At 53.5% G+C, this 243,793-nt stretch overlaps 8 protein-coding genes, 1 long non-coding RNA gene and 1 other non-coding gene across 32 annotated transcripts; 5 read left to right on the forward strand and 5 right to left on the reverse strand.

The window, feature by feature from the left end:
* Positions 1-56,756: 56,756 nt before the first annotated feature.
* WNT9A (Wnt family member 9A) lies at positions 56,757-83,077 on the reverse strand. 2 transcript variants are annotated; one of them, XM_032477276.1, is made up of 4 exons: positions 82,730-83,071; positions 63,357-63,613; positions 62,317-62,579; positions 56,757-60,097 (listed from the first exon to the last, which is right to left on the reverse strand). In XM_032477276.1, exons 1-4 carry the CDS (start codon positions 82,822-82,824, stop codon positions 59,615-59,617), a joined length of 1,098 nt encoding a protein of 365 aa, XP_032333167.1. In that variant the 5' UTR covers positions 82,825-83,071; the 3' UTR covers positions 56,757-59,614. The 2 variants fall into 2 exon arrangements, with proteins under 2 accessions (XP_032333167.1, XP_032333168.1); XM_032477277.1 differs by having other exon boundaries at positions 59,606-60,097; positions 62,325-62,579; positions 82,730-83,077.
* Positions 83,078-106,760: 23,683 nt separating this feature from the next.
* On the forward strand, positions 106,761-151,503 carry WNT3A (Wnt family member 3A). Its single transcript, XM_032477278.1, has 4 exons — positions 106,761-106,967; positions 124,733-124,974; positions 143,866-144,131; positions 149,714-151,503. The coding sequence occupies exons 1-4, from the start codon at positions 106,897-106,899 to the stop codon at positions 150,191-150,193; spliced, it is 1,059 nt and encodes a 352-aa protein (XP_032333169.1). The 5' UTR covers positions 106,761-106,896; the 3' UTR covers positions 150,194-151,503.
* Positions 151,504-151,627: 124 nt separating this feature from the next.
* On the reverse strand, positions 151,628-166,319 carry LOC116662821. Its single transcript, XR_004318916.1, has 3 exons — positions 166,055-166,319; positions 163,605-163,743; positions 151,628-151,726 (listed from the first exon to the last, which is right to left on the reverse strand). It is a non-coding gene; the product is annotated as an uncharacterized LOC116662821 (long non-coding RNA).
* Positions 166,320-166,545: 226 nt separating this feature from the next.
* ARF1 (ADP ribosylation factor 1) lies at positions 166,546-183,793 on the forward strand. Of its 4 annotated transcripts, XM_032477290.1 has the most exons (6): positions 166,614-166,669; positions 179,552-179,647; positions 181,737-181,921; positions 182,002-182,112; positions 182,219-182,343; positions 182,502-183,793. In XM_032477290.1, the coding sequence occupies exons 3-6, from the start codon at positions 181,774-181,776 to the stop codon at positions 182,661-182,663; spliced, it is 546 nt and encodes a 181-aa protein (XP_032333181.1). In that variant the 5' UTR covers positions 166,614-166,669; positions 179,552-179,647; positions 181,737-181,773; the 3' UTR covers positions 182,664-183,793. The 4 variants fall into 4 exon arrangements, with proteins under 4 accessions (XP_032333180.1, XP_032333182.1, XP_032333181.1 ...); XM_032477289.1 differs by lacking the exon at positions 179,552-179,647 and having other exon boundaries at positions 166,546-166,669; XM_032477291.1 differs by lacking the exon at positions 179,552-179,647 and having other exon boundaries at positions 166,601-166,715.
* Positions 183,794-184,503: 710 nt separating this feature from the next.
* On the reverse strand, positions 184,504-187,352 carry C3H1orf35 (chromosome 3 C1orf35 homolog). 4 transcript variants are annotated; one of them, XM_032477284.1, is made up of 8 exons: positions 187,152-187,352; positions 186,912-187,062; positions 186,725-186,770; positions 186,550-186,629; positions 186,257-186,329; positions 185,981-186,066; positions 185,318-185,443; positions 184,504-185,255 (listed from the first exon to the last, which is right to left on the reverse strand). In XM_032477284.1, the coding sequence occupies exons 1-8, from the start codon at positions 187,243-187,245 to the stop codon at positions 184,979-184,981; spliced, it is 933 nt and encodes a 310-aa protein (XP_032333175.1). In that variant the 5' UTR covers positions 187,246-187,352; the 3' UTR covers positions 184,504-184,978. The 4 variants fall into 4 exon arrangements, with proteins under 4 accessions (XP_032333175.1, XP_032333177.1, XP_032333176.1 ...); XM_032477286.1 differs by having other exon boundaries at positions 185,042-185,205; positions 187,152-187,349; XM_032477285.1 differs by having other exon boundaries at positions 185,042-185,235; positions 187,152-187,347.
* A 1,847-nt stretch (positions 187,353-189,199) lies between these two features.
* Positions 189,200-193,180, reverse strand: MRPL55 (mitochondrial ribosomal protein L55). 6 transcript variants are annotated; one of them, XM_032477300.1, is made up of 4 exons: positions 192,905-193,041; positions 192,198-192,285; positions 189,859-190,063; positions 189,200-189,432 (listed from the first exon to the last, which is right to left on the reverse strand). In XM_032477300.1, the coding sequence occupies exons 2-4, from the start codon at positions 192,221-192,223 to the stop codon at positions 189,280-189,282; spliced, it is 384 nt and encodes a 127-aa protein (XP_032333191.1). In that variant the 5' UTR covers positions 192,224-192,285; positions 192,905-193,041; the 3' UTR covers positions 189,200-189,279. The 6 variants fall into 6 exon arrangements, with proteins under 6 accessions (XP_032333191.1, XP_014410339.1, XP_006179497.1 ...); XM_014554853.2 differs by having other exon boundaries at positions 192,198-192,288; positions 192,905-193,026; XM_006179435.3 differs by lacking the exon at positions 192,905-193,041 and adding an exon at positions 193,042-193,180 and having other exon boundaries at positions 189,204-189,432; positions 192,198-192,288.
* A 56-nt stretch (positions 193,181-193,236) lies between these two features.
* On the forward strand, positions 193,237-202,578 carry GUK1 (guanylate kinase 1). 6 transcript variants are annotated; one of them, XM_032477294.1, is made up of 9 exons: positions 193,259-193,392; positions 193,859-194,051; positions 199,289-199,402; positions 199,585-199,626; positions 200,254-200,350; positions 201,544-201,682; positions 201,763-201,847; positions 202,031-202,116; positions 202,254-202,576. In XM_032477294.1, exons 2-9 carry the CDS (start codon positions 193,967-193,969, stop codon positions 202,287-202,289), a joined length of 684 nt encoding a protein of 227 aa, XP_032333185.1. In that variant the 5' UTR covers positions 193,259-193,392; positions 193,859-193,966; the 3' UTR covers positions 202,290-202,576. The 6 variants fall into 6 exon arrangements, with proteins under 6 accessions (XP_032333186.1, XP_032333185.1, XP_032333188.1 ...); XM_032477297.1 differs by lacking the exon at positions 193,859-194,051 and adding an exon at positions 197,530-197,559 and having other exon boundaries at positions 193,306-193,392; XM_032477292.1 differs by lacking the exon at positions 193,859-194,051 and adding an exon at positions 198,561-198,666 and having other exon boundaries at positions 193,317-193,415.
* GJC2 (gap junction protein gamma 2) lies at positions 202,440-213,552 on the forward strand. Of its 5 annotated transcripts, none has more exons than XM_032477279.1 (2): positions 202,440-202,789; positions 211,228-213,552. In XM_032477279.1, the coding sequence occupies exons 1-2, from the start codon at positions 202,472-202,474 to the stop codon at positions 212,533-212,535; spliced, it is 1,626 nt and encodes a 541-aa protein (XP_032333170.1). In that variant the 5' UTR covers positions 202,440-202,471; the 3' UTR covers positions 212,536-213,552. The 5 variants fall into 5 exon arrangements, with proteins under 5 accessions (XP_032333170.1, XP_032333172.1, XP_032333171.1 ...); XM_032477281.1 differs by lacking the exon at positions 202,440-202,789 and adding an exon at positions 202,801-203,658 and having other exon boundaries at positions 211,202-213,552; XM_032477280.1 differs by lacking the exon at positions 202,440-202,789 and adding an exon at positions 202,801-203,658.
* An 8,829-nt stretch (positions 213,553-222,381) lies between these two features.
* On the forward strand, positions 222,382-235,036 carry IBA57 (iron-sulfur cluster assembly factor IBA57). Of its 2 annotated transcripts, XM_032477302.1 has the most exons (4): positions 222,741-222,872; positions 226,445-226,625; positions 229,532-229,875; positions 230,254-231,660. In XM_032477302.1, the coding sequence occupies exons 3-4, from the start codon at positions 229,776-229,778 to the stop codon at positions 230,643-230,645; spliced, it is 492 nt and encodes a 163-aa protein (XP_032333193.1). In that variant the 5' UTR covers positions 222,741-222,872; positions 226,445-226,625; positions 229,532-229,775; the 3' UTR covers positions 230,646-231,660. The 2 variants fall into 2 exon arrangements, with proteins under 2 accessions (XP_032333192.1, XP_032333193.1); XM_032477301.1 differs by lacking the exon at positions 226,445-226,625 and having other exon boundaries at positions 222,382-222,872; positions 230,254-235,036.
* Positions 235,037-243,337: 8,301 nt separating this feature from the next.
* On the reverse strand, positions 243,338-243,470 carry LOC116662846. The gene has a single exon (XR_004318936.1). It is a non-coding gene; the product is annotated as a small nucleolar RNA SNORA70 (small nucleolar RNA).
* Between the last annotated feature and the right edge of the window lie 323 nt (positions 243,471-243,793).

Here is a 243,793-nt window from a genome sequence, read left to right on the forward strand (position 1 = left end):
AGTTCTATTTTTAGTTTTATGAGAAACTTCCATACTGTTTTCCACAGTGACTGCACTGATTTACATCCCCACCAACAGTGTACAAGGGTTCCCTTTTCTCCATATCCTTGCCAGCATGTTATTTGTAGACCTTTTGATGACAGCCATTCTGACAGATGTGAGGTGACACCTCATTGTGGGCTTTATTTGCATTTCTTTGATGATTAGTGATGTTGAGCATCTTTTCATGTGCCTGTTGTCCACCTGCATTTCCTCTTTGGAAAAATGTCCATTCAGGTCTTTAGCCCACCCATTTTTCAACTGGGTTGTGTGTGGGTTTCTTTTATGTTGAGTTGTATGAGCTGTTTATATATGTTGGCTAGCACCCCCTTATCAGTCATATCATTTGCAAATATTTTCTTCCATCAGTAGGTTGTCTTTTCATTTTGTCAAGGGCTTCCTTTGCTGTGCAAAAGCTTTTAAGTTTAATTTGGTTAATTATTTTTGCTTTTATTTCTTTTACTTCAGGAGACAGATCCAGAAAATTTTTGCTTCAATTTATATCAAAGAGTGTTCCGTCTGTGTTTTCCTCTAGGAGTTTAGTAGTATTCGAGCTTACATTTAAGTCTTTAATGCATTTATTTATGGTGTTAAAGGATGTTCTAGTTTCATTCTTTTACAAGTAGCTGTCTGGTTTTCCCAGCACCACTTATTGAAGAGACTGTCTTTTTTCCATTGTATATTGTTGCCTCCTTTGTTGTAGATTAATTGGCCATAAGTGCGTGAATTTATTTCTAGGCTCCCTATCCTGTTCCATTGATCTATGTGTCTGTTTTTGTGCCAGTACCATATTGTTTTGATTACTGTAGGTTTGTAGTATAGTCTGAAGTTGAGGAATGTGATTCCTCCAATTCTTTTCTTCTCAAGATTATTTTGGCTATTCAGGGTCTTTTGTATTTGTTAAATAAAATTAGTTGTTCTCATTCTGTGAAAAATACCATTGGTATTTTGATAGGGATTGCACAGAATATGTAGATGGCCTTGGGTAGTATGGTCATTTTAACAATATTAATTCTTCCAAACCAAGAACATGGTATGTTTCCATCTGTCTGTGTCATCTTCAGTTGCTTTCATCAGTGTCTTACACTTTTCCGAGAACAGGTCTTTTACCTCCTTAGGTAGGCTTATTAATAGGTATTGTATTCTTCTTGTGTGATGGTAAATGGGATTGTTTCCTTAATTTCTATTTCTGATGGTTCATTGTTAGTATATAGAAATGCAACAGATTTCTGTCTGTTAATTTTGTATCCTGTAACTTTACCAGATTCATCGATGAACACTAGTAGTGTTCTGATGGCGTCTTTAGGATTTCCTGTGGCTAGCATCATGCCATCTGCAAACTGGCAGTTTTATTTCTTCCTTTTCAATCTGGATTCCTTTCACTTCTTTTCCTTGTTTCATCATTCTGGCTAGGACTTCCAGTACTATGTTAATAAAAGTGGCAAGAGTGGGCATTCTTGTCTTGTTCCTGATCTTAGAGGAAATGTTTTCAGCTTTTCAAGTATGATATTAGCTGTGGGTTTGTCATATATGGACTTTATTATGTTGAGGTATTCTGTTCCCTCTCTGCCCATTTTCTGGAGATTTTTTTTTTATCATAACTGGATGTTGAATTTTATCAGAAGCTTTTTCTGCATCTGTTGAGCTGATCATATGGTTCTTATGCTTCGATTTGTTAATATGGTGTATCCCATTGATTGACTGCAGGTATTAAGCCATTCTTGGATCCCCGAGATAAATCCCACTTGATCATTGTGTATGATCCTCTTAATGTATTGTTGGATCTGGTTTGCTAATATTTTGCTGACATTTAGCCAAAAAAATAGAAACAACACAAATGTCCATCACCTGATGAATGGATAAACAAAATGTGGTTTATCTGCACAATGGGATATCATTCAGCCATAAAAGAGAATGCAATTTTGATACATGCTACAATATGGATGAATCCCAAAAACACGCTAAGTGAGAGAAGCCAGTCACAAAAGGACACATATTGTGCGATCACATTTATGTGAAATGTCCACAAGAGGTAACTCCAAAGAGACAAAAAGCAAATTAGCGGTTGCCAGGGGCTGGGGTGAGGGGGCAGTCAGATTGACTGCTAATGGGCATGAGTTTTCCTTTTGGGGTGAAGAAAATGTTTGGAATTAGATGGAAGTTACACAATAATGTGAATGTACTTAATGCCCCTGAATTGTTCATTTTTAAATGGTTAATGGTTACTTTTATATGTGAATCCCACCTAACTTTAAAAAAAAAAAAAGGGCGGGGGGCAGGTGTGCAGGACAGTAATATACACATTGCAAGGACACATTCCAATAAAAGCACACCCTTGAAAAAATATAAATGATTGCCTCAGGTGGAGGGGGAAAGGGGACAGGTGTGGCAACAAATGGGCATAAAGAATTGCATAGATAAGCAAGTGAGAAGAGGTGGGCTTGCCCACCCAGGTCCCAATGAGAAAAGGAATGAAGCAGAAGACATCCTTCCGGTGGTCGGGGGATGGCTGGGGAGCCCCCCACCCTAAGTCTCCCAGTCTTTGGTAGCTGGACCTCTAAGCACAGTCCCCCAGAGATAGACACATTCCCTGGGGCTGACCTTTTGCTGGTGGGCCCCTGTGTTGGGCCCACGAGGGAGAGAGACACCCAGGCCTGGGGGACAGGAGCTAAGGAGGCTGCTAGCAACACAGGCTTCTTCCTCACTCCCTGGGGTGCTTTGCAAGCCTATCCACTGTCTGTTTTTCCTCTGATGTGGGGGTGCTTGATCCCCTTTCTCACTAGCCTAGTAAGTTTTGCTTGGATTCCAGTTTCCTCTGTGTGAGAATCGTGGAAGCTATAGGAGGTCTGTTGGTCCCCTCTGCTAGGCAGGCGGCGGGTGTGGTCTGATGACCTTAGTTACATGGGGACTGCTCAGGACCAAGGCTCTGTGTAGTCTGGTCACACCTCCAGGAACTTCAGAGAAATTCTGTGTGTTCCCCAAGGGTCTACTCAGGCTGGCCTTGTCGCCCCCCCCCCCCCCACATCAAAGACAGCTGGAAAGTGTGTTAGCCTCTTGAGATTTTTGTCTTGGACTTTAATCTGCTGTCTGAAATTTCAGAATTTCTCCTACTGAGGAAACAGTCTTTGTCTTTGTGGCTCTTCTAGCTTGTCACCCAGTCCAACAAGCTGCCAGGACTCTGCTGGTCCCTCTTTTCCAGCCACCCACAGCCAGGCCAAGCCACAACCTAGCTGAGAGGATGCCCATAACTAGCAAGTGCCCTTGGAAAGGCCTTCCTGGTCCTCAGCTCACCCCCACAGGGCTCTCTCCAGCACACCTCCCCACCCCACCCAACCCCTGCCACTGACAGGCCTCTGTCTCCCCAGCATCACAGGACTGTGGAAACACTATTCTGTCTACGGAGCATCTCAGCTTGTCCTCTAACACAGCTGCAGTCCTGAGAGGCCCGGCAGGGAGACAGCGCTACACGGAGACCTCCTGGGCCTCAGTGTTGCTCAGGTCCACTGTGTCCATCCAAAGCTCTGCTGACCTCTGACCATCCACAGGCCACGGCAGTGGGGGGGCATGGCTCAGCAGCTTCCTCCCTGCCTGGGCCCTGGGCTTCTGCTGTCCTGGTGTCTGGTCTTGTGTCAGCCTGCCTGTGGGTTTCTGCCAGGCCAGGCCATTTTCAGCATTATAGAGGTCATGTTAGGCTCTGCCGGTGTGATTTTCTCACAGATGAGACTATGCGGAGGGCACCCAAGGTTTGGTTTTGTCCTTCTCCTGCCCGTTGTAAGCACAGTAATGTCATAGGGCCACACCCACCACCCAGTCCCAGGCAGGCGCTCTCCAGGCACCCCCACAAGTAGGGGTGGTTTTGAGGCCATCCCCCAGGGGACTGTGGAATAGACTTTTGACCCCTGGCCTGAAGCGCTACAAAGTCTAAAAGTCTCACCTAGCTGCTTGTTACTTGAGAGAGAAGTGTAATTATTCTGTATGTTAACCTCCAATCCATTAAACTTGATTAACTCTCTAACAGCTACAATATCTGTCTGTAGCTCCTTCTTAGATTTCCAATCTAGGTCATCAATCATCTGAGGATAAAGGGACGTGACGTTATTTCCTTTGCTTGCCTTTCATTTTCTCATCACTTCTAGCAAGGCAATGATGCTTTTATGTTAGGAAACACATACCTGTACTTAACATCAGGAGAATAAAAAAGACATATGAACGTTTCAAACACTTTTGGTCGAATTCAGCATGAAATCGTAATTCAGACATCACAGGCACACCCACGTAAACCACGCTGCGCTCGCAGGCAGGCTGGGTGCGGGGCCAGGTGTCAGCCCCGCACTGCCCGCAGTCCCCCCCACCCCCCCAGCTCACACCTTCAGGGACCGCAGGGACGGACAAGGCAAGCTAAGAGGCCGCTTTCCTTGCTCATGGCCTCCTGAATCCGCCCACCGCCAGGGGGCCTTGCACAGCCAGCCAGGAAGCAGGCTCCTGCCTCCCAGTTTGTCTGTGTGGGTGGGCTTCTTCGCTCAGAAGGACCTGCTGCAGGCAGTTGTGAAGTGAGTGACGCCTGCCTTGGAGGTGCTGAGTTAAGGTGGCAGAAATGGCAAGCTGAACGTAGCAGTTTCCAACTTCTCACTGTTTGAGCAGGGGAGGCTTCAGAGGGGGTCCAGGTGTGCACAGATCATAAGGACCCCAGAGGGCCTGGCTCTAGGGAGTCCCAGGACATAGCCTCCTGCCTGGTCAGGCCCCGCAGGAGCAGCCGCAGGGGTGCTTGCTGGACAGGGGCCACCGGGCGTCCGCTGGGCCGCAGCACATGCGGCTCTCAGCCTGGGCACTGGGCCACTCCCTGCCGGCCCCTGTGGGCAGGGGCCCTGCGGTGTGTGTGCGTGCATGCCGCCCCCAGCAGGCGTTGCGGGAGGGGAGCCTTAAGGGCGACGTTCTGAAGGGCCCTCAGTTCTGTGGGCTGGTGTCCAGGGTACCACACGCTCACAGGCTGCAGGATCTCTTTGAAGCCTGTTTCTGGGATGGAGTGGGCAGCTGAATCCGGAGTGGACAGGGGAGCTGCTCCCCACAAGCCTGGTCGGCCCCACCCAGCCCTTGGGCAGCTCCCAGGGGTGCCTGACCACAGATTCTGGTGGGTTGTGGTGCTTTTGATCAAGGTAAGAGTTCTGTAAACAGGAGTGCCTATCTGCTCCCAACTCACAGCAAACTCTTCTCCAGGGGATCGCTGAGGGGACTGCAGGTCTGTAAATTGAGCTAAATTTGGATGCCACCTAGAGAAGTGACGAGACTCTTCTCTCTGTTTTCCTAGGCTTTCCTGCCGAGTCTCATACTGCACAGAACTGATGGATTTCATAGCACTAAGTACACTGCCACCTCCTCCGGGGCACTCTAGGTCCTACAGGCCACGCGGCTCCCCGACCCTGCCAGCGCCTTGTGGTCCCTCTGTGTCTCTCAAGGTACAAAAGGCTCACCCTGCCTGCCAGCCTTGTCACCTCCAGCCTCTCAGACAGCACATGCTCACTCCCCAAACAGCTTTACCTTCTTTCCATTTGCATCTGCCGTGGTGGTCACCAGCTGGCTGAATGAACTGTGGAGGGACTGAGTACAAGAAGAAAGGATGGGCTTAGGGGGCCAGAGCTCGCAGCAAGACTGGAAGGGGTGTGGTCCTGAGTTGGCCTGATGCACGCCCAAGGATTATATGCAGGAGATGATGGGCTGCTCTGAGTGGTAATCATGTCTGAGATTTTAGAAGGTCACGGAAGCTTTACAAAAATGGAGGCCCAGAATTCTTGCATTCATTCCCCGACATCAAGCCTCTTGCCCCCTTTGCATGCACAGTGTCTCAGCTCAGGGCCAAGGCCCTTCTTAGAACCAGTCTGGGCTCCTTGGTCCTGCTGGTGGCCTTGCTACTTAGTGTCTGCTTGTGTTCAGCATCCTTGTGTTCTGTCCTCTAGCCTTGAGGGATGGGTGAGTAGCTGAGCTCCTCAGACTGTGGCTTCCTGGGAGAGCAGAGGCGTGAGATCAGAGAACCCTCCGCCTAGAGACGGTAGCTAGACTGTAGGTTGAAACCACTCCTTACTATTCAACACACATAGACATAATGGAAACATAAACTGGACGTGCACCCAACCGAAAGCCAGTCGAGAAATAGCATAAAAGAAGGCACATCTAACAGACAGAAGAACTTAGGTCTTGGACTAATAGAGTCGTCCCTAAATGACTTTAATTAGAATATTTAATACATTCAGAGAGATAGAGGATGGAGCAGCACCCAGGGTATAAGGACAGGATATTCTGAAGTAAACACAGATGGCTGAAAACATTAATTGGGGGAATTTAAAATATATCATCACTGAAATCTAAAAAATCAGTAGTGTCAATCAAGTATTCCACAGCAGAAAAACGGCTTTCACAAGGAAGGGGAAGCGAAGACATTCCCAGATCAGCCGAAGCTGAGGTGGTGTGTCACAAGCAGACTTGGCCTATAAGAAATGCTAACAGAGCATTGGGCTGCAACTGAAGGACACTGGACCGCAGTCTGAAGCTGTGCGAGGAATAAAGAACACTGGTCGCGGTAGCTGCATAGATGACTATAAAGGCCAATAGTACTGTGTTTTGGTTTGTGACTCCCTTTATTTTCCTACATGGTTTAAGAGAGATACGCATAAAATGATAATTCTAAATCTACGATAATAGACACACGTGTGTAGAAAGGATGTAATTTGTGTGACTGCAGTAAATGCTTTAATATGGTTGCTGATCAATTTTATGTTATGTGAATTCGACCTCAATAAAAACAAATAAATAAAATCAGTAGAAGAGCTTGTCTTGGGCCAGCCTCTCCAGGAGCAGGCGCTGAGATGAGGATTATTGAGCGGGCAGTTCATTAAGAAAATGTTCCCAGGAGAATCCACGCAGCCGGACGGGAGCTAGACAGGAAGGAGGAAAAGCTGGTGAAGGTAATGTCCAGCGGGAGGCGGCCTCAGCACGGCCCTGCGTAGGGAGTGTGAGTGCCACTGATGTCTCAAAGCTGTCTTGATCTGAGACAGAGCATCTGAGCTTTCAAATGCTCACACCCAACTTGCACTGGCTGTGTTCCATCCTGAGGGACACCAACTTCGAGAAACTTTCCTCTCTCTGCAGGCTCGGAAGTCAAGGTCAGCTTGCCAGCGGGGTCACAGGTGCTGATGATTGGAGTTCAAGTACACCAGGGTCCACGGAAAGAATCCCAAGGAACTTGGGTGGTCTGCAAAGGTCTGACCCAGAGCTTAACGTCAGAACTGGCCTCCCTGACAGGCATGTTAGGAGTGAGGCATTCCCAGCATGCAAAACGGATAGAAATAAAGGTTAAGAAATATGGAGGACAATGTAGAGCTTCAACATACTTCTAATTGCAACGTGGGAAGAAGAGAATATATAGAATGGTAGCGAGGGAAAATCTGAAGATACGATGGCCCAAAATTTTCCATTAGTTAAAAAAGAAAAAAATATGAGCCTTCTGTTTGTTTAATCCCACTAAAGGCCAACATGTGTATTCTTTTAAAAGTTCACTTAGACACATCTTAGTAAAACTTCCGACAACCAATAATAAATAGAAAAATTATAAATGTTTTAAATAAAAAGATACAAAGAAAGAGATGCAAATTGAAATCAGACTATCTAATAAGGAATATATTGGATACCAGAAGACAATGGAGTCTTTTCTTTGAAAATTAAAGGAAAAGAAATTTGAAGTTCCTACACCCGATCAAACCAGTCAAATAAATAAGAATGGATAAAAAATATCTTGTCGGTATAAAACAGACTATGGTTACCAAAGAGGAAGACTGGGGAGGGAAAAACTAGAAGCTTGGGATTAACAGATACACACCACCATATACAAAACAGAGAAACAACAAGGACCTACTGCATTTATAGCACAGGGAACTATATTCAATTCCTTGTAATAAGCTATAATGGAAAAGAATCTGAAACTGTATATATATCTATTATGTATGGATACGTATATGTATAACTGAATATACAGTTTTGCTGTACACCTGAAACTAACATTGTACATCAAATACACTTCAATAAAGAATGAAATTTAAAATCAGTCTCATCAGATACGCAAGGACACATGATGTTTACTACATACAGAATCTCTCGGAAAAGTGCTACAGAACGTACTGCAATGAGAAGGAAAATGAGCCCAGAGGCTATGTTCTCTGATTACAGTGGAATTAGACTGGGAATCAGTGACAGAAAGATTTTATAATTAAAAATCCCACTGTGTTTAAAAATTAAGAAATACATTTCGAAATAACTTTTGAGTCAAAGAGGATATTAGAAAATAGTTCAGACTGAATAATAGTGAAAATGAAAAATATCAAAGCCTGCCTTCCAAGACCTACCCTACAAGAAATGCTAAGGGCGTCCCTTCAGGCTGCAATGAAGGACACTGAACAGTAGCTTGTAGCTATATGAAAAAATAGCAGTGGTATGCTTATCAATACCTATATTGATAAGGATAAAGACCTGTTGAATTATATTATTAGCTTGTAACTCTTCTTCTTTCCCTATATGATTTAAAAGACAAATCCATAAAACAATCATTATAAATCCAAGTTAATGGGTACACAAGGTATGAAGATATACTTTGTGACAATGACAACACAAAGGAACCCAGAGCTGGACAGGAGCAAGGTTTTGTAAACTCCCGAAGCTAAGTAATTAAAACTGGACTGTTATAAGTTTAAGGTGTTAATTTTAATCCTTAAGGGAACCACCAAGAAAATAACTAAAAAATACACAGAGATGGAAACTGAGAAGAGAATCAGAACAGTCTGCTAGAAAAACTCAAACAAAAGAGAAGGCAGTAATGGAGGAACTGAGGAACAAAAAAGATATGACATGTAGAAAACAAATAGCAAAATATAGAAGTAAGTCCTTCTTTATCAGTAATTATTTTAAATAGAAATTGATTAAATTCTCCAATTAAAAAATAGAAACTGGCAGAATAGATAAAAAAAACCAAAAGCATAATTCATCTATATGCTAACTATAAAAGATTTGCTCTAGATACAAAGACACAAATAAATTGAAAATGAAAGAATGGGAAAAAGATATTTCATGCAAATATTAACCAACAAAGAGCAGAGATGGATTTAAAGATAAATCAGGTTTTACATAAAAAATATTACAGGAGAGCAAGAAGGACATTATATATTGAAAGATGTCCCAGTCCATTATATAACAATTATAAATATATATGTACCTAACAAGAGATACCTAAAATATATGAAGCAAAAGTGGACAGAATTGAAAGGAGAAAGAGACAGTTCTACAGAAATGGTTGAAGATTTTAGTGCTTCACTTTTGTTGATGGGTAGAACAACAGACAGAAGGCCAATAAGAAAATAGAGGACTTGAACAACACTGTAGATCAACTAGACCTAACAGATGAATACAGAACACTCCACCCAATAACAGGAGAAAACACGTTTTATTCAAATGCACATGGAACATTCTCCAGGCTATACCATATGTTAGACAACAAAATAAGTCTTAATAAATTTAAAAACATTGAAATCATACAAAATATCTTCCCCAACCACAATGGGATGAAACAAGAAATCAACAACAGAAAGAAAATTGGAGAATTCACCATTGTGTGGAAATTCAACAACACATTTTTAAACAATCAATGGCCTAAAGAAAAAAGTTACAAAGGGAATTAGAAAGTAGTTTATGATGAATAAAAACAAAACACACCATACCAAAAATTAGGTATGCAGCAAAAGCAGCACTCAGAGGGAAATTTATGGCTGCAAACAGCTACATAAAGAGAGAAGAAATATCTCAAATCAATAACCTAACTTTGTACTAAAAGAAACTAGACAAAGAAGGGTAAACTAAATCAAGCTAGGAGAAGTCATGAACTAATGAAGATTAGAGCAGAAATAAATGAAGTATAGAAAAATGGAGAAAATCAACGAAATGAAAAGTTGGTTCTTTGAAAAGATCAACAAAATAGACAAATTTTTAGCTAGACCTAAGAAAAATGGAGAGAAGACCCAAACTGCTAAAAATTAGTAAGTGGGGACATTACTACGGACCTTACAGAAATAAGATTGTCAAAGAGTGCTATGAACAATTGTCTGTCAACCAATTAGATAACCTAGGTGAAATGGGTCAATTCCTAGAAACAATTAAAAAAAAAAGCCACAAAAATAGGAAATCTGAATAGACATATAACAAATAAGAAGACTGAATTGATAAGCAATCCTTCTAACAAAGAAAAGTTCAGGATTAGGTGGCTTCATTGGTAGATTCTATCAAACATTTAAAGACTGGAAAAAGATATTTCCTCCTCAAACTGTTCCAAAAATTAGAAGAGGAGGGGACACTTCCTAACTCGTTCTATGATGCCAGTATTATCCGGATACCAGAGCCAGACAAAGACACCACAAGAAAACTAAAAACAAACAGCATCTCTTATGAATATAGGTGTAAAAATTCTCAACAAAATACTGGTAAAAATGAATCCAACAGAATATTGAAAGCTGTATACACTAACACCAAGTGAAATTCACTCCAAGAATCTTAGAGTGGCTCAACAAACAAAATTAATTAATGGAAAACACCATATTAATAGAATAAAGGGAAAAACACACATAACCAACTCAATTTTTCAAAAAAGCATTTGACAAGATACAACATATTTTCATACATAAAATAACATTCAATAAATTAGGAATAGAAAGAAATTTCCTCAAAATGATAAAGGGCTTACGCGAGAAACCCTCAGCAAACAGCATAGTCAGTAATGAAAGACTGAGGTGTTTCCCCTGAGATCAGGACAAGACAAGGATGCCTGTTTTCCTTACTGCTATTCAACATCGTATTGGCAGTCCTAGTCAGAGCAATTAGACAAGGAAAAGACTATTTGTATTTGTAAAATTGTTTTTAAAAATCAATGTATTTGTATACACTAGCAATGAACACTCTAAAAATGAAATTAAGAAATAAATTCCATTTATAATAACATACTTACCAAGAATACTCCCCAAGGAAGCACAAGGCTTGTACACTGGAAACTCAAAACATTGTTGAAAAAAAATTAAAAACCTAAATAAATGGAAATACATCCCATGTTCATGGATTGGAAGACTGAATATCATCAGAATGGCAATATCCCCCCAAATGATCTACAGATTAAATGAAATGCCCAGCAAAATCCCAATGTCCTTTTTGCAGAAGTGAGCATGCTAAGATATGTTAGTTATATGAAACCAGAAACCACCAGCTGCCACATTCCATAGAAGGACCTCGAAAACTTTGCATATATCAAGAGCATATGGTGTGCCCCAGAGAGGTGTCCTCTGTGGGCAGAGCTAAACATAGGAGATGCTGTTCCCAAACTGGGCTCCCTGGTAGCAGTGGGGATGTTGGGTCCTAGAATAGCAGAGGTTGGGCAATACGTGACTATCAGAAGCAAGATGGACAATTACCACAATAGGCAGCAAAGTCAGAATGGCAGCCGGGGGATCTGACCCTCAGGTGTCTATGGAGATGAACTTGGTGAGAACTTGGTGTTTCTAGGGCAAGATAGATAGGCAGCTAATACACAAAATCAGAATAAGAAGAAGACCGAGGCAGCCATCCCAGTGGAAAGTCCAATCTCTCCCGTTGTTTCCAGATCTGAGCCAGTTTTCAGACCCAGAACCCTGGTCCAATGAAGCTGCACACCTTGGCATGAGTGTACAGCGGTAACTCCTCCAGTCTTTCCCAGCAGGATTTGTGGTTATTTACACAGTAATTATATCTTGGGAAAAGGAGAACCCCCAGGTCTTTCAAGGGCTGTTGAACACAGGGTGCAAGTTCACTCCGATAGCTAGGGACCCAAAGTGCCATATGGCCTTCCTGAAGGAGAAGAAGGGTACAGGGACCATTAATAAGTAAGGTCCTGGTCCTGGCCTGTCTCGGTGTCCACCTGGTGGTCACTCTTCAAATTTCCAAAAGCCAAGGACATTGGATACCTTGAAAAGACACTCTGCAGTGTAGGCAGTAAACCCTAAAAAGATTCAGACACCTGCCCCACTGGTGTGGGATCCAAGGTCCTGTGGCGTGGGACTTACTGGGGTTTCTCCTCCAAAGCGAAGGGCAAAGCACTGCATCTCACACCTCCTCCCACCCAAAAGGACGTGCAGTGCCCCTCTGCTTCTTGGAGGTAGCACGTTCTGCACTTGGGGATACTGTATCACATGGGGCCCAGACAGGAAAGGACATTATGTCAGGTCCTGGCTGCAGGGCAAGCAGACTTACCAATTAGATCATGCAACTCATTAGATCCCATGACACCAGAGAGATGTGGGGTGCAGACAGACACTGTGAGGAGCGTTAGACCAGCACCAGTGGGAAGCTCACAAGGCAGACCCTCCTTGTTCACCAGTTTTACAGTTCCCAGCATGCCCCAGACACTGGCAGAAAGTCAGCATCTGACCGTGGCGGCTGAATGGTCATGTGGCCAGAGCTGCTGCCCATGACGAGCCCTGTGGGGCCCACCAAGTCCCAGGTTAAATGAACCTTGCTGTTCACCATCATGGTTCACTGGGATTGGGTCCACGTAGGTCTGGGGAGGAGTAAGCTTCAGGGACAGTTAGTTGGGTTCTTCATGCCACCCTCTGCTGTCACAAGGATGGTTTTCCTTAGCCCTCCTGGCCTCCTGGGGGTCCCTGGGACCAGCTGACAGAGAAGAACGAACCTAGACGGGTTGGCTCGGCGAGCAGACTGCTGCTGTACTCAGGGGAAGCCTTGAAAACAGTGGTGAGGGAGAACCACCCAAGGGGCGAGCTCCAGGAAGAGCGCTTGGCCAACCACCTTGTGGCCCAGTATAAGGGTATAAAGGGTACAGGGGGAAACTGTCTGGCCAAAGGTGAGCATAAAATGACTCATCTGTTGGTAAGGGTCCCACAAGGAGCAAATTGGAAGAGGGAAGAGGCACATCATGGGAGGTCTAGGGAGTGGGTACAAAATGCAAGATCATTCTATCACACACTTAAAGCCAACTGAGAGCACCCACTGCAGAAGAGGCAGCCACCACCAAGTGCTGTGCAGGGAGCTCATGGAAGCTAATGAGATACCAAAGCTGAGGCCCTGCACAATCCCCTGAGGAGACCAACTAACCAACCGGGGCCACGTTGCCCACGATTGGACAAGGTTTCATTCTGATCAGAACTGACTTTGCCTTTCCTGCCTGCAGTGTTTCAGCCAACACCAATCTCAGCTCACCAGTGTCTGATTTTCCTCGATGAGATCCTACAGAATCTCACCCAAGGGATCCTCTTTAGAACATGACCATCCACTGGTCCTACTACCTCTCCCACTATTTGGAAGCTGCCTTTGACTGGCCTCTGGAAGGTGCGGATGAGACACTAGCTTAGAAGTAAAAAATCTAGGAGGAGGTGGCACTATGTCTCGGGATGTGGCATGCACTTCACATCAGTTCCTGCTATACAGTGCAGAGAACTTGGTTCCTAAAAAAGAGATCCTACTACCAGGGAGTGCAGTAGGATTCCCACCAGCCTTCAAGCGATAGCTTCCACCTGACTGGGTACCTCTGCTGGGAGGGCTAACAGGCCTTGACCATCAAAAGAAGTTGGGTTGGGGCCACATAATGGAGGCAGAGGCAGAAAGAGTATGCTTGGGACCCAGGCAATCCCTGGGAGTGTCTTTTGCTCTTCCCATGCCCAGTTGTGAGTGCAGGCAGCAAGTGTGGTCACCATGGCCTGAGGAGGGTCTCATACTCCTCAGGGAAGAGCCACCACATTACCCTCTGCCCTGGGACAAGCCTGCAAGGCCTGCAAAAGGGAGTGGGATGTAGAGAGGGGAGGAGGAGGATGGCAAGTATCATCAGGCTCGAGACCAACCGCAATATCACAATCATAGTTTATCCCACTGTGCTTTTTAACATTTTCTCAGAACGGTGACCAACAAACTCTCAAGGAAGCTAGCCAGATAGAATGGATTTAATAAGAGAAGTGAGGAAGTGGTGGATGCCCTTGGTTTTCCTCCCAGATCCTCCGTAACAGCTGACGTACCCACTGCCAGCTGCTGTGAGTGTTGGCTGGAGCAGCTCACAGCTGTCTCTTCTCAAGAGTGTGCTCCTTGCCCAAGTGGGAGTGCCTGGTCTGGGAGGCTAGCACCACCCTCCTGCAGGGCAGACCTCAGCCAGGGACCATGAAAGATCGGACGGGATGGCCAGCCCTTTGCCTTAAGGTGGCAACAACTCTGCCACCAGCTCTTGTGCAAGAGTTTTCCTGCGGGCTTCAATGCAGACCATATCCTGGCTTAGCTTCCTTCTCCACCAGCGCTGCTGCTCCACACCTATTATCCCTGTTCCCCTGAGAGCAAAAATCCAGCAAAAGTTGTGCAAGATCTCTACCCAAAAAACTAGAGACAGTATTGGAAGAAATTAAAAAACCCCTAAATAAAATGAGAACTCTGTAATAGCCATGAGTCAAAACACCGAATACAGTAAGACACCAATTCTTTACAAACTGGACTATAAAGCCAGTGTTACTGCAATAAAAAATCCCATCATGTTGTGTACATTGAGAAGCTGATTCCAAAATTTATATAGAAGCACAAAGGTACAAATATCCAAGACACACCTGAAGATGCAGAACAGAAGGATTTCCTCCCTTGGATATGATAAAGCTATAGTAATTAAGACAGTGAAGTGTTGGTGTACAAATAAACAAAAGGGCCAGAGGAATGGAAGAGAGAGCTGAGAAGTAGACACATCTCAATGTGGACATGTGATACAAGGAAAAATAACTGCACGGTGGTAGGGAAAGGGTGATGCTTTCAATATCTATGTGGAAAAACAATGAAACTTGACTCCTACCTGCCACCTTGTCAATTCCAGGTGCATTTTGATCCAACTGTGAAAGATAAAGCTGCTAGAAAATAAAGTAAAATATCATCACAATATTTGGTAGTAGGCAAATTATTTCCTTAAAAGGGTGTATACCCACACAAAAAGCATTAGTCATGAGGGAAAATATGAAATTTTTGACATTATAATTAAATTTTTCTGTTCATCTGAAAACACTACTAAGATAGTGAAAAACCACAGAGTGTAAGAAGATATTTGTAACTCATAAAACTGACATATATAAAGAATTCCAAACAATCAAGAAGACAGATAACCCAACAGAAAAATGGATGAGGCTTAAATCAACACTCCATAAAAGGTGAGACTCAAATAACCAACTCATTAGTCATCAGTGAAATGCAAATTAAAATCATAATGACATACAACTACATACTCACCATAATACCTAATAGTTTTTTTTTTTTTTAAAAACTAACCATATGAAACAATAAATATTCTTAGGCATTTCTGAAAAACGTTTAAATTGGTTCAGTTGTTTCGGCATTTTCTACTAAAGTTCAGTATGCCTCCATCCTTTGACTTAGCAATCCACTTTTAGGTATATACCCAAAAGAAATATGTATACATGCACACCAAGAAATACAAATAAACTATGTTCACAGACTCATTATTTACAATTGTGCAAAACAGTGAAAAAAATATCCAGCCAACAGAAGATATTTAAAAAGAGTGGTATATTCATACAATGGCATACATACAGCAATGGAATACTATATAGCAATGAAAATAAACAGACTACAACAAGCAACAGTATGCATGAATCTCACAGTTCTAATATTGAGTAAAAGAAGCTGAACACAACAAAGCATATACTCTGTAGTTCCATTTATACAAAGTTCAAAAAAAAGTCAAGACTAAACTATGATGTTCAGGAATGCAGGTGAAAAGAAAAACAAAGAAATTGCTGTTGTACAGTCAGGGTAGTGGTCGCCTGGAGGAAGTTCCAAGGAGGAGGAAAGAGGGAGTTATTAGGAGAAGCACAAGGAGGTTTCTGGGCTGCTAGATACATTTTATTTCTTGATCTGGGTGGCATTCCCACCATAAATGCATTTCCTTTATGATAACTTTCAGCTGCGTAATCTTGTTTTGTGAAATTGTATGGATGGATGTTATTTTTCAAATGAAAAAAGATTTTTAATAAAAAATAAAGGATGCAATTACACAGCTAGCAGATAAAAGCCAACTTCCAAGAATTAACAGAATTTTAAAGTAACTTCCAAAAATGTAAAATATAATCACAGAAATTAAAAAAAAAGATAACACATTGTGGATGGGTTCAGCAGCAGATTAGATATGGCTGAAGAGAGTAGAAGTGAAGTGGAAGTCATATCTGATGAATTTATCCAGAATGCAGGAGAGAAGAAAAGAAGATGGAAAATATGAAGGGGAGATTCAGAGATACAGGAGGATACAGTGAGAGGATCTAATCTGTGTCTGTTTGGAATCTCTGAAGAAGAAAATTGTGAGAATTTATTTGGGAATGGCTACATACATTAAGAGAATTAGTACTAAGAAAATTTTACAAAACTGATGAAAAATATAAATCCACAGGTGCAGGAAGCATAACGTATCCTACACCTAGATACATTATAGTGAAATTAAAGAATATCAACAACAAAGAGAATTTCTTGCAAAAACCCAGAGAGAGAGGAGAAAGCACCTTCAAAAGAAAGAGATAGAGACTTCTGAACAGCAATCAAAGCTACTGTGGTAGCCCCCAAAATGGCTTCCAGTAACCCTCACCTCATTTGTGCCTTTTTGTAGTCCCCTTCCACATGCATAGGGTTGGCCCTGTGTAGCCCATAGGATATTGAGGAAGTGATGATGTATGACTTCCAAAGCTAAAATATGAACAGCATTCATACTTCCACCTTGGTCTCTTGGATGGCACGTTCTGGAGGAAGTCAACCACTGCAGACGGAGAGTACTCAGTAGACCTGGGAAAGGTCCTTGTGGAGAGAAACTGAGGCCTCTACCCAATAGCCATGTGACTGGCCTATCCTGAAAGCAGATCTCCAGGCCTCTCAAACCTTCAGGCAATATCCAATCTCATGACAGACCTTGAGGCAGAACAGAACAGCCAAGCCACTCCCAAATTCCTTATCCACTGAAACCATCAAAAATTATCCTTGTGTTAAGCCACTAAGTTTTGATGCAGTTTGTTTTGCAGCAATAGATTCAATTCATTAGAATAATAGCTACTAACTTTTGAGAGAAAATAAATGCCAACATAAAATTGTATACTGAGCAAATCTGTTCCTCAAGGATAAAGGCAAAATAAAATCATTTCAAGATGAACAGAAATGAAAGGAGCTACACCTTCAGCCTGCTCTCATGGAATTCTCAACTATGTGCTTTGAGAAAAAGGAAAGTAATCCTGGAACAGTCCAGTGTGTGAGACGAAATGATGAACAAACAAAATAGTAATATATGGATGAATCCAAACAACCATTATCCATAAGATGATAAAACAATATCTAATTTGTGAGGTTAAAGAAAAAACTAAAACAGTCAACAATACTAAGTTAGAAAGGGATGATTAGAGTTAAAACATTCTGAAGTGTTTTTATTGCCTTGGAAGTAGTCAAATATTATTTAAGTCTATGTTAACTTAAATAGGCAGGTAACAGCTCAAGAGGAAGTGTTGAAGGAATAGAATCAGCATGTATATCCTCAAAAGACTAAAAATAGACTTACCATATGACTCAGCAATCCCACTCCTGGGCATATATTCAGAAGGAACCCTAATTCAGAAAGACACCTGCACCCTAATGTTCATAGCAGCACTATTTACAGTAGCCAAGATGTGGAAACAACCAATGTCCATCAACATATGACTGGATAAAGAAGTTGTGGTATATTTATACAATGGAATACTATTCAGCCATAAAAATGACAACAGAATGCCATTTGCAGCAACATGGAGGTCCCTGGAGAATGTCATTCTAAGTGAAGTAAGCCAGAAAGAGAAAGAAGAATACCACATGATATCACTCATATGTGGAATCTAAAAAAAAAAAGAAGAAGAAGACAAATGAACTTAAATATAAAACAGAAACAGACTCACAGACATAGAATACAAATTTGTGTTTGCCAGTGGGAAGGGGAGTGGGAAGGGACAGACTGGGAGTTTGAGATTTGTAGATACTGACAGGTATATATAGAATAGATAAACAAGTTTATACTGTATAGCGCAGGGAAATATACACAAGATCTTATAGTAGCTCATGGTGAAAAAGAATATGAAAATGTATATATGTATATTCACGTACGACTGAAAATTGTGTTGTACACCAGAAATTTACACAACATTGTAAACTGACTGTAACTCAATAAAAAAACAATCAGCATGTAGAAATTTCAAGCCTGCATGGAGAAAAATCAATCAGTGGGGTGGATATTGGAACAAAAATCTCCATTTATAAAACAAGGCAAGAAAGTAGAAAAAAACAGCAAAATTGGTTAACGTGGAACATAAAATGATAGAAACAAGTCCAAATATATCAATAATTACAGTAAATACGTGGGGTCTTCTTATTGAGACAGGAGGGAAGGGGGCAAGTCATGGCCATTCAAGGAATGACACAGCAATTAACACCAAGATGGTGGAAGATTCAACTCCCAGTGGACCTTGAGCTTCAATATACACTCATTGTAATACAATCGCATGCTAAATGGCACTCCCACTGGTGCCAGGACGGTTTCAAGGCTGGCCATAAAAGGTCAAAAAGTGGGTGATGGCACAGTTCCTGGGACTCCCTGCCCCTTCCCCAAAGTAGCTGGAATAATTTCCCACGTGTTAGCATACAAAGCCACCAAGCCCATAAAAACTAACAACCCCGGGGCTCCACTCTCCCTTCTGAGTAAGATGGCCTGCATTCTGTATATGAAATGTGTATCTCCTAGGCCTTTCTCTTGCCTTCTGAGACAGCCCACGCTCTGCCTATGGTGTGTGCATCTCTCTGAATAAATCCACCTTCACTCTACTATGGCTTGCTCTTGAATTCTTTCCTGTGCAAAGCCAAGGATCATACTGGGATTTTTAAAAAGCCACAACTCCCAGCTCTATTCTGTTTTCAGGAAACACAGTAAAATAATGGAATGCAGGGAAGCTGAAAGCAAGAACACAGAGAGAGAGAGAGAGACGTCAGGCAAAGATTGGCCAAAAGAAAAATGATCTGCTTATGGGGATATCTGACTCTGAGCGAACACATGTCAGAGAGGCTCAGTACTGATGGGGAAAAGGCCTCACATGAGCTTGCCCAGCGGGAGCACGCACTCCTGCTGCAGAAATTGTGGCACAGGTTCCCAGGTGCCAGCATCCCCCATAAAAATTCACCATCTCTTAAGCCATAAAACAATTCCTTACACATTTTTCAATACCATGTGTCATACAGACCACGGTCCCTGACGGTAGGACAATTCAATTAGAAGTTAATGCCACAAGATAGATTTTTAATCCCCATATCTTTGGAAAGAGAGGTTCTAAAGAACTTTAGCAAGGTGGCTGGATTTGAGACTAATATAAGGAGTTGTTTGGATTTTATACAGGGACAAACATTAGAAAATACTTTTGAAACAGAAACACCATGTACACTAGCAACAACAACCATCAGAAAAAAAATATAGCTGGGAGTCAATCTAGAAAATGTGCAAAGCCTACATGTCATAAAATCATATCATAAATCACACCCACCTCCAAGAGAGTCAGACCAATGCAAGAGTGAGGCCGGAGGCTTCCCGGGAGCCACAGCCCCTCGAGGACCCCTCCCATGTGGCCACCAGGTGCAGAACGGTTGTCCTGAGTATAAGCCAACGTTGGGCCCCTGCTCCTGCGCTGCAGCTGGCGCTGGTGAGCTCGGTGTTTCCACAGCCATCACCTGTCCATCTGACTCACCCACCCCAGCCTAGGCGCCCCAGGGCAGGGGCAGCGGACATTGAGAACAGGAGCTCACAGCTCTCTGAAGACCTGAGGGGTGGAGGACACTGTGGTCTATTTATAACAAGGTGGGCATTCTTGAATGTCGCGTGCTGGTGAAGGACACCTCCCCTACCCCATCCCCTCCACCAAACTGCCGGGGGCAAGAGGTTCTTGTCTTGTTGCAGAAAGAATTCAGAGACAAGATGCGGAGGCTAAGAAAGCAAAGCAAGGCTTTATTAAGGGGTAGGTAGTACGCTCTCAAGGAAAGAGCAGGCAGACCCAGGCGGGTGGCTGCCCCGTGTTTCCTTGGCAAACTCGTTACATGAGTGTAACATGAATGGGCAGAATATTCACTGGCGGGGAGGGGTCTAGGGTCGTCTTTCCTGATCTTCATCCCCGCCCCACCTTCCCAGGGTGGGCAGGAGGGACTTTCCATCCTTATTTAGTCTTGATCGGGAAGTTGGATGAGGTCGTAATGAACGATAGGTTACATTCGGATGGGGGTGTCATAAGCAAAGGTTACATTTGGACGGATGTCATAATGATTGAAAGGTTACATTTGGATGGTGGGGATTCCTCTCCTGTCCCGCCCTTCTGCCTCCAGGCCACTTATCAACCCAGAATGTATAGGTTTTTTCTCAGTCCAGAGGATCCTGTTTTTCTCGGTCTGTCCCAGGACTCCCATTGTTCACAAGATGTATGGTTTTCTGCCATTTGCCCATGTCCCCCTTTCTCTGCTCGTATCTAGCTCCCTGCCTGCTCTAACAAAACCAACGTCAGGTGTGCCCTACAGACACAAGGAAAGGTCATCAGGCTTACTGAGCAAGCCGAAGGTCCTGGTCACGTTGCAGCCAGATTGCTCCCTGCCCACCATCCTCAACACCTTCCCAGACGGCCACTGGGAAAGTTCTGGGTCCCAGGCCAGGGGTACCTCAAGGTGTTGGGCAGATGAGCCACCTGGGTGTGGGAGGGAGCTTGTCCAATTCCAGCTGGATACCCGGTGTTCAAGAACCACGCAGGTGGCAGGACCAAAACAGGGTTCCCCTCACAAATGGGGTGGGAGAATCACAGGGTGAAGGGTCCTCTGCAAGGCTGTGCTTGATGGGGACTGGGGAGGCGGGACATGGAGGCACCGGGAGGGGGGAGGAAGGGGAGGGGATCTGAGTCCACCCCTCCCTCTCTCTCTGGCCTCACCTCCACTCTGGCCCAGGCTGGCAGCTGTGCCTCTCTGAGCCCTTGGTGGGGACATGTGGAGGGCATCTGGGTGTCAGGGGCCTGGGGTGGCGGTACCTGCTGCCCCCCTTGCTCCCCTCCCAGGTTGTTCATCTCACACAGTGGTGTCAGAGTTGCGGGGCAGCCAGCAAGACTCTTGTTCCTCAGCAGTTCTCACAGCTCAGCAGAAGGGATGCTCTCAGGCCTCCACATTCCAAAAGTCAGACAGCCCTCCCGCCCCCAGGGAAGGATGGGGTGAACTTCGCAGCATTCAGCCTGAGGAATAACGTGGCCCCACATGCCAGCCTCGCCTGCACACACCTGCATCCTCACAGCCATGGCTCTGGGGGCCACCTGCCCATACCCCATAGGTGAGGAGACCCCACAGGGAGCCTGAACATGGCTTTGCCCTGACCTGTGTGTAGTGAGCTATTTTAACTTCTCTGAGGTTGCCTCCTCACCCATGAGATGGATCATGACATGCCGCCTTCCTGAACGGCACTCAGAGCCAGCGCCCATGGGTAGGGCCCCCTCCCCAGTCCCTGTCTGCTAAGCCCTACATTGGGCAGGGCTGGAAGGCCCCTTGGGCAGGTGTGTCCATCCTGGAGGCCCAGTTCCCAGGTAGACAAGAAGGTGTGGAGATGGAGCAGGAGATGAGGGCAGGAGATTCTATACCGGGCCCAGCACAGCCTGTCTCAAGGCTTCCAGGAGGCCCAAGGGTTCAGCAGGGACAGTACCTGCCAGCTGACCTGGGTCAAGGGGAAGGCTGTGCCCTGTCACCCTCAGGGTCAAGGCTGTGACCGCATGAGGAGGCACCACCCCCTCCCTGCCTGCCAGGTGACAAGTTCCCAGGCCAGGCCGGCTCCTGCCCCTGGCTGGGGGCAGGACATGGAGACCGTGCCAGCCCAGACCTCCGTCCATCCTTTGGTTGTGCTGCCTGCCTGGGATTCCACCATGGCAGCCCCCTCCTGGAGTCAGTCCCGAGACATGTGTCATTTGGATCTCCTTCAGGGCCCATGACTTCTGCATGGATGGTCCCTCAGGCCAGCTCAGCTGGGGTCCCAAGTAGGGCCCCAGATCTCTGCTCCCCCTACCCAGCCAGGATCTGGTGTGTGGGATCCTGTGAAGAGGGCTCCTGTGAAGAGGGCTCCAGGGCACAGAAGCCTGATTTCCCCCTGGATTTAAGCAGGACACCCTCTTGGTCCCTGGTCAAGGCACCTCCTCTCCAAGGTTCTCCAGGGCCCCCTGGTCTTCAATCAAGGTGAAAGTTGCAGCTCAGGGCTGAACTGGCAGGCTGGGCCGCTGGCTGTGGCCCCATCCCGACACCGAGTCCCAACAGACCATAGAGAATATCTGGACCCTCACAGCCACTTCCGACTCCTGGCCCTGGCCCTGCTGCTCTGACCACCACTGCTGCTCCGATTGCCACGGGCCTTAGGGAGCCTCCGCCCCTCCCCATTCTTGGCACCCTTCCCCTCTGAAATCCCTTCTCCTGGCCCAGCCCCCTCCCCAGGACTGCTCCCCACCCAGCACCTTCCCTCATCCCATCCCTCCCCTTCCCCTCCTCCTCCCCCCCCACCCCTACCTCTGAAAGCCCCTCACTTAGCCCCGCCCTGCTCCAGGGGATTCCCACCATCACCACTCCCCAACCCCCCCAACCCCCCCCCCCCCCCCCCCCCCCCGGCCTTGGCTTTGAAATATCTTCCCCCCGACCCTCCCAGGCTCTCCCAGCCCAGTTCCGCTGGGAGCTGCCCGCTCTCTGCCCCAGAGGTGTTGGGCAGAGAGGGTGTGGTTGCTGTGAGCAGGGCGGGCCTGGAGCTGCAGATTTAAAATTTAATGTATGTCTTTGTGCAAACCGCAGGCAGTGTGCCTGCCGCTGCGGGTGCGTTGTCCTGCCAGCCCTTATTCTAAGGGAGTCCGTCCCAGAAAGGCACCCGTACACCCCAAAGTGTGTGTGCGCGCTCTCTCTCCCATCTGCAAGTGAGTGACAGGAGGGGAGGCAGCAAATCGGGAGGCTGTCTTAGACCCCACCCGTTCACCCAAGGACGCCTCCCAGCTCAGCATTGCTGGGGTGCTGTATACTGCCATTGCTTAATAAGAGCTGGGGACTGACACCCCACTGTGGCCTTCAGAAGGGTGGGAGAGAAACCCTCACCCCAGGGAAATGGGGAGAGAGGGCAGCAGTGTCCCCTCGCCTACCCACTGGGCCTGGACTTTCCAACCCACCCTGTTTGTGTGTGTGTGTTCATGGAGTAGGGGGCTGTCTTCAACCCCTGACTGTTCCAAAACTTCTTTAAGAGAGAGGCCCATGTTAAGTGGTGCACCCCCAACCTACATCCTGTTAAGGCCCACTCCCTGATCCACAGCCAAGGTCTCACTGACCACTGCGTCCTCAGGAACCCCAGGCAGCAGGGGTGGAGAGGGAGTGAGGGGAGGAAGGCAATGAGCTGCCTTTGACCAGGAGGACCAGGGATCTGAGTCCCTGCTTCTTTGAACAACGCCCCCAAACCCGCAGCCCCAATCCTGGCCGCGCTCTACCTTTCTGCCAGGCCCACAACCCCTACAGCAGAAGGCGAGACTCAAGCTGGAAGGTACTGCAAAGGTTCATGGGAGCGTGGGCTGCTCTGGGCTCCCACCCCAACTACCCAGGCCTCGCGGTCAGGGGGGGTCCTCTCAGGCTCCTCTTCCTCACTGGCCCAGGCACACCCAGGCCCCGCTGATCGCAAAAACAGCACTTCACCCGCCCCATGCTCCCCACCCGCTGCAACTCTCCACTTAGCTTAATGCCCAAAACAGACCACAGGCGCTTGGACGCCGGGGCCAGGACAGAACCCAAGAGTGGATCACATAATGTTCCTTCCCCCCATCTCCATCTCAGAGAGCCTCCAGTCAGCTAGGGTGGCCCTGACAGGGGGTGGGGGGCTGTTCTCGGGCTCCACCATCGCCCCAGCCCTGGCCAGAACTGGCAAAACCACAAACATACAGTTTTTAGGAAAAGCAGCCAATATTTCTGTATGGAATCACAGCCTCGGTTCCCGGCTCCCCCTACCTCGTGAAGATCTGTGGGATGCTCTCCCAGGGCAGAATGAGCCCAGCCCCTCTCCCTCCAGGATCAGGAGAGAACCTCCTACCCCATGAAGGCCTGGGAAAGGAGGGGACTGAGGACTGTTCGGCAGCTCAGGGAACATGCACAGGATGAGGAATGGGGGTGGGGGCCAGTGAGTGTTCAGGTCTGAAGGGTCTCAATGGCCTAGTCCTAGAGAGGAGGGGCTGACTGGGGCCCCCATAGGACCTCTCTCCCCTGGAGCCCCTTCTCCGAGGACTCTCCCCCCTTAGAAGCCCCACCCTCAGGGGTCCTGCCTTCGCCTCCCTCTCCGGGACCGGGGAGCCAGCCCAGCTCTCAGCTCCTAAGTGGGGCTCTCGGTTCTTTATGAGTCTCCCACCCCATAAAGGGATCACCTCTTTCAGCAGTCCAGAACCTCTGGAAGCAGCTGACAACAGCCCTGCAGGCCCGGCCAGGCCCCTGGCAGCCCCGGGGGGCTGGCTGGATGGGAGAGAAGCCGGTCCGAGTGTGGGAAATCTGGGCCCGTGACCCAGAGAAGCCCCACAGTTGCTCCGTCGCAGGTCGTGGTCACTCAGCAGGCCTGGTTCTGGTTGCTGCGGCCCCGGGGAGCTGCGGCCAACCTGGCCTTGAATGTGAGACAGCTGCGGCCCTGCCCTGCCTCCAGCCCTCCCACTGACCCCGAGGCAGGGCTGGACAGCTCCCCCCAAGCCCAGGCCCCTCCCAGGAATGTCCAGAGGGATCAGGTGGGGATTGACAGCAAATGCCTCTGATTAATAAAAGTTTGATGGGAATTTCATATGTTGACACAGATCCTAAACATTTTCCAGGAACATCTGGCAGAGGTGGAGCCCTGTTTACGCTCACAGTGAGAGTTCTTTTTCCAGGTCCACAGCCTGTTTCATTCCCTAGGCCCCAGAGGGTCTCTGGGTTGCCATCCACCGCCACTGTCTGGGCCCACCCCTTCCCCAGGAGCAGACAGTTACTGGAACGGGAGCCAGAATCCAGGCCCACCTCTGGGAGGGCCTCAGGGCCCAGTTTTCCCACTCAGCTCTGCCTGCCTCCTGCCTCCTCCCACCTGTGGGGGTGGGGAGTCCTTCCTGGGTGCCATCAGGCCCACAGGTGCGCAGCCTGGAGAGGGTGGGGGGGGCAGCAGGGAGGGGGCTCCAGGCCTCCACTCTGTGGGTTGGGGTGGGCGATGGCCCCCTTTGGCCCTTTCCCACTGTGGCTGCCTCCAGCCTCACACAGGCACACACACACACACACACTCAACTCACACAGAGGCCTGGGGCCCTGGGGTCCCTGTGGGTGGGCTCCAGAAAGACAGGGCAATGCACTACCTGAAGTGGTGACAGAAAAGGGCTGAACTCCAGGGACAGAGCGGACCCGGGGCAGCCTGGAGGCGAGAGGTCAGAGACAGGTTCCTGGAGGGGTCAGCACCACCCCAGCAGCGCTGGCTGACAGGCACCCTCGGCGCAGACCTCATTTGAGGGTATGTGGGGACTCAAACTGTTCTTATGACGAGTCCGGCTCCAACTAGATCTGTGCCAAGGGAGTGAGGGACAGGCAAGGCTCACCCCGAAAGGTACGCAGGCCTCGGCCCCTAATCCCAGGGCAGCACGTAGACGGTGAATGTGGAATCCTGGACTGAAGCCAGTGGGACTCACAGGCTCTAATCCCAGCCCTACCATCACCAGGGGGGCGTGTGTCAGCTGAGCACAGCCTGCCCCCTCCCCCCAGCTGCCCCATGCACCCGCGTGGCTCCTGTAGGAGCCACTGTTAATTTGTCTTTCTTCTTTCTTTTTAATAAAATGCAGCAGAATGGAGGCAGATGCCACATCCTATGTTCTTATAAAATGCATGTGTGTGCTGCAGGCAGGACGTCGGCTCCCCTCACCAGGCCACCAGCCCAGAGAGCTGCCCCCACTGTCCTGGGTTCCCGTGGATCTCAGGACTGGTCTTGGAGACCCCCCCCAGACACCTGCACATGGAGGCTAGGTCACTGGAGAGCACACTCGACTAGGAGGGGACAGATGGCAATGACTCCCTCCACTTGCGGCTTGCTCAGGAGCAAGGTGAGGCCCACCATCCTGCTCCCTGACGAGGTGTCCCTGTGGCCTGGGGCCCAGGCTTTGGCCCTGGGGCTCAGGGATTAATCTCACATCCCACTGGAGTGACTGGATGGGGAGGGGGCCCGTTCTCTGTGCCCTACTGCTGGGCTTGCTGTGTGGAGTGACGGTAGCATGTGCAGGCCTGAGTGGGGGTGTCTGGCTGCTGCCGGGGTGGCGTGGGACATGGTGGGAATGTGAGGCCTCCCTCAGATTGGGATGAGCGCCCCCCCCCCATTCTAAGCCTCAGCACCAAACATTTGCTCTGAATTACAGCCAACGTGTTTCATAATGTTTTATGCTCTTCCTGCAGAGCTAATCTCTGCTGCCTGTCCACACCCACCACACAGACATCCTCGGCCAATCCTGCGTGAACAGGCTCAGCCCAGCCCTCCCCACTTGGGCTCAGGAGACATGCCAGCCCCACTAAGCCTGGTGGTGCCCGGACTAGCTAGATGCGTGAGACTGCCTTAGACCCAGATGTCTCAGGCTCCAGGTGTCCGCAGCCCAGAAGCCCGCAACCTGGATGCCCGTGGCCCAAAGAACAGGAGGGCCCAGTGGGCGAAGAGTCTGGGGCTGGCTCTCCATCTCCACCTCGGCCTGGCTGCAGAGTTGCATTATCAGGTGTCGCCTTCAGCTGCCTGCCCCTATCTCCCCAGGAGCCTGTCCTTCCTCCAGTGCTGATAAGACCTCCTCTTCAGCGCTCAGCACAGATAGCTTATCTGTCAGCCCAGTATCCCCACCCGCCTACGCGTCCCCACATGCCCAGGAGCCTGGGAAGCTGGGGGCTGCACTCGGCATCTCACGCCGGGAACCTGTTCTCATCTCGTCCCCTCTGCACCCACCCCCTACCCCGAGGCCCGGCCACACTGCCTCTGAGGCCGGTTGTGTCCTGGCCAGTCTCCCACCAGCTGGGCCAGAAACCACTTCTCTCCCTCACTTTCCCCCAAGCCACAGACCCTGACAGTTTGGCTGCTCCCAAGACCCCTACTCAGGGAAGGCCCATCCCAACTGCCGGCTCCCAAGACAGAACCGTCTACCCCAGCTTTCTCCCAGCTGGCGAGCCCCCTCCAGTCCTCGCCTGGGCCTGCCCTCTACGTCTCAGATTCCCCACCTCCACCCTGCTCTGTTTGCCTCCAGACTCCTTCCGAGCAGCACTGGAAAGCTTCCCTCGCTCTGTCACCTCCAAGCTCAACCCCAGCAGAACCCTGCCCTGCCCCACGCTCAGCCAAACTCACTTAAGAAATGTCAGTCCAACAGCCCTGCTGCCCCCTGGGTGGAGGGAGAGCGCGGGCTGTTTCTGATACCCAGAGTGGCTTCCATCCACTTCTTTCTCGTCCTCAGAAAGGACCCCTGGCCCCTCCTGATGGGAGAACCAAGGGACAGAGTGTCTGGGAGCGGGACTGCTGTCCCTGGGCCCTCCCCCTAACCCCTCAGCACCTCTCAGAGATGTTGGTCAGGGCCTCTTGCCAAGAATCCTCCAGGGACATCCTAATCTGCAGCCTGGTTACCAAGACCAGAGGCCCCAAAGTACCCCCCTTGGGTTCCTGATGAAGGTCGTTATCCCCCAAGGAGTAGGGTCACTGAGGAGATTCAGGTGGAGCCCACACCCTGGGATGCAGCGGTGAGCTCTCTCCACAGGAAAGTGTCTCCAGCATTCCCCTACCTGGGCCCCAGCCCCTCCATGTCTGCCTGTCAGTCTGGGGCTTCCACGTTTTCATTGGGAAAAGGTTCCCAACTGTCCTGCCTGGGGCCAGGGTCAGGACTGGGAAGAAATGAAGCATTTTCTAGGAGACTTTCTAGAGTTTACCTGGCCCTGAGTCACAGGTAAACCCTAGATGCCCTGCTCGGCATCCCCCTGGGTTCAGCCGCCTTCTCTTTTCACTACGCTATCTGTAACAAGCCTTCTCCCACGTGAAGGCAGCTGTTCTTCAAGGTGGGGGTTCTTTGAACTGCGAGCCAGGGGTGGCTACACCACCAGTCACTCCTGATGGGGTGAGCACTCCTGAGCCCCCTGGACCACCTGCTCTGGGGACGCCCGCCACTGGGCCACTCAGTCAGTGCTGTGGCAAGTCCCACGTAAGAGACACTGAGGCCCTGGCCACCAGCCCTCTCCAGCCCAGCAGTCACGAGGGGGCCCTCCTGGAGGACAGTCACTGGTGAGAGAACTGCCAGCCAGACTCCAAAAACAGGCAGTAGATGATTGGTGATTATTGTGTTGGTCACTCAGTTTGGGGCTGTTTCTTATCCGGAACACATCCCTCTAAAGCCACTGCCAGGTGGGTATGATCTGCCATCCCAGGGGTGAGTCACGCCAGGCCCACCAAGGCAAGCAGCACACGTGTGCACAGAGACCTCCATGGGCGGAGCTTCTAGGCCCCAGAGCTCTGGGTGTTGTACCCAGTCACCCCTCCGAGTGGCAGTAGTGAGGTGTGTTCACCTGTATCACAGCCAGGGTGTGACCCGAGGGCTCCCAAAGGGCGCAGAAGAGCTGTTTCCCAGGCAGAGAGAGGATGGAGAGTGGGGATGTAGCCACTGGGCAGGAGACTCAGAACTCAGCACTGGCCAGCGTGGCCCCTGACCCCCAGGGGCCCCCAGAAGGCGCAGAGGCAGGCAGGGCCATGGCATTCAGCTGCCCTGCGCTGGGGCTTCAGCCCAGTGCAGTCGGTCCCAGGGCAGCCTTCCGGGTCCACAGCTGGGGGGCAGATAAGGAGGGCCTGAGGCCTCGACCTGCCATGTGCATGACTGGGAAGGCCCAGTGGCCCTCAGGGCGCCTCACCTGACAAAGATGCACATTCGTCCCTGCCTCCCTCTCCAGGATGGCTTCTCCAGGCTGCTAATTCAGAATTGGGGCATTATTCTCTCTCCAGCCACCCTCACCCTACCCACCCAATGCCAGCCCTGTGTGCAGATGGGAAAACTGAGGCCCAGGAAGCTAGTTAGGAGAGCCTGACTCCGTACGGTCTCTCGGAATGAGAAGACGCCCTGGAGCTTTGGAGAGCTTCCATCTATCTGTCTGTCCAGGGTAAAGTCTATGGTCATGACCCTGGCAGCTGGGAGCTGCCTTGAGTCGGAGTCTTGTTCAGGTGGGGCAGGTGGAGAAGGTCAGTCCTGGGCCATCCAGACAGAGGCCTGCGGGGCTGCAGAACCTGGCCTGGAATGAACAGAAGACCCAGGCCTTTGCTCAGCCACACTTGCACACATTTGCACACTTACACACTCATACACTCATGCCCATGTATGCACTCACACAAGAAAACACAAACATTCACACATACACACACACCCAGGAGAACGCTCACACACTCATGCTCACATATGCACACACATACCTGGGCAAAACGCACACACACTCACGCACACACACACCCAGAGAGTGTACACTCATACATGGATGCACAAACACCCAGGAGAATATACCCCCCGCAGGAGAACACACACACTCACACACACACGCCCAGGAGACCACACATTAGCACACGCATGCGTGCAGGGCTGCCAAAGGCAGCACGGGCGTTCCCTCGGTTTCTGGCCTGGAGCTGGTGGAAGCTGTCACCAGTTGGTCCTTCTCCCTGCTCTTGAACTCAGGGAAGTTTTGTAGGCGGCCAGGCGGGGGGACAGGGGAAGGGAGCAGCCAGCAGACAGACCCTAGACCAGGCTCGAGGATCTTAAGTGCCAGCCCAAAGGCCTGGCTCCCTGGAGAGGTGGCCACCAGGTCAGCACACACGTGAGAGGTGCGGGTGGCCCCCTGCGTGTGCACACAGTGGACCCAGGGGCCTGATTTATGACAGGGCTCCCGCACATGTGTCAAAGGCACCATGTTAAGCACTGGCATAAAAATAATATATAGGTTACCGCAACGTTTTTATGACCTTCCCTGGCCCTGCCCTGGAATGCCGGGATCCAGCAGGTGAAATAACACACATGTCAGGGGCTACGCGGAACTGGGCGAGTGGGGAGCCTGGGCAGCCGGGACACTGAGGCTGGGCCCTCGTCCTCCTGCGGAGGCAGAACCAGGGTGGTGTCAGGCACTCCCCTACAAGCCAGAGAACCTGCAGCTTGAATCGGGATGGTGCAGGGGTGTGCTGCGGGAGGGGGCTGCCCTCCCCCCCCCCCCAGTACGTGCTGTGGGCGGGCTGCAGAGGAAAAAGCTGCGTTAGAGGGGCCTGTGAGGGCTTCAGCCACTATGGGAACCAGAGGAGGATGAGCCCATGCAGGTAGCCTTGTCACAGGGAAGAATGGCCCTCGCGTTAGTGACAACCTCTGGCTGCAGCAGGGAGGGAGGGTGACATGGGTGATGGGGCAGCTGCAGGTGTCCTCCCCATGGGAACAGTGAAGATGTATCAGTCGGCTATGGTTAGGAGACAAGCATCTCTGGGTTGTCCCCATCGGGAGGGGCATCCCCACAGGGACAGGTCCCTCATCTGTGAGGCAGGAAGGTGCAGTGTGTGAGCAAAGCCCTGAGAGCGCCTGGTCTTACGCTCATCTCACAGCATCATCTGTCTTGGTGTCTGAGCCAGTCCAGGTCCTGGAGCCCATAGGAGCTGCCCTTCCCCTGCAGGGCCAGGAGAGCCTGAAGACCTGGACTGGCAGCTGACAGGGTAGCAGCCCACATGCCCATCGCCCACGCTCCTGTGCCCACTCACCCACCTGCATGCTGCGCCCCTCTGGGCCTGGGGACCCCTCCTCTGAAGCCTTCCTGAGCTGGCCAGGCTGCTGCCAGGTTCCAGCCCTACAGCCACGGGCAGAGTCTGGTCAGCTCTGGCCAGCTGTTCTGAGCTCACAATGGCCAGCAGAACCTGAATTTGGGGTGCTGCCCACAGCAGGGTCTCACACACTGGGAAACTCCTGCAAGGTTAGGGAGTTGGCCTGGATCACACAGGCAGTGGTGGGTCTGGGACAGAGGCTGGACCTCCTGCCAGGACCCACTTGGACCAGATGAGGGGCTAGCTCTGGAGGGACAAGGGAGTACCATGCACCCCAAGGACACACCCAGCCAGACGGCATGTGTCGGGGGCAGGAAGGGCTGGTGGTGACTGAGCAGGGCACAGCAGAAGTCTCTGGGGGTGGGGGGAGGATAAATGTGAGGGGTCCCATTCCCCTCACACAGAGGAAGGGACAGGCCAGGCAGGAGAATGTGGCCAGCAGGGGCAGGGTGTGCTCAAGAAGCAGCCCCTCACTCTGCCCCAAGACCCTCACTGGGGCTGGTTACAGATGGGCAGAGTCCAGGCTCCGGCCTCTACCTGGGAGGGGCCTGGCCTGGCATGGCCCTGGGGGGCCAGAAACCAACAGAACCCCCCATGAGATGGCTCTGACACCAGGCAAGTCCCTGGGGCCACAGCAGCCTGGGGCCACACACTACACACGAGCCCCCGAACTGCCGTGGTGTCCACCAATCCTGGTGCCCTTCAACCTCTGCCTGTTTAGGGGCCCCAGGACAGGGAGGCCTCTCTGAGTGTGAGGCACCATTAAGGAGACTGGTGGGGGGAATGGGGGTGCGGATCAGCCTGCCCCAGGCCACATCAGGCCTTGTGAGGGGTACCTCGTGAGGTGGTCTTGGTGGGGGTCCGAAACACCACAGGACCCAAGGGGACCAGAAGCTGGGGGGACCTGTGGGTGAGGCAGGCAAAGTCCAAGAGCCTCCAAGCCAGGGCAGGGGTCCATAAAAGTGGCTATGGGAGGGCCCTGGGGAGAGTCCACAGAAATGTGCATCGTCCTGCAGGAGGCAGAGTGCCACCTGCCTGGAAGGCGCCTTCACTTAGGCAACCTGAGATGCTCAGCAACCCCTCTTCCATGCCAGGCCTGTTGGCGTCCTGGGGCTGCAGCGGTGACAAAGCCAACTGGAACTTCTAGCCAAGATGGGGCGGGGCCAGGCCAGACAAGGGGTCTAACAGCAGATATGGAATTAGGACATCTAATAAATGCCAAGGAGGAAAAATGTGCCTCTGCACCCACGTGGCCCACTGTGTTTCCCACAAATGCCACTGTTATATTTCAGGTCGCACACACCGTGCTCGACCCTCGCACCTCCCTGCCAGAGAATGGAGGCTCTCCCGTGAGAGCCCGGGGGGCTACGTGGCCTCTTGGACTTGGTGGGGGGCATGCTTGGGGCGACCCCTGAGATCAGGCACTGAAGGGGACACAGCCTCCACCTGGACCCTGTGCCCTCTCGCCCTCCCCCCCCCCCCCCGGCCAGGACCCCCGCCATGCTGTGAGGAAGCCCAGGAGTGGGTGAGCCCCACAGGTCCCAGTCTGGCTTTCCAGTTCCTGCGGCCGATGATCGGAGCAGGGATTAGCTGTCCACCAACTCCTGCCCAGTCAAGAGCAAGTGGGGTTGCTGGGAGGGAGCAGCTGCGTTTTGAGGGTGGGGGGTCACATAGCCCCTACCCCGGGCTGGATGGGCGGCAACAGGTGCTGGGCTCTGAGAAGGCCTTGCGCACCGCGGAGAGCGCGGGCCTGGACCTGAGCCTGGAGGCCACGGGCAGGGACTCAGAAAAGCGCTGTGGCTCTGATCCCAGCCAGCCAGAAAGGGGACTGAGGAGGAATTCCGGGAATCCACTGGGAGATGGCCTAAAGCTGAAAGAGGGGGAGGAAGGAGGCAGAGGGCATCACAGGGCTCCTGCGTGGCTTCTCCTAGTTCTCCAGGCTTTTCCGGCAGGCAGTGAAGGAATTTTCTTTTTCTGCTTTTTTGAAGTCAAGAGCTTGCGTCACATTTAGGACCAGGAATAAAAACAACCATTAACCCCTTAATGGCTCCCCGCCCTCAGGCTAAGGTCGCAATCCGGGTCTGGCTCCCAAAGCAAGGTGGCTGCTGCTGCCCTCAGGCTTCCTCTCTGTCCTTGCCCAGGTCTTGTGCCTTCTCCCCTAGGCCTCGCACTGGCCTCCAGGCATTGCCCCCATCCTGGGAGACTGAAGGATGGGGGTAGGACCCCCACAGAGGCCTGGGGTAGAGGGAGAAGTCCTGCCCCAGATGTGAGACTGAAACATGAGACATGCAGCCAGCATCCAGGAGTCAATGTGCGATAGGACAGGCGGCCCGAGGCCATATCTCAGAGCCCTGGGGCAAGCGTGTGGGGCCAGGACCCACCAAGAGGCCAGGGATGCGCTCAGCGACTAGCTTAGCAAGCTCTCCACCACGGGGTGTGGAAAGGGCAGTGGGCCCGAGGGCCATCAGAGGTCGCTGGGGTCTGTGTCATCAGAGATCTGTGTGCCTGGACCCAAGGAAGAACTTCCGTGACTCCAGCTCCTGAGCATGGCTTCTGGTTAGCCAGGCAGCCCCAGGACCCTCAGGCCCAGGAAGGAGAGAGTGATGTCCAGGAGACACACAGCAGGGAAAGGCTGGCGGTGGGGGTGGTGGGTGGGGGTAGGGGGGCTGGTATCCCTCCCTGCAGAGACCAGGTGGTTACAAGGCCAAGACCTCGCTCAACATGCATGCTCCTTCGTGAGTCAGACTGTGCCCCTCTGGGGTTTGATGCCGTGGGAGGAAGGTGAGTGAGTGTGCAGGGCATTCTCTCAGACCTGGGGGGAGAGAAGAAAGTAGCATTGCCCCCACACTGCAAAGGCCGTGAGCTGCCTCCCAGTGGTCCTGTCCTCCCAGGCTGCTGGGCAGTGGTTTGTCCTCAGCCCTGCCAGGTGGTCCCCATAAAGCTGGGAGAAGGGAGGAGGCCACATTCCGGCCCTGCTCCCCCCTTTCCTAGGTGAGCCCCGCTGAGCACACGCAGGCTCAGTGCGCAAGCCTGAATACAGCGGCGGAGGTGATCCTGGCCGAAGCAAGCATTCCAGCCTCAGCGGCAGGAACCTCCACAAGGGACAGAGGCCGCCAGCAAGGGAGCCCTGAGGAAGGCATGTGATGAGCCCGAGCCCGTGGAGAGCACAGGGCAGCAGGGGGTTGAGCCCTGGGTCTCCCAGTCTGGCATTTGGGGCTTTCCAAGGACCCCTCCTCTCGGCCATGCTGACCCCCACAAAGCCAGGGGACATTGTCCCAGCCCAGCCAGCACCTCCTCCTCTCCTGCAGGAACCGCTCTGACCACTTCCTCCTTGGAGCGGCCACCCAGAGGTAGGGGAGACCACTGAGGGTGCAATGAGTCTATAATGTGGAGTCCGGGAGCCGGGAGGTGAAGCTGACCTAGGAGCCAGAGTTCGTGTTGGGACATGTAGGGAGTCCCCAGATGCCCACACTTCCAGACAAGGTTGAGGGGTCCTCCGGCATCAGGGCTGCTGGCACTGGTCCCCCTCTCCACTTACCCACCCCCAGGTCTGAAACATTCACAATCTGGAAACAGTAAAGACAAAACACAAAAACAAGGTGAAAGAAACTGCTTACCCCTGGAGCATCTTGGACATGCTTCTCCTGGACATTACAAAAATAAACCCGTGCCTTTGAAACACGGCTTGGGGAGTAAAAGTTTTCCGTGTAAGAAGAGGAGAAAGGGGCAGCGTGGCTGCAGCCTAGAGGCTCAGGACAGGGCACGAGTCAGAGAGCCTGGGAGCACAGACGCCAGTGCCGGTACCCAGGGCGCATCCAGGGCACAGGGCGCCCGTGATCCACTCAGGACACAACGCACCACGCGCACACATCTGCCCCCACGGGGTGCAGAGCCTGCAGCTGCATGCACACATGTGGGGCCCTTCTCTCTGCTAACAGATTGGGAGGGGGCCACACTCCCATGCTTATGACACATGGGTGTACAAAAGTCTGAGTGCACGTGCGCACCCATCCAGGAGCCCACACCAGCCACCTTGGTGACTGGGGGCCCCCGGGAGCATGGAGGGCAGGAGAACCCTGGGGACCTAAGAAGGGAGGGAGGCCTGGCAGGAGCAGGAGGTGCGGGGGCAGGGTCCTTGGCCAGGCCTCTCACAAATGGTGCACCCACCCACCCTGGAGCCCCCACGGACCGGAGACCCAGAGGCCAGCTGTCACATAAGAGCCACCTCTCCTTTGCCTGTCATGCTGTGTTACCAGTCTTGGGCACAAGGTGCCCATTTCCCTCAGATGGACCACAGAATGGGGACACAGGCAGTTCCCCGGACCTGACTGCCTTTCTCCCAAATCCAGTTGGAATGGGCCATCCTTGCTGAGACCATCTTGGCCTAGGGGCCATGATCTGGGCCCCCAGCACCCCAGGCAGGGCCCGAGGCTCACCCCCACGGCCCCTCAGATTCCTGGATCTCAGCTTCCTCCAGTCTCAGCTGCCTTTCCTGGGAGGGGCTCTGTGGGCAGTGGTGGACACATGAGGCCGCGAGGAGAACCAGCCCAGGGCTCCGGGCCTCTGGTCCCTGGGCATTCTCAGCTCTGACGTGTTCCTGGCCAGGAGGGCACAGTCCAGCCGGGTCCCCAAGGCCTCATTTCTTACATTCCATCCAAAGGCCAGATCCGATAGGCAGGATTCTTCTAAGTGTGCCTGGGCCAGCCACCCTAGACCAGCCCCTGCTGGGAGTTTCAGTGGCCAAAGGCACTCAGTGTGCTGCTGCCCCCTAAGCCAAGTGCCCCAGAAGCAGTGTCTGAGCTGTCAGGTAGCACAAAGGACAAGACAAAGCATGTTTTCTAAAGATTGAGGTGAAAGGAAGGACATGGAAGGATTCTGAGCAGCCTTAGCATGCTCCCTCCCCTCCCCCAGCCTCAGCTTCCCCACCTGGGTGTCCTGCCATCCATCTGCTCAGTCGTTCATTCGTTCACTAAGTGGTTCATTCACTCGACCTCATGCCAGGCCCCAGGGGCTCAGACCCCAGCCTGCCCTGAAGGACCCACAGTCAGGCAGACCAGCAGGGACACATGGGGACAGGCCAGGAGAAAGTAGCATCCAGGGACCTACCAGCATCCAGGGGCAAGAGCCTGGCCCTCCCTCTGGGGAGTGTTGTCAGAACAGGCAGCCCAGGCAAAGGGCATTTGAGATGGGCTTTGCAGCGCAAATAGGAGTTCACAAAGTTGAAAGGGTGCTCTGGGCAGTGGGGTCTGGAAGGAGGGCTCCAGAGTCCTGTGGCTGAAATCTGAGCCTGGGAAAAATGGTCAAGTCAGAGTGACCGTCAGAGGGGTCTAGGCAGCTCCTGAGGGTGGGAAGACGGGAAGGGTCTTCCCTTGAAGGCTCAAAAATAACCTTGCTTCCTCGTCTTCTCTTCCCCTGAAGCCGTGGCCCCTGGCCCACCCAGCCACACCACTCAGATGGACCAGCCCTCACCACAGCCCACAGGGGACACAGAGATGTTGCGTGATGTCATGGCCCTGACCCACAGAGCCCTCCCCAGGTGTCCCACCCCATCACCTTTCTGCTCATGGGTGGACCTTCTGGGGACCACTGGGAGTCCAGGTGAGTATCCTTGGCCTTTGGGGCAGCCTCAGGGATCCCAGCTCCTACAGAGCCCCCCAGTGCACTTGAGGGGGACCAAACAGAGTTCTGAGTCTCCCCTACATAGCCTGTCCGCTGGAGCCTCCCTCACCCTGAAAGTTTCAACGTCCTCACCCAGGAAATGAGCAGATGAAGGCCTCCACATGGGACGGTGGAGAGGGCCACATGAGGTACCGGGTGTGGTGCCCATACCCCTTTCCTGTCCATCCCCCACCCGAGGCCCAAGCCCTCTTAGGAGGGTGGGTACACAGGCAGGGGCCCTGAACCACTCCAAGTCAAGAAACAACAGAGCCAACTCCGAGCTCACCGTCCTTTTCATTTATTCCCTTTGGATTCATTTTCCTGGACAGAATAATTCCAATTCTCAAGTATCAATGAACCAAATTAATTTTTTTCTTTAAAAAGTACTGGAATTGGGGGGGGGGGCAGGCAGCACAGCACAGGAGGCTTCAACAGAACACCCGTGCTCCATGGCTAGGAACCGTGCAGAAGACAGAACACACAGCTCTCTGCATCCCCCGTCCTGGGCCCTCGTCAAAAGACAGGCTCTGACTACCAGGCCCGTAGGTGCCAAGCCCCTTGGTAAGGTCGATGTTCAGTCCACACTCTGAGCAGCAGGGGCCAGGGCAACACAAGTCCAGTCTCGCTAGAGAAGATGGAGGTGGCTGGGCCAGGCCAGACAGGGCCCATGTCAATGCAAGAATTTAGCCCTCTCCTCGGGGTCCAAAGATGGCTGCTGCCCACTGACTCTCATGTCTCTATCCCAGGCCAGAAGAAGGCAATGAGGACAAAGGCCAGAATGGGTCACAGAGCCTTCCATCTCTCACAGAAGTTTCCCCCAGGCAGGCAGTTCTCCCCCTAACAGCTGCCTTCATCTCTTTGGCCACAGGGAACCCCCCAGGGACCCCATGGCTCAAGGTGGGGTGTATGGAGCTGCTCCTCAGTGAGGACCAGGGAAGACCAGGGCCAGGACTCAGAATGACATTGGGGTTCAGGGAGACGTCCCTGAGACACCTAAGTGAAAGATCAAAGCGGATGAAGAGGGAGGAGCATTGAACCAGGCCCCTCCCTAGGGAGTCTTTGGGGCCACAGACCTGGCAGAGTGCAGCCAAGTCCCGGACAGGAACTGTGGGAGGGCATGGGGACCTGGATTTCCTGGATTTGAGTGGAGCAGGGGCTGCGGGTGGGGATTTTCATCAAGCAGCCAAGAGGAAGGAGCACTCCAGTGTGGCCAGGTGGGGCAAGAGTTTGGCAAGACCACCCATTGGGTGCCCACGGCCATGGCAGACACCCCTAGTGGCAACTTGTGCTTTATCTGCTATTATACTGCCCTGGAAGCTGGACCCCAGGCTCCACGGGGACACACGACAGGAAGCCTGCTCACAGGCCTTGAGGCACCCACTGAGGTCCCCAGGGGCTGGAGCCAGGACCTGGGAGGAAAGAGGGAAGCAGGCTATGCAGGGCCAAGGCTGGTGTAGACATCCTTCTGCAGGCTCAGAGGCCCAAGCCTGGAGCAGGCACCATACTGGGTTTGCCACCAGGGGTCAGAGCAGTAGGCACCCCCGGGACTTATCACAATGCACAGGGGAGAGGGTCACAGTGCTGGACCCTGCTCTGATCACATAGCCCTGCAGTTTGAAGAGGGAGCCCTGGCCACGCATACTCCCTCTGCGGGTTACCCTCCCCAGCCTCGGAGGCCAAGGATGATGTGGGCCTGCCATGGCATGTTTGCATGCTGCTACTCAGGGCCAGCCAGATGCTGGGGATGAGGGCCTGCCAGCTACTGACTGGTTCCAAACCATCTGCCATGTGGTGGGAAACCCCTTATTTCCTGGGCTCAGGAGTGAAGGGCTGAGAGCAGGGAGAGGAAGCGGGGGGAACCTTCGAGTGGGGGCACACAGATGGATTAGAGTGTGGGGCTCAGCCCAGGACTCCGTGTCCAGCTGACCCTGCCCTTCCCCGCAGTCCCCACAGCCATGGGAAGCTCCCCACCCCCCAGAGCAGCACACGGTACTGGGGGAACCATCGCCCACTTCTGCTCAGCCAAGACCAGACTCACATGGGGTGAAGCTCAGGTAGAAGCAAGACCATGTCCTTCCTCAGGGCTGAGTGGTCCCCAGATAGGCTGTTCCCAAGGGCTCAGTGCCAGCCTCTTAGCAGTCCGGAAGATGAATGAACGAGTGGATGAACAAACAGATGAATGAAAGAATGGGTACACGGATGGGTGGACAAATGAACAAATGAGTAGGTAGATGAATGAGTGGACAAATGAGTGGGTGAATGAACAAATGAATGAAAAAAATGAGTGGATGATTGGATGAATAAATGAATGCATGAATGAATGAGCGAACGAACAAATGGATGAACAAAGGAGTAGGGCATCTGCTCAGTGGGGGATAAAACATCTGCTCCTTAGCAAACGCCTTCTGGCACAAGGGATCAGGGTGGCTTATAAGTGGGGGCCAGCAGGAAGCCCGGCTTCTTTTCTGAGGAGCACCCAGGGACACGCCCTGCCGGAGATTTGAGCCCCCACCTTCAGCCCAGGCCTCTTTCCTCCCAGCCCCAGACCCCTCCATGCACACCCGTGGGTCTCCTTCCTCACCCGCTGACCCTGAGTGGGGTGGCAGGAGGTAGCAGAGGCAACCATCACCAGCCCTGGGACTTCATGCGTGGCAAACCTCCCGGTGCCTTATCTTCCCCACTTGTGAAGTGGGTCCAAGAAATTATCCTCCTCTGGGGTCGCCATAGGGCCTGAACAGGGTGGTGTGCACACACACAGCGCATGCACATAAGTACACACAGCCACACAGCCACACGCAGAATCGTGAAACTCTACACAGAACTACAAAGCCACACGTGGAACCGTGAAACCGTATACAGGACCACGACATTGCACATGACCACTCCCTTTGTCAGTCACGAGAACCTTGCACACAAACCACACATTCACATGCACACACATCAGAGAACTCAGTGTTCCTCAGCATCCAAGGCAGGGACCCAGCACAGCCCCAAAGAGTGTGGTCAGGTCTCCCAGTGTGTCCTGACCCAGCCAGTTCCCTCTGCTATGCCTTCCTGGGGCTCACCCCTCTGTGAGGTAGTTGGACTGTCTCTGTGATTCCCTCCTCCAGGAAGCCCTCTCTGATTGCCAGCAGGAGGTGAGATCTGGGTCTCCCAGACATAGGTGGCAGCAGTAACTAGTGTGGAACTGGGGTAATGAACCTGCCCCGGGCTATGCAAGCAGCACCAAGGTTTCCCACCGCCAACAGCTCAATAGAAGCATTCCTAGGGCCCTGCCCCAGGTAGACAGGGCTGCCCTGTGCCTTCATACAAGGTGGGCAAGGGGGTTCTCCAGGGGCCAGGATGCTGGACCAAGCAGTGTGTGGCCATCTGCTCTCTGAGGCAGACCGGGCTCTCAGGCCTCATGGCCTGTCCCCCAGAATCTCGGGATCTGAGCCGCCCAAAGATCTCTCCCCAACCTCAGGGCCAGCAGCGTGGGAGACAGAGCATCCCAAGGTTTTGGCCTCTCCACAGCTCCCATGGAGATGTAAATGAAGAGTGTGGGCCTTCCCAGAGGCAGAGGGAGCAGGCAATCTGATCCTGCCTTGCTGGCCCCTGCGCCGCTCAGCAGACGGAGCCAGCACAGAATCCCCTGCATCCACTGCTCCAGGACAGGGGTCCTCTGGGCTGCAGCCCCTTAGTTCCCCTCTGCAGGAGGACCCTCCCTCAGCAGCATCATAGGAGTCCACCAGGCCAAGGGGGACACTGGCTGAGCAGAGGCCCGGCTTATCTGGGGAGCCTTCCATCTGAGGGAGGACCTTGAGGTGACAGGAGAGACACCTAGGCTGCCACACATTGGGGAAAGGCATCCTTGAGCTGAAGGTGGGCCCAGAGAGGAGGCTAGAAGCAAGAACCTACTGGCACAGAGCTCAAAGAGCAGCTTGCCCACCAGGGAGCTCCAGCCTGCATGGAGCCTGTGACAGAGGCCCCTCTGTCTGCAGTCATCCCAGATCTACTGACCACGTCCTGGGGCCCACAGCAAGCCAGGCCTGTGCACTGAGCAGAAGACAGATGGACAGTCAGATGGACCATTGTGTGATGAAGGCATGGTTTCTCTCTGGCCAAGTGTAGATGAGCAGGGTGTGCGGGGGTGTGGACTGGTAGGGGTGGGTGGATGAGCGAATGGGGTGGGGAGTGCGGTGTGAGTTGGGGCAGCTAGCGGGTGGGAGCTGGGTAGCGGGTCGGGGTGGGGTGGGGGTGGTGTGTGGACAGATGAATGAATCGCTGGGAGATGGACAGATGGGGGCTGTTGGAGGTCCCCACTGTCTGGGAGCATCAAAGCTTCCACCGGGGGTTAGGCGGATGGTTGGGGGCACAAAGGCCCGTCCTTGTCCTCTCCAAGGGGCACAGATGCACCTGCCATCTCCCACCCTGTCTACCTCCAGCTCCTCTTGGAGTTTTTGGACCTATGTCAGTATCTGACTCACCATGCAGGTGCTCCTGCACACACGCATGCACACAGGCTGCTGTGCGGCACGCACAGGCACATTCACATGTGTGCACAAAAGCTCTCACAGCACGTACACACAAGTACGCACACAGGCACACACAGGCACAGGCCCCCATTCCATCTCGGTCCACCACCCCGCTCCCAGACCCAGCCTCTTTGTCTGTTGCCCCCTCTGCCTGCCTTGGGGTCCCTGTCCCGCAAACTCTATGAGCATCTTTTGCACTAATTTCTGTGCCAGTACTCAGTACCATGGACTCTAGTGAGAGCGCGGAAGGCAGAGAAGGAGAGGGAGGAAAAGAGCCCCACAGGGGAGGGGGTCAGGCAGGGGAGGCCGCCAGCCTTCATCACCCACGTGCTGCATGAACAGACGGATCACAGGATGGCCCAGCCCCTGCCTGAGCCGCTAATGCAGGGAGACAAGTAGGGGGATAAAAGGACCCAGTCCTGGGTGGGAGGCAGGAGCATAGGGCCCTGGGGCTCCTCCTAGACCCATGAGTGATGGACAGACCTCATGAGTCCACTCTCCCAGCCCACCTCCTCAGGGGCCCCTCCCCACATCCCGATGAGGACCAGGCCACTGTCACCACCCTGTCACCTCGGCTTCCCCTGGTTATGCTTCCTGGGGCAGCACCACCTGGCCCATCATTTGCTTGCTCTGTCTGACTCTCCATCTCTCCCTCTCTATCTCTTTATTTCTCTCTCTCTCTCTCTCTCTGTCTCCCGAAATTCTCCTCCCCTCCTAAGGACCGTAGGGGAGGGGTGAAGAGTGGTGGCCCACAGGTCCACGTGATGCTCTGTTGTTGCCACAAATTTCCCTTTATCCAAGGTCCAGACCCCAGGCATTCAGCACAGAAGGAGGGCACAATCTGCCCTGAACACAAGGAACCCAAATTCCGCTCTGAGGGGGAAGGGCAGCTTTGCGCAGTGAGAGTATCTTAGCCAACGAGGTTTATCCAAGGCGCTTTATTGCTAATTGAGTGGGAGGGGCAACAATCCACCCGCGGCTATGGAGAGGAGAGCCCCTCTGTGGTACCCCCACGCTGAGGCCACCCTCTCAACTGTGGGTTCCGTGACCCGAGAACACAAACATTATAGCCATCAGCACGGAGGGCACATGGGGTGACCACATGTCCTTGGTTCCCCCCTCCCAAGCGTCCTTGTGCCTGTGGGATCACCATCCTTGGCATTTTTCTTGAGTAACTTATTCCTTTGCTCCTGGGTCTCAGTCACTGTCTAGAATGTACCCGTGGTTGGGTCTGGCATGAGGCTAGTTGTCTGGTCTCCCGTTCTCTGAGTTGCCTCAGCTGATCACCACGGTCTTTGTTCAGTCGCATGTACCTGTGCCCTTGGGCCTCAGTTTTCACCTCTACAAAATGGGAACCGAAACCTCTGCTATGCAGCCTGGAGGGGGCCTAGTGGCAGCCGAGCAGTAAGAAGCACAAACCCTGCCAGGTGTGGCCAAATCTTGGGTGTCCTCAGGCACCAGGCCCCTCCTGGCCCCTCGCCAGCACCAGAGCCTCCTCACTCACACCCCCAACCTTCCCACCCCAGCCATGGCTAGTTACTCAAGGGTCTTGCTCAGCCTCTAGGCCCCTTACCTCTAGGCTGACTCTGAGAGTTAGGCTGGGAGTTCTGTGCACCCATTTATCCTTGTGCAGTTATAGAGCGCCAACAGTGTGCGGCCCTTCTCTCTGGGCTCACAGTCTAGGAGCCTGGCTGGGCATGGGGAGGACAGCAGGGGGCCTGGCCACCCTGGTGACCACCCCTCCCTCCCTCTTACAGGCCCTTGGAGAAGGTCTGGGGGCCAGGGCTGGAGCAGGCAGAGACACTCACCCTCCTGGTCCCCCTCTGTCCTGATGCACCGGCTGCGGGCTGCCTCTGTGTTTTCTTCTCCGCCTTCTGCACTCCAGGTGCACCCACACTTCCCCTGCTGGACCCCGCTCAGGGTGGGCCTGGTCCAGTCTTGGGCCCGCCTCGGCCCTCCTGGCCATCTCTGCTCCCCCTAGCTGGAGGAGGATGACCTCACCCCACCAGAATGCGGCAGCATGCAGTATTTACATAAACACTACCCCCCCACCCCGCCCCTGGCCCTGGAGCTGGAGTGTGGAAAAGCAGGCCGGCAATCTGTGGAGCTTCTCAGCCTCCCACCCACTCTGAGCTCCAGGCAGCCAGCCAAACCACTGTCCCTCTCTGAAGTTGCTTCTCAGGCTGTAAGTGGGGCCGACTAGGCTCCCCCCCTTGCACAAGCCCAGCTGGAGAGGCACCCCAATGGGCAGAATGCCAGGATTCCCACCGGTCACCCTCACTCTCCTCCAGAGCCAGCACACCCTGACCCCAGAAAGGCCCCCTCTCCCTACAGGCTATCCTTGAGAGCCAGACAGACCCACCCCACTAGGAAATGTTCTCACTCAGACAGGCACGTTGGCCCAGGGCAGGCAGTCCAGGAAGGCTGCAGGAGGCGGCACCAGCCTTGAGTCTTACGTGATGGGATTTTGCCAAGCAGATGAGAGGGTGAGGAAGGTTCAGGCAGAATTCACAGGGCTTGAAGAGGTGCAGGCCACAGGAAAGGAGGGTACTGGCCACCAGGACCAGAGTACCAGGGCAGGCCTTAGGCTCCAGCTGGGTTTGGCCCCAGGCTGACCCATGGGGGAAGTGACAGCATCTGGAGCCTTGGGGAGAAGACTGGGTGGGGAGAAATTGTGGGAACCACCCTCACAGGTGCAGGTGGCCAGGGAGACTGGTGATGTGGGAGGGGCTGCCCAGGAGAGAAGACGGGTGAGCCTAGCTGGCGGACTCGTCATTCCAGCACCCCCAAGGAAAGGAATAAGAGAGTCAGAGCCGGGGGGGGGCGTCCCTTGCCCTGCGACTGCTCCCCTTTGCTGACCCTTCCCGGCCACCATCCAGGTCGGGACCCTTCTAGGATCTCACAGCACGTCACTCATCAGTTCCAAGCTGGTTCCTCTGCTCACCGGTTGCCATGACATTTGGTGCGGATGTTGGAGGGGGCAGCTCTGGGTGCTCCTGGCTGACACCACTCACCTGAGGCGGGGAGACCTGAGGGCCAGTCTGGGCCTGGGGGCTGAAGAGAGGAGGCATCCTCTGTCTTAAGCCTGGGTGGGTGGGGCCTTATGCTTAGCCAGCCCTTTGGTCCTCAGTTTCTCTACTCATGCACCGAGAAGGTTGGGAAAAACCCTCCTGCAGATCCAAGGCCAGGTGGGGAGGTAGAGGGCTCTCTTTGTCCTGGAATCCACAGAGGTGCTCTGAGGCAGGAGTCTTGGGCAGAAGTTGGAAGGGGAGCCGTCATCGCAGCCCCTGCCCTACACAACCTAAGGGAGCAAGACCCTCCCCCCGCCACCAGGGCTTCAGGAGCAGGGCAGCTGGGGCTGAGGGCATAGGGGACCTGAGGCTTTATGGAGCACGTGGAGGTCAGTCCTACCCCACCCACCCTCCACCTCCCCAAAGCCTCTGGGGTCTCGGACGCCACCCGGGAAAGGTGCAGATTCAGGAAAAGCTAGCTTCAGAGAACACAGCCTGTCCTTATGTCTGGGGATGTGCCCATTCCCCGGGTCTGGGGACACGGCCCTCCCTGCACTGGGGTGTGGTCGAGGGCCCCAGCTGTAATCAAGAGGGCAGACCAGTCCAGATCCCCAGCTGAGCCAGGAGCCAAGCCCCTTCCAGGCCATGACCAGGCGGCTCCCACCCTCAGGGCCTGGGGGGCAGGGCGGGGAGGGGCAGGATTCAACCAGCATGCAGCTGGCTGGTCTGCGGGCTCTGCATTCCTAGCACCCATTGCGGCTGTCCCCCGCTGCAACCCCAGCTTCCACCCTTCTAGAACCTTCTGCCTCAGGCTGGGACTCACCCTCCTGGCATCCTGGACCCTGAAGCCGGCAGGGCGGGGCTCTTGCCTGACCTGCTGCCCTGGAAGGCCTTGCCACCCTAGCCCACAGCAGGAAGTGGGGGGCTCTGGGGCACTGTCCCTGCCAACAGCCCACCCTTAACACAGACCCAGCCTGGGAAGGTGCGTCACTGCCACCAGATGCAGTCCCCCAGGCTTTATCCAGCCGTGTGTGCAGGGCAGGCCAGGCACCTCGGGGGGCCCTCGAGAGGTACCCCGGCACACTCCAGCTGCATTCAGTCCTCCCTTCAGGCTTATGAAGGGGGCTGGGTAGGGGGGCTGGGACTCTCACAGCTGCCTCCCAACAGGAGGACCGGCTTCCATGGGGCCTGCCTGTCTTCTCTGAGTTTTATCAAAGTTTGAGCAAGAACTGAGCACCGCAGGTACCCGCTCAGTCCCTCCCTCCCAGCAGGGTCGGGGAGAGAGGAGGTGTGGCCCCAGTCCCCTCCCAGCCCTGAGGGGATGCAGGAATCCAGCCCAGCCTCAGCCACTGAGACATTCCCCAGCACGACAAATCACATACTTGGCAGAAATCAGACCCAAGCCACAGCCGAGGAGCACGTGGGCCCGGCCGCCTGGTAATAAGACCTTCACAGTCAGCCTCCGTGCTGTCTTCAGTGTCATATGTTCATCACATATGGCCCTGGTGAGCTATTTGGCTTGGAAACTGCCCCTCCCCTCAGGGCCACAGAAATGCCGCTGGCCGTGGCCACCATCACCAATTACCTGCCTAGTGTCCCTCCTCACTAGGGTAGGGGCTCGTTCCTTCCCTCCCATGTGCTGTTGGACCTCTGGGGAGTGTTCACCCTCTCTGCCCACACCACAGAAATGAGCTCTGGGACACAGAGGGGGTGGGTAAGGAGCAAACAACATGGCACCAGGACTGTGACTCTGATGCTGAATGGTGGCCACGGTCAGGGCGACACTGCAAGGGCCCGCCCCTCCAGGACCACCACCCCTCCCCTGGGCAAGGACCCTTCTGAGGCTTCGTGAGCTGGGCGCCAGGACTCTGAGCTGGTGGAGCTGGGTCTTCGCTGCTTCTCCGTGCTGGTCCACACCATCCAGCCCCCGGGTAACCCTTAGCATGTGGCCCACAGGAGGGAAGGCAGGTTCCCCAACCCCAAATACTGGAAGTTTCCAGGCCCAGAGCCCCAGTGACCTGCTAGGAAGCACTGACATAACAGCAGCCCTGGCCCCATGTCCCTGTCCTCTCAGGCCCATGGCCCCGTGTCTCTGTGTCCCAGGTCCCTCTCAGCAATCTTAGCTCACTCACACACTCAAGTGCGCGCAGTCACACACACTCACACACACTTACCTACTCACAAATGTTCACAGGCTCACACACCAGCCCTCTACACCTCCCCTCCTCCTAACCTTCCCCGTCTCCCCCTCTCCCACCTTCCCCTCACCCCTCGCCCTCCCTCTCGCCCTGACCTCTTCTCCCCACAGCTGGGTCTGCCCAAACGTGCCACTGCCCGGCTTGCCCTTCAGACAGTCCTTGCCGCACCTGGACCAGCTCACTAGCCAGGGCAGGCCTCTGCCAGGTTGCCTGGCACCTATGCCCCCAGCCTAGCTGAAGGAAGCTCATGCCCCCCTTACCCATCACCCAGAGAGCTGAGTGCCCACCGCTGCCTTGCACAGGCTGGTACCCTCTAGGCTCGGCCTGGGGTTCCTTGGGCCTCATGTCCAGGCTCAGAGGATACCTGCCGGGGCCGTCTCAGGACCATCCAGTACAGAGCGATAGGATTAGAGTCATCGCCTCCAATTACAGAGGGCCTCCAGGAGTCAGCCCTGACCAGCCCCAAAGCCCCCACCACCCAGGGTGGCCCCAGATGACACCAGGGGCCTGCCTCTCCCCTCTCGCTCCTCGGTGAGCCGGGCCAGCTGCACTTGCAAAGTGGGGGCCTTGCTCACTCACTGCCCCTTCACCCCCGCTTGTTTCTGCTCCAGATTCCAGATGCCTCTGAAGCTGGGCCTGCTCCAAAGATGCCTCTGAAGCTGGGCCTGCTCCACTGGAGGGTGGGCAAGGGGCTCCAGCTCTGAGAAAGGAGCCCCTCCCCAAACCCTGCACCTGCTGGTCCACCTGAGCCCCTCACCCCCACAGCCAGCTCACAGCTGGCCACAGCCAGAAGCAGCCCCTGCTGAGACGTCCAGGGGCTCCCGTTCTCACTGGCCGCCGGGCCCTCCCCCCTTGCACCCTCCGTGTCCACTGTTATAATCCCTCCATAGAGACCCCCTTAGTCCCTGCCCCGCAACAGGCCCACTGAGCCAGACCTCACCTCATCTGTTTGCACCTGGACAGCTGAGGTAAAAGCCACCGTGGGAGCCGGCTGGCACACCCCCACCTTACAGTGACTGGATCCCCATGGCCTGCAAGCTCCACTGTCTGCTCGCCTCCACCCTCCTGGCCCCGGGCTCTGTCTGCAGGGACGCCCTCTCTCCTGCACCATCAGTAGCTCTCTTTTGCTCCCTTGTTCCCTCTCATCCAGAACATGGTGCTGGAGCACCCTCTTCCTGTGCTCCTGTCTCCAGGCCACCTTTATGCTGAGTTTGCCCCAGTATGTGGTTATGGATATGGCTGTCCTGTGCCCATCTGTGTATTTTTAATTTACTTGAGTGGTACTGCATTTCGGATCTTGCTCTGCACTGACCGTTTCCTTCAGTTGTGTTTTTGGACCAGCCTGTGCTGTTATTTGGCTCAGTCTTGTGAGGACATGAGCTACCGGGCTTCGTGGCGCTGGCTCTCTGAGGACCTGCTCGGCAGAGCACAGACCAGAGAGGCAACACCGCCATTCACTCTCTGCCCCTGCAGTCACTGGCTCATCTGGGTTGTGACCAGGATTCAGATGTGAGTCCTGCCCTGCGGCGAGCAGGGATGGGAAGGGCGCCCTGCCAGGCACTCCGGGCATCTCCACACCCCCCACTGCAAGCCCGTTTCCTGCTGGGTCGTGTATTCCCTCAGGCACTGGCAGGGGCTCCTTCGCGGGCACCTCCTCCCCCGACTCACTTCGCAGGGACTGGCAGAAATACTTCCCCTCTGTGATCCATACCAGCAGTCTTTTTTTTCCCTTATGGTCTGTGCTCTTAGGATGTGTTCATAAAGTTTATCACATGTGTACTGTCCTCCATTAAGCCGATAGCTTTAGTTCTGCTGTTTTTGCATCATTAATTTCAGCATCTGCATATATCAGGGGCTCGACAGGTGTTGTGGAACGAGTGAGTGAGTGAATGAATGACTCTAAAGAAAAGGCCTCTGCGGCAGTGAGGTTTATGGAAATCTCATTTCATGGAGCTCTGACTTCGGGAGGAAAATGACAGAAAGTGAGTACATACAAATGTCGACAGTGATATCTCTGAGTGGGATGATTTTAGGAAATTATTTTTCTTCCTTATCGGTAACTTAGTTTCCAGGTATTCTACAGCTGGGCTGTATGTTAGTTTTTAATCAGAAAATGAATGTAACTTTTTAAAGGAAGGCTTTTTTTTTTTGAAAAAAGTGTGCCTGTTGAGAAGTTTTCCACATGCTCTAAAAGTGGTCCTTGTAGATCTAGACCCTTCTGTTAAACAGATACAAGTAAAAGTTGGTGCCATTAAAAAAAAAACAAAACAAAAAAGGGCGGGGGTGGGAAGGGACAGACTGGGAGTTCGAGGTTTGTAGATACTGACAGGCTTACATAGAACAGATAAGCAAGATTATACTGTACAGCACAGGGAAATGTATACAAGCTCTTGTGGTAGCTCACGGTGAAGAAGAATGTGACAATGAATATATGTATGTTCATGTAACTGAAAAATTGTGCTCTACACTGGAAATTGACACAACCTTGTAAACTGACTACAACTCAATAAAAAAAAAATTTAAAAGAAAAGAAAAGAAAAGGCCTCTGGACTGCACAACCCTCTCCCCTCTCTGCCCCTTCCCAGCCTGGCTCCCCGGGAGGTCTGCATTCCTTACCCCCTGGCCCTCAACCTCTCCTGGGAAGCCCTTTGTGGCCAAATCCACCTGCATGTCCTTCCTTCCTTGTCTTGGTCACCTCAGAGTGTTGGTGAGATTGTCCATGCCTCCTTCACTTTCAGAATGACTTTTTGAGATGAAATTGATTAATGCAACTTGCTTTTTAAAATCAAGCAAAATTAAAATGTACCATGAGAGCAAATCCTTACCCCAGACTCCTTCACACAGAAGTAAACCTTGTTAACAGGAAGTGAGTTTTAATCCAGGCCTTTCCCAGGGATCACACCTGATCCAGGGATCAACACATAGGCAGAACTCTCTATGGTCTAATTACAGTGCTTTAAATCGATAGTGTTAACTGTGAAAAATGATTGTCTTTGAATTGTGTAAATGAAGAAAGATAGGAGGGCGGAAGGAGAGAGAGGGAGAGAGGAGGGAGGGAGGACGGAAGTGGAAAGAAGGAGGGATAGAGGAGGGGGGAGCAATGAGACTCCAGGATTTACTTGCTGAACTTGGGATAAATGTCTCTTCAACATTTGAGATATATACATGTTTGCAAACAGTCCTTCTAGGATTCAAAGAGAGAGCGTATGAGAAATAGGACATTGGGCTGGTTCCCGTTCAGCCAGCGCTGGTGTCTGAGAAGGGATCTGTCCCTCCTCCCGGCCCTCTCCTCTCCTCCAACTCCAGGTGTGCCCCCTGCAGCCTCCTGACTTGGTGATCGTTCAGCAGTTTGCCACAATTCCTTGTCTATAGTTCGGTGAGCTCAGAACTCATCCTCCCACCAACCCACATATTCTACCCCAAACTTCCCCTTTCTGAGCTCTGTAACCCCCCATTCATCTTTCCAGTGATGATCTAATCACCAGGAGAGGACCTGTTTTGCAATTTTTTTCACGAGGACCCACCTATCCTGAATTTCATCAATGCTGGGACATCTGCCACCTTTCTTCTTCCTTGCATCCCCAGCCCTGTTAATGCCCCTTGAGTCCCCTGCCCTTGCCCCAGCCATCCCTAGGCTCCCTCCCCACTGTCTGGATGGAGCCTTGGTCTCTGCATCCTCTGAACTGCTCTGTGCAGCCAGCACTTTAAATAATTTATGAGAAAGGGTGTATAACAAAGTGAACTTTCTGAGAAGTTGCCTGCCCCAAATACCTCTGTTTTGGTTTTCTTGTTTGGTTTTGGTTTTGGTTTTTTTGTGTTTTAATGCAAGCCTGGCTAGGTGTGGACTTCTAGGTTGGAGGTGACTATCCCTTGGAGCTTGCAAGGCATGGCTTCATTTTAGTTTAGCATCCCTTGTTGCTGATGATGTCCGAGATCTGTTCGATCTTCGGGGCTCTATGTGCACATGAGCTAGGAATGATCTGGGTAGCAGATAAAACTCAACCAATGGGAGCCTAAGCAAACAGACGTTAATTTTCTTAAATCACATGCACACAATAGAAACAGAAAAGGCAGTGCAGGGAGAGCAAGAGCCCTAAGGGCCACTGGAGACCTAAGCTTTTTCTTGTTTCATCCCTTCATCCTTCACGTGTGGCTTCTGTACTCATGATCCCAGAATGGCTGTGGCAACTCCTCCATCACATCCTGTGCTCGAGGCAGGAAAAGGATGGAAGGGTATATAGGGTGATGAGCAAAACAGGCACTCTCTCAGCAAGCTTTATCTTTTTATTAGAGAAAGGGCCTTCTCCACAGGAATTCATAACCACAACTCCAAAACTCAGGTGAATACCACGGCTGGAAGGTAGCCAAGGAGAAGCTGGCCTTTTTTTTTTTTTTTTCTTTCTTTCTCACTAGATTTCGTGGGCTTTGTCTTTCAATTTTTTATTAAAAAAGAATTTTTATTCCGCTAGCTCTATTTTCATTTCCAATAATTCACTTATCTTTTTTTGTTCCTTTTCCATAGACTTTATCTTCATTTTATGGTAACTCCTTCGCAAATCTTTCTAATGATATTAATGAGTCTATTTAAAACTCCTTTCTGTACCCTGAATTATTTCTGTTTCCTCTGATGTAATCTTCTTTTTTTTTTTTTTTGGTGTATCTCTCTAGAGTCCCCAGAGTGATTCCATGAACCCTTTCACTTCTGTCTAAAAACCCTGGAATCCAGAAAGCAAGGAACTCTGCATAGACTAGTAGGACAGAAAAGGCAACCTGGATGGGTCCTCCTGGCCAAATTGGGAAAAATGTGAGTATTCGAAGGGTAACAATGTCATTGCATTGTAACATTTTGAGTCAAAAAAAAAAAAAAAAAAGAAAAGAATCTGTGTGTTCTTGTTAATAATAAAAAGCAAACTGAAACTTGAGGAGGGCAATTTGCTTCACCGAACAACGACATGTAATAAATGCAGCAGGAATGCTAGAATTAGGAAATTGCCCTTTCACAAACACCAGTGCAGTCACTGCTTAGGGCAGAGCATCCCTGAGTCCTGGGACGATTGATGGAGTGGATTGCTCCCTGGTCACAGGAAGACTATGTGCCTGCACAGCGCAGAAAAAGGGCAGTTAACCACTTCGCCCATGACCCACCTCGGCGTCTCTGAAGGGGCAAACAGGTGTATTCTCGATGAGTCCTGGATCAGAAGACAAAAACCACAAACAGCCACGCAGTGACGTTGTTCCATCAATGTTGGATTGACCGTGTGAAGACGGTCAGGAGTAAGTGCCCGTGTTACTGGAAGATACACTGGAGAATACAGGGGGGAGGTGTCAGGATGACACCAGCTTACTCTCAAAGGGTAAAAATAGACGTGGCTGTTTTTAGAGAGTAGACAAAGCAAAGGTGACTAAATGAACAGTTGGTGAATCGGTGCGGGATATGTGGGCATGTGACAGGGAGGCTACCAGATGTCCCCGTGACCCCTAGCTCTCGTGGCTTTACACTGCTACACCTGATAATTTGTTATGCGGCAGTAGATGACTGATGCTCATTGCAGGACGGTTACAAATTCTCTTTCAAAGTTGCAGGAAGAATCATGTGGCTAGTGCCCAGTTGCTGTTGTGACAAAACCCACGCCGAGGCCTTGCTGCCTGGTCTTGGCCAGCCCTGCCCCCGGGCCCTGCCCCCACTCCAGACCTTGACCTGGTGGGTCCAGGTTCGGGACATCCCAGCATTTTCCACACAAGCTGTTCCATCTGCCTGGTGTGCTGGTCCTGTCTTCTCATCCTCCATGGCATCAGGGCCTCCCACTGCCCACTCCAGTACCATCAAACCCCAACCACCCCTGCGTTCTCCCACCTCAGCCCTCCTCCAACCCCTCCCTTGCCCTCCTTCTCCCTGGCCCCCTCCTTTCCCCTCCCCCGACTTCTTCCTCCTCTGCCCCCCTCTCTCTTGTCCCTTCCCCCTTCTCTTTCCTCTTTCCTATCTCCTTCTTCTCCCTCCCCTTGCTTTTCCCCTCCTTTGCTCTCCTTTCACTTTTCTCTCCCCCTCTCCCTCTTCCTTTCTCCCCTCCCCTCCTCTCCCTGCTCTAGGAGGTGGGCCTCTGGCTGCCCAGCTAATAACCACAGCAGGAGCCTCCCGGCTCTGCTCCCCAGCTCCAGCCGTTTCCATGGACGAGGGCCCACACAAACACAGGATGCTGCAGCTCCCCCTGCCAGCCCAGGACCCCCCACAGCCCCGGGCTGGTGGCAGATGAGGTCATTGCCACAGGGGCCCCACAGGCCTGTTGGGGGGGACTGTTTGTTTGGCCTTGTTTCTGTGGCAACCTGCTAGACCCCTCCTTCACTCCATCCAAGGGGGCGTTTGCTGGTGCAGGGGACGAAGCTGCCCCTGAGCCCCCAGCTCCACCTCCAAGGTATACAGAGGGAAACTGAGGCCCAGGAGCCAGGCAGAGGCAAGATCATGCAGGACCAGGACACTTGTCCCCAGACCGGGGGCTCCCTCTGCCTGGGAGCTCAGGCGGATAGGTCAGGTGGCCCTACGCATGCACCCCATCGCCTGAGGTCCTGGCTGTGCCTAGCATCTGTCCTGCCTAGGGGTCAGGTCCCTGACTTACATTCTGGACAGTGAGCTGAGAGGGCCCTGTTCCAAGAGAGGAGCCCAAGAGAGGGCAGTGAGCTGGGAGGGGCCCAGGGGCAGGGCTGCTTCCTGAAGGAGCACAGTGACCAGACACTGGGGACGGGACCGTGGGCAGCCCAGGCGGGGAGGCACAGTCTGTCACAGGTTGAGGTGGCTCTATAGAGAGGGGGGTGGGGACAGGAAGCTTGAGGAGGAGCTGAGACGCAGCAGGTTGGCTCAAGGCAAGGCTGTATGTCCAGAGCACACAAGCCTATCACACGCACGCTGTCACCACCGTCCTGTCTGTCCAGTGGCCTTTGCAGCAGCCAAGAGCCCCCTTGGATGGGGTGGGGTAGGCTCAGGCCAAGGGCATCGAAACCCCCAGAGCAGCGCGAGGAATGGGGGCTGCGTGCCCCCCATGGTGGGGCCCAGGGGGCCCTGACCCACCTATATCCTCCTGGTTTTTAGCACCTCGGTGCTCTGGGCCTTCAGCCTTCCCGGGCCTTCAGCCTTCCCGGGCAGCCTCTTTCTTCCTCAGGGGCTGCTCGCTGAGCACCTGCCGGGTGTGGCTCAGCCAGGCCCTGATGAGGCAGTGAGTAGCACTTCCTGCGGCTCCTGTGGTCCCAGGGCCCCCAGGGTCTCACAGCAAGGTGAAACAGGGCCCCACCGTCACTTGTCCAGGCTATCCAGCCATGAGGAGTTGGCCTCACTTTTTCCATCTCCCTCCCCCTCATCTTCCTCTCCATCCTCCCCCTCATCTTCCTTTGACTCCTCCCCCTTCTCCTCCTTCTCCCTTCCTCCCTTCTTCCTCCTAACCCCCTCCCCCTCTCCATCCTCTCCCTCCTCCCCCTCTGCCCCTCCTCCCCTTCCCCCTTTTCCCTCTTCTGCCCCCCTCCCCCTTCTCCTTCATCTGCCTCTCCACATCATCCTGTCTCTGAAGTCATCCTGGAAGGCAGGTGGGATCCAGCTGAATACCTTCCCAAATGTGCGGGCCCCGTCTGAGACGTTACCTAACCGCACCTTCTTACCTAATCCCCCAGCCATCTCCTGCCTCCGGTGCCTGCCCCCGCCCTGGCAGGGCTGGGCTGGGCTCCAGCCCAGACTTGCCTCTGGCCATCTGTGGTCCTGGGCTGCCTCCCCAGGATGTGGTCGGACAGGGAAAGCCTTCCCCTGCCTCAGGTTCTGGGCCGGGCCAGCAGGAGCTTGCCAGCTGGAGGAGGCCACAGACAGGGACAGGAGAGACCGCAGTCACTGGGCAAAGCGGGTGGCCAGAAAGGAGTAGAGTGACAGCCCAGCACTTTGTCCTCAGTGTGCACACACGTGCACACACGTGCACACGTACAGACACATGAATGCACGTGCATGTACACAGATACACCTGCATGTATACACGCGTGTGTGCAGACAGACACAGAGGACACAGGCACACATGCACACACACATGCACAGACACATGGACCCAGTCCCCCACGTGCTTACACACAGGCACACTCAGACACAGACGCACGTAAGATTAGCCCGGAGCACAAAGCAGATCCACCACACGTGGAACCCAGGACCGAGGGGAGACCTGGGTGCCCAGATAGGGACCCTGGGCAGAGGACTGCCTACTCAGGTGAGAGGAGGTCGGCCCTGGCAGGAAGCTCTACAAAGTCCTGACCAGTTGTCCCTCCTTGCCAGCCCCTTCTTTCCCTCTGCAGCCCCCACAGCCTACACCTGGATGGCTTTCAACTGCAATTTCAGCCACTGTCGCCCAGGAAGAATGGCACCATTCAGGCTGCCTGCTCCCTAGCTCAGGGCACAGACGCCCAGCACCTGCCTGGCCCTCAGTAGCAGGGCCCAGGGAGAAGAAGGCCTTGCTTCTCACAACGTGCAGTGAGGAGGAGCTGCCCCCATGGGCCCCCCAGGTGGCAGATGTCCCTGAGCTGCCCTCACCCGTGGATCCCAGTGCCTGGCTGAGGGACCTCTCGGAGCTGCCAGGTCACCTTCAGCCTGGCAAGGGTCTGGTGTCAGGAGATACTCTTCTGTCTCTAGAGGGAGTGTCCATGAGACCAGAAAGGGGCACGGTGGCTTTTCTGCCTGACCCTGTTGATTAGGCAGATAATGCCACATTCCTCTGGTGTCAGCCCCTCTCCTGGGCATCCAGGGGGGCTTGGACAAGACCCGAGGTGGCAGGGAGGCGACCTCCCAGGAGAAGGGCCACCAGAGGTCCAGCAGGGCACATCACAGCTATGGAAGGACAGGACATAGGAGATGGACTCAAGGGAAGATAGAGGCCAGCAGGAAGGGCAGAGGGGCTGGGGACTGGGGACAAACTTGGTGGAGTCGGGGGGATGTCGTGGTCAGAGAACTCTAGGCTCAGAGAAGGTGGACAGGCCATGTCGGGGACCAGCACCAGGATGAGGCACAAGGAACCTGCTTCTGGAAGAGGCTGCAGGCTCAGAGTGAGGGAGAGGAAGCTGGGGGTGTAGCAGGCATCCTGAGAGGGCACAGAGGGTGTACCCCGCCTAGCCAAGGGCCCCCCACACCCTGGGGTCACCTGCCTGCCTGGGCCAGGGAGAAGGTGACCACGGCAGGTGCCTAACACCCACACCGTGAGATGGGCTGCACCTCCGTCAGCCCAGAGGCCTCTCCCCACTGCCCCACAAAGGACATGGGCCTTCCTTGAGGTGATGAGGAAGAATTGCTCAAGAGACTGTTTTCATTCCTAATTGGTCAAGAAAAGGAGGCGTGCTCTGTCCTGCCCACCACAGGCCCTGGACCCACCCCTGCTCCCTTCCAACCCAGAGCACACTCTTTTCCCCACCTGGGCCCACCCCTTGCCCTAGGTCCTCCCACCCCTTGCCCTAGGTCCTCCCTCCCCTCGCCCTAGGTCCTCTGGACCGCAGTGGGTGGAGCTCCATCCCTCAAAGTTCACACCTACCTGAACCACAGGTTAGGACTACATTTGGGAAAGGGTCTTGCAGAAATATTTAGTCACTTGAGTCAATGATCTCCAGATCAGGGCATCCTGTACTGTCTAGGTGGGCCCTATGTTCCACAACAGGTGTCCTCATAAGGGACAGCAGGGGAGAAGATCGAGAAGACATGGAGATGGCCACACGAAGATGGAGGCAGAGACAGGAGAGATGTGGCCACAAGCCTGGGCATGCCTGGGGCACCAGCAGCTGGAACAGGCAGAGAGGACCGTGCTGTCGAGCTTCCCGAGGGGACGCGGCCTGCCCACACCTTGATCTCAGACTTCTGGCCTCCAAAGCTGGGAGAGAACACGTTTCCGTTGCTGTTTAAGCTGCCACCCCGACCCTGTTTGTGGTCGATTGTTGTGGCTGCCCCTCGACTAATCCAGGGCACAAAGCCTCCCAGCTGTCTCCACGTTCCTGCTCCAGAGGGGAGTGGCACAGGGCCTTGACAGGCACTCTGGGAGAGACGAGGGTCCGGGGGCTCGCACAGACCTCCCTCGTAGCACCGTTTGGGGGTGTGCTAGACGGAGCTGGGCACGTGGGCCTCCAGTGCCAGCCTCGTGAGGGGATCCATGGGGCTGCTCAGTGCCTGGGGACCTTGGATGTGGCCTCTGCATGTGACAGCTGCTGCCTCTCCATGTGTTTACACGGAGCACTGCCCGCTCCCACCTCTGGGGAGGGCTGGGCTGGACTTGGGTCTGTGAGAGACCATTCTGCTCTGTGAAACCCTCTAATGTCCCTCGGCCCTCCTCCCTTCAGGCCTCCTCCTCCCCAGGACCAGCAGAACCCCTCTGAAGGCAGCCAGCTGAGATGGGGCTATAATTTAAAAATACATTTATTTAGTGTTTCCATTTGTTTCTGTTCTGTTACACAAGGCCGTTAAATAAATACATTCTCCAAGTCACTCGAGTACACATCTACTCGCTATACAGATGAGGTAGAGAAATTTATAGGCTCACACGAGGCTCTGAATGTTAAGTCCAGAGTCCCCGTGTGTGAATGCCCCTCTCCTCCCGCCCGCCGGGACCTGGCCAACCAAGCTCTGAGTCACGTCTGTGCACGCTGGGCAGAGAGCAGGTGGCCGGGACCGGCCTGGCCCTCAGCGTGGCTCTGCCCTGCGGCCCCCGCGCTGGGGTTGGGGGGGTGGGGGGGTCTGAACCCCACCACAGAACGTGTGTTCTCTTAGACATCCTCTGCTGAACAGAAGAGAAGCATGCTAAAAAGAGGCTCCATCAGCGGGAGTTGCTTCTTCGCTTAGCAAGACATTCTGATATATATTTACGTATAAACAAATCAGCCAGCAGACGTTTTCAATCTGCCTTGTTAAAAAAAATACTTTTCTTAATATTTATGACATAGAGTTAAATGTGGTATTTGATTTAAAAAAAAAAAAAGAACCCTTCCTTTGACTTGCCGCCTTTCCAGACCCAGTAGTGACCGAGCTGCAGTCTTGTCATGGAAGAATGGCCAGCTCCGCGTGCTCCGGGGCCCCAGCGAGTGGGGGTGCTTGGAACAACTGAGATGCACCCTAGCCCGTCGCCACCCTCCCCAGCCAAGCGTGAAGGGAGCCCGCCCTGGCCACCTCCCAAGGGACATGCCTCGGCTGCACCGCTCTGGCAGCATGCAGGCGCTCAGGGGCTGTTCTCTGAACCACAGGAGAATAAACTTTACTATTTACACTATAAAACAGGGACAAAGAGACCCACATCCACATAAATAGGTTTTCTTTGCAAAACAGTCCCTAAGGTCCCCGAGGCCTCCCTGGACTCTGAGGAACCCCCTCACTCAGTAGTTCCCTCCTCCACGCTGCCACCCAGCTCTGGGCCTTCCCAGACCCCGGTCCACACCCCCTCAGAGCACAGCCATGGAGCTGAGCAGGACGGGCCTAGGGCTGAGGGCCCTGCCAACAGGGGAAGAAGAGCCCCACGCCTAGGGAGGGCACAGGGCAGGAGCCACACCCCAGCCAACCACTGACCATGCCAACATGGTATGCATAAGCCCCCACATCACACACGTGCACACATGTGCTCACGAACATGCATGCATGCACACACATCACAGATGCTCACATGCACACGCATGAACGTGGTTGCACACATGCGTGCATTGACGCACGTGCATGCACACCCACGCACAGGTATGCTCACGCATTCTCATGCATGCATACACATCACAGATGCAGACACCTACACGTGCTCATACACAAGCATGCATACACACCCATGCACACACACACACATCACATACTCACCCACATGCACTCATGCATGCACGCTTATGCATTCACACAAACATGCTCATGCACATACACGCCACATACTCATGCATGCAGTCACACACATGCACACGTGTGTGCACACACACTCAAACCAAATCAGGTCAGTGCTGGCCATCCTTTTCCCTCCCCTGCAACAAAAACCCAGCATGGCCAAGGAGAACAGCCTTCCATCTGCCAAATCATATTCCCCAGACTCTCTCGGCTCATGTCTGTCCCCACCCCAGCTCCCTCACAGTGACAGAGAGCAAGCTGTGCATTCTTCATGACATGAACCCTCCAAGGGGCTGGCCCTGCCCCTCCTGCCTCTGCTCACTCCTGTGGGAGAACAGGTCACCTTGTGCCACCCCCAGGATCTGCGCTGAGCAGTCTGAAGTGCGGCGCCATGTGCCCACAGGGTGCGGAGCAGGGCCCGCCCACTTCCCAGGCCAGCCTCACTGCGGGTAGCTGACACGAACCATGGGACCTGGATGCCAGAAACCCTAAGGGTGGTGGCCAGACACAGCTTGCTTCACTTCTTTATAAACAACAACGACCATGTCTCTCTTGATTTAGTGGTTTCAAACGACAAAGCAGATCAGGCAAACAGGTTCGGAGGGGGCGTGGAGGGGAGGGAGAAAGGGGTCCCCCAAGACCAGGCTCTGCCGAGAGGAGCAGGAGCCATGGCCTGAGAGACTGCAGGGACGGAGAAAATAATAATTATATATTAGTTAAATAAAAATAACTTAAAAGTCACTGATATCACTCCAAAGAGAAGTACTCGGTGTCAGAAGGGGCCAGCAGTATACCTCCCGCACCCGGGCGGCTGGGCACCTGCTTTCTCTCCTAGTGGTTTGCTCTCTAAGCCAGTGCTGGTGCGGGACAGCCCTCAGGCAGCCCACGCAGAGGCCACGTGGTCACAAAGGCGTGCCCGCTGCTCCTCAGAGGGCACCCAGGACGGGAGGGGTACCGCACTGCGGGAACTGGTGACTTAGGGGGACACAGCTTGGAAAGCATCTGTGCAAAGCTCTCAGGTCACAGGGAGGGACAAGCAGAAAGGATGCGAAGGTCAGACTGGGCCTTTGAGATGAGGAGACAGAGGGTCAGAGATGGCCAACCCAGCCAGCCCCTAGGCCTCTGCCCTGCCTTAAACCCAGATGTGCTGGGGGCATCCAGGCCAGGGGCTCAACCCCTGCAGGTGGATGCTCCTCACACTGCACACACACTGCTGCACCCTAACAACAGCCTGGCCAGGCCCGGGGGCTCAGCCCCTGCGGGTGGACGCCCCTCACATTGCACACACTGCCTGCACCCCTGCCGCAGCCTGGCCAGGCCCGGGGGCTCAGCCCCTGCAGGTGTAGACCTCCTCGCGCTGGGTGCACTGCCTGCACCCCTGCCGCAGCCTGGCCAGGCCCCGGGGCTCAGCCCTTGCAGGTGTAGACCTCCTCGCGCTGGGTGCACTGCCTGCACTCCACGTAGCAGCACCAGCGCACCTGGCACTGGCAGGGCCGGGTCACCACTCGGCTCTGTGTGTTGTGGCCGCGCCCGCAGCAGATGCTCTCACAGTTCTTCTCGCGGTGGCACCTGCGGCCAGCAGTGCCCGGGGAGAAGCGGCCGGCCAGGCAGAAGCTGGGTGAGTCGTCCAGGTGCACTAGCTCCGGGGTGCGGGGTAGCGGGTCGCCGCCACCCGTCCCTGAGGCCCGGCCCCTTGGTGGTGAGATGGCGCCAGCCTCGCCGGTGGCCTCGTTGGTGGTGCTGCCCACCTTGAGCGCCGTTTCGTACTTGTGCTTCAGGCGCTTGCCCACCTCGTGGAAAGGCGCCAGCTGCCGCCAGCACGTCCTCACAGTGCACGAGCCTGACACGCCATGGCACTTGCACGTGGTCTCCACCCCAGCCTTGATCACCTGGTGGGAGGGAGGGAGGCGGGCATGAGGGCAGGCTCTGGGCAGACTGGAGACCAGTCCCCGAGGACAATCGTCTGAGGGGCTGGAACGGCCACTCACCCCAGGGCCAGACCTCATGTGCCTCTAGACAGGGGCCAAGGCCAGGGGTCACCACTGCTCATCAATTCCCTGGCTCACACACCTGTCCCTCCCTCTCCAAGCCACAGACAGCCCAGGACAGAAATCCCACAGGCAGTACCACACCTCCAGAGTGGCCACTGCGGTAACCCAAACCCACCTCCTGCATCATCAAGGCCCTCCCTTCCCATCCCTGCATCCGGGGCTGCCTTCTGCAAGGGCAGGGCACGTCACCCCTCTGGCCCCGATGGCAACACCCTACCAGGACCTCATAGTCTGTTCTCAGCAGCTGCTTCCTTAAAAAGGTGAGGACAAGCAAGCTGGCTGGCCTGGTGGCAGAACTGGCCACCAGAATCTATGTCTGAGCTGACCCGTGTCCCTGCCTAAGCACAGGGACGAGATGCTACTACACGTGCAGGTGCTGCGGCCCCCACCCCGTCCAGCCCTGGTGAGAGCACCTTGGAGGGACAGAGAAAGCCTCCGGAGAGGCCCAGATGGGAGGGGGCTACACCCACCCCCACATGCAGGCAGGAGCACGCACATCACGGCCCAGCACTGACACTCCACCCTGGGTCTGGGAAGCTGCCTGAGACCCAGGCTGGGTCCTTCCCCTCCCAGGACTTGGGTTCCCACCTGCAAAACCGTGGAGTCAGGCCAGCTGCCCCACGGGGGCCTCCGGCCTGACTTCCCACACGGGGATCCCTAGAGGGACATGGGGAAGAAGAATGGCAGGGGAAGGGGAGGTCCCTCTCCCAGTGGGCCCCAAGCCAGGCCTGAGCTCCCACACTGCCCCCAGGGAGAGTTGGCTCAAGGGGGATTAAGAAACATAGCTGCCCTCCAGCCAGGCAACAGAAGAGTCACATTTAATGATATTTTGCTGAGAAACCCGGACAAATTTAATTAAAATGCGGCTTACCCAGGCCCAGTGGAGCTAATGGAGCACTTTCATATTCTGACTTTTCATTAATAGCTTACAAAAGGGCAAGTGCAGAGGAAAAGAAAGGCCTCGCCTGGGGATTTAATCAGCCCGCACCCCTCCCCAGAGGGTGGAAGGAGGGGCAGAGCCCCCGTCGAAAAGGGGGAAATTGATTCTTTAATAAGCCTGCACCTCAGAACTCCAGCTTCTCAACAAAGAGGGGCTCAGAGTGGGGCTGGCATTAATTACCTCACCCCTCTTCTAGCCCCGGGGCCGAGGCTCCACATCCCACGGGGCTGCAGCAGGTCCCCCTCCCAGCCCCTGACGGTCCCACCGCCCAAGCTGAGCCTTGGAAGGCGTCTGATGGCCCATGTCGTGCAGGGACTAAGAGGCTGGGGTGCTCTCTCCGCAGTGAAGGTGATGGGGCCCGATGCCCCCTCCAGTGGTGTGGACCCAGGAGCCGAGGGCTGGCGGGCAGGGTACCGCTGGCCCAGTCATGCTTGCCACCAGCAGCTCCCAGAACGGCCCAGCCAGAGAGCTGAAATGGTCCTTCTCACCTGGAGTCTTTTGTTTCAGTTTCCCTCAGAACAAAGTCCTGGCCATGGACAAGGCTCCTGAGGTAGAAGCAGCCTCCCCAGCTTGGGCCAGCCACACCCCGAGCCCTTCCCTGGGAGCCCTGAGCCACACTTCCCAGGCTGCCGCCCAGCTGGGCCGCTGGTAATGGGGCTGCCCACCCCTCAGCGCTGGGAGGTAGGGCCCAGTCTGCTGACCCCCTTGTTATATGCTGCCCAGCAGGGAGATCCTCTCCGTGGCCTTGACCACCCAGGACCAGACGCAGACCCACCTGCCTCCTCCCCAGCCTGCAGCAAGTAGGCCTTCCGGGTTCACACAACCGTGAGAGACCATGGGGCGCCCCTCCACGGGGCACCACAGGGCACCCCATCACAACTAGCACTCCTGCCTATCTGGCAAAAAATGAGCCTTGTAAGCAGGAGGACTGGAGGCCCTGGCTGTCACCACGTGGCTGGGAACAGAGACACAGAGGCAGCTGCCTCCACCTCCTCCCAGCCCCCCAGCCCTCTCCGCCACCAGTGCCCTTCCCGCAGCCCCTGTGCCCCACCCCTTACACACATCCGGCCCCACCCACCTCTCTGCCCCTTCCCACCCCGCGCCCCGCCCCGCTTGCCTTCACACCCACGAGGTTGTTGTGGAAGTCCACACGGGCTCGCAGATCCTTGCTCGACCGCCGGCCCAGGAACTCCTTGACGAACTTGCTGCTGTACTTGAGGTTGTCCCCGCAGCCACCCCACTGCCAGGCCTCCCGGTTCTCCAGGTCAGGGGCCTCATCACAAGTGCAGCGCTCCATGCGGCCTGCACTGCACGCCTTGGCCAGCGCATGGGTCAGGCCCGCGGAGGAGATGGCATAGAGGAAGGCAGTCTCCTTGAAGCCTGGGGGAGCAGGGTTGGGAGGTGGGGTGTCAGCAGGGCAGAGTAGCCTCCATCCCATTCAGGTGCAGCCAAACCATCTCAAGCACATATTCCAGATAGAGCAGGGTCCTCAGGGAAGGGGGTTTCTGGTGTGCTTCACACAGGAAGGGGCATACCTGCCGCGGCTGACATGCGCACCTGAGGGTAGGAGGCACTCTTTTGTGCCCTGAACATAGGCCTGGTCAGGTGCGGGAGAGAACCCAGAGTGTACTGTAGCCATGGCTGTGTCCAGTGATCAGAGACCCCATCCATCTGGTTCTCCAACCTACTAGACTGGCCAGGGGCCCTCTCTGAGCCCTGCCATGCCCTGGGCCTCAGGTCTCCAGTTCTTAAATCAGGCTGTGAGGAGACTCAGATGAGAGTCCCTCTCAGCACCTTCAAGTGGAAGGAGACACGAGACAGGAGACTCTGTGCTCAAGACCGAGGCACCAGCTGAACCCGTGCTCCTGTGCCCAAGCACTGGGCCTCAGCCACTGCTGTAGCGAGAGCCATCAGAGCTGCCCAGATGTGCCTTGCGCCACCAGCAACTGCTCCACACACGTGTGAGGCGGGACCGGGCACGGGGAGAGGGCGGGAGGGAAAGGATGGAACCATGGGGAAGAGAGAGGGGAGCAGTGGGGTCAAATCCCACCCGCAGTCCCAGTCTCGCGGAACTCAGCGGAGGTGACGCGGAGGGATGCACACCAGGGCTAGGCGGCCCTGCCTCCCCGCCCCTGCCCGGTGTCCCAGCGCACTCACCGCGCTTGAGCAGGCTGGCCCGGTAGCGGCCCTCCAGGGTGCAGTTCCAGCGCTCAAAGCGGAACTGGTACTGGCACTCGAGGGCGCTCATGCTGACCGCCTCCACCAGCGTCTCGGCCACGCCCGGGTCCCGGCGGCACATGCGCCGCTGCTTGCGCTCCAGCTTCAGTCGGTCGCACGCCTTATAGTGCGCCTGCGCGGCTGCTTCCGGCTCCAGGGTCAGCGGGAGGATGGTCAAGGGCTCGCTGCCCGTCAGCCTGGGCACAGAGAGGCCAGAGTGAGGCCGGCCCCCGGGGCAGGAGGCGGCGGGGGCTGGGCGAGGGCGTGGGCGCAGGCGCAAGGGAGGAGCCAGCCCAATTGGAAGGCATGGTGAGAACTGAACGGGGGCCCCAGCGGCCCCATGTCGGGGGGCACGAGGGGGCAGCAGGCCCAGGGGCAAGTACAGAAAAGCCACAGAGAACCTGGCAGGGGTGGGGTGGTGAGAAGGCCGTGGGACCCTTGCCCACCAGGAATCCTCTCTGCATCTGCCTGCCCCCATACCCAACTGGCCACTCCACACCCTGCCCTGCCAACTGCATGCCCTGGGTTCTCTCACTGTCTGCCCGGTGAGCGTGCCTCAAGCATCCACATGGCTACTGACGCCTCCCCAACAACTCCCTTCAGACAGGCATACCCCTGCCTCACTGCCTGGCTCTGATGATAGGGAAAGGGACAGATAGGAACCCCTCCCCAACACACACCCAGGAGGGCTGCCCAGCCCAGGGTGTTGGCCAAGGGCACAGACAACCAAGGGCAGGGAGGGGACAGAGCAGCCCCAGGCCACACGAAGCGCACATCCACCACAACCCCCCCACTCCCATGTCTGTTTACCCAGCTTGCTCTAGGGCCCCCACCCTCTGCCATCCCCAGCTAGGGGTGCCCCCATCATGGCCCTGTGGTTCCCTGAGGAAGGCCTTGGCTCACCCCATCCTCTTGCAGCCTGTGCAGATGGCCCCAATGGCCCCAATGGTATCTCCTAGGACAACGGTACCAGAAAGGGCCTCCCAGGGAAGTGGGCTCCTGGTTCTTCTCCACCCCTTCTCTTGACTGAGCCAAGGCCCTGGCCTAGGTTGGTCGCCACTGTCTGGCCTGCCTGCCCCACTTCCTTATCACCTGCTCCATCCAGGGACTGACAGGCCCTGGCCTTCTTCCTGTTCTGGGCTCAGAACCAGGAGGTCTCAGTGTCCCTGACAGACAACTGCACATCTGGACTCCAGGCACACCCATGCCCAGCCCCAGCCAGACCTTCAGCCCTCCAGAGAGGAAGGTGTCCATCTGGACATGGGTGGGGCGCAGAGCCCACTGGAGCATCACTGGAAACAAGCTCCTCCTACCCTCAAACCCAGCCAGCCCACAGGAATCAGGGGTGCCAGGAGTCCACAGGTACTGGAGCCCCAAAATGTGCCCCATCTTCCTTCAAGAGCCTCCTCAGTGGCACGATGGCCACGGGGCTGACATGGAGCTGCAGCTTTCTGCAGGGGAAGAGATACAGGCGGGGCCTTGGAGAAGCCCACCCTCTAGCAGACTCCAGCAGTAACGCTGCAGCTGGAGGCTTCTCTAGAGACACCCTGGGTACCATCTTCTGAAGCTGCATGTACACAAACCCCCAGCATGCTCTGCCCTGCCTGGGGAAAGGGGGGACATTGCTACATCTACCCTGGCAAGGGTGGGAGCTGTGCAGGGCAGAATCAGCCCTGCCCTGCAGCCCCCAGCCCCTGAACGAGCTGCACCCTGTCTCACCCTCGCTGATCAGCTCCCTGAGGACAAGAAAGCAAGGCGCTGAGGCTCAGGAACCAGGCTGACCAGAGACCCAGGCAGCAGCTGGGCAAGGAGGAATGCCAGGGCAGACTGGGCAGGCCTAGGGGTGCAGAGCAAAAAGGACCACCCCCCGCCCCTCCACACTCAGGTGCAGCGTGAGTGGCAGCTGGATAGAAGCAAGGCCACAGTGGGCACCCTGAGAAGATCCATGCCCTGTTCCCTAGGGGCTCAGAGCCGGGGCAGCAGCTGCAGGGTGTGCAGGAGCAGAGGCAGCAACAGCCCCCAGCCCTGAGACCAACGGTGTGGGAGAGCAGAGCCCACAGTGGAGTCCCCGCCAGCTCAAGACCACGCAGCCATCACTGCAGGGCCTGTGCCCTTCTCCCTAAGCAACACTCCGAACCAGGAGGGTCCCCAGGGGTGTGCTGGGAGGCCAGTGTGGGCACAGACTAGAGGAGAAGTCCCAAAGGTCCCTTGTGGGTCACTGAGCGGTGGGGATGCAGAGGTCGCAAGGCCTGCGGGGAGAGGACACGTGCGCTTAGAGCCGGGATGATGAGCTGGAGAGGCCGTGGTGCATGCCAGGCCCAGGCCCTGGTTACCTGCACCCCTAACCTAAGGTTAGGACTTCATGCTTAAGGGCAGGGGCCGACACCGAGTAGCTTTATGGACTTGCAGGCCTCCTGCCTGAGGACAGCTGCTGAGCCGAGGCAGGGAGCGGGCAGGGGCCCGAGGACCCCGTGCTGGAGGCCGGAAGAGCTATGCTCCCCACACAAAGGCAGCTCACACGGTGGAGACTTGTCCCCAGACAGGAATGTCAACAGCTGTGCCCGGAACTGCGTGCCATGCAGCTAAAGCACCGTAGCCTCCAACCTGCACACCCCCCAGACTGGATTCTCCAAGTTAATTGAGCTCTGGGCTAGTGCCGAAACATTCCGGCATCCAAGAGGGCCCCCTGCTGTGAGCCCATCCTGGGGGGACCTGGGGCCAGGCTGGAAAGGGCAGCTGTGGGTGTGGACGAGGGGGCTGGATGGCAGGTGATGCTGCCCCCCTCCCTGGCCTGCCTGGAGGCATCGGGGCTGCCTGTGTCCAAATTCTGCACATGGGGGCTGAGGACAGCCCCCCCCCCCAACTGAGGGCCAGCCTGTGTCCACACTGCAGATGGGGAGCTGATCCGGGGGTCCCCACACACCCAGGACCAGCCTGCATAGCTACAGGTACCTTTAGTCCCACCGGCCTCAGCATGTCCACCCAGGGTTCAGAGGCAGCTGTGTAAATGCAGCCATGGGCAAGCTGAGTCTGCCCTGATGCCAGGTGGGGTCTACCTCTGTTCTGGGCTAAGGGGTGTGGAGGAACAGTCAGCGCAAGTCCAGAAATGCCCAGCTGACAGCCATGTGGCCCATGGCTGAGGCCTGAGGCCCAAGGGCCACAGGCCTTTCCCCTGAGCCATCGCTCAGCTCCCATGGTAGGCGTGAGGCTGGAACCCGAGGGGGCCGGACTGCTCCACCTCCCTGGCATCTCTCATCCCAAGGCGACTCCTTCCCACATCTCTTTTACAAAGGCCCAGCTGTCCTCTGCCCCAAGCCCCCTTAACAGTCCAGGTGGGCTCAGTGCAGCCAAGCCGGGACTGAGGCCTGGGGTGCAGTGACAGAGGACAGACCCTCACGGAGGTGCCAGGAGGGGAGACAATGCACAGGATACAGGGAACAGGGAGGGTGTCAGGGGGGCCTGGGCTCAGTGGGGGAGGCCCCAGGGACAGGAGACAGGTCTGCCAGGACAGAAACCCTGATACAAGGAGAAACCCACAGAAGTATCAGAAAAAAGATGAGAGGTTCATAAAACACTTTTAGAATCAGGAAGGCTTTTATCAGAGTGACTCAGAATCCAGAAAGCCTTAAATATTTTTAAAAATCGACTATCTAAAAGTGTAAGAGTCTCTGCACAGCAAAAAGCAGCAGAGTCAAAAGACTAATAGATAAAGGTCAGGAGAAATGCTGCAATTTGAATCCCAGGCCAAGGGCAGGCTTTCTTTGCTTGTGTGCAGGCGTGTGCACATGGGCACACGTGCACGTGTGTATGTCCATGTGTGGACGCAGGTGTATCTTTTCCTCTAGATCAATAACAAAAGAATCAGCTGTTAAGTGGACACAGGACACTAACACACAGTTCAAGGGAAGGAAATATAGCTGGCTGTTAAAACCTGATGTGCGTTTCACTCAAAAAAAGAACGCAAACTAAAACTATATTGATTAAGGTTAAGGTTATTTTTCATTCATCAGATGAATGCAAGTCGGTGTCTGATAAGGTTGCTGTCAATGACACAGAAAGAGATGTCCTCCATGGCTGGAATCTGGACTGACATATCCGTAAAAATTCCCCCACCACTTCTCTTTCTAGAAATACAGACCACAGGTATATTCTCTTAAAATGAACAAGTATACGTCACTCACGTGTTACCCAACGCAACGCTGTCATACAAACACACAGAAGCACTGTTTGTTATTCAAAAAGACTGGAGATTCATAGAATACAGACTTGTGGTTGCCACGGGGGAGGCGGGTGGGAAGGATCAAGATTTGCAGATACGACTGGTATATATAAAATAAACAAGTTTAAACTTTGTAGCACAGGGAAATATACTCAATTTCTTGTAGTATCTCATGGTGAAAAAGAATATGAAAATGAATATATGTATGTTCACGTATGACTGAAGCATTGTGCTGTACACCAGAAATTGACACAACATTGTAAACTGACTATAATTCAATATAAAAAAAAAAGACTGGTGACTGGCTGAATACACGGGGTCCATCTGATTCACAGAGCATTCAGAAGGCATCAGAAAAGCCAAAGCCCAGCTGCTGTGCACACTCAGTGCACAGACACAGCCCTCTCCCCGCAGAGAACCTATATGCACATCTGTGGGTGCCAGGGCGACCCGGGACAGAGGTGGCCTGGGGTGGAGGAAACATGTTCTTCTCCCAATAGCCTGTGAGCCACTCACCCGTTGTCCCAGGTACACGTGATCCATTCAAAACAGCAAAGTTCAACATACAGCAAGCAGTGTGGGGGAGCCCCGAACAGGCTCTCGGCCCTGTGTGCCAGCCGGGAGCAGTGAGCCTCTGCCCGCACAGCCTGCCTCCGGCTGCCTGGCACAGCACAGTCCCCGCCAACGCCCAGCTGCCCATACCAGCGCACCTGCCACCGTGCCCAACACAGCTGCTGCTGACTCCCCCTCAACCCGCCGGTGGATGCCTGATCTGAGACAGGCGGGCGGGTGTGCGCACAAGCCTGCCCAGGACGTGAGCTGGCTGCCCATAGGGGGCATCCCCTCAGCAGGCAGGCAGGGAGCCCCCGCCCCTGCCTCACCTGACTGACCCCTCCCAGTGCTGGACCCACTTCTGGGAAGAAATGACAAGGAGACCTACGTGTCCGTCTGGCACTTTTTAACGTTCATGTATTTTCTTTTATTTTTTTGGCGGGGGGTGGGGTGGGGGAGGAGGTAATTAGGTTTATTTATTTTTAGAGGAGGTACTGGGGATTGAACCCAGGACCTCGTGCATGCCAAGCATGCGCTCTACCACTTGAGCTACCCCCTCCCCACTGTTCATGTATTTTCAGAAGATATAAATTTCTATCTATATCTGAAAAAAAAAGACAAGTGAACTTATATATAAAACAGAAACAGACTCACAGAAGTAGAATACAGACTTGTGGTTTCCACGGGGGAGGGGGAGGGGAAGGGATAAACTGGGAGGTTAAGATTTGCAGATACTGACTGGTATATATAAAATAGATAAACAAGTTTATACTGTACAGCACAGGGAAACATTCAATATCTTGTGGTAGCTCAGGGTGAAAAAATATGAAAATGAATACATGTATATCCATGTATGACTGAAGCATCGTGCTTTACGCCAGAAATTGACACAACATTGTAAACTGACTATACCTCAATTAAAAAATAAATAGAAAAATAAACCAAAAAAAATGTACACCTATATCTGGCACGGGGAAGTGAGCAGTACGACTGCAACACAGCTCTCACTCGGCTCAAGGAACAGCCTTGTGCCGGGCACTTCTGACTCCCACCCACAATGTCATAAATAATCTGCTAAACATTCTCCGAAAGTTCCCCCGTCCTGCTGTGCACATCCAGCTCTCCATCCGCCTGGTGCTAACACCTGCCTGAGAGGTTTGGTGGGTCCAGCATCCCGCCCTCAGGACCCCGAAGGTCCTGTCTCCTCACTGCTCTGTGACATCACAGCAGCCTCACACGTGGCTCATTCCCAGGCTCCACCCTGGGCCCGTGGTCCGCAGCCTGACATTTTACTGGAACTGCATCAGGACCTCCTTCCAGCAGATTCTGAGGGCATGTGTTGGCTCTGCATTTGCATACACATGTGACAGGGTTGGCTGGGGCGGTCACATCCGCTGCGAGTGCAAGACCGGGTCTCTCCCTTGGTGAGCACGGTCTCTCTCCATTTACTCAGAATTCCTTCCTGCCTCTGTCTGAAGTTTTATAGGTTCCCTGACTCGACGGCTGCCCTGTGTTAGTCCTGTTTTCTGGGGTGATAATGTGTAAAAATAAAACATCTTTATAAAGTCAGTCTTCCCTCTGTTGCTGACCTACAAAAATCCAACTGACTCTATGCTGATCTAGTATTTGGTGACCTTGCTGCGTGTTGTAATTCACCTCTGATGATTTTCAGATGCTTTGTGTACAATCACACAGTCTAAAGAGACATTCATCTGCTTTCTGACTTCTCAATCCTATGTTATCCTTCCTGCCTTCCTACACCGGCTCGGGCCACCACTACAGTCATGCAGAATCCACGAGCTACCTTCTGGGGCCCAGCCTCCCCGCCCCCAGCTCCGCAGCCACCAGCCAGCACAGAGCTGTCTAGTGTCCTTGCTGGCATGTGTGGCCATATGGCGAGGGAGAGAATGGTGGACACCGTGACCAGAAAGTGAGGACCCTCCTCTTTGCAGGTCTCCTTCCCACAAGCCCAAACTTGTATCTCTGCCATCCAGGTCCAGGCTTCTGAGACAAGGGTGCCTTAAAGGCTGGCACTACAAGACCAGAAACCAGGAATCAGCGTACCCGCAGAGTCCGAATGTGATTGCTGCATGAGAGGAATGACTCCCATCACACTTGACGGTCTGTTAAGGCAGCTGGCGTCACAAGGATTCAGACAAGGTGACAAGCACCCCTGTCTGGCTCTTGGTCTTACAAGGGAAGCCTCTGCCGTTTCACCACTAAGCCAGGAGGTCTGCTCTGCGTTTTTCTGGACACCCTGCATCGAGTTAAAGAAGTCCCCTTCTGCTTTTAGTTTGCTATGAGTGTTTTAAAAATTACAACTAGACGTTGAATGTCATCTCATGTCATCCCTGCATCTTTTGATGTGTGGTTAGTTTTTCTCTTTTAACCTGCTAAATTGAGGAATTTCACTTACTGATTTTTCCAATGTTAGATATTAAACATTCCTGGAATGAACCGGGACTAAACCCAGCTGGCCACGGAGGGTTTTATCCTTCCTCTGTTTTGCTAGATGTAACTTGACAGTGTTTTGTCTAGGATGTTTGCATCCGTGCTGGTCATTTTCTTCTCCCATGTTCCTCCTGCTGAGTTTCAGTGCCTTTGCAGGGAAAGTTTTGCTTTATTCTGTTTTTAATTTCCTGGAAGAGTTGTGTCAGATTAGAATTGTGTCTTCTTGACTGTTTGGCGGAACTTGCCATGAAGCCACTCAGGCTGAACTTTCCTTGGTGGAAGGATTTCCTTTCTGATCCAATTTCTAGTTTCCCTTCTTCTTTTTTTTTTTTTTAAACAGCTTTATTGAGATATAATTTACCTACCATAAAATTTGTCTGTTTAAACTAAACAGTTCGGTGTTTTGTAGTCTATCTGCAGATATGTGCGAACACCACCACGGTCAATTTTAGGATATTTTCATTGCTTCAGAAAGAAACCCCATGAGATACTCCTTAGCTATCAGTTTCCTAATCCTCTCCCTCAACTCCTGGCAACCACTAATCTACCTTCTACCTACAATAGGATTGGCCTGTTCTAGATATTTTATATAAATGAAATCATATAACGTGTGGCCTTCGGTGTGTAGTTTCCCTCACTTAGCACAATGTTTTCAGGGTCCATCCATGTTGTAAACGTGTCAGTGCTTCACCCCTTTCGTTTCCAGATGACACTCCATGGTGTGGACATCCCACATCCCGTTTACTCCTCAGATAATGGACACCTGAGGTGTACACACTTCAGCTGTCGTGCACGATGCCACTTCGACCATTCACGTACACGCTTTTTCGTGGACATATGTCTTCATTTCTCATAGGTATACACCCAGGACTGGGACTGCTGGGTCATAGAGGAATTCTACGTTCCATTGTCTGGGAAACTGTCAGATTTTTTTTTCCCCACAGTGGCTACACCATTTTACATTCTCAATGATCCAATTTCTTTGCTTCCTATAGTATTCATCAATATTTCTGTATCGTGAATCTTTTTCTGTTACTTTTCTGGTTTTCTCCATTTTTTCCCTGAATTTTCAGGTTTATCAGCATGGAAGTGTCCATTACATCCCCTTGCTTTTCTTTGCAGAATCTATGATGATCCCCATAACAGGACACTAGCACTCTGAGCCTCCTCTTCACTGGGTAAGTCTCCTCAGATTTTCTGAGACCTTCTTCCCAGAGGGGGATCTGTTCATCTCGAATGCATGTTGGTTTACGTTGTCAATTTCTGCACAACTTCTCCTTTCTTCTTCCTGCCTTCCTCGGGCTTGCTTTCCTCTTCTTCTCCTCACTTCTCTGCTGGACACCTGCTGAGTGCTTTCAGGTGCCTCTCCACTTCTGAAACATCGAAGCTCCCTCTGTGGCTGCTTCAGTCTAAAGCTGCAGCTTTCAGTCACCAGGCAGAGCCTGAGTCACACCCTCAGGTCACCAGCTTGAGCCTGACCCAGCCTCAGGTCACTATCCGAAAACTGAGTCACAGGTCAGATTGCTGTACTGAGCCTGAGTCACAGCATTAGGTCACTGGACTGAGCCTGAGTCACAGTGCCTCCTTCCCTCTCCACTCTCAGCTCCCTCCTGGCCTCATGGCCCATGGAGCTGGTGTGTTCTCTCACCACCCTCTCATGTTCTCTGTCCTTAAACTTCCTCTGTGCATCTCCCACACAGAGCCTAGTCTAAGGACCTGACTACGACCCCAATCACCTCAGTCTTCTACTTGAGGCATTTCACCCACTGGGATCCTGGGGTTTCAGTTTATCCTTTCTGCTGGCCATGCCTCTCTGTTTCTTTTTTTTTTTTCTCCTCTCCTGCCTCTTTTTGGGTTATTATTATGATTCTGGTTTTCCTCTTATTAATCTGAAGTCTTATCTTTCCATGAGTTTCATGGCTACCCTCAAAATTACACCATGAGTCTGTAAGTTACCCGTGTCCAACGATGGTCAACACCATCCCCTTCTGGGTAATATGAGGCCTGAGAACACAGTCCTGTTGACTCCCCTGAATGATCTGCTGTTGCATATTTTCGTTCTAACACCCAGAACCCAACAGGAAGTTGTGCGATGCTGGGAGCTTCTCTTTGCTTTTCATTCCTTTCTGCGTCTGGAACGCAGCAGGGCCGTTTCCCATGCCTGAGCTGCAGAGTCAACATTTCCTCCAGAGCAACTCTCGGTCTGTCTGAAATGTCTTTATTTCGCCCTCATTTAGAGTTACCTTCCCCAGTCGTAGAGTTCCTGGCCGGCAGTTATTTTTCCTTCACGCACCACATGGATGGTCCCACCGTTTTCTGGCTTCCTTCTCAGTTCTAAAGTTAGCTGTCAGCCTGAGACGATCCTTGGAAGGTGATCTGTATTTTGTTTTCTTGGATTGCTTTTAGGATTCTTTGTCTTTGGTGTTTTGCGGTTGCAATCTGTTATGTCCCGGCATGAAAGACACTGGGCCCCTTGAATCTTCTTGATTGCTCTGATCAGCTTCAGAAAATTTTCAGCCATCCTTGCCAGACATCACCCCTGTCTTCTAGCTCTGGGCCTCTGGTGGAGCACACGGGACCACCTCCCAGGGTCCCCAGGTTTCTCGCCCTCTGTTTCCTGTGTGTCTGCCTTCCCGTGCTATACTCTCAGTAATTTCTCTTGACCTATCTTACAGTTTGCTAATTCTCTTCAACTGGTTCTAATCTGCTTTCAAATCAGTCTATTACTTAATTTTTTCCCTAGTTCTGCTTGGTTTTTCCAAACTTGCTGGGTCAGTTTTTGCAGCTTCTCATTCCTTACAGATATCCCTCGCTTATCTTGCTCGTGAAAACACAGAACTGTTCTGTTCAGCGTGGGATGGTCTGTTTACTGGTCTGCTGCCGTCATTTCTGCAAGTTCTTGGAAGCTTTCCACGCACACCATATTATCTCTGATCATATGCTGGTCACCATATTTGAGAAACCGTTCGCAGGAACCATCTGACGTAAAAGATAAAGGTCCCCCAAAGTTCACACCCACCTGGAACCTCAAAGTATGCCTTATTTGGGAAAAGGGTCTTTGTAGATGTAATCAAGGTAAGGATCTTGAGACTAGACTGGATCAGGTCCCACACTGCTGAGGGCCTGCCCCCCGACCAGCCTGCAGCAGCTCTACAGAGACCACCCGCCAGCCCTGGCGGGGCAGGAAAGATCCCAGGACAGACAGAGCAGGGTCTAGGGACGCCTAACCCCCTCTGTGGGCCTGGCTGGAGGTTATCATGCCTGACTGCTTGGGGACTAGTAGGACAGCCCCTCTGAGCACCTAGTCAGTCACACATCCTCACACCTGCCCCCCGAGGACAGCCAGGTAGCAGGATGGGCACTGCTGGATGAGGGTGGGTGCAGGTGTGGCCCACACCGGACATGGGACCGTCACTGTCCCACACTACGAAGCCCCTGGAACGCCTCACTCCATCCTGCAAATAGTTGGGGGGGGGGTGGGGACAGATTCCAGTGGCCATTCCTCCTGCCAACAGGCCCAGCCACCCCAAACCCTGCTCCCCAGGCATGGGGAGCTGAGAACCTGGGCTGGGCAGAAGCAGAAGAGGACAGTGTTCCAGAAGCCACAGTGCCCTGCCAAGGAAACCGCATCCCCACCAGACAGCATTTAATTTCTGTGTGAATCAAATTCAAAACAAATTCCAGTGCTAAGAAACTGACTCTGAGATAATCATCCATCCTCCCGGGCCTACAGCCTCCCGTGGGGGAGGTGGGCGTGAGTGTAGGGTGGGCGCAGGCACCGCCAGAGCCCGGGCTCCACCATCACTGGCGCCCTGCCGCGCCACGGAGGAGGTGAGGCAAAGGGACGGGGATGAGCAGGGCAAGAGGGCAGTCCCCCGTTCACAGGTCACACTGCGGCTGTCACCTCGGACAGCTGCGAGAACTGCCAGGCCCCAACTTCCCTACCTCACAGGGCCCCAACATTGCAGAGCATGAAGAGCTCTTGATCGGCCATCAGCTCCATCACTGGCCGGCTCCTCAAGGCATCGTCTGGCCCGGGCCTGGCCACCCTGGGAGTCAGCTGGCAGACACAGGACTCTGCAAAATCCTCTACACTGGAACTCACAGCACTGCCCACCAGGCCTGGCGTCCACGAGACTAACAGAATTGTGCCCATCCACACTGGCCCCTGAAGCAAGCAGAACCCATGGGAACCCCAGACCCTGAGGGCCACCAGCCAAGTGCCCCCTTTCCAGTGCAGGATGGTGGAGCCAAGATCAGAGAATGGCAGGCCAACGGGCCCCAGGAGTGTGGTGGAAGATGCATGGGACCTCCAGGTTCACTGGCTGCCATTGAGGAGAAGATGGGCAGCAGTGGCTTCACGGAGGAACCAGAGTGGCCAGGCCGTCCCTGTGCCCTAGTCACCACACCCCCAGGCCTCACAGATGGCCACAGACCCACCACAAGGAAGGACAGGCGGGAAACAGGGCAGGTGCTTGGAAAGCCACAGAGCCCCCTCTCATGACTACCAGCGTCATGTCGATGAGCAGTTTCCTTCCTGGAGCTGGCCTGCAGGGTGCCCAGTACTGTGCCTGACACAGATGGGGGACACTGGGATAGCCCCAATCAACAGCCCACCCTGGGGTGGCCTGGGGCAGCCCCTGCTGCTCCCTCTGTCCAGGAGGCAGCCAGCTCTGATGTGCTCTGGTCTGGGAGCCCCTGGCAGTCTCTGCTCTCGGGCCAGACCACTTCCCTGGCCACGTCTACCTCAGGTATCGCTAAGAAAAACAAACACAGCTTGAGGCTTGCCTTTTTCCATTCCCTCGTCCGGCTGCCGGCCTCGAGGTACAGGGCCTGCCAGCTGGGCGGCCGGGTTTCCTCCTGCGGCCAGAGGCACCAGGCCAGCCAGGAACCTCGCTGGGAGGGGCAGGGGAGGTTGGCGGGCCATGCCCGCGGGTCACGGAGCCAGGCAGCCAGCACACCACCCAGGTCGACACTGCCCAGTGTGGGGCTGCCCTCCTCCAGAAGCCCTGGCACAGCCACCTGCCACCCGGCCTAGCCTGCAGATGTCCATTAATGATCAGCCCCTGCAGGAAAACAGGCTGGTCATCACCCAGCCCACGCTACCAAGTCCCACCCCCGATGCCGGCTCAGACCTGCTAGGCGGCACGGCCAGGCACCTGCCCCCACCTCCCCAACCCTTACCCGATGGGGTCCTTGCTCTGCCTCACAGCTGCCCCCAGGAGCTCCAGTGGAGCCCTCTGTCCTCTGCACGGCACCCACAGCAGCAGTGCCCCCCAAAGCACCAGGTCGGCTGCACCTGGCCACGATCTGTGCACTGGAAGGTGGTGTGGCCCAGCCAGCAAGGGTGGGTAGAGCATGGTGGAGGTCAGGGCCAGGGGTGGGCAGGGGGCCAGCCCACCTGGTGAATGGGCACCTCGGACCCCACACCAGGCTCCTGCTGCAAAGTCAGGAAGCAGAGGGGAGACTGGATCCTCCAGAGGCCTCAGGAGTACCAGCCCCAGAGCGGTTTGGGGAAGACCCGACGAGGGACCCTCAGGGGCTCCCCAGAGCTGAGCTACAGGTAAAGAGCGATGCTGCCGGGCTACCCTTGGGCTTCCTGGAAGAGGCAATAGCAGAGTCAGACCCTGGAGGACGGGTAGGCCCATGGGGACAGTGGCCCTGCTACTCACCCACCAGAGGCCAGCTTCCAAGCGGGGGCCTAGCCTCACCCACTTCCCAGACAACTGCGCCTCCTCTAAAACCTCCCACAGCCTGTTGAGCCAGGGTGGGTACCACAAGGGCACTCCCACTGCTGGGACAATACACAAAGGGAGCCAGGTGCCCCCCCAGGCTGGGATTAAGGGGGCTGAGTGCCGGCCCTGCTGACAGGTGTCATTTTTCTGCAGCCAGGAAAGCCAAACCAAGCCCCTTATCAGCTCATCGCTCCTCCCCGAATCCACAGCCTCCCCGCCTCCTCCCCCGGGGAGGAATCGTGTGCATGCATTCTTTTCCAGGAGAAAAAATACCCACACACTTCCATTGTCCCAGCTATCACAAGGCCCCTGAGGCGGGTGGTGGGTGCCACCCTCAGCCCGGGGCCACCCTGGAGCCTGGGCAGGACCGCGCTAGTGCCCTCAGCCCGGAGTCGGGTCCCGGATCACAGTGGCAAGGACCGGGGTGAGATTAGGCCAGCTGTCCTCCCGTCCAGACGGCCGCCGGCTGTGGCAGAACATCTGCTCACACAGCTGAGGAGAGCCAGATGGCGGCGGCTTCCTCCTCACCTCAGGCCCCACCATGAGGCCTCCGGCCTCCACCGCCTGTGCCCATGAGGTTCCCAGCCCAGAGGCCCAGTCCTGGCCTGATGCTGCCACCTGCCCCTACCTGGTCTCTGTATTGGATGGCAGGGAGGGGCAGGGCAAGGACCCTCCCCAGGAGTCTGTGGAAGGGGATGTGGCACAGGCAACTGCTAACAGGTTGGGGGTCCAAAGCACCAAAGAAAAGACTAGCCAGGAGAGGGGTGGGAGGCAGGAGGGCCTCTGGAGACTAGAGATGCAAGGGACAGCCAGCTCTTTCAAGGGATCTCCTCTGCCTCCCCCGCCTTCTCTTTCCACCTGCCTCCCCACGTCTGCCCCAGACTCATGCACCGGGCAACTGGGACACCTCGGTCCCTCTGTTGGCCACAGAGGTCCTGGACCATGAGTCCAGGAAGAATCACCCCTCCTTTGCAGACAGGAAGCCCAGGCCCCACCACATACCACCCCTCTATCCTCTCCTGTCCCTGGAGCTTCCTCCGCCATCCCCAGGCACCTTCTCCTCAGCCTACTGGCCATGCTCTGTGTCCCTTGTCACCTGCTACTTTGAGGTCTCACACACAGGGCCAGTACCAAGGGGCCTCAGCAACCTCCCTGCCAGCCCCTCGGCTGCCCTGGACACTGTGGAAAAGGCCCCGTTGCCTGGGCTCTCCCTCCCCGCCAGCTCCCCGTGCAAGCGCACCCTTTCCTGATCCTCTGAAGTACACTCTTGTTCCCCACAGCCTCTCCCCCAAATGCCGAACGCCAGATCCGAGGGCTTGCAGGACTGCTTCAGGCATGCCTGTCCTGAGGCGGGTCTCCGCGGGCAGCCCCTGCCAGGACTGTCGCCCAAACCCATCTGACTCCCCAAACTCCTGCCTGCCTAGCTCAGCACCACCAGCCCTGGCCGGACAATCACCTGGGACACCTCCCACTGTCATCCCCTCTCTAGCCCAGGCGGACTCTGAGTCACCCCAGACTCACTGTGAAAGGCTGACCTCTCCTAGAGGGCCACACAGGACCTCTAGCTAGGCCACAGGCTCAGTATTCAGAGAAGCAGAGGGGGTGCCACCCTGCCCTCCCTGACCCCACACCCCATCCCTACCCCATGACAGCAGCCCCTCAAGGGCAGCACCTGAGTTCAGTGCCAGGGCCCCCAGGCAGCCCCACTCCCCAGACCAGGCTCCAGCAAATGGACAGCCACCTGCACCCTGGCCCCCACGCAGGCCACGGGGGGTCGAGCAGGAGGAAGATCTGCTGGGAAGACCCTTGGGTGCAGCCCCTGCATACAAGGGCGAGAGATAGCATGCCGACTCACAGGTCGAGAAAATAGGTCCTCTCCTCAGTCCAAGAACAGAGCCAGAACATTTGAAGCGCCCTTACAACTCAAGAAAAAGACAAACAACTGAGCCAAAACTTGGGCACAGGAACTGAACAGATATTTCCCCAAAAGAAAACATTACAAATAGTTAATATGTATGTGAAAAGGTGCTCAGTATCACCAGTGATCAGGGAAATGCAAATTAAAACTACAATGAGACACCACCTCACATCTACTAGGGTGGCTAGAATTTAAAAAAAAAAAAAAAGATTTTTCTTAAACCAGAGAATTAACAAGCATTGGTGAGGATGTGGAGAAATTGGAACCCTCACACATTATTGGTGGGAATGTAAAATGATGCTGTGGAAAACAGTTTGATGGCTCCTCAAAATGTTAAACACAGCATTACTATATGATCCAACAATTCCACTTCTACGAATATATACCCAGAAAAACTGAAGATATACATCCACAAGAAAAACCCAAAACAAAAAAACTAAAAACTTGTACACCGATGTTCACAGGAGCGTTATTCACAACAGCCAAAAGGTGAAAACAACCCAAGTGTCTATCAACAGATAAATGGATGACAGAAATGGCCATGTGTCCATCCAGGCAAACATTATTTAGTCACAAAAACAAATGAGGCAATGAGTCATGCTGCAAAGGCGGATGAATCTTGAAAACAGTATGCTCAGTGAAAAAAGCCAGACGCAAAAGGCCACATAGTGTATGATTCTATTCATATGAAATGTCCAGAACAGACAAATCCACGGAAACAGACAGTGGATTAGTGGTTGCCAGGGGCTGAGGGAGGAGGGGATGGAATATGAGGTTTCTGGGGTGATGAAAATGTCCTGGAATTAGATAGCGGTACTGGCTGCAGTTTTGTGGATGTACTAAAAACCACTGAACTGTATTCTTCAACTAAGTGAATTTACAGGATATGAGTTACATCTCAATTAAAAAAAAAAAAATGAACTTCAGCTCTAACGGCCACTTGGTACCCCATTCACAGTGGTCCAGAGCACCTCAGCCGCCTTTCAGACTGGCTCCCAGAACTCCTCATGGGGCTGGGGAAACCCTCAGGTGCCACACCTGCTGCTGCCTCCTCCACAGAGGCCTCCAGGCCGCCTGCACCAGAGAGGTGGGACCAGCCCACAGACCTTACAACAGGGCCCAGCTCCCCCAAGCCAGCCTGCAAATGTTTCCTGTGCAGCGTGGAGCGCCGCAGCCAACACCATGAAAGAGCCTTAGGGCTCACCATGCCTTTTCTTACTTCTTTTAAAGATTAATCACATTGGAAGCCTCAGGCTGCCACTCGCCCGGGCAGCCCCTGGATGTCTGTCTAGCGGCCTCCCCAGGGGCCTCTGCTAGGGGCTGGCTCAGCACACACATGGGATCTCTAAGAAAAAGGCAGTGAGGTGCCAGGGAACCCAGGCCCCAGTCTGCCAGGCACAGATTCCCCCCAAATCCCCAGCCCCAGCCCCTGGCTCCATGCTCAGAGCAGCACAGGGGTGACTTGCCCCAGGCTCTCTGGCATCCCTTACTGAGCAGGTTTCAGCAAAGATCACCCTTTAGCTCCATCTTCTCACCTGATGATAACACAGAGAGAGAGAGAGAGAGAGAGGAGCAGCGTACGGGTGAGCCCACCCAGGTCCACAGCGTGTTGGCAGCAGGGAGGGGTGTCTAAGTTTGTGTCTCAAACTTGCCACAAGACCTTGGGACAGCCTCTTCCTGCTCAGAGCCAGGCTCTACTTCCTTCCAAGAGGGCATGAGGCCAAGCTGTCTAGGCCCCCAGAGCACAGACATCTCTGTAGCCCCAGGAGAACCAGATGGAAACACCACCTGCTAATAACACCAAGAAGCAGGGTTAGGCCAGGGAGGAAGACGGGAGGGCCCCTTCTCCATGGCAGGCAGGCAGGTGACCTGGAGGGCCCTGCCTGGTGGCCAGAGGCTGCGAGGAGGGCAGCAGGCACAGGACGGGTTGGGTTGCAGCCTGGGGAGGAGAGTGGGGGAGGCGGGGCAGAGAAGGCTCCCATCGCCCACGTGATCCTCCCCCAGGCCAGCCTCTCTGGGTTCTGGGCTGTAACTGGAGCTGCCCTGCCTGTGAGCCTCTGTGCCAGGCAGAGCTTTCAGAGTGGGGGAAGGGGAGAGGAGGGCCTGAATCTCGGCTCCTTCCCCCTGTTCCCTCTGTACTCTGGGTGGAGAGGGAAGCCCCAGCATAAGGCACAGAGAGGCCCCCTGGCTCTGGCCCAGCCTGGCCCAGCCCTGCCCGGCCCTGCCTGCTTTAGGCCACCTCCTCCTCCCCCACTCCTCTGGCTCCTGCCCCTTTACTGGGCCAGGAGAAAGGGCCCCAGACCCAGACCAGCTGGCCAAAGCCTGGGCCCCCACACACAGACCAGCAAAGAGCGTATCTTCCCCCCCTACTCCTTCCAGACCAGGCCCCACCTTGGGAGACAGTTGAGTCCCTGGGGTGATCCTGAGCAGCACGCTAGGCGTGGACTGCTCCAGCAACAAGTCCCTTCCCTCCTCTGCCTGGTCAGCTGGCACAGAGCCTGGCCCCCTCCAGGACCCCGGTCCACCAAGCTGAGCCCTGTCTCTCTCTCATGGGCGGGGGAGGGTACACGCAGCAGAGCCAGCTGTCCCCAGGACAGGACTTGGGAAACCTCACTTGATGGGGCCTTTGGAGCCAAAGAGCAGGGCTGAAAGGGCTGGCTGGAGAAGACACGGGGGTGCCAAGCCCTCTCTGCTTGCCACACACCCACTGGAATTTATTCCCCTCAAGGGAGCTAAACAGCAGAGCTCAATGACTTCCTGGGAGGTGCGAAGTGCAGAGAGCATGGCAGGAGAGAGGGATGCTGCAGGGCTGGCGGTGGGAGCTGGGACCCGACCTCCACCCTGTGGACCTGATATTCCCAGGGAGAAGAGGCCGGCAGCAGGGAGACTCCAGGCAGAGCACAGTGCACACAAGCTCAGGGTGTGTCTGAAACCTGGTGAGCAGACCCATGGCTGGGCCCGGACAGCGAGAAGGCACAGCTGGCTGACAGGCCATCGTGACTCACCGTGGACCTGCAGCCAGACAGCCATCCTCTGACCCTCCCTCTGCCCGAGAGGGTGAGGCAAAGGCTGCACAGATGGCATGCAGGGGCGTGCCAGCCTCTGCACAGCCTGGGCCCCAAGCAGGCCAAACCCACAGCCCCAGCCTTGGCTGCGGGGTGGGGTCTCTAGGGGAAGGAGACAGGGAGCTGACCCTGGAAGACAACCCAGGAGAAAGGAACAGGAGAAGGGGGGAGTGGAGAAAAACACAAAGGGAAAGTTTCCCATGAAAATATTTTATTTTCTTTGAGAACAGGATACACCTGCAGGGCTCCTCGCCCAGTCGGCCTCTCCCTGCCCTGGCAGTGCCACATTTCTGGACCAACGGGGCCCTCTGCCGGCCAGGCCGCTGCGCGCCGGCACCCGGGCCAGGGGAGAGGGAACAGGTGACGACGGGTGGAGGGCGGCAGCCCGGGAGCGGCTGCAGGGCACCCAGGACAGGGGCTGGGCACGACTTGAAAGTGGCCTCGGTTCCAGGAGTGGAGGGCTGAAAGGCGGGGAGTCTGAGGAGAGCCGGAGGGCTGCCCGCACGGTGCCACCCAGTCCTCAGGGTGCCCATCTGCAGAGCGCAGCGAGGGTCCCCAAAGCTCGCCCGGCTGGGCATCCCAGAACTGAGAGCAAGGAACGAGGAATGGCAAGAAGGAACATCGGAGAGACGCGGCCAAATCGCGCAAACTACGCTGCGGAGAAGTGCGCGGGGCAGCGACCCCGAAGACGGCGGGAGGCAGCATGCACGACCTGGCCGGGCCCTGCGCACCGGACGGGGTCCCACCGAAGCGCTCTTGCGGGCCGGGGCTCGAACGAGCGTCAGAAGCAAAACGCAAAAAAATAAATAAATAAAATAAAATAAAATAAAATAAAATAAAATAAAATAAAATTCCTCCAGCTTGGAGGTTTTCTCCCCTTTGGGGCTCAGTGCAAGGAACATCTGGATTTTGTACGTATTTTTTTGTTGTTGTTAAATTAACTTCTCAAGGAGAGAAAGGAGGGGGAAATTGCAAGGGGGGTGGGTGTACAGGGGCCAAGGAGGCTCCAGACGTTTGGCAAGAAATCGGCGGCCTAAGGGAGCCGGGACTAGAGCTTGGTCCCGGAGCCCCAGGGAGCCCCGCACACGGCCGCGCCCGCAGCCGCAGCGAGTACGGCTCCGGGGTCACGGAGGACCGCGGCCTCAAGCCAGCCCGTCGGGTACGCCGGCGCCTCTCCGCGCGGCGCGCCACGGGGACACCGACTTGCGGATCCAGCGACGCGCACGCCGCAAACAAACAGCTCCAGGCAACCCGGCGGCCCCCACTAGCCCGGGCACCACTCCCCGTGCACCTGGGTCGCCCCCGCCCTCGCGCCCGCGCCGGCCTCGGGCCCGGCCCGCCCGCCCCGCCCGCCGGGCCGCCGAGGCACCTACCCGAAGTAGGCGGCCGAGGGGCGCAGCGCGGCGAGCAGCAGCGTCAGCGCGAAGGCCGCGGCCAGCCAGCGCGCCAGCAGGGGCCCATCCAGCATCTTGCCGCGCCGCGGCGGCTGACCATCGCGCTCCCAGCCCCGCGCAGGGCGCCCCGCGGCCGCCGCCCTCTTATAGCGCCCGGAGGGCCAGGCCGGGGGCGGGGCGCCGGCCAGCTGGCCCGGCCCCGCCCGCGCCCGGGGAGGGGTCACGCCGGCGCCGGGGGCGGGCCGAAACCCGAGCCAACTCGCCGCCCTGCCTCGTCGCAGCCCGGCCACTCGGGTTCGGGCGCGCCCCGCGCGTGGGGAGGGAGGCACGCGAGGGCGGGTGGGGACCCAGGCGGCCGGAAGAGGAGGGAGGGGCGGGGGCGCGTTGGGGGCCGGGGGAACGGAACGAGCCCCTGGGCGGCTGTAGGGGCGGAGACGAGGCGGAGCGTTGACGGCCTGGGGCAAGACGGCGGGGGCGGGCGTTGGGCGACAGGCGGGGTGGGAGCAAGAGGGTGGGAGCGTTAGGGGATCTGGGGGTGGGGGACTCGGAGCGGCCAAGGGGGCGGGGTGTGGCCTGGGGCGGGGCCAGGGCGGAGCTCTTGGCCCCGACGCCAGGAGGTGGTGCCGCAGGGGACTCCGGTGTCAGCCGAAGAGCCGGAGAGCGCGCGTCAGCTCGGCTCCCCGGAGAAGTCTGCGTGCAAAGGGAGACAGGCCAGCAGGTGATGCCCCGACGTTTGCGAAGCCTGGCCGTTCAGGAAGTGAGGCCAGAGACTCTGGTCTGCTGGCCTGGGAATGAGGCGACCTAGTCAGGGATGGCGCGGGCCGAGACGCTGAACCTTTTGGAACTTGTGTCTCCCTATCCTTAAATCGAGGGAGTTGAGCTAGAGGCTGAATCCCTGCCAGCACTGGTCCTGGGGCGACCTCCTCCTCAGAACCTCTGTACTGTGAGAACTGGATGAAGCGACCATGGGGCGTCTAGAGGCAAGAGGAGCTGCCAGGAACAAGGAGAGAGAACGCAGAGCCACTGCTGAAGCAAGGCAGTGTCAGAGAACCCAAAACCCAGGACAGAACAGATAACACAAATTACCAGGCACAAGATAGGGTTAAGGAGAACCCTTAGGAGCCGCCTGGGCCAGGGTTTCTCCATGTCAGCCGCTACAAAGCAGGGAGGAGAGCACTGCTGTGGGATCTGGGCAGCGGGGTAGGTGTCCACAAAATGCCAGCCTTCAGATGACACTAGAGGCCCCGTGGGCCCGTTGGGCCAGTGCTGCGAGGAGCCTCAAGTCCTGGGCCTGCAGGGAAGAGCCCAACTCCTTATCAGACATGTGAGCTCAGAGTTGCTGCGTCTGGGCACAGTGACCCAAGGTCTGGGATCTGAGCACCACCAAAGTTGGGCTGGTGGGCTCTGAGGATCTGCCACTTGGTGACCTGTCTCAGGATAGGCTCAGAGGCAAAACAAGAGGGTAGGAAATATACCCTGACAATGGCTGTGGAGCCACTGGGCATCCCACCTCTCTTAGAAGGCCACACAGGTGAGCATACTCTATCCTGCCTGGGTGCCTTCTGCTGTGTGGCTTGTTGACAAGAGGGCGGGGAGGAGATGGGGCCTGAGCAAATCACTTCCTCTCTAGGCCTCGGTTTCCCCATCTGAGACCCATCCAACTCCAGGGAGCTGTGTCTTTTTCTAAGTTGTGATGTCATGCTGTGGAAGTCTCTGCCCGTGGTTCTGCCTCTGTGCAGATGTGACCAGCCTCACGTCATTTCCCACTCCAGGGACGACTCCTGTGGGAGGGGGCCCTCTGATGCCCTCATCTGCCCACATCACATTCAGCCACCTTACCAGTAGGGCTGGCACAGCAAAGAGAACACAGACTGAAGCAGCCCCAGCCCACCCAGGCTGCAGGGCCTTGGGGACGCTGTGCCATCCCCAACTCCAAGGGCCTCAGCGCAGCCCACAGGGCCTCCACCTGAAGGCCTGGCTCCCACACCCGGGAAGTGTGAGGCATGGGGTGAGGGGGGCACAGAGCGATGACATGTTTAAAGGCACAGAGACTGTGTCCAAGAAAAATGAAGTGTGAGGTTGTAAATGTGTGTCTGGAAGGCGCTGCCAGCCTTATAGAGCTCCCTTCCATGGAGAGTGAAGGGTTCTCATCCGGCCACCCAGCAAGTCCTAAGGAGGAAGATGGCCAGCTGAGGTCCCAGCCTGCGACTGGCACAGCCACCGCTGGCACAAAGGGGGCTGTAAGGATGGCTGTAAGGAGCGCCATCCATGGACTTGGGAAGGAGGAGAGGGTTGGAGTTCTGCTCTCATGGGGGCTGTCAGCTCATGGCAGCTTGGGGGCATGCTAGCCCCTGTTTTCCAGTGCTGAGCCTCCCCCAGGTATCAGCAGGGGAGAGGTTCTGAGAGACTCCTTCAGTCCAGGGAGTGGAGAACCAAGGCCTACAAGAGGACCAGGGTTTGCTGGGCCATGCAGCATGGCAAGTGGTGACAGGAGCGGGGAGGGGGTGGGGGTGGGGCAGAGGATACACCTGAGGGTCTGGGAGGGGCTGCCCCACCCACTGCACCCGGGGCGATGGCAGCAGCTGAGGTGGTGCCACCAGCGACCCGCACCCCACCTGGACCTGGGGAGACAGGCTCCCTCTCACAGGAGTCTCCCAGACCTCAGACCTCCCCATCAGACCTGACTGCCTTGCCCCGCCCCTGCCTGCCTTCCCACCTCCCCCACAGGCATTGGTGGGCCTCCCTAAACTGCAGGAGAAAGCCACAGTAGCTCTCCTGCTTACAGGTTTCCAGGTGCCCGTGCAGTCAGATCTCTTCAGAGGGGGGCCAGGTACATTCCACCTCTGTGCCCACAACTCCTGCCTCCCCCACACCCAGCCCCAGCCTACGTTTGCAGATCCTGGTTCCCTGCAACACTTCCCCTGGCCATCCCACACCGGCCTGGCCTCTCTTCCGTCCAGGGTGGAGAAGGAAGGTAAATTAATGTGGAACAGCCAATGACAGACCAGCACCTGGCTTGGTTGACTGTGGGTGGTAAACCAAGGCCCAGGGAACTCGCAGATCAGCCCACCAAAGGACGCAAAGCAAGCAAGAGGGTCAGACACCTGACCCCAGCCTCATTTTACCAGCTAAGCCACCGCGCAGATAATCTTGTTGGCCTCAGCACAGCATGAGGTGGGGGTGTTTTCTAAGGGGGTCAGACCTTTGGCTCCCAGCATAGCACCTTCTGGCCAACGGCAAAGTGGCCCTGTGTTTCTGTTAGAGAAGCCTGGGCCTGGGGCTTCCTTAGTCCCCCGGCCACAGCCACCTGAGCCTGCCTGACACAGGCAAACCTTCTGGGAAAGGACATCCAGAGTACAAGGCAGGACAAGCTGTCACTGGTGCAGGGGCTGCAGCCACCCTGTGCAGCACAAAGGCGAGCAAGGAGCGGTCCAGGCCGGGCTGTGTTGTCTCTACCCTGCACGTGTTCCTAACCAGAGCTGTGGCAGTGTTTTCGAGGGGACTGATGGGCACATCCCCAAGAGGACCACATCAGTACCAGAGAGGGGCATATGCTCCAAAACAAAGCCTGCCCCAAGAGGGGTAAAATAGAGGCGGGAGGCTGTGAAGGGTCACTACCTCATTTGCAAAACTCCTGCTTCATGGAGACCCTGGCCCTGTGATGTGCCAGAAGCACGCACAGCAGTGAGTCCCTGAGCACGCTGCCACCCAGCTATGCAGAAGGGGCTGCCCAGGTCTCAGCAGAACAGCAAACTCCTGCAAAGCTAGGGGTGCCTACCATGACCCCAGGCTGGGTGAGGGCAGCCCACTTCCCTGGGTCAGGCCCACCCACATCTTCAAGGCCTAGTTTGGATACAGCAGTGAAGCCTCGATTGTCAAATCCAGTGATCTCCTCAGTCCTTTCCTCCTAGGGCCAGAGACAAAGAGAGAGACAGAGACAAAGAGATGGAGGGGATGGAGGACAGGAGGAAGCCCACCTTCCCAGCTGACACCACCTAACTCCCCACCTGCTTTTCAGGCCTCAGTTTCCCAGCCAACAGCATGATGAGGATGAGGTATAGGGAGGATCCAGGAGGGCCAGGCTGGGGAGGTTGCAGGCCCAGATGCTGCCCAGAATGGGGAGTGGTTCTCTCAGGTGGTCTGGAAGGAGTGGGTGAGCAGACGCTTATCAGAAAACATTGCCTAATTGGGGCCTAATTGGGAAGGTTTATGGGGCCAGGCAGGGGGCGTCCCTGGGGGAGACAGCAAAAGCCACTTATGAGTCATCTGAAACTGAGCCGGACAAAGAGCTCAAGGAGAAATGATCCCACCCAGCCTGCCAGCCATGGGTAGAATGAGCTCATGGGCTGTGGGGCATACATGCGTACATATGTGTGCGTGCGTGAGTGCGTGCGCGCGCGTGTGTGTGTGTGTGTGTGTGTGTGTTTGTGAAAGAGAGACAGAGAAAGAGAGAGAGAGAGGGAGAAAGAAGGAAGAGAAGCTGGTACTTACACAGCTGGGACTCAGAAGCTGAGCCCAGCAGAGCCTCCTCCGCTGCCCCAACACTGCATGGCCAGACTGCCCCCTGCGGGTCAGCAATGGAAAGGCCCAGTATCTCAACCAACATCCTGGTCCAGCAATCTAGTCAGCATCCTGGCCGGCATCCAGTTCAGCAACCTTATCCAGCATCTAGTTCAGTATCCTGGTCGAGCATCCTGGCAAGGATCCAGTTCAGCATCCTGGTTAGCATCCAAGCCAGCATCCCACTGGTCCAGTGTCCTGGCCAACGTTCAGTTCACCATCCAGCTCAGCACCTTGGTCTAGCATCCCAGCTAGTATCCAATTCAGCATCCAGTTCAGCATCTCAGCCCACATCTAGCTTAGCATCCTTGTCCAGCATCCTAGCCAGCATCCAGTTCAGCATCCCAACCAGCATCCTGACCAGCATGAACATACCCTCTCTGCAGAGCCCAGCACAGGAACCTTCCATGTCCTTTGGAAAGATGTCGAATGGACATGGAGCTTATCCTTCACAGTGGGACACCATCTGTTCACACCATCTCATCCTCTGTGAGATGTGTGTTGGAGACTTGGATGCATAATAAACATTTTAACATATTTCAAAATATTTAGAACTTGTTATTTTGAAAGAACTGTAGATTCATATGCAATTGAATGGTAGCATCTCCCAATGGTAGCATCTTGCAAAACTATAGGACGATATGACAGCCAGGAAACTGACATTGACACGATCCATTGACCTTGCTACATGCACTCATCTGTGTGCATGTGTATTCAGTTCTACGCACTTTTATCACACATGGAGATTCATTTGCCCACCACAGTCATACCGAACGTCTCCATCACCACAGGATACCTCATGCTGCTCTTTTATAGCCACACCCCCCAGCACTTGCTAATCTGCTCTCCATCTATCATTCTGTCAGTTCAGGAATGCTATAATATACATGGAATCATACAGTATGCAACCTTTGGGGATTGCCTTTAATTTAAGCTTAATTCCCTCGAAATTCTTCCAGATTGCCAAGTGTATCAATAGTCCCTTCCTTTTGAGTTCTTCATAGGATTCTACTGTATGGGTATAGCATGAACCCACTGAAGGACATCCAGGTGGTGTCCAATTTCTGGCTATTATGAATAAGACTGCAGTTAACATCTGTGTACACATTTTATGTGCATATACATTTTATTTGCCTAGGAGAGCAAGAGCTGGGTCATATGGTAATTGCCAAACTGTTTTCCAGAGTGGCTGCACTATTTTGCATTCCCACCAGCAACTACAAGAGATTCAGTTTCTCCACATCCTCACCAGTATTTGAGGCTGTCTCTCTCTCTCTTTTTTTTTTTTTTTATAATTTCAGTCGTTCTTATAGGCATGCAGTGGTATCTCACTGTGGTTTTAATTTGCATCTCCCTAATGGCTAATGATGGATTAGTTAATCCGTTAACATTAACGGATTTTATTTCCTTTTGTATCTCCTCTTTGGTGCAATGTCTGTTCGTCCTTGGCCCACTTTCTAATTGGATTTTTGTTGCTGTTGTTAATTTTGTTTGTTTGTTTGTTTAAGCTGGGGACGGAGGTAATTAGATTTATTTATTTGTTCTTAGAGACGGTACTGGGGACTGAACCCAGGACCTCCTGCATGCTGAGCCTGGGCTGTACCACTTGAGCTACACCCTCCCCCAACTGGATTTTTTTAAATGTTGAGTTTTGAAAGTTCTTTTCATATTGTAGGTGTGAGTCTTTTGTGAGATGCTGGTTTGAAAATATTTTCCTCCAGTCTGTAGCTTGTCTCTTTTTTTTTTTTTTTGAAAGTATTATTATTATTTTATAAACATGCGTTTTTCAAATTTTTAGTTTTTAATTAAAGCAGAAATAATCTATGACCTATTTTGAGAAAGGGATTTCTTTAAAAATTTTTTTTATTGCAGTATAGTTGATTTACACTGTTAGTTTCAGGTGTACAGCAAAGTGATTCAGTTTTACATAAACATATTTTTTTCAGATTCTTTTCCATTATAGTTTATTATAAGAAATTGAATACAGTTCCCTGTGCTGCATAGTAGGTCTTTGTTGTTTATCTGTTCTGTACAAAATTATATGTATCTGTTAATCCCAAACCCTTAATTTATCCCTCCGTCCTTTTCCCCTTTGAGGATTTCATTTCTATAATTTACTCCAAACCATTTTTCTGAATTGTCTCTTTTCCTCCCTTGGTTTATCTACTGCTAGCAGGGACAGTGCCACTCCAGGAGCACTCCTGCATCCATGGGCATTGACCAATGCTCACTGCAGGGCCAGTAGAGAAAAGGGGCAGATACTCAGACTGAGACAGCATTCCCACTGGAGCACAGGATGGGACTCAGTGGAAAGGGAGCTATTTGCATTGGGAGCCATGCTGGAGTGTGCCAGGTGCGGGGCCAGTGTCCTGTTTCATGGCTGGGACTCCCACCCAGGCTGCAGTCTCCCTTTTGGGTCAGGGGACATGTATCCTGCATCCAGGCTCTTCCTGGCCCCTTGATTCCACTTGTTTCCATCCCGTCCTGGGGAACAATCTCATTCTTCCGTCCAGGCCTGGGTGAAGTTCTGACCCCAACACCGTCGTATTCAGTCATGCGCCCAGATGAGTGTGCCTTGGAAAGGTGCTCCTGCTCCGTGGGACTCACTGGCCTCCCGAGAGGAGGATATGGATGAGCAGGCCACGCTGAGCCCTCCCCTGAAGGTCAGCATGTTCCCCAGGGGCTGGCCCCCAAATTAGGAGCTCACCCCCAACATTTGCAGGCTCCTCCGAGGCCAGGGAGGAATGGCTGTCAGGCTCCGTGGCAGGGCCCAGACTGCCAGCTGCTCCTTCATCTCCTAGAGCCCTGACTACCAAATCGTACCACTCACCGGGCTTGCCCTGCATGTCCCATGGCTTCTTCCTGTGGATTCAGGCGGCCTGGAACTCTCCAGGAACATTCTGTGTGAGGTTTGGAAAGAGTAAATGGAAAGAGCCAAACGCTATTGTGCCCAAGGGGCAGGTGCCAGGCCTGGGAGGCCCCTGTGGTCAGTGAGGCCTCCTAACTCATGCTGGGCCTCCTGGGTTGTACTGCCGTACAAAGGGAAATATGACCTCCTGCTAGGCCTCCTCCCTCCGTCCCATTCCCTCCTGCCTACGGGACTTCCAAATGAACAGCTACACAGAGACTGCAACCAGCCCCAAGACTGCGTGAAGTCAAATCTTTGTCATGAATATGTGTGCATCTCTGAACAGTTTAGGTCTCCGCTCAAACCCGGCAGTTTGATGGCAAAGACTTCCCGAGATGCAAGTTAGTTTTGTGGCTGGTAAATGTGCTGTTTTAGTGCCAGTGACGGAGGCTGCTGGTGTCATCGTAGGGCCGCCGGGATACAACAGTCGTCCTCGGGGGCACAGGCCCAGAAGCTGGGCCCACCCTGTCTGTGTTCCTCCCAACGGCCAGGTCCAGCCCTAAGCCCAGTGTGAGGAGAGAAGGAAGCCTAAAGGTCCAGCAGGGTTGAAAACTGATTTAGCAAGAGTTAACGGACTATTTGAAGAAGAAGAAGAAAGTCATACCCTAGCTTTGCCATAAACAATTTTCAGAAAGATCAAAGAGACTTTAAAATAATAAAAATAAAATATGAAACATCTTTCCATTGAAGGATGAGAATGCCTTTTGTAAGCATAAGTAGAAAACACTGGTAAAGTGATGCACATTTTTGGTAGGCCATCTGGCAACATACCTGAAAAGTTGTCACTTTGTCAAAACTTTGCCCGAGACTTTCATGCTAGAAAAGTAACAGAGATGCACAAGTGAGGCTGACGTGAGGCTCATCCCAGGCAGCCGAGCTCCCCGCTGTGGTTTTCCTGTCTGATGAAAGCGAGCTGAGTGTGGATGTCAGCGGGGTGGTCAGAGTGAGTGAGAGCCAGGGATGGGTTGGGGTGAGTCAGAACGATACCAGGGGAGCAGATCTTGCAGAGTCTTGTATCGAGCAAGCAGTTACACAGTTCTGGAGCCCAAGGCAGGGTCCCTCAGGCTGCTGTACTAAGATCACACTAGTGGGCAAACACAGAAGCAGGAACCAGGTGAGAGAAACACGTGCTTGGACAGGAGAGCTGGTAGTGGTGGGGCAGGCCCTGGCCATCCCTGCAGGGAGAGTTGACAGGCTTCCCAACACTTCTGTAGGTGTGTGAGGCCGAGAAGAGGCAGACGGCTCTAAAGCTGGGCTGCTGCCAGCTCAGATGGGAAGACTAAGGCACCAACAGATTCAGAGACAGAGTAAGCATGGAGTGTCACAGTAAGCATGCAGTTAATAGAATACTATTCAGCCATAAAAAATGACAACATAATGCCATTTGCGGCAACATGGATGTCCCAGGAGAATGTCATTCCCAGTGAAGTAAGCCAGAAAGAGAAAGAAAAATACCATATGAGATCGCTCATATGTGGAATACTGAAAAAAAGAAGACAAATGAACTTAAATATAAAACAGAAACAGGCTCACAGACATAGAATACAAACTTGTGGTTGCCAGGGGGGAGGCAGGTCAGGAGTGACAGACTGGGAGTTCGAGATTTATGGATTCTGACAGGTATATATAGACTAGATAAACAAGTTTATACTGTATAGCACAGGGAAATATATTCAATATCTTGTAGTAGCTCATGGTGAAAAAATATGAAAATGAATATATATGTATATTCATGTATGACTGAAAATTGTGCTGTACACCAGAAATTGACACAACATTGTAAACTGACTATAACCCAATAATAATAATAAAAAAAAAAGCATGGAGTTGATCATTGACATCAAGGTTGGAGTTGAGAGAAGACGGTCATCAGAGTGTCAAAGGGAACAGATGTGAGATGCCTGCTACATTGGCAAAGCAGAACCAACTGCTGCAGCCCCCAGCTTACCAAGTCAGCCCTGGATTCCAGGGAGCACGGACACCTGCAAGAAAACAGTCAACAGTGAATCCCACAGCAGCTGCAAAACCCCCACCAGTAGCCTGGATGCCTGAAAGCAGCTTTGGACTGGCACTTTGGGTGGAGCAAATCCAATGTGGCAACGAAAGGCCACTGTGAGCATAAGGACCTGCTGTGAGATGCCTTGTCCCCAAATTCAGAGGCAATGGGGACTTTGCTGTCTGGAGTCATGCAGCCCATTCTTGCCAGAGAGATAGGAGCCCTGTGAATCACTCTGACATGGACAAGCAGCATTGGTTTTCAAACCTGGGGTGGCAGGCAGGGTTCTAGGGTGCCCCCTGAGATCCCCACCCACAGGTGTGCACACCTTGCATAAGCGCCAACCCTTGAGTGGAGCAAACTCACAATTATGACCAGGTCAGACTTTGAAAAGACCGAGTATCTGGGTGGGCCTGATCTAATCAGGTGAACCTGTAGATGGGACTGGTACTCCCTGAGGTCACAGAGATTGGAGCTGTGAGGGGGCCCAGGGAGGGCCAGGACATGAGAGCTGTCCTTGGCTGCTGAGAGCACAAGCCCTGCAGGGGGAAGACATAAAGCCAGATTACAACCCTAGACAAGGAGAGGCAGCTTCTCCCAGCCCTATGTTTCCCTGAATGTCAGGTGCCTTCCACACCACCAGAGCATGGGATGACAGCGAGTAAAAATGCTTCACAGGGGCTTTTTGGGGCCTGGACCCTTTGTTCTGGGGCTCATCCTATGCCATCTTCTTAAAATCATGGATTGACCCAGGCCAGGGCTGCACCTGACCCTTCTGAACTCACACTACTTGACAGAAACCCCACAGAGGACAAAGAACTGAAAATGCCAGCTATCTTAGAATAAAGGCCACTGGGCACCAGCAGAAGTAGCCGTGATGCCTTTACTCAAGGAAATGACACAAAACATGAACAAGAAATCAGTTCCAAGAGAACCAAGTGAGACAAGAAGACCTGAGAGGTGGAGAGAAGGCAGCCTACCTGGGACCTTAGAATCGGAGGAAAGATGCAGCAAAGAGTGTCCTGGTTTTCTTTCCACCTCAGGGTCACTAGATCCCAGCCCAGGTGCTGGAGTAGCCAGAAACCCAGAGACAGCAAGGAGTGCAAACCAAAGAAACCCCAAGAAAATCTGCTTATCTCTAGCCAGCAGACCAAGAAAAGACACAAGAAGAGATTTTAGACGGTAATTGCCCAATCCCAGCCAGACATTGTGGGAGAAAACATGCCTGCCACACTCCTGCCACCAGGTGTGGGCGCCCTGACCTCCTCCTCATGCTTAGTGACCCTTTCCCACCAGGATGGTGTGAGAGAGGGCCCCTGATGGAAGCCAGACGAACACCACCTTCCAAGGGTTGACAGCCCCCATCTAACCCCTGCAAAGTGATGGAAATCTGATGAGGAGCCACATCCTTCCTGCTGGCAGTAAAGAAGCCGTGTCTCTCCTCCGCTAATCAGTGTCAGAGGAGGCCCACTAAAACAGACTTAAATGTAATACCCTCCTAGTAATGTTACTCATGGTAACAAAGGCCAGTAAAACCTCATCCTGAATGACACAGACAATCAACAGATACTGATACCAAGATGACACTTCCGTTGAACTTTTGACAAAGAATTTAAAGAAATCACCAGGAAAATGCTTCAACAAGCAATTACAAATACTTGAAATAAATGAAAAACATAGAAATTCTCAACGAAGAAATGGAATATGTGAAAAATAGCCAAGTGGAAATTTTAGAAATTAAAATGCAATTAAACAAACACTCAATGGATGGGCTCAACAACAATTCTAAGAGAAAAGAATCAGTGAAGTTGAAGATAGGCTATTAGAAACAATGCAATCTGTGAAACAGAAAGGAAATAGACCAGGGAATAAAAGGTCAGACCTGTGGGTCTATAACAAAAGATCTGTTTGTGTTACTGGGTTCCTGGAAGGAGAGAAGAAAGAAAGAGAGCAAGGCTGAGAAAAATTTCCCAAAGTTGGTAAAAGACATAAACCTACAGATTCAAGAAGCTGAGCAAATCCCAAGGCAAGATCAACCCCCAGAAATGCACTCCAGGACATACCACAGTCAAACTTCCAAAGACAAAGACAAAGAAAAAAGCCTCGAAAGCAGCAGGAGAAAAGTGACAGCTTACTGATGAGGGAAAAACAATTCTAACAGATTCTTCATCAGAAACCACGGAGGCTGGAAGGAAGTTGCACAACATTTTTTAAGTGCTGAAAGAAAAGAATTGTCAAGTCAGAATTCTATATCCAGCCAAAAAAAAAAAAAAATTCTTCAGTAATTAAGAGGAAATAAAGACATTCTCAGAGAAAGAAAAATGAAGAAAATGTGTCCTGAACAGACCCACCCTAAAAGCATGGTTAAATTATGAAACAGAAAGGAAATGGTGAAAGAATGAATCATGGAATGCTAAGGAAGAAGAAAGAGTGGAAAGATGAATAAATACAATAGGATTTCTTCGTCTTGAGTTTTCTAAATTGTGTCAAGGGTTTAAGCAAAGATTATAATGTTGGTGTGGTTCTAAATGTTTCTGTAGGAAATGTTTACGACAATTGTCTTATAAATGAGGGATACAAAGGGAAGTAAGTTTTCTACACTATATTGGAACTGATAAAAACATAATATCATAGTCGTTGTATAAAATATAGTACCTAGACCAATCAGTAAAAGAGCTAGACAAAGAGATATATTCAAAAGCACCGTAGATAAACCAGAATGGAATTCTTAAGCAAATGTTCAAGTAACCCACTGGAATGTATGAAAAAGAAAACAAGGAAACTGCGGAAACAAACAGAAAACAAAAAAATAAAACGGCAGACATAACCACAGCATATCAACAATTACATTAAATGCAAATGGCCTGCTTTATTTGTAATAGCCAAAAATCACAATCAAAATATCCCTCAGTCGGTGAATGGTTAAAACTTTCAGACAACCACTTATTGTAATATTTATCCAAAAAAAAATCTGTTGATCCACACAAAAACTTAAATGGATCTCAAGGACAGTATGTGGAGTGAAAAAGCCAATCTCAGCAGATCATATGCTGTATGATTCCATGTCTGTAACGTTCCTGAAATGACGAAAATTATAGAGCCAGAGAACAGATTACTGGTCCAAGGTTAGGGATTTGGGGGGAAGGGTTGATGGGACTATAAATGGGCAGCTCAGGGAAGAGCTGCGTGGTGATGGAAGCATTCTGAGTCTCCATTGTGGCAATGGGTCCAGGAATCTACACAGGTCAACAAATATAGATTAAAAAAACCACACACGTACATCATGCGAGTGCCAATCCCCTGCTTCTGATATTGTACTATAATTATGGAAAAATAACCATGAAGAGAAACAGAATAAAGGGCACACAGGATCTTTTTGTGATTTGTGAATCTATGATTATTTTTAAGTAAAAATGTTTTTTAATGGGTAAGAAATTTGAACTGACATATCACCAAAGAGGATGTACATACAGAAGGCAAATTGGTCCATAAAAAGATGCTCACTAACAGTAACCACTGGGAAATGTACATGAAAACCACAATGAGCTGTCATTACACACCTATTAAAACAGTTAAAATAAAAAACGCTGACAATAAAATTTAAAGCACTGGTTAGAATGTGGAGCAACTGGAACTCATGTTGCTGGTAGAATGCAAAATGGTGGAGCCACTCTGGAAAACAGTCTGGCAGTTCCTTATAAAGTCACATTGATATTTACCAAGTGTCCCAGTGATCCTGCTCCTGGGTGTTTACTCCATGGGTTAAACTTCATGGAACTGTACATTTTAATATTTAATTTTACAGTATGTTAATTTTAAAACTAAATTTTCAATAGGCTTTTTTTTTTTTTTGCAGGGAGATGGGGGGATGGACAAGTAGATGACAAAATGTGTATGAAATAAGAAAGGGCTTAAAATAGCCCAAACAATTGAAGAACAAAGTTAGCAGACTTACTACAGGCTGCGTGAAAAAGGAGCAAGCAATAAGCATAGAGAAATAGATCAACAAAGATGTTAGTCTGGAAACAGACTCTGTTATATACAACCTAGGCATCAAGGAAAAGCAACTAGAAAGAAAAGGTCTTTTCAATAAATGGTGCTGAGACAACTAGATAAACAGATGGAAAATGAGTCTTACCTCCTACCTCAAAGCAGACATAAAATTAATTCAAGATGGTTCCCAGATCTAAACACAAAAGTTAAAACTACAAATTCTTCTAGAAGAAATATCTTCTAAAATTCTCCTTAAAATGTCTTCTAGGAAAGTATCCTCATGACGTTGGAGTAGGCAAAAATTTCTTATAAAGTCACATTTATACTTACCATGTGTCCCAGTAATCCTGTTCCTAGGTATTTACTCCCAGGAGAAATAAATCTTTTGTTCACACGAAAACATGTACAATTTACCCTAAAGAAATATAAGAGAGGACACACAAAGCTCTAAACACAAGAGGAAAAACACACACACTTCATTAAAATTAAAAACTTCTGTTCAACTAAAGATGATGTTGAGAAAATAAAACTGCAAAGCATCAGACTGAGAGAAAAACATACGTGTGTGACAAAGGTCTTGCATCCACGCTGTATAAAGAACTCTTACAAGTCACAAATAAAAAGGCAACATCTCAATAAAACAACGTGTAAAACACTCAGACAGATACTTGGAAGTAAGACTATATACCAATGTTATTAGAAAAATGTATATTAGAACCACAGTGAGCTGCCACTTCACATCCACTAGCAGAACAAAAATTTAAATGAATGAATAACATCAAGATTTCTGCTTCCATCTCAGATGGAGTAACACAGAATGGAATTACCTTCCTATCGAAAACAACAACAGCAACAAAGAATAGAAAAGAAAAGAAAGGGGGAAAATACATAAAACAACAGCTAGCGAGTGTCCAGCAGTGCAGGACAGTGATCCCTAAAAGAAGAGAAGCAAGCGAGGTCAGCTCTAAACTTGCCCAGTTGACTGTTTGGGGGACAGTCTGCGCTGAGGCAGGGAGGAGAACCCAGCGGGAGCCTGGGGTCTTCCTGAGCTGAGGAGACAGAATCTGGAGTCTAGGAATCAGACTGGCTGGAATTCACAAGACAGAGCAGTGGAGTGGAAAGAACTGCATGGAGAGCGTTCCTGAAACTTGCAGAGGGCTCCCTCAAGTCATCCAAGAGTGCTGATCGGCATATGCAAGTGAGGAAACCTCTCAAAGTCAGGGAAAGAAACACCTGAAAGAATTAAAGAAATAATCTCCATAGCTCACCCAGATTGGCAACAGTTTATGTTCCTAACAGCCAGACTAGAAAAGCCTTATAATTCAGAGAACATCAAATAGAATCATCAGAAGTGTATTGCCTCAATCCTGGGGAAAAGTGAGCCCTAGACTAAATGCTGCTCCGGTCCTGTCAAACAAAGCTTAAAAGAAAGTCTCAGAAGAATTAAACAGTTTTCAAATAACTTAACTGTATTCAGAATAAAGCTGAAGAATGCCTGTAAGAATACAAAAGTATCCAGCCAAATACGGTAAAATTCACAATGTCTAACTCTCAATTGAAAATTACCAGCCATGCAAGTAAGCAGAAAAATGACCCACTAGGAAGAGAAAAATCAAGAAAGAAACAGAAAGAGACACAGATGATGCAGATGTGAAAATGAGTAGACAGGCACATCAACACAATGACTGTAGGGGTTTATTTCACATGCCCATGAAGGTACACAAAAGGCTGAACAGGTTATTTAGAGACAAGGAACACATAAGGTAATCACTCTTCTAAAATTGATGACTACAGTATTTGAGACGACACGTACACTGGATAGGATTCACGGCAGATCAGACATGGCAGGAAAGAAGGTTAGTGAACTAGAAGACAGCATAGAAGAAGAGACTGAAAATATGAACAGAGAATCAGTGAGCTGTGGGAGAACCTCAGGCAGCCTAATACTTGCGTACTTAGAGTCCATGAAGGTAGGACACAGGTTTACCATTAGAAATCACCTTATATGTTTGTGGAGGCTAAGAAAGTCCAAAATCCAAAGAAACTCAGGAAGAGAAGGAGATCCCAGGCAGATTCAAACCATGGGCTCTTTGAAATGATCACTCTAGCCAGACTAAGCAGGAGAGAGAGAAATTAATAATATCAAGAATTAGAAAGGTTACATCTATAAATACACTACAGGTATTAAAAACAGAAAGAAATATTATTAACATCTATATGCCAGTAAATTTAACAACGTCTATGAAATGAATAGATCCTTTAAAAGACACAGACCACCGAAGCTCACTCAACAAGAAATAGATAACCAAAATAGCCCTACATTTATTAAAGAAATTAAATATATAGTTACAAATCTTCCTATAAAAAATTTTCTTCCTAAGAACATTTTGGGCCCAGATGGCTTCATTGGTGAATTCTATCAAACACTCAGGAAAGAAATAATATCAATACTCCACAAACTCTTCTAGAAAATTAGAAGTGGGAATCCCCATGAGAATACCATGAGGCCAGCATTATCCTGATGCCAAAATCAGACAAAGATATTATAACAAAGTAGCAGACCAATATTCCCTCATGAACATAGATGCAAAAATTCTCAACTGATTTTAGCATATCCAATTCAACAATATGTAAAGAGGACAAGACACCACGACCAAATGGGACTTATCCCTGAAATGCAAGGTTGGTTTGACATTTGAACGTCAATTAATATAATTCGATACATTAGCAGACTAAGAAATAAAAATTATTTAATTGTCTCAATAGATACAGAAAAATCAATTGACAAATTCTGACATTTGGATAAAAACTCTCAGCAAACTAGGAATACAAGGAAACGTCCTCAACTCAATAAAGAGCATCTGTAAAAAAAAAAAAAAATCTACCATTGACATCATACTGAAATGAAACACTGCGTGCCTATTCCCCATTATCAACAGCAAAGAAAGGATATCTACTCTCACTACTTTTATTTAACATTGTCCTAAAGTTTCTAGCCAATGCAATAAGGCAAGAAAAAGAAATGAAAGGTATTCAGAATTGAAAGAAATATGTAAAAATGTCTTTATTCACAAATAACACCATTGTCTATGTAGAAAATCCTACAGAATCTATGGGAAAAACCACTAGAACTGACAAGTGAGTTTAAGAAGGATATAAGATCACTGTACTACAATCAATATTTCTACATACTAGCAACAAATCATGGAAATGGAAATTAAAAGAAACAATATCATTTCAAATGGCATCTAGCTTATAGACTATGAGGAATGAGCCAGTCTAGAGGCCAGGTGGAAGATTTAGAAGAGAGAGGAGATGGTGGCTTAGCCTGGAGAGTATGGGAACAAATGGATTGCTAAACCTTCTGGACCAACTGGGCTGATGGAAATTTCATCCTCTGAGTCAGGGGAGATGGAGGCCCCACAGCAGGTTCTACTGGGAAAGCTGATGATCTTGATTTCCCTGGACAACATGAGAGAGGAAGGATGCCTATGGAGAGTAAGGGGAAGGAGCTTCACTGATAGGGGGAGGTGGAGATGCTGGGTGGAAAGGCTGTGCAGAGCAGGGAGGAAGGGAGATGGCCCACCAAGAGGCCGATGGATGCATATGAAATACATCATCAAGGATTCCAAGGAAACACACTGGAGCCAAAACTGCAAGGGGGAAAGAGAGTGGCCAGAGAAGACCTCGGACAGCCTCAGCCCCCCTGCCCCTCACTGCTGACATCCTCCCATGATCACACTTCATACTTCCTGAACCACAGCCCCCAACCTGGAAGTGTGGGGAGGTGACATCTCAGCCTCCCTCGGCCCAGGGAGATGGTGGCCAATGGTGGCATGCTTCCTCCATCACTGATGGAGGCACCAAAGGTAATACTGAGGGTTCAGTGCACCAAAGGAGAGAGCAGTCTAGAGTGAAGAGAGAGTTGGAGACTGTGAGCCTCCAGGAGTCAGGAAGGATGCCACATTGGAGCCACCAGACCCTAGCCCTAGCGTTCTGAACGCCAGCCACAGGAATCTTGCTCTCAACTCCTCTGAGCCTCAGCTCTGACCCCCGGCCTGTGGATGGTAATCCTGCATCTCAAGACTGTGCATACCATTACCAGGAGGAGGATCATCTGCACTCAAGGCTTGGGAACACCAAAAGTTGGGGAGGGGCTGAGGCTTGCTCGACCCACAGCTGAGCCCAGCTGGGCACTGCTTGTGTGTGAGGGACCTAGGAGTGGTCCAAGTGTCCCATCCATGCCACCTCACTCAACATCTCCACGTGGTGGCAGTGTTGTTCCAGAAGCAGAATTTTGGCAGGTGGCCACTCAGACAGTAATGGCACAGTTGAGAGGCTGTCAACAAAACTTAGCACTTAGACAGAACGGCTGGGCTAACAACTCATTTACAGGTGAGCAATCCTGAGTCAGGATTCTGGGCTCCATTGGAAGCCAAGATTCCAGGACAACTAATCTACAGATCCTAGATGGATTCTAGAAGTTCCATGACCCTGATTTTAAAATTATTTTTCTTATGGTTCTAAGATTCCATCTGTGGCTCCCTGCTTTGAGAATCATACGATGCCAAAATCCGACAGCTCTACTGATTCAGCTGCTCTGGGCTCTGTGACTTTGTGACTGAGTGACACCAGCGTTCCCAGAGCTCCTTTGTTCCCTTAAGCAGAATTCACCACGTGGCTACTTAAGGAGTTAGAAGTTGGCAGCTGTACTTCCATGACTCTTGGGTTCCATCCTCCCCAACCCACCCCCGCCACGGGCAGAGATACACAGTTCCCGTATCACCAGACCTCCTCAGTCCGTCTGAGGAGAGCGAGTTCAAGAAGAGTGCAACCTGCAACCAGGACAGAATCAACTATACCTCTTGTGTGCCAAGTCCTAAACGGAGAGACTAGGGTCTTGGAGCCAGGGTGGGTGGGGTGGGGGGATGGAAGGTTGGGGTGCCAACACAGAAGGACACGTGAGCTGGGGCTGCACACCCAGGAATGTACACAGGAGTCTGGGTTATGGGGGATGTTTGCTCCACAAGTCTTTAATGATGGCTTCCCACATGGCATCCAGAGACACAGGCTGGGTGCTTGGTGATCCCTGAGCACACGTCCTGAAAGGTGTGGAGGATCCCTGGAGTGTCAGGGCCTCGTCCATCAGCCCTCTCTCTCTGCCACTCACTCTGAGCCTACTTTCTCTGCCCAAGGAGGGGGCTGACCTCAGGTTCCAGCCACTCCCACGAATCAAAATCTCTGATTAAAATCAAAATGGAACTCTCAGGGGAACTTAGAAGAGGCAACCAAGACGGGGGAGAGCTGGCTGTGGGATGGTATCTTGAGACAAATGGGTTCATTTTTTTAAAAATTTTTTATTGAGTTATAGTCAGTTTACAATGTTGTGTCAATTTCTGGTGTACAGCGTAAGTTTTCAGTCATACATGAATATACATGTATTCATTTTCATATTCTTTTTCACCATGAGCTACTATAAGATATTGAAAATATTTCTCTGTACTATACAGTATAAACTTGTCTTTCTACTCTATATATACCTGTCAGTATCCATAAATCTCGAACTCCCAGTTTGTCCTTTCCCACCCCCCTCCCCTCTGGCAATCACAAATTTGTATTCTATGCCTGTGAGTCTGTTTCTGTTTTATATTTAAGTTCGTTTGTCTTCTTTTTTTTTTTTTTTTCAGGTTCCACATATGAGTGATCTCATATGGTATTTTTCTTTCTCTTTCTGGCTTACTTCACTGGGAATGACATTCTCCCGGGACACCCATGTTGCTGCAAATGGCGTTATGTTGTCATTTTTTACAGCTGAATAGTATTCCATTGTATAAATATACCACAACTTCTTTATGCAGTCATCTGTCGATGGACATTTAGGTTGTTTCCATGTCTTGGTTATTGTAAATAGTGCTGCTATGAACACTGGGGTGCAGGTGTCTTTTTGAAGTAGGGTTCCCTCTAGTTATATGCCCAGGAGTGGGATTGCTGGGTCATATGGTAAGTCTATTTTTAGTCTTTTGAGTAATCTCCATACTGTTTTCCACAATGGCTGCACCAAACTGCATTCCTACCAGCACTGTAGGAGAGTTCCCTTTTCTCCATGCCCTCTCCAGCCAAATGGATTCGTTTTTAAAGGGACTCCCCCAAACTTCTGCAAAAGTTCTCTAGGGACTCCAGAGAGCAGGAAACCCAGCCCACCAGGTACCTCACCTTCCATCCACGGGGCCCAGCTCAGAAAGATGAGCGCACACAAACCAACTGCATTCTCCTGTGGACAACCCCCACCACATACATACCCCTTCCATCCTGGCCATTAGCTGTTCAGGTTTCTGTCACAGGGCCTTCAGAATTCAAATCTTGGAGGAAAGATTTGACTCTTGTAAGAGACACATAAGCTCCAAACACACAAGTATCAGGGAGATTGAGTCCCCAGTCCTGCCTCGATTCCCTCCAGGGACCTAGGGAGAGTTGCATTGTAAGGCTCACTAAGCCTCTTGGCCCGGAAGGCAAAGACAGACGCTTCCAGGGGGCACTGGGTGAGACCATGGCCCCCCAGCACTGGGCAGAGCCCTGGACAACCAGAGCATATGGTAGTGTTGCCATCTCAAAGAGCCTTAGGGAAGTCATCTGCTCTGACAGCCTGCCTTTACATGGAGAACCTTCCAGAGACACAAGAGAAGGTAAAAATTGGACCAGTGATCTGGACTGGAGAGAGGTTGAGTTTCTAGCTTTCACTATGATAAAAAGCAACTATTAAGTGAAAATCAACAAAGAGCAGAAAGTGAGGTGTCCTCCCCGGGCCCACCGGCACATGCTTCCCACTAGTAAGTAACTTCGGTTCTGCAGAAATGAAACAAAAACAGTATTTTTTTTCTTTTAAGTTATATGAATTTTTCCCAAGAGCTACTAATTATTACATTGTTTAGACCTAATTACTTGCTAAACAAAACTTTGGCACTTTTTCTTTTTTTTGGCCTGTGACACTGAAAAGATGACTGCGCGTGGACAGAAAGTCTGCCTCAGAGCACAGACACTCCAACCCTGGGGAGCAAGTGTCCCAGGAGGAACTCTCCCGCACAGTGCCTCAGGGAAGCTTCCAGACCGGGCTTAGAACCAAACAGGCCTGGGGGCAGGAAGAGTACCCTTTCTTCTGACCCCAGACCCTCGTCCTGTCTGCTTGTGGCCCCTCTGAGGTCACAGCTGCAGGACTCCTCAGCCTCCAGCCCCTGGCTGATCAGAGCCCTTCCTGCCTCCCCTCAGCTTTTTGGAAAAGAAAGAAGTGAATGAATGATTAGCTGGTTAGTGTCTGAAAGTTGGTGTCTAAAAGCCTGGCTCCCGACCCCAGCACCTGATACCTAACAGGCAGGGATTCAAATGCCATAGATGGGGGCTCACTACCTCAGAAAGCAAAGTGCCCTCTCATCTGGTTTCCTGCCCCCACCCCGAACCCCATCAAGCACACCAGTCTTTGCCCTCCTCCCTGCCACCCATCTCCCAGCAGGGACCACCAAATTTCCTGGGACTGTGCCTTCCTTCCCCTCCTGGACTATTCTGGAAGGAACATAGCCCCATGGGTCCTCTGAAAGCCTATGGTGGAACAAGAACAAAAAAAAATACATCTTTTCTCCAGGGTCATCCTTAAATGAGAATGTTGAATCAGACCTGTGACCATGGGTCAGTTATGGAAGCTCCCTCTGTGAAACAGCAGAGGGCGCTGCCTGGAAGTCACCCTCCCCATCATCTTCAGGGAGGGTGCCAAGCAGCGGTGTGGAGCAGACACACCACACCACAGGGTTGACTCTATCCTCAAGTCAGGTTGCAGAATTTCCAGCTGAATGTTAGCAATCAGGAAAGAATTCCACTCACTCAGCTATGATAGAAACATCTCCCTCCGACATCTGCATTCCTCTCTATGCCAGTTTGGAAGTAGTCCCCATTCCCATGCTCCTGGGCTTCTGGGAAACAGTCTCAGGGGGCATCTCTGATGCCCAGAAAATGGGGTGGGACCCCTGTCTGCCCCTGCCACAACCTCTATATGAGCCTCACAGGGTCTTCGGAGGGCTGGCAACCCCTGCCATCTGGACTCAGGTGCCACCACGCCAGGAGTCCCTCTGAGGTCCTGCCACCCATCTAAGGATCCCTGGTCCCCCTCCTCTCTGCATTCAAATGGGTTGTTTGGGGTCAAGGCTTTCAAAAAGCCCCCCAAGGTGGGGACAAAGAAAGAGCTCCCTGCAAGATCAGCACGTGGAAAGGGCCAGCTCTGGAAGCCCCCAGCCCAGTGCCATCTAACACACAGCTTGCTCGGGCTGCAGCTCTCCCAAAGGCACACTATGATGCACATCTTCATTAAAGAACAGGAGTCGTCACCTGGGAGCAGAATCGAGGCAGTTCTCAGCTCCCCACCTCTCTTCCTGCACCATGGAAAGTTGCCCGAGCTCAGGGTCAAGCTCACTCTGCCTCCCCACCACCTGGCATAGGCAAAGAGTAGGGACTGAATGAGGAAGAAGCAAGCAACGGAAGGAGACTAGAGGGGCCTGGCAGGGGAAGTGGCAGGAGGCAGGACTGAGGGGACAGCACTCACCTGCTCCATTCTCTGCAGAGCCCATCACGGCGGGACAGCTGTCCTTCAGGAGGGTACAGCCAACCCCCTTTGTGTGTGAGGAGCCAGCAGCCTCTTGGGGAAAACTCCTCATAGCTCTAATCCCAGGGCCCCACAGTTGGGGAGGCGGGGGTAGGAGTCTGCTGCCTTGGCATTGGCCCCCACCCCACTCCCACAGCCCAGGTCCCCAGTAATGCGATAATTGGGTGGGATTTTCGCTGAGAGAGAGGGGAAGTCCAGAGGAGGGTGAGCCAGCTCCCAACCTACCCACCCCGCCTCATTCCAGAATTCTTCCTTCCTTCCCTCTGCAGGTGAGGGGATGCAGTGACTCAGAGGAGGGGAAGAAGGACCGGGCATGCGTAGACTCAGCTGGATCCCATTGGCAGTGGGGAGGAAGAGGAACATTCCTTGAAAGAGAATGGCTCTCGCTACACATCGGAGAAGGGGCTCCTGACACAGTCACTGAGGTGACCCCTGGTCCAGAGTCCACAGCACCCCACAGGCTCCCTTTGCAAATAGGGGAACAAAGGTTGATGGGGGCAACGTGATGCGGGGTGCAGCCTGCCTCTTGTTTTCCAGCCCAGTGCTAACACTGGAGGGTTGTTGAGCCACTCCCTACCTCAAGAAGCAGCCACTTGCCAGCTCATGGTCTCTCCGTGGGGGCCCCCACACTCTGCAGGTCACATGGTGAGGCAAGGCTCAGGGGCTGTGGAGGAGCAGACGGTCCACATGAGGAGAGACATCATAGAAGAGCCTGCAGTTGGGATTTTTATTCACAGTTCTGCTCGCCTCAACTGCAAAACAGTGGCATGGATCCCCGCTGCCCTTTCCTCATAGAGTCACTGAAACTGATGGGGTCTCCCGCTGGCACGGGGCTGGCACAAGGTGGGGAAGCTGGGGAGATTTCTCGACTTCGATGATCTTCTTCTCCCCAAATCACCCTGGCACCTGTCTCCCTGGGCTTCAGACAGATATGCAAAAAGAGCTTTGCAGTGGGCTGAGAGCTGGACAACTGACTGGCCACTCTTTGTGACCTTGGATAAGTCGCCTTCCCTCTCTGATCTTACCTTTCCTCATCAGCAAAAATCATAAGGCTTACCTAAGTTGTCAGAAATCCCTTCTGGTTTAAGAGGCTAGCAGCCCTCGACAGACTCCGCGGTCTGTGGCCCAGAGTGAGGGCGCTCACCACCCAAAGCGCACAAGCTGCCAATTCCCTTCTCTGGGGGGTGCGGGGAGAAAGTGGAGGCGTCAACACCTGGGCCCTAAGGAGAGCCAGACTGTTTCCCAATAGTGACCTTCAGACACGTGGCTGCACCCTACACGCCCACCCTGCAGCTGTCCCCAGACAGGCCACCTCCAACCTGGCCGCTCGCCGTCCGCCCAGCTCCCAGCGGACCAGCAAGATGTAGCTCAAAGAGCCAGCCTCGAACGAACGGAACTCTCTAGCAAGGAGATGGACGAAAGGGAGCCGCAGCCCGACCACCTTGGGGCCAAGGGACAGAGTGCGCGATAGAGCAGGAGCGAGAGCGGGACAGCGCGTCCCACGGTGAGCGCAGGGTGCGCGGGCCTCCAAACCTAACGCCCTTGAGTCCTGCGGGGGCGCGACCCGGGAGCTCAGAAGGGACACCTGCGGACCATGCAGTCCCGGATACCCGCCGGCCGCCAGGCCAGATGCCCCTCTGGCGGAGCGCAACCCTCGGAGCCGGCGCACCCGCGCACCCCCGAGCACCCCGCGGCCACGGGAGGGGCCAGCGCAGCCACCGACGCTCTAGCTCCTAGGGCCCCGCCCGCCCCCTGCCCCGCCCCGCCCCGGCCCCGGCCCCGGCCCCGGCGGGCGCCCCCCGCGGCGCTGCCCCGCCCCCGCCGTCCCGCGCCGCCCCGGGCCCCGGCCCGCCGCCCGGCCGCCGGCCCACCTGGCGCAGCACCGCCCTCGGAGCCCGCGCACCCGCGCACACCCGCGCACCCCGCGCACCCCGCGGCCGCAGGAGGGCCCAGCGCCGCCACCCGCGAGCTCCCAGGGCCCGGCCCGCTCCGGCGCCCGCGCTCTCGGGGTGGACTCCTGGCCCTCCGAGATCTCCCGCCCGGCGATGGCCCCGCTCGGATATTTCATATTCCTCTACGGCCTGAAGCAAGCGCTGGGCAACTACCCGATCTGGTGGTGAGTGACTCTTCCTCACGTTCGCCCCAGCGTCTGTGAGTACCCCGGCCGCCGTCCCCTCGGGCAGGGCCCCACGGTGGCCCAGAGCCCGCGCTCTTCCCTGCCCTCCTGTTCCGCGGGTGGTTTGTTTTCCTTGGCGTCCACTTTCGACCTGTTCGGGCCGGGGCTGGGACGCGGGTGGCGGAGTTTCCGGGGACACTGATCCCTCGGGCATAGAGGGGCCTGGCGTCGGACGGGGCGAGCAGTGGGCTGGGGAGAGGGGGGGAGTGGGTCCTCACAGATGGCACGAACGCTCGGGCAGCAGGAGGCCAAGAAAAGTCGGGAGGGCGAGATAAGGAGAGGAGATTAGCCGGAGACTTTCTTTAAGGACGTGTCTTACACACACACACACACACACACACACGCACGCAGACACACACACACACACACACACACACACACACACACACACACAAAACACACCTTAAAACAAAGTCAGGGAGACAAGACCGAACAGAACAGCTCGGAGCAGCGCAGTTACGTAAAGACTGCGGGGACGCGGCCGGGAGTGTCGGGCGCACTGGGGCCAGCACCCGGCCCTCCTGCGCCTTCCCGCCGCTGTCCGGACCGCGATGGTAAGGAGGGGCTTCTGGAGAGGTGAAGAGGGAGAAAGCATTGCTTTTGAGGGCTCCTGAGCGAGAGGCTCCTCGAATCCATATTGAGAAGTCTGGGGCGCTCCGTCCTCCACTCCAGTCAAGACAGATCCCGGTGAGACCGTCCTAAATGTGGCGATGGAAGTGCAGATAAACCAAGGGAAGGAGCCCGAGGATCTACAGCACAAATCGTGCAGGTGGAGGGAAGTCAAGGTTACCATCCCTACGGGCAGCTAATTTGGCAGAGTCCCTAAAGGCAAGGGCCACGCCAGCTCGCCGAGGGAGAGGGGAGGGCGCTCTGAGATGCCCAAGATTTGACGAACACAACTCGCGGGAACGCGGGAGCCGAAGGGCCTGAGTGCGCCGCTGGAGGAGACCCAGACAGGAGAGAAGCCTCTCCACAAACATGCGCGCGCGCGGACACACACACACACACCCAGGAACTCTCTCCGACGGCTTGCCTGGAATTATAATAATTACGCCGAGGGGAAGTTGGGGGTGGGGGGAGAGACTGAGTGCGCCGAAGTACATCTAATCCGATAATAATTTTTCTCTTCGAGATGGTTCAGGAGCTGGGGCGCCCCGGGTGTGGGGCGCGGGTCCAGGCGCAGCCTGGCGGGACTGGGCGGGGCGAGAAGGCGGCCCCGGCGGGTACCGGGGCCTGAGAGCGATGGCAGGGCGGCGGGGACGCGCTTCGGGGACCCCCGCGCGTCCGGCACCCGCGCGGCACCTGCAGCGCCTGGTCGCCTTCCGGAGCGCCGGCTGCAGCGGGCGTGCCTTCGGACGCGGGGACACTGACGCCCGGGGAACCAAAGAGAGCCCCGCGGCCGCCAGCTCCCGCGCAGGCTTCTAATTAGAACCCGCCGCCGCCGCCGCATTCCTGGGCGCTAGTGGAAGCGCCATCGCCCCCGCGCTTCTTCTGTAAAGAAGGGCCTTGCCACCAGCCTCTGGCCACCCTGGGCCGTGGAATCGTCGTCCTGTTGGCTCCGAGGGTCCCTGACCGTACTCCCCTCAACACACATATGCCACTGTTTCCACCTGGGCCATCTGTGTTCCATCTGAAAGGATCTTGAGACAGGCTGGGTGCGTCCGGCATTCTTCAGGTAGAGTGGGGAGGGGCGTCCTCTCCCCACCCCCTCCATCTCAGTGACCCACCCAGTCAAGAGTCTAGAGCAGCCCTTTGGCCCCAGAGGTGAAGAGGGTGCCTGGGACGCCCACTTTGCTCTCCATGGGATTCGCACTCTCCGTGATTGTCTGTTTCCTGAGAAGTGTGTCTGGTGGACACAACCTCAAAGTTCACTGGGGATCAGCAGTTTCCTCTCCTCCCTCCTCTCTGCCCCCAGGCCAGCCGGACGCAGGAAGGACATGGTCTCTCCACAGCGCACATAGGCAGCGTAAAGAGGAGGGCTCACAGAAAAAAAGAAATGGAGTTTAATAGCAGGCAGAAGGCTTTCTATCTTTGCACCATACCTGGTGGAGTTTCCCACAGGTGGCTTCTCCTTCCTCTGGCCACCCTCCCGCCGAGCAGCCCAGTCAGGCCTGGGGCCAAACCTCTCTGTATAAGTTCTCACCTTCACACTCAGCCTCCCTAATTGGCATTCTGTTTCACCTTCCCTCCCCCAAGTGAAGCCACTGCTACTACCATCCCTTCTTCCCCCCACCCCAGCCTCTCGCATATGAAAGTGGAAGTGACAGGGACTTCCTCACCTGGAGAAACAAGGAAACAGCCCAAATTGGGAGTAATTAGGCTTTGAAGTTGGTGTGGTCTTGGTGGGAGGGTGGAGGGGGAGGAAGTGGTGTTGCATCCTCGGGGAATTTAAAGAGCCAACTGCCTCCCCAGGAGCGTCTCGGAAGGTCCTTCATCCTAGACGCTCAAGGTCCAAAGGCGGGTCCCAGCAGAGGCAGAGACAGCCCTAGACCGGCACGATGAGGGCTGTGGAGACCTCCAAGAGCATGTGCTCTGGGCTCCTTGTGTGGCAGTAGGGGTTGGGGGGGGGGATCCAGAGAAGGGACCTGGGAAGTGACAGGACAGAGGCCTGGGCACCTGACCCCAGAGGCACAGCATGACCAGCCACCAGTGTCCCACAGTACTGCAGACCTACAGGGAGGCGCCGGCCCCCACGCATCACTCTCCTTGTCCAGACTGAATTCTTGCTTAATTAAATCGGAAGGGTCCATGTGAACACAGAACAGGCATCATGATGAAGGGGGACACACAGAACCCTTGAAGAGCAATACCTAGTAGGTACCAGTACTGCGTGATGTGCTTTGGGCATCTTCCTCCCACTTCCCGTGTCTAGGCTGATGGCATCCTGTAATCCCCCGTCATCTAGCCAGGGGCCCTGGAGGTCAGCCTGTTTTCTCCCTTGTCCCCTCGCCAAGGCCCCTCCATTTCCCCCACCAGGCTGCACTCCTCCATTCCCACCATCTTCTGCCTTTCTCCTCATCACCCCCTCACCCTCCACTCCAGTGCACACCCTCACTGCTGCTGGAGTTACAGCACAATGGTCAGCTGCTGTCCTGTCTCTACCTGCCAGAGAGCCCTCCCTGCCTTTCCCTGTCAGGACCCTCTTCCTGCCAGTCTCTGCTGGACCTCGGGCTCCCCAGCCCTGAGTGGTCCCTGGAGTGGGCATCACCCCCAGATGTGAGGCCACACCCAGTCTTCTCCCACCCCTGGACTAGCTCAGCAGCCTGAGACATGATCCCAGTGCAGCACTCCCTGGTTCTTCCCCATTTTACTGCCTATTCACCCTCCTCCCTAGCCCCCTGCACCCTCACATTCGTGTGCAAGCAGACACCCTGCTCTGAGCATGTGTCCAGGCCCCAAGGAAGGCCAACTTAGCCATCACCTGCCCCCAACCTTCCAGAATCTCCTCTCTGCCCAGCTCTCCCTGGTGCCAGACCTACCAGTTCCTCACTCACAGGGTCTTCTCAGTCTGAAGTGGGGCACAGGCTTCCCCGGGTGGGCCCCACTCTTTGTAGGGTGCAGGTGCACGCTGAGTTCAGGGCCAGTGAACAGGAGCTCTGGAGGCACTGCCCAGGACCCACAGCCTCAAAAGGCGGGGGAGGTGGGCGAGGAGGAGGAAGAAGAGGAGGGCTAAGTGACCACACAAGGTGAGAGATTGCCCGTGTCAGATGACACGGGACCTGGGAGGGCTGAGCAAGGCTCTGAGTCTTCTCAGACAGGCAGGACCCAAGCAAGCAAGACTTCCTGAGCTGCCCTGCTGCTGTGCGCCTGTACTCCTAAGAGTCCCTCCCCAGGACAGCCCTCTCTCCAATCCTTTCTCCTCACTCTGCCCTGTTTGTCTGTTTATCTCTATCTGTCTCTCTACCTCTCTGTGTCTGTCTGTCTGTCTGCCTCTGTCTGTCTCTGTCTCTCTCCCTGCCTCTCTGCAACCCTGAGGCTGCACTACCAATGGTAGTGGTAGCCCACAGAGCTAGAGAAATTCAGACACCAGCTCAACACCCCCAGTGATCTCAGGGTGCTGGGAATGATGCCCCTCCGCAGAACTACCAGTGGACATCTTTTAATGAGGAGCTATGTTAGAAATGACCGCAGGTAAAATACATACCTTCAGAAAACTTGTTCTATACCACTAAGTCAAATATCCATCATCATCAAGAGAGAAAAAAAAAAGCCCACCATAGCACATGCTCCTTCCAGAGCACAGAAATGTCACTTACCTCTCACGTCCGGCTCTCTCTGACTTGCCCACCAAACCCCCAGGACTCTGCCGAGTGAAGCAACTTCTCCCAGGCTGGCTAAGCCTGCATTTCACTGGGCTTGCTGTCTTTTATTAAAAATGATTTTGCTTTATTTGCACAAACCTGCTAGAATTCTTTGTGACAGGGAAGAGGGTGAGAAGATGCAATCATGGAGGAAGAGTGTGGAGGGGCTGTAAAATCGCCCTTTCCCCAGGCAGTCCCAAGCATGCATCTCCAGTCCGCAGGGACAAGGACTGCCCTGTCCAGGAGGGGCTCTGCCCCTTTTAAGTGTGCTTGAAGGGCTGGGGCCACTTGCTGTTGAGACATGTCAGGGGAAGACCCCGCTGCTGTTCACTGTGTGCCGCGGTTGAGGAAAGGCTTCTGTATATTTCCAGTGAAGGCTGAGAGCAGAGGCTACGGGTGGCAAGGAAGCAGATTTTTGCTCAGTTATAGGAAAGTCTTCCTGGATCTGAGAGTGGTGCCATTACCAGTGTTTGGAAGGTGGTGAGCTGCCCATCCCTGGAGGGGTAGAAACAGGGGCTGAGGAAGGAACAGCCTGCCCCAGGTTGGGGGTTCCCATGGACAGCTCAGTGGCTGAGAATCTGAGATTGACAAGGCTCAGCTCCTCCTCCCACCCCCAACGTGGTCAGCACTGCAGCTAACAGTCCTGGTAAGTCCCCCAAACTCCATCATGCACGGTTGGAGTACTTTGGTTCATGGTTACTGTCACACACACACACTACACGTGTGGAGGGTCCTGGGTGAAGCCTTGCAGAGAAGCCCCTGGCGCAGACATGGAGCCATGGCCCCATCCTGGGGTGCCTTTCCGCTCCCCACCAGGAGCGTGTCTTCCCCACCTCGTGCGCCTGTATCCCATCACACTTCCCCCAGCCTGGCTCAACTGGTCCCAGAGTTGGCCATGCCCCACTCCTCACTCCTCACCAGGCTGAAATGTATGTGGTCAGGTGTCACGGAGAGGTGGGTCCAGCCAGGCTGCCTGCTCCCAGTGGGACCTGCCCCTCCCTTTGTAGAATTTCCACAAGGATGGCTCCTGTATCACCAGGCTATGAAGTCCCATGGAGTATTCGCTCTCCTTCCTCCCCTCTGGACCCCTTGTAGCTGCTAGATAAGATTTTGTTGAACAAATGAATAAAGGAATGAATGAATGGAACCTTTCCTATGAAAAACAGAAAGTGTATCAGATGGCCTGTGCTTTGGGACATAAGGACACAGCTGACTGTTTTTAACCCCCCCCCGACTGAGCCCCCCGGCTCTGGGGCTGGGTCCTCCTGATAGACCTCGGCAGCTCTGCCTTGGTCTCCCTCCCTTCCTCTCCAGGTGACACCCTGGAGGTGTCTCACACTTTGGTGCTTCCACATTCCTTCCCCAACGAAACGTGCCGCTGCCGCCCAGGGAAGCGGGCAAAAGCATGGCCGCGGGCACGGGAGCCTCTGCCCGCCTGCTGGGACTTGCGCAAAGTATGTGTCAGTAATCCCAGCTCGGCCCGGTGGGGCAGGAGGGGGTGCTGGGAGGGCTGCAGGCAGGGCTGTGCCGCCCAGGGGCTGGGAAGAGGTGGCCCCCAAGACCAGGGACCCAGGTCTTAGAACCCCTCCCCACAGGTCTTCTCATTGCAGAAGGTGCTCTAACCTCTGGGGCGAGGTCTTCCAGCTAGGAAAGAGAGAGCATGGATGCATGTGGGCCCTTCCTAGAGACCCCACAGCAGAGAGAAAGAAAAGACAGAGCCTGGAAGGCCTTGGGCCAGGTCAGCACCCCTGGGGGAGTCTCGGTCCTGGGAGCCTCCGGGACAGCTCCATACAGAAAGGGCCGAGCCTACCCATCAAGCCATCTACCCACACGGCAACCAGCCCCACACTCAATGCCTCCAGTCTGAGGACAAAAACCTGGTCCAGCTGTGGAGAGGCCCTGACCTTAAAAAAAAAACAGAGTCTTGGGGGCAGGACAATCCTCATGTGTCAGCAAGAGGGAGACATTTGGGACCAGCCAGAGCCCTCCTTGGTAGGGACCCTGCAGGCAGGATGGGCAACAGAGGCCACCAGATCAGAACTGGACAGAGATCTGTGCCCTTGAAGGACAAGAGAAGATGTGACCTTGCTCTCCAGGGTCGGCTCCTCTGGCCCAGACATGAGAGGATGTGCAGGCGGAGGTGGCAAGCTTCAGCAGGATCCAGAGAGGGCGGCCAGCTAGGCTGGGAGCACAGAGCACTTCCTGGAGAGATGGCCCTGGATGACGTGTGGGTAGAATGTGCCCCGCCGAGGTGTGGCTGGAGCCATCGTGCCCATTTCTCCCCTCCCCTCCAGGAGCCTCTGATTGAGTGTGGTCCGCTACCTCCTTGGCCAGATGGGGAAACTGAGGCTCAGGAGGGGCAGATAGAAGCAGTTAAATCAGTGAATGATACAGCTGTTGCCCCCACCCTGCCTCCAGCCCTAGCCAAGCCCTCTCTGTGTAGAACCCCTCTCTCTTTGAGAACTGCGCTCTTTGAGCATCCCAGCTCTCCCCTCAAAATGCACACAGCCACAGGCAAGGGCAGAGCTGTGCCTACAGGGCACGGATACCTTGTGTTTGTTGAATTTTCTTACAGAAAGAAATCAGACTAGAACTCAAGAAACCTAAAAGGCTGCCACCCCATTAAGACCTCCCTGGTAACGGTACACAGGTACACACAGATTGTGTGTCTGCCTGCAGAGGAGCCGGGTGCGGACAGGGGTTGTGGGGGAGAAGGGACTGCCTTTGCTCCCAGCCTCCGTCCACAAGGAGCGACTTCTGTCATCTGGCCTGGCCACACAATTGTGGTAAAATCCACTTGAGAGAAAGCCATCAGCCCAGGGGTGGGGTGGGGGGCAAAGCTGGTCCAGGCTGGGTCCCGGGCGGCCTCCCTCCCCTGCATGTCACAGCCAGCGCCTCTGCTCTATCCTGAGCAAGACTGTCTGGCAAGGCGCCTGGCCTTTCAACAGCGCAGTCCTTCAACAGGAGCTAAGGAGGGAGGAGGGAGAAAAACCATTAGAGCTTTTGGGCGGCAGGCGTGGCTCACGTGGCCCCAGCCACAGGCTGGAACCGGAGTCTAGAGGGGCCACTTTGTAAACTTCACACGTGTGTGCTCTGGCTTGAAAATGATGCCTTCCCACCCCTGGTCCCGAAAAAAATTATCACTAAAAAATTAGCCAGCAATAACTTTCACAAAAACCTGGTGGGGGGAGGAACGCGTTCATTATCTTACCGACTTCATACAGGCATTTCCCTCACTATAGGTTCTCATTTCACTCACGCATTTTTCATGACCATAAAAACTGTGCAGAACAGATTGTGTTCTGCCTTTTTAAAGCTTACCATCTTCCGTTAAACATTTTGCATCTCTAGGACCTTCTCAGTGACGCGCTCGCAGGTACTCAGGCCTGTGGTGTGTGTGGGGGGGGCTGTGATCTGTTTGCCTGACCTTTGGCCCTTCCTGCTGCATGGACAGCCCTGCAAGGAGGACCTCTCCAGAGATGGAGTTCAGGATGCAGACTGAGGACTTGGAGGGGGAAAAAGCGCCATATCTGGGGCAGGGCTGGGGGCGAGGGTTGCTTTCAGTTTGGAACACTCTGGTTTTGAGGGGCCTTTGGGACATTGGATGTGACATCCAGCCAGACAGTGAAAATGTTAGCTCCGCAGCCAGGTGTTGGCTGAAGGTGTGGGCGTGGTCACTTCCTGGGGTGCCCTCCTGCACTTCAGGGTTGGCAGCAAGAAGAGAAATGGAACAAATTCCTCAAGGGCTGAATCATGGTGGCCAGGTGCAGGGTGAAGGAAATGGGTGCAGTGGGGGCAGGCTGGCCTCTCGGCCTCTCCCTGCAGGCTGGGCAGGGCCCTTGTGCCCCTGTGGTTCCCAGGCCCCCAGGACCAACACCCCAGGGGATGGCAGCACATCCCCCTCCCCCCCCAGCTTCCCCTGGGGCTACAGGACATGGCTTTTGCCCTCCAGGGCAGGGCCAACTGTTGCCTGGAACATCCCTCGGTGGAGGAGGAAGAGATGCATCGTGACCCCGAGGCAATGTCAGGACCTCACTGCGACCCACATAGATGAGCCTGAAGGTAAACAAGGGGTGACTGATCATGGGCTCCCTCCACAGTGCTCGCCCGAACACCACCACCCCCATATAAGTAGCCCTAAGTCAGACCCCGCCTGTCCCCATCTGGACCCCAGCTTGGACATCTGCATGTGAGAGGCTGTGGAGGTGGGGCAGAGACTGGAGAACTAACCCAGGCTGAAGCCCCAGACACCCAGGCTGGAGCTCAGAGTGGGTTCCTGGGAGGTTAATGTGGCCTGGTCCACACTTGTGACCCCTCCAGAGGGCCCCTCTTAGCAACACTGGACAGAAGGCCCCGGGTTTGCCTCCTCGGGGCCTGGAAATGGGTGGCCAGTGCCCTGCTCCAGCATCAACCCTCCCACCACCATGCCTCTGGATTGTTCACGGTGCTACATCCTTCGTCTGTCTCCACCTTGCTCTTTTGAGGATCCTTGCCACCTCTAGAGGAGTGATGGCATCTGGCCTCCTGGTGGCCTTGCTCCTCGCTGGCTCTGGGACACTGGGCTGGAGGGAGGCTAGTGGCCAGCCCTGTGGAGACAGATGGGGCCCATAGAGGGCGGGCCTCACATCCTGGCCCCATTCTGGAGCCTGGCAAAGCACGCCCTCCCCTGTCTCTATAACCAAACTCATGTTCTTCAAGGGAAGTTTAAGAGTTCACTGGAAGTTTCTTGGAGTCTAGAAGCAGAAACCAAAGGTGAATCCTGACTGCCGGAGCAAAGGATTTGGATTTGAAGCTTTAGGAGGCTCCCTTGTCTTGAAGTCCTAGGACTGGAAGCTGGACCTACCTTCAGCAATCCCCAAGTCTGTGGTTCTCAAACACCAGCAAGCGTCAGAACCCTCCCTCCCCAGCAGGGCCTGTCGAAATAGAGCACTAGCCACAAGTTTCTGATCCAGCAGGTCTGGGATGGAACTTGCATTTCTGATATGGTGCACATGCTGCCGGCCCAGGGGCCGTCCAAAGAGGACCCAACTCTCACCCAGCTGCCCGGCACGTTGGCTTGGGAAACCAAGGTGCAAAGGGTCCCAAAGCAGCAGCAAAATCGATGAGCCAGGGGACAGAGGGGGGCCACCATCCACATCACCCCTCGGTGACAGTTCTGTGGTAGAAACGGGGTCATATCGAATCCAGGAGACCTGTGATGTTCTGTGTCTTTTGGGTTTAATGGTGACTGTATGGGTTTTGTCTATTAATATGTTAACTTAGTCTCTGTCGTGGATTGCATGTTGATGTCCCCCCTAGATTTGTATGTTGAAGCCCTGACCCCCAATGTGATGGTGTTAGGAGGTGGGGCCTTTGGGAAGTGATTAGGGTTAGATAAAGTCATGAGGGTGTAGCCCCCGTGATGAGAACAGTGTCCTTATAAGAAGAGGAAGAGACGTTAGAGCTCTCTGTCTGCTATGTGGGGACACAGCGGGAAGGTGGCCATCTGTGAGCCAGGAGCCCTTTGCCAGAACCCCCACTGTGCCGGCACCCTCATCTCAGACCCCCAGCCTCCAGGACTCTGAGAAATCACCGAGTGTTGTTTCAGCCACCCAGTCTGTGCTGTTTGTTGTGGCAGCCACACTGACCAAGACAGTTGTTCATAAATGTTAGCTTGTGTGTACTGTTTTTAATGCATTTAAACAGCAGTATAGCATATAGGAAAGTGGAGGTGGGGAGCCTTGGGAAGGCAACATGTGGAGACCTCCATCCTGTCATATTAACTCGTTCATGTTGATCAGCTCTTCTTCCAGCCCCAGCTTCTCAGTCCAAGAGGTTCCCCGGGGCTCCACCTACCAGGTTGTGCAAGTCGCAGAGAGTTATGTAGTGGGCGGGGCTGGGCCCAGGGCGACACGGGTGATGGTGATGGGCCAGGTGGGCCAGGTAAGCAGCTAGGCAGTGGCAGATGGCAGGTGGAGGCAGAAGCATTGCCAAGGGCTTGGAAGGAAGAAGTAACCAGCCTCCAAGAGAGAGGCACTGGCACATGGGGAGGGGTGGTGCTGGGGACACAGGCAGAGAAGGGGAAGGGAGGGAAGAGCTGTCTAAAGGCTACGGTGATTGGCCCTTGAAGGTGGCAGTGGCTTGGACCCTTGAGCTACACATGGAGGGGCTGCTACCCTGCGAGGTTCTGTTCCTTCTGGCCTGAGCAGCTTGGAGGGCGAGAGAAGAGAGCCAGCGTGAGCAGAGGAGGGAGACGGGGAATATTTAGACTCTGCTGTGTGACAAATGACCAGACTTCTGGCTTCAAACAGCACCTGTGCATTAGTTCACAGCTCTCAGGTCTAAAGTCTGGGTGGCTGGTCTGTGTTCCCTGCTCAGGGTCTCCCGAGGCCAAATTCAAAGCGTTGGCCAGTCTGGGAAAGAATGTGCTCCCAATCTCACCCAGCTGTCAAATTCTGGTCCTTGTGGTCGCCATGTACTTACAGCTGTCTGCCAGGGTGGGTCTCGGCTCCTGGAGGCCACCTCCTGGTCCTGGAACTCGGCCCCTTCATCTTAGACCCAGCAACAGCTTCAGATTCGGCTAAAGCTGGAGGGTCTGCTTTGAAAGCATGTGTGTGGTTAGATTAACTCCGCTTGGTGGCCCTGATTTATGTCCAAAGCAGGTCCCGCAGATACAGCAAGTGTGATCTGCCTGTATTCACAGTCCTGGTCAGGAGAGGGGAGACTCCTGGGGCCACGTCAGAATCTGGGCTTGGTGGGCGGGAGAGCGGGAGAGTGGCCGCCTCCTTCTGGGGGGTGCTCAGCTGCCCTCTGTCGCACCCCTCAAACCACACATCCCCTCCCAAATGCTCCTGAGCAGCCTCCTTCTGGGTGCCAGATCCCTGGGACAAGGAAGCGATGTCTTTATATGTAACCACCGCTAACCGCAGTTGAACTCACTTTCAATTATGAATGGAGGTGACCAATTGTAGCAGCGTTCGGTTTCTGAGACGCTATTGCTAAGAGAAAGCAGATACTTTCATCTCAGATGACAGCTGGCTCAGAGATTACAAAGTGCCATCACGCTCTCAGCCCACCACGTAGGCTCGACAAAGAAACACACACATCGTCCTGAATCACAAGCTTGTTCCCTGTTGTTGTAACGTGGTTGTATCCATCACTTGTTCCCTTGTAACTGTTTCCCTCTCTGCATGATGTGGGACGATGACTTGACTATATAGTACAGAGAGTTTCTGCAGGGCGAACCCACTTTCCTAGTGTCCACAATTAACATGACTGGTACCCTTCTCAGAATGGAGAGACCACGCTAGTGCACTGCCATCAGCCAGACACTGGCTGACTCCACCAGTCTCTCCATGGACGTCCTTTCTCTGTTCCAAGATCTGACTTGGGAGACCAGTTTGCATTTGATGTCATTGCATTTCATGTGCCCTGGGAACCTGGGGAGACATAGAGCACGAAGGTGATGGTGTCCTGTGGGTGCGGGACTTTTCAGTTTAGAACATCCCACTCCCACTAAGCTGCCTCTAGTCCCTGGCCAGACCCTCGGACGGGACTGTACGTGGTTGTCCCTGAAGCCTGAGGCCCAGCCTGGGGCTGCTCCGCACCCTCCTGTTCAGCCCCCAGCCCCGAGTCAGAGTGCCCCTCACTTCCTCCCAGAAGGGCGTGGGAGGAGGGGTTATGGATCTTGGTTTCCCAAGTATTGATCAACTGGGGTCATCTACTGTCTCTTCATGTGAAACATTTGAATCCTGGGGATGGTGAGGGGGTAGCATATGTCCAGTCTGGGTTTTTTTTCCCCAGCTTTACAGAGATATGATTGACATATAACATCGTATAAGGTTAAGGTGTCCAATGTAATGACTTGATGTATATACATGTAATGATGATGGACGCATTGCTAAATGATTACAACAACAAAGTTGGTGAACACAATTTGGATTTTTAATATGATATTTTTTATGAACCAATTTATCCCTCAAGGCCCAGCCAAAATTTAGTGACCTGATGAGCCCCCTTGACCCTTCCCTGTCTCTTGTCTCCCACACAATGGCCCCTCCCTGTCTGATGGAACCCCCTAGCTCTCTGCCCTCTGCAGGTGGGTCTGCATCACCCAGATCCTCTTGGCTGCCCAGCTCTGGAACAGAGAAACCTAAAGGAGCCATCAGGTCCAGAGCGGGTGGGAGAGGGATCCAGTCAGGCTTGGTGGAGGCCAGAATAGTTGGAGGGGCATCTGGGCTGGGGGCTGGCCACTAGCATCCTGGTGGTGCTCAGGGAGGTGGCGATCTAGGGCCTGACCAGGAGGACGGCCAGGAGGAGGCGGGGGTAGGGGAACTGACTCAGCTTGAATGAGCTTGGGGAGAAGCTGTGAACTGGGCGGGGTCCCACTCTGCTTTCCCTGGAGCCGTGGCCTGACGGCATGAAGGGAGGTGGGGAGGGGCCAAGGGAGGAGCAGGCTCTACGCTTTCTGTGGGAGGCTGTGGGGTTCTGGGGATGAGCACCTCACCCCTCCCCCAGAATGAGTCCTGGCCTCTGGACTGGGATTGGCAAGGACAGAGAGACTGAGCTCTCTGTTTCTTTCTGTCTGAATTCAGTGACCCCTTCTTTGCCCACTGGTTCCGAGTCTCCAAGTACATTCAACCAGTGAAAAGTCACCTGAGTGGATTTTCCTTCTGGTGGACCCTCTTTGTCTCTTTTCTAGTTCAAGCCAGGCTACTGGCAGCAGAAAAGAAGGAGGGAACCCCATGAACCCCAGGGGCCAGCTCCCTGAGAAAGACTCCAAGACCAGAGCCATGCAGGACAAACCTTTCCCTAATGCTCCATCAGAAAATATTCAAACATCCAGGAAAGATGCAAGACTTGGACAGAGAACATCCATGTACCCATAGCTCACATTTCACTCGGCCTGGTTTATCCCATATCTAACCACCCCTTTATCCACCCAACTATTCATCTCACGCTTTTATATAGCCCTCAATCCACTGTGCCCCTGAACAATTTTATGGGCTTATCGTCAAGTAGACTTCAACATTTGTTTGCAAATCACAGCCCCTGTGGTGCATCAAAATGTGGAACAAGTGGATGTGAAGCATCCTGGCTCACAGAGTGGAGGAACCAGAGCCTCGCCTGGAGTCACAGCTCATCCCTGCTTGCGAATGGAAGCCCCCTCTGTCCCAGGCCAACTGGAACCATTGGCCCTAGCCCCATCTCACCCGCCGGCCTCTGAGGCCCCTCTGCTGGGGCTCCTGTGTACTCCGAGGTGTGTAGATTGGAAACCACTAGCCTGGCCCTCACAGTCACCTTTCTGGCCTGGCATTCTGCCCAGGCCTTCAGGACTGGCCACAGCAGCTCTTTCTTGGTCTGAGGCTGAAGGAGCCTGGTGAGAGACCGGCCTGGCCAGCCAGAGGGAGGTGGGAGATGGACTCCAAGCGATGGGAGGCACCATAGATGCTGCTGAAGAATCCTGAGCCAGGGTCCTGGTTCTCCCCCATCCTGCTCTTGCCCTGTGTTCCAGTTGCTGCCTTCATGAGGCCACCTGGCTGCTCAGCTCTCAGGGCCTCTCCCTCTGAGTCCCCCCGTTCACTACAGAGGGTGTGATCCCAAACTCTCAGGCTGCCAGTCCCAGGTCACATCCTGCCAGTGCCGTGGGAGGTGGGGGCATGATGCTGGGCAAAGGTGGGAGGCAGGGACATTTGAGGTCACTGTGAAAAGCACCACATGGTGGAAACAGACAGCTGACCTCTGCCAGGGTCAGGCAGAGCCACCCATATGTGGCACATGGGCCGACATGGACAGCGTGATCACTGGGGCCAAAACAGGAATGTCTCAGTTGGAGAGGGGAGGGGTTTTGAGTAGAAACTGGCTGGAGCCGGTTGGGCAGGAAGTGGAGGGGATGATGTTCTGAAGGAGAACCGAGATCCGAGATCCGGGGGCTTTTGCCCTCTGTTTTACAGGTGGGAGGTTCTCCGTGAAAGCGTGGGCTGAGAGTGGCAGAGGGCACGCAGCTCAGACACGGCCCACCTCCCCGGCTGCCTCCCACCACCCTCCCCTGGACATCTGACCTCAGCCAGGAGTGAGCAGAGCTGATGTATCTTCCCACCTTCTCACCTGAAGGCCTCACCCTGCCTGCTGGGTGCCCCCAAGAGCAGAGACCACTGACAGTGGCCTGCATGCCACCTCTCATTCCAAGTGCCTGCTACCCCCATCAGTCCCCGATCTTTCAGCCTGGGCTTCCATCCACCAGGAAGCCGAGCACCTAGGTCAGCACAGGGGTCCCCAAGAGGCATCAGAGGCGGCCCCTGAAGTCTCCACTCAGAGCCGTCTGTGCAGGGCAGGGTGAGGCCCATGTCACAGAATACTTCCTGGAGGAAAGGCCTCACAGCTGGGTGACAGCAGAGGGCTGCCTTTTCTGCAAACCTGGGGGGCCCAGACTGTGGGGTGGGTGTGGGAGAACGCTGGGCAGGATCAGGCCCGGCTGGGCACCCAGCACGGTAGCCTCTGCAGGCAGTGAGGGATCATGCAGGGGAACCAGCCAGCCACAGTCACGTGCCACCCTGGGAGCGCAGACTCGGGCAGGGCCCTGGGGAGGTCTATGATATCTGGCATGAGGTCATGGCTGGTTTTGGGCTCATCAAGGCATTCAGGCAGAGGATGGACAGGATGGAGAGTGTGTCCAGGAAGGCGGATCAGATACTGGGGCATGGATATGAGAGGGGCCTAGAAGGCCAGGAGTCTGGTCTGGAGCCTTCCACAGGACAGGGGACACTGGGCATGGCCACCCACAGAAAGGAGGCTTAGCTCCACTTGGGCACCTGGCTGCAAGGTGCCATGGACACTCCTTGGGGGAAGACAGGTTTTAACTCTTGAGAAATGTGCTTGATTCTGAAGGGGGAGCTAGCAGAGGACAGAGGCTGCCTGGTATGCCCGGAAATGGTGGGCAGGAGGGCAAGAGATGAGAGGACACCATACATGGGAAGACCTATGTTCACGATTTCCAAGAAGTCGCCCTCTCCCCAGCCAGCTAGCCAAGTAAGGCAGAACTACATACGTGCTGCAGAGGGGAGGTGGGGAGGGTGATGGTCACTCAGGAGGACAGGGGCACTGTGGGAGAGAGAGGGCACTCTGCGTGGCTGTGGAGATGCGTGGGACAAAGCCCCACATCTGAGATGTGGGTAGAGACAGAGGAAGTGTGTGGAGAGGCTGGGGTTGTAGGAGGAAGGGGCCAGCTGGACAGATGCGGATTCTAGCAGGACCGCAATGAGGAATGCTCTCTCTGGGTCGTCGGGTGAGGCATCTCCAGCTGCTGAAGGGTGTGGGTTTTGTGCCTCCAGGCAAGGCAACCTTTGAAGATTTTGGAGACTAAGAGGGGAAAAATGATCGGATCTGATCTCTATTTCCAGAGGGTAGATTTGCTTCTCTCAGAGACAGTGATTCCTGTTTCCTATCATTCTCACCACAGCTGGATGAAACTGAGTTAGACTCAAAGTGGGACTTACTGAAAGTCAGCATCATGATGCAGGTGTGTGGCTTGCTGAGGGACACAGAAACCTTTGTCCCACCTCCTCAGGGGTTCTCAGCCTTCCCAGGGGAGAGGAGGTGCCAAACAAGAACCTCTGGGGGTCCAGCTGAAACATTTATAGAACTTCCATTGCCTTGGTTTCCCCACCAAACAAAGGAAGACCTTTCCACTTGGATCCCAGCAGAGCAAGCTTCCAGACAAGCGGGGACCATACTGCCAGGCTGAGGGGCCGTTCTGGGGATCTGCTCCACTCTGGGCCCACAGCACACCACACCAGACGGCCCAGAGGAAAGAGGGGGCGCCCTGAGGGGGAGGAGAGAGCAAGTGAGGCCAAAGGCCTGAGCGAGCGTGGGCAGCTTCTCTGCGCTACGAGAATCCGCAGAAGTGTGGGGAGTGTGTGAGAAGCCACAGGATGCTGTTCCTCTGGGACCACTGCCCCCCGAGCGGTCCTCCTGGATCCACAGGGCCTCTCACGCCTTGGTCTTCTAAAAGTCTGCACAGCCCCTTCCCAGAGGCCCTGGAGAGCCTTTGTGATATCAGTGGTTGCAGCAAGGCAGGCTTCCGCAGCCGGCCCTGAACAGCAGCAGTTGCCACACAGTCACGCACACAGAGCATCCAACCAGGGGCGAAGAAAGCGCTGAGATGCGGAGGAATCGAGCAGAGCTCTGCCGATGAGAGCCCATCCCCCCACCGCAGAGGCCCATCCGTAGACAGGAGGACCGTGGGTCACGCACAAAACTGGCCAACACGACCACAGGTGGCAGGACCACGGGTCATCCGTTGGATTGGATGGATATAACGGCATGTCACCATGGGATTGGAGCCCCCAAAGGGACCTGGTGGTTCTTCCTCTTAAATCAAAGTGCAATCACATGTAGTAAAATGACCCTGCTTCAGTCGGTTTTGACACCTAAACACATGTGCAACCAACGCCTCCATCAAACACAGAACACTTTCACCACCCTGGACCAGCGTGGTCCAGTGGAACTTTCCACAGTGACCAAAACATTCCATGTCTAACCATCCAACATGGTAGCCACAGGCCACACGTAGCTGGTAAGGAACCAATTTTTTTTTTCTCATTCTTTTGTCATTTAGCTTAATTTAAATTACATAGGCACGTGGGGCGAGTGGGAACCATTTTGCAAAGCGCAGGCTGAGAAATGCTCCCTTGTGCACCACCCTACCAGGGAGATCCCTGCCCTTTGCCTCAGCAGTCCGCTCCCCTCGATTTCCAAGTAGCATCGCACTGCGAGGGTAAACAGTCTGTTCATCCATACTTCTGTGGATGCGTACTTGGGTGGTTTCCAAGTTTTTCTCTGATGATCACAGCCCTGTGACTATTCTTGAGCACATCGTATCGTGGACATATGCTTTTACGTCTTTTGGGTAAATAGCCAGAAGCCGGCTGGCACGGCGGGAATGAGTTCAGTGGTGATTTTCGCCCGTGGGATTTAACCACTGCTGTGCCTCCAGAAGTGGTCCTCCTCCCCCTGCCACAGACCCAGCAGCCCCTGCTCTGGGCACCCATCGGCTGACCCAGTGTCACACTGTTTCCTCCAGTTGTGGTCTCTGCATTCCCAGACAGTTCCAGGCTACTGCTGACTCCACCTTAGCAGAGCAGAGGGACCCTGCAGTTGTGCAGAGAAGCAAACAGCCCTCCGTCGCTTCCTTTCTGTCAATCCATGTGCACATTTTGAGTTTTGTGCTAAGCCTCAAGTACAGGGTAGGGACAGACTTCCTCCAAGCTAGAAGCACCCTGGAATGCATGAGTGTCCGGAAGGAAAGGGCCTGCGTGCCTCCTCCAAGGAAGGTTTACCCCAAGGCAGGCCTGGATGCTGCTCCTGTTTCGTGGGCCAGCAAGTCACCTCCTCCACTAACCAGGCCTCCTTGTCCTCCTCCCCCAGGTCCCTGGCTGTCGGGCCCCAGTACTCATCCCTGGGCACGCAGCCCATCCTCTGCGCCAGCATCCCCGGTCTGGTACCCAAGCAGCTGCGCTTCTGCCGGAACTACGTGGAGATCATGCCCAGCGTGGCAGAGGGCGTCAAGATCAGCATCCAGGAATGCCAACACCAGTTCCGCGGCCGCCGCTGGAACTGCACCACCATCAACGACAGCCTGGCCATCTTTGGCCCTGTGCTGGACAAAGGTACACAAGGCACCCGTCACGGCTTTCAGGGCAGATGCGGCAGCCCAGCGCTATGGGTGCAGCAGGGTCCAAGCCCGCTCCCCCATCAGTGCAGGTGGGCAGAGGCCACAAGCCACTCCATCGCTCCCTGCATCCGTGCCTCACCTATGCCCAGGCGTGGGAGCAGCAGCTCTAGCAGGGGAGCAGTGCTGCACAGACCTCGTTACTGTAGGAACTCCCGCGTGGGTCCTTTCCAACTCTCTCCTGTTCTGTAGGCTGCTCCTAGAGTTTGGGAAGGATGTAGGATCCTGCTTCTCCTTCCCCAAAAGGCAATTACACTGTCGCACTGGGGTAAGATTAATCGTCGCAGGTTTTCTGCGGGAGCCAGGACTTCTGGCAGATCTTGGGGAGAAAATACAAACAAACAAAAACACAGGAAGGGAGAGGCTTGGGACCACAGAGGCACACAGCAGAAGTTATCCCAGGTCCTGGAGGAGGACCTTGGATAATCCAAGGAGTTTATTTGGGGAAGGAGAGGAAGATAAAGAGGGCTGGGTGTTGGTTAGCTTTTGGTGAAGAGCAAATTTTCACAAAACATCATAGTTTAGACAATAATAACAGTATGTTATACATCCCAACATCTGCACACTAAAGTCCAGCAGCCCAATAGGCAGGGCTGGTCTCCGCGCCTCAGCTGGATCCTCTGACATGTCTGGTAGCCGATGCTGCCATCAGCGGGAATGCCCACAAGTGGTCTCTACACGTGGCCTGGGCTCCCTTAAATACGGTGGCTGAGCCCCTCTGGAGAGTGGGGAGGAAAGGAGGGAGAGAGAGAAAGTGGGAGAGAGGCTTCTTTCACTGAGCATCAAGTTTTCAAGATGTATCCATCTGTAGCATACTTCAGCACTTTATTCTTTTTGTGGCTGTATTATATTCCATTGTATTGATGGATCACACTTTGCTTATTCACTTATCTGTTGATGGGCCCTTGGGTTGTCTCATACCTTTTGGCTGTTGTGAATAATGCTGCTGTGAGCATTTTTGTGCAAGAATTTGATTGAGTTCCTGTTTTCAGTCGTTCTGAGTATATTCCTAGAAGTGGAATTGCTCAATCATATGGTAATTCTATACTCTGAGGAACCACGAAACTGTTTTCCACAGCAGCTTCATTTTACATTCCCACCAGCAACACAGGGTTCCAGTTTCTCCACATCCTTGCCAGTGTTTGTTATCCTCTGTCTTTTTACCTTTAGTCACATCCCAGTGGGTGTGAAGTGATATGTCGTGATTTTTATTTGCACACCGCTGGCTGATGATGTTGAGCATCTTTTAATCAGCTCATTGGACATCTAAATATCTTCTTTGGAGAAATGTCTATGAACGTCCTTGACCCACTTTTTAACTGAGTTGTTTGTCTTTTTGTTGTCAAGTTGTCAGAGTTCTTTTTGTATTCTAGACACTAGATACTTATCAGATATACAGTTTGCAAATACTTCCTCCCTTGAATAGATTGTCTTTTCATTTTTGTGACAGTGTTCTTTGATGTACAGAAGTTTTAAATTTTGATGAAGTTCAACTTGCCTATTTAGATGTCATATGAAGTAAGCATTGCTTAATCTAAGATTTCAAAGATTTACACCTATGTTTTCTTCTAAGAGTTTTATAGTTTTACCTCTTACATTTAGGCCTTTGATCTACTTTTAGTTAATTTTTATATATGGTATGAGGTAAGGGTCCAGCTTTTACATGAGGAAAACCAGCTATTTCAGTACCATCTGTTGAAATCTTTCCCTCATTGAATGGTCTTAGCGCCCTTTTAAGAAATCAGTTGTCCATGGATGTCTGGGTTTATTTCTGGACTTTCAATTCCATTCCATTGGTCTATGTGTCTGTCATTCTGCTGGTATCACACTGTTTTGATTTCTGTAGCTTTGTAGTATGTTTTAAAGTTAGGAAGTGTAAGTCCTTCAACTTTATTTTTCTTTTCCAAGACTGCTTTGGCTTTTTTAAGATCTCTTACAACTCCGTATGAATTTTAGGATCAGTTTTTCCATTTCTGCAAAAAAAAGCTGTTGGGATTTTAAGGGAGATTGCATTGAATCTGTAGATTACTTTAGGAATTATTGCCATCTTAACAATATTAAGTCTTCCAATCCATGAACATGGGATGTCTTCCATTTATTTAGGTCTTCCTTAATTTTTTTTTTTCAGCATTGTTTTGTAGTTCCTAGTGAACAAGTCTTGTACATCTTTGTTTAACACATTCCTAAGTATTTTATCCTTTTTGATGATGTTATAAATGAAATTGTTTGCTCTTCAGATTATTCATTGATTATATATAGAAGTATAATTGATTTTTGTGTTTTGATCCTGTATCCTGCAACTTTGCTTAATGTTTTCACTAGTGCCAAGAGTTTTTTGTGGATTCTTTAGGATTTTCCATAAATGTCATCTGTGAATAGAAACACTTTTGATTCTTGCTTTCCATTTGGATGCATTTTATTTCTCTTTCTTCTGGCTAGCACTTCTAGTACTATTTTGAATAGGGGAAATGAGAGTGTACGCTCTTGTCTTCTTCTTGATCTTAGGGGGAACACTTCAGTCTTTCACTATTGAGTATATGATGTTAGCTATGGGTTTTTCATAACTGCCCTTTATCAAGCTGAGGAAATCTCCGTCTATCCCTAGTCTGTAGAGTGGTTTTTATCATGAAAGAGTGTTGGATTATATCAGATGCTTTTTCTTCATCAATGATGATGATCATGTGGTTTTGCCTTCATTCTATTCATGTGACATAGTATCATTGGTTGATTTTCTTATAGTGAACACCCTTGCATTCTTGGGATAAATCCCCTTGGTCATTACAATCCTTTTAATATGCTAGAGGATTTGGTTTGCAAGTGTTTTGTTGAGGATTTCTGCATCAGTATTTATAAGGGATCAAAATCTGTAGTTTCTTTCCTTGTGACGCCTGTGTCTGGTTTTGGTATGGGGGTAAAGCTGACCTTATAGAATGAGGTAGGAATTGTTCCCTCCTCTTCTGTTTTTTTGTAAGAGTTTGAGAATGGTGGGTGTTGACTCCTCTTTAAATGTTTGGCAGAATTCACCAGTGAAGGTCTTCTTTGTTGGGAGGTTTGAAATTTCTGATTCAATCTCTTCCCTTTTTATAGGTCTGCTCAGATTTTCTATTTCTTCTTGAGTCCGTTTTGGTAGTTTGTGTGTTTCTAAGAATTTCTCCATCTCATCTAGGTTAGTCCTTCATTTTTGAAAAACAGTTTGTCAGATGTAGAATTCTTGGTTGACAGTGTTTTTCTTTCAGCACTTTAAATATGATTTCCCACTGCCTTCTGGTCTCTGGTTTCCAATAAGAAATTGGCTCTTAGTCTTATTAAGGATCCTTTGTACATGATGAATCACTTCTTTCTTGTTACTTTCAAGATCCTCTCTTTGTCTCTATCTTTTGATAGTTTGATTAAAATGTCTCAGTTTGGATCTATGTTTATCCAACTTGAAGTTTATTGAGCTTCTTGAGAGTATCTTGAATTTTCAAGATTTTTAAAAATCAAATTTGGAACTTTGGGGCTATGATTTCTTTACATATATTCTTTCTGTCCCTTTATCTATCCTGTCCTTCTGGGGCTCTCACAGTGTGTTGCTACGTTTGATGGTGTTTCACAGGTCTGTTCATTTGTCTTTATTCCTTTTCTCCCTGCTCCTCAGACTGCATAATTCCAACTGAACTATCTTCAGAGTCACTGATTCTTTCTTCTACCTGCTCAACTCTGCTGCTGAAAACTTATAGTGAAAATTTTATTTCAATTACTGTCCTCTGAGGGCAGGTGGGGCCTGATAGTGTTTGTTCAAGTGGTCGGGGCTCCCCAACATCAGGCAGTCATGGTCATGCCCCTCCAGGTTGGCCTGTGTTCTCTAGAAGCAGGAAGGGGGCAGGGGAGAGTCATGCCCTGTGACCTTGTCTAGCAGGTCAGCTCACTTCCTGGAGCATTAGCGTCTCCATCTATAAAATGGAAGAATAATTGCCACTCAGCCAACTTCACAGAGCTGCTGGCTGGGGTAATTACACAGCAGCTCCTGCAGGGATGGCCGCTGCCATGCGTGGGAGAAGTTAGGACCACAAGGTGATGTGCACATTGAGTGTGTGTGGGCATATGTGTGTGAGTGTGTGCAAGTGTGTGTGTGCGTGCATGCCCATGTGTGTGACTGTGTATGATATATGTGCATGTGGGGTCATGTGTGTGCATCTGTGTGAGTGTGGGCATGTGTGTGTGCATGTGTGCACGTCTTCACACACCTGTGTGTTCACATGTGCCTGCCTATGTTTTCATGTTTATGTGTGTGGTGTGCACATATATGTATGTACGTTTGTGTGGTGCAGTTGCCACCCATACAGGTCCCATGCTGTGCCATGATCAGTGGTGTTGTGGGGCAAGGAGATATGTTCATTATTTGCACAATGGCCAGGAGGGCCCAGACAGGATCATAGTGCTATCTGGGTTCCTGAGTCCAGAGCCTGATGGGGGTGTCTAGGGTTCCCACTCCCCTAGGTAAGAAGTAATGTCAGGGATTTGGGGAAGAAGGCAGAAGCCAGTCTCACCTGAGGAGGCTGCCATCTTGGTGGTAGAGGATGGCTCTGTCTGGTGGGGGTCTGGCTCCACCTGGAAGCCAGAGAAGGAAGTGTGGGCTTATTTCTGGGCTCTGTTCTACCTCATTGGTTCATTAATCTGTCCCATGCCCAGGTCACACTGTCTTGATTACTTTGGCCCTAAAGTAAGTTTTAAAACTAGTAAGTGTGAGTCCTCCAACTTTGTTTCACTTTTCCAAGCTTGTTTTAGCTATTTGAGACCCCTCACTCTCCTATACAGATTTTGGAATCAGTTCATCAACTTCTGCAAAAAAGCTTGATTTTTTAGGGATTGCATTGAATCTGCAGAGCACTTTGAGGAATATTGCCATTTGAACAATTTTAAGTCTTCTGATCCATGAACATTGGATGTCTTTCAATATATTTAGGTCCTCAACGTCTATCAATAATGTTTTGCAATTTTCAGCATACAAATCTTATATTTCTTTTGTTAGATTTATTCCTAAGCATGTTTTCTTTTTGATGCTATTATAAATGGAATAATTTTCTTAATCTCCTTTTTGCATTGTTCATTGCTGGTGTATAACAACACAGTTGATTTTCAAATATTGATCTCATACTCTGTAACCTTGCTGAAAGTTTATCAATTCTAATAGATGTTTCATGCATTCTTTAAGATTTTCATGTCATTTGCTAATAGAGACAGTTTTACTTCTTCTCTCCAATCTGAACATCCTTTATTTATTTATTTATTTATTTATTTTTTGCTTGCTCAGTTGCCCTGGCTGGAGCCTACAGGACAATGTAGAATAGCAGTGAGCAGAGCAGGTGCCCTTGATTTCCTCCTGATGTTAGAGGAACATCTTTCAGGGCCCATGCTGTTCTTAAATTTTAAAGATCTAGGTGTGAGGATCATCCTTCACAAAAATAAATAGATTAAAAGAGAGAGTTTTGATATAATGTCTCTCTCAATTCTTTGAATTTTGTCTAAGTTATATGTGCCAAAAATCACACAAGGATCTACTATCAAAAAGTTCTTAAAGTTTGTCAGCTCATCATTCAACTGGGTCCTCCTTCATTCTGTGGAAGCAAGAAATTGGAAACACCTGATTTGCACAGGACTTGGTGGCCTAATCTTTATAGATGACCCCTGGGATGGACATGTACCAAGAAGACTGGGAGTCTCTTCATGGGTCAGTTGGGATTTGGGTGGTCCTGGCAGGAGAGGTGGGAGAAGAAGCAAGGATGAAGGCAAGGATGCCAGCAAGGATGCCTTGGAAGTACCTGTGCTGTTTTAAGTGTCTTGCTCTGTTTCTGTGCTTCTCTAGGGATACTTGGACCCGCCCTGGAGACCTTTGGGGCACAGCAGGTACACACAGCAGGCACAGATGGCAGACCCAAGGTGTGCTCTGGCACAGGGTGGGCACTTTATAAGGATGTGCTGAGTGAGTGACAGAGGGATGAGCACATACGCCTGAGAGTGCCCATGTGAGTGGGCTCCCCTGGGGAGGGTCTTAAAGGGTTTTCTCTCTTTCTTTAAAACATGTATGCAGTGCTTTGGGGCTGTGTGTTAAGTGTTTTACACACAGCATCAAATCACATCCTAACAACCCATCCAATTGCCAGCACTATGGTTACAAGTAAGGAAACTGAGGCACAAGAAAGGGGCCAGACCAGGACTCCTGCAGGTGTGCCAGCCTGTGTAGGGGTCTGTAGGGGCTCTCCAGGGGACAGCAGGCCCTGCAGGTGCCCAGGGCCCGCCCCAAGGAGCAGACAAGCCTCTAGATCCTGGGCTGGGGGCCCAGGGAGTTCCCCCTCCTCCTCTGCACTCCATCACTTCCTCGAAAGCCTCTCAGGTGGAGTCCAGACTCCAGCAGGCCTCTGGGACCCTCATGTAGCCTTGGTGTCCCAGCCTCCCTCTCCCCCCTTCCCACCCTTCCTGTGTCCACTCTCCCCCATGTCCTCCCTTCATGTCCGCTCCCCTATGTCCATGCTCCTTCCTCTGCCCTTTGCTCCCTCTGCCCCCAACACCCCCGCCTGGTCTCTCTCCCTCCCTCTTCCCTTTTCAGCTGAATGAAAGTCATCTCAGCTCCCCCACATCCTCACCACTTGGTCTAAAGGGAAAGAGGAAGCCCCTTCTCCCCCCTCACTTGCCACGGGGCTGAGAAATGGCCGGATTCATTGTGGCGCAGAGCTGAATGGCCCGGGAGGAAGGAGCCTGCCAGGTGCCCCAGAGAGAGGCCAGCTCTGCGAGGTCATTGTGGAGGCCCCTGCCTGCCCACCGGGCCACACTCGCAGTAATCAATCTGATTGGATTAGGGTCAGGGCGACCCTAATCGTGTCAGAGGTCACTCAGGCTTTGTGGCAGGGCCCATGGGGTGCTTGGCCACCCCTGCTGAGGCGGCCTAGTTGAACAGAGCTTAACGCCGCCCGGCCAGCTGAGGAGAGGGGCCCAGCCCTGTGTGGACGTGTGCAAGCATGTGCGTGTGTGAGCACGTGTTGGGGTAGGGGTGGGGGGGTGTGAGGGAGGATGTGGGGAAAAGAGCTCATACCTCCTGCTTCCAGCTCACACACACACACACACACACACACACACACGTACCGCCATCTGCCTGGCCTGGGGCTGGGGACTGGGTTGGCCATGTGGACCCCTGAGAAGCTGTCAGCAAGGAATATGGGGTTGGGTGACGGAAGCGAGCCCAGGCTCAGAAGAAGTACCACTCTTTCTTCCCATGGCAGCAGGACCATTAACCTGCCTCGGGCAGAAAGCATCTGAGGAATTTTGAGTGCATAAAGGCTGGCACAGGATTGCAGCTTATCTGTCCCTCCAGGCCGGCCGCTGGACACCTGGAGCGCCTGCTTTCCCTGAGAGCTGGCCGATACCCACTCTTAACCCCGGATGAGGTGAAGGGGTGGGGAGGCCAAAAGGCAAGGAAGGCAGGTCCTAGAGCTCAGTGCCTCAGCAGATGGGCCTGGAGGAAGCCCAGCCAGGCCAGGACCACACCCCTGGGGAAGCACAGTGGGCACAGCAATTCGAGGTCCGGGCTGATGGGTTTGCGGATGGCACATGACTTTGCGGGGACCTGGGTCTCAGCTGGATGGGGCATTTGCACCTTAAAGAAATGGAAGCGGCCAGAAGGGGGTGAGTCATCCACAGAGGGGAGCAAGGACCTTGATGCTTCTCCTATTGGTGCCCCCAGCTTCATCATCAGTGACCCCTAGACACGGCCTCAGCCTGTATCCATCCGCTATTTCAGGAGCTCTGGGCCACAGTGGCTTCCTTAATGAGGAGACTGGGGGAGCCGCCCAGCCCTGCCTCTGATTCCAGCACGTGTGCCTCCAAGGCTCCTTAGGGGTCTCAGGCCCTGGAGGACACAGGGCCTGCCCATCTGCACCCCAGGCGAGCATTCCCAGTGGTTCCCAGGGGCAAAGGGGGCCTAGTGGCTGGTAGAGGTGGGCTGACCCTTGCTGTGGTGTCTGCACCTGGACCTTGCCCACAGGGCGGCTGAGTTTGGGGCCCTGGCTGACCCCCTCAAAGCATGTCATGCCATAGTCCTGGTTGGTTACCCTGGGGCAGGGTCTGTGGGTGCCAGCTGAGGTCTCGGCAGGATGATCACCTGCCCTGTCCCCCTAGATGGTGCTCATCCCCTCACAACCCCCTGCCCATGCCCTCGGACAGCCCTGGGACAAGCACCTGCATCTGCCTGCCTTCTTCCCCCATTCTCCTTGGGGGGATGGGCTGGGGAGGAGCAGGTAGGGGACAGCACAGTGTGTCCCCTCCCCGGCAGAGCCCCTTCCCTTGGCCGGGCTCCAGGGGGTGGTCTGTCCGCCTCCCTGTGTGTCCGGCCTGGTCTGCGGAGGGCCAGCATGCAGGCACGGGGCTGGGGGCAGGGCAGTCAGGACGGCACAAGCCTCAGGGCTTAGGAGGGGTCAGAGAGAAGCAGGGGCCCTTGAGGGAACCCGCATCCCCGAATCCAGGTTGCAACCCCTGACCCCCATCGGAAAGTGTTTCGGTTCACGGTGGCTGGGGGGCTCCAACTGTCTCTGCGGCCTCCCCCGTGTATCATTAACTCTTCCCGGTTGGGGAGGTGTGTAAAGGGGCCAGGAGAGACCCTGGCGACCCCCTGCCGTGCCTGGCTCAGAAAACAATGTCCCCGCTACGACGACAAGATTAAGCACAAGAGAAAAGTGAAAATGCTGCTGGCGATTCACACGCCCTCGGGAGTGCTGTGTTAAAGCGTGTGAATAGTGAGCTCCCCTCGCGCCCCAGGCCCCTGGGCCGTGCATACCTCCCGGTTGCTATGACTGGCTTGCTATGGCCTAATCGCCGACGAGGGGGAAATTCATATAAAATATCGCAGGCCATTGTGGGCCTAACGCGGCGTGACAGTGGCTCACAAAGCCAGATTCATTAGCCCCAGCAGGTAATCAGGACGCCGGCCGTGCTGGCAGCCGGGCAGTGTCAGGGGCCGCAGTGACAGTGGGGCGCAAGCCGCATTCCGCTCTCAGGTGGCTTCATCCTTTGTGCAGGACGGGCCAACAGGATTACCAAATACCATTGCCCATCGCGACACCCCCTCCTGGCCGCCCCGCTAGCTCTGAGACCCAGGAAGGTGGGCTGTGTGGGAGAGGGGGAAATTGCTGGCTGGGGGCTCTGGCCGGTCTTCCATCTGTCCCTCCTTCGTCTTGGGCATTGGTTGGGAGACGAAGTGCCAACCCCGGATGCTCTACAGTCTCCCTTGCGTCCTCCGTGGGCTACGGAGACAGACTCAGGGCGTTTGTGACCTCTCTGCGCCTGCACAGGTGCTGCAGGAGCCGCTTGTCTGCTTTGTGGGGTGGCAGCCATCCCTGGACCTGCCTCTCTGCATCCTCCCCCTCTTACAGCCCCTCACCTGCCAGGTGGGCAGACACCCCAGACCTGGCTCAGGGAGGCCGTGTGGTGCCTGAGAGGGAGCCACAGCTGCTGCCCCGGAGTGTGCGCTCGGGATCAGACACGTGTGAGGGCACTGAGTTCTTGCTGCATCCCACCAGTGGTGTTCTGTGAGCAGGTGGGAGCAGAGAAAGGCCCCTCAGAGGTCCCCATGGAGCTCAGTGCCCGCAGGAGCCGTTTGCTCTTTCCCGGCCTCTCTAAAGGCCCATCGAACTGTGATCACCAGCATCTGCCACGAGGAACTCCTTACCAGCAACATTAGTGGGAGGACTTACAAAGGGCCCTAAGCTGAGTGGGAAGCAAGGCTGTGGGATGGGAGATTTGCCCCACACACCTGGCAAGGGAGAAGCTTCCCTGCAAGGTAGTGAAGCAGTGGGGCTGGGGCTAGGATGCAGGACTCCCCACCCCGGGCAGATGATTGTGGTTGCAGCCATGATCCTAGATGGGTTGGAGGGGGCGCTCCATGGAGGCAGAAGGGCCTGTCTCATGGCTACACCCCCTCTGCTGACCAACCTCAGTGCCAAGGCAGGAGATTTGGCCCCAAGGTCAACAGTATCCAAGGGAGAGGTGGAGCCTTGGGTCTCAAAGAGCCACAGGGGAGGCACACCCAGGTGAGGGAGGGCTGTCCGTCAGGCCAGAAGTCAGCCAGGAGGAGGCTATGACAGGCAGGTCCTACAACTCCCAAGGAGGAGGTCACACCGCACCCTGCCCCAGGCTGAGTCCCAGATGACAGCAGCCAGGCCCTCGGGTCCCAGCCTCTGGGGACAAGGGGCCTCACTTCACAAAGGGGCCAGGACAGTGGGAGCCCGGGGTGGGAGGACTATGTGAGACCCTCCGTGTTAGCCCCCTCCACGTCCCTCTGAAGGGGGGAGTGTATCAGAGACCACCCTCCTCCCCAAAGTGAACTCCTCCCCTCTCTCTGTGGGAGCCTGTCCCTGGGCCTCCCTCCCACATGCGTCCTGGGTCTGGCCACCTTCCAGAGGAGGGGGGCTTAGGGATCTAAGACCTGGGAGCCTGGGGGTTCAGCATCGGAATCACCAGGGAACCCTTTACAGATATAGAGGCCCCCCACCCCAAAACTGTGGCCCTGGGTGGGTTTGCAGTGACCACTGCTGGGGCAGCCCCCCACACCAGGTTACCTGCAGAGCTTCCCAAAGAACCCACCTGGGTGGACCTGACAGACAGAACGTCTCGGGAGCTTGATCTCATTGGTCAGTGGTTGTATTTGAACCACAGTTTCCTTCCAGGAACTTCCACTGCCCGGGGTCACACTCATTCCTCAGGAAAGCGCTCAGTGCCCCGTTAGGCCAATGGGCTTGTCCCAGGAGACTTGGATCAGCTCCTCCTTCTCATCCAGCATCAGCCCCCCACAGCCTTCCCTCCCAGGAAAGGACAAATAGGCCTCTCTCTCTACCCCGTGGCAGGGAGGTGTGGGACCCAGCAGGGCAGATGGCCGCTCCACCACCTGAAAGCGGCAACTGTGGGAACAGTCTGGTGGCTGTGGGACCCACTGCTGGGGGTGTAGGTGCCTCTCCTGCAACACCCTGTCTGGACTCAGCTCTTGCTGCTGGGCAGCCGGGGCCTGGGGCTGACCTCATTCTGAGCCTCTGCACATCTCCGGGGCTGAGCGGACCCATAGTGGCCGCTCACCAGAGAGGAGCTCCCCTCCTTCTGTCTGGGCCAGTTCTCTCAGCAGTGAAAAAAGGATTCGCAGGGCCCAGGACAGGACGGCCTCCAGGCAGTACTCTCCTGTCAACCCCTGATGAAATGGCCCCCTGGGTGGTGTCCCTGAGGGAAGGCCAGCCCTGGGACAGAGGCTGCAGCCTTCTTGTCCACTTAGAACAGAGCCACTGCTCAGTAAATCATTGCAAACCACTAGCTTCGTGGTGAAATGTCAACGATGAGGTCCTTGGAAGGATTTTTTTCTTAACTTTCTTCGGCATACAGGACTTTGGAAATGTGTACTTGTTTGATGTTAAAAGGTCCTTTTCTGAAATTGTGATAGTCCTTTCTTGTCTGTCATATTCTCTCAAAAAAGTAACAACATTTTGTAGTCCCATTTCAGTCCCCACATGATCCCTATACTTGCCAAGCCCATAAAATACAAATCTGGAAACAGGATTTGTTAAGATCCCTCTGATTCTAAAATTCGGAGACCCAGGGAGGTGAAGTAACTGCCAAAGCCAATCTCACGTGTGACGCTCAGCCTCTTCACCTAGGGCTGCTCTGGCCTCAGCAGCAATGGATCCTTGCCAGGCACCTCTCCCTGCCTGCCTCCAAATGCCCAGCTCTTGCCAAATACTACTCCTCACTTGCCCCAGACTCTACCTCTACCCATCCATCCATCCATCCATCCATCCACCCACCCACCCATCCAACCATCCATCCACCCGTTCATCCATCCATCCATCCACCCACCCACCCACCCATCTACCCATCCATCCATCCACCCACCCACCCATCTACCCATCCATCCATCCATCCAACCATTCAGCCATCCAGCCAGCCAGCCATTCATCCACTCACCCATCCACCCACTCTCCACCATTCACCATTCATCCATCCATCCCAGGCCTGCCCCAGAGCTCATGTAGCCAAGCCTGCTGTGTGTCCATGTTCCCCCTATTCTCATCCTCATGATCTATAAGCTCCCAAAGGCAGGTGACTCAGCACAGCCCAAAGCAAAGAACCTGATTTGCAACAGCAGAGCCTCCCATTAAAGGAATGCAAGGATTCCTCTGGTTCATCCTCCTCCTTCCCAGTGCAGGGATTTCTTCCACCTAAAGTGGGTCACACAGTTTATGCTTAATTACCACCAGCATGGGGAGCTCCTTCAACTGTCAGAAAGCCTGCGTTGTTAGAAATTTCATCAGATAAAGCAGCAATCCACTGTCTTGCAGATTTCTTACCTCGGTTCTTGAGAATGGGCACCTTGCATCTTATTTATCTTTTATTCTTAGTTGTGAGCCTAATGTGGTACTCATAGACTCTCAGGTCCTGAATGGATGGGTGGATGCACTGATGCATGGATGGATAGATAGATGGTAGATGGATGATGGGTGGGTGGGTAAGTGGATTGTATGGATGAATATTTGGTAGATAGATGAAAAGAAGGCTAGATCATTGACACTTTGCATTGACTCAATAAATAATTGCTAATGAGACAACATCAGGTTTCTGGGGAAGATTGTTTTCCTGCTAGAAGATGCTTTTCTTACACGAGATTGCCTTTCTTCTTCCTTTTTCCAACCCCTGATCACAGTGTGGGAATAAGAGTCTCCTGGGCTGGAACAGAGCAAGCTAGAGGATGTTCAAAATGTTCATGCCGGCTCTACCCCAGCAACTTGGCAAACTGGCACCATTGGTCCTTAAGCACCCCTCCCATAGCCTACACCCCCCCCCTCTCTTGACCTCCCACAGCCCATTCAAAAGAAGGCATTTTGCTGGTGACAGAGGTATTTCCAGTCTCATCTCCAAGATGTAATTCCCTTCCCAAGGGCAGGATGGTTCCCCGTTTCCCTCCTTAGCTGCTTCTGTTGCATAAACAGAAGCCGAAAACTCTAGAAAGCTGCTGTCTGTGGCTAAAAACTTCGCTGTAATTGGGGCAGCTGCTGGGCTTCAGGCCCTGGTATGAGTCCTGGCTGTGCCCTCCCCACCCACAACCTCAGGGGAGCCCTGTCTCCCTTCCTTTGTAAGCTGAGGCTACTCCAGGCCATTAGTCATGACCTTCTTGTCAAACTCCTGTGGAAATCTGATAAGAGCAATGGATCCTCTATTAAAAAAAAAAAAAAAAAAAAACCACAGACACACACACACACACACACACAAGTTTTCAGGCATGCCCTGGCATTCCTGCTCATGATTTGAGAGGGTTGTGAACCCCCAAAAGCCTACCCATGGATTCCTGAGTTAACCCCACCACTGTGGGATGTCAGCTGGGCATTCTGGCTGTGTTCCTTCTGCATGGCCTCAGGATGTATTTAACTTCTTCTTTGAAAATAATTGTAGACTTATAGAAACTCTGCAGGAATTCAGATCCCCTCCCAGGCCTCCTCCAGTGCTGACATCACACAAACTCAGCTATATCCATTTAAACTAAGATTCATCACTACTAACTCCAGACTTTACCCAGATGCCCGTTTTTCCACCTTATCTGTCCAGGATCCCATCCCAGGTCCTTAGGCTCCTTAGCCTAGCCCTGGCCCTTCGTGCCCTTAAGGCTGGGAGGAGCTTGGTCAGGCCTTTGAGTTTGTCTGATGTTTCCTGATGATTAGATACAGGTTATGCATCTTTGGTGAGAAATGTCTCAAAGGAGGAGGGGTGTCCTTGGAGCATCGTCTCAGGAGGCTTGTGGTGTCCATCCGTGTGTCATCTGTCCCACTGCTGATGACTGCAGCTCAAACTTCTTTGATAATTTGGGGTCTACCAGATTTCTCCAACGCAGAGTTTTGGGTGTTCCCTTTGTGATTGATCAATATCTCTGGGAACTGCTTAAAGACCTGTGTCTTCAATTTTAAAAGGGACTTTCTTTGCCAGAATGAACCGTATTCATACTTTTCTGGCCCATGGTCTTTGCAAAGGCTTCTTTTCCTCATGAGTGAGTTGAAGGCTGGCTTCAAGGTGTCCTCAGACTTTGTGAGGAGCCCCCCTCATTCAGCTGAAGAGGAAATTGAGGCCCACAGGGGAGAGAGACATGTGCAGGGTCACACAGCAGGTTGGTGACAGAGCAGGGCAGGAATGAGTTCTTTTTCCACCAAGTTCAAGGGGGAGCACCCCTCCCAACCCCACACACCCTTCCCCTCAAGTGTGTCTGGCGGCCCTGGACTGTTTGCCTGAGCTCGATAAGCAGAGATCTCCAAGCCCTGTTCAGGGTAGGGCAAAGCCCCAGGCCCCCTTTCTCTCCCTTTATCTCAGAACCTGGGGAAAGGGAGGTGGAGTGGGGCTGGAGGAGTGGAGGAAGGGGCAGAGCAGAGGCAAGGACAGAGGCAGGATCCTCCTGTAAGAGCTAGCCAGCCCTAGGCCCTGGGGGACAGGCTCAAAGGGAGTTGGGGGAGCATATTCAGGCCTTGGAGAATCTGAGCCTTAAGATGGACCACCAGAGTGGGTGTTGTGAGAGAGGTTCCAGGTTGTGTGCAGGATTCCAGGAATGCCCAAGACATACTGGATCTGCTCTGCCCTGGGACAGGGGGGTGAGAAGACCCCAGGCCACCAGCTAACAGCCCCTAATCCAGGGTCATTGCATAGACAGGAGGGGTGGCACCAGACTGGGACCCTGAAGTGGTGAGAATCAGGAGGTGAGCCCACCCTCCGAGGAGCTGGAGGTGGGGGACAGCCTGAGTCCTTGAGAAGACAAAATAAGGGCGGGGGTTCTGCTGAGCGGAGGGACAAGAAGGAAAAGGGTCTGTGTCCATGCCAGTATTTATTTATGGGTGCCTTGAGCCCGCAGAAGGTGGCTCCAGGCCTGCCTGCAACTGATCAGTTGTATTATAAAAGGAAAATGCGGCAAGGACTTCAAGTGTCTTGAGGAGGCAGCTACCTGGCTGATTTTTGGGAAGGGGACAGTGAGAGGAGCTGTCTTGAATTTGTTCAAGAACAAGCTAGGTAGGGAGGGCCAGAGAGCCAGGACGCCGGGCGTGGGCCTGCCCAGGTGGGCTCAGACCCTTCTGGACTCCCTGCCCCAGCTCAGGGCCCCTGCCCTCTCCTCTGATCAGGCCCTTGCTCCCGAGTCGCCATCTGTGGGATGGGCCTGAGGCTCCAGATTAGAAACAAAATGTGAACAGGACACAATCTCCACCTCAGGGAACTTTCAGGCTGAATGGGTGTAGGAGGGCGCTCCCAGTGCCTGGGACCCAAAGGGCTCTGCTAGGCATGGGCTGCGCCCAGACTACACAGCCAGGACCCTGGCCTGTGCCCCAAAGAGCAGAGATGGGGACACAGCAGATGCACATGAGCAGAGAAGCAACTGGAAAGAACCCAAGGAAAGGATGAGGGCTGAATGTGGCTGGAGGCCAGGGAGTGGTGGACAGGGCTGAAAGGGCGTCCGGTGGATGCATAGGAGTCAGCCTGACTGTGAGTCAAGCAAGGACACAGTGGCAAGAAGTAGAGAAGGGGCTGGGCAGGGCCAGATGGGCACTGGACAAAACGCTCCTCCTGTGTGTGTGTGTGTGTGTGTATGTGTTTGCTTGTATATGTGGGTGAGAGTGTGAGAGCGTCTGTGTGTGCATGTCTGTGTGTGTGTGTATGGTTGGGGGAAGATGGAAGCTGAGGGTGCCAGTCCCAACTAAGAACTTCTTCTGGTACAAGTGGAGGATGCTGCAGACTGGACTCATGGCGAAGGACCAGGAGGGGCAGGAGGGGCCAGGGCCACTTCGGGGGGCCAGGGCCACTTCGGTAGGCCAGAGCAGCCTTCAGACTCGGGCAGTCTCCAGCCAAGCCTGCAGTGGGAGGCTGATAGGGAAGAAATGGGGAGTCCCTTTCTGGACTTGTGGTTGGGTTTTTGCCACCTGGAAGTTTCCAGAGAGCAATGAGAGTCCAGGCCTATCAGATTACGCAGGACCCACGATACCCCCAGGCCCTTATCCTCCACCCACAGCGGATCATAGCTTGGTTCCCTTGAAGAAATGTTTGCACACACTCCGCAGGTATGATATATTCATTCATCCTGTCTGGAGAATCCTGGCTGGGGCTCCACCCTCTGCGAAGTCCAGGCTGTCCCCCACATGCTCTGCACTTCCCTCTGGTCCTGCCAGCCCACCCCCTCCCCCACTGGGGCCCTGCCCTTGTGGATTCCCCCATGCAGAATACCCCTGCCCCGTGCTTTCGCTCTGTCAACTTCCTGCCTGTCCTCTGAGACCAGCTCCTCCAGGCCTCTGTCTACCAGGCTAGGCCCTCCCCCACCCAGCAACCCCCTGCAGCTGGCCTCTTGCAGGCAGACCTCCCTTGACTTCCCTACATGCCTGTCTGATCGAGATCAGCTCCACCAGCTTTCTCCCCAAGCTCCAGCCATCACCCTCTGTACTTCTACAAAACCAATATCACGTTCCCTGACTCAGTTTCTCCATTTGTGGAGGGGCCCGGCAGCTCCAAACCCAGCTCCTGGGGTCAGTCGTGGCCTGGACGCAATTCCTGGCAGGCATCCTGCAGCTCCCAGGCCCGAGCACGTAGGGGCAGCACGGAGTGAGGAGGCACTGGTCTTCAGAAAGTTCCAGAGGAGGCAGCCCTTCAGCTGGGCCTCTCAGTGCCTGGTGCCCGGAGCAAAAGAGGGTGTGCAGACAAAGAGGCACAGGTGGGCGGTACGTGGGCCAGGAGCCACGCTCTGGGCTGAGCTGTCAGGCTGCTGGAAGCTTCCAACCGAGACATCTGGGCAGGAGGCTCCATCATGGGCTGTTGGGACATGAGCAGGAGGCTTTTTGTCTGCCTTTTTATTAATCAGTTTGACTATTTTGAGATTTATCCACACTCTGTTCCCTGCTATATGCTAAATAGAATTCCATTTTATGGCTATGCCACAACATTTTAATTGAAATATAATTGACATATAACATTATGTTAGTTTAGACGTACAACATAATGACTCAGTATTTATGTATATATTGTGAAATGATCACAGCAATAAGTTTAGTTAACATCCACCACCCCACACAGTTACAAGATTTTTCCTTATGATGAGAACGTTTACGACCTACTCTCTTAGCAACGTTCAAATACAGTACAGTATTTTTTTTTATTGAAGTATAGTCAGTTTACAATGTTGTGTCAATTTCTGATGTACAGCATAACGTTTCAATCATACATGTACATACATATATGTGTTTTCATACTCTTTTTCATTATAGGTTCCCATAAGATATTGAATATAGTTCTCTGTGCTATACAGTATAAACTCGTTATTTATCTATTCTATATACAATAGTTAGTATCTGCAAATCTTGAACTCCCAATTTATGGCTTCCCAATCCTTTTCCTCACTGGTAACCGTAAGGTTGTTTTCTATGTCTGTGAGTCTGTTTCTATTTTATAAATAAGCTCATTTGTGTCATTTTTTTTTAGATTCCACATTCAAGTGATATCATATGGTATTTTTCTTTCTCTTTCTGGCTTACTTCACTTAGTATGACAATCTCCAGGTCCATCCATGTTACTGCAAGTGGCATTATTTTATTCTTTTTATGGCTGAGTAGTATTCTGTTTTATATATAAATCTCACAACTTTTTTATCCAGTCATCTGTTGATTGACATTTAGGTTGTCTCCATGTCTTGGTTATTGTTAATAGTACTCCATTGAATATTGGGGTGCATGTATCTTTTCAAATTAGAGTTACCTTTGGATAGATGCCCAGGAGTGGGAATGCTGGATCATAGGGTAACTCTATTTTCAGTTTCTAAAGGAATCTCCATCCTGTTTTCCATAATGGCTGCACCAATTTACATCCCGACTAGCAGTGTAGGAGGGTTCCCTTTTCTCCACACCCTCTCCAGCATTTATAATTTGTGGACTTTTTGAATGATGGCCATTCTGACTGGTGTGAGGTGATACCTTATTGTAGTTTTGATTTGCATTTCTCTGATAATTAGCGATATTGAGCATTTTTTCATGTGCCTATTGGCCATTTGTATGTCTTCATTGGAGAATTGCTTGTTTAGGTCTTCTGCCCATTTTTGGATTGGGTTGTCTGTTTGTTTTGTTATTAAGTTGTATGAGCTGTTAATACAATATTGTTAACTCTAGTCACTGTGCTATACTTTACATCCCTACGACTTTTTATTTTATGCCACAGTTTTCCATCCTTTCACCTGTTGATGGGTATTTTGGAGCAGCCAGTTTGGGGCTATTACAAATAAAACTGCAGTGACATTTGCTTCCTGATCTTTGCCTAGACACAGGTTCCTCCAGGGTAAATACTTGAGAAACAAATGACCAGGTCGTAGGGTAAGTGTATGTTCTAAAGAAGGTGCCAAACCGATTCGAAGGGGCAGCACCAGTTTCCTTCCAGCCAGCAGTGTACGGGGTTCTGATTCCTCCACATCCTCACCAGCACTGATTATGATCTGACTTTCTGATTACAGCTGTCCCTGTGGTTCGCCATGACAAGTGATATTCAGGTTTTTTTTCTTGGGCTCCTTGGCCCTCAGGATACTTTCTTTGGGGGAAGCTCTCCCTCCTCCTTGGGTCCTTGCTTCAGGACGCAAGCCCCTGTCGCATCTCAGCCAGGCTTCCCCGACTCCCATTACCGATTACCGATTACCGAGGTGTGAGTCTAGCACCCCACGCCCACCATGGGCGCCCAGGACCCAGCCCGAGAAGAGGCAGCCACGCCCCTACGCCCAGCCCCACCATCCCGCCCTGCCAGGTCCTGCCAACCATGTCGCCTCATTCCGCAGCCACCCGGGAGTCCGCCTTCGTGCACGCCATCGCCTCCGCCGGCGTCGCCTTCGCTGTCACACGCTCGTGCGCCGAGGGCTCGGCTGCCATCTGCGGCTGCAGCGGCCGCCACCAGGGTTCGCCGGGCGAGGGCTGGAAGTGGGGCGGCTGCAGCGAGGACATCGAGTTCGGCGGGATGGTGTCTCGGGAGTTCGCAGACGCTCGGGAGAACCGGCCGGATGCTCGCTCCGCGATGAACCGCCACAACAATGAGGCTGGGCGCCAGGTACGTCCTCGGCCCCCTCGCGTCCCGCGGTGTTAACTGGAGAGCCCGGAGACCACACCCCTGCAGGTCCCGGGAAATAGAAACTCTCAGAGCAGGGCCTGTGCTGTGGTCCCTTGAGGGGTTACCACCCCAAGGTGGGGGCAGGGCGGTGGGCTGCGGGAGGGACGCCTATGGTGGCCCGGCTGGGGTCTGCTCACCTCCTGACCAGGGATGTTTGAAACAGAGCTGTCCAGTTGCTCCCACAAGGTCTACGGCATTCCCACAGGATGGAGGGCCCATCTGGGATGGGACAAAGGCCCGCCCTGCAGGAGCTTTCAGGGAGCATCACATTCAGGGAGGGGAGACAGCCAGGCCACCACACCACAGTGTGGTAAGTTCTGTAAAGAGGAAATGTACACACAAGACCAAGAGGTCAGACCCAGGCTGGAGTCTCGAAAAAGACTTATACTGGCAGAGGTGATGAGTGGGGACAAGCAGAGTAATTGGCAGTTATCTAGATGAGGGGAGGCCAGGAGAGCCTCTGGGTAGCCCAGAGGTGAAAAAATGCAAGTGAGTTAGGCCAGGAAAAATATGGGAAGAATATGGAGAACAGAGGAAGAAAGAGATCTGGGGAGTGGAGAGGCTGGTAGGGACCAAGCTGCAAAGGGACTTAGTCAGAAGGTCAGTGGGGAACTTCTGTTAGGAAGTGATGCATATAGGGACTGAGAGGTGTCCAGCAGAGTTAGCAACACCAAAAGGGCCCTGGCCTTGGCCAGTGGAACTGGGGAATTGTGAAGGGCTAAAGCGTGAACAGGGACATATGACTTCCAAACAGGGAACTAGGTGACTCAGATGGCTCTTCCTGGTAAGGATGAGTATAAATGGAGGATGAAATGTATGAAGCACCCTTTAAAAGTATAGACTGCTCACCTGTATACAGTCACCTAATTTATCATAGAGAAGATAGTGCAGTACAGAGAGGGAAATGGGCTTTTCAATAAATGGTCCTCAGTCAACTTGATAACAATATGGAAAAACTTAATCTTGCCCCCCTACCTTATACCGTATTTTAAAAAATCAATTATAAATCCAAATGGAAACGGTTAAAGAAAAAAAAATTTAGAAGAAAACATCTTTGTGACCTTGACTTAGGCAAAAATTTCCTAAAAGGTCCCCCCAAAAAGCAATCATAATGAAGGGAAAAAATGTAATCATGTGGACTATATTAAAATTAAGAACATCTGTTCATAAAAAGGCACCTCCATGAAACTAAAAAGACAATCCACACAGGAGGAAGTGTTCACAATATATATCTCCAACAAATACATGAAAATTATAATATAAAAAGAGCTCTAAATTTTTCTATAAATAAATAAATCTCTACAAATTAACAATAAAAAAGATAACCCAATAGAAAAGTTGTCTAAAAATTGGAAAGCCACTTAGAAGAAGATCTAGAAATGGCCAGTAAATATATGGAAAGGTGATCAGTATCATTAGTCATCAAGGAAATGCTGTTAGAATGCATGCCCTGGAGAAAGGAGAGGATAACAACTGGAAGAGAGCATGTTGGGAGATTCTTAGGAGCTGATGCTCTGGGACGGGTAATCTGTGGAACTTTGTCATATTTTGTGTTTATGACATATAAATTTTTGTATGTACGTTACACTTCCATAAAATAATTGTCAGGTGTCAAATAACTAACCATATAGTTAGGATTAGCAGTCCAAGGTCCAGGAGAAGACAAGACTCTGAGCCTGGTACCTGGGGCAGCTGTTGTCCAAAGGTCATTTCCTGATGTGGAAAGAAGTGCATATGCTGAGCTGCACTTTTAGCAGCCTCACAGAGCTAAAAGGGGCCCACGAAAGGTGCTATGTTTAGGAAATAACTCCTCAGTTTAGGCTGCGACCCTGAGGAGTAGAGGAAAACCAGAAGGAGACGAACCCTCGTGCACATGTGCAGGCTAGAAAAATCTCAAGACTGAAGATGGTTCCAAATTGCTGGTATATCCAGGCACCTGGAAAAAGCAGATAAATCTTCTTTGGAGGATGGTAACCTTATGCTAGGCTGAAATTATTTCCTACAAATAATTCTTCAAACACAGTATCCAATACATAATCAAAGATAACCTGTTAAATGAACTGATGATACAGTGAGTGATAACCAGCAAAAATGGGAAAGATAAAGGAAAAGGAAAACCAGAAACAAGACTCTGAATACTGGAATTATTAGTCAAGATTATGAAAAATTGTGCTTATGTGTGCTGACAAAGCTAAAATGTAATACAATAAATTTGGGAAAGAATCACATAGAAATTGTAGACCTGAAGAATGAATGGGGGCTTCCAGTTAAAGATGACAAACAAAATACAAACTTTTCCCTCTGCATTCTCCTAGAAACCTACTCAAATGACAATAAATTAATTTTAAGATACATAAATAAACAACTAGGAACGTGGAAGACAGAAGAGGTGACGATGGCAACAAACTTTGAAAGCAAAAATCATATAGATGAATACTTGATATCTTAGGACACTCAGGAAAGCTGAATCTTAAGCCAGCAGAGACCTCTGAGAACCAGGAATTTCTAGCATCAGATATCTTGAGAAGTAGAGATAAATATGGGATTGGAAACAGAAAGATTGGCTGAAATCTATTTTCAAAGCACTTTTTAAGTTACCGGCTCTTCTGTCCAACCCCTTGCATCCAAGCAACACCCCTCCTTTACCATGGCAGAATTCTGGAAGCTTATTCCCTAAAAAGAATAAAGCAGGTGTCTGGGCTGAAGGACACCAAGTACAGCTGAGGGTGAGACTGCCCGAGTGAAACTGGTCTGTCTACATACACATTTCTCTTCCTGATCTCCTAATGCCACAGTGAAGCTTGATTATGCTCTAGGAAGGAGAATGGAAAAGTCTCCCCTGAGAATCAGACCAACCCAAGAGAAAAGATTTGAAGATACTGATGTGGGGTTCCCCAAAAAACAATGTGGCCAGATCACTCTATAGTGAAGGCCCAAGTTGATGAGTCCCTGCACAGGAGATTTCGACAAGATTTTTGGTGCCCCACTTGTAAATACGACCAGACAGCCAAGGATCACTGGACATCTGAGGAAGGCCTCCAGCAACCACAAAGGCAAAGACCAAAATAAAGAAACAAAAACCGAAGTTATGGAAAAGAGACATTATAAAGACAGATGAAAACTTCAAAAAACTATCACAATTCCCAGAGAGATAAAACACTGAATCCATGAAATTGGAACAGGATGTTAATTTAAAAGAACATTCAGGGGGGAAAAAAAAGAAGCTCTTAGAAATTAAAAATAGGACAGCATAAACAAAATCTCAGCAGAAAGGTTGGAAGATAGTTGAGACACCCTTTCTACAAAGTAGAGAAAAAAAGACAAAGAGATGGAAAATAGGAAAAATTAGAAAATGTGGAGTATCTGTCCAAGGGAGGTAACAATGAACGTGGAGATAAGGAAATTGGCAAAGAAGTAAGACAAGAAGATTCCCAGGGCCGAAGAGCAGAAGTTCAGACCACACAGGCCCCATAAGTGATTGGCTCAAGAAAGAGGAAGACCCACATCAAAACTCATTGCTGTGAAATTCACAGCCCATGATACACAGAAACCTTCCAAGCTTCCCAGAAAAAGGTTTGGTTTCATGCAAAGGATCCGGACGCAAAATGTCATCAGAGTTTCTAAGAACAACAGTGAAAGCTAGAATAAAATATAGCAATGCTTTCAGAATCCTGAGAGGGAAAAATATTTATACTCAACTAAACAATCTTTTCAACTTTTCAAGTAGAAAAGATTTTTTTCCAGACATGCACATTTCACAAAATTTGCTAGAAGGCCTTTGAAAAAGAAAGCTCCAAGAAGCTGAAATTAATAGAAAACCTGATGTGTCTGAAAGTCTTGAAGAGCATATTTAGACAACTAAGGGAGAGCTTGAGAATGAATCTGTGATAAATACATTAAAAATAACAATAACAAAATGTTTTGTAGAAAAGGAAAAGCAATCATGTCACATGGCTCAACTGAGGATGCTATGACATTTAACACAGCCCCAATACTGTCAGCACTAAATATTGACCTAACTGGAATTATGCTACAGTTTTTAGAGTAGGAGAGGGGGTTGGGAAAGTGTGCATCAGAGTTGTGGGGTGAGGTCTATGGGACCTCCATGGTGAGAGGTCCATAGACAATGCTGAACACTGAAAAATCAAGAAGTGGCAAGACAAATATTTTATTAGAGGTGCAAAGTATTGCCTCAAGTGGTCGGGAAAGTGCTGTGAGTGAGCGTGTGGGAGCAGAACTCCTGTTTTTCTTAACAGATCTTAAGCACTGTTGGACTCTTTAGAGTGTATGCATATGTAACTTTGATCAAAAGTAAAACTAAAACAAGCAACTAGGGAGGCAGAGATGGGAAGTGGTAGCTCCTCTTTGGAAAAGCTTGGCCACAAAAGAGAAGAGAATGGAGATTAGACAGAACTGGACTTGGGGGAGTGAGTAATTTACAGATGCCCCTAAGAAAGGGCCAGTATGTGAGGGAAGGAGTGAAGAAATAATCGGGGGTGAGGGACCGGGTGGAGGCAGCAGCTGGACACAGAGCCCACATGAAGCCTCAGGCCAGCACTGTCCAACAGAAGAGTAATGGAAGCCACATACATATTTATAAATTTCTAGTAGCCACATTTAAAAAGGAAACAGGTGAAATTTGTTTTAATGATAAATCTTACTTAACCCACTATAGCCAACATGTTATCATTGCAATAATGCAATCAATATTAAAATTTTGAATGAAATAGTTTACATCCTCTTCTTACGTGAATCTGGGGATTTAGTGTGACCCAGCATGTGGTTTGAATTTAACAGCGCTTCTCAGTTTGGACCACCAGCTACATGTCAGGGGCTCACAGGTGGCTGGTGCCCACTGTAGTGGACAGTGCAGTCTTAGTTCTGATTATGTCACAGGACCCTTCACCCCCCACCCCCACCCCGACTCTTTTCCCCAAAGAGAGAAAGGAAGAGAACCTGAAGTTGAGATGCCCTCGGGAGAAACACTTACTCCTCAGTCACTCTCCAAACAGTAGACTAAACCCAGCTTCCTGGGCCCTGAAGGTGCCCTGCTCAAGCCACTCCTGTGACCCTCCCCCAGCCTTGCCACTCAGCCCATGCACAGTTCATCTGGGCCAGGTCTTGGGTTCTCTCAGTCAAAATGAACTCCTTCCCTCCTGCACCCGGACACTTACATGCCACAAGTTACAGCCCCTTCCTTCCTTCACCCAACATAGATGATACAGAAGTAAACCCAGCCAAGGAGGGGGAGGGGGAGCCTCTCAGGCCTTGCCCTCTGGGGATCTTGAGTCGGCCCTGGGGAGTCACATGGTACAAGAGCCTGCTGGCACCACAGGGAAGTGTGGCGCTGGGCAAGGGCACCCACTAAGCCTGGGAGTTGCGGGAGCTCTACGGAGCAGGTGGACGGGTTGAGTTTGCCAGGTGAGCAGAGGGGCAGCTGCAGGCGAGGAGCACAGCCATCCTCTGGGGAGGCGGGGAGACTGAGAGCCGGCCCTGACGCCCCCGCTCACGCGCTCCTGCAGGCCATCGCCAGCCACATGCACCTCAAGTGTAAGTGCCACGGGCTGTCGGGCAGCTGTGAGGTGAAGACCTGCTGGTGGTCGCAGCCCGACTTCCGTGCCATTGGTGACTTCCTCAAGGACAAGTACGACAGCGCCTCGGAAATGGTGGTGGAAAAGCACCGCGAGTCGCGCGGCTGGGTGGAGACCCTGCGGCCACGCTACACCTACTTCAAAGTGCCCACCGAGGGCGACCTGGTCTACTACGAGGCCTCGCCCAACTTCTGCGAGCCCAACGCCGAGACCGGATCCTTCGGCACGCGCGACCGCACCTGCAATGTGAGCTCGCACGGCATCGACGGCTGCGACCTGCTGTGCTGCGGCCGCGGCCACAACGCGCGCACCGAGCGGCGCAGGGAGAAGTGCCACTGCGTCTTCCACTGGTGCTGCTACGTGAGCTGCCAGGAGTGCGCGCGCGTTTACGACGTGCACACCTGCAAGTAGTGGGCGCTGCCCCCGGCGCCGGCGGGGCGGGGCTCCTCCCGGCGGGGAGGCCGGCCCCTCTGGGGGCGGGGCTTCTCCCTGGATGGGGCGGGGCTCCGGGGTGGAGTTCCTGGATGGGGGCGGAGTCCTCCTTAGTAGCGCAGGGGTGAGGCTCCTGAGTGGGGTGGAGTTCTTCCCAACAGGTGCGGGGCCCCTTCTCAAGATGAAGCTCCAGGGATGGGGGTCCTGGACGGGGGCACCGCCCTCTCTGGGCACAGGACTCCCAGGCTGGGGATTTAGCCTGCTATTAACTATCCTCAGAAGACCACACGATTCCATCCACCGGATCTCGTCTGTGTAGAGCAGTATCCCCTGGCAGAACGAGCTGTGGAGAACCTGTGGGGTGCATCCTGTTCCCCCATTCCTTCCACTGAGGTCTGCCACCTCCCCCTCCCCCGCCACTCCAATGATTCAGGTGCCTGAAGGCCTCTGGCACTCCTCCCTCAGCCTGGTATCTGCCAACGCTCCCAACCGGGGACCCTACCCAGGAGAGCCTTTGTCTGGCAGAGCCACACGAACTGCCTCGGCTTGGGTGAAAAAGATGGGGCCTGGTGGCAGCAGGTCGAGGAGGAATCTGGAACCTGAGACCTGGCTCTGTCTTGGCTGCCCTGTGCTGAGCATCAGTCACCTGGGCCCCAGCGAGGCGCCATTCTTGGCCTGGTCAGCAGTGTCCTCTGCTTTGCAGCTGACAGAAAGTCCTCTCCCTTCTCCTTGTCTTTGCATTCCCACTTGCAACCCATCTCATCCACGGGAGAGGAGCAAAGCCTCCTGTTCCAGTCCTGCTGTTGCATCTCTCTTGGCCTCAGCAGCTCTCTCCACCTCCCTCATTCACAGCCTCTTGCAAGGTAAAGGCAAGAAAGGGGCCCAGACTCCAAAGCTGCCCAGAGCCACTGGCCCGCACTACCATCCAGGCCACACTCAGATCACTTTGAGTGGGGTTAGGTTGTTTGGGAGATTTGGTGGGGGGAGTGAGGTGAGCCCACACTGGTGCTGCAGACAGAGGACCACAGTCCCTGGAGGGGTGGTCTTCCTCCCAGTCCCTCATGGTCAGGACTGACCCTCAGGTCCTGCTACTGCAGTCATGATGCACCAGACCTGCCTGCCACTGGCCATTGTCCTGGAGTCTCTGGTTGGCCACTCAGTCCTCCTCACATCTGATTTGTTCATCTAGTCTGGGTATGAGGGAGGCTGCTGAACCCCTCAGCTAATGCCCACAGGGACTTCCTGCCAGGTGCTGCCACTCCAAGACCTCTCCTTGCTCAGCCTCTGCCACTGTGAAACGTTGCCTGGCCCCCTGACCCCGGGGGCCCACCCTCCAGGCAGGGGGAGAAGACACAGTGAGGGGAGGGATGATCTGCATGCCCCACTAGGGACGCGGCCTTCCTCTGCCTTGAATTTTGCGTTTTTGATTTTAATTTTATTTCTGATGCTGCTATATCCACCATACACAGGAGCTGGACAAACAGACGTGGTGTTCTTGTTTTCCTTTTCTTTCTGTGAAAGAAATTATTTTAGTCATAGCTTGTGAGTTTCAAACAATGGGGAAAGTAAAAACAAAACAAACAAACAAACAAACAAAAAAAAAAACAAAAAGAAGAAACAATCAAATAAGCCTGTGGATTGTGCTAGATTTTTGGTGATGGGTCAGCAGGTGTGGGGCCTGGATCAGTCGTGGCCCTCTGGGAGGGGCCCAGATGGGAGGAGGTGGTCAGCCTGCTGAGGTCAGAGACTCCTGGGGCCTCTGCAGTGGCTTCCAGAGCCAGAATTCCAGGGGAAGGAAGAGGGGTGGCTACTCTAAGGAAAGGAGGAAACAGTCCAGTGGTCTCAAAGTCTGGGGCAGGGTAGGCTAGAGACCAGGACAGAAGACCCCAGTGGAAATGCAGAGAAAGGGGCAAGGAGGCCTGCCTGCTGCAGGAGATGTGCAGTGCAGTGAGCAGGGCACCTTGACAGCCCCAGCTGGCAGAGACCCCACGCATGTCAGTGGTGCAGTGGGACATCCACCAAGTCAGCTGAAAGACACTTTCCCAAACATCTACAACACGCTGCACTCAGTTGACATTTGAGCACCAGCAGCATAGCTGTGCTCCTTGGGCTTGCGCCCATGGCCCCTGTGTGAGGTCTTCATCTAGGACCCACTACGGGGTGTTCTAGGAGCCCGCTCTGGCTAGTAGGCAAGACATGTTCCCTTGATCCGAGGCTCACCAGCCTGAGTCCTAGAAACCAGGCAGGTGCTTCTCTCTGGGCCTGGCCTCCTCCCACCTCCTACAAAGGTCACTTTAGAAGTCGCAGCGCATGCAGCTGGAATCCAGTTTGGAGGTCATGAGGGACATCCCTCGCTGGCAGAGACCTGCTGCATGAAGCTGAGAACTCCCAGGGGCTCTCTCCTGCCCTTGTCCATCCTCAGGCCAGAGGCCAGAGCTGACCCTGGACCCCCGGCCTCCCCTCCACACAGGCGACAGCTAGGTGCGCAAGCCTTGGCAGGAATCAGTGGTCTCTAACTGTATGGTTAGCCAGGTACCGCAATCATGCTCAGAACCTTGGGATGGAGATGAGGTAGCCTTTCCATGCCGGGCAGGGAGAGCTCTCAGGCAAACAAGACATCCTGCTGGCCAGGGCCTCATGTTGTCCCTCCATGGCTGTTGCCCACATCCACCTGCACTCAGGGTGTGCAGGGTGTGGGGAGCTGGGAGGGACTCTGAAAACTGAGGCTGCAGGAGCCAGGGGGTGAGGTTGGCTTTCTCAAGGCCACACCTTCACCTCTCCAAGCCAGGAGCAGAGTCCTTGCTCCCCTCTCTGCTTTTCTTGCTCCCCGACTACTACCACCACCTCTGAGCCCTGCCCTGCTACCCAACTAGACCCCCAGGAGGGGGCCAGTGGAGGAGGCCAGAAGGGAAGGGCAGGCTGGGACAGGTGGGGCATGAGGGGACATGATGCTAGAGCTGAGGACAGGAAACCGAGCCCCCACCCGCTCAGAGGTCAGGCCCTCTGACTTCCACCCTCCATGGGCCATTTGATGGAAGGGAGTGGGGCGCGGGGCAGACAGGAGGAGGCTTGGCCAGAAGCCTCATAATTGGGAGGCCCGTGCCTCCTGATAGCAGAAGGAGGGACACCCAACTCAGCTGGCTCCATGGCTAGAGCCTCAGGGCCACATGGTGTCCTTGAGAGCAAAGGAAGGCAGCGCTACCCTCTGCTGACAGAACCACAGCTGGCAGGACAGGGGGTCTTGGACAGGTGGCCAAGTGTATCTACTCCAGACAGTCCTGCATCAGGAGGGAGCTGTGGTAGGGGATAGAGAGCTGCCTGGTGGATAGAGTGGGAATCCATCAAGGGAGGGAGGGAGGAGATAGGAAGCAGAGTGATGGCAGGTCATGGCTTCATTCCTCAAGACAGGACCCCAGAACGCCTCTCCTACCATCCCCTCCTGGCCATAGCAGTCTTCACTGGAGGCTCCAAGCCACTGAAGACAGAGCTTGATGGGGCCCAGCGAGACTGAGGGACTGGAGACAGACCCAGGGCTCTGGACTCCCAAAGCTCCTACCTTCACACCCCAAATCACATCAGCTTCCCCGGGCTGGCACGCCAACATCCCACGCCAAGCCCAGGGCCTTGCTGGCTCAGGGCTTGCTACTCCCTGAACCAGGCCGTTTCAGGCTGGGTCACCCACTGCTCCAGGGCTGTAGCTGACCACCAGGGATTCCCAACTGGGGCTCCAAGGGGTCAGCTAGGGTTAGACGAGCTCTGGGCAGATGCTCTATAAAGAGGGAGCCAGTGATTAAGTGCATAGGGCAGTGTCTGGGGCCGGAGTGCAGGTGGCCCATCTCACCCACCTGTGTGAGTCACCAGGCAATAGGGCCAGATAGGACACTCCACACAGGAGTCAGGGCCTGGAGGCAGAGGGGTGACAGGTGCCCTACTCGAGTCACCTATGGGCCACATCCACAACGCACAGACAGCACAAACAGTGCAGCACCTCTGAGCTAGGGCCCAGGCAGGAGCCCGGCATCCAGGTGCCAGGGACTCCACCATGAAAGGGCAGGACAGGCTGGGCAGGGGGGTAGGGGCACAGCCACAAGGTTCAAGAGAAGACGCAGGGACAGGGCTGGGCCTCCTAGGAAAGCAGGCGTAGATACCGGAGACAAACAGGAGGTACCCTGGGAGTTGATGCAGAAGTAGGTTCTGCCTACTTGGACCCAGCTCTCCATGAGGTGAAGCACCAGGCACCCACTCCCATCACCATGGCTCCAGGGCAGAGAGAGGCAGAGCCCCACCAGAAGAGGCCCATGGGTCCACAGGACAGGCCCCGGCAAATGGGCAAGGGGAGCTAGCAAGGGCCTGTGTGAGTGAGGGGGCAAAACCCTCAACTCCCTGCTGGCTGGAAGTAAGCCCCATCCTTCTCGGGGCCTCAGTTTCCCTCCGGTGCAAGAGCCTGTGGGATGAGGGGGCTTCCCAGGGCCTCCCTGCTCCTGCATTTTGCTGATGTGGGATATTCCATCTGGGGCCCCCTCTGGAGCCCAGCTGGCCCCCCTCACCTGCCAAGATCAGCACGTCCCCATGAACCCTGGCCCAGCCCCCCACCCCGCCCCACTTGCCCTTTACCCTCAACTCAGAGGGAGGGCAGAGAACAGGGCAGCCTGCTTGGGCCTCAGAAGCCACCTCTCCAGGGAGTTTACAGCCCCTCCCGCCAGCCCTGAAGAAGGAGGAAATGGGCCTGGTGGGCCTGTTCACAGGTAGTTGAGACGGGAGAGGAATAACCATATTAAAGGCCCGGAGGTAGTGGGGCCTCAACCCACCAGGGCCCCCCTGGGCCCAGCCCCCTGCGAATCTCACACTCCCAGGGCAGCAGCTTTGAAGTCCTGGAGGGAATGTGGCCAGCCCCCTCCTCCTGGGGCCCCCACAGACCCTCCCCGCAACACTCCCACTTTCTGGGTCCTGGGGCCTCACTTTCCACCCTTCAGGGATGCTCTGAATCCTATCCCCCGACCCCTGTGCTGGGCCAGAACCTCCAGGGCTGGGACCTCCATGGCAACAGGTGCAGGGCCAGCTCTGGGCCACAGGCCTGGTACAGAGAGCTGAGGAGGCCCAGCCAGGTTCCCTAGCCCCACATAGTGCTGACCCCCTGCCCCCCGCCACAGCAGAGCCTGGGCTAGGTGGGCTGCTGGTCCGGCCTTTACCCCTGCTTTGGGGGGTCTTATCTGGGGGACATGACACAGTCCATCCTGAGGTCTGGCCTGGCCCCACTCCCTCTGTCCTCCCATTCAGTGGTCTCCCCCCAGCTCAGGCCTCCCGGCCCCTTCCCAAGCCTCTTGGCCCTCTTGCCTGCCACTCATTTCCCTGTTGGAACCCTGTCTCCTTTCATGAAATCCTCTGGCTGGGACACCCAAGGACAGGGCATCCTGGCAGTCAGCAGCTTTCTCTCCAGCAGCCCCTTGGCCTCCTGGCCTGAGCAGGAACAGGGCACCTTAACCCACCCACACTGCCCTCCAGCCCCAAGTCCAGCCATCTGGACGATGACCTCCCAGGGTGACATCCAAAGCTCGGAGGAATGGGACAGCATCTCTGTCATCCCACTGGGTGCTAATGCTGCCAGTCCTTCTGTTCACAGGCACTGAGTGGTAAACTGAGACCTGTTAGATGAGGCCACTCTCCTCAGTGTGAGTTCGTGAAGGCAAGGCCACCCCATTTCCTCCCTCCCTGGCCCACCATAAGGGGAGGGATGGGGAACAGCTAACAGAGGACACTCCGACCCACCTTACCCGTCACCTCCCAGGTGACCTTGGCCCTGGAGAGTTGGGTGATGGCCCCTTCGCTACTTTCTGGGTCATCTGTGAGGGCTTCCAAGAGGAGGTGAGCATAGGGTGCAGTTTCTATGGCTCCTGCATCCTCAGTCTTGGCCCCTTCTGCATTCATACTTCTGAGAGGTCGGTCCCTGCAGATGTCAGGACCAGACAGGGTGCCCAGGGTGCTGGGGAAGCCCTGGGGAGGGCTCCAGCCTGGGAGCCGCCACCGCCTGTCCTGCCAGCTGGGACAGGAGCTAGTCAGAAGGTGCTAATTGATGTTTAGATCCAGGCTGGCTCCTCAATCACGTCTTTCTCTCTCTCTCTCTCTTTTTTTTATTTGAGTCTCTGGAGCACACAGTAAACAGTCATTTGGTTCTCAGGGCCCTGCAAATTGGTGTTTATGGTGTAAGGACCAGGACTCTCCACCCAAACACGGCCAGCTGGGAGGGAGGCACTGAGCTGGGTAGGGATGGCATGCCCTCCCGCCCTTAGAGACCCAGCAGTGGGAGGGCCTTCCCTCCATTCTAAAGGAGGAGGCAGGTCTGCTCCCCACAACTCCTGATGCCTGCAGTCCAGCCTGAGGTGAGGAGCCATCGGGTTCACCCACCAGCACTGGGCCAGCACTGGCCAGAATCCTGTCAACTGGGTGCTTGTGTGGTTGGAGGGGGCCAATACTTGAGGCATTGCAGTTAATCCAGGAGGGCTTCTAGGAGGAGGTGAGTCCCCATGGGAGAGGCACGAAGGCTCACCAGGGCCCTCAGATTCCCCAGCTCTGTGTCCAGCTATAGCTCCTGTCCAAGCTTCCATCTCCCTCAACTTCCTCCAAGTCCCTACGGCAGAAGTTGGGACTCTACATATAATATCCTCTCCCAACCACAGTGGCCATCTGCAGAACTGAAGACAGGAATGTGGGGAGGCCCCGGCCTTAATGCAAGGGGTTGGATGGTGGAACCCCAAGACAGCAGTGGGGAGGTCTTTTGTGAGAAGGGGACTTCCCCACCTGTCTGCCCCTCACTCGACAACTGGACTGCAGAGAGATAGGCAGGCCCAGGCAGAACCTCCATCAGGGCTCAACAGCCATCCCAGATTCTTTAGCTCCCTCCACTGCTGACAGCAGGGGTTTGTCCTCTACCTCACCTGGCTCCCCGGCTCGCTCAGCCTGCGAGCCTGCAGCCTACAGAGGCCAGGAGCCCTAGGGAAGGCTGTTTGATGTTTGGAGTTTGGAAGGAGCCCCATAGATCGCAAGTGCTTCTTCCTCCAGTGTGCTTTTAGTTCCCAGGTCTGGGCCAGAGAACAAGAACCTCAGGAACAGAGGATACAGGTCGCAAATCTCCAAGACAGCTCCCTCCTCTGCTCAAGAACCTTCCATGGCTCCCCAGTGCCCACAGGTTGGAGTTGGAGTGCATTAGCCTGCACCTCTTACAAACTAGTCCCACTCTGAGCTGAAGGGGGCCTCTAACCCATGGATGGGGAAACTGACCTGGGCAAGACACGACTTGCCCAAGGGTACTCAACACCTTAGTCAGGACAGAGTCTTAAGGAAAGCTGAGCCTTCACATCATACCTTCCGGTCCCACCTGCAGTTCCCTCTCATCTTCCTTTATCCTTGCCGCCATCCTTCCAGCTTCAGACACCCCCTGGCCGCTGCTGCAGCCTTCTCACCACCATATTGCCATAATCTTTGGTGATTCCTGAATTAGTGTCCCCTGGGGGCCCGGGAAAGTCAGTGCCTGCTGCACCTCAGGGGCCCATGCAAGGCAGAGGAGGAGCTGTGTATGTGCTGCATATGGGGCGGGGGGTGACTCTGGTGCCAAGCTGGCCCATCCCCAGGGCTGTTAAGCCTCTGCAGGGGCCCTGGCCAGCTCCTAAGGCCCAGCACTCTCCCCAGCTCCAGCCCTTGGGCAGGCCAGTCTGAGTAAGCCAAACTAGTACCCCAGAATGTTTCAGGGTAATGTCCCCTTATCTGGGAGATTTGGGAGTGACTGGGGCACCTGTAATGGGCCAGCTCTACAACTTGTGTCCTCAGCATCAGCTGGCCCTACAGCGATCCCAGGGGGGTCCCCATATGCACGCCCATCATGGAGTCTCACCCCTGTTCCCACATCAGGGTCCCCAGGAGGTGGCCGTTAGGAAGGTCGCCCCAGGACAGGCTTTGTCTGAGCCTCTCAGAGTCAACAGCACATTGAGGATGGGCGGGATCTGTGTGCTGGGTCACTCCTACCCTGGGAGCAGCTCTGGGTGGGAAGTGCTCAGGAAGGACAGGTTCTGCCTGGGACAGGATCAGGGTCAGCCTGAGGTCAGAGGTCAGAATGGCAGATCAGCGCTGGGCCTGGGGCAGGATGGAAGGTCAGCCTGCCCTTCATCTGTCTCCAGAGGGCTGATCTTCATGGATGTCCCCCATGGTGTGGGGGATGGGTGGCCTCGCCCAGACTCCTGGACACCCCTGTGGGTGCAGCATCAGCTCCCTGGCCCCTAGCCCATGCCTAAGCCCCTCAGCTCCAAGTCCCTCACCCGGTGGAGTGCTGGGCACTTCTTGGGCCATCAGGGGGCTGCCCTGGCCCTGCCCAGTGGCACACAGTTTGCCAGTGCTTGTTTGACACTATTCCTGGGGGGTGTGGAGGTCAGAGAGTTCTCGCCCCTCAGATGGGGAGGATGGACACCCCAGCCTACAGCTGATGTGGGGAAGGTGGTGGGGCTCAGAGCCAGCACCTACCCACTCAGGCCCAGGAGGACAGTGTGGCCACCTCTGGCAGACAGTTCAGCTCAGCTCGCCGCAGGGTAGCCTCTACTTCCCTCTGAGCAACAAGGGTGCAGCCCAGCTCCCAGATGGCTGTGAGGGTAACACTCAGGTGGGGACACTGCAGGTGAGGGGTACACTGCAGGTAAGGGTGACGCAGGTGGGAGAGAAAGGATGCAAATGGGAAGGATACCGGTGGGGACACTGCTGGGGTGGATGCTGCAGGTGGGGACAACACAAAGGAGCACACTACAGGTGGTGTTGCACGCAGCACAGGTGGGATGCCTCAGGCTAGGGCACATGCACGTTCTCTGCCTCTCTCCCTGTCACAAGGCCTGACCTCTGGGGGTGAATGAACTTGACCCCGGTTTAGCCCCTCCCCTGGCCTGACCCTCAACTGTGAGCTGAGCCAAGCCAGGCCCACAGGGATGCTCCTGCAGCTCAGTCCACTGCTGACACGTGAAGTGGGACAGGCCACCACCCACTCTGATACGCTCCCTCAGCCAGCAGGTTTAGGAGCAGGCGCGACTGCTTCCTGCTTCCCGTCCTATGGGGCCTGGGGTCCCTGAGCGGGCCCCTGGATTGAGGGGCGTGAGGACACGCCCAGGCCCTGGAGTAGGACTGGGGGCCTCTCCAGGGCCCCCCCTTGCAGCACTCCAGCTGCAGCTCGAACCTAGCATAGCCCGACATGCTGGCAGGCAGGAGGACCGGCCCAGACAATACCCAGCCCGGACAGGCCGCCAGCACGGCCAGCAGTCTCCAACTCGGGGGCCATTCCAGGGTCAGGTGTTCTTTTTAGATTTTTCTTGCCCCATTAATGAGGAACAATTTCTCTCTAGGACCAAAAGCAATGCCAGGCCTCCTCATACCACCTGGCCAGCCTGCTCAGGTTCCCCAAGACCTCCCCTCGCCGCCATCAGCTCCTCTGCTGGAGCCTCTGGGCCTGAACTCTGCATGTTGCCCTGATGCCCAGGCTCTGGGAAGGCAGGCAGGCAGGCAGGCAGCCGTCCCTTTGGGCAGTGACGAGGCACTCTGGTCTACAGCGGAACAAGGCCTGCTTTTGTCAGGGACTCAGCCTTCCTCACCTGTCCACGTCTCTCTCTCTCTCTCCAGCCAGGCCTGGGGACGTGAGGCCTTTGAAGGTTCAAATCACAGACTCGGACATCCCTAGCTGCTCACCTTGTGAGCCTCCCTGCCTGCTGGTCTCCTTCATGGGCTGTCCACCCCAATTAACACACCCGGGGAGCTAGGAGCCCTCCAGAGCAGTCCGGGCCTCTCCCTCCCACACAGTCCTAACAGGGAGTGGTAGGAGGTGTAGCCTGCCCAGGAAGAGGCTTGAGGCCGCCCCCCCCCCCCAAGAAGGGGGCTCCTCAGGGCAGGTGCCCAGCTGGGATTGCAGGTAGAAGGCAGCCTGCTTTAAAGGGCAGGGTCCACCCACCCTGGCCTGGGAGCCAGAAGCAGCACCCAACACCCCAAGCTGGAGTCAGGACCTGGCCCAGACAGGCTGGTGTCCCCAGAGACAGCCCGCTCTCATTTTCTGGGAACAGCAAGCCACTTTACAGCCTTAGGATCTCTGCAGGATTTTCACACTCTTGGAGGGACCAGAGCGGAGGGCATGGAGCCTAAGGCCCAGTCAGGGTGACAGGTGTGGGGGCAGCCCTCCAGGGCACAAGGCAGGGTGAACGCGGACAGTCCCTGGCCGCAGAGGCTGAGACACCACCATGCCTTCAGCTGGGTTTTTAATTAACCTCAGCCACTCTGAAGGGCCCCAATTAAGTGGAGAATGTGATGGCAGAGTGGAGTCAGGCCGAGGGATGGGTTTTAATTAAAGCACAGAGGGTTCCCAGCCAGGGTGGCGTGGCCTGGGCAGGAGCGCCCCCACCTGACTGCCTTTGCCCCAGTCTTGCTCCAAAGGGCAGTGGTGCACCTCAGAGTGGGCACTGCCTGCCCCTGGCTGGGCAGGACAGAGCGTGGCCCCCGCAGGGCCTGAGACCTCCCATCCAGTCTGTGTGGCCCAAGATCAGGCAGCTCCTCTCTGAGCCACTGTCCTTTGCTGGCTGTCCCCCTGCTCTCCCTCTTAACTTCTGCACTGGAATAATCAACCACATAGTGAGTGTCTATGGTGTGTCCGCTGCAAAGGCCCAGCTAGGTGGCAGGGGATGGACAGAAACAAACAAATAAATGTATCAAATATGTTCGTGTGCAATGGAGGAGAGCGGAGTGAGGGGCCAAGAGAAGCAGGGAGGGCTGTTTTAGCTGGGGAGTGGGGCAGAGGAGCACAGGTCCTTGGAGGGAGGGAGGGAAGAGGGACTGAGCTCATTTGGAAGGGGGCAGTCAGTTCAAAGGCCCTGGAACAGGACCCGGGGCCCAGCTGAGCTGCGTGATGCCTGCAAAATCGAACGAGAGGGAGCCAGGTGACAGAACGCCACGGGCATGAGGGGCTTTTAGCTTCACTCAGGGGGACGGGGCCACATGGGGCTTCTGAGCAGGGCCATTTGCGAGGTGCCAGTAACCAGGCTGCCTGCCCCCACCATGGCCCAGTCCCCACTCTGCTTGTCATCCAGGCTCCCTAGCCTTGCTTGCTCAGTGGGATGGGAAGCAAAACACTCGTAAGTCCTTGTGAGCCATGACTCCTGCTTCTGAGGATGGTCTCCACCGTGGCCTGGGCCTACAGCTGGCTGGGGGAGGTGGTGGCAGGCAGGCATGAGTCCTGCCCCACAGCTGCCTGTCTTTCTTCAGGGCAGTTTTGCAATAACTGCAGCTGCAGGCCGATATTCTCCACGCCTGGCTTCCCCCAGACACTGGGCTTTGGGAGCGATGAGTGAAGGAAGCAGGGCTGGGGGGTGTCTTCCAGTATCAGCACAGGCTGCCTCTAGTCCTTCCCCTGGTCGTGCTCGGGGCTGCAGGGCAGGGGGCACCCAGGAGGGGACTGGTCTCACTCCAAAAGCCAGAACCACTACAAGGTATGGTGGTCACATCAGAGGACACATGCCCAGCGGTGGACACACAACAGCTGGGCAGGCCAAGTGGCTACTTGCAAGATGTGTGCAGACATCGCCTGGACAGGCAAGTGATAGGAAAGGGGGGTGTCCCAGGGGCCCTCATCCTTTCAGCCCCAGGAACCAGCCTGTATGAGGCCGTGGGCAGACCGGGACAAATTTCCACAAACGTGGTAGCTAAAAACAACAGGAATTTGTTCTCTCCCAAGTTAGAAGGCCAGAAGTCTGAGGTCGAGGTGTTGGCAGGGCATGCTCCCTCCACAGGCTTAGGGGCAGATCCTTCCTGCTTCTTGTAGCAACTGGTGCCCCAGGTATCCCTTGGCTTGTGGCTGCATCACCCCAATATCTACCTCTGTTGTCATGTGGCCATCTCTCCATGTATGTGTCTTAAATCCTCCTTTCCCTTCTCTTATAACACTTGTCATCACTTGCCATTGGATTCAGGGCCCACCCAATCCAGGATCATCTCATCTCAAGGTCCTTAACCAATCACAGCTGCACAGACATTTCCAGACAAGATCCCATTCTGAAGTCAGGGGCAGATGTGACTTTGCGGGGATACAACCCTACCCACTGCAAGGCCTGTGGGGTAAAACTGCTATACCTCATGAAAGACTCCAGGCCAGCAGATGTCACCAAGATGCCCGTAGGTCCTAACTCCCAAGAACCGTGAGATGGCACATACAAGGACTGTCATTTTAAGCTACTGAGGTTTGCAGAACTTGTCACCAGGCCAGAGAACGGGAACCAACTTTCCCCTTTCCAGAGTTTTTGGGACCCCAAATTCATTAGATGTCCCCCAGCCTAAGTGGGGTCCTTCCCTTCTGCTGTCTTCTGTCTGGGGGTCAAAAGGGGGAGAAGAGCCCCCTGAGAAGGGCAGAGACTCCAGCCCCCTCAAACCTGGGGGTGAATTCCAAGAGAAGAGCTTGGTGCAGGTAGAGTCTAGGGCTGCACCCCTCACATTCTGTGTGTCCCCCACCGAGACCCATGAGGGCCCAGCCCCTCCCCCATCCACCAACTTACTGGGTGTTGTGGCTCCACACCTTGGTCAGCCTTGCCCTTGTGGCCTCCTCCTGCTGCCTGCCTGGCCTCCCCAGCCACACTGCAGGGACCACCAGGGAAAGCCCGAGTCATCGGGGCTTCCCCTGCCCCTCAAATTCCAGCCCGGACTTCTCTGCTGGCCCTGCTGTTTTGCACCTGTCCTTACCACATCCCCAAGTGGGGCCTCTCTCCCGCCCCTACTGGCCTCATCCAGAAGCCAGAGCAGAGAAGCTGTATAGGAACTAGGGACCCCCTATTAGGCTGGTGAAGCCCATGGGCCCCTTCTCAGAACAAGGTTTCATCATTGCCTAAAATACTTAGTGCAGCGTTACAAACAAAACAGACCCAGTTATCAAAAGCTTTAAGACCTTTGTGCCACGTGACTCTGGGGGTGACAGGTTTCTATTACCTTGATAGGGGCGACAGCTCCCTAAAAGTGCAGTTAGAACTTTCCACACCTCCAGTGTGTGCTTCAGAAGTCCCCTTCCTCCATAAAGCCAGAAGACATGGAAATGAAGTGTTGCACAGAAGGGGACACAAAATGAAGCAGTGTCTTCTATGTCCCCCTGAGTTATCAGCACCCAAGATGACAAGGTTGGCTGCGGGCTGACAAGCTCTGCGATTTCACATGAAAATGTCTTGATGTTGCTGTTGCCGATAACATCATCGGTCAAGTGCATACTGCTATTTGGGAATGTCACCTACGCTCAAAGTGGGAGGAATGCTAAATGTCAGTTAAAGGGTCCTAAAAACAAAGATGTTCTTTTAGCACTCCAGTGGGAGGCCCACTGAATGGGGGCCCCTTGTATTCGGCTTACCTGCTGTCTGCCTGGACACGGAGTGAGACAGAGAACCAGGCAGGAAACATCCTTGCTCAGTGGAGTTGGCCTTCCAGTGAGGACCACAGTGTCCAGGTGAGTCAAGAGCCTGCAGGAACCGCCCATTCCACACAATGTTCTGGGCAGAGGGAGAAAGGCCCTGGGTCAGGAACGGTCCTGGCCTGTCCAAGGAATGGGAAGGAGCCCTGGGAGCTAGGCCAGGGTGAGGGGGCCATTGTGGAGATGCAGTGAAGGGAGGGACCTGAATGAGATGGAGAAACTGAGGCAAGAGCAGGTAGGCTCAAAGGGTCCTGAGGGGAGAGAGGCCCCAGAACTAACCCTCTCACATGTGTGGAACTGGGCCATGGTCCTCGCACTGCTGCTTGACCGCTGTGTGGCTGTGGACAAGCGCCACCCCTGTGCCAACCACAGGCTTCCCACATGACCTAACTGGCCCCAGACTTCAGCCTAGGCCCAGGACAAGGGGAGGGATGCTGGGGGTAGGGTGGGGAAATGGGCACGGGCATGGAGGCTGTGCCGGCTTCCTCCTGGGATCCACACCATCAGAACAGCTGTAATGATTCCTGCAGCCTGCCCCATGAAGCACATGAAGGAGGAGAAGGGACTGGGGCTAAGCAGAGGGAAGGGTGGGGCCCTCTCTGCACCCCACCCCTGTCTGGACACAAGCCTGTCTCAGGGTCCCCTCTGAGCTCAGGGAGTCAACAGAGAACAGCCAAACGGAGCCAGGAGCACGTGGGTGAGTGCCGGTAGGCAGAGGACCCACCATCCCCCGCCACCATTCAGGGATGTCTTTAAGAGGATAAAGGTCTGCACCTAAGTCCTGGATGCTGTTAACCAAGCAGTGAGACCCCCATCACTGGAGGAGTCCAAGATAATGCTGCAGCCTTCAGGTGTACTGAACCCCCAATGCCCCAGAGCCAGGGGAGGAGCGAAGGCTCTGGCAACAGGCATGTTGGAGTCTGAGTTCCAGGGGCTCAATCCTAGCTGTGTGACCTTGGGGGGACCTGTAACCTCTCTAACCATCAGTAGCCTGGCATGAATGCTGCCCACCTCTCAGGTGCCACATACAGAAGTTGCATGAGGTACCTGCCAGGCTGGGGGGTCCTGGAGGATATAAACATCTCCTACTCCCCCTTCCTCCTGCCTCTGCCCCTTTGCTCTCACTGGTCCTTCTGTCCCTCCAGTCACCTTCCCCAGGGGGCCTCCTTGTTCAGCATCCTTGTGGCTGACCTTGTCTTTAGACTCAGGGACCCCCAGAGGGGAAGATCTCAACTGCAGACCCTAGCCAGGCCCCCGCCCATGGTCAGGCTGCAGGTGAGGGTCTGGGCTGGGGGCTTTGATCCTGATAATGGAAGTGGGCTGGGATAGCGGCAGGCTCTCTAGCCTGCTCACCTTGCCCCCTCTTGGCCAAAGCTGGGAAGGCACCCTGCTCCATCAGTTCCCAGTGTGCCCATCTCTGGGACCTGGGAGCAGGGAGGTCCTAGCCCCCTTATGTGGGCACCAGGGCCTCATTTTCCCTAGGTAACTTCTTGGCACTTCCTGGCTCCTTAACAGGTCTCCTGCCAGGGGAAGGGGTCCTTCCCCTGATGTGCCCATACTGGACTCCGGATACTTGTCTGGTCTGAAAAAGCCCCCTTTTCCGAAGGGGGACCAAACCAGAACAGAATCAAGAGGAAGGTAAATTAGGTATCCTGGAGGTGGGTACATAGAAATCCATATTATTTTTTAAACTGTGTGTATATCTTTCATATGCTCCTTCAGAGGCTAAGGTACAGAGCACAGACTAGTTCTTCTGAAAGTGTTGAGTTCTGGGGGAGGCTGGGGCTCGAAACAGGGGACTGGCTGGGTTTGGCTCATAGGGCCAAGAGCCCTCAGCCTCTCAGGAGAGGAGGACATCGTGTTTGGGACAGGAGGGCTACCTAAGAGGATTGGAAAGCCCCAGGGAGGGCTGGTAAAGCCCCATCCACCCAAGGCCAGCAAGAAGGCCCTGTCCAGGAGGAGTAGATGGGTGAGGGGTACAGAAAGGGGACAGGAGACTAACAGCACGCTGCACAACACCTCAAGGCTCTTCTCTGCCAGGCAGGCCCCTGGGCCAGGGCTCAGGTGATGGCCCTGCTTTGAGCCCTGCATAAAAAGCAGAACACTGGGCGAAGAACCCCGCCCCCCCCACGTAATGTCACCAATGCGTCTTAATTGGGGGACCCTTCATAGCAGCAGATGGGTTGCAGGGGAGGGGGCTCGAAAAGTAGACAAGAGGGGTAGGGTAACGGGACCCGGGGTTAGAGGGAGGCCACAGTGAGATCCCAAGTAAGGGTCACAGTCAGGCCCCTGAGCCTGGAGAACGTGGAGAGGGACGGCAACAGGCCTCCTCTCCCTTCAGATCAGCCCAGGGAGGCTCCCCAGAGAAGGGGGCTTTCCCTGTCAGTCACCTGGACCTCAGCTCAGCGGCCACCTCGGGACAGCGCTGTTCCCTGCCCAGCTGTGGTTCCCTGCTCCTCCCGTGCCACCAGACGCCTTCTTTATTTGATCTTGCGCCTGTTTCCCCGGGTCGGCTCCTCCGGGGCACACGGCGCCGCATGAGTCACTGCGGTCACGCGGGCCGAGGCCGGGGAGAGGAGCTGGCACCCCCGCGCTGCCAACCCAGGGCCGCAGAGCCCTTCCCGGCCTCAGTCTCCGAGACTGCGAAATGGACGTGTGAACTTAACCCTTGGCCGTCCACTGAGAGCTGCGCGCAGGCGCAACCGGACTCTGCCAGGGAGGAAGGGGTAGTGGGGAGCAGGAAGGGGGCGGAGGTGCGCGCAAGCGCAACGGTGGGCGAGGCGAACCAGAGCCCCGCGCTTGCCGGTGGTCCATCCCCACCTCCCGTCCGGAGTCTGCGCGTGCGCGCCGCAATGGGGAGTGGGCGGGACCACGAGTGGGACCGCCTTGTTCCCCAGCGTCCCCCGCGGCAGCAGGCACTGACGTGGCCGCCGTCAGAGCCGCCATCTTGTGGGAGCGAAACCAACGCCTGCCTCCGAGCAGCAGCATCGCCGCGGCCGCCGAGGGTGAGGCTGGGCCGGGGCCGAGGCGGAGGCGGGGGCGGGGGCCGAGGTGAGGCCCGGCGTGAGGTTCTGCTGGGGCGGAGAGGGCAGAGACGGGGGCCAAGGTGAGGCTGGGCCTGGCGAGAGCCGAGATGAGGCCGGGCCGGGGGGTCGAGGCGGGTGACTGCGGGTCGAGGCGGGAGGCCTAGGTGAGGCGGAGTCGAGGCTGGTAATCTAGGCCGGGAGGGGACTAGGGTCGAATAGAGGCCCGGGGTTGAGGTGAGACTGGACCCGGTCGGAGATTGAGGCCGGGCTGGGGACCGAGGCGAGGCGGGGTGGTGCGGAGGGCTGGGCCAGGGGTCGAGGCTGGGACGGGGGTTGAGTCGGGGCCGAGCCGGGTCAGGGGCCGAGTCGAGGCCAGGGCGGGGGTCAGTCGCGCCGCCAGTACCCCTAGAACCTCTGGGACAGGCGCCCGGAAGTCCGGGCCGCATCGCGGGCTCTCCAGGAAGCCCAGCTTCCTGCTCCGCCTGCGAGGCCTCCTGCCTCGGGGTCGCGAGGACTAGGAAACTGAGGCCCGCGGCCCGGAACACGGCCAAGGTCACACGATGCCCAGGGTTTGAGCCCAATTCCTGTTTGCTCCGAGAACGGAGCTTGCGAGGCGGGGCGGGGCCCGGGTTCCTGGGTGGGAGCTGTGGTCCTGGGGTCTGAGTGGGAGCGCCTGTGGTCCCAGGAAGCTCCCACTACCCGCGGGACGCGACGTCGGCTTTGTAGGGCCCCTTTATCCAAGCTTGCTGCAACCCCGGGATTGTTTCCTGGATGCCTTTGGCGTGGATAAGAACACTCTTCCGAGCTGGTAAATCGTTAACCTAGCTGTGGAACGACCTATCTGGGGCTGAGGCAGCCTCCCAAGCAGAGTGCCCTAAAGCTTGCCTTGTTGCCCGATCCAAGTGGTTATGGGAGGTAAAATGGTAGCTTTGTAGTAAGACTTGGCAATGAGTTACAAAGTACTTAAAATATTTGTTAATTAACTGAGCATTTTTGAGTTCCTCAAAACACCAAGTTGCTATTTTAAATGAATGGAGCAAAATTGCACAAGAAGTCATTGACAGGAGACAGAGGGAATTCGGACGCTTTGGGAGTAGTCCCGGAAGTCATTGTTGGCTGTGTAGTTGATGCCACTACTGGTGGTGGAGTGGTCAGCTCTAGTTCTTGTTTCAGAACTAGTGGTCAGCATTTTTTTCTGCCAGCTGTTTGCATGGTTGATCCTGTGTTTCTGGCAGCCTGCGTGTGTCTGAAGGAGTTTGAAATGCCACGGTGCATGCTGTGTGTGTTGTCGTTAGAGTTTTCATCAACCATCAGGAGTGGCCCAAACTAAGAACTTTGAATACATGGTGTTGCTAGTTGGGTCCAAAATTAAGAGGAATTGAGTGTATATGCGTTCATCACAAATCTAGCCACTTCGTTAGAGTGTGCTGTCTCCTTCCCGTAAAGGTTTTCTCTGCTTAATGGGTAGAACGTAGTGTCCCTGTTCAACAGGAATGTCCTGCTGAAAATAAATCCGTATCACTTGGACGTTAGAAATCTGCTATTTCTTGTGAGGGCAGTATTCAAAATTGCTACTTCAAAAAGATTTAAAATAGTTGGTTTGGGTAGTAGCTGACTCACATGCTATCCACTCATCATTGTAAGAAAGTTAGTAGAAAGCAAAAGCTGGTTCTGCGCTCCTCACAGTTCTGGTTTTTAAATCATGTGGTCTAGCTATTTGCTTTGCCTCTTGCGCAATGTGAAGAGGACACTCAGACCTGTTAAGCCACCTCTGTCAAAGACCAGACAGGCTTGAAACTACAGGAAGGTATGTCTATTTTTCTGTTTACTTTAGTAAAGTTTGGTGCAGACCATCAGCCACTGAGGTGATCCTCAGAGTCAAAAGGCCATAGGAATAAACCTAACGAAGGGGGAAAACTTGTGCAAGTTCCTGAATGTATTATTTTTGAGAGAGTTGAATCCGTTTTCTTTGTATTCTTCAAATTGAATATCGCCTTCATATATCAATTTAAATCTGTTCTTGATCACAGGTCAGACAGACCAGGCATTTCTGTAGCCTTCCTGGGGGTTGTGGTCACTTACTGACCTAATGTTCAGACCCTGGATGGCCTGGGCTTGCTGTACCACTTAGGACCATCTCTGTGCATATTGTCCCATAGATGTTCTCCCCTTTGACCTTCCAACCTTTGTAGAATTAGGATAATGAAATAAAATGCACATCTGTCAGAGTTGGTTGGGAAAGAAACATGAAAAATTCTGTTTAGTTGGGATCTTAAAATTAGACAAGAACTTACCTCTTGTCATCTGTTTTCTCCTCATTGGTGTGGATGGTGTTAGAGATATCTTCCCGGCACCATGTGAAGTGGTGTTTGGAAATGTTTCTGACCTAATAGTGGGTTATATGTAACCCTTCTAAGTAAAGGCAAGTAAAGGACAGCTTGGTGGGGGGAGTGTGTGTTGAGGGGGATGATTTCAGAGTGTAAGTGTGAGATGGGTGGTGCTTTATCCTTAGGTTCTTATCCTCTCGTGATTGTTATAAATTCTTTAAAATATAGTTGTGCCACATCTGTTACAGCTATCCAATGGTATCACTATTCTGGAAGGTAGTTCAACATTCTTAGATGGATCAGAATTAAAATGTGGCAAAATTTAACACAAAAACATCAAAGCTCCTTACTCCTAGGAGAGTCTTTTAGGCCCTTACTCAGTCCTACCACCCCAGCTTCCTTACATGAGTGGGGAGGAATGATGAAGCTACCTTTTGAAGGGACTAACCTCCATATTCCTAACAAAGCCGTGTTTCCTGGTTTTTGAATACATTGGAAGCAAGAGCTTGGCAGTATGTCATCAACAAATAGAAAAGGAAGAGTGGGGCTTCTTACTGACTCAAGAGAAAGAAAAAACCATACAAGGCAGGCAGATTTTATACACATAGCAGTGGGGGTGACTGTTCAGGAGGCAAACATTTATACACCTGAGACCACAGGGGTGACTATTTGTATGCAGCATAAATTAATGGAAACCCCAGTTATGATATATGAATTGTCAGACGTTAGAAATGTATAGTATATTTTAGAAACAAATTAATATTTAATTAGGATTTAGTAAGTTTTGCTCCTCAAAGGAACACTAGCAAGCTAGAAGAGTTTGTTTCCCAAAGGGCAAGTCATATGGAAAATAGCTAACATCTTTCTATTTGTATTGTACATCAAATTATTTCTGCAGTGCCAGTGTGGGAGCTAAACAGGAAGCTTACTGGTTCTAGGTTTCTGAGATCCTGAAAACTTTTAGCATGAAGTTTTTGAGTATCCTGTCAGTTTTGACTTAGAAGCAATGGACAAGAAAACAATTTCAAGATTCTGTCTAGACTCATTTGTGAAGAGTAGGAGTGAAGGCAAAGCTAGCTGTGTCAGCATTTTGATTACAGATTCAGATTAAAAAGTGTCTTTAAAAACTGCTGTTTTAACAGTGCATTTTCCTGTGACGTTTCCTGTCATCTATAGATGAGCATGCAGTTCCTAATTAACTGATTGAATCCATTAATTTGTATTTAAAATACTATATATCATTTGTCAGTTTTGGTGATGTAACTTTGCTTAAAATAATTACAGCTTTTAGCATTTCTCTTCTATCAAAGTGATATGAGATGATGCAAATTCCTGGGGAGATCACTGAAAATGTATTCTTAGTAGTTACCGGGACCTGAGGGCAGGTTTAGGAAGCAGGTTGTGTACACACCCCTCCTGGTGTATTGGACATGGCTGAGATGCACATGTTTGTCCTGAGTACTTAACTGTATCTCTACAGCCCTGATTTCCTCCTCACTAGAATGTCAAAGGAATGTTTAGATTTCACCACATTCGTGTTTACTTTTAAATCAGTATGAAATTCGTTGTTGATTTATAGGTTTTTTTCCTGACAGACTTATTTTTAGGGAAAGCATATTTGTAGATGTGTATGATTAATCTTTTTACTTTTTGATCCCTAAGGGCCTTGATAAATGTTCTTTTATGATTCTTTTCTCTCCCTGATGGTGAATTCCTTGGGTCCCCAGAAGGGTGGCCAGCAGAGGAAGATAGGGAGATGGATGGAGGAAGGTGGATGAGTTCTGGGTAGAGGAGATGCTACTGGCAGAGTATGAGGCTGGGTGGAGATGCAGGGCCATGGCAGTAAGTGGGATGGAAAGGCAGGCCAGCAAGATATAGAAACACGAATGGGCACTGAGTGTGGCTAGTGAGACCTATCAGGAGGATGGGGGAGAGGGTGCCATCTGGGCAGAGGTGTGAACGATTGGGGGCCTTGTGAGTCTTTGGGGGAAATAGGAAGCTTCTCCCAGGTTGGGGAACAGTAAAGGCAGAAGCCCTGAGGTGGGAGTGCATATCATGGTTTTGGAGACCTGCCAGGAGCAGAGGAGGGGAAAGAAGTGTGCCGGTGTGTGCCAGTGGTCTTCGGAGGGGTTGCCCCAGAGAAAAGGTATTTTGGGAATTTGTGGGAGGATTTGAGGCTCTGTCAAAGAGGGGAGGCAATGCTGGTATTTAGTACATTTAGCAGCAAAAATACATTTTGTCTGCATGACTTTCGTGTAGGTAAAAAATCTGTTTATATCTTAAACCTAATTATGCTTATGTACAGAGTCACCTTTTTTTTTCATGGTTTTAGTAGATATTCTGAATCTTCCAGGAGTGAATCTATTGTGTAAATCAAGGGTGATTATTTTGTTTTTCTGCAGAATCTTACCAAGAGTTGTTCTCTGTTTCCAGGAAAAAGAACAAACAAACCAAAAAAACTGCCTCATGGACATAACAGGCCCTGAGTGTCGTGAGATGCCAGTACATGCTCTAGTAGTGTGCATTTGTGGCAGTCTTCATTAGGTGGTAGTCTGACTGCCTCCCTTGAACTTACAGTGTGATCGTGACTAGTACTGAAGCCCACATTTTGTTATATGTCACCGTCTTTCATTTCCCTATTACATTTTAGTTGGGGCAACAGGGGGTTTTGTGCAGTCTGGTGTGTATGTTGGTTGTATTGCTTGCTAGCTTCCTTTCTGGATGGTAGAGGTGGTGCTGTGAAATGCCATGGCGTGCCAGTTCTGATCTTTTTAAGGACACTGACTTCATCTGACTTTTCCTTACACGCCCCTCTTGCTGGCAATAATACCTTGTGGGGTGGAAGCTACAGAGGGGAGGTGAGGTGGCTGGGATCAGGCAGAGGGGGATAGTGGTGGGGAAGCACCTTTCAAAGGGCGAGATAATGGGACTTGCCAGTGAAGCAGATAGTTTTGGAGAGGAGAGGGACAGAGAGGGATTGTGGGTGTCTCCGGGGTTTGGGTCTGAAGAACTGGAAGGAAGTTGCTCAGGGTTAGAGTAGGGAAGGGTGAGTCCTTTATATTGAGTATTGGATTCCCAAGGGACATCCGTATGTTGAGGAGCAGTAGAAGTCTGGAGGTGAGAGGAGGGTCCAGCTGGGGTCCCATATAGGAGGCTGTGTTCCCCTGGGGGTGAATGGCTGGAGAGGTGCAGAGCTAGGGAGTGAAAGTGTGAGACAGTGTGGTGGGACTGCTGGTTACCTGAGGGGGCGACAGTGACCACTGGGAGGTTTTAAGCAGAGGATGGCATGAGCAGTTGTGTAAATGACGTTTCTGTTACTCCAGGGCTGCCCTGGATTTGAAATGTGACCAGAGGTAGGAAGAGGCCTATTGAGAGGTTGCTGTGGCTGTTTGGGCCAAACATGGGAAGTTCCCACAAGGCCCTGGGCCTGCCAGGCAAGGCCAGCTTCTTGGAGAGTCAGGCAGAGGGAGTCCCGAGTGCTCCAAGCTGGTGCACCTCTAGGTGCTCCTAACGAGGGTCACAGGAGGGGCAGGTCTGGCAGGGGGCTTGCTTTAAAGGTAGGGGGATCTAACAGAGGCTCTCGGCCACTGCTGCACTTTCCTTTTTGTGTTCTCCAGAAGCCCATCTCTCAGAAAAAGTCAAATTTTTTAAATTTTATTTTTAAAATGAAAGTTCCCTGAAAACAAAAATCAAGTTTTGCAGATTGGTTTAACCACTCAGAAAGTTCCCGGTGCTGAGAAAGCCTCAGGAGGCTGCCTGCCACTCTGAGAATTTTGAGGAAGAAGAACTGGGCACTCTGACAACCTCGTGGTTGGTCACAGTTCCCTTTTTCTTCAAGGGTGTGGAGAGGGACTCAGCAACGCTGGTCCTCCAGAGCCCCACCCTGGTTCCCAGAGAGCGCTCTGTACCTGCACCGTGGGTGCGAGTGACCTCTTGGAAAAGGCCCCAGCACAGAAACTGCAGGGGCTTCTGCGTGGTGATCACATAGTTGAAGACGTGAGGTATTTTTACAGAAACAAATTAATGTGATTTACTTCACAGCAGAAATCAGAACCCTGGATCGCCTTCTCGTCCTTGTTGTCCCTACCAGAACTGAAACACAGGCCTGTGCTGTTTGACAGGCGTGCCTGCCGTTTCTGTCGGGATCACAGAGACTGAGGCTTCAGCAGCCCGAGGGGTGTGAATGTGTGTGTGTCTGCATGCTGAAGCTTCTGGCTGCATTGAGAGGGCTGCATTGTAACTGGATCAGCCTTGACATTGCTGGACCCAGAGGCCTCTAAGAACTGGTCATTGAGGTGAGGTGGAAGGGTGAGCACTGTTACCATTCCATTTCTGTTTCACCATCTGTTGGTTGGATTCACAGAGTGTTGTTGAGTGTTTGTGTGCCCAGAGCTGTTCTCATTACACAGCTACTCCTTAGGCGAATGTGATGACTGTCAGCCCCATGATGTGTCAGGGGTGCGCTGAGAACAGTAAAGAGAGGAGAGGACCCTTCCTTGTGGAGGGTGGCCTTCAGAGATTGAGTGAAGGGCTTGGAGGGCCCAGCACGGAGAATCAGCGTGGAGAGGGGACTGGGAGCACAGTGGAGGTCAGAACATGGGGCCGAGCGACTTGCTGAGAAGTTCCAAACCGGTGATCCTCTGGTTGCAACTGGGTTGGATTGAAGTACAAATCTAATTGACTTCCAAAGGGCCACTAACTTGCAGAATTAGTAAGGACCCCGTGGTTGGTAGGACACTTTTCAAGATGTCTGCGTGGTTTCAAGTTGCCTGTGGTTTCAATTCTGCTTTGCATTTTAGTCATAAATTACTTTAGTTTCTTCCATTTTCAGTTGAACTTATTGTACATTGTATGTTGTGAGGTTGATGCAAATTTGTGTTTTTGGTGTTTTGATTTTTTTCCAGCAACAGCTTCTTCAGACTAAATTGTATTTGTAGTCAGACAGAGGGTATCTGTGTCCCTACTGCCAGAGAAGTACTCATTAGGGTCCAGACTGCTGGCTGCTCCACAGTGGGGGCCCAGGTGCCCACCACAAGATCTGTAGCACCTGGAAGCCGTTCCATCACTGTCTCCCCATCCCATGGGCTAGCATACTCAGATGGTCCTGCATAGCTTTAGGGGGCCAGGAATGTAGGTTTATTCTGGAAGGAAGTCCTCTTGCCCAGGGACAGATCAGGGAGAAGAAAATCAAGGAGCAAATCAGGGAGCAGCCAGCCTCTGCCACCAGGACAAATGTGCAGAGCAGTGAGCGATGCTCCTGACACAGCATCTGAGTGAGGTCTCAACTTGTGTATATCATCAGCTCCTTGTTTCCTTCCTATTGGAGGCCATGGGATACTTGCGTTCAGAGGTCCTACAACCGACCATGGTTATTGTTTTCATGTGGGCTAGTCTATCTGGATATTTGCTCCCATCTGTAGATTTCTGAATGATACGTGTTTGGTGATGTGCTTTGAAGACAGTTATGTTAAAAAAAAAAGTAAATAAAACTTTAAGACTGAATAAGGGACAGTTACAAAACAAATAAACATGTTCATCAGTTAAATGCTTTTGTTTTTGTAGTGGTAAGTAGCATTGATTACAGTTATGCTGTTTCCATGTTTGCCTTGTGGTTGGTGTGCTCATTCCATTAGACAATGGGCAGTGGCTCTTGGGTGTTCATGTTAGTGTAGACCAAGAGCTAGATTCATAAATAAAACTCATTTTTTGTTGTCATTTTAAGGATTTCACCTTGAATCTTAAGCTGGCAAAGAGTGATCTAAATTACATTTCACTGGTTGCTCTTCCTAAGAATCAGACCTAACAAGAAACGCCCCTTCCTTCAGCTTTGGGAGGCCAGTTGCAGAGCAATGCTGTTGGGTTGAAGACCAGCCCTCCAGGATTAGCATAGAGGCCTCTGGGTTTCTGGCAGACATCCTCCTTCAGGGCTGTGTGTATGGGACTGCTGCTTAAAGGCCGGGTCTGGTGCTTAATTGATTCCTGCAAAACATTCTGGAAGTTTTATTCTGAAACGCAAAAAACAGTCTCACTGAAACTCACTTCTAGATGTAGACCAGAATTACACAGTTCTGGAATGTTTTTGCATGTTCTTTTGTTTATTTTTTTTCTTTGTATTGAAAGTTTAGAGTTGGGGTTGGTGAAATGGGTGAAGGTGGCCAGTCATAAGGTAAATAAGTCCTGGAATGTAAAGTCCTGGTAGTTCACCATTCTGTGTTGTATATTGGAAGGTTGCTAACAGTAATCCTTAAAAGTTCTCATCACAAGGAAAAAAGGTTTGTGACTCTGTTAGGTGATAGGTGTTAACTAGGTTTTTTTGTGGTGATCATTTCAATATTTATATATACACATATCAAATCATTATGTTGTACACTTGAAAATAATGCCATGTGTGTGTCTGTTACATCTGAATAAAACTGAAGAGAAGAAAAAGAAAGTTCAGTCAACTTAATTACATCCATTGAGTGTCTTAGGCTGCATATTCTTCCTTCTGAGCATGTTGTTGATTCTTACCTTCATCACAGTTGTGTTAGGCCTGCGAGGTGTATCCGCCTATCACTAGTATTGATGTGTACAGTTTCCTCCTAACACTGAATTTTATAAAATAGTGACAAAATGTAGTGCTCAACTCAATTGCAGGAAAATGTCAGAGCTACAGAAATGAAGTGTTGGATTAATAGGCAGAGTAATGGCTTAAGACTTCATTTAGATGATGTGCTGGAGTCTCAAGTTAATGGACAAAAAAGTCTTGACTTTAAAAACGGCAAAAAGAAAAAAACAGTTCTGATGTCACCTAGCTGTTCATTTGAGTGGGGGATTTATCCATGTGACCCTTCATTTACTGAGGGACCGTAGCCTCCCATCGTGTCTGAAGCACAGAGTGGAATCCAAGCCCTTGGTTGTTTTGCTTCCCTGGGGCACATTTTCCAAGCCTCGCTCTAGGTTGGTGGTTTCTTCTTCCTAGTGACTCCCAGCAGTTTGGGTCATCTTGATATCGTTGTTTAAAAGATTTTGTTAAGTAAACCAACTCTAACAGTTTCAGAAAACATGAACAACTTTCCTTCCACATAGGCAAGCTGCACAGCTCTGAATGTAGGGGAGGGCTGTCCCTTGCTTATCCTGAAACCTCTGAGGCTTGTTAGGAGATGCAGCGGGCACAGGTAGAGGTCATGGATACATGTATTCCTCTTCAGTGGCTAAACCAGTTACTCTAGATTCATTTATTGGAGTGGAATGGGTGTAAACTCACAGCTCTTCACCGGCTTTGCCAGGGAAGCCTGTGGTTGGCCTAGGCCTAGGAGATCCTTGCATTCAAGAAAGTAACCAGCTAGTTGTGTCCCATTCTTTGCTGTAATGTGAAAATGCCACCCTATCATTGTTTTTGGTCCTAACCAGAAAAGGGAAAAAACTTGTTCTTAAGGGGCTGCCACTGCTTAGAGCTTTCTGTCTTCAGGGGGAAAGATATGCTGCTGTTACAATTGCATCTTCTGGTGGGCAGGCGCAAAGGTGCACACTCAGGCGGGCACGAGGAAGGGCTCTTCTGAGAAAGTCAGGGTTTTCACTGCTCACAAATACCATCATTATGATGAACCTGAAAAACAGGTTTTGACCTGAGCGTGAGGGATCCTGGTGGAGGAAAGGGTGAAACAGGCCTAGGCTGGGTGTCCTGCAAGTTAGAACCTGTGCCGAGAGGCCCCAGAGCAACTCCAGTGGTCACTGTTGAACTTTTCTACTGATCCAGATACTGTGTTAGGTCAGAAGCTGCCAGGGTCCCTGGACCAGATGCAGGGTGGGATAGATGCTTGTAGAGTGGGAGAGACCAAGTGCTATGTGTGGTAGCATCTTAAACCCTAGAAGTTGTGCTCATCCCCATCCAGGTTTGGCCACCAGATATGTGGCCCACTTCCCCTTTGGGCATCCAGGACCTAGGTAAGTTGAAAAACCGTGTGTGGAGGGCCAGGACCACATTGGTAATCAGGACTCAGCAGACTGCTGGGCCAATGCAGACACTCTGGGCTCTGGGGGAACTGACAAGGGCATGACAGGAGGAGGAGGTTGGCAGACTGCTCAGGGTCACAGCTGTGCCCAGTTGCATTCTGAGGCTGACATACAGATTGTGGGCCAGCTGCTGTGCCCAGTTTACCTAGACTGTTACATTAGTCCCATGTGGGGGTTGAGGAGAATGCAGATAACCTTTACATACCTTAGTGCCAAGGTTTTTGTGTCAGTTTGTATGAACATTGTACTTTAATGCCTAAAACAAGCATAAACAGCAGTCTTCATCCTGCCTCCCAGGGACAGTCCCTTTCATGCCTCTCTGTTCTAAATGAGCATGCTGATACTGTTTCACAGTGTGTCAGCTTTGGAGGATGAGGGTTGGCCTTGACACCCCAAGTTCTGGCCTCGGCTTCTTGATACCCAGCAGCAACAGGCAGAGTGTTATGATTGAATAAATATTGCTCGCTGCTGAGTCCAGTAGTGACTGGCTTATGTTTTTCCTCAGGAAACCTTAAAATGACTTCTTTTTTTCATTTTCATCCGTGTTTTTTTTCTGCGTACGTCATTAGCTTTTTCCATTTCCCCTGGAATTGCCAAACGCCATGTTTAAACCACATAGGTAACATGTTCCTCTTTTCCTGTGGCCCTCCTCCTGCTCCACCTGTGCTGGCTGCTGTTCAGGCCTGCCTGCCTCTGTGTCTCCTTCCGTCACTTTGGGGGGGCTCCCCTGGCCAGTGGCAGCAGCCACAAGAAGGCGCGTGTGAGGCCTTGCACTTCTGACCTTCTCTTTGTTCTGCCCTTTCTCTGAATCCATACTTTGGCTGGTGCAGAATAACAGGTTGAAAGCACTGTTTATGTCTCTCTTTTGGGGGAGCAGTTTTAGGTTAACCACCTAATGCAGGGAAAGGCACAGAGATTTCCTATACATACAGCGCCTTCCTCACTGTTCATATCCCCCACTAGCATGGAGCATTTGTCACAATTGATGAACCTACATTGACACACCATCACCTAGGGCCCATAGTTTACCTTGCGGTTCTTGGTGTTGTGCATTTTGTAGGTTTGGACAAATGGATAATGACATGTATCTACCATTGCAGTGTCATATAGAATAGTTTCACTGCCCTAAAAATCTATGCTCTACCTATTCATCCTTCCCTTTCTCCTAACCCCTCACAGCCACTGAAAGGATTTTTTCTACCGTCCCCACCATTTTTTGCCTTTTCCAGAATGTCACATAATTGGAATCATACAGTATGTAGTATTCTCAGATTGGCTTCTTTCACTTAGTAATGCACATTTAGGTGCCTCTGTGTCTTTTTATGGCCTGATAGCTCATTACTTTTTAGCACTGAAGGATATTCTGTTGTTTAGATGTACCCCAGTTTGTTTATCCGTTCACCTGCTGAAGGACATTGTGGTTCCTTCCAAATTGTGGCAGTTATAGATAAAACTTCTCTAAACATCAGTGTGCAGGTGTCTGTGTGCATGTTACTTTTCAGTTCCTTTGGGTAAAATACCAAGGAGCATGGTTACTGAAAACTACTGGTAAGAGTATGTTTTGTAAGAAACCTCCAAACTGCCTTCCAGATGGCCGCACCATTTTGCATTCCCACCAGCAGTGAAGAAGAGTTCCTATTGCACCACATCCTGCCAGCAGGTGTTCTGGATTTTGGCCTTTGGTCATTCCTTCTAATAGGTGTGCTGTGGTAGCTGATTTAATTTGCATTTCCCTGCGGACATGATGGGCATCTTTTCATTGCTTATTTGTCTTCTGTAAATCTCGTTTGGTGAGGTTTTCATTAAGGTCTTTGGCCCATTTCTTAATTTTTAAATTTAATTTAAATTTGTTTTCTTACTGTTGAGTTCTAAGTGGTCCTTGTATATCTTGGATGACAGTCCTTTATCAGATGTATCTCTTGCAGATATTTTCTCCCAATCTGGCTTTGTCTTTCGCAAACGATAAACCAGAAGTTTATCATTTTAATGAAGTGCAGCTTATCAATTCTTTCTTTCATGGGGCTGTGTCTTTGGTGTTGTATCTCAAAAGTCATCGCCATACCCAAGGTAGCTGTTGGTCCTTTAAATTGCTCCTAGTTTTCCCTTTTTTTAAATTATGTGCGTGTGTGTTTGTTTGTTTTTTCACTTTGGCTGTGAGGTCTGCCATGTCTGTGTCCTAATGCCCTGTTCTTTGTTTTGTGGACACCAGGTCTCCACCATGTTGATGCCAAAACCATGTGTGGGTTGGGAGTTTTGTTTGTTTTTTATTGTTTTTCTTTTTTAATAGTCTGTCTTCTGTTTTGCTTCCCTCCAAATGACTTGTTTGTTTCATTCGCTCCCATTGGGGGCTTTTTAAAAGGAGATAGGGGCATGGCTGTTTTGGGGCCTCCAGATTCAAGAATCTATGGTTTGTTGTTGGTGGGTTTTTTTGTTTGTTGTTTTTTTTTTTTTAATTAAAGAATCCATAGGTCCTTGCTTTGAGGCCTCCGAGTCTCATGCGTGCCTCCCTGTTGACTTTGCTCTATCCCTCTGTTTCCAGTACAGTGCAAGCCCACGCCCTCCTCTGCCTGGATTGCAGTGAGAGCCCTTGGTTCTGTTGCTCCAAAAAGGCCCCTTGACTCCTGCAGGGCTGAGGGTGAGCACTTGGTCATGGTCAGACCCCACCAAAATTATCTTCTCCCACCCCCACCCCCCCAGCTTTTCTCTTTGTCCTTTTAAGTCAGTCATCGCTTTTATTTATTTATTGTTAGTGATTTTAGGAGTAAACTGAGATGAATATATATGTTCATTTCATTCTGTCTTCCATAATTTAGCCTTTATATTTGGGAAAATTGGCTGTCTGCAGAAAAGGAAATGTCATAATAAAGATCTTTTTAAGTTTTAATTTTACAAATAGTATTCAAAACCAAAAATAATTTAAAAGTGTCAAAAGTGCACTGAAGCCTGTGGAAAGGGGTCCACTGGTCACACCTAGGACTATTGGAGCATCTAATTCACAATAGGGTGGCTGGTTCTGACCCACTGAGTAACCTGGGAATACACGAGTTTACACCCTATCAATACACGGAGAACGGAATGGTGGTTCCTTACAGTAGAATGCTAACTAAGAACTGGAAGGAATGACTAAGTAGAAAATCACCATTTGACAATCCTCATGGCAGTAATTCCGCTGGGAGATGTTGGAGTGCTGAAGCCAGAGGGTAGAGGTTGGATGCGCGTAGTCACCCAGTGCTCTCTGATGACTAAGGCAGAAAGTAACTTACAGTGGAGACCTGTCGACTTCACCAGAGCCTGTCATCAGAGGTGACGTGGTGTGGTGGGGATCTGGGGCACACCCCCCATGCAGGGTGCAGTGGGGCATGCCTGTGGTGGGTGCATATCTGTGTCCTCCATGGAACTGGCCCCTGACCCCAGCAGTGTCCGTCCAAAGTCTAAAGACTGGGGAGCTCATGGTGTGCAGGGCAAGGCCCCTTCCACCAACACCCTCCCAGTGGTTGGGTATGAGCAGCTCCCCGCCTGCTTGGAACAAGCTGTTTTTGGTTCAGTTGGTTTTCTGTCAACAAAGTTTTTTCCAGTTGAAGGTTGCCCAGCCCTCCACAGCTTGGCTTCACCTCAAGGTGCTAAAAGTCCAGGTTCCTAAGCAATCAGCATTTGAGAAAGTGACTGTTTGTCCCTAAGGCCTTTTTGGAAATAAAAAAAAGTTGAAGAATCAAAGTACTAAGCATGGAGAAGCCAGGCCTGAGCAGTTTTGGTCATTTGGGAGCATTTAGAATAGGAGATCCTCTCTTCCATGAACCCCACTCCCCCACAGCTATAGTCAGTTGTCCCTTCCTGCAGATCTGGGTGTCTGGAGCCAGGCTCTAAACTTAGTCCCAGCCAGCTCCATGGTGCCCCAGTGTTACTGCTCTCCTGAGGGAGGGGAGCCTGGGGGGGAGCTCAGGCAAAGCATGCACATTCTCATGCAATTATGTTGCTGCACCACGTGGACCTCCTCCTCTCTGGCACAGTGTTGACCACAGCTCACAGGAAAGTACCCCCCTGACAGGCTCCCCAGGGCCACTGCTGTGGCCTCATTCTTGGACTGAAGGCCGTGGTGTGCTGGCCTAGGGCCCAGGTTTTCCCATTCCCGAGGTCCTGCCTGCAGGGAGCTAAGCGCTCAGCATGTTAGTAAAGGTTGGCTTTTGGTTTCTGCCATGGGCTCTCCCAGCTGCTCATGCACTGGTTGTCTTAACATTAGACTGTGTTTCACAGAAACGTGGGGCAGTTGGGAGACATGGTGGAGTCTTGGAGTGGTTATTTCTGGTCCCATGAAAAGTTCTACTTTAGATTGTGGAGGATCTAGCATTCATTTGAAAGCCACACCTCCTCACACGTGTTGGATATTGTGCCCCACAGTGGCAGGTTGAAGGACTTAGAGGTAAGTCGCCCTGTGGCCTTGGGTGTCACTTTCTGAGACAGCGGCAGTGGCTGCTTCAAATTCTGATTAGCCCTGTTCCTAAGATTCCCATATTCTTCCTTTTAAGGGTGATTTGAGGGCTCAAGAGACAGGTAGGGAGGATTCTTTTTCTTTTGCTTGGGAGCAGGAATTTTGTCAGCTTATGCCTTGTGAAGTTTTCAGGAGAGAGCAGGATGTGTGTCTCTGTCTGTGGGTGGTCTCCGAGTTGCTCCTGTTCTGCTGGCCCTGGGCAACACAGAGAGAGACCTGGGACTCCTTGTCTCTGCAGGTTTCTCTGGCCATTGTTGCTCCCACCAGTCTACAGCATGGGGAATATCTTTGCGAACCTCTTCAAGGGCCTTTTTGGCAAGAAAGAAATGCGCATTCTTATGGTGGGCCTGGATGCTGCGGGAAAGACCACCATCCTGTACAAGCTGAAGCTGGGTGAAATTGTGACCACCATTCCCACAATAGGTGAGGAGACTGGGTCTTGGGAGGCTGAGGGGGCAGCAGGTGCTCTGTGGAGGGGCTCACCCTGGGCCTTGCTCTTCCAGGCTTCAACGTGGAGACTGTGGAGTACAAGAACATCAGCTTCACCGTGTGGGACGTGGGTGGCCAGGACAAGATCCGGCCTCTGTGGCGCCACTACTTCCAGAACACACAAGGTGAGTGGGGGCCACTCATCACACCCTTCAGGAGGGGGTCCGTGGCCCGTGGGGGAAGTCAGGGATGTTCTCAGTGCCTGCACTGCTGACTGCCGTTCCCTTGCAGGTCTCATCTTTGTGGTTGACAGCAATGACAGAGAGCGTGTGAACGAGGCCCGCGAGGAGCTCATGAGGATGCTGGCAGAAGATGAGCTCAGGGACGCAGTTCTGCTCGTGTTTGCTAACAAACAGGTACACGTGACTGAGCCACCCTGTGTGCTGGCGGTGAGCTCATGTCAAGCAGCTGGCCTCTTGGGGCTGGGGGTCTGAGGACAGGGGTCACAGTTTGGGTGGACCGAGGGTTCGTGCGGTCCCCTTGACGCATGGCCACTGTGCTTTCCCCCCACCAGGACCTCCCCAATGCCATGAATGCAGCCGAGATCACGGACAAGCTGGGCCTACACTCTCTGCGCCACAGGAACTGGTACATTCAGGCCACCTGTGCCACCAGCGGGGACGGGCTCTATGAGGGACTGGACTGGCTGTCCAATCAGCTCCGGAACCAGAAGTGAGCTGTGCTCCTCTCTCCTCCCCTCTCACTCCCTCCTTCTACCCTCGCTTTACTCTCATGTGGCAAACGTGCCCCTGTGGTGTGAGTGCCAGAAGCTGTCTCCATGGTTGGTCACAGTGTGCTTCACCATGCTGTAAATGTGCAGACGCAGCCTGCAACTGGGTTTTTATTTAATGTAAATAGTTTTTGTTTCCAATGAGGCAGTTTCTGGTACTCCTATGCAATATTACTCAGCTTTTTTTATTGTAAAGAAAATCAACCCACTGTTTAGTACTGAGAAGGGATTTTAGGCACACGGGTCATCCAGGAGTCGCTGTTTCAGATGAGCCCGATGCTCCTCCTCTGGGCTTTAGATCTGTGTTGAGATCCATTTTGGTGGTTGGTTTTTAACCCAAACTCAGTGCATTTTTTAAAATAGTTACAAATACAAGATAAGGAGAACACTTGAACACACAGAAGGGAGAAATGTGCCTAGTGTAGGTTCTGCAGTAATGGCCTGAGCCCAGTCCACCAGTGGTCTTTTCCCCGTTGGGAACATGAAACGGGGCAGAACCAGCCATGATCCATTCTGCATGGTCACAATAGGGTTCCCGTGATTCGCTCTGTCTCGGGTCACCCGACACCCCATAGCGTTTGTGCTTGTGTTTGTGCTTACACAGCGGCCCAGGAGATGGGCTGGAGGCTGCAGCCCCCGCTCTCAGACCCCCTGGAGAGACCCCGGCCTTCTCTTGGGTCAGCACGGGCACTTGGGTCAGAACGCTCTCGCTGGCCTGCCCCGGGCCCTCTGGGGTCTCACCAGCAGGAGCGCAGGCGGTCACCCTAGAGCCCCAGCCCCTCAGAGCCCCTGTCTACATGTGCTTTCACCCCCTCAGCCTGCAAGGGTCAGATTTGCCATCGAAAATGAGAACCTCTACTTTTTTCTTTTGTATTTTGATAAACACTGAAGAAGCTGGAGCTGTTAAACTTTATCTTGGGGAAAACCTCAGAACTGGTTTATTTGGTGTCGTGGAACCTCTTACTGCTTTCAATACACGATTAGTAATCAACTGTTTTGTATACTTGTTTTCAGTTTTCATTTCGACAAACAAGCACTGTAATTACAGCTATTAGAATAAAATCTCTTAACTATTTCATGGCTCTCCCATGTTTGGGTGCCCCTGACTGACAGCCTGCCTCCTGGGAGGTGGGCAGGGACAAGCCACTTACTTGTGACTTAGGGCAGCCGACCCCTGACCTGATGCCTCATTCCCTCCCTCTGCCCACTCCTTCCCTGGGCCAGCAGCATCAGATCTTCACTTTTCCCATGGGAAAGAGTGGGTATGTGCTAGCACCCTTGCGGTGACCCCCTTCCTCACTGGTCTCCTTGTTGGCAGTTCAGCCCCCTGGGCCCAGTCTTGGCAATGCCAGGTCGTGAGAGGTTCAGCAGGGTTACCACATGGGGTATGCCCGAGAGGCCAGGGCCAGGGGTGCTGTGTGGAGGAGGGCCCTCCGCCCCTTCCTAACATCCACCCTTTGTGATACCCCTTGGCCAAGCTCCATGTCACTGCCAGTGATCAACCTCGCTGGGTGCTTTATTGTCCCTGTGCTGTGGACCCCCTCCCACTTTGGGGGGAGGTTGTCCCTCTGACCTGGAGCCCTTCTTGGCACCCCTCTCCCCACACCCCCCTACTGGGTGGCAACTAGCAGGCCAAGGTCCAGGTGTCCTGCCCCTAGGAGGTAGACTGCTCCGCCCTAGATAACAATCTCCTCTAACAGGTTGAAAACCAGTGCCGGTGCTCTGAAGACAGAATTGCCTTCAGTTCTCAATTCTTTCAGTATCAGAGGCAAAACAAGAAAACTCATTAATAGTGAATCCAGCCTGGGTTTTGTCTTTATTCCAGTGTGGTTGTAAAATGGTTAAGTTTTCATTTTTTTCTGTGGATGGTTCTATCTTCGCCTTCCAGCCAAGTGGAAGGAGCCAGTGCCTTTACAGCATGCAAAAGGGGTAGGTATGGGACAGCGGTTAGATCACTTGGTGGCCTGGGGAGAGATGGGTGGCTCCAGCCATAAGTTTTAAGTCCACCTCCCAATGATCTAAGTGCCCAGGCCAGTGCAGGCCACCCCTCTTAGTATACTCATCCACTTGAAGCTGAGCACCTTTTGGTCCCACTGCCCTCCCTGCAGGCCACACATGACCTAGGGTTCTTGGTACACCTGAAGTTGATGCAGGGGCCAGGGCCACATGGGACCCCAGGATGCTGACCACCAAAAGGACAGTGCCCCCTCCCAGTGGGGTTGCAGGTGATCTTGCTGGGACCCAAGAGATTGACCACATTTTCATACATCACTTTCTATTGTGACATGTGACAGCAACTTTCCCTTTAGTATGAGATGCTTTCCACTTAAAATAAGTTTATTTAAGTACAAAGAGTGAGTCAATACAAAGAAAAGAGGAAGTAGCCGTACTTGGCCACAGCTAACCCCCTCTGGGGGCCTGGGATGACCCCCACAGGCCAGCCCTCCAGATCCCTTGGCTTCAGTCGCTGTCGTGCCGGCGCTTCCTCCTGCAGCAAGGCGAGGAGTCAGAGTCATGCCTAGGGAGACCAGGGGACACCTGCTTTGAGGTCCTCTGCCTGCCTCGCACTCCTCCCTCCACCCCTAGGCAGCTGCACCTACTGAGTGGAAGCAGAAGGCAGTGAGGAATCTGGTCCCCTCCCATGCTCCTTTTCTTTCTTCTTCTTCTCTTTCTTGTGCCTCTTCTTCTTTTTCTTCTCTTTCCTGCTTTTCTTGTGGCTTTCAGGGCTGCAAGGGGGGTAGATACACAGTGCTGATAGCCACTGGGGCTTTGAGGGCCTAGCACAAGTGGCGCCACAGCAGTAGCTACTGACCACATGTAGCCATTTCAACTTCAAGTCACTAAGGGAAACTACTCAGTACCATGTGTGGCCAGTGACTACCATGGTGGGCAGCACAGACACACCCAACTGTAGCAGAAAGGTCTACAGGGCAATACCTGTCTGACAATCTCATGGCCCCTTCCAGCCCTCCCACTAGGATGCCCCTGGCACCTTTGGGGCAAAGTGGTGGGCCCCTCATGTGAGCCCTAGACACCCCCGTGCAAGTGGCCCATATCTGAACATCCTCCAGGGCCCCTGACCCAGCTGAGGGTCAGCGGGCACTTGTAGGACCGCCCCAGGGCTCACGACCATGAGAAGCTCCCCAGAAGAAAAAGGGAGCTGAAGCTGGGAACCTCACTCACTGAGGGAAGTAGCCAACATGCAGAGAGAACTGAGTTCTGTGCCCCCAGGGTGGAGTGAGGGGCCCTTAGCCAGCCCTTACCTGGGCTCCACCTCCTCTGAACGAGGCTTCCTCTTGGCAGAAGCTAGGGAAGCCACCCCTGGCCGACTGCTCTCCACGCGGTGGTGCTGGAGAGAAAGGCCACTCTGGGGGCGTGCGGGATACCCCGGCATGCCCATGCCAACAGGGAAGAACCAGTCAGAAAGCTGGGAAGGTTCCCCCAACGGGAGACGGCCTGCCCCGTGGCCCTCAACAGGAAGAGGCACTCAGATTGCCTCCACCCCCACCATGGGATCCCAGAATGTTTGGGGGGATTACCGTGAACACCGAAAGCCCCAGTTTAGCGGCCTCTTTGTCTTCCCGGGACAGCGCCACTCGCCCTGCAGAGCCACTGCGGGGATGCGGGTGAAACCACCCTACAGTGAGAGCCCACCCCTGTGGCGAGGACTGCCCCCCCACCCCAACTCCCCGCAACTCTCGCCTCCCTAGAGGTGGTGCGCCCGGTTGAAAATTCGTGCCGGTTACCACCTGGGCGGCTGACGGTGCGAAGACCCAAGGAACTGCACCCTCGTGATTTCTGAAGCCCCGGAAGACAGGCCCCGGCCCCGCACCTGGAGCTCCCCAGGCCCAGGAGCCGGTCTACTCCCTTCTCAGGGTCACCTCCTTCCCGCTTACAGACCTCGACAAAGTCCTGTGGGGGGTGAGGAGGGAGTGCAAGCGCTCGCCGCAGTGCGAGGTCAGCCCCCGCCCCAACCCGCTCCCGCCCTCCAGGTGGATCCATCTCACCTCCTTGCTCAGGCCCGTGGGCTGCTTCCTTACGTTCTTGTAGCCTCTGCGGGGGCCGCGCGCGAGCTTCAGGGAGCGGCGGGCCTCGCCTCGGCCCCCGCCCCCACCACCCCCGGTCCCCGACCTCCCCGTCGCGCCCCCACCCAGAGGCGCGCCCCCCATCCCCCAAACCCCGAGGCGCACTCACAGCGCTGCCATGAGCGCCTCCTGCTCCGCCTGCCTCACTGCCGCCAGCTCCTGCTCCCGGCTCAGCCCCGCTCCGTGCGCCCGGCCCTTGGCGTACCAGGTGAGGTCACGGCCTTTCTGCCAGCGGCCCACCGGGGCCATGAGCGAGTTTCCTGCGGGGAACGGAGCGCTGAGTTCTCGGCACGGCCCACGGGCTGGCGCACCGTAGCCCGCGAGCCCCCAGTCCTCGTGCCCCGCTCACCCAGGTAGTTCTCCCTCTGTTTGTCAGTCTTCACATCCTCCCAGCTGAACTGGTCCTGCCCGCCGCGCACGCCGCCCCGGCTGGAGCCGAACATGGTACCGGGCTGCCCTCTATCCCCGGGATTCCCGGTACCCAGGCCCCACCGGTCCCCGCTCCTACTCCCGCGTCGCGAGCAGTGACGTCACGCCCGCGCCACCCCCCTCCCCGCGCGCCTGCGCACTGTTCCTCGCGCGCTTGCGCCCTACCCGGTTCCGGCCTTGAGCGCCTGCACGCTAGCCGGGTACACGCAGTGGCACAGGCAAGGGTGAGGCGGCTGGACTCAAGCGCCCCACTGGCACGACAGCCGTTATTATAAGTCACATTGTGTGGGTGATGCCTCAAAGTCACCTTTCCCAGTGTGTGCCGCGTTCCTGGGGCTGTGCTGGAAGAGGGGAGGGCACTGGGGAAACGGTGTCTGCAAACCTGGCCTAAGGATTCCGACTATAGCTGCTCCAGGTTTCTTTCTATCCGGTAGCGGACTGCCCTGGAGAGAGCATTCAAGGTCAAGACGCGTTTGTACCGTTCAGCTGCCACCCTAGGGGATACCGGCTGTGTCCAGTTCCTAAAGGAGCATGCAAGCACACCTCATCGCACATGTTCCCCAGGCAGAGCAGAGAACGCCTCGGTCATCTCGGGTTGGCAGAGCTCCTCTGCTGCTGTCAGCTGATGGTTCAGTATACAAAGTAAAGGGAGCTGCTTACTGGGCAAGTGTGTTCCGTTTATCACTACGGCGGACGACTAGACTCGGTGGTAACACTTCTAGTGGGCAGGGTGCAGCCATTGGCCAACCCCCAATGAATTGAAACCTTAGGGTGAACAAGTGTTTTCTGAGGGATTTACAAAAGGTGTCATGTATGTCACTTGTATGCCCTTTGTACCGGATACTGCCCTCCTGCAGGTTGCTCAGTGAGTTCACCTGATGGACTGCCAAGGAGGGAAATGAACAGAGGCCCTTCACCTGGCTCTCTTCTGAACATGCTTTCTGGGGCACCCTCACTTGCCACCGCTAGGGGGCGCGCTTGAGCACGCAAGGAGGCTGGTAGGGCCTAGAGTGCACAGGCCCAGGCGTGGTGGACGTCCCTGTGTACCTGCACAGTGCTGGTGTGGTGAGCAGACCAGAAGGGGACGGGGAGGGGGCCCTGCTAAAGAGGAGTCCAAAGGTGAGTGCTCAGCCCAGCATCCTTCCCCGAGAACAGATGCAGGGTTCCTCTCCCACAGGCTGCTGGCTCCTGCCCCCCAGGTGATGCCCAGGCACCTTCTCCGTATCAATTATATGGCAGTGCTCTATGACTCAGGTTTATGAGAGAGAGCATGACAGCCAGGGTCCTTTGATGGAACCCCAGGATCTAACAAGATGCAGCCCCAGGCCTGGGCCAGGTCAGCTGCACTTAAAAAAGGTTGGGAATTGTCCTGAAACCAACCCCTGGAGCAGAAAGGCAGCAGTCGACCAAAAAGGCCTAACAGATTGTAACTTGAATGCACTAAAAAAGGTTGGGAATTGTCCTGAAACCAACCCCTGGAGCAGAAAGGCAGCAGTTGACCAAAAGGCCTGGCAGATTGTAACTTGAATGCACTACAGAACCTAGTGGAGTTAACAAAGGAGGCTGGCCACTGCTCTTGGCCTGCTGAACCAGGTAGGGCTGAGGGAGCCCTAGGAAGGGGCAGGGCAGACCAGCTGCAGGCTGGGTGCAGATATCCTTGGATCCTAGACACCCTATTCCTCCCCCTGCTCTTGGTGGCCACTGTGCTCCCCCAGGAGAGTTCCTAGTGTCCCTGAGGCTGAAGACAACACTAAGATCAAGGAGGCTCCAGGACCCAGAGGGACAGGCTCAGCAGTGGCAAGGCTTCCCTGCAGCAGGAGACACACCCGTAACCTTGATAATGTTGACAACTCACATGCCCTTTGGGCCTCATCCTAAAACTACAACTTGACCAAATTCTAAGCCCTTTAGTCAGCTCAGCTGCAGAGAAACCCTTTGGGCTGGGGCACATGAAAAGGGAAGACAAGGTAGAGACGACTTCATAAGCACATGATTTAAAGACACACGATTCTTCTCCCTCCACAGGCCAGAGCAGCTACCAGGCACCATCACTTTTTGGTCCAAAACTTCTTGTACTGCTCCACATCAAAGTCGTCACTGAGCTCTGGCTCCTCCTCCTTCTCCTCTCTGAGCTGGGCCTCTCGTTTCCGGAACCGTGCACGCCTCTCCTCTGGAGACAGAGAGTCCAGGTCCACAGGCATCTGCAGAGAGGAAGGTGTGTGTACACGGCTCAGGCAGAGGGGACCAGGACGTTCTCCTGGGTCGCCACTTCTCCTTGTTGTTCTCTACCACACAGTTTAGGTTTTATGTGTTCTGTTGGGTTTTCTCTCCCTTCAACGCTTTTATTCCTTAAAAAAAAGGAAAATGAAAAAAATCTTTTCCTGCTTGTTTTCCCAAGACTTGATCTTTTTAAAATACATACCTCATTGCTGCTTTCTTACCTTGGTGAGTGGAGTAAGCTCCAGGTCACCCTCCTTCTCCTCCTCAAACAATTCTGGTCCATGACTTGCCCTCCCTCCCCTGACCAGTTTTAGTAGGTTCTGAACCCACAAGCCCCTGGAGGTGCAGTTTCTACAGACTAGGTCCACTGAGACCTGCACCCCAGGGAGTGCTGGAACGAAACTTACTGTGAGCATCCGTCTCGGCTCCCTGTAGCGAATGTGGATGGTGGAGCCATCCTGCTTGACCAGGAGCACAGGGTAGAGGCGTGCGTAGGTCTGCCGGTGTACACGAGTGAGTGAGGCTCTGTTGCAGTCTGCCCGCCAGGAGGACACACAGAGCCAGCGGCGGCTCTCAAGGGTGGCCCCTGTCACCACACGCTGCCACAGCAGGCTGCAGACATACAAGCTCTGGTCAGTGGCTGGTGCTGGGACCAGAGCATTCATGTGGCCCAGCTCCTATGGGGGCCCACAGCAACCCACATCAGGGCAGGATGGGGTCAGAGCAGCTCCACTCGACATCCAGGAAGAGGCTGCAGAGGTGAGCCCACAAGGCTCTGAGATGGGTGAGGACAGAGTCTGCAGCCAGGATCCTGGCAGGTCTCTCTGGTGAGGCTTGGCCCCACAGCTATGGTACTGGACTACAGCACTGAGTGGAAAGCTGACTTCCAGGCGAATGCAAACCTGGTGCTGTGGACATTTGTGTCCACCTCTCCCCTCCCCACAAACCCCGGCCTCACTCATATGAAGCCTTAACCCCCAGTGAGATGATGTCAGGAGGTGGGACCTTTGGGTGGTGATTAGGGTTAGATGAGGTCATGAGAGTGAGGTGCCCAAAGTAGGACTGGTGCCGTTATAAGAGGAAGAGACCAGAGAGCTAACTCTCTCCTCCATATGAAGACACAACGAAAAGGCAGCCATATGTGAACCAGGAAGAGAGACTTCACCAGAACCCTGCTGGCACCTAATCTCAGACTTTCAGCCTTTAGAACTGTGAGAAATAAGCTGCCTGGTTTGGTGTTCTGCTAGGGCAGCCCAAGCAGACAGACACCTGGTCCACTTGGCTTCTGAATGCACACAGCAGAGCACATGACTCAAGGTGATAGGAAAGTGCCAGCCCCTGTTCTGACCTGCTCTACCCAGCCACATGACCCAACATTTGTCTCATTTGCTCGATTTCCCTATCCCAGCCTTGCCCCATGACCCCCAAAGTCTCTTCCAGCCTGGCTTTCATGCAAACTTGAATTTAGACCCCACAGGCTGTGCCTCAGTCCATCTGTTTCCCCACAGATTCGAGGAAGAATGTCTAAATGAGTGCCAGAATGTCCTGGAATTGTCAGGTACTCCAGAAGTGGCCTCATTCTCCCAGCATTCTTTGGAACACTTGTGGTGGACAGGCATCCTGATACTTGCCACGTGCCTTTTCCCAGCTCCCTCACTGCACCGGCAGTCACATCAACCCAGACCACACCAGCAGACTCCCATCTGGTCCCCATAACAATTCCAATTAGGTTTCCCTGCTCTGCGGGCAGTAGTTCAAAAACCCCAACATTCACATCACTTCAGTAGTTCCAACCAAACTTTCAGGACTTCTCTCTCCACAAAGCAGCCAGCACCAGCACACATGCCATGCACAGCCACAGTACGGCAGCCCCTGCTTTGGCTGTGGTTCCCACAACCCCCCTGCACTTCCCAGCTGACACCTCAGGCTGAGGGCCCATCTCCTTCACTAGTCTGATGGCCTGGAGTAAGAACTGCATCTTATTTGCTATGAAGTCCCAGACCCTGGTTGAGTGCTCAGTAAATTTTGGCAACATGAAACCAGTCCCTGCCTTTAGAAGTGCATGACTGGAGAAATGAGATGGTGGATGAGCTCCAGCACCAAAGGAACCTGCAGTCAGTTGGGCAGGGCCTGCACCTAAGCAGCACGAGGCAGCCCAGGGCACAGCCACTCCAGAGAACCCGATGTTGGTGACTCAGGAGACTTCTGGAAGAGGGGAAAAGAGTGGATGTTCTCCCAGAATAACAGCAGTTACAATTCCACCGTGAACCCTTCTCAGCACGAGGCCCCTCCACGGAACATTGCAGACAGAGTCCCCTCCCCATCTTCATACTAACCTACAGCTTCAGATGCCACATCCCTCTCCCTAGATTCTGCACAAACAGTTCAAGACTTGCATCCTTTCTCTCCTCCCACAAGGGGTGGGAGGAACAGGTAGATGGGGAGGCAGTTCTGGTGGGAAGAGCAGGAAAGCCATGGTATCCTCCAGGACCCAGAGCCTAGCTGGGCTGCAGGCTCTGAATAGGACAGTGACCACCATCACATGTTTGGTGCTACGTACTCACAAGTCACTTCTGTTTTTCTCTCAACACTGTTGAGGTGCTCACACATATGTACTTGTATGTATTCTCCAGATACACTGCCTCTGGAGGCTCTCCTGAGGCAGCACAGCCTAAGGCTCTTGAGTGAGCATTCTCTGGGTGGCCCCATTACAGCAGTCCCAAGAGGCCTGGAAGTCCACGCTTACCCCAGCAAGCTGCCCATGACCGCCATCCCTCCTGAGAACCCCTGCAGCTCGTGAAGGCCCAGAGTCAGTCAATGGTCCAGTGTGGAACCTGCTGGGCAAAGCAATAAAAGATCTTTTTAAAAGGCAGGCTTCTCCACCTCATTGAACCTCACCAAATCCCAGACAGAACAAAGCTGTCTCCAAGAGACATACCAGTTCAGTGCCAGTCTCTCCCAATAACCTATCAGGGCTTCAGCCCTGATTTGGCATTAGCATCACCTGTGGACTATTTCTGACCCGCAGATGCCCCTGTCCTACTCCCGAAGACTCTGACTCAGTAAGTCTGAAGCAGGACCCGGGCCCATTCTCGTGGGTTGCAGAGTCAGGAAAACCACTCTGAAGATGGAGTACAATGTAAAAAGTGAAGCCTGGCTCATACTTTGTTTTCCAAGGTCATTTCACTCTCACAAAATCCAGCGAAATTAGGATTACGAAAGGGGAGCTGGTGCTTGCTTACTAACCCCTGACTCCCAGGAAAGCGTCTGTGCTGTTTTCCGCGGTGACAAACCAGTTGTTTCAAATACCAAATACTTGAGATCCCGGTCATTAAACAGCCCTCCCGGCCGCGACCGGCAAATTTGCCTTGCTGTCCCCTGTCAGGGCAGGGCATCTGAGGGCCTTCCTCCGCCTTAGCAGGTGACTCGGCAGGAAATCGAAATGCTATATACCTCGAAAGCTGATGCCTGCCCATCCTCTCACCCTCGGGGGCCTGCGGTTTGCCGCTGGGCCCGGACCCTCCCTTGGGGGGAAGCCCTCCACGCCCGCGCGACGCAGCTCCTTTCCGGCACCAGTTTGCCACCCTTACTGCCTTCGGAGCGGCCTCCAGGACCAGCAGCCGAGCTGCTTCCGGCCAAGTGGGTGCGGTACTAGCCAGGGCCCCGCACACGGTCACGGCCAACTAAACTTTCGGTCCTCCTACGGCGGCGCCGTGACGTCATCCACCGGCGCAGCGTCGTGCGGTGATGACCTATACGCCCTCTGGCAGACGCAGGGCCGACGCCGCGCGGACGTACTTCCTGAGGGGCGGGGAGAGGCCGGCGCGGCGCGGCGCGGCGCTGTGACGTAGGTCCCCGCGGGCGGTGGAGGCGGCCCCTCATGCTGCGGCGCCCGCTGGCCGGGCTGGCGGCAGCCGCCCTGGGCCGGGTATCCTCGGACGGTGAGTGGCATCCCCTCACAGAGGTGCGGAGGTCCCGGCCCGCGCAGGCCCGGGGAGGGCCTTCCTGGGACGTCCGGCCCCGGGCTTGCATTTTGCAGGCTGAATCTGAGGCGGAGAGGTGGGGGCTGCCGCTGCTCGCGCGTGTGGCGCCGCCCGAGCCTTTGCTGAGCCGGGTGTCGTGCACCTGCCTCAGGGACTCGTGGGGCTGTGCTCGTGCATTCGGTCACGTCGCCAGCCACCGAAACTGCCCTCGGCGGCCCTCAGTTGTTCCCAGAGCTCCGTCCCAGGGCGAGCAAAGCGGGGTGGACATGGATAGAGTAGTGTGTCTTTTCATGGAGGCAAATTGACTCCATTTGAAGGGTTGCCCTTCGTTTTTGAATGTATCCTGAGTGTCTCTGTGTTAGAATTGCCTTTGGCAGTTATTATTTTTACTTAGACAAATTAAACGCTGCTTCTCCTGTGTCAGTCCTCCAAATGTAGGAGGAATTTCTTCTGGCACGGGAAGCTCCAGACAGCTTGTAAAACCCCTGCAGCCTGAGGACTTCATGCTGGATGCCATTGTGGACCCTGCAGGATGCTGAGGGGCAGAGAGGGGAAGCAGCCTGACACCCTCCCCAAGGTGGACCACACAGCAGAGCCGAAAACCCCAGGAGATCAAGGTTCTGGAGGCCTTTAGGTGGCCCTTGGAATGGCAGAGTCCCTGAAGTCCCTACCAGCTCCCCTGGCCTGTAGAAATGTGTGGTCTACTGTGAGCTCAAGGGGAGCAGCAGAGATAACAGTTGGGGAAGCCTCTTGGTGGTCCAGTTCTGGTGCTGTGTTCGGTTCCCACCACATTTTGCAAACCCAGGGGGCCCTAGGTGGGCGGAGCTGACTGCTCCAAGGACTCCCAGCTAGAATGTCCCCCCGGGGACTGCTGCAGATTCCTGGCCTGCCCCACAGCTCAGCGCTGCTGGACGTTGCAGGTGTGGGTGCTCCACGCAGGAGCCGGTTATTAGTGGCAGGCTTTCCTGACTGGTGGGCATGGTAGTTGTGGTTCCCCTTCCCTCAGGATAAGACACCTCAAGCCTAGGTTGCTGGAGCTGCCCATCTATTGTTCTTAGACATGCTTTTGGGAGCAGTGAGAGGGAGTGAGCCTCCTTCACCCAGGTGCTGGTTTGGGGAGGGACAGTGAGGTGTGCCCCCTCACCTGTTATAACTGCTTTCTGATTGGGGGTGGGGTGGAAGCTGAGGTGATGGTTGGCCAGTGTAGGTTGGGTCCCACAGGGCCAGGATGTGCTTCTCATGGTCAGCCTTGAATGAGTCCCCTGTGAGCACACCTTGGCAACACACCTGTCCGAACTGTTGGGCTAATTGATAGCCTTCAAAGTCCAAGGACCCCCATTTCTGGGCTCTCAGATAAAGCACATTCTTTCCTGGGTGTGTTTTCCCTAACCAATACCCCCAAGTAATGCCCACCTTATCAGAGTCAAACCCCACCACCCTTCATGGACCCTAAACCTCTTACCTCACCTACAGCCAAAGACTTGTGCACAAGCCTTCAGGACCAACCTTATAAAAGACCAACAACCAGACCTCGGCGCTCGTGCAGGCACCCCTCACCTGTGTGGCCGTCTGTTGCCTGTGACAGTGAACCCTAATAAACTCCTTTCTGTTCTTATACTTTATATCTCTAAATTCTTTCACCAACCCATGTCGCTATGTCACTGGCTCACTGACTGGCTGCCCTGTTGTGTCACACAACATGAATGTGGGCTTCTCTGGGCTTTTCTGTTACTCTTAGATCTCCCAGACCACAACTGGTGAAGGACCCAGGAAAACCTTCACCTTCACCACCAGGAGGGATCTGGGGTGGGTGTGGCTTCCTGTCTTAGCATTGACAGAAATTTCCTGCCACAGGAGCCCCAGCTCTCCCCTCTTCTTGTGATAACTGCACACACTTGCCAGCACACACCAGGCCACTCTTTATCCAGGTTGGTGCCACACCTCTGATAAGTGCAGTTTGCCCAGGCTTTCCTTTAGATTCTAGGAACACGTTGACCCAGTCATTGACCTTTAAGATCAACGGTTTCTTTGAGTAGCAGATTCTGGGAGTTCAAAAGTACATTTTTCCTCATCCATACCCAAGCTTTTTAAAAAAAATACCTGAACTGTTAATCTACATGTTTTGCATCACGTTTAGCATAGCCCAAGAAACACATTCAGAGGATTTGAGGAAGCGCAGGAAGGAAGAGGGTTTTATGATGTGGTTGCGGGGCGAAGGAGGTGACCACAGTCCTCCAGGAGGAAAGGGAAAGCACTGAATGTTGTGGGGTTTGGCGGGCTGACGCACAGGCAGTGAAAGAATTTACCAAGGACAGGATGAAAATAGAAAAGGCATTTAATAGGTGCGCTTCCATAGACAACAGTGGGCCACCAGACAAGAGATGCCTGTGTGAGCTCTGTAAGCCACTGAGGTCTTTTATTATGGCGGATTACATCAGGTGCCAGAGGGTCACAAGGCGTGTGATCGGCTTGTGCACAAGTCTCTCATTGGTTGATGTTGAGATAATAGGGAAAGTGAAGGTCGGGAAAGGGTAGGGCTACATGACTCCAGTATGGGGCTGTGACCAGTTCTGGTGGCATTGCATGGGCCTCGGAACAGAAATCTGCCAAATGTCTGTGGACTCTACACAAAGGGTGAACTGCTGGAGCACTGGTGTGGGGACAGGTGCCCTGAAGTTGGGCTCTGGTCCCTGACTGAACCCATGTACCAGGCCTCTGTTTCCCCTGGTCCCTCCCTGACTTTTTATGTGCTAAGCCTCGGCTTCCTCTGGGTCCCTCTCTGATCCTGTGTGTGCTGGTTCCTGGCTGACGCTGGGTGTGCCTGGCTGTGGTTTCCCCTCCGTGAGAGTGAATCCTGCCCCACCCAGAAAGGCCTGGGCTTCTTCCTGCTGCATGGTTTGTTTGCCCTAGAGCCCTTTCTCTCTCCTGCTCCCTCTGCCTTCCAATGGGACTTGAGTGAAGATCTCGTGTAGAACTGAATCCTGCTTCTTCTCCTCGAAGGAAAGAGACCCAGATGCAGCTGTGTAGTGCCATGACATGCTCAAGTCTTCCACAGTGTGGCTTCTAGCCAACGCTTCTGAGGGCCAAGCTTCCTCTCAGGGAAGGCACGGTCCTCACCCCACTGTGGGAAGAGGACGTGAGAAGGAAATCACTGGCTGCTTTGTTGCTGTCCCACATCAAGCCAGGTTCTTGAAGGTTAAGTGGCTTCTTAAGGTCACTGGGCCAGGACATGTCCCACACACAGAGCACCTGGGACCTAGGCCAGGGTGGTTCTCCTGTCCCACACTGCCTGTTTGGGGGCTGGAGCATGACCAGCCCTCTGACCCAGATGCTCAGGGTTCCTGATACAGTGTAGAGAGCCAGGTGGAAACCAGTGTTTTGAGGTGAGATAACGAGTAAGACTTGTGCTCAGCATGCCCTGTGAGGGTGTCAGGCCCTGGGACTTCCTTGTGTAGTTTTGCAGTGTCTAGTTGTTAGAGCTTATGACTACAACATCTGGTCATGGCTGTGGGCACGGAGAAGAGGGCAGGAACTGCTAGGGAAGCATTTAGTGGCCTGTGTGCCAGTCTGGAAGTACAGGGCAGGTCAACACCATGCATCCTCTTGGTCTTGCTGGCAAGTTTACAGTTAGGAGCTTCAGGGTGCCCATGGGGATGTGGGATGTGAGGGTGGGACACCTGCCCAAGTTGGGCACGTGGCAAAAGAGCAGAATGCTCCTGAGGGGCTTCTTCATAGGCAGGATGGGTCCTCCCCTCCATAGAGGTGGTTGCCCCAAGTTGGGTCCAGAAGGTGCCAACTGCATCCACTGGGTTGAGGATTTGTTGCTGTAAGTGAGGCCCAGGTAGGCTTTCTGGTCCTTCTCTCTGAGCATTGCCATGTGTCCACTTGGTGTTGCTTGCCCTTGCCCTGGAGAAACTCACATTCTTGTGGCACTGACATGCTGCCTGGTCCTAGGCAGACCTAAGTGGCTGAACGACCATAGCTGCCCTGCATGCAAGGTGGGGAGGGACATGTATACAGTGGTAACCCAGCACAGTCCAGAGGCCAGGTAATGTGGTAGGCAGATCACAGCCTTCACAGCCTTTCTCTTTCCAGGGCCCCTCTAGGAGCAGCATCCTTGCTCAGGTACTTGGTGGCCCCCAGCCTCTCCTCTGCCCTCCTGTGCCCCTCTACCCCCCCACCCCCGCAACAGCTCTCCCCATCCTTGGTCGCTCAGCATCTAGAAAGTCAGGGCAGACCCAGGGGAGTGGGCTGGGCTGCCCATGAGACATCCATTCTGCAAAGGAAGGGACTTTGTGAAGGGCAACAGCGAGGGAGAGATGAGACCTCTCCGTGCACCAGGCCTTAGGGGAGGGAGGGGGCTGCGCTCTGCTGTGCAGTCACCAGCAGTGGGCTTGGAGTCGGACGTACACACGTGTGGGCATGTGTGTGGTGGCACACGTGTCTGGGTAGGAAAGTTCGGACACCAGAAAAGAACTGGGTATCTAGTGGGACAGACTGTTCCTCAATGAAAATGACGTACTGTTGTAATAGGAAACTTCAAGAGGCAAAGGAGCTAAGAATTGGTCACTTAGAGATGGCAGAGTATGGATGAATTCTTCTGGGTCTCTTTCTATTATCTCTGTTCAGCAGTGGATCGTGTTTCCCACTTTTTCTGTAGGCATTTGCATATGGCGTGATGGTCCCAGAATAGCGGTGCTTTAGCCAGATTACCCAGGTTGGCCTACATTGTGGATTAAGAAAGCAGTGCCCACCTGGGGCCCTGCTGGAAAGCTGCCCGGGCTGGGTGTCCCTCAGCAGAGCGGTCTGCCCCTCCTAGGCCTCACTGCTGGTCTGCTGGCCACCGACTGCTCCTTGGGGACTTCCACACCTTACCAGGCAGCCCACAGACACAGCCCTGCAGGGCCAGGCCAGCTCACCACATGCCCTCCCGGAGTCTCCCGCTGCCTATCTCCCAGCTCCCCTGCTCAGTGTCCACCTCAGTCCCCATCTTCTGAGGCTCCCGAAGCACCTGACCTTCCTCGGCGCGTCTTGCTCACGTGGCTGGGTGGGGAGGGGTGCCTCTCTGGGGTGAGGAGCAGCCTTTTCCCTCCGCGCTGAGCAGGTGGTGCTGGCTGCGCTGGCAGGGATTTAGTGCTCGGAGGGTGAGGCACAGGCAGGGATTACCAGTCTCCAGCCAGCTCATCCAGAGCAGCCCCAGGCTGAGTACGGAGGCTGCACCCCACCCAGAAGGTAGGTCCTGTGTGAAGGGTGTTGGGGTGGTCCAACAAGCACAGAGCTGGCTAAGCTGATGCCCCCCAGAGCTCCCCAATTCTTCCTACCCTCGGTGTTCTCGCGTGGCAGGTGCATGAGCCCTGTGCTGTGAGCTGGGAGGGTGGCCCCCACTGCTCTCCTACTGGCTTCATGAGACTCAAGTATCAGAGAGGTAGGTCAGGAACCTGGTCCCTCGAAGTCAGCCCCTCACTTTTCAATGGAAGTTTCCAGAACAGGGCTTGGGTTCTACTGACCTTGACCAAGGGCACCTCTGGGGCTTGGTGCCAGGAGATGCAGGAATGGGGACCCAGACATGCCCCTCCCAGGAGCCAAAGTCCAGGCTCCTTGAGGTGCAGAGTAGGAGGGGACGGCTGGGGCGGCCGCATGCTTGTGGTTAGTGCATGTGTTACCAGGTAGCCCGCCCCAAAGGAAGGCACGGCTGGAGCTTGAGCATGGCTCTGAGTGACTGCCCGCAGCTCTGCCCAATTCCTGGGGTGAATTAACTTGGGGCAGAGATGGGGGCACTGTAGTCACCTCACCCACTTCCATAGGAAGCAGGTCCCTCAGGCCCTGCTGATTATTTGTCCCCCGTCACCTATAGGGATGTCAGGACCAAGGCCTGTTGTCCTGAGCGGACCCTCGGGGGCTGGGAAGAGCACCCTACTGAAGAGACTACTGCAGGAACATGGCAGCATCTTCGGCTTCAGCGTGTCTCGTGAGGCCCCAGGGGAGGTGGGGGAGGGTCTCAAGGATGCTGGGGGCAGGGACCCCTGCTGACATGCCCTGGAGCCCCCCCCACGCCCCCAGAAGGGTGGAGCCAGGCCCTGTGGGAAGGCCCAGGGGATGGGATGCATGGGGCTCCAGGTGTCCAGGTCAGTCACAGGTATTTGTTCCCAGACACCACGAGGAACCCGAGGCCAGGAGAGGAGAACGGCAAAGGTGAGCTCAGCCAGCCGGCCTCAGTGCTCCAGCCCTGTGCTGGAGCAGCCCTCCGCCTGTCGTGATACATGAGGCCTCCCTCTCCCCATCTGCTGTGTGGGTCCCTCTTCTGGGCAGGGTGGGCATAATTAGGAACCAGGCATCATGGTGCATGCTGGTGCCCAGTGTCCACATGAGAGGCTGGGTGGGGGCCCTGGTCCTGGCATGAGGCAGCTGAGGGGCCCCTTTCCTCAGTGTGTGCTGCCCATGCTGTGTGGTTGAGATCATAGCCGTGCACCATGTAGGGCTCTCTGGCATCGTGAGCATTTTCTATAGTTTTAGTAGGGCTTCTATGCCTACCTGACACATAGCATGGAAGTCCACCCCAGCCTCCCCTGCTGAAGCTGGCAGTCTCCAGTCTCCCCCTCCCAAACTCCCCTGCAGTCGCCGGTGGTCTCCAGGCCCTCCTCGGTGGGGACAGTGTGAAAAATGGCCCCTGCCCATCTGTCTCCCCCTCAGACATCTCCCTGCCCCCGTGGCCTGAGCAGCCTTCATTGTGGATGAACAGACAGGGATAGACAGGCCCAGAAGGGGAGAAGCTGGTAACCTGGCTGTGGTCATACTTGGACAGCTCCTCCTCCTTTGCAGATTACTACTTTGTGACCAGGGAGGTGATGCAGCGGGACATTGCTGCTGGAGACTTCATCGAGCATGCCGAGTTTTCAGGGAACTTGTATGGGACCAGGTGGGCCATGCTTGGGGCCCTCCCTTCATCCAATTCTCTCAAGGACCTGGAATGGGTGGCCCAAGCAGGGGGTTTCTCTTTGTGGCCCCCCCAGGCAGCGAGTCTACCCTTGGCTGGGCCCCTGGTTGGGGTTTTCTCTGCGGGCTATCTATCTGGGCAGTTGGGGCAAGGGACCTAACCCCCAAGGGTCAAGATGAGGCAGCAGTCAGGGCTCTTCAGGCCACTCCCTCCTGGCCCAGCCCTACCTGGCCTGCTGTGGGAACCATGGGCCGCTCAAGGGACTGGTATGTAGTGAGAACTCAGGGAACCTGGGTCTCACAGGTCTGCAGGTTTCACTGTGGCCCCCTCCCCTGCAACCAGTGGGGCAGCCTGGGAGGGTCCCTGGGGCAACAGAAGCTGCCCCCCTCCTCAACCAGAGCAGGGTCCATGGTGGCTCTTCCCATACGGCTTGTGAGGCTTGGGAGCAGTGTCTTGACACAGGCAGGCAGGCCCAGACATGCCTTTGTGCACAGCCTGTCCCTGAGCCACCTGGCTGGGTGAGGCAGGGACCCCACAAGACCCATTGTGCTCTGCTTCCAGGTGCAGGTGGAAAGAATGGTCGGTCCCAGAGTGGGGTTGTTTGGCCACTGTTGGGACACTCAGTGCCCACTGAGAGGTAGTTCCCCCAGTGGAGAGCATGTGGTACATGGTGACCCCAGGGTGAGGGGCCAGGGCCTACAAAGGACGGCCAGGGGATGAGGAAGCCCAACGGGGTGTTGAGTAGTGCTGTGGGGGCCCTGGGCCAAGGCATCCCTGCCTGAGCAGGGCTCCAGTCTGCAGGACATGAGAGAGGTGGCCATCCTTGTCCCTGAGGTCAGGATCCAGAGGGTATTGTCTTCTAGGGGCATGATTGGTGGGTTGGACTGATAGAGGTGATGGAGTGGTGTGGCCTGGGGGCAGGTGCCAGGAGGAGAGGCCCTGGGCCAGGGTCTGCAGGGCTACCTACTCCCACTCCTGGACCAGCAGAGGGCCCCCATGTGCAAGGGTTGCTCAGGGAGTGCCTCCAGAAAGGGGAGCAGATGCCAGGGTTAGGCTGGGCAGACAGGCTCAGAGCAGAGGATGGGCAGTGATGGTCCCACTGAGGCTCTTTGAGGCTGTAGGGGCTACTGGAGCCCGGGGAGGCCCCAGCTGAGCAGCACCCCCTCATCCCCCAGCAAAGCGGCCGTGCGGGCCGTCCAGGCCATGAACCGCATCTGCGTGCTGGACGTGGATCTGCAGGGCGTGCGCAACATTAAGAAGACTGATCTGCAGCCAATCTACATCTGTGTGCAGCCACCCTCGCTGGATGTCTTGGTGAGGGCCGAGAAAGGAGGGGGAGGGGGGTGAGGCGGCCCCAGAAGCTTTGACCTTCTGACCTTTGTGCTTCATCTCAGGAGCAGCGGCTGCGGCAGCGGAACACAGAGACGGAGGAGAGCCTGGCCAAGCGCTTAGCTGCCGCCCGGGCTGACATGGAGAGCAGTGAGTGTGGGCGCCTACCACTGGTGTCCCCTGCACTCTCCCCAAGCCCCACAGTAGGCCAGTCCCACCCACTAAGGGGCAGAGGAGGACTGGAGCCAGCACCCAGCACTGTGGTCCCCATGAAGAGTCCCCAGACCCTTCCTCTGTCACCAGAGCTTCCGCTGACCCTGCCCCCACCCCCAGGCAAGGAGCCCGGCCTGTTTGACCTGATCATCGTCAACGACAATCTGGACAAGGCCTACTGGGCCCTGAAGGAGGCGCTCTCCGAGGTGGGCTGGGGTGGGGCTGGGGCCTCAGACCTCTGTCTGGCAAATGGGGAAAGCAGGCTGGGACAGGTGATATGGTGGCCCCAGGCCAGGCGAGACCCTCTTCCTCTCCCTAGCCCCGCTTTTTCTCTCCCCAACAGGAAATAAAGAAGGCTCAAGCAGCTGGTCACCCCTGAGAAGGCCCACCGGCTACGTCCTCCCAGTGGGGGCCTAGGGCCTGACACCCACCCTCAGTGGGTCAGGGTCTCCCAGCAGTGGCTCTGCTCACCTCAGCTGCCACCCAGGGGTCGGGGTGCTGCTCTTCTTCCCTCACCCCTCCACTGCAGCAGGAGGACCTTCTCTCTCACTCCTACCCCCCATGCCCATTTCTAGGCTCCCTCCCTGCCCTGCCCCGCTCCATCACCACCCTCCCTCCTATGGACGCTGGGCCAACATCCAAATAAAGAACTGCTGGATTAGAGTGTCCTGGAGCCCATGGATCGTGACCCTGGGCGGGTGGAGCCGCAGTGCACCCCACCACTCCAGACCCCACTCTAGATGGACAGCCCCCAGCGGGCTTCGGGCAGCAGCATCCTTCTGGCATCTGCTGCTCGGGGCTGCTGGCTCCAGCGAGGGCTGCTGGCTCCAACGAGGGCTGCTCCCAAGCTACACACTGCTTCCCCAAGTGTCCCTCCAGGTGGGTGTAGGGACCCTCTTGGGGGTGGGTGGTGCTGCTAGGCCTCATCTCTACTGTCTCTTTGAGGTGCCATTGAGCCTGAGGACAGAAGGTCCTAGGGGCTTGTCCTGCTCGAACCATTCCTTCTCCTGGTCCCTGAGCTGGGCCAGGAGTGGCAAAGGGACAGAGGCTGCAGACCAAGGCTGGACCTCTGTGTCTGGGGGCCTTGTGCCTGGCCCACTGAGCCTGACCAGCCCTAATGGTCCTGGAGAGGCCAGTGTTGGGGGCCTCTGTTGGGGTTCCAGGCTCTCTAGAGTCTCAGAAGATGCCTCCAGAAGCCGCTGGTCTCAAGTCAGGGTAGCCATGGTATACTGGGCACAGGAGACACACAGTTGCCTGAGCCCTGGCCCATGCTCAGGCCATGCTCCTGTGGTAGAACCCAGACAGATGGTAAATGCAGACCTGGAGGAGGCAGGGAGCGCAGGCAAAAGTAGTCAGAAAGGCCAGACTCCACCCAAAAGCCCAGATACACAGCGGAGGGCAGGCGAGAGCTGGGCCTGGACACTAGATGGTGGGCAGGGGGTGCTGGGCAGCCCCCCAGGCCTGAGGGCAAGTGAGATGGAGCTGGGCTGCCTCCTGACCTGCTGTGCAGCCTGGGAGAGGCCAGTTCCCTCTCTGGGACCCGTCCAGCCCCAGGGACAATCAGGGATTCAGACCTCAAGCCTCAGGGGGAACAATGGAGCCGTTGAAGGCCCTCCCCCCGCATTGTGCTTGGTAGTGAGAGGTGGCCCTGGGTCAGTCTGGCTGGGTTCGCACTCTCAGGAGGGCTGGTGTCCAGCCAGCCATCAGGTAGAAGAGCTCAGAAGGCCTTGTTTCCTGGCCTGGGAAAGGTAGGTTGCCCACCAGGGGACCAGGCGTAGGGTTCCCTTTGGGGCTGAGTAACAGCGTCCTCACTCAGCCCAAGGTCTCAGGGGCCTGTAATCACCTCTTGAAATAGCCAACCCCAGGAGACAATAGGTGCTGGGCCCAGCTGGGTGGCCTTCTGGGGGTCTCTCCATCTCAGGCCCACTGCCCTCACAGGGCCTGACTGGGTGGTGGTTCCGGTGCAACAAGACTTGAGTGTAGGGGGAGGTGGAAGCAGAAATCTGGACCCCCCCAACCACAGGGGCTGCTCAGGCTAGCTGAGGAGCAAGGACGGAAGAGGGGTGGGCCCTGAGCAGCTGGGACCCTTCAGGCCATGTGGGACTGGCTAGCTCCTGCCAGCTAGGCAGCTGCAGTGTGTCCAGAGGCTGGGGCCTTGGGCTCTTCAGCTTTTTGGGGAGGCTGGGGAGCCTTTCCGATAAGCTGTGGTCAGTACACCTGCCCTCCGTCCGCAGCACTCCTGGTCTGGCCTTGGTGTGGCCCGGGGCACCTTTCATTAAAATCCTTGTGGGCGTCTCCTAGGTCCTGGGTCCTCAGATCTAGGTCCTGGAGGTTAGCAGAGAGCAAAACAGTCTCCTGTTCTCCAGGAGCGGCCCCTGTTGCGCCACAGATGTGAGTGAGTTGTCTGGATGGGGACTGCATGCAGGGTGGCTGGGCAAGGATGGGGAGCGGGCTGGGGGAGGTGGCCTGGGCAGGGGTTCCAACAAGGGGCAGTACGGCTGAGGGGTAGCAGCCGGCCCTGGGTTGTGCTCCGTTGTCGGGGGAGCAGGTAGGCTCAGCAGGTGTCCAGGGCAGGGTAGGGGTATGTAGGGAGGAGAAAGTGACACTGCTGCTTGTTGAGAAAGGTAGCAGAGTGCAGGCCGCAGGGGCCATCGCATGGGCATTTTCGGCAGCATCGGGGAGGAGGGTTTAGGAGGGGTCGCAAGTGTGGGCATCCCGTGCCGTCTGAGGGACACAGCGTCCTGGCCCTGGGCCAGCAATGCCTGGAGCGATCCCAGAGAGGGCACCAAGCTTGCGGAGGGTTTCTGGTTTGGCCTCACTCCCTTGCTTCTCCTAGCACATCCCACCCCAGCCCACCCCCAAAAGCCCAGGGCCCTTCAGCTCAGGCCTCCCTGCAGGCGGCAGCTCCAGCCTGGCTGCAGGAGCAGTCCAGGCCACGCCACCATGACTCACTCCCCAAGCCTGGCCTCACCACACCCTCCACCCCTGCAGGAGGCCCCTCACTTCCCAGCTTCCAGGCTGGAGTGGAGCAGAGAAGGGCCTCCTGATCCTCAGCAGACCCAGAGTGCCATGGCCACCTGCACCTCCAGAGGCCCTGGGAGGGAGCAGGAGCCTCCCGCCGCAGGTTTACAACCATCCTCTCCCCACAGCTCCCAGCAGGGCCCTGTTCCCTCTGGCATCCGATCATCCCCCTGGCATTTGCTGAGCACTTGTGTGATGAGGGACGCTGAGCATGCAGTGGGAGCACCTCACTCTCCTGGCCATGGAGGACGCTTCCCAGAGGAAGGCCATTGGAGTGGTCCAAGGCAGGAGCGGGTGCATGTGTGTGCGTGAGTGTGAGAGGATGAGGCGGATGGGTGTGCAGGTGTGCAGGGGTGTGTGTGTGTGTGCGGATGGGTGTGCAGGTGTGTGTGTGTGTGAGAGAGAGAGAGAGAGAGAGTCAGTCCAGACATGGGTGAAGCCAGCTCTGAGGTGGGCAGGAGCAGGTCAGGAAGTCCCTGAAGACCCGTGAGGATGGGGATTTTGTTCTGAGAGCCCCAAGCTTCCTGCGACCAACCCACTGGAGCCTGCAGCCCCACCTTGGACTGCCTACAGGAGGGAACATGGGGATAGAGGACTAGAAGGGGAGCCTGGCCGTTAGCCGGTGTGCCATCTGCATGGGAGGCTGTGTGCACTGGTGTTGCTGGGGAGGGTGGCAGATGGATGTGGCAGAGGGTCCCTAGGCTTGGAGTCTGCGTCCTGGGCACTCCAGGGTCGGGGTGAACACCTCTGACTGGCCAGGGGTTCCAGGCAGAACACAACTGGGGCATCCAGGACAGGGGCCCAGAGAGGGAAGGAAGTGGAAGACCACTGCACAGGACCACTGCAGAGTTGACAAGGGCGAGACCTCGTGGGCACCCTCAGGCTAGGCAGTGAGGGGGGCCTGGGGCCTGAGCAAGGGCAGGTGCTGCGGCCCCTCCCTCTGAGTGAGCGCTGCCCCCTACAGGGCACTTTGGTGGGTGGTGAGCAAGTAGCAGAAGGGAGACCTTAACCTTGGAGCTCAGGGAGGTGGATGGGGTGTAGGAGCAGGCCCTGGTCTCTGAGCTAAGGCCTCAGTCTCCCGGGGCTGAGCCCGCCTTGAGCTACTTGTGGGTGCTCATATGTAGAGGAGGGACCACCCGGTGCCAGGTGCATGCAAGGTTCCTGAGTCCTCAGGGAGGGGAAGAGGCTGCCTGAGATGCTGAGGTTCCCAGAGAAGGGTGTCACCAGCCAGCTTGGCCAGCTGAGCACTTCCAGGGGCTGTGGGTCCTGTCCTGCCTGGCAGCCACACCTTAGCCAAAGGAAGTCCACCCACCCTGAGAGGGGCATGTGGGAGGAAGCCGGGCCAGGGTTGGGAAGGAAATGGCTGGGCAGGCCCTGGCCTCACTGTACTGCAGGAGGAGACCCTGGGCCATCTCTGCTCCCAGTGCCCACACCCCCACACCCAGGACCTTTGTTCAGACCCAGGGGTGAAAGGGACTTGAAGACGGGGGGAGCCCAGCTGCCCACCCCTGTGTCAGCACCGGTTGTGGAGGGCCCAGCTCACCCCAGGACAGATCATCCTGATGCCCGCTAGAGCCTACGCTGTCTGCCTGCCACCCTCCCCCCAGTAGGGTGACTTCTTGGGCGACTCTTGGCAGAGATGACCCCAGCCCCTGTTGTGGGGAGCCCTCCCCTGCACACTGGCCAGTCACCTTCCCTCACCAGATCCCACACCTTCTACTGACTACTCCCAGGCCTACCGCCTCGTAGACCTTGACACCCAGGGACACCTTGGCCCCTTACCCCCAACCCCGCCCTGGATCCCAATTGAGTGGTCCCCACCCACACTTGCTCTAACACGTAGCTTTGGGTGAGGTTTCCTCTGAATGAAGGTCCCTGCAAATGCCAGGGCCTTGTTCCCTGAGGGGCCAGCACCCCTCACACTTTCCCCTCCTGCTGGTTCAGCCTAGGGCCTAGCCCCCACTGGCTACCTCCTCCCAGCAGCGCTGGACAGCCATGGGCCTAGACTTTGCTTCCCACTGCAGCACCTCCGCATCGGGGTCCTTCTTGCATCCCACAACTCCAGGACAGGTCACCAATGTCCCTGCTCCGTGCTTGAATCCTCCAGACAGAGAAATGCGTTCCAGTTGCGGACAAGACAGGCAGAAGGAACTTGGGAGTGATGGGTTAGGAGAACATTTTTAATAAGGTTTTTATTTTATAACACCTGTGATTTACAGAGAAGCTGTGAAGAGCCCAGGAAGAGTGCTCACTTGCCCCCACACGCAGTTCCCGCATAGCATGCTTGTCACAATCAGTGCATCAGTGTCGATACGTTGTCATTAACCAGTGACCACTCTGCCCTCAGATTCTTCACTCTTCACCTGTGTCCTGCTTTTCTGGGGTCCCCTTGGGGAGGGTGACTGACCTTACATCTCCTTGGCCTCCCTTGGGGATGACCCCCTCAGATTCCCTTGTTTCTGACGCCCTTGGTGGTTTGAAGGTCAGGTAGTTTGTAAAAGCCCCTCTTGGAACTTGTCTCACTGTGTCTCATGATCACCTGGGGTGAGGGTTTGGGAAGAAGGCCTCAGGGGCAGCAAGGTGCGGCTGTCAACTTGGCCCCTCACTGTGGGTGGGGATCTCGGCGGCCGCTTGCCTGAGGTGACGCCTGCTGGGTTGCCCCGCCCCCCTCCCTCCTCCTTGCCATGCTCTCTGGAAGCACACCCTCCTTGAGGTCACAGTGGCTACGTGAGTTACTTAGAATTTCTTCTCCACTTACAGTCACTCTATCATTTGCATCAGTAGGAACTCATTTATTTATTACCGTGGGCTATAATCTGTGAGCTAATCTGTAATTGGTACTTTACTTCCTCTACTGCCAAAATGATCCAGCTTCAGACACCCGGAGCGCCTTCCCTCATTTGCCACGTTGTGTCCCTTTGACTCGCCTCTGTCAGTGTCAGTGAGTGAGAGAGTGTGTGTGTGAGAGAGAGAGAGAGCACTTCCTTCCTCTCTGGCACCAAGAGATGCTCCTGGCGTGTTTCCTGCCGCAGCCCTGGAACCAGCTGTTTCTCCACAAGCCTAGGTCCCTTTACTGGAGAGCGGGACCAAGGTGTGTTCATGGCTATGGGGTGTTTTTCCTTTTAGGCCCTTTCAGCCAACAGGCAAGGGGCTACAAACCCGTGTGCACGCACGTGTGTATAACTCTAGGAAACCATCTGTGTCCATATTGAGCTGATGATGAGTTCAGACCCACGTCTCCAACACTAACCCATGACCAGTTGAACATTCCAGCCCCCTCCGTGGCTCAGTCCGCGTGCACGGAGAGTAGAGAACGCACAGGGGGGTGGTGGGCTGGTCTCAGGGGCTGCCCCGTGAAGGGACAGGACGAGGGGGCGGGTGGAGCGGGGGTCTGGGTGGGGCGTGGACATTGTAGGGCCGGCAGAGCAGAAGCGCTCGCAGGGGTGCGTTCCTCCTGCGTAGGAGCGAAACAGGGGTGTTGGTGCGCTGGCGCCAGGTGCGCTTTGCATTTTACTTCAAAGTCCGGCGGAGTCTCAAGAACACGGGTGGACGGGCTTCCTCAGGTGCCCGGCAGAAGCGAGGCAGGCCCAGGGAGCGGCGGGGCCCCGCGGGGTCTGGTTCAAGGTTCCTGCTGATGGAGCGGAGCGGGTGCTGGGCAGAGAGCGCTCGAGGATAAGTCCATCTGAGATGGAAGCTGCTTTGGAGGGAGGTTTTTGGGTCTGGTCCTCTGGGGTTTGCTGCACCTGCCGGAATCCACGTGCTGATGTGAAGCTGACAACTGGCACAAGAGGTCTGGATTTGGGGGTCCCTGTGCATGGCACTAAGATCAGGGCCTGGGCTCTTCCAGGCCGAAAGTGGTCAGTCAGTGCGAGCCCCCAGACCACAGAATGATCCGGCCGTGACTGCGCGTGTGACCCAGGACCTGCACACACGTGTTCATAGCACGCAGGCATCGGCGCTTGGTCTGAAGAGCCAATTGCCTCTGCCCCGCACCCAGAGGTTGCCAGAGCTCCCCCACTGGCACTCGGGGAAGGAAGAGAGGAGGTTTGCTCCCTCCCGTTTCCTACTCCCCAGGCTGTCCCCCTCAGCTGACAGCAGGCAGGGCCCTCACCCTCTTTTCTCCACAATTCGTCTCTTGGGGGTGTGCTCTAACTGCACCCAGGCCAGCCCCCTTGGGCAAAGTGCCACCCCTCACCCCAGGGCGGCGTCCTCCCAGCGCCATGCTAGAGCTGGTCTCAGAGCCCCGCCACCGCGCGTCTCCCCAAGTTGGTCATGGGTCTGGTGGGAGGATTTTACACCACAGGAATCGGTAAACACTGCACCGAGGCTTTCCCACTGAGATTCAGCTGTGGAATACTAACCACACGTGAAAGGTCAAGCCTGCCCTGGCACCCTCGCCTTCCCTTCCATTTTTCCTCTAGGATCTGTTTTGGAGGGGAGAGAAGTGGGGGGAGGGTGGGGTTGCTCTGCCATCCCTTTTCTGGGTTCTTGCCTGGTGGGACTGTGGGCCTCGGCCTCCTGTGGTGTGGAACTGTAGAGGTCAGGAATGGGGAGAGATCCTGGAAGAGAGTTCAGGTTAGAGCTGAGGAAAAAGCCAGCCTAGGACACAGGACCCTTGTGCTCTTCCCCCGTTGAAGCAGAGGGATATCAAAGATGGCCCTGGAGGGCTGACTAGGCATGTGCCAGTCTGTGTACCTGTGTGTGTGCATGTGCGCAAGTGCATCACACACGCAAGTATGCACATGCATGTCTGAGTGAACTGTGTGCGTGTGCATCTGTGAGTGTTGTGGCTCTGAGAGGGGCACTGCACACAGATGTGAGGAAGTAGGGTCACTTCCCCAGGAACCCTGGCTGCCCCCTCATCCTGCCCCCCGCCCAAGAGCCCAGCTGCATAAAGAGGGCCTGAATCCCTGAATGCCCCTACTGTTCCATCCCACACCTGCCCACACTGCCTCCCAGGCCTGTTCCAGAAGGAGGGAGCCAACAGCATCAGGTACTCAGGGGTCTCCTGCCCCCAAACTCAAACTATCCAGAAGCTGGTACTGGTGTTCACCGTGGAAAAGAGAGGGTGGGTGTTGGGAGGCTGCAGCCCCCTGCCTAGAGTCACAGAGGTACAGGGGCATGTGGTCCTGCCCACAGAGCCCCTTCTAGGCACAGGTCCACTCAGGGGTAGCTGATCTAGAAGGGGCACTGGTCTGGGACATGGTAAGCAGCCAGGTGGCTCTGAGTGTCACAGGTCCCCAAGTGTGGTTGCACATGTGCCTTACGGCCCCCAATCAGGATGTGCATAGGACACAGGAGTGCTGGGACAAGAGGGAGGAGCAGCCTGGAGGGTAGGGCCTCAGCCCCTGGTACAACTGGACCTGCAGGAGGTTCTCAGAGGAGCATGGCAGTGATCCTTTGTGGAGGCGGAGGGACCAGAGCCCCTGTGCAAGGTTTGGGGGAAGGGTAGGGGGAGGGACCGGTCCTGGGAAGCCTGGAGCTGATAGAGCTGAGGGTTACAAGGGGCTGGAGGCTGACAGGGCCGTGGGGTCTGGGGACTGATGGGGTTAGCTCCAGGAGCTAGGAGGCTGGAGGCTGAGGGCCACTGGGACTAGGGGCCTGGGAAACCATGGGCCACCGGGGGACTGGCGTGGTTGAAGAGCTGGGGGGACAGGCAGGCTGGGGACTCAGCCCCTGGTGGGCTCCTAGCCTGCCCGAAACAGGTCTCCATGGGACTCCTTCCAGCGACCTGGGTGCTGAGAGGTGGGGGCAGGCATCTGAGCTGAGGCTGAGCAGCCCCCACACTCTAATACTCTGAGTGAAACTCAGTTTCCCCATTTGTCCTACAAAGGCAGCTCACCCTGCTGGCCTCCTGCAGTTCTCAGGGCCTGGGGTGGGGTCCCCAGAGGTTGGGGAAGGAGTGCAGCTGGCACAGGACTAGGGGAGGGCAGGAGAGACTGGCACTGCTCTGGGCTGCAGGGACCTGGGGTCGGGTCTTGGTGGGAGATGGGGCGTGTGCTCAGCCAAAGCAAGGTGTCCTGTCATCTGTCCTTTTAGTGCCTGTCTTCTGCCTGCAGAGGCCCAGGCCTCTCCCTGTATCCATCTCAGGGCAGAGACTTTGGGTGGGGGTGGCGCTCCTGAAGCGGCTGTTCCTTGGGGCGAAAGATGTGTGTTCCAGAGGGGACCCTGGCTCCAGGTGCCGCTGTCCAACCCCTGCCAGGGGTTGAGCTCCCCATAGCCTGTGTATCTTACCGTCCCTGCCCCGTACCTCCTTGACCTTTGCCCCAGGTTGAGCTCCTGCTCGTGGCCTGCAGGTCCCGTCCCCCGTCCCTATGACCAACATGAGCTGGAGCTTCCTGACACGGCTGCTGGAAGAGATCCACAACCACTCCACGTTCGTGGGCAAGGTATGGCTCACGGTGCTGGTGGTCTTCCGCATCGTGCTCACGGCCGTGGGCGGCGAGTCCATCTACTCCGATGAACAGACCAAGTTCACGTGCAACACGCGGCAGCCAGGCTGCGACAACGTCTGCTACGATGCCTTCGCACCCCTGTCCCACGTGCGCTTCTGGGTTTTCCAAATAGTGGTCATCTCCACGCCCTCTGTCATGTACCTGGGCTATGCGGTGCACCGCCTGGCCCGCGCCTCTCAGGACGAGCGCCGCCGCGCCTCTCGCCGCCGCCCGAGCCGTCGAGTGCCCCGCACACCACTGCCATTGCCCCCGCCGCCCCATCCGGGCTGGCCTGATCCCGCTGACCTGGGTGAGGAGGAGCCCATGCTGGGCCTGGGCGAAGAGGATGAGGAGCCAGGGGCGGGTGAGGGCCTGGGTGAGGAAGACGAGGCTGAGGACGGGGGTACAGCCAAGGGCGCTGGAGGGGACACAAAGGCGGCAGGGGCCCCGGGCCCAGCAGGGCAGCATGACGGGCGGCGTCGCATCCAGCGCGAGGGACTGATGCGCGTGTACGTGGCCCAGCTGGTGGCGCGGGCTGCCTTCGAGGTGGCCTTCCTGGTGGGCCAGTACCTGCTGTATGGCTTCGAGGTGCGGCCCTTCTTCGCATGCAGCCGCCAGCCCTGCCCGCACGTGGTCGACTGCTTCGTGTCACGGCCCACCGAGAAGACGGTCTTCCTGCTGGTCATGTACGTGGTCAGCTGCCTCTGCCTGCTCCTCAATCTCTGCGAGATGGCGCACCTGGGCCTGGGCAGCGCGCAGGACGCTGTGCGCGGCCGGCGACCCCCGCCCACCACCCCCGGCCCGGCCCCGCGCCAGCCGCCCTGCGCGCTCCCCGCCGCGCCCTCGGGCCTGGCCTGCCCGCCTGACTACAGCCTGGTGGTGCGCGCAGCCGAGCGCGCACGCGCCCACGACCAGGACCTGGCCAGCCTGGCGCTGCAGGCGCTGCAGGACCGGCGCGCGCTCGGGGACCTCGACGGCCCACCCGGCCCCGCCCTTTCAGCTGCCGCCCAGGAACCCCCTAGGGCCGGCGCGCCCGCCTCCGGGTCCGGCAGTGCCACCTCCGGAGGCACGGCTGGGGGCCAGGGCCGGCCAGGCGCCAAACCCAGGGTGGGCTCAGAGAAGGGCAGTGCGAGCAGCAGCAGGGAGGGTAAGACCACCGTGTGGATCTGAGGCCCCGTCCTGGCTGCTCTCCCTCCTCCCGCCACACCAGGGACGGGGGTGAGGTGCTCTAGGGGAAGGATGTGGGCTGGACACCTAAGGGGCAGAACACCTACCTTCCTCCTCCTCAGCTGGCTGTCCCTCACCTCGTGACAGGGTGGGGGGTGGGGTGGGGGCGTGGGTACCAGCCTGCCCTGCATCACTGTGCTTCTGCACCTGAGCCTCATCTCCATCTAGGGTCAGGTGGGACAGGCAGGCCTGGAAACCATGAAGGGTCCCCAGCTTTGATCCATAAACCCTGACAGGTGAATGGGACTGTGGCTGGGGCATTGCCTCCCACCCACCACCCCAGGGCCACCCAGCTGGCCACCTCAGGACAAAAATGTTGGCCAGGTGGGAGCTCTGCCCCCTCCACCCCTGCTTCCCTTCAGCAGCCCATGTGTGACTGCCAGGGGTGCCTGGCCTGTGTATAGGAGAGTGCCGTGCTTGTCCCCACTCCCTGCCCAGCAAATGGGGCTCCTTTCCTAGAAACCACGCTCCTCTAGCCCACTTTCTGCTTCTTGCAGAGCTGGAAGAAATGCCAGGTCTTTCTTGTACAGAAAGGAAAACAGAGAGCAGGGTAGGCAGAGGCCCCTGGGCCCAGCCCAGGTCTACACTGCCTCCTGCCTCATCTGCACTAAGCCCCAGAACATGAGCTGCCAGGTGGGGCTGCACCCTGCTTCCTGCTCCCTGCCCACACAGATTTGGGGCTCAGGCCCTGGAGGGTGTGGATGGGACCATGCCCTCTCCAGCTTCTGCACTGGCCTGGCGTGGCCCCTTCCTCTGGGACATACTTGAAGTTCCGAAAAGACATTGGCCCCCTCGCCACGCTGACAAACAGGATGGTGGTCAGAGGCTGCGGCTTTGGCCATGCTGGGGGAAGGGGTTCTGAGGCTCCCACCACAGCCCCTCTGCCCTCTAGCCCCATCTCCAATTCAGACACAGCCTCTAAAACAAAGAGAGTAAAATAAAACTAACTTTTGTTTACAACCGTGTGTGTGTGTGAATGTGTGTGCATGCATGTCTGTGTGTGGAGTGTGCACACATGTGTGAGGGCACACACAGACGTGTCTATGTGTCCACTGCTGGCCCCTAGGGACACATAGCTCAGCTCTAGGATGGGTGGGAGGGGAAACCATTCTGCAGGGACCATCCGGGAGCAAGGTCCAGGATGAGGCCCTGCAGCTCCTTGGAAACAGTCGGTGTCACTCTGTGCCAGGCACTGGCTTGGCCCAGCCGGGAGAGGCACGGCTGAGTACACAGATGGTGAGAACAAAGAACACGGCCAGGCTTGTGTGCTTAGAGCCCAAGGAGGTAGGTAGCTCAAAGGAGAGAGGGGCAGTCCTGTCTCAGGCCCGGGCATATCCAGACGCTGGCCAGAGCCTGCAGCGATAGCTTTGGTGAGGGGCAGAGACCAGCACAGTAAGGGAAGCAGCTGCTGCCAGCAAGGAGCCACTTCGCTCTAGACTTGGGTGACCCCAGCTTTCTCCCAGCCCCCATCAGGCCCAAGGCAGGCCCTGACAGCTTCTCCAGACTGCAAACCCTCTCTCTTTGGGGTCCCAGGGCCAAGCTCCAAGCCTTACATGAACCCCAACCCAGCCTGCCTCTGGTGAGATGCCAAATGCAGGCTGAGTCCCTTTCCTTTTTCGGGTCTGACTGGCTGATCCTGGATTCCAGGGGAGCTCCACCTCTAAGGTGAGCCCCAGACCCAGGTGATCCCTGCCCCCAGGTAAGCCCCACCCCCATAAAGTCCTGGATGTCAATGCTGGAGGCAGGGCCACAGAGGGTAAACCAATCCAGATCCAGAGCAGGGACCTACCACTCACCTCCCCAAGAGACCAAAGTCCATGGAACTGGCAACTCTGAATTTGGGTTATGCTGCTGGCAGTGTCGTCGTGAGGAAGACTGGGTCTCTGAGGCAGGGAACATGCTGTCCAGCCATGCCCCGCTCCCAGCAGTGTGAATGGGGACACTGAGCAGCAGAGATGCTGAAAGACATCTACAAGACACACTGTTGGCTGGCTCCTCTGCAGCCTCCCTGCAGCCTGCCCCCGGCCATGTCCCTGAGGCCAGCCTCCTACAGCCAAGTGTCCTCTCAGTGGAGGCCCCGGAGGACAAGGCCCTCAGGGGACACAAGTGGACATTCCAGGTGGGGAACAGTGGGAGACTTCAGTGTTCAGAATCACCGTAATGGCTGGAGAGGGCCGGTGAGGAAGGCAAGTGTTTACTCCCAGCCAAGCCCAGAGGTTGTTCTCAATCTGGAAGTTAGTGCTCCATGTCTTGGGGCCACAATGCACCCTTGGTTACAGGGCCCCACAAGGGCTAGGAGGTAGGGCATGGACCCTCGGCATCTGCCTGAAAAGAAGCCTTGAAACCAGCAGACAGGGAGGCCCCAGACAAGTTTGTGTTTGGAGAAATACATTCTATATTTCACTGTGATAGTGTCCAGGGAAGCCTCCTCCCAGCCATGGAGAGGGAGCTTTAGGTCAAGGTCAAGGTGTCAGGACCTCATTCTCCGGACCCTTCTTGAACAAAGATCTTTAGGGTCACACCCTCCCTAACTCAGGCTGGGGCCCTGGTGTAGCTGCAGCCTGGGAGTGTCTGGTGAGGCCGGGGCTGGCTCAAAGATTTCCTCGCTCACCAAGCTAAGGGTCCACAGTGGGGTCTCTCTGTTACAGGCTCTTTCCAGATTCTTAGAAAACAATATCAAAGAAATGAATGTCACTTCCACAAGACTTGTAGGCAAACAAAGCTTTTTATTAAAAGAGATAGTTTGTTCATAAGGGAGAAAGCAGGAAAAAAAAGTGCCCGCTTTCCAAGCAGAAGCTCTCTGAGTAGAAGGGGGAAGTTGCTTTTATAACAAAAGGGAGGGTTTGGCTCATGATTACTGATGATTTCCAGAAATCATCAACCTTCTTCGATCAGCAGCAGATGGCTACATGGTGGCCACCATGAACAGAGAGTGCTTCTGTGAGGGGAAAGAAATGCATGAGAAATTTCTGCAAGAAGGCCCAGAAAGAGAAGGTTAAAATTTAGAGTTGAGCTTCTTGTCTTGTGGCAACTAGGTATACTCTAAGTGTAACGGAGATAAAGCTAATCTTTTATTCCTGTGAGCCTGGTTTTTTGTCTCTTGGACTCAGGTCCCCAGGGCTTTGTTCTTTGGTTTGCAAAGCCTGTTTTGCCTACGGCCATTCCCTGACCCTTTCCCCCAAATGATTGGACTTTTGTCGTCCTCTCTGGAAGACATGCGGTTTGGATCTCCTCATAGCTTGGCAGCCCAAGAGGACCCAGTGAAGGCCAACTGACTCTTATCACCAGCCCTGAAGTCACCTCACTTCACTTCACAGCAATCACAGGCCCGCAGGATCCCTCTCAATGGGTCAGTGTTACATTTTAAGGGCATATGGGATACAGAATCTCTGTGGGCCCTTGGTCCGTTGGCCCTTCTGGCCACATGGAAAGCTGTTCGGCCCCCACCTTCCCCACACACAGGGGCTCGTGATCTTGGGGTTTTTGCAACCACTGGCCCCTTCTTTTACCACAGTCCTGATATCAGTCCATAATTCACCCCACACAGTGTAATCTGTCCAGTTTCTATCATCTCAGTACCCCCCCCCCACCTCCTAATTGGTTTAGATACCATGTAAGGTAGTTGGGTCAATGGGAGGGGGACTCTGCCCAGGGGCTGCTGGGGAAATCCGTTTGCTGTGTGTCCATGACTCGGAAGTCAGATGTGGATCAGGCTGTGAGTCTCAGTGCACTGGGGTTTGGTCCAACACCAATCTAGATGCTGTGGGGGAGGTGTGGTTTTAGATGAGATTAACACTGTCAGTCTGTGGACTCTGATAAAGCAGACCATCCTCCTCAGTGTGGGTGGCCTTCATCCAATCAGGTGATGGGTGAAGGCTGAGATTCCCAAAGAAGTGATTCTGTCTCCAGTCAGTAATGGTTAAATTTGCATCAGCTTGACTGGGCCGTGGGGTGCCCAGAACAAGCATGATTCTGGGTGTGTCTGTGAGGTGATTCTGGATGAGGCTGACACTGAATCTGCACATCCTCCCTAGTATGGGTGGGCCTTGTCTAATCAGGTGAAGGACTGAGTAGGGGAAAAAAAAAATCAATGGAGTAAGAGGGAACTCCTGCCTGACAGCTTGATCTGGCACATTGGTCTTCTATCCTTAGAGTCAGATTCAGGCTGGAACTACACCACCGGCTTTCCTGAGTCTCCCACTTGCAGATGGCAGACCTTGGAACTTCTCAGCCTCCATAACTCAGTGAGCCAATTCCTTATAATAAATCTTTCTCTGTACATATTGAATTGGTTCTGTTTCTCCAGAGAACCCCAACTAATACACATCCAAGCCAGAGCTTATTAAGAGGGCATCCTAGCTGTGAGGGGAGCTGCAAATGGTGGCTCTATTCTGGAAGGCATCTCAGTCAGCTCAGCCTATGTAACAAATACCACAAACTCGGGGCTCAAACAACAGACATTTATTTCTCACAGTCCTGGAAACTGGAAGTTCAAGATCAAGGCGCTGGCACTGGAGGCCTCTCTCCTTGGTGTGCAGACAGCTGTCTTCTACCTGTGACCTCACATGATCTTCCCTGTGTGTGTGTCTGTGTCCTCATCTCCTTTTCTTATAAGGACACTGGTCTTATTGCATTAGGGCCCACCCTAGGGAACTCATCTTATCATAATCACCTCTTTAAAGACCCCCATCTCCAAATACAGCCCCATTCTGAGGTCCTGGGCATTAGGACTCCAAAAGGTGAATTTGGGGGGATACAGTGCAGCCCATAATAGAAGGCAGATGCCCAACCGAAAGCTCAATCACCACTGGAGAAGGGAATTCTAAGGCATAGGCCTCCTGCTTCAGGAACTCAGGGCCCTAGCCCTAACCCTGATTTTACTGGCCCTCCCAGGCCAGGGGAGCCAACCTCTGTGTCATCCGTGTTTCTACCTCCAACACCAATTTCTTGATGTTCTGAACCATCATAACCATGATCTCATGCCTGAGCTCTGATACACTAACAGGGTGTCCATCGCCCACCTGGGACATGGTACCTAAGATGTTCAAGTCTGTTAACCCTCAGAGATGGAACCCAACCACTATATTTGGCACTTAATGCTCACTCAGCTACTTAAAAAAAAAATAAACACAAAAACCAAAAACCAAAACCCTCTCAGTGACTGAATGGAGAGCTGAACTGGGGTACAAAGCCACCCCTCCTGTCCCCATCTTCTGTGCCCTAGAGCAGGCTGGTGGGCCAAGCCCAGGTCTCCCATCCCTGCTTCCCTGCCTGGTGGGGTCCTCTGGCTGTGTGGGGCCCACCTAGGTCTGTACAGGGGCAGGGCCAGGCCAGGGGAGTGGCTGGAGCAGGAGCAGACAGAATGGCCTCGTCTCATTCTCATCCGTTTCCATGGCTGGAGCCAACTCGCCGGCTGCTCAGGGAGATCGTGGAGGGCTACAGGGAGGGGGGCACTCCAACACCCCCAGAACGGGGGCAGTTTCCTTCTTCTGCCTTTGGGAAGGGAGGAGGCCATGAGGAGAGAATAACAGGAAACAACCCCTGGCTTGGCAGCGGCTGGGAAACAGGGTCTGGGACCCCCATGCCTGCCGATTTTCCAGCTCTCAGCTCCCCACCCCTCCTGACAGCTCCGAGGCCTGTGGCCTCAGAGGGAGGAGACCGCACATGGTATCTAGCAGCAACCTATGCCCCCAGCTGGACCCAGGCCAATGAGGGGGGGTTCCCTGGGGGCATCCTGAAGCCAAGCCACAGTTCCCTCCACCCAGACCAGTGGACAAAGTGAGGGGACCTGAGAAGAAGCAGTAACCAGGCTGGTGCAGAGATCCGGGAAGGCTTCCCGGAAGAGGGAACCTGGGGCAGTGCTGTTTGGCAGATTCTGGGATGGTGGGAGATGTTGCCTTTTTCTGTCCACGGACGCAGCCACCAGCTGAGAGTGGCTCTGGACATTTCAAGTGTGGACCATGCAGCAAGGAGCTAAAAGTTTCACTTGACTTCATCTGAGTTAATCTGCATTAAACAGCCTCAGCAGTGGACCTGCTGGACAGTGCCAAGCGGGCTGGGCTCGACACTGGATTGGAAGGTCTGGGGAGGTTCCAGGTGGCCCCGGGTCGGCCTACTGGCCCTTCCTGCAGGCTGTGCCAGTGGGAAGCAGGCTCCTCTGCTGGCCAAGGGATGGGCTGACGTGAGGCTGGAGGAATGCACCCCCCCACCCCATGTTGTCCTCGAGTGGTTTCCTCCCTGCCCTCACAGGGTTGGCAGGGAGGTGCTGGGTCACCTTCAGAACACAGGCCCAGCAGAGGAAGACCTTCTCCATGAAAGGTCAGTGGAGCCACATTCCAGGCCTGGCTGGTCACAACCAGGAAGGCAGCCGGGAGGGGGACTGAAGGCTTGGGCGACCCTGGGGAGCTCTGGCTGGGCCCCTCCATGCCCTGATCATGCAGTCAGTCCTGACTTGCCAGGCCCAGCTGAGAAGGGTCTGGGACCTCACAGGATTTGGGCAGCAAAGCCTTGAGGAGGGTTTGGAGGGGCAAATAGGAGCTGGACAGAGGGGTGAGGAGGCTGGGCAGAGAGATGGGTGGCAGGAGGACAGCTGGGTGAGGCTGGACTGTGGTGCACAGATGGGTCCTTTACAGGGATCTGCCTAGACAGGGATTTGTTTGTTTAATCAATATTATCTGTGCCCTTGATGTGTGCTGGGCCCTGGGGATGCAGCAGGGAGCTGCAGAGATCCCTGCCTTTGGAACTCCAGAGCAAAAACCAGAGACATGACAACTAAGGAGTGTTCAGTGTGAAGGAGGGAGGGCTGAGGAGTTTATTCTTTTACAATTTCTGTAGGTTAAAAGTTTCAAATAGAAAAGTGGAGAAATGCACACATAGGTGGTCAGAGTGGCTTTGTAAGGGGTTGGCATCTGGGTCTGATAGTGGGGTGAGGCGTGAGCCCTGTGGCTGTTGGGGGTTCTGCTGAGGCTGGGAACAGGGGAGGGAGACCAGGAGAGGGAGCTATGCCCTGGAGCTGACTCTGATGAGATGGGAGGGGAGTGTGGGGGTTTGAAATCTGTGGGAGCAACACATGAGGATGCCAGAGGTGTGGAGGCCAACACCAGGCTGTGTGCCGGGTATGGGACAATGGGGGCTGCCAGGCAATAGGGCTGCAGGACACTGGGGACATGTGAAGGTCATACCTGTACATGCACGGTTTGAGTATCAGACACGGAAGAAGTGCCAAACAGGAGAGGTCTGGGATTTGGGAGAAATGCATGGACTGCACATCAGTTTGGACCTGCTGGCATTTGGATAGTATGGAAAGTTCTGCAGCTGGATGAGGCTGGTGAGAGCGAGGGGAGATGGAGCAGGGACCCAGGGATGTCCCTGGAGCCCCACGCTATTTGCTAGCACAGTCTTAACCCCTTGCCTTGTTCCCCTGCAATGCTGCTCACAGGCCTTACCAGAAACCAGCCCGGCCAGCACCTGGATCTCAGACTTCCAGCATCCAGAACTGAGAAATAAATGTCATTTAAGCCACTCAGTCTATGGAATTTGTTATGAAGCCTGAGCTAATACATTTAGGAAAATAGTATGGAGGTTCCTCAAAAATGTGAACACAGAATTACCATATGATGCAGCAATCCCACTTCCGGGGATACACCTGTGGTATTGTGACTTGCAATAAGCAATATACATTTAATCTTCATCCTTATTCTTGGCACAGGGCTCCTAAAACCCTTGGAATTTCTTAAATGATAAGGGTGATTAAGGTGTCTTGATATTCTTAACAAGCCCTTGTCAACCAATTTATGTTAATGAGGTGATTTTGGAAAGCCTCTAAGAGTCTCAATGTCCAGGGACACAAGCGCTATGACGTTTCTCTACGGGTGAGAGAAGGGATTGCCAGGAGAACCAGCCATGTGATTAACCAGGGTTAGAACTTTCAGCCCCATGCCCTGAAAACTCTCGGAAGGAGAGACTGGAGATTCAATCAATAGCCAGCGGTCAATGATTTAATCAATCACATCGCTGTAATGAAGCCTCCATAAAAACCCAAGAGGGCAGGGCTTGGAGAGCTTCTGGGTTGGGGAACACATAGATTTGGGGAGAGTGGTGTGCCCCTTCCCACGTACCTTGCCTTATGCATCTCTTCCATCTGGCTGTTCCTGAGTTATACCTTTTTATAATTGTAGCCCCCCCCCCCATTAGGTGAACAAACGAAGAGCCTTGGGCAGGACTGGTAAACAAGTTATAAAAAGCTGCAGACTCAGAGGTGTGAGGGCTGGTTAGCCAATGACGGGTAAGATCCCCAGAGGGGGGCAACCTAAGACAGGCACAGCCGCCTGAGTCAGAAAGAATATCATCAAGCAGCTATTTTCCCGTATGTTCCGCCCTGATAAGATGTAAGGCTCACTGGCTCCATGACGAACGTAACTGATCAAGAACGTCAAAGGATCTTAAGATCTTCAACTAAGAACAGTCTGTGCCTGTAGAGAGTCATAAAAATGTCATACCATAGTTAAACATTTTTCAGATTGTTCTCTTCTGCTTTATAAGCCTGTGTAGCTTAATAAGCTTTTAGAGTAGCCATCAGCTCTCTCCGCATACAGTGTGTGTGTGTACATTGATATTGCCATGCCAACAATAATAAATCAGTAATCTAGTAAGTAATATGTTTCTCTGAGTTCTGTGAGGCACTCTAGCAAATTAATTGAACCTAAGGAGAGGGCTGTTGGAAACTCTGATGTATAGTTGGTTGCTCAGCACAGGTGACAAACTGGTAGATATCTGAAGAAAGAGAGACCGAGAGATAGAGAGACAGGGACAGAGAGAGAGAGAGAGCTCGAGAGCGAGTGAGCAGAGCGAGTGAGCGTGCATGCAGTCTTATGGGATCTGATGCTATCTCCAGGTAGATAGGTTCAGAATTGAGTTAAACTGTAAGACACCCAGCTGGTGTCAGAAAATCGTGTGGAATGGAGATTCTACCCCCCGCCCCCTCCCACATTTAGTGATCAGAAGTGTCAGAAGTGAAGAGTAGTGTGAAAACATAGGACACACAGGAGTGTGTGTTTCACACAATAACAAAGGAACTGAAAGCAAAGTTGCAAAGAGATATTTGCAGTGTTCACAGTAGCATTATTCATAATAGCCAATGAGTGGAAGCAACACAAATGTCCATCAGTGGGTGAAAGGATAATCTAAATGTGGTATATACATACAGTGGATACTATTCAGCCTTAAAAAGAAAGACTGACACATGCTACATCACAGAGGTACCTGGAAGACACCAGCCAGTCACAAAAGGACAACTAGTTCATGATTCCACTTCTATGAGTTTCCCAGAGGAGTCACGTTCATAGAAATAGAGTGGGATGAGGTTCCTAGGGCTGCGGAGGGAGCTAAGGATCAGTGTTTGAAAAGGCCCGAGTTTCAGAAGATGAGAAAGTTCTGGATGATGGGGATGACTGAAAAACACTGTAAATGCGCTTAACACCCCTGAAACTGTGTACTTAAAAATGGTTAAGATGGTAAAGTTTAGGTTATGCCCACCTCACCACAATCAAGCAAGCAGAAACTATGCTCTGAGAACCGAAGACACGCCAAGTACACGCAAGTACACGAGTAGCCCCCTGCCTCGGAGGGATGTGTGGGTGACTGACAGCCAGAAGCCCCGCCCCTGGGCACGCCCCGCCCACTCTCACCACGGCCACTCTCTAGCCAGCACCGCTCGCCCGCCTCCAGGGGCTGCTGCGGTGCCGGCCCGCGCATGCTCGCATACGCCCCGCCCACGCCCCGCTCTCCCGCCGCCAAGGGCTGTTGTGGCGTACCCACTCCCCCCACCCCGCGCACCGCCCCGCTGCGCACGCTCCGCTAGCCTGCCTCCAGGAGCTACTGTGGGGCCCGCCCGCGCTGCCGCCCGGGCCGCCCCTTCGCGCCGTCGCATTCCTCCCAAAGATGGCGGCCGCGGCGCTGCTCCGGGGCGCAACTCCAGGGCGCGGCGGCCCGGCCTGGCGCTGGCGGCTGCGCGCGGTTCCGAGGCGCCGCCTGGCCCACGGCGCCTACTGTCAGGGCGGCGGCCCCAAGGGCGGCGCGGCCTGGGCTTGCTTCCTGCTGGGCGAGCGCGCCCTTGTGCGCGTGCGCGGACCGGACTCGGCGCCCTTCCTCCTGGGTCTGCTGACCAATGAGCTGCCACTTCCGGGTCCTGCGGCCGGCTCGGCTTCGGCCCCAGCGCGCGCGAGCTACGCCCACTTTCTCAATGTCCAGGGACGCACGCTCTATGACGTCATTCTCTACGGGTGAGAGCATGGTGGGGGACCGGCTCCGGGGGTTGAGGGAGGGCTGAGGGATGGGCTCCCTTGGAGGGCTCTCAGGGGTGGGCAGACACGGGGGAGGGGCAGGCTGAGGGCGGAGCTTAGGGCATCCAGAGGCGGGGCACTTACGGGAGGACTCCCTGTGGCCCAGGATGGACATCCGGGAGAGCACAAGCAGGACAGGACATCCACTGGAGGCACATCTGGGAGCCTGTGCACAGACAGGGTGGGCCGAGGTGGGACGGCACCTGGGGATTGGAGGGGCACCCATGGTGGGACACGTGGGGACCTGCACACGGGGTGGGCTCGGGGTAGGCGCCGGCGCAGGGCAGCCATCGGTGGGCTGGAGCCGGCACCCACGGATGGGCCTGCGATTCGCACCCATGGGAGGACCTGGACGCTCCTGCACCTGGCCTCTTCTCCTGTTCAGACCCACTGCACGGAAAAGGGGTCGTGGCACCTGGAGCCACACTGCGGGGAGCCGCTTGTGCCACTGCTCACTGAGTTCTCCGATGTGCACTCCGGTGTGCGTTTCTCTCCAAAATCTCCCCGTATTCAGTGATACCAGCGTGTGTTCACATCAGTCTCTGCCGACCTTATCACGACTGTCCGTGTTGGTCATAAGAACAAGCGAAGTCGGTGGCCTTGCCCGTTGTCGTGTAGAAGTTGTGGTTTTCACTTGCTGAGCTTTCTCGGACTTGGTTCCTCTAGAACCTCTTATGCAATTCCAGGCAGTTGCTCTGCCTGTGGCTGCCCTGGCAACTCCCATGTCCCTCTTTTATTGTGGGTTCTCATCTGCATCTTCCTTAGTGTACTGCCTTCTGGAGGAGGAAGTACGTTCTTTAATGGCTTGTTGGGAGGTATGATACTTTAACTCCTTCAAATGGTTTTATCTTGTATCTTGGGTGGGCATAAAACTCCAGGCTGAAAATCATCCCTGAACGTTTTGAAGCCATGACTTGGTGCTGCTGGCGTTGCTGTTAAGAAGCCTAGTGCCTTTTTATTTCTGGGGCTTTGTGTGTGACTGCTTTTCCTCTGGAAGCTCTTGGGGGCTCTTCTTTATCCTGTTGTCTTGAAATGTCATGATGATGTGTTGTATTTTGGGTCTTCTTTCGTGTCGTGTTTCTGGGCACTGGGTGGGCTTTATGACTCTGGTACAGTAAGACCCTTGGGCAGATCCAGCCCTTTTGCTGTTTCTGTAAATAAAGTTTGATTGGAATTCTGCGTGCCCATTTGTTTGCGTACTGTGTGGCTGCTTTTGCCTTCCAGTGGCAAAAGTAAGAATAATATAATAAGCGTGGTAGAGACCGTCTAGCCTCAGACCTAAATTATTTACTCTCTGATCCTTTACAGAAAACTTTGTGATCCCTACTCTGTGTCCCCTGTTTCAGAGAAACCATTGTCATGATTTGTCCTATGTGATTATTATCTTTCCTGTAGTTGCTTTAATCTCTTTTAAAAACTGCATTCTTTGCTTATCTTGAGCTCTGTGTCACCTCTTTTCAGTCATCTCTAGTTTGGTCATTTCACTTTTTAGTTTATCATCGTTTTAGTGATTTTGTGGTCCCCAAATTTCCTTCCTTGAGTCTCCAGTCTGCCTTTACATCTTTCTGTCTTTCATTCTTGTTATCATGGATTTATATCCTCATGAGTCACCCTACAGTGTAAAACAATTTTTTCGTTTCTAGGTTTTTGTTTTTGTTTTTGTTTTTTTCTGTTGTAATTTCCTTCTGGTCTGGCCTGTCTTTGCTTGGCTGCTGGGCCGGCAGCTCTTGTCACCGGGCACGTGCTTGGTGGCTCTTTCCAGACATTGTGTGTGCCCTGATTTGTTCTGTAGAGGATTTTTTGCTTTTCTTTCTTTGTTAAGTGCTCACAATGGGGTATCCCTGTGCCAGTTGCTCTCTGCACTGGGAGAATTGGGGAGCACTGGGATACTGCCCCCTGAGCTCAGTTGCTCTTGTGAGATTCCAATTCAGAGTCCTTTGCGGGGAGTGCCGCCCTGAGGGTGGGGTGGGGTGGGGTGGGGTGGGTCTTCATTCCATCAGACAGAGGCAGCCTGAGTGATTGGCCCTACTTCTGAGCAGTTAGTGGAGAGAAGAGGTGAAAACAGTCTCTCAGATGGCTGCTCTTGGGCCTGTGGGATTGATAAGCAGTGTCCAGATTCATCCCTCCCAGGTCTGCTCAGGGCAGGGGGCATGGGGCCGGGGGAAGAGGGGGCTGAGCCCGCTGGCCTTGCACCCTGTCCCAGTGCCTCCATTCAGGTCTCACGCCTGCTGTTGGCTTCCACGGTGTGCTCCCTCCCCTCCTGGTTGCTATTGGCCATTCACCTACACCAGATCTCACTGAGGTCTGCTCTCCGAGGAGAGGGCCACACTGGCGGCAGGGCCTGGGGCCTCCCTGCTTTCCTCATGCTTTCTCACTGCCTGGCATTTTCTTTGCATCTTCTCTCTCTGGAATTTTTCATTTTAACTGTCATGCTTCTGGTTTCCCATTCTTGACTTGTGGCTTCCTCAGTGCACCCTGTTTCCAGACGTGACACCATTTCTCAGACAAAGCTTTAGTTTTTGTTTTTTAAAGTAGACTGTTTTGAGCAGTTTTAGGTTCATAGCGAAATTGAGGGGAAGGTACGGAGATTTTCCATATACTCTCTGCCCCTACATATGTGCAGCCTCCCCTGTTATCAGCATCTCTCTCCAGAGTTTACAGTGGGTTCAATTTTTTTTTTTTTTACAACTGATGGACTTACATTGACACCAAAATTCCCCGAAGTTCACATTAGGGTTCACTTGGTGCTGTGCGTTCTATGGTTTTGGACAAATGTATAATAACATGTATGTATCATTATAATATCATATAGAGTAGTTTCACTGCCCCTAAAAATCCTCTGTGCTCCACCTGTTTATCTCTCCTAGCTCCTCACAGCCATTCAAAGGGTATTTTTGTATCTGGAACTCTCGCCATCGTTTCACTTTTTCCAAAAAGTCACATCGTTGGAATCACAGAGTGTGCAGCCTTTTTAGATTGGCTTCTTTCACTTAGCGGTATGCATTTAAGTTTCCTCCATGTCTTTTCATGGCTTGATAGCTCATTTCTTTTTAGTGTTGAATAATATTCTATCGTCTGGGATGTACCACAGGTTATATATCTATACCTACTCAAGGACATCGCTGTTGCTTCCAAATTGTGACAGTTATGAATAAAGCTGCTGTAAACATCAGTGTACAGGTTTCTGCGTGATCGTTAGTTTTCACCTCCTTTGGGTAAATACCAAGAAGCGTGATTGTTGGATTTGTAAGGTAAGAATATGTGTAGTCTTGTAAGGAACCACCAATCTGCCTTCCCAAGTGGCTGTTCCAGTTTATGTGTGAAGACCCAGGTTGAGGCAGAGCTGGGTCCAGGGCTGCACTTGAGGAGTGAGGTCCCTGTGTTTATGGAGGTGATGGGTACCAGGGTGGCAGGCACTGTGCAGGGCATCAGGCTGCTGGAGGAGGGCCCGCTCGGTGTTCTGGGGAAGGGCTTAGTTGGGCTTGACCCTCCCTTTTCGGGTTTTCACACAGCCCGCGCCCTGGGCTGAGGACGGTCGCCTGAGATCACACTGCCACCACATCCTATATCCAGATCCTGCCTTCCAGCCCTGCTGCGGAGGCTGCAGCTGCCTCTCCACCTCTGTCTTCCTGCTGCCACGGTTGTGCTCCAGGAAGGGCTGCTGGGCTTAACATAAAATTGCAGGACGCTCAGGTAAATCTCAGACTTTTCAGGGATGACCTATGCATTGTTCGGGAAATACTTTTACTGAGGACATTATTTACTGTTTATCTGAAATTCCCATCTGACTGGGCATCCTGTATTTGATCTGGCACTTTGCATTGTCTGGGGATATTTGTGGTTGTCACTCAGGCATGGATGCTCCTGGCATCGAGTGGGCTGGACCCAGGTGTGCTCTCAGCACCCAGCAGAGCCCAGGACGGCCCCACAGAGAGTACTCCAGATCGCCCAGTTGTTGGCTATGCCGGCCAAGAAGGCTGCCCTGAGCATAGGCTCACACTACCTTACCCCTTCTCCTGCCGACCTGTTCCCCATTACTCACCTGTGGCAGGGGCAGCAGACAGTCAGATTTGGGGAGGTGGGGCAGAGGTACATTGCAGCTTTGTCATTCCTTAGGGGCTGCATGGCATGTGGCCATTTGCACAGGTAGCTTAGAAAGTGCCTGAGCCCAGAACCTGGCCCTGCTCCCCACCCAAGCCCATCTTGAACCCATGGAACGTCCATCCCATGAGTGAGATGGACGCATCAGAGGTCCTGTCCACCCCGGCACTCTGGTGGTCCCATCACCACCCCTCCTTAGGGCCCTCTACTGGCTGGGTCTCCTCCCAACGTGGCCATGGCTTTACCTGCATCTCTCCCTCCTCCTCCCAAGGTTTTCTCTCCCCAGCAACCTCACATTCTGCTCACCCATGCCCAGTTCCTCCCCTTGCCAGTATTTCATACCGTTTCTGCCTGCTTCCTCTATCAGAGATTTAAAAAATAAAAGTGTAATTGCACATGGTTAAAAACCCTAACCTTAAAAGGCTTATGATGAAAACTGACTGTTGTCTCCCTCGTGTCTCACTGGCACAAACCCATCTTCTCCAGAGGCAGCTCCTTTTTCTTTTGAAATAATTATAGATACCCAGGAAGCCACAAAAAAATGAACAGGGAGGTCGCATGTCCCCTTCACCCAGTTCCCACAATGGCAACACCTTGCCTTCTGTAGTCCAAGGTCACAACCAAGGGACTGACGTGGGCCAGCCACAGGGTGCACCCAGGTTCCTCCAGATTTCCACGTGTGCCTGCAGCTCTGTGATTTGATCACACGTGTATGGACCTGGGGAACCTCGATCAAGACAGCTCTTCCATTACTATCAGGCTCCCTTCTAAACTTTGCTCTCAGGTGCTCAGCTGCTTGCCCTCCATCTCTATGACTGTGTCATTTCAGGAGTATCGAATGAACAGAGTCTCTTAAGATTGGGTTTCACTCACCTCGATGCCCTTCAGCCTCTTCCCTGCTGAGTACTATTCCACCGAGATAATGTACCACAATGTGTGAACCGTTCACCCGCTGAAGGGCATCTTGGTTTCATTGCCTGGCTGTTAAGAATAAAACCGCTCCTAACGTTCATGCATGGGTTTTCTGTGAACACCTGGGGTGTTCCCTGGGGTAAGTGCCCAGGAGTGCAATGGCTGGGTCATGTGGTAGCTATGTGCTTAGTTTTATAAAGAACAATCCATTTTCCAGAATGGCTGTTCCATTTACATTCCCACCAGCAAGGCTGAATGATCCAGCTTCTCCTCTGCGTTCTCTCTGCCTTGGATGTTTTTATTTCAGCCGTTCTGATAGCTGTGCCCTGGTGTCTTATCACAGTGGGTTTTGCCTCGTGATAAGTGACATTGAACTTCTTTTCGTGGGGTTATCTGCAGCATCGCCTTTGAATTCTTCTGTTTGTTCTGGCCTTTTAATTCCGGCTGTAAATGACCCTTTCCCCACCCCTCAGCTGATCTCAGTTTTGACCTTCTTTGAGGACCGTTTGGGAGGTGAGCGGCTAACCTGGCTTGCTGCTGCAGCCTGCTCTTTCCCGCTTTCTCCACGTGGTTGTTGCCGTCCTTACTGGACCCACGGCTGGTAGTTACGGGCAGGGACATGGAAGGTTTTGTGCTGTGGGGTGAACCCACAGCAGATCGGCACACAAAGCAAGCCTCTGCAGCTTTTTCCTCTGGGAGTGACTGACTTCTTCAGGGCAGCACTTAACCCTTTCCTGCCTGGGTAGGAGGTTGGGGGCACAGCTGGTGGGCTCTGGGGGCGGGGGCGGGGGTACCAGCTGATGGCCTTTTTCTTATGTGTACTCCTGGAACGTCTTACCCACTTCTTCGTCTCAGCTTCCACCTGGCTGTGGGTCCTTGCTCAATCCATGTGTACAGCCAGGACCTCAGCCTTATACCCCTGTGGGTCCTAGAAGTCTCCACTTAGGGCTTCTCCTCCATGTCCAATGGTGCACTGCCTCTCCTTTGTGCTTATCTGTCCGTGATGGCTCCACCATCCGTCTGGTCACCACAGTAGGATCCAGGGTCCTTCCAGTGCATGTTGGCTGCCAGTGCAGGTTAGGATGGTTCTGGGGCTCTGATCAGGTTGTGGGGCTTTCCTAGGGGAGGTGGGAGGTGGCCTTGGGCAGGACGTGGCCTCACCACGCATCTCACCTTGCATCAGCTGCCTGCTGTCCCCCCAGCTCTTCCTGCCCGCTCGCATCCCTCCTGAGATCCACTGTGCACCCTGCCTTAGAACCCTTGGCTTTTTCTCAGTGGCTTCTCAGGGCTGGAGGAGGCAAATCCTGGACCTCAGTGTGACCTTGAGCACCTGACACCACTGTGGTCCCAGGGCCCTGCTTCTCACCGGTCCGGCCAAGGCCTCTCCTCCACTGGTCAGACTGCTCCCCGTGGGTGAGGAGGGGTCCTGTGGTGGCCATGAGGTTTCTAGCATGCACTGCACTGTGCAGCAGTACCAGGTGGTCCAGGGGTGGCCCATTGCATTGGAAGGCACAGCCGTGCATGGGCGTGGCCCGACCCTGCGCACTTCCTACCATGTGCCCTGCCCACCCCACCTCCCCCTGCAGGCTCCTTGAGCACTCGGATGAGCAGCCCACCTTCCTCCTGGAGTGTGACACGTCAGTGCTGGACGCGCTGCAGAGGCATCTGGTGCTGCACAGGATCCGGCGGAGGGTCACGGTGGAGCCATGCCCTGAGCTGCGCGTGTGGGCTGTGCTGCCCTGTGCCTCTGAGGACGCCAGCAGGGCTGCACCACTGCAGGAGAAGGCCGAGGGCACCGCCATCCTCACCCGTGATCCCCGGACAGCCCGCATGGGCTGGCGGCTCCTCTCCCAGGATGAGGGCTCAGCCCTGGTGCCCGGGGCCCGGCTTGGGGACCTCCAGGATTATCACCGGTACCGGTACCAGCAAGGTATGGACATGGGACTGGGCCTGGGGAAGGGTGAGGGAGAAGTGCTGGATGGTGGGGCGGGATTAGGGTGGGATTGGAGGGGGAGGAGGGGTGTGACACAGGGCCCTGGGGAAGCTGTGTGCTGGGCCCAGGCTCTGGGAGGAGCCAGGGGGGGAGCAGGGGTCTGGGATAAGACCAGACCTAGGTGCTGACCTGGGACCAGGATGGGGAGCTGCAGCAGGGACCTGGAGAATGGGAGGGACCCGGAGGATTGTGGGGGGCAGATGGTGGGGCTCCTACAGGCCAGCACTGCCAGCCTCCCTGGGTTGAGCTGCCAGCTCTCTGTAGGTCACCTCAGAGTCCAGGATTCACCAAGCCTCTCCCCTCCCACCCCTATAGGTGTTCCCGAGGGGATCCACGACCTGCCCCCAGGAGTGGCTCTGCCCCTGGAGTCCAACCTGGCCTTCATGAACGGCATCAGCTTCACCAAGGGCTGCTACATTGGCCAGGAGCTGACGGCCCGCACCCACCACATGGGTGTCATCCGAAAGCGCCTCTTCCCAGTACAGCTCTCAGGCCCTCTCCCAGTGGGCGGTGTCGCCCCCGGCACCTCCGTGCTCACCGAGTCAGGTCAGGCAGCCGGCAAGTACCGGGCAGGCCAGGGGGACGTGGGGCTGGCTCTGCTGCGGGCAGAGAAAGTCAAGGGCCCTCTCCACATCAGAACCTCTGAGAGCGGTCTAGTGGCCCTGGCTGCATCTGTGCCAGACTGGTGGCCCACAGCTACCAAGTAGCCCTGGATGTCCCTGCACTCCTGCACAGGGCCTCTGTCCATCTGCTGCACCCTATAGGCCGTCCCCCGCTCCCAGGGTGGCCCAGTTGAATGAACACCAGCTTGGAGGCTCCCCAAGTGTACGTGGGCCTCCCAGGGCTGCAGGTATTGGGGGGCATGCTGCTGTAGCCCAGGTGTTCCCAGCCTACCATGCTTCCTCTGGAGGGTCCTATGCTCAGGGTGGGCCGTCCTCTTCTGGCGGCTCTGTGGCTAGAGCAGCAGGAGCCTCTTGGGAACTGGGGGCAGGTAGAGGTGAGCCCTGCACCTGCCTCTGTGCTATGCTGAGCCCCAGCTTCCACTAGACCTTGGATGAGGCTCCAAACCATATAGGCCTGGAGGTCATTCATCCATCAGCCAGGGATGCTCCAGGATGTGTCTGAGCCACCTGCATCCCTCTTGAGTCTGCTCGGGCTGGCCTGGGGAGGAGGCTTCTCAGCATCTGGGGTGGCTGAAGGGACAAGTGGGCTCTGGGAATTGTCTTACCATGTTGGCTTGGGGGCAGGTCTCAGGGTGAAAATCTTGGGGGCCAGGTGGAGTGGTGGTGTCTGTGAGTCGAGGTGTATACACTGCTCACACCCACCAGGGATCTCCCAAGTGTATCCCTGTGCTCAGGGGCAACCAGCTGGGGGAGCCCCAGTACCATTTCTTGCCAGGGTGCCCCATCTGCACAGCTTCGGCCCCACAGTGGTGTCAGCAGCCCTGCCTGACCCCTCCGTGCCCTGCAGACCTCAGGAGCTTGGGGTGGGGGAGGCTGCCCTGGGACAGCAGGGCCCAGCGTGCAGAGAGGAGCTTCAGCTTGGTTTACTCGCTGCTGCTTTCTGATACAGGCATGTCTTCACAGTGAGGGGATGACTGACTGACTTACCCCTCTTTAAACCACTGATTTCCATTTTCCCGCTGCAATGTGAATCTCGTGTTTATGGGGTGTCCCACCAGATACCCCAGAGTGGCTATTAAAGTGTGACCCACAACTGGCCCACGTGGAACTCTGGTTTCATTCTGAGTGGCAGGTGCTGGGACTTGGTTTTGGGTAGACCAGATACATTGAGATGCTCTTTCTTGAACAGCTGAGCACACCAGATAAAATATTTTAGTGGAGTTTCCCCGGTTTGCTGGACTGACTAGAAGGGAAGAGGTCTCAGAGGCCTGGACCAGTGATGGAGTGCCGAGTCCAGAGGAGACAGGACCTTGGTGATTCTGAGCTGTGGTCTGAGGACCCAGGGTAAAAGGCAGACAGGCCTGTCCCTGTGGATTGTTGGTACCCACAGAGCTGGGATGGGGAACTGAGCAACAAAGGAGCCATCCTGGTGTCGGGGGGAGCAGCAGAACCCCCCCCCCCAAGAACCTGCAGCCAGATGCAGGTAGGAGTCATTTCAGGAGGAGGTGGGGAGAGTGGAGCTGGGGGTGGGGAGCTATTGGGCACTTCAGGGGAATAGGAGACACAGAGAGGGACTGGGATATTAAAGGTGATGGAGACATAGGGGGCGGTGAGTGCTTGGCCAGTCCTGCGAGGCGAGGAAATAGCCAGGCAGTTCTGACCTCTTCCATCCCCGCAAACTGAGAGCAGGTGGTCAGGCTGGGTGGGCAGCAGCATCTGAGGTGCCGCTCCTGGGGTACCTTCAGTCACGCCAGTTGGTTAGGGAATAGAACAAAATTAAGGCAGGACAGCCTCTGGACAGGAATGACGGGGGTCTTCACAACATATAAATAAAGGACACAGGAGCCCCTGTGCTGACGGCGCTGCCACTGTCTGTGATGGGAATTAAAAACGCTCAGGGCTTCTCACGGTCTGTGGATCCCCAGAGTCGAGAGCTAGGCGTCTTCTCTGGACAGTGGTTTTTGTAGAATGTCAGTCCATTGGCGTGAGCATGAGCTTCTGTGCCCTGATGTGGGAGCCATAAGTAAATGAGAAAGGAGGTGGGCCATGGTATTAAGCGTGGTCAGCTTCTGAGTGAAATGCTGCCTTGGACGTCGTGTGTCCCAAAAATGTCCTCAGTGTTCTCCAGTTAACAGAGACCTTAAAATATTTGGTGCAGACCCAAAGAAATACACACTCCGGGTTCAACCTCAGTGTTTTTAAAAGGAGGCTGCCTCGCAATGCAAGTGCTCCCTTTCTTGGACAAACCAAGTCAGTTTTCACGAAAACACTGGAGCTTAAAGAGCTCTGACTTTGAGGCGCTCCAAAGCCAGCTGCCTGGTGCGCATGACCCAGAGGAAACCAGTCAGTGTAAATCTTCACGTTCGCTTCCAATTTCATACACGCTGAACCCTGTGAATACAGATACCTGGGGGGAGCTCATTGCTGGTTTTCCTGTCTGCTTTAGTTTGTTTTGTAAAAAGTATAAAGTTCTGAAAATTAGCTGTTTAAAAAAACAGAGTAGCTCTGGGTGGTAGTATTTCTAGAAGTCTGGCAAATCCAAGTGTAAACCTTTCTTTAGAAACTCTTGTCCAACTCAAGTTGTACAGAGAATACATTCTAAGGAATACACCTTTGTTGTTAAAAAACAAACAAACAAAAAACCCAGAAACACTCATTTAACCCCCAAAGAAACAAGGGTCAGCAGAAAAAACAGTAGAACCAAACCCACAGATTTTTCAGATATTGGAGTAACCAGACACATAACATAAAATAAATATACTTAGTGTATTTAAAGAAATAAGGCATTTAAATATTAGTAAGAAGCACGAGACTATAAAATGATTAGATAGACCACGAAACAGAATCAGAGAAAACTTCTGGAAATAAAAATAAATTAAAATCTATGAATATAGTCTCTGAAAAGAAGGGATTAAGAGACCGAAGAAGAGAGAGATTTAATATAATGTAATGATCTAAGTGGAATTACGGAAGGAGAGAAAGAATGGCTGAGAATTTTCCAGAATGGATGGCAGTTGCCACTTCCTAGGCTCAGGAAGCCCAGTGGGTGTGTAGCATTGTATCTTCTGTGTACTGAGAGAAAAATAACTATCAAGTCTAGAATGTATACCCCAAACTGTTATTCAAGAATGAGGTGAAATATGACATCTTCATCTGTGATGTGATTTTTGTAGGAAATATGTATTTGGTCTTTCTCCCTAATCCAGGCGCAGAGCTCCTAGAACTCTTAGAATTTTCTAAGTGATGAGAGTGATAGAGATATATTGCTATAACAAGCCCCTGTCAGCCACTCCAGAGTTTATGTTAATGAGGTGATTTGGGAAACCCCGGTGGATGGGGGCTGGTTGCGAGGGAATCAACCATGTGATTAGAGGGTTAGAACTTTGAATCCCCTGACCTCTGGGAAAGGGAGAGGTGCTGGAGGTTGAATCAGATGCCAAAGACCAATGATTTAATCAATCATACCTCTATAATGAACCCTCTATAAAAACCTAAAAAGGATGGGGTTTGGAGAGTGTCCAGGTTGGTGAATACGTGGAGGTTTGGGGAGAGTGGTGTGCCCAGAGAGGGCATGGAAGCTCCATGCCCCTTCCCACATACATTGCTCTCTCCATCTCTTCCATCTGGCTGTTAATGAGTTATACTCTTTAAAAATCAACCGGTAATCTAGTAAGTAGAATGTTTCTCTGAGTTCTGTGAGCCACTGCAGCAAATTAATCGAACCCAGGGATGGTCGTGGAAACCCACCTATAGCCAGTTGATCAGGAGCGCAGGTGATAACTTAGACTTGGTTTTGGTGTCTGAAGTGGTGGTAAGGGGGGCACCCTTGGGGGAATGAGCCCTTAACTTGTGGGTTCTGATGCTGCCTCCAGGTAGATGGTGTCAGAATTGGGTTGAACTGTAGGACACAGAGGCGGTCTTGGAGAATTGCCTGATGTGGGGAGAAAGCCTGCATGTTTTAGAATTAAAGAAGCAAAAAGTTTAGAGATAAAAAATTCTAAAGGATGTCTTTAGGCAGAAGGACAGTCCCATAAACGAAATCCCACAAGGGAAGCTCTGAAATACAAGATTGGAATGAATAGAGGAATAAAAGGTAAATATATGGATAAATCTAAAAGCCTGAATTTAAAAGTTGGTATTTATAGTACCTATCTTGGGAGTGAGTTTATGCTAATGAGAAGGTTCAGGGTGGGCCCCGAGATGGCATCAAAATGAAGACCAAGTGATAAGAGAGTGGGAACTTTCAGTCCCATTTCCAACCTCCAGGGAGGGAGGGGATCTGGAGATTGAGCTTCCATTAAAAACTCTTGAACAAGGAGATGTGATGAACTTCCAGGTCGGTGAGCACGTGGAGGGGCTGGAAGGGTGGTGCCCAGAGAGGTCATTGAAACCCCATACCTTGCCTTGTATGTCTCTTCCAGTAGGCTGTTCCTGAGTTATATCCAGAACTCGGTTAATAAACCAGTAAACCTAAGTAAAGTGTTTCCTGAGTTCTGTGAATCATTCTAGCAAATTATCGAATCTGAGGAGAACACGGGAACGCCTGAATTTGTAGCCAAGCTGAACAGAAGCACTGGTGGGCTGGGCACCCCATGGTAACTGGCATCTGAAGTGGGGGGCAGTCTTGTGGGCTGAGTCCCAACCTATGGGGTATGATGCTAACTCAGGAACTTAGCGTCAGACTGAGTTGAACTGTTGGACACCTGGTCAAAGAGACAACTGGAGAGTTGGTTGATGTTGGAAGACACCATGTATTTGATGTCACAGAAAAAAAAACTACAGAAATCCTTCTCATCATTAATTGGCAAATCAAATTAACAAGAGTCAGTAAAGACAGGGTGATAATAACATAATCCTTAAGCTTGACCTAAAGCCTCCATCAACCATTGCCCTGAGCAATCAGAGAGTACACATTTCTATCAAAAGCACGTTGAATGTTGAATGTGTATGAAGATTAGCCTTGTTCTTGGCCCTAAAGTTTCCACAACTTTCTTTTTTTTTGTAGGGGGAGGCAATTAGGTTTGTTTGTTACTTATTTTAAAATTTTTTTAATGAAGATACCGGGGGTTGAACCTAGGACCTTGTGCATTCTAGGCACACTGTCACTGAGCTATGTACCTTCTCCCGTTTACAACTTTCAAAGAACTGGTTTCATGGAGATTCCTTTGATTACAATTCTATTTAAAAAGATACCAATAACTAAAAACCTTCATCACTTGAAAGTTAAAAAAGTCATATCTAACTACCTCGTGGGTCAAAGAAAAAAGTCATCACAAATCATTAGCTGCTTAGAAATGAAATGTCAATGAAAATACAACAAAATTTGGTTGTGGGTGTACATTTATCAGGGGAGCTTTATAGCTTGAGTCATATTATTGAAAAAGACCAAAAATTAAGCAGCTGTGCCTCTGACTTAAGAAGTTAGCAAAATAACAACACAATAGACTAAAAGAGAATAAAAAGAAGGAAAAAATAAAGTGAAAAACCAAAAGGCAGAGGAGCGACAATGCCAAATACTTTGAATCAACAGGGCAGTGGGAGTGGGAGGAGGATCCCAGGGGCTGCAAGGGAGGCAGGGTGGGTGGCTGGGTCTGCACCCTCCCCCTGCCTGGCCTTTCTAGAAAACCCCTCTCTTTCCACCCCTCTGTGTTTCCTTTTCATGTTTCCTCTCCCAGCTGGTGCTGCAGGTAATTTGATTTTCCAGAAGTTCTCTTTTAAAAATACATACTCTGTCCCATTTTCTTCTGGGTTTATCTCCGTGTTCTTTCTCTGCGTAGCTGAGGTGGTTCTGTGTATAACACATCAGTTTCACGTCCTGTATTTCCCCCCACGTACCTTGAGCACTTTTTCCTCTGTCATCACCATGGATGTTTTTTTGTGGCTTCCTGGCATCTTCAGTAGCCCTTGGTTGACTCAGCTAGGCCACCGATGGCCATCCAGTACGTTTCCTTGGTTCTTCTCTCTCTTTTTTAGCTATGGTGATGTTTCAGTGCAAGCCTTCCAGATAAGTCTCGTGCTCGCATTTCAGGTTTCGTGGCTCACTGTGGGCAGGGGCGGGATGCTGACCTCCTAGTGGGTGGCACTGAGCCAGCTGTGCTGTGTTCTTGACTTGCCACTGGTTTCAGGAGTATTTATAAATAGGTTTGAGAAAAATGATCAAGTGGGGGAGCTGAGACTGAGTGGGACAGAAACCCCACTTTAAGAGGCCAGCACGATCCCCCCAGCCTATCTCAGTGGAGGCTGGTGGATGGGTAGGTCCGGAGTCACTGGCCCTGCTGACTCCTCCTCCTCCATTAGGTTCAGACATGTTTACTGCAACATTTTATTATGAAAAAAATGAACACAGGAAGTGTGAGTTTCGCAGTAAACACCCCTGGACTTGCCCCATTCGCAGTGAGCTGCTGCTGCGCTTGGTCCTTTGGGCATCAATCCCGCGCCCGAATTCTCTCTACTCCCTGCCCCCGCTTGGCCTTTCTTAATTTCTGATGCATTTCCAAGCAAGTGGCAGTCCTCGGCCCCGCTCATTCCTGACACAATCAATACCAGTTACGGTTCATTTTTTCCCCTTAAGGTGAAATTAGCATATAGTGAAACACACAAGTCGTGCTATTTGATGGGATTCTGAAAAATACATACAGCTGTGCAGCCCAGACCCTGGGGAGGTCTGGGACATCCATGAGCTACATGTGGTTGCTCTCTCCTGCCCCTCCCAGCCAGGCCCTGTGCCCCAGCCACCACGGATGGACTGAACCTGCTGTAAAACTTCACGTGGATGCAGGCACTCAGTGCTGTGGTGTCTAGGGATGCTTTGTTCTCAGCACATTTTGGACCCTCCTCCACTGTGCGTGTGTCCCCGGTGCAGTTCTTTTATTGCTGAGTGGGGCTGGTTGAGTGGATGGACCACAGTTAGCTTCTGCATCTCCTATGGAGGGACCCCTCCCCCATCCCAGGATGCTGGCACTTTGGGCTGTTATGAGGAAAGCAGCAGTGAGCATACAAACAGGCGATGGCCGGACCATCTGTCAAAGTAGAACTCTGACCCACGACCTTTGACCCTCCGACCGGGAAACCAACCCACCGTCTTCAGTGGCCAACCCGGAAAGCCAGCCTGCTGTAAGCTGAACTTGCAGGCTATCAGACTGCCATCTCCAGCAACAATCCAGGCAGCCAAATAACCCCTGTAATTAGCAATCAGCCCCAAACCACAGGACTTGATCAATAATGTGTGCTCCCTATCTTTTGTTCCACTTCCAACTCAGGACCAACCAGAGAAAGCCAAATATGCTCCCTTGACAAGTCCCGCAGGGTGCTCCTAGTCGGTCGCTCTGGGTCCCCAGGCCCGCAGGCCTCCCCTTTCTCCATGGGGAGGCTCTGCGGCCCCTGACTGCCTCTGACCCCCTTGCTGCAGCGAGATCTGAGCCCACGCCATCCTCTGCTCCAGCAGCCTGTGTTCATTTCCACACAGGACCAAGCCCTTTGTGGACACAGGCTTTCAACTCATGAGGTCAGCGCCTAGGGGTGGGTGTGTGGGGCCACACAGAGGAGGGAGGGTGTGTGTAAACAGCTGCCTGCCTTCCCCCACAGCGACCAGTCCATTTAATGCTCCCACCGACAGCCAGCCCAGTGCCAACATCTGGTGCTGTCAGTCTTGCTGATTGCCGTTTGGGGATTTGGTGTCTACATTTCAGGCATCTCAGGCAGATGCCTGGCTGTGCGTGACGGGGAGCTGAAGGGGCATTCCCCCACTCTCTGTGGTCTGGGCACCTGATCAACTCAGCGTCCTCGTCTTCAGTTTCTTTTCAACTGTTGATTCAGTTTGGGTCACGTTAGCGTTTGTGGGAAAAATGAAGTACTTCCAAATAGATTTCATGCCAGAAAGCTCGCAAAATGAGAAGTTCGTCAGGGAAGGTAATGATAGCAGGAACCCTGTGGATGAAAAATCTGGAAATTGCTGAGTTCTGGTCTACATTTCACTCATCCATTCATTCAACAAATTATTGAGTGCCGACAAGCCACAAAAGAAAAGTAACAGTATACTGGGTTGCCGTAGCTCCGCAGTGAAGAATTAAACAGAATGGGACAGAGTGTGTGGAGATGGGGTGAAGAGGGAGGATGGGCTGTCCGTGGTAGGATGGGTTGTGTTGGGGGGAACCAGGCTCATGGGGTTACCGGGGCATGTGCAAGGATGGGGTGCATTGGGGGAACTGGGCTTGTGTGAGATTGGGGTGCTTGTGGGGATGGGGCAGGGTTGGGGCACATTGTGGGACAGAGTGAGTGCAGAGTCAGGGCATACTGGGGGATGGGGCAAGTGTGAGGATGAATTGCACATGGGGTCGGAGAGCACTGGAGAGACGAGGAGAGCACTGGAGAGATGAGGAGAGCATGGGGTTGGGGTGCGTGTGGAGAACAGGCACATTTGGGGGATAGGGCACAGTCAGAGTGCATTGAGGGGATGAGGCATGTGCGAGGTCAAGATGCATGAATGACGGGTACACCTGGGGGCGATGGGACAGGATCAGAGTGCGTGAGGGGGATGGAGCACCCTGGGGGGACTGGGCACATGAGGGGCAGGGGTCAGGGGGGCATATGTGCTGTGTCCAGACAGAGGACACATCTGGAATACCCTTCAAACAGCCGAGGCCAGTGTGGCTTGGAGCAGGGTTACAGGACAGAGACTGAGGAAGGGGTTTGCAAAAGGCTTGGCTGGCAGTATCCCAGAGCAGAGTGGGGGTTGAGGGAGAGCCCCTGGCTGAGGGGTGAGGGGGTGCCAGCAGGGCGGGGCAAAACTGGGTTTACCTTAAAGCACATGGGGCTTAGAGGAATTGGGGTGGCACTGCACTGGCTATTTTTGTGGGGGTGGGGGGGCGACTGGGTGTTCAGTGGGAGTAGGTGGGGTGTGGCCTGGGGGTCCTGAGCACAGAGGAGGGCACCACTGAGAGGAGGCAGACTAATGTAGAGGAGCATCGGGGGGCAGGGCTGCTCGCAGATACGGGCTCAGGGCCTTGAGGCTGTGTGACCTCTTCTGACCCACCCCAGGTACCCCATCACCTTGTGCTGGGCTGTTTCGTTTAATGGGGATTTTTGCCAATAATTGCAGCTGTGAGACATGATACAGAGGGGAGTCAATACCCCTTGCTCAGGTCCTCCCCAAGGTAACTTTTAGCAAAAACGTGCTGGTGTGTATCACACCGGGATATTGACTCTGTTACCATCTGATGGCCTCGTTCAGAGCCCACCATTGTCTTTGTGCTCATTGGTGTACATGTGTTGAGTTCTGTGCAGTTTTATCTCATGGGGAAGTTAGCGTGTCTCCACTAGAGTCAAGACGTAGAACATCTCCATCCCACAGGGTCCTGTTGGCTCACCCATGTTGACCCATCCCTAACCCCTGGGCATCGCCGATCTGCTCTCCATTTCTAAAAGTCTGTCATTTCAAACGTGTTACGTAAACGAAATCTTACAATAACCTCTACGTTGGCTTTTTCCACTCGCATAACTCCCTGGAGATCTGGCCAGGCTGTATCAACAGGTGATTTCTCTCTGTGGCTCAGCCCGATTGCATGGTATGGCCCTCCAGAGCCTGTTCAACCATCCACCTGTGCCAGGACATTAGCGTTGCCTCCAATTTGGGGTGATTACAAATAAAGCTGCTATAAACACTCGTATACAGTTTTCATGAGAACACAAGTTTCATTTCTCTGGGATAAATGCCCAGGAGAGCAATGGCTGGGTCATATGGTAGCTCCGTGTTTAGTTTTATACGGAACTGCAAACTTTTCCAGAGTGGCTGCACCATTCTACATTCCCGCCAGCATTGTGCCAGAGATCCAGTTTCTCTGCATCTTCGTCAGCATTTGCAGTTTTCACTAATTTTAATTTTTAGCCATTCTGATAGGCATGCGGGGTGTGTCACGGTGGTTTCACTTTAACTCTCCTCGATGGCTAAATGGCGTTGAACCTCCTTTCATGCGCTTATTTGCCACCTATGTGTGCTCTTTGGTGACATGACTTCTCATGAATTTTGCCCCCTTTCCAACTGGGTTGTTTATTTTTACCGTTGATTATATATTTCAATACCAGTCCTTTGTTGGATGTGGTAGATTCTCATTATTTGCAGTAGTTATGTTCTATCGCGTCCCAGCAAACACTGAATTGATGAAGAGTGAGCTCCCGGGGAAAGAAGGGAGGTAGGTTCCTGCCCGCCTCTGGTCACATTTTTGTCAGTTGATCAATAGGTACCTTTATTTGATACATGTGTCTGTTTAAAGATGCCTTATTTCGTATGTACTGCTGGCACATTAACGATGAACTCATGGCCGACAGCATGGTGACTTGTACCTGAATGAAGGTCACCCAAGGAATTTTCTCCGTGAAGCACATCACAGCCCTCTTGTGCTCAGGACTCCTAGGCAGCACTTCAGCTCTTATTCTTGGGGGCCGTTTTAAACAGGTGATCACCAAGGAAAAGCACAAAAATGCAAAAAATGTAGCACCGAATCAACCATGAAAAGAACGTTTGTTTACAGCCCGAGAGCTGGGGCGCGAAGGCAGAGCAGCGCCTTGTTCCTCTTCAGCTGGGAATGTGGGCGTTGGGAGAGCCGAGCGTTCACTGGTCTGAGCATGTCCACGAGGGCTGCGAAAGCACCTCGAGGACTGATTTGGGGATCACAAGTTAAACTTAGGGAGTAGGTGAGTTCAAAAATAGAGACCCTGAGGGTAATGAGGATTGACTGTGGTTTGAAATACAGTCATCCCTTGGTATCCCGGGGGCTTGGTTTCAGGACCCCCTTGGGTACCCAAATCTGAGGATGCTCAAGTCCCTTATATGAAACGGTGTAGTATTTGCATGTAACCTGTGCACATCCTCCTGTATACTTTCTTAAAAGGTTTTTTCATTGACGTATAGTTGATTCACAATATTACATTGGTTTCAGGTGTACAATATAGTGATTCAAAATTTCTATAGATTATACTCCATTTAAAGTTATAAAATATTGGCTATTTTTCCTGTGCTGTACAAAATACCCTTATGGCTTATTTATTTTATACATAGTAGTTTGTAGCTCTTAATCCCCTACCCCTAGCTTGCCACCCCCTCTCCCCACTGGTAATCACTAGTTTGTTCTCTGTATCTGTGAGTCTATTTCTGTTTTGTTATATTCATTTGTTTTATTTTTTACATTCCACAAATAAGTGATAACGTACAGTCTTTGGCTTTCTCTGTCTGACTTACTTCACTAAGTGTAATACCCTCCAGGTCCATTCATGTTGCTGCAAATGGCAAAATTTTATTCTTTATGGCTGAGTAGTATTCTACTGTGTGTGTGTGCGTGCGTGTGTGCATGTGTATACACACACACCATATCTTCTTTATCCAGTCATCTGCTGGTGGGCATTTAGGCTGCTTTCTTATCCTGGCTATTGTAAATAATGCTGCTGTGAACATTGGGGTGCATGTATCTTTTCAAATTAGCACTTTTGTTTTCTTTGGGTATATACCCGGGAGTGGAATTGCTGGATCGTATGGTGGTTCTATTTTTAGTTTTTTGAGAAACCCCCATACTATTTTCCACAGTGGCTGCACTGATTTACATTCCCACTATCCTTTTTCTCCACATCCTCACCAACAGTTGTTGTTTGTATTCTTTTTGATGACAGCCGTCTGACAGGTGTGAGTTGGCATCTCATTGTGTTTTGATTTGCATTTTCCTGACGATTAGTGATGCTGAGCGTCTTTTCATGTACTGGTTGGCCATCTGCATGTCCTCTTTGGAAAAATGTTCAGGTCTTATGCCCATTTTTTAATTGTTTTTTTTTTTTTAATGTTGAGTTGTATGAGCTGTTTGTATATTTTGGATATTAACCCCTTATTGATCTCATCATTTGCAAATATGTTCTCCTATCCTGTAGGTTGTCTTTTCATTTTGTTGATGGTTTCCCTTGACATGCAAAAGCTTTTAAGTTTAATTATTTGTTTATTTTTGCTTCTTTTTCCTTTGCCTTAGGAGACAAATCCAAAAAAATATTACCATGATTTATGTCAAAAAATGTTCTGCCTGTGTTTTCCTTTAGGGTTTTTATGCTTTCTGGTCTTACATTTAAGTCTTAAATACATTTTGCATTTATTTTTGTATATGGTGTCAGAGAATGTTCTAATTTCATGTTTTTACTTGTAGCTGTCTAGTTTTCCCAGCACCAACTTTTGAAGAGACTGTCTTTTCTCGATTGTATGTTCTTGCCTCCTTAGTCATAGATTGATTGACCATAAGCGTGTGAGCTTACTTCTGGGATCTTCTATTCTATTCCATTGATCTACGTGTTTATTTTGGTGCTAGTACCATACTTTTTTTTTTTCTTGTTTTTGGACAAGAAAGTAGGATTTATTGGTGGGTGTGAGTAAGGAGAGAACACCACCGAGGCAGTCACGAGTGCAGGTCTGCCGTTTTTCTAGGAGGCCATGATTAGAGATGTACTTGACCCCACAGCCATCTGGAAAGAGCTGCTTTTCTGCCACCATGTTTTCAAATTCATCTGCACTAAACTTAGTGAATCTCCACTTTCTGGAGATGTGGGTCTTCTCCAGGGAACTTGAACCTGACACTGTGTAGGGCCCCAGTCACATGCTTCTTGTTCTGTGTCTTGGTGTGGGTGAACATGATGACCTGGCCAACGTAGACCCTGATCACTGTGCCCTGGGTTGTTCCAAAGGCACCACAAATACCTGTCTGGAGCCTAGACTGGAGACAGCATGCCAGACATGAATATCCACTGGGAAGGGCTGTCTGCAAGGTCCCCTAAGGCAATTCATACAAACAACATGCTGCATACACTACCAAAGAGGCTGCTGTTTGCAGCCATTGCACACCAGTCCCCCACAGGAAATAGAGCAGTCGGCATAATTAGCTGCAGAAATACCATACTGTTTTGATTACTGTAGCTTTGTAGTAGAGTTGAAGCCAGGGAGTGTGATTCCTCCAGCTCTGGTGTTCTTTCTCAAGATTGTTTTGGCTATTTGTTTTTTTGCGTGTGTTTCCGTACAAATTTTAAAATTATTTGTTCTAGTTCTGTGAAAAATGCCATTGTTATTTTGATAGGGGTTGCATTGAATCTGTTGATTGCGTTGGGAAGTATGGTCATTTTAACAATATTCTTCCAATCCAAGAACATGGTGTATCTTTCCATCTGTTTGTGTCATCTTCAGTGTCTTTCATCAGTATCTTACAGTTCTGAGT

Source organism: Camelus ferus, chromosome 3 (assembly GCF_009834535.1).
Source record: "Camelus ferus isolate YT-003-E chromosome 3, BCGSAC_Cfer_1.0, whole genome shotgun sequence".
Lineage (NCBI taxonomy): Eukaryota > Metazoa > Chordata > Mammalia > Artiodactyla > Camelidae > Camelus > Camelus ferus.

Coding starts and splice junctions, on each gene's coding strand:
- ARF1 (XM_032477289.1), top strand. CDS start 181,774: ATGGGGAATATCTTTGCGAACCTCTTCAAGGGCCTTTTTGGCAAGAAA. Junction 181,922..182,001: donor GACCACCATTCCCACAATAG/GTGAGGAGACTG, acceptor TTGCTCTTCCAG/GCTTCAACGTGGAGACTGTG. Junction 182,113..182,218: donor CTACTTCCAGAACACACAAG/GTGAGTGGGGGC, acceptor GTTCCCTTGCAG/GTCTCATCTTTGTGGTTGAC.
- GUK1 (XM_032477292.1), top strand. CDS start 193,332: ATGCTGCGGCGCCCGCTGGCCGGGCTGGCGGCAGCCGCCCTGGGCCGG. Junction 193,416..198,560: donor AGTGGCATCCCCTCACAGAG/GTGCGGAGGTCC, acceptor CTGCGCTGGCAG/GGATTTAGTGCTCGGAGGGT. Junction 199,403..199,584: donor CTTCGGCTTCAGCGTGTCTC/GTGAGGCCCCAG, acceptor ATTTGTTCCCAG/ACACCACGAGGAACCCGAGG.
- GJC2 (XM_032477279.1), top strand. CDS start 202,472: ATGCCCATTTCTAGGCTCCCTCCCTGCCCTGCCCCGCTCCATCACCAC. Junction 202,790..211,227: donor TTCCCCAAGTGTCCCTCCAG/GTGGGTGTAGGG, acceptor CGTGGCCTGCAG/GTCCCGTCCCCCGTCCCTAT.
- IBA57 (XM_032477301.1), top strand. CDS start 222,532: ATGGCGGCCGCGGCGCTGCTCCGGGGCGCAACTCCAGGGCGCGGCGGC. Junction 222,873..229,531: donor TATGACGTCATTCTCTACGG/GTGAGAGCATGG, acceptor CTCCCCCTGCAG/GCTCCTTGAGCACTCGGATG. Junction 229,876..230,253: donor CCGGTACCGGTACCAGCAAG/GTATGGACATGG, acceptor CCACCCCTATAG/GTGTTCCCGAGGGGATCCAC.
- WNT3A (XM_032477278.1), top strand. CDS start 106,897: ATGGCCCCGCTCGGATATTTCATATTCCTCTACGGCCTGAAGCAAGCG. Junction 106,968..124,732: donor GGCAACTACCCGATCTGGTG/GTGAGTGACTCT, acceptor CTCCTCCCCCAG/GTCCCTGGCTGTCGGGCCCC. Junction 124,975..143,865: donor TGGCCCTGTGCTGGACAAAG/GTACACAAGGCA, acceptor CTCATTCCGCAG/CCACCCGGGAGTCCGCCTTC.
- C3H1orf35 (XM_032477284.1), bottom strand. CDS start 187,245: ATGTTCGGCTCCAGCCGGGGCGGCGTGCGCGGCGGGCAGGACCAGTTC. Junction 186,771..186,911: donor GAGGCGCTCATGGCAGCGCT/GTGAGTGCGCCT, acceptor CGGCCCCCGCAG/AGGCTACAAGAACGTAAGGA. Junction 186,330..186,549: donor CTGGGCCTGGGGAGCTCCAG/GTGCGGGGCCGG, acceptor GCATCCCCGCAG/TGGCTCTGCAGGGCGAGTGG.
- MRPL55 (XM_032477300.1), bottom strand. CDS start 192,223: ATGGCGGTCATGGGCAGCTTGCTGGG. Junction 190,064..192,197: donor GTCATGGGCAGCTTGCTGGG/GTAAGCGTGGAC, acceptor GTATGTCTGCAG/CCTGCTGTGGCAGCGTGTGG. Junction 189,433..189,858: donor AGCCGAGACGGATGCTCACA/GTAAGTTTCGTT, acceptor TCCTCTCTGCAG/ATGCCTGTGGACCTGGACTC.
- WNT9A (XM_032477276.1), bottom strand. CDS start 82,824: ATGCTGGATGGGCCCCTGCTGGCGCGCTGGCTGGCCGCGGCCTTCGCG. Junction 63,614..82,729: donor CCCTCGGCCGCCTACTTCGG/GTAGGTGCCTCG, acceptor CTCTGTGCCCAG/GCTGACGGGCAGCGAGCCCT. Junction 62,580..63,356: donor GGCCAGCCTGCTCAAGCGCG/GTGAGTGCGCTG, acceptor CTGCTCCCCCAG/GCTTCAAGGAGACTGCCTTC.